This window comes from Podarcis erhardii (genome assembly GCF_964252035.2).
Source record: "Podarcis erhardii genome assembly, chromosome: 6".
Taxonomy (NCBI): Eukaryota; Metazoa; Chordata; class Lepidosauria; order Squamata; family Lacertidae; genus Podarcis; species Podarcis erhardii.
Genome location: NC_138510.1, coordinates 74,091,802 through 74,371,423, shown reverse-complemented (window position 1 = coordinate 74,371,423; position 279,622 = coordinate 74,091,802). Strand labels below are relative to the sequence as shown.

The 279,622-nt window shown below is 43.3% G+C and overlaps 6 protein-coding genes and 3 long non-coding RNA genes across 34 annotated transcripts; 4 read left to right on the top strand and 5 right to left on the bottom strand.

The window, feature by feature from the left end:
- Positions 1 to 41,114: 41,114 nt before the first annotated feature.
- RPAP2 (RNA polymerase II associated protein 2) lies at positions 41,115 to 92,748 on the bottom strand. Of its 3 annotated transcripts, XR_014157406.1 has the most exons (14): positions 92,446 to 92,747; positions 90,764 to 90,809; positions 90,531 to 90,645; positions 88,573 to 88,671; positions 87,230 to 87,295; positions 86,662 to 86,750; positions 84,013 to 84,048; positions 80,831 to 81,764; positions 79,776 to 79,870; positions 79,485 to 79,565; positions 71,040 to 71,108; positions 43,233 to 43,382; positions 41,726 to 41,844; positions 41,115 to 41,680 (listed from the first exon to the last, which is right to left on the bottom strand). XR_014157406.1 is itself a non-coding variant. In XM_081865920.1 (13 exons), coding segments are annotated over exons 1-13 (1,836 nt in total). In that variant the 5' UTR covers positions 92,501 to 92,748; the 3' UTR covers positions 41,115 to 42,306. The 3 variants fall into 3 exon arrangements, 2 of the variants coding, with proteins under 2 accessions (XP_081722046.1, XP_081722045.1); XM_081865920.1 differs by having other exon boundaries at positions 41,115 to 42,307; positions 92,446 to 92,748; XM_081865919.1 differs by having other exon boundaries at positions 41,115 to 41,844.
- A 1,415-nt stretch (positions 92,749 to 94,163) lies between these two features.
- GLMN (glomulin, FKBP associated protein) lies at positions 94,164 to 118,039 on the top strand. The gene is made up of 18 exons (XM_081865932.1): positions 94,164 to 94,241; positions 95,113 to 95,238; positions 96,661 to 96,780; positions 98,050 to 98,158; positions 101,340 to 101,586; positions 102,219 to 102,321; positions 103,809 to 103,996; positions 105,186 to 105,239; positions 105,812 to 105,842; positions 108,267 to 108,356; positions 109,938 to 109,979; positions 110,071 to 110,144; positions 110,320 to 110,404; positions 111,207 to 111,316; positions 113,219 to 113,282; positions 116,876 to 116,999; positions 117,439 to 117,521; positions 117,650 to 118,039. Exons 1-18 carry the CDS (start codon positions 94,203 to 94,205, stop codon positions 117,764 to 117,766), a joined length of 1,806 nt encoding a protein of 601 aa, XP_081722058.1. The 5' UTR covers positions 94,164 to 94,202; the 3' UTR covers positions 117,767 to 118,039.
- A 940-nt stretch (positions 118,040 to 118,979) lies between these two features.
- On the bottom strand, positions 118,980 to 130,553 carry LOC309343945 (protein SPO16 homolog). Of its 9 annotated transcripts, none has more exons than XM_081866208.1 (6): positions 130,266 to 130,553; positions 126,060 to 126,183; positions 123,065 to 123,158; positions 121,891 to 122,059; positions 120,324 to 120,402; positions 118,980 to 119,417 (listed from the first exon to the last, which is right to left on the bottom strand). In XM_081866208.1, the coding sequence occupies exons 2-6, from the start codon at positions 126,126 to 126,128 to the stop codon at positions 119,286 to 119,288; spliced, it is 543 nt and encodes a 180-aa protein (XP_081722334.1). In that variant the 5' UTR covers positions 126,129 to 126,183; positions 130,266 to 130,553; the 3' UTR covers positions 118,980 to 119,285. The 9 variants fall into 9 exon arrangements, with proteins under 9 accessions (XP_081722334.1, XP_081722328.1, XP_081722329.1 ...); XM_081866202.1 differs by lacking the exon at positions 130,266 to 130,553 and adding an exon at positions 129,163 to 129,543; XM_081866203.1 differs by lacking the exon at positions 130,266 to 130,553 and adding an exon at positions 129,200 to 129,543.
- Positions 130,554 to 135,737: 5,184 nt separating this feature from the next.
- BTBD8 (BTB domain containing 8) lies at positions 135,738 to 180,159 on the bottom strand. Of its 4 annotated transcripts, XM_081865629.1 has the most exons (18): positions 179,842 to 180,159; positions 176,428 to 176,625; positions 163,440 to 163,756; positions 161,839 to 161,956; positions 160,881 to 160,970; positions 156,241 to 156,321; positions 154,513 to 154,609; positions 153,512 to 153,600; positions 153,217 to 153,319; positions 152,616 to 152,798; positions 150,471 to 150,608; positions 147,102 to 147,231; positions 144,916 to 144,977; positions 142,779 to 143,412; positions 142,177 to 142,267; positions 141,264 to 141,397; positions 138,296 to 140,593; positions 135,738 to 136,875 (listed from the first exon to the last, which is right to left on the bottom strand). In XM_081865629.1, exons 1-18 carry the CDS (start codon positions 179,985 to 179,987, stop codon positions 136,406 to 136,408), a joined length of 5,379 nt encoding a protein of 1,792 aa, XP_081721755.1. In that variant the 5' UTR covers positions 179,988 to 180,159; the 3' UTR covers positions 135,738 to 136,405. The 4 variants fall into 4 exon arrangements, with proteins under 4 accessions (XP_081721755.1, XP_081721756.1, XP_081721757.1 ...); XM_081865630.1 differs by lacking the exon at positions 160,881 to 160,970 and having other exon boundaries at positions 179,842 to 180,158; XM_081865631.1 differs by lacking the exons at positions 163,440 to 163,756; positions 176,428 to 176,625; positions 179,842 to 180,159 and adding an exon at positions 162,199 to 162,333.
- A 1,351-nt stretch (positions 180,160 to 181,510) lies between these two features.
- EPHX4 (epoxide hydrolase 4) lies at positions 181,511 to 205,863 on the bottom strand. Its single transcript, XM_081866081.1, has 7 exons — positions 205,341 to 205,863; positions 199,429 to 199,514; positions 189,063 to 189,220; positions 186,534 to 186,662; positions 184,961 to 185,064; positions 184,061 to 184,209; positions 181,511 to 182,450 (listed from the first exon to the last, which is right to left on the bottom strand). Exons 1-7 carry the CDS (start codon positions 205,626 to 205,628, stop codon positions 182,219 to 182,221), a joined length of 1,146 nt encoding a protein of 381 aa, XP_081722207.1. The 5' UTR covers positions 205,629 to 205,863; the 3' UTR covers positions 181,511 to 182,218.
- LOC309344079 lies at positions 194,245 to 196,143 on the top strand. Its single transcript, XR_014157610.1, has 2 exons — positions 194,245 to 194,524; positions 194,895 to 196,143. It is a non-coding gene; the product is annotated as an uncharacterized lncRNA (long non-coding RNA).
- Positions 205,864 to 213,028: 7,165 nt separating the features above from the next.
- BRDT (bromodomain testis associated) lies at positions 213,029 to 276,686 on the bottom strand. Of its 12 annotated transcripts, none has more exons than XM_081865779.1 (21): positions 276,598 to 276,639; positions 264,948 to 265,026; positions 250,495 to 250,741; positions 241,695 to 241,832; positions 239,785 to 239,914; positions 237,293 to 237,477; positions 234,408 to 234,752; positions 232,643 to 232,771; positions 232,301 to 232,474; positions 229,975 to 230,150; positions 229,601 to 229,893; positions 229,373 to 229,477; positions 228,274 to 228,408; positions 227,199 to 227,260; positions 225,248 to 225,413; positions 223,083 to 223,201; positions 222,028 to 222,172; positions 217,779 to 217,918; positions 215,871 to 216,076; positions 214,058 to 214,217; positions 213,029 to 213,306 (listed from the first exon to the last, which is right to left on the bottom strand). In XM_081865779.1, the coding sequence occupies exons 3-21, from the start codon at positions 250,684 to 250,686 to the stop codon at positions 213,238 to 213,240; spliced, it is 3,069 nt and encodes a 1,022-aa protein (XP_081721905.1). In that variant the 5' UTR covers positions 250,687 to 250,741; positions 264,948 to 265,026; positions 276,598 to 276,639; the 3' UTR covers positions 213,029 to 213,237. The 12 variants fall into 12 exon arrangements, with proteins under 12 accessions (XP_081721905.1, XP_081721904.1, XP_081721898.1 ...); XM_081865778.1 differs by lacking the exon at positions 264,948 to 265,026 and adding an exon at positions 268,878 to 268,954 and having other exon boundaries at positions 276,598 to 276,635; XM_081865772.1 differs by lacking the exon at positions 264,948 to 265,026 and adding an exon at positions 269,820 to 269,901 and having other exon boundaries at positions 276,598 to 276,615.
- LOC309344066 lies at positions 255,794 to 257,695 on the top strand. 2 transcript variants are annotated; one of them, XR_014157596.1, is made up of 2 exons: positions 255,794 to 256,058; positions 257,182 to 257,695. It is a non-coding gene; the product is annotated as an uncharacterized lncRNA (long non-coding RNA). The 2 variants fall into 2 exon arrangements; XR_014157597.1 differs by lacking the exon at positions 255,794 to 256,058 and adding an exon at positions 256,699 to 256,872.
- A 22-nt stretch (positions 276,687 to 276,708) lies between the features above and the next one.
- On the top strand, positions 276,709 to 278,419 carry LOC309343990. Its single transcript, XR_014157498.1, has 2 exons — positions 276,709 to 276,859; positions 278,269 to 278,419. It is a non-coding gene; the product is annotated as an uncharacterized lncRNA (long non-coding RNA).
- Positions 278,420 to 279,622: the final 1,203 nt, after the last annotated feature.

Sequence of the window (279,622 nt, the reverse complement as noted above, 5' to 3'; positions counted from 1 at the left end):
CTTAGCATGTGGAAAGCTCAGAGAAATGAATGCTGAGTTGTTTAGGACTGGGGATGATCACTGGTCACACCTAAGAGGAGACGGCCAAGTTCAGGGATGCAGAACTGTGGTCCCCAGATTTCGCTGGAATATAATGCCCATCATCCCTGGCCATTGGCGCTGATGAGCGGGACAGATGGGAACTGCAGTCCAATAATATCTGGTTGCCCACCTGCGGCCTAGCTCATCTCATTCCTAGCAGAACCTCCAGGCGTTTCTTTGTTTTGTTTTAAATCATGATGAATAATTAGCAGTTCTGAATTTAGTGTAATAAATCCATTTAACTAGGAGAGTCTGAACAGTCCAACCTTGCTCGTTCAAGACACGGTTCATTTTTATAATAGATCTGGGCTTCCCAAACTTGGGTCTTTAGCTGTTTTTGGACTACAATTCCTATCATCCTTGACCACTGGTTCTGCTAGCTAGGGATGATGGGAGTTGTAGTCCAAAAACAGCTAGAGACCCAAGTTTGCGAAACCCTGTGATAGGTTGCCAAAGTATCAGGCTCGGAGTGCTGAAATGGGGTTCTGTTAACCTGGGCTAGCCAGGAGATCTTGTGTGAAGTAATAACCAGGGACTGCGCAACATCAGGTGCTAAGTAGACCAGCAGACAGAGAGCAGTATCAAGACAGTTCCTGCCTTCAGACTTACAATCCAAAAGACAAGGCACATGAGAGAAAAAGAAAGCTTCTGGTTCTGTAATAATAAAGTTATACAGTTTTGTAAAAAAAAATAATGCCTGGGAGTTCTGTGGCAGATGGAATATTTCAATGTGCCCCGCTTGTGGAAAGCTAGCCTGTCAGGGATCTAAGTCTTGCCTGCCCTCTAGTCCCCCATGACAGGTTAGTTCGAATAAGTTTTTCTGATGTGAAATATTCAATCCCATCACCTCCCTAGGCATTCTGAAACAGGACACTTTCATAAGATTCCTCTAAATATGGGGCTTTGAACACACATAACTCCTGCCCCCAGGTCTTGGAGCTCTACACTCAGGATATCCACAAAACCAGCACAGGTTTTCTGCATTTGGAGGGCAGTACGGATAGTCAACTCAACATAAAGGAAAATGCAACAAAATCCTATTCCAGGCATAGGCAAATTCGGCCCTCCAGCTGTTTCGGGACTACAACTCCTATCATCCCTAGCTAACAGGACCAGTGGTCAGGGATGATGGGAATTGTAGTCCCAAAACAGCTGGAGGGCTGAGTTTGCCTATGTCTGTCCTATTCAAACCACCTGCTCATTTCTTGATCTAATTCTGCACTTCCAGTTGTGTTGTCCCAAGGCGCTAAATGACATGGTTCTCCTTTTGAGAACTACAGCTGCCTTGTTCTGTAAGGGCTTGGGATGAAAACTGGTGTTCACACTGTTACTGATAAAAAAAATTGTTTAAATAAAGGTCCTTCTCTACATGACAACCTCCAGCTGTCTGCAAGCTCTGGCTACATGGTTTGTCAGAATGTGCCACACTCCTAAAGGAAAAGTTTATGGATTTAGGATGGACAAATCTGTCAATTTTCCATTTCTCATTTTTGCAGTCTCAAGTTCAGTTCTCCAGCAATCTGCACAAGTCTGCCTTTTGATATAAATTTCACCAGCATTTAAATACACATTTATCTGAATAAACACATTTTTATACAACTCTGCCTGATAAGACACAGTCTTTTTGCAAGCAATTTCCCCAAATATAATGCATTTTATATATCATTTTCATGAATATATGCATATCAATACATACTTTCCCCTATCACATACACACACACTTTATTTGGTTGGAAAACTGCATCAAAAATTTCAGAGAAGTGCAGCTGTCAAAGAGTAGCAGTGTTTGGGCACATACTATATAGTGTTTAGGAAAGTTTGAATTAGGTAGGTTTGCATTAAAACCTGAACCACACCAAATGCCTAGTGTGGATTCAGTTCAATACTCTCTCTGTGCCCCCCAACATTAAAGCCCATGATGTGAGACATTTTAAAAATCGAATTCATGTGGTAACCTTTCAAAGCAATTATGGCACATGGTCACTTTTCCCGCCACTTTTGGACATAGTTTACTGGGTCATCTCTTTGCAATGCAGGTGAGTATCTCTATTTTCATTGTTTATTAAAAGAATTTATGTATTGCCCTTTCATGTGGAAATACCAAACAAACCAAACGTAAAGGAGACCCCAGCAAAACAACACAATAAGACCAAGTCAACAAAACAATGTTAAAACCTCAATCACAACGGAACTACTTTGAAATATCAGCCGCAGTTAAGCAGGAAGAATGTCAGAAGTCTGTATTGTTGCGCCCTGACAGGCAAAAATAAGTCACACGCAAAACTGCTGTTTAAAAATAACCTTTTGGCAGTGAAAAACGGTGCTGGGGTGGGAAATATCGTAATAATCTAAGCAGGTAGGAATCAGAACAAATTATTGAGGCTGTTACAGTGTGAAATTTGAAGATTGCAAATATCTTCCTTAATGTTATTACTTGGTTGCATTAAAAATGCATCGCCTATATTATGTGACTCATTATTCATGAAGCGGGTTCCATACCTTTTGTCTGCCAGAGTAACTGAAGGAAAAGGTAAGAGGAGACAACAGCTGTGTACACCTTTATGTCTCTCACTGAATTTTTTATGGCCCCTCCAGCTAGCCAGTTGGTGAAGCTCTGTGGCCACACAAGAGTGGAAAAGCAGAGCTATCTCAGAAAGACTAACCCTTTCAGGAGCTAATTTGAGCTTGTGTTCATTCACGCCAGCGGTGATTAAATTACCTATCGAGTGTGCTGAGCTATCATGATTCAGGGCACGGGAGAACAAGGTGGATTTCACCTGATTGATTTGAAACGCGCGAGACGGGATGGGGAAGGGGAGGAACAGAAGAGCGGAGCGAAAGACTGGGCAACAAAGAAACCACCCCCTGCTTGCTGATGTTATCATATGATCATGACAGAAATGGAATGATTATTTATTTTGCTAGCGTTAAATTTTTTCATTCCCCACTCCACCCCCACACTTCCTCTAAGGAGCTCTGGATGGCTTCTGCCCTTTCCCCTTGCTTCCCCATCAGAATAACCCTGTGAGGTAGGTTAGGTCAGACCATGAGTAGGTAAACAAAGGCCTGGGGGCCAGATACGGCCCAATCGCCTTCTAAATCTGGCCCACGGACGGTCCGGGAATCAGCGTGTTTTTACATGAGTAGAATGTGTCCTTTTATTTAAAATGCATCTCTGGGTTATTTGTGGGGCATAGGAATTCGTTCATTCCCCCCACCCCCGCCAAAAAATATAGTCCGGTCCCCCACAAGGTCTGAGGGACAGTGGACTGGCCCCCTGCTGAAAAAGTTTGCTGACCCCTGGGTCAGACTGACAGACACCCAACAAGCTTTTTATAGCTGAGTCAGGATCTGAACCCAGGTCTCCTGGCTCACTGGTACAATTGGGGAATTTCAGACTCCAGACTTAATGGTCTTACAGGAGATGGGGCCTATTTAGATGGCAATGGGTGTATTGCTTTACTTTAAAATGTGTTATGGCAGCCTTAAGAACCTAAGAAGAGCCTGTTGGATTTGGGGAATGGCCCATCTAGTGAAGCATCCTGTACAACTATAATCTCTGACCCTTGGTCATGTTGGATGTCCGGGGCTGATGGGGCTTAGAGGCCAATACCATCTAGATCAGTGTTTTTCAAACTCGGGTCTAACCAGCTGTTTTTGGACTGCAGTTCCCGTCATCCCTGATCACTGGTCCTGCTAACTAGGGATGATGGGAGTTGTAGTCCAAAAACAGCGGGAAACCCAAGTTTGGGAAATGCTGATCTACCTAGAGGATGGTGAGTATTCAGAAAAGCATGTGGCCACAATAATCCATGATGAATTGGGGGGGGGATGTTTAAAAGTACTTTAAAAAAACAACAACCAGAGTCCTTTTGGTTTGGGATAATTCAGACAGAAATTCCCAGGTGTCAAAAAAGGTTATTTATGTGTGCCACTACTGCAGCCCGTGTTTTGTTAGCCCAAAAATGGAAAACGAGTGAGGTCCCAGCTAAAGAAGAATGGCAACTTAAGCTGATGGACTAAGCGCAGCTTGCGGACTTAACATATAGAATAAGAGAACAAGAACAACATATGTTTAGAGAAGATTGGAAAATGTTTATTGAATATATGGGTGGGAATTGTGTACACTTGAAAACATTGGCAGCATTAAGATAAATTCAACAGTGTAAATAAGTTTTGATGGATGCAATAATGGAATACAGAACGGTTTAGTTTATGTAAAATATGCAGGGATTTATGATAAGCAAAATGAACCATGGAAACAGAAGAAGAGAAGTCACTGATATTTTAAGGTTGTTTAAATGAATATTCTAAATTGTAAAACAGAAAATTTAATAGTGTCCCATCATAGGATGTTTCTAGCCCTGATCCTGAACCTGGAGCTGATCCAGAATGAGCCACATGCTTCTCTGTTTGTCCATACGAAGCATGTGGCTCGTTCTGGATCAGCTCCAGGTTCTGGAGTAGGGCTAGAAATGTCCTGCAATGGGTCCTTGTCCTGGCCTTGCCCACACTGGTGCTCTCCTGTCCACTTTCATGGCAAGTGTTCACCCAACCTTTAACCAGTAGGAAGTGGCGGCCTCAGGGAGTGGGTGGGGAGAAGCTCCAAGGAGGATACAGCTATGTTTGGAAGACATACAACAGTTGTCCTGCTGCCCTCCCATACAATAGAGGACACAGCCACAGTTCGAGTAAGATTCAACCGCCGCTCCAGTAAGCTTCTGAGAGCCAGTGTGGTGTAGTGGTTAAGAGTGGTAGACTTGTAATCTGGTGAACCGGGTTCACGTCTCCGCTCCTCCACATGCAGCTGCTGGGTGACCTTGGGACAATCACACTTCTCTGAAGTCTCTCAGCCCCACTCACCTCACCTGTTTGTTGTTGGGGAGGAAGGGAAAGGAGATTGTTAGCCGCTTTGAGACTCCTTCAGGTAGTGATAAAGCAGGATATCAAATCCAAACTTTTCATCCCGAATGTGTACACGTCACCTTCTCCTTTCTGCAGGCAGCAATATGCCATGATTTGCCACTGGCACATTTGGCAGCAGCAGCAGCAGCATCTAGATGTGGGAAGCCACCTGCCATTTTAATTTCCCTAAACACCACAGCAGCAACACTGTTGTCAGGTATTCCAGGGCACTGAGGGAATATTTAAACGGTGAGCAGCTTCTCGGCCAGCGCTACCAAGCCCTCAGGTGTGCAGGGTTCCAGCCTGCTTAATGGACCCTACTGGATCCCTTAACCTTTGTCGTCCGAGGTTGTGGGTGCTGCCAACTGGTAGTTGGGCAGAAAGTCAACAGAAGTTAAGTCACTGCCCCACTCATGTCCCTGAAGGCATGCTTCTACTCTCTTCCATATAAGGGATAACTAAAGTGATGGCTGAATGGACACCGCTGCGGTTGGCCAGAATTTGCCTTTCACTCTTGGCGTTGGGTTGCCCGGGTTATCTGAGACACCTGGATACCAGTGATCAGCCTTCCAACAGTTGCATTGTTTTTTATTATTATTACTGAAGCGCACCTGCAGGGGGCTGTGAAACTGATAAGACCAGCAGCAGCATGGGAGAGGGGGTGCAGAACCCGCCAGTCAAAATCAGGCCCTCTCAGCTGGCTTCCCAACCACATGGGAAAGGCAAATTTATTTCATTTTTATTTTTCAAAATAAGCCGGCATCCCCTGGCATCTCATCTAGTTTGGACTCCAGTTCATCTGATCAATTTTATTACACCTGTTCATTATATGCATATAAATGCCACAGAGAGCAAATAGGAAGCTGGGGGTGGTTGTGGAAGCCTGAATCTATAAAAACGTCAGGCACACATCTAGCAGGGATATTTACTGCCCATTGCCTGACAAAGATTAACTTGGTGTTGGCCATAAAATCTTTCAGTAAAAAAATTAAGAAAGGGAGCACTTTCAGGGGGGAACTGCCCCAGCATTCTGATAATTAGTTTCTTCTGCACAATGAAAAGAAAGGCAAGGAGGGCACCTGGAAATTAAAAGGATCTGTTAACATTTGGGTTTTAATCTCCATTTTTGCTCCCTGGGTATCATGCACAAGATACAGAACTGGAAATAAGACAGCAGGCAACATTCCCTTCATATATGGTTTGAAATTCACACAAAGCAGCTGAACAAATGACAGAAAAACACACACACCACCCAACACCTGTGTGGTTTTGATGTTGGTCAGTGTCTATTTTTCACCTTAACTGCAACTCCTATGCCCTCATCCTGCTCTGTCTTTTTTCCACACTCTTGTTACAGGGTTGCCAACTTGAACAAAATATTGGAGGGGTGGGCAGGTAAGCTCTGACTCACATAATCAATCACAAGATGCACCAATTGAATGGCAATGTCCATCAGCTTTTTTGCGGGGGCTGGCCCTCTCTCAAAACAACAACAATTGGGGTGTGTGTGTGTGAAGGGACCTCAGTCCCTAGGATTTGACTCCTATGTGTTGCTAAATCCAATTATTTAAGGTGACTGACAAGGTTTCCTTTACAGTTGCCCACTATGTCTTCATGTCAGATATAGGCCTGATTTCACACATCACGTTAAACCAAACCATGGTTTAGCGTGAAGACATGAGCATGCGTTATCATGTTAGCTTGCCACAGCAGCTATGTTGGATAGCTCATCTGGTAGAGCATGAGACTCTTAATCTAGAGGGAGAAGGAGGGGAAGTTCCATTGTGCAAATGGCAATCGTTTAACTAGCTGATCTACTGCATGGGATACCATTGCCCAGAGTTTCCAAATCATTACAGACCTGTTTGCATTCTTTTGATAACTGTGGAAGAATATTGTATATATACAGAAGCAATGTACACAGGTTAATACATTAGCAGGGTTTTAAGATTACTTGTGGGACATGGGTGGCGCTGTGGGTTAAACCACAGAGCCTAGGACTTGCCGATCAGAAGGTTGCGATTCGAATCCCTGCGACGGGGTGAGCTCCGTTGCTCGGTCTCAGCTCCTGCCCACCTAGCAGTTTGAAAGCATGTGAAAGTGCAAGTAGATAAATAGGTACCGCTCCAGCAGGAAGGTAAACAGTATTTCCGTGTACTGCTCTGGTTTGCCAGAAGCGGCTTAGTCATGCTGGCCACATGACCCGGAGCTGCCGGCTCCCTCGGCCAATAAAGCGAGATGAGCGCTGCAACCCCAGAGTCGGTCATGACTGGACCTAATGGTCAGGGGTCCCTTTACCTTTACCTTTAAGATTACTTGTGATTTTATTATGAATGGATAATAGGTGATTTAAATATGTTACAAATTTAACAATGGACATGCAGTATCTTGATAAGTAATAGAACCAAGGAAGGGATTAGAGGGAAGTCCATTTCTTTTTTTGTTTTTGTTTGTATTGTTGTTGTTTTTTATTTTTGTTATTTTTGGAAAATCAATAAAATGTTATATAAAGATTTAATAGATTCAAACTTAGTCATGTTCCCAGTTGAGAGACGTCTGAAGGGTTATCATCAGGTATAGCACACCAGCTCACTGAATGAAATATTTAAAATGACTGTGCAGTGTTCATCCTTTGAATATTTATTCAGAAGAAACACCTTGAATTCAGTGGGACTTTACTGTATCATGCAGGCACATGCTTTCCAGCACCCAGTGCCTGTGCATGGTACAGACACCAAAACCAGTTGTGAAGTCCTGGTGTGTCCCCCCCCCCCTTTTACCTAGAACAGAGGATGTGCTGGTTTAGCACTTCCAGTCCTGGCGGTGCCAATTCACAGGTCAGACCTGTGCTACACAACTTATGACTCACCTCGCTAACTGCAAATCATCAAGCTTCCTTTCAAAAGCTCCCTGTTTTTGCAGCTCTAGGCAGGTGTCAAGAGGTAGACATTTACGGGGCCCCAATACATGGCTAGTGCCATGGAAGCTGGTCCATTACAGTGAATGAGGCCCTGCTCCACCAACATCAGTCTGTAACCCAGTTCAGTAGTTTCGGCTTGAGCAGAAATAAACAGCCTTTAGAAAAGTCTCCTAGCTTAAATTATTCTTGTAGATGACACTGAAAAAACACTTAAGAAAACCTGTCACGAGGAATTGTCAGCCATGTGCGGTAAATCACATTCTATGAAAGAGTTTCTCCAACATGACACATCAAATGGACACTCAAAAGGCAAAAGGATAGAAGCCCAAATGAAAGCACAACACACCATTCACAAAACAGAGAAATGCACTAATACCTATTTGGGTGGAATAATACAGCCGGTGATCAGATGCTAAAGAAAAAGAGCAGTGAGGAGTAAGAATGGAGGAAAAATCTGATTCGGTTCACATTTGCAGGTGATGCTGCTAAGTTCACTTTCTGAAACAATAAACAAACCAATACACAGCCATTTCTCGAATTTGGCACTTTGCAACGTTGTTCTACACTACAGTCAAGTAATATGTACAAAAATGCATATACTGAAGAGTGAATTAAGTAGGGCAAACTGTACAAATGCATCTCTTAGTGAAAATAATATGCACAAATGCATCATGCAAGACAAAGTCATTTTGCAAGAATGTGCATATTAGGCAAAACTGCAGAAGAAGGTTTATCGTTAGGAGAAATTTACGGTAAAATGGAAATGAGAGCCACTTAAAAAAAAAACAAAAACTGTAACGTGATGTGGAGAACTGAGTTTAGGAGTGGAAAATTTAGAACCTGTGAGAAACCCAAACGGATAGATTCAGCCACCCCTGGAGAGAGGCAATGCACAGAATCCAGGGGGGTTAGAAGAAAAGGTGACACAAGGGCAGCAAAACAAAAAGGCAACCGGCAACGGCTGCATCCCGTCCACTTTGAAGCACAGTGATGCAACTCAGATTGGGGAAGAAACCATGGAGGAAATACATGTTCTTAGAACATCTCACCGTTGAGCTGGAATCAAAGGAGAGGTGGCAAACGGACGACAGAGCAATCACGCTATCTTTACCGGCCACAAAATCAATCTAGAGATTGCTAAACCTGTAAGGAAACGGAGTGCTGAGGACACCTAAACTGTCTTGCCACCGCAAATTGGCTCACAAGAGAGAAAAATTGCATGGGATGGAAAATCACACAGGAAATAAAGAAAGGTGTTGGTGAGGAAAGAGAGTAGCCCAGTCTCTGCGGGCTGAGCTAACAGGGAAAATTCAGGCCAAGAGAAAAAGTACTCCCCCCCCCTCTTAAGGAATTACAGGCAAAAATGATTAAATGATATTATTACTTCCAATGCTAATTAATGCAACTTTTAGGCTTGGAAAGCTCTTCTTTTGAATATTTCCCCCAGAATTAACAGAAACTTCAAAGTTTAGCGAATGTGCAACATAGGATGGTCCCTGGGTATAAAATACTTGATCGCTAAAAAGAAGAAGAAGTGATATTTCCGTAATTAAAGCCTAAAGCTTTTGCAGACTGAGCACAGAAACCGACTATGCATTTAACATCCCCTCCAAAAGAAAGAAAAAAGTACAGTGGTACCTCGGGTTACATACGCTTCAGGTTACATAAACTTCAGGTTACAGACTCTGCTAACCCAGAAATAGTGCTTCAGGTTAAGAACTTTGCTTCAGGATGAGAACAGAAATCGTACTCTGGCGGCGCGGCAGCAGCAGGAGGCCCCATTAGCTAAAGTGGTGCTTCAGGTTAAGAACAGTTTCAGGTTAAGAACAGACCTCCAGAACAAATTAAGTACTTAACCCGAGGTACCACTGTACAGAGGGATGTGGGTGGTGCTGTGGGTTAAACCACAGAGCCTAGGGCTTGCTGATCAGAAGGTCGGCGGTTCGAATCCCCGCGACGGGGTGAGCTCCCATTGCTCAGTCCCTACTCCTGCCAACCTAGCAGTTCGAAAGCACGTCAAAGTGCAAGTAGATAGATAGGTACCGCTCTAGCGGAAAGGTAAACGTTGCTTCCGTGCGTTGCTCTGGTTCACCAGAAGCGGCTTAGTCTTGCTGGCCACATGACCCGGAAGCTGTACGCCGGCTCCCTCGGCCAATAAAGCGAGATGAGCGTCGCAACCCTTGAGTCGGCCACGACTGGACCTAATGGTCAGGGGTCCCTTTACCTTTACCTTTACCACTGTACAGAGAAGTTGTTTGCTCCTTGTTTACTGCTGCTGGGTTTGTAGCACTTGTGCCTCACACAAGGGACATCATTTAAAGTTTCTGTAGAGCATGGATGAGGAACCCGTGGTATTTTGGATGCTCCTGGACTCCCAACTCCCATTGGACTCAGCCACCATGTCCAACAGTCCAACAAAATCTGGAGGGCCAGAAAATCTGCTGTAGAGGGAGGGAAGAAAAGATTACAGCAGACGTGATAAGATTCAAAGAAAGCTTCAGAGATAACATTGGGGTTAAATTGAAGATAAATTGGGTGGGTGGGGGAAATAAGCAATGTATTTTAAGTCAGGGCATTTACTGTGGTTCCTTTCTTATGCCTCTTACCCACCAGATATGGGTGTTTCTGAAGAATAATCGCAGGTGATCTCACCTCTGGGTTACTGCTTCCTGCCCTCCCTCAATGGCAACCCTGACTGGAGCATATCCTGCCATTGTAGCAACGTGGCGGGGGAAATGTTGGCTTTGTGGCTTTTTTTGTATCTGATCTTACAACTCTTGTTTCTATTTGCTGAAGAAGGAACAATTCTACAAAGTTGTTGCGTTTTGTTAGCGTGCCACGATTTTAAAAATCTGTTAACACAGAGACAACACCAATCAATCAGTTGGTCAGTCGGTCAATCAACACATGCTATACTGTAGGTTGTAAACTAATGTACATTTCGAAGCCAGCTTTGCCCAAACATTTCTCATTGGGGTGCACCGATCACTGGAAGCCACAGCAGTTGATTCCTCACTTCACTACCTCAATAGTCTGCTATGTTCAGGATTGGCCCTACCATTAGACACAAGGGAACAACTGTCCCAGGCTGCAGGTGGTGGGCAACAGCAGCAGCAGCAGCTGCCCCTGATTTCATCTCTGAGCCCTCTAGCCATTTTCCTCATTGTTACATGGTCTTTCCTGGGCACCTTAATTGGGCCTCAGGGGTGGTGGAGAACATTATCCATTTAGCAGTGTTGAAGTATGGCTCCATCTACAAAATACCACTTTAAACAGCCATGCCGTCCCCCAGAGAATCCTGGGAAGTGTAGTTTGTTAAGGATGTTGAGAGTTGTTAAAGGTAAAGGGTAAAGGGACCCCTGACCATTAGGTCCAGTCGTGGCCGACTCTGGGGTTGCAGCGCTCATCTCGCTTTATTGGCCGAGGGAGCCGGAGTACAACTTCCGGGTCATGTGGCCAGCATGACTAAGCCACTTCTGGTGAACCAGAGCAGCGCACGGAAACGCCGTTTACCTTCCCTTCTGGAGCAGTACCTATTTATCTACTTGCACTTTGACGTGCTTTCGAACTTCTAGGTTGGCAGGAGCAGGGACCGAGCAATGGGAGCTCACCCCGTCGCGGGGATTAGGAGATCCTTATTTCCTTCAGAAAACTACATTTTCCAGTGTGGGTTGAACAGTCAATCCCTTTTCCTAAGAATTCTAGCAATTTTATCTTTGTGAGAGGAATAGGGATCTCCTAACAACTCTTAGCACCTGTAACAAACTACACGGATACTGATTTTTTCCCTTGGAGGTTTTAATTTTTTAAAACGATTTATCTTTCCACTGTGAGGATGTGTTGATTTTTAAAGTGCTGCAGATTAGATACCTGACTTAGATTTTTAATCGTTAAAATTCTCATGTCATCATCTCGTGATAGGAACATAATGCAAAGAGCTCAGCAAAGTCAACATACCCACCCAACGTTTTATGTTCCCAAATCACTCCTTTAGCTAATGTTTCCAAGACGTACCACGCGACACATCTGGCGCAAACCAAACATTTTCAGTCAGTTGGATCCATTGTCAATATTTGCCCGTGAAATGTACAGACATTTTATGAAGATCTCAAGCTACGAGGAAAGTCAAAGGGCTATTACTGGGTTGTTCCCAGCTTTCAATCAAAGTTAGATCTCAGCCAAGCCATGTGCTAAATAAATGTAATCTTGGAGTTCCTGGGACCAGGAAGTGAAAACCTGTTCTTCAGCATTTTTTATTGGGGGGGGGGGGCAAAGTTGAGCTTTTCTTGGCAAAATCGCACAAAAAAAATGCCTTTTTTGAGCTATTTTAATGGAAAATTGGCAACAATGACACAGCTGCCATGGGCTGCCATACTTCCAGATTTTCCCAGACAGGCTGCCGGCTGAAGTATTCCAGATATGTCCGGGAAATTCAGGAGATATGGGAACTCTCTCTGGGTAATGCTTGGCTCTTGGCTTGGGTCACTTAGGCCTGTATCTCTCAGACCTTTCTGAACACAGAACCCCTTTCCATACTTACTCAGCCTTTTGCCCCACACGTCTTCATCAATAGCGTGTTTCGCATGTGCAGAGAGTATCGTGTGCAAATTGGTTTCAGCGTGCTGCTGCAAGCAAGGGTTTAAGGATCTGTATAAAACAACATCTAAGATCTCCTAAACCAGGAGTGGAAACCATTAGCCCTCCATATGTTGACGGACTCCAATGTAGGTCCACCACTGTTCCCACAGAATCCACATTTACCTTCCACAGAGTATTCTCTGATGTGCTGGGAAGTCAGGGGAGCAATGGCACCCTATGTGCGCCACCTCACTCCTGACCACATGAAACATTGGTGGCTGCAAGTATCATCCCCACACAATATTATCGAATCTGAGCTAAAAAGAAGAAGCCGAACCTTCTGTCCAGATTTATCACTTGACCTCAGGAGGTGCAAATTTTCTTCTTTGCACCAAATGGAAGTGCGCTTCCCTTACCAGTCAAAAGTCAGCCATGCCCTTGACTCCCTTCTCCTACAAGCCATGCAGCCAAGAGGTCAGCACAAGTCAGGCAATGTTGGTAGACACGCCAAAAGCTCTCCAGGAGAGGTATAAAACTTTGTCATGGATCCTTCCAAAGTTTTTTGTAACTTCAGAGTACAGTCCTCTGCTCAGAAATAAGTTTTGTTGAGCACAGATTAAGTGGATATAGGATTTAGCCTACATTAACTATTAGGAATGTCTCAGTGCTCTGCTGTCTCAGTTTGTTACAGGCATGTGTTCCATTGTTCTCTCACAAAACAGTGCTTTTAAGCTCTTTTGAAATGTTGTCCTTTGAGAACTTGGAATGTTCGTGAACATTCATTTCTATCAAGTCAGCAGCTCAGTGGTGTCAGAAGTGCTTGGCTATCAATAAGCACACCAAAATATAGATAAACAAACAGGCACTGAAACAAATGGCACCCTTTATTTATGATTGGGGCAATTGTCACAGCCTCAGCTGTAGTTTAGGCTAATCTGAATAGAAGTTTGTTTATATAATAAAGCTTCAAATGCATGTTCTCTGTCATATTTAAAAAAGAAAATCCAGATTTCCACTTTATTCTTTATGTAACAATCTATTTGATTGCCCCCAGTTTTAAAAAGCGAAACGCACACAAACATTATTGACAATGTCCTTGTGTAAGCATTTTATTTACATAACTTAAGTGGATTTAGTAACACTGGTAGTGTAAATGGAATTATAAAAAAATTGGGTATATTATTGTAACCCATAGGCTCAGTTAACCTGAAAGAATGTGAAGTTTTTGCCTGTTGCAGGCAGGATGATTGCTACATTTCTCCTCTACTAACCACTTCAATTGGTTTATCAGTAACGGACAATCTTCTCAGTCATTTCTCCTTCATGGTTTCTGTGCCATTGGGAACTCCTGCTCTTGATTTTCTTCTTTTCCTCTGAGATAAGAGTGGACCCAGCTGTAAGCATGACACACACAAAGTCATTGTGGAGAAAGGATTTACGCTATCTTATTAGTTGGGTCATTTCTTCACGCTTGAAACTCATTACATTAATGTAGTGCTCCAAAAGACAGCAGTCACACAACAATGCCAGGAGGCTTAACCCCATAATCCATGGCAAAGGTCTGGCAAAGAATTATAGTCCTTTCACAGAGCCCAATCCCACAATGCAGCAATACCAAAGTGCTTGGCCTTAAGCCAACTGAGTCTCACTGAAATTAATGGGGACCAAGCGGCTTGAATCCACGTTCTTTGGTTTAGCTAGGTTGCTGTAGGTGAGGTTGATGAATGGCAAGCAGTTCAAATAGAGCTCTGAGAAAGTTACGCCATAGTCTGAGGATTCAAATCAATCTTCCAAAGAGATTTTTGCACTGCAACTTTCAGATTTGCAAGTGAAGTGATTTGCATTGTTATTAAAACAAAAACAATCAAAGTGTGATTATCTCACAAAGGCTTGCATTTTGTCACCAAGCTGACACACCCTGATCTTAAGATGATGTTGATGTCACAGTTGATGTGATCAGAATCAAAATGATATGTACAAAAATTGCTAAAACAAAATAAAAAAATTCCTTCCAGTAGCACCTTAAAGACCAACTAAGTTAGTTCTAGGTATGAGCTTTCGTGTGCATGCACACTTCTTCAGATACACTGAAACAGAAGTCACCAGACCCTTCTATATAATGAGAAGGTGGGTGACTTCTGTTTCAGTGTATCTGAAGAAGTGTGCATGCACACGAAAGCTCATACCTAGAACTAACTTAGTTGGTCTTTAAGGTGCTACTGGAAGGAAATTTTTTATTTTGTTTTGACTATGGCAGACCAACACGGCTACCTATCTGTAACAAAAATTGCTGCGCAGGTTCGTCCTCTGATGGCTTTGAACTTACTCAAGTCCATTCCAATGCACTGATAGTGAGTTGGTTAATACCAAGTAGGTTTTTGCACATGGACTGCAAGAAGAACAAACCTCTCCATTCTGAAGGAAATCAGCCCTGAGTGCTCACTGGAAGGACAGATCCTGAAGCTGAGACTCTAATACTCTGGCCACCTCATGAGAAGAGAAGACTCCCTGGAAAAGACCCTGATGTTGGGAAAGATGGAGGGCGCAAGGAGAAGGGGACGACAGAGGACGAGATGGTTGGATAGTGTTCTCGAAGCTACCAGCATGAGTTTGACCAAACTGCGGGAGGCAGTGGAAGACAGGAGTGCCTGGCGTGCTCTGGTCCATGGGGTCACGAAAAGTCAGACACAACTAAACGACTAAACAACAACAAGAAGAAGGTGGCTGGAATGTATAGCAGGACAGATAAGTTCTCCAGTTCTCTGTCCAACTTGCCTAGCCTCCATCTGTATCTGTGCCGCGTTCAATTTGTATGATAATGATTGACATTTGTCAGCATCGGCTTCCCCCAGCATTTGTGACATTGCCACAATGGCCTGATTTCAGTGCGTCGCCAAATTTGCTTTGCCATGTGGCATGCTCTACAAATAGCTTCACAATTAAATTGGGATTTCGGCTCCTATGCATCCATTAGCATCCCAGGGCTCTGTGGCCCAGGTGGATACCGTTCTAGGGTACTAAGCGACCCAGTGTAAATGTGACACTGAGAACATGGCACCCAACATGGGTAAGGGTGGGTTATAGTTGTTTAAATATGCCCTGTTTCAATCTCAGCCGGTGTGTCGGATCAACTTGTGAAACTAGCACAACACAGCAGGGTATGCACTACTGAACAGTTAATGGAGAAAGTAGATGGAAAGGAGTTTTCCTCCCTCTCTCTTAATATTACAACTCAGGCCCATCCAGGGAAGCTGAATATGGGACAATTCAGGACAGACAAGAGAGGCAACCATTTTGCACTCTCATTAAAATAAAACAAACTACAGTGGTACCTCGGGTTACATACGCTTCAGGTTACATATGCTTCAGGTTACAGACTCCGCTAACCCAGAAATAGTGCTTCAGGTTAAGAACAGTTTCAGGTTAAGTATGGACCCCCAGAACGAATTAAGTACTTAACCTGAGGTACCACTGTATTGATCAGCCTATCGTTGCTGATGACTACCTCCATTATGTTCTACCTCCAATGTCAGAGCCACAATGCCTCTGTTTACCAATTGCTGGGGACCCTAAGGGGTGAAGAGCCCTGTGGCCCTCTGGTCATGCTTGTGGGGCTTCCCATAGGTATCTCACCACTGTGAAAACAGGATATTGGACCAGAATGTATTTGGTCTGATCCGGTAGGCCCCTTCTTACATTCTCATATGGATGGTTGGCATCTGCCTGTTTTGGGAGACAATGGAGAAGTGCGCCTTTGGGGACTGAAGTCAGAGGGATGGATAGAATCATAGAATAGAATCATAGAATCATAGAGTTGGAAGAGACCACAAGGGCCATCGAGTCCAACCCCCTGCCAAGCAGGAAACACCATCAGAGCACTCCTGACATATGGTTGTCAAGCCTCTGCTTAAAGACCTCCAAAGAAGGAGACTCCACCACACTCCTTGGCAGCAAATTCCACTGTCGAACAGCTCTTACTGTCAGGAAGTTCTTCCTAATGTTTAGGTGGAATCTTTTTTCTTGTAGTTTGGAACCATTGCTCCGTGTCCGCTTCTCTGGAGCAGCAGAAAACAACCTTTCTCCCTTCTCTATGTGACATCCTTTTATATATTTGAACATGGCTATCATATCACCCCTTAACCTCCTCTTCTCCAGGCTAAACATGCCCAGCTCCCTTAGCCATTCCTCATAAGGCATCGTTTCCAGGCCTTTGACCATTTTGGTTGCCCTCCTCTGGACACGTTCCAGTTTGTCAGTGTCCTTCTTGAACTGTGGTGCCCAGAACTGGACACAGTACTCCAGGTGAGGTCTGACCAGAGCAGAATACAGTGGCACTATTACTTCCCTTGATCTAGATGCAATACTCCTATTGATGCAGCCCAGAATTGCATTGGCTTTTTGAGCTGCCGCGTCACACTGTTGGCTCATGTCAAGTTTGTGGTCAACCAAGACTCCTAGATCCTTTTCACATGTACTGCTCTCAAGCCAGGTGTCACCCATCTTGTATTTGTGCCTCTCATTTTTTTTGCCCAAGTGCAATACTTTACATTTCTCTCTATTAAAATTCATCTTGTTTGTTTTGGCCCAGTTCTCTAATCTGTCAAGGTCGTTTTGAAGTGTGATCCTGTCCTCTGGGGTGTTAGCCACCCCTCCCAGTTTGGCGTCATCTGCAAATTTGATCAGGATGCCCTTGAGTCCATCATCCAAGTCGTTGATAAAGATGTTGAATAAGACCGGGCCCAAGACAGAACCCTGTGGCACCCCACTATTCACTCTTCTCCAGGATGAAGAGGAACCATTGATGAGCACCCTTTGGGTTCAGTCAGTCAGCCAGTTACAAATCCACTGAGTGGTAGCATAGTCAAGACCGCATTTTACCAGTTTCTACCGCATTTTACCAGCTTCAGCGCCTGCTGTGGCTGTGGATACAGATACAGGAGAGACATGAATGTTATGTTATGTTGTGAATAAAGGAAGAGCATAAGTACAGCACGGATGGGAAATCTGCAGCTGCTGTTATAACTCTGACCATTTGGCCACACTGCCTGGGGCAGATGGGAGCTGAGTCCAGCAATCCCTGGAGAGACACAATTTCTCCCTGCCATACAGCACTCTTGCTTTTGCTGAACTGCACGATGCAGCCCTTATTTATTTTGCCCTTTATGCTACTATAAACTTCACCCAGGCATTAGGATCAATGTCTTTCCTATTCAAGTCCCCCCCTTGCCCTTGTGTATGCATAATTGTGAGCACAGTCTCCCATGTAAAGGCTCCTTGCAGTTGGATGTGCCAAGTGCACAGTTGCTACTGCAATTCTGCTGAAATCAGGAGTGTTGCACCATAGATGAAGATGTCTCAATATCTTATGTGTGGAAGGTCACAACTTCCCCTGAAGCCTGTGGCTTTAAAAGAGAAAGAGAGAGTGAGAGAAAGATTCTCCTTTAAGAAGCACCAGTACAATGGCACACCTTGGGCCTGCCAGATTCGTAGAGTTGGAAGATCCCTCAAATGTCATTTAGCCCAATTGCCAGTCGTTGCAAGTAATGCACTTCTCACTTCTCATAAGCCTCTGCTTACGAATGTCTTAACAAAGGAGAATCCGCCACGCTCCAAAGTGGTCTGTTCCATTGAGGAACAGCTTGTACCATCAGGAAAGTCTTCTGAATGTTTAGTCAGAAATACCAATCTAAAGAAAAGAAAAGAGAGATTATAGAACTGTAGAGTTGAAAGGGACCCCAAGGGTCTGTCTCTGAGGGCCTTCTGGCGGTTCCCTCACTGTGAGAAGCAAAGCTACAGGGAACCAGGCAGAGGGTCTTCTCGGTAGGGGCACCCGCCCTGTGGAATGCCCTCCCACCAGATGTCAAAGAGATAAACAACTGTCTGACTTTTAGAAGCCATCTGAAGGCAGCCCTGTTTACGGAAATTTTTAATGTGTGACATTTTGATGTATTTTTAATCTTTTTTGGAAGCCGCCCAGAGTGGCTGGGGAAACCCAGCCAGATGGGCGGGGTACAAATAAATTATTATTATTATTATTATTATTATTATTATTATTATCATCATCATCATCATCATCATCATCATCATCATCTAGTTCAACCCCCTGCAATGCAGGAATCTCAGCTAAAGCATCCATGACAGATGGCCACCCAACCTCTGCTTAAAAACCTCCAAGGAAGGAGAGTGTACCACCTCTGGTGGGAGTCTGCTGAATAGTTCTTATCGTCAGAAATTTTTTCTGAATGTTTAGTTGGAATCTCCTTTCTTTCAACTTGAAGCCATTGGTTCAAGTCCTACCCTCCAGAAGAGGAGAGAACAAGCTTGTTCTCTCTTCCATGTGACAGCCCTTGAGATATTTGAAGATGGCTATTATATCTCTTCTCAGTTGCCTCTTTTCCAGGCTAAACATACCCAGCTTCTTCAAATGCTTTTCATCTTGGTCACCCTCCTCTGCACATGTTCCAGCTTGTCAATATCCTTCTTAAATTGTGATGCCTAGAATTAGCCACAGTATTCCGGGTGTGGTCTGACCAAGGCAGAATAGAGTGGTACTATTACTTCCCTTGATCTGGACATTGATGCAGTCTCGAATAGCATTAGCTTTTTTTGCTGCTGCATCACACGGTTGTCTCGTGTTAAGCTTGTGGTCCACTAAGACCCCTAGATCCTTTTGACATGTACTGCATGTAAGGAAGGTGTTCCCCATTTTATATTTGTGCATCTGGGCCTTCCTGCCTAAGTGCAGAACCTTAACATTCGTCCCTGTTGAAATTCATTTTGTTAGCTTGGGCCCAGGTCTCCAATCTGTTAAGCTCATTTTGAATCCTGATTGTCTTTTGCGGCATTAGTTACCCCTCCCTGTTTGGTGCCATCTGCAAATTTGATGAGCATTCCCTTCCATTCCTTCATCCAAGTCATTTATAAAGACGAAAACTGGCATTGGAGCAGCTGCCGTGAAGTTCTTCCAGGGAGGTAGGGGGAGTAGTCTTCAAGTCGTCCTTAATAAAAAGGTAAAGGACCCCTGGACGGTTAAGTCTAGTCAAAGGCGACTATGGGGTTGCGGCACACATCTTGCTTTCAGGCCGAGGGAGCCAACAGCTTTTCGGGTCATATGGCCAGCATGACTAAACCACTTCTGGCCCAACAGGACACTGTAACAGAAGCCAGAGCGCACGGAAATGCTGTTTGCCTTCCCACCACAGTGGTACCTATTTATCTACCCACGCTGCTGTGCTTTCGAACTGCTAGGTTGGCAGGAGTTGGGACAGAGCAACGGGAGCTCATCCCATTGCAGGGATTCGAACCGCCGACCTTCTGATCAGCAAGCCCAAGAGGCTCAGTGGTTTAGACCACCTGCATCTCTGGTCCTTAGTGCCCTAAGCCAGTGGACAGAGTATGCATCCCTTTGGATTTGCCATCCTAGGGGCAATTGGCAGTTTGAACAGGGTGTTTTCTCTTGCAGGGAAGCGGGGAATCAAGAATGTCATGTGCAGCAGCGGATAAGCACCCATGGCTGTGTGCATACAAGTGATTTAGGGGCAGTAGCAGGTGATGAGAAATCTTTTGGGAGAGCCACTGGAAGAGTTGACCATTAAAAGATAAAGGGGTAAAGGGACCCCTGACCATTAGTGACCGACTCTGGGGTTGCAGCGCTCATCTCGCTTTATTGGCCGAGGGAGCCAGCGTACAGCTTCCGGGTCATGTGGCCAGCATGACTAAGCCACTTCTGGCGAACCAGTGCAGCGCACGGAACCACCATTTACCTTTCCGCCGGAGTGGTACCTATTTATCTACTTGCACTTTGACGTGCTTTCGAACTGCTAGGTTGGCAGGAGCAGGGACCGAACAACGGGAGCTCACCCCATTGCGGGGATTCGAACCACCGACCTTCTGATTGGCAAGTCCTAGGCTCTGTGGTTTAACCCACAGCGCCACCCACGTCCCTAGAGTTGACCATACTGGGCTACATAAGAAGAGCCAATTGGATTGGACCCCAGCCTCATTTATTTCAGCATCCAGTTCTCAAAATGACTGACCCGATCCTATGGTAACCCCGAATGCAGGACCTGAGCGCAACAACACTCTCCCTGTTTCTGTTTCCAAGCAGCTGGTATTCAGAGGCATGCACTGTGGATAGCCTTATCCCCCATCAGTTTGTCTAATCCTCTTTTAATGCCACCCGAGTTCGTCACCACATCTTGTGGCAGTGAGTTCCATATCACATATCACAGAATTATGAGTTGGAATGGACCTTGAGGATCATCTATTCGAACCCCGTGAAATGCAGGAATAGTTAAGCAATCCTCTGTATGAAGAAGTACTTCCAATTAAAAGAATTTTAGGAATTATCTGGGAAATTAACAACATGGTTACAATATCACCATTTGAATGTAGTATTTAAGAAAGATAAGATACGAGGGTTTGGGGAACAAATATCACAACTGGAGAGAGACCTGTTGGAATGTAACGTAAATGTGTTCTCTAAAATGTATAAAATATTGTTGGAATGGGAGACAAAGGATGAGTGAGTAAAATCCTCAGTGATACACTGGGCAATAGATATCGGTCATAATATAGATATGGAAGCACGGGAACGATTGTGGAATATAGATATAAAGTTTACAGCATGTTATGGTTTAAGAGAAAATTATATGAAAATGATATATCGCTGGTATCTAACACCAAGTAAACTGGCAAAAATGTATAAATCTAAATCAAACAAAGGTTGGAAATGTAAAGAGAAAGAAGGTTCATTTTATCCTATGTGGTGGCCTTGTAGTAAGGTGGAAAATGGTCTGAAGAAATACTTCCTTGCTTATCCTGAACCTCCTAACAATTCAGCTTCACTGAATATTCCCGAATTCAAATGTTATGAGAGAGGGAGATTTACTTTGTTCAAAACCGTGAAAGTTTTTGTATACCTCTCTATCCTGTCTCCTCTTACTCACCTTTTCTCTAAACTAAAAAACAAAACAAAACCCAACTGTTGTAACCTTTCCTCATAGCAAAGTTGCTCCATTCCCTTGATCATTTTGGTTGCTCTTTTCTGAACCTTTTTTTTCCAGCTCCACAATATCGTTTTTGAGGTGAGGCAACCAGAACGGTACACTATAGCCCCAATGCAGTCTCATCATAAGATTTGTGTAATGGTTAGACTGACAAAATAAGGCAGCTTTTCTTACTACATAACAGTAGGTGCAAAGGAAGCCCCCCAAACCTGAATAGTACTCACTGTTCATTGTCAGGAGAATGATTTCTCTATACAGTGGTACCTCGGGTTACATACGCTTCAGGTTACATACGCTTCAGGTTACAGACTCCACTAACCCAGAAATAGTGATTCACGTTAAGAACTTTGCTTCAGGGTGAGAACAGAAATCGTGCTCCGGCGGCACGGCAGCAGCAGGAGGCCCCATTAGCTAAAGTGGTGCTTCAGGTTAAGAACAGTTTCAGGTTAAGTACAGACCTCTGGAACGAATTAAGTACTTAACCCGAGGTACCACTGTATTCTATAAGATGTTTAACACATGGTCTTGTGCATGTTTACTCAGACACAAGTCTCTATGAGTGTAGTGGGGCTTACTCTCAAGTAGGTGTGCGTCTCGAATAGTGTCCTTAGTGAAATTTATGGGAACAAGTTTCTCCCTCAGATGCACTCTGTTTTTTAGGGAATTCCAGACTAGCGTAAAGAGCAGATGAAGTGCTTCTTGCCCTTGGCTATTTTACTGGAGAGCTGGGCAATGAAGATCTCAAAATATGCATCTGTGTCAAAAAGGAATGTTTTCAAAGCTTCTGCGTGGAAAGGACTGGTGGTGGGGCTGCTTTTTGCCCTCGTCCTGTTGACTTATTATTTATTGAAGCTTTCATAGGAAGCTAGAGGCTAAATCTTGCTGTGAATTTGATAGTTAAATCTGAACCTTTGCTCAAACTTCCTGGAGCTCAGTCAGGCCTGACAAAGTGTCATTGACTCTAGAGTAAAGAGAATTGCATGCTTGTCCCTAAACAAATAGGCAGTTTGGTCTCCATTTTGGGCTTGTTCTGCACAGATACCGTCTCATTTTATTAAATTAGCACCACAATGTCTGTACACTCTCTATTTACTGTGGACAGATCTTTGATCAGTCTAGTTCAGTGTTGTCTAGACCAGGTGTGAGAAACTCCCAGCCCGCCAGGCTGGCCAATTTGGCTTGTGCAACCAATTTTGGTCTGGCCACATCTGCTGTCACTGACCTGACATTATATTGTTTTAGGCCACCCTTAATTCCTCAACCAGGGTCTCTGCTCCTTTGGAGAATGAATGGTCATCTCAGGAGGCTCTTATCCCCCACAGAAGTGTAGCACTCTTTACTATAAAACGACTATAAAAAAAAAATGTTAAAGGTAAGTAAAAATGTACTGGTTTTAGACCCCTAAGTACAGTGGTACCTCTGGTTACATACTTAATTTGTTCCGGAGGTCCTTTCTTAACCTGAAGCACCACTTTAGCTAATGGGGCCTCCCGCTGCTGCCGCGTCACTGCTGCGCGATTTCTGTTCTCATCCTGAGGTAAAGTTCTTAACCCAAGGTACTACTTCTGAGTTAGTGGAGTCTGTAAGCTGAAGCGTATGTAACCTGAAGCGTATGTAACCCAAGGTACCACTGTAGTAGCAGTTTCCTGGACTTTATGCTGTTAGCCTCTACATAGTTCCACCCTTATTTCAGACATTGCAATATATGGGTGCATTGTGATGTTTAGTTGGTGATATATCACGATGTTGAAAACAATAATAATGTTATTATTATTTGGACCCTGCCCATCTGACTGGATTGCCCCCGTCACTCTGGGCGGCTTCCATCATATATAAAAACATCAAAAAACATTATGCAATAAAAAGCTTCCCTGTACAGGGCTGCCTTCAGATGTATTCCAAAGGTTATATAGTTACTCATCTCCTTGACACCTGGTAGGAGGAGATTCTACAGGGCAGATGCCACTACTGAGAAGGCCCCGTGCCTGGTTCCCTGTAGCTTCACTTCTCACAGTGAGGGAAGCACCAGAAGACCTTGGGTGCTGGATCTCAGTGTCTGGGCTGAACGATGGGTGTAGAGACGCTCCTCACCAGACATTGCTCAGTTTATTGAAGGATGGTAGCTTCCTTATAATGCTACCTGCATGACATGGCACAGGTATACAGATATGATCCAAGGATCACTTTTCATGTAACTTTAAGAGGCAGTGGCTGCACGCACTCATGTCTTAAAATATAACAAGGGGTAGCTGCTGTCACACATGTCTGTTTCTAATGAAAGAGCTACACAGACATCAAGTCCCACGGGGTTCAAAGGAGCCTCCTTCCTGCTTAGAATGGTTAGGATTGCAACCTTGCAGTCCATGCATATGCACTTGAAAGAAACTTCTTTTTCCCCCAAATTTTTTTTAGTGGTTTTCCAAATTTATAGCAAACATAAAAGAAAAACATTACAATATTAAAAAGACAAACAAACATGTACCCCAACTGTTAAAACCCCAGTTTAGTTGTCATTGTTGAATGACTTCCTCGAATCCCTGCTAACTGAGTTTCCATAGAACTCATTGCAGCAGTTTTCCAATATCCACTTTCAAATAAAATTGACTTATTCAATTAACATCTGTCTTTCCTTTCATAATATTTTAAATCCATAATGTTATACAATTCAACATATTTAACTCCTAGGCCAATTTGGTACCTAGACGTAGTTCTACTAGTGTTATATTAGAATATCTAGCTAGCTAGTCCTTAAATTTCTTCCAGTCTTCTTCTTCCTCCTCTTTCTGTTTGCGGATTCTTTCAGTCAGGTCGGCCAGCTCCAAAAAGTCCATCATCTCACTTGAAAGAAACTTCTATTGTGTTCAGTGGGAAGTGTGCATAGGATTGCAGCATGCTCAGCAACTATGGGATGTTGATTGACTGAGTAAGTGGAATCCTGAATAGCAGAAGTCCACACTGGTTTGTTGCAGGTCCTGTTTGTAACTATGCTCTCTATGTGATCTTCCCTTGACAGTGAGGCACTCAGCTCTGGACTTAATGGTCTTACGGGTCCCCACCCTCTTTAGATGAAACTGTGTGTATTACTTTAATTCAAAATGTAGTAAGCCAGTGCTGTGCTGGGGAGACCTTCTTGTTCCGCTGAGCGAGACCCTGGAATTCTTCCTCAAAACCCTGCCCTGATGTGGTGCCGCCACTGTCTACTGGTGAGCTGGAGGAATGCATCAAACAGGGAACTGCGGAGACGTTAATCTAGTGACTACTCCCATGAGATTCAAATGGGCTGTAAGTTAGAAATGATTGTCAAGTCGAATTAGCATGTCACGTTGCACTGTTATGAGTACGTCCCTGGGAGCAAGTGAGCCTCGTGGAATTCGGTGTGGCTTACTTCTGAGCAAGCCTGTAAAGGAACGGGCTGCACATTTTGCATCGTGATTAGGAAGGATGCTTCCCAGCAGACTTTCCGTAGGACAGCAGCTCGCAAGAAATGCATGCGTAAACCTGAAGACGCTTTCTGCAATCCCACCAGCACACTGAGTGGGCAAAGCACGGCAAGTGGTTTTATTGGTTTCGCCTCGGGGGTTGTCTTTCTCATATTCAGAACAATCAATCTGGAACGAAGCATTAAAAACGCACGCACACGTATCCAGCTTTCAAGTTTTTGACCACAGGCATCTTAAAATATGAATGGGATGACCCAGAATTCAGGAGGAAGAATCTATATTGAGGAGTGAAAAGATTTGAGTCCAAGGGTCAAGTGAATCTTGAAGACATCGCAATGAGAGATTCTGGAGCTTAATGGCAGGGAGAGGTTACTGCGAAGCAGAAAGCCCCTGCCTCAAATTGTGCCTCCCTACCGTGGGCTCTGTAGGTGATCTCTCTGTCTTTCCACCTGCAGCAGTAAAATGGGGAGAGAAATCGTGACCTACCATACAGGAAAAATAGTGCTTAGAAATTCTAAAGCATGGGATAAAAACGATCATAGTTTACACCCAAAGTTCTCTAGCTTCAGTTGGCTTATGAGAACTTTCGGGTTATTTTGCTCCTTTGCCAGATTGCAGCCACAATCTTTTTGCCTAGTGACTTGGAGCTCAGCGATGGGTCCATGCTTTCTGGGCAATAGTAATACTTCTTGTCTGTTGAAGCATGGGCTGCGTTAGGGAATCCTAGCGTGCCTTTTTTGTCCTTGATGTGCTGTCACGCCTCATATATCGATAGAGGGAGAAAAGGAGAGACACACACAGAGAGAGAATCACGTCACACTGGGGTCTCCCTGGTCTGGTGGGCATGAAGCAGTGGAAGCACTCAAGAGTCGTTCCTTCCTTCCTTCCTTCCTTCCTTCCTTCCTTCCTTCCTTCCTTCCTTCCTTCATAGCACTTACAAAGCACTTTTCTGCCCCTAAGGAGGTATACAATAATTAAAAATAACAGTACATACCCAAAATACCAATTAGAAACGAAACCAGAATCATTGTCAAAACCAAACCATTTTTATAGCCTGTCTCTAGTTAGGCAAGGATGGGACCAACCTAATCTCCCTAGGGAGGGAATTCCACAATTGGGGCTCTGCTACACAAAACGATCTGGTTTCTTGCCTCTCTCGGTGGTGGAATAGACAGCTAGGCCTCTGGTGATGGTAGTACATTTCAGGAAAGCTGGAACAGAAGAGGGCTTGTTTACAGGAGAGGAGCAGGTGGGGTTTGTACAACCTGGGAAGGTAGCCCATCTTGGAGAAGGAAAACTCTAATCATAAACCTCTGGTGCCTTTTGGCTATACTCATTTGTGAGAAAGGCTTTTGGGGTAAGCCCTGAGGAATAATCCATACCTGCTGTCTTGTGGGACATCTCTGGGGGAAGGCTAAGGAATAAGCTCTATACAAATACGGTATGGAGTCCCTAAGAAGGTCGGATGGCGTGTTGTATACCTCTTTCTGGCAACTCCTGCAGTGAAGGTGGTGCCAAATGTATTGCCCTGCTTTCCTTTGAACCACGTCAGCAAGGCTGAGAGGGGGGTATTGTCGTCTGGGACAGCCCTGGACCTCCACACACACTGCTCAGGCTTTAACCCCAGAGAGGTCACTTTGGTGCTGTTAATGCATCACAAACAACAACGTGGGAAGCAGCAGGGGCTGTGGTTCTGCAGCTTTTTCACTCCACCCTCAGAGGTGCACTCCATTGTCTCTTGAGACAGACATGTGCCAACAGTACAGGAGGATATGGTATTTTGGGTATCCCCAAGCTGCTTAGGGAAGAATCAACACCTTGAATTGAGCTCAGGAAACTAATTGGAAACCAGCATGGAGGATAAAAAGATCCATGTAATTGGTGGTTTATCATTTCAAGGCATCATTCAGCCCCTCTGGCAGCACAGTAGCCAACTGTCATTGGGTTGCAGCCAAAGGGAAGCAGGGCCACTCGCAATGGCTCTGCCTAGAGACCAGCAGCTTTGTCTCCCCCTTGAACCTATTCCTGTCCCAGAAAGAGCTGGAACTATGTAACTAAAGACTGCTGATCACAGAATTGTAGAGTTGGAAAGGATCCCGAGGGTCATCTAGTCAAACCCCAAGCGATGTAGGAATCGAGTTTGTTCGTTTTTCCTCCAGGCCTCCCAATCCCTTTTTTCCTTTTGAGATTGCATGGACTGTCATTTTAGCCACTCTGTTAGTCCTTTTTTAAGCTGGGGAATTGAGTTTAAATGCTTCAGTTAAATAAATGTAAGTGTTCTCTCGCAGGCCGTGTTGCAGTCACCGGAGCTAACACTGCAATCTTCGTTTTCTGTTCAAGCTTTCCCCCTGCCAACTTTTTATGTCAGGAAAGTGTTCACCCACACCATTGTCTTCCTAGCTGTTATTTCAATGATTAAAATGCAGGTATGGGACATGCATCCCCACATTTCACATATTATCTCATTTGGCCTTGAAGCCCATCTGGCTGGGTTTCCCCAGCCACTCTGGGCGGCTTCCAACCAAATATTAAAAACAATACAGCATCAAACAGAGGAGGGCAACCAAGATGATCAAGGGTCTGGAAACCAAGCCTTATGAGGAGCGGTTGAAGGAGCTGGGTATGTTTAGCCTGGGAAAGAGGAGACTGAGAGGAGATATGATAGCCATCTTCAAAGATCTTAAGGGCTGTTGCATGGAGGAGGGAGCATGCTTGTTTTCGCCTGCTCTGGAGGGTAGGACTCGAACCAGTGGCTTCAAGTTGCAAGAAAGGAGATTCTGATTAAACATACGGAAAAAAATTCTGACAGTAAGAGCTGTTTGACAGTGGGACGATCTCCTTCAGGAGGTGGTGGAGTCTCCTTCCTTGCAGGTTTTTAAGCAGAGGCTGGATGCCCATCTGTCATGGGTGCTTTAGCTAAGATTCCTGCATGGCAGGGGGTTGGACTAGATGACCCTTAGGTCCCTTCCAGCTCTACGGTTCTAAGATTCTGTGAAGGTATTCATCATTTCCTTTAATTTTCATATCAAGGTGCTCCCCCCCTCCAGTGCTGCTTTGCTTGTAGGTTTGATGTGCTGCACAAGCGAGTACTGTTTTCAGATTGAATTTGTTTTCTGTTCAAGAGGATGCAAGTGTGGTTAAGAAACACACACACATACACCAAGAGTCTACAAAGGTGAGCTGTGTAAAAAATCAAAGCTTAAGAGGGTTTGTTTTTTCCCCAAGAATGTATCAAGACATTATTAGTTTGATTTGTTTCTGCCCGTGCATGTGGGCAGTCTTTGCTTTGCTTGTTTCATGCAAATGTTTTGTTGAGCTTGATCTGTTCCTGGTTCTCTGAGAATATCTGGTGTGGCACTTTCTGTTCCCTTGCTCTTGTGAAACTGGCGATCTAGCCAGGGATCGAGCCTGAGACCTTCTGCATGAACTGTTCATGGGAGACTAGGAATTAGTGCTTAATTTCTAAAATGCAAGGAAATAATGTCCGTAAACACTCATCTCTGTATTACTGGGGCTACCAACTGATTAGTCTCCTGCCTTCTAAGCAATTAATTGATTCAATTTATATATATTTGCATTTTACAAATATCTCTGTCTAGATGCCATGTTTATTTTTTGTTCCATAATTTAAACCATGCCCAAATGGCCTCAAAAATTAAAGCGTTCTCTTAACATGCCAATCTACCAATTGAAATTGGGCCCCAACCAGTTAATCAACTGAAAGTTCAGTTACCGTATTTTTTGCTCTATAAGACGCACCAGACCACAAGACGCACCTAGCTTTTGGAGGAGGAAAACAAGAAAAAAAATATTCTGAATCTCAGAAGCCAGAACAGCAAGCAGGATCGCTGCGCAGTGAAAGCAGCAATCCCTCTTGCTATTCTGGCTTCTGTGATAGCTGCGCAGCCTGCATTCGCTCCATAAGACGCACACACATTTCCCCTTACTTTTTAGGAGGGAAAAAGTGAGTCTTATGGAGCAAAAAATATGGTAATTCACTTACAGTTTCATTGTTACTTTGCATGTTCCAGGGATGGAATGCAGTCCTGGAGAAAAAGGCTCTGGAGTGAATCACGGGCATGAATCTTGAGTGGACTCTGACTGGTGTGACTCATCCAAGCAGTCATGCAAATACTCTTTTTCATGTGTGGCTGGAGTGCCAAATAATTCAATTAGAGCAGCTATCTGCTTGGCAGTGACACTTGACCCCACGCTTAACTCTGTACATCTTGTCTATCCAGGTTTATTGGCCTGAAATCTTTATAGGAAATCCTGCTCAGTAGCAAATCCTGATTAGGAAACTGTTATCATTTTCTTTGCATGAAGGGTGAGCTTGCGACAGGCTCAGCATCTGGCTGCCATAAAAAAAAAAAAGGCGCCTGATGAGTCAGGCTGTAGCTGCCAACTGTGAGCAACCAGCTTCTTGAGAACCACTGATAACTCAGTTCTTATCATTCTTTATTGAAGTTTGCCCCCAACACAAATTAAACCAACCAATGCTCTGTTGCTGTATACACAGAAAATAAGAATCCCCTGGCACTTTAAGGATTAACAGATTGACTGGGGCAAAAAATCTCCTGAACTAGAGTCTACTTTATTGGGTGGATAAAGTTTTATCCTAGTTGGCAGCCAGATAGGCAGGCGCAGGAAGAGAGAGAGAGAATGGTAAACACAAGAGGCAAAAGGTAAATACATTGGTACCTTGGTTCTCCAACGTAATCTGTTCCAGAAACGTTTGAAAACCAAGGCACAGTTTCCGATTGGCACAGGCGCCCCAGAAACAATAACTGACAGCCACATTGGACGTTCGGCTTCCGAAAAGCATTTTAAAACCGGAACACTTACTTCCGTGTTTTTGGCGTTGGGGAACCGAAATGTTCGAGTGCCAAGGTGTTCAATAACCAAGGTTCTACTGTACATGTACGATGCACAGAAGAGAATCCTCAACAATACCCATTGCCCCAGCCTTGCCCATTAACCACAGCAGCCCTTATTTTTAGCAGCAGCAGCAGCAGCAGCAGCAGCAGCTAGGGTCTAAGTAGATAAATCCAGGATTCAAACAGTTCTGTGACAATCTGCTTATTGTACTGAGGTTTTGGCTTCAAGACCGAAAGGTAGCTGCGACGCTTTTGCAAGCTCCACTCCGAAGGTATAGTTCATTCCATGATGGAATTGGCCAACAAAGGATGTCTAGACAAGGCAGTTAAAATGGCATGAGGTAATACCCGTCAACCTCCCCACAATTTGGTGGAAGTTACACCACATGTAAGACAAGAGGCCAGAAAAAAAATTCTGTGTGGGAAATATTGGCAAATATCTGACTGCCGTTTACTCAGGTATCGTGGAAACGTCCATTAGGAGGACTGTAAAAAACAAAACAAAAAAAAGTTGTTTTACATCTCCTTATTACAACAGAGATAGAGAGAGAAGGAGAAAGAACTCGGTTGTAACACACACGATTTAAGCAATGGGTGCCGTTGTGTCTAATTTGCACAATTTAGTTCTAGCTGCAGAATCTGGGTTTCTGAGCATTGAATCCGAGCTTTTGAAACATGGAGGGCCCAGCCATCTCCCCACAGCCGTAATTGCGTCAGCTGGAGTGAGGAGCCAGGCTAGATGAGGAGGAAGCAGTAGCTGGATTGGAGGGGAAGAGGGCACTCAAGGGGTTAAAGCAGTAGAGCCTGGTCTACTAGGGTTTATGGGCCACTGCTCCACCAACCTTGGTCTGCCCTCAATGTGTCACCACCTGCCTTTCTGCAACCAGTTGAGGGGATGGAACTGTAGACCAGCTTTTTCCTTCTCAGTTTCAGTGTTGGCCCTTTTGGAACTTGGGGAAGAGAATGGGGACAAAACTAGGATGAGTTGGCTCTGGCCGTCATTGGCTCTGGCTCCACCTACTGTTGACCTCCTTGCATTGCGCCCTATTAGTCCCAATGTGACCCAGACACTACTGGGCCAAAGAGAAGGGACAGAGAGAGAGCTTTGCAATTCGTGCACATCATGTGGAAGGAGCTGTGATAGAGGTTGAGAACAGGAATACAAAGAAAAGTCTGGAGGAGGATTTTATATGGAAGGCAGAGAGGAACGTGTTGAGTTGCAGCAAGGGACCGCACAGAAGTCCCACCTTTGGTGAAAGGATCTTGGACACCTTGCCTGGGGAAGACATTTGCCTTTGGCCTTCCTCAGTAATGCAACTGGGTAATTTTTTTACTCCAGACATATGAAGGGGACAGGGTTTCTAGATAGCAATGCATATTGGCTTCACTTCAAAATGTGGCAAACCAGACCTGCTGTATTGCAGGAATGGGGGCGCCTGCTTATCCTGCTGAGAGGGACCTGGACTTCTGCCCCAAAGTCTCGCCCTCTCTGTTGAAGGCAACAACCTCACCCTATTTGAACTAGGAGTGTGAACTTGAGCACTTCTGTATGTGGGAAGATTGGGGAGCGGTATTTCAGGAAAGCTGGTCTGTATTGCTGGGGTCAAGGGTTGGTAGAATCTGGAAGCTGCCCAAAGCCCATTCATCAGCAAAGCCTCTGAGAAGAATCCCCTGGGACGGCTGGTGTTGCGACTCCTCACCACTGCAGTCTTCGACAGCTGCCAACAGTGGTGGCGAGGAAGACACAGAGCCACTGAAGGAGGGGCCCTTGCCTGAGAGCACCTGAAAAAACTGGAGCTGGGGTTAAAACCCACAGGTCTAGGCTCAGTGGAAGAGATCCTTCAACCTAATCTCAAAGGAATTTCATTCCAAACTCTTGGTCATGCTTCTCCCTCCATTTACCGTATTTTTCGCTCCATAGGGCGCACCTACTTTTTTGGGGGGGATGAAGGCTGTCTGCTGCCCTGCGGAGGCTTTGTGGGCTACCCCAGAGCTGCTCAGGAGCTTGTCGGGGCTGGTGGGGGAAGCCTGCCTTTCCCCCACCGCCAGCCCCAAAGAGCAGGTTGGGTAGCAGCGGAAAGGCCGCACGCAGCCTTCCCACTGCTCCCAGAGCTTGTCGGGGCTGGCCGGGGAGACCACACATCCGCTCCATAAGACGCACAGACATTTCCCCTTAGATTTTAAGAAGAAAAAAGTGCGTCTTACGGAGCGAAAAATACGGTATCTATTGGTTGTGGTTGGATCCGCATGGGATCTGGGGGGGCCCGTGTGCAGCCGCTCAAAAGGCACCCCTCATTTGATGTGGGGAGCGGTCATTCCACTAATCTTCCCACCAAAGGACAGACGACAAGGGCCAGCGCACCATTTCATCAACGGCTGCAGCCAGGCGTGTGCTCCTTCCCTCTTTTGAGTTTTCTCCAAGATTTGTCTGTGGCCTGTGGTTTTGCAACACCGAAAGCAGCCCACACCAGCTCTTGCCCTCTGTCTGCCCTACAGTAGCCTCCAGACCAACTCTAACCCGGTTGGCGGCTCTTCTGAAGTATTTGGGTGTTATGTGGCAAGACTTGTCCTCGTTTCCATTGCACCAAACTGCATGGTTTTAAGCTGGTGGCAAAGGTTGCGCGGAAAGGTCATACGCTGAGCAAGAAAAAAGAGCTTTCTTGAATGTGTGCCGATACAAGGCAGGACCTGAAGATTCCACCTCTTGCTACTGGCACCAGGAAGCGAGATATTGAAACATATAAAGGTCCCAGGCATCTCTATGTGGCCCCTCAAACCTTCCTCAGGCCATGCCCTCACTAACCCTACTTTGAACCCCAAGTGTTTTTGCCTGGCTTGCAGGCACCCTTGGACTCTGATAACATCTCTTGCTTGTAGGGGTCTGTGCATGTGTGTTTGTAGAAACTAGCCTACAGTGCAAAGGTAAAAAATTGAAATAGTTGCCCAAGACCACTTTTGCATAGGGCTCCACCCACCACCATTATGTAGTGCTTGTGGCTCCTTCTATTGCTATTGTTGCCTTCCAGATTGGAAAGGAGACCTGACATACAGCAGAAAGGCTTGTGATTTTCAGGATATATCCTCAGAATCTAATCAGTGAAGGTAGAAAAGAAGGTAGCTGTCAGGTGGCAGAGGGACAAGGGCAGGAATAAAAGAGTTTTATAGGCAGCCTGGTCCCGCCTTGCATGCCAGCTGCTGAATACAGAAACCTAAGACTTGCTCCTACAAGCTGGTTGCGTGTTTTCAATATTTAATGTCAACCTGAAATGGCATTATAGGGCTCGGGGCTACACCAGGGTGGTTCGTTATATACAGAGTCTTACAGGTACGGCTAGAATAGTTTTCTCATAAACAACATGGTAATTCAGGAGTCTAATATGAAGAAAAAACAAAGCTGGGTGCGATTAGCTCATGGTGACAGAGCTGCCACTATGGGCCATTTCACAGCAACAAACCTGGCGTAGCCACTCATAAACTCTTGCAATCTATAGGATTTAAAAGGACAAATTTAAAGCAGCCACAAGAGCTGAGATTTTGATAAAAGCAGCAACGCTGTGGCAGAGTATTTAACCCTTTCCTATGCCACTTCCTAATCTACCTTCCCCCAAACCCAGTGCAAAGCTGCTACTCAGTCCACACCAGGGTGGGGGACAGGGAGACAGTCATTTGTTCCCCACCCCAAATGTGGGACTAATAGCAGTTGTGGGGGATTTAAGTGTGAGGGAAAAGGTTTAAAATCCTCACCTCTTAGCATCGCTGCTTCAATCAAAATCAGAAACCCCAGTGACTGCTTTAATGTAAGCACCACCACCACCAGAGCTCTGATTATAGATTTCCCATGCCATGTTTGATTTGGCCCTGAGTGTATACTCAACAGGTAGTGTACACGCCTGTTAAATCCTGGCTCGCCGATGGGTGTACCTCTCCAACCCACATTTTCAAACGCCTGGTTTGTCACAGTCACACTTTGTATTTTTAGGGGGATACCTTAGAAATGTGCGAAGAGGCCCTCATGCAGGGTTCTTTGGGAGCATACTAATAGTGCAGAGACCTTGAATTGTTCCCCAGTTCCTTCCTGTGTACTTTAATTAATTTTAACAGGAACAGAAAATACTCCAAATTAGGGGCAGTCTCTGGTGGTGTAAACTCCCATCCATCCAGCAATCCCTTAGGTGCGCAGGTGCACTAATGCCCATACGGAGCTCGTGCACATAATTCCCCTATTTACTTCAGTGGAAGCATCCAACTTCTGTGGGATTCCCTCTACACCTGAAAATCTGCTGCATTCATTTGAGAGCTTTGGAGCACACACGTGTTCGGGGGGGGGGGCTTTGTTTGCGACGTTTCATACCTCCGAATGCCTACCCTCAGATCTTTGTGAGTGTTGTGCTGTGGAAAAAGTGGAGAGATGTTTTTCTCCTATTCATAATATGAGAACCAGCACCCATTTGGTGAATGTTGAAAGACGTTCAGGACAGATGAGAGAGTACTTCTTCACATGGTGCACAAACTACGAGATTTGCTCCCACATCACTGGAACCCAGGAAATCTGCCTTATACAGAGTCAGGCCATTGCTCCATCTAGCTTGGTATCACCTGTTCTTCACTGGCAGCTGTCCTCCAGGGTTTCAGGTAGAAGTCCTTCCCAGCCTACCTGGAGACTGAGCTACAGCCCTTCTGCCACACCCTGATTAATTTGGGGACATGACAGTTTGATGTCCACATCAGTGATGCTCAAAAAAGCTGTATCCCTCCTGCCGTACAGGAATCTTAAAGCTGGCAATAGGGGCAGCTGAGGATATGAGAACGTTATGATGGGAGTGGTCAATGTAATGGACATATCAGAAAGCTTAAAAAAAGGAAACCAGAATATTTACTTGCAGAAAAGGCTGATGCCATGTTACATTATCTGGGAGTGCATCAGGAGCAGAGCTTAAGCAATGCATGGAAAGTCATCTTTTATTGCTGAGGCGGATGGTGAATTCAGAGCGCTTTAAACCCCAGCAACTTTAAAACTGCTTTAAACCCCTGGCGGCAAATATGGTTCAAAATGACTTTTGTTATTCAGAGGGCAGCAAACAAAACAAAGCGCTTTTTCCTCCAACCCCAAGCCACATCCGTTGCCTCTCTGCTGGCTTTGATGCCGAAAAAGGTATTGCAGCAGGTGTGTGGTTTCTAAAGCAATCACCTCTATCTGCTTTTTTTCACATGGAGAGAGGCTTTCAGAAAGGGGAGGAAGGTGATTTAATTCTCAGCACATATGAAAAGTTCGAATAGTTCATGGGAATCAGATCTGCAGACCATAGGTTGAACTTATGGTTTTTAAACAAATCTGGTCTGCTTCTGCTTTGAAATGGATTTTACAGTCTGCAGCCCAAATGTAGATAACAATTAGCTTCATAATGTTTAATTTCCAGGGCTTACTGGTTTTCAGCAGTAGAGCTTAAGACACAGGGCAGGTGAATTTATAACAGTGCATCTGAACATGTGCAAAGTGCCTTTCCATCGCCACAAATAACACCTGCATATTGGAGATGAAGGTTTCCAGAGACAGATTACCTTTCAGATAGTAACCGGAATTAAGATGCAACCTCTTGCCTTAGATGTTTTTAAGTGGATAATATAAGTATGCACACATAAACATGAAATGTGAGAATAACACTTCATGAATCTGGGACAAAGCCAAAACCTAAACCCTAGATCCTTGTTGTATCAGCCACATACCCTAGATTCAGAAACCTTAACATGGACAATCAAATCTCACAACGCTTCCACTTGAAACTGTGCACGTGATCCCTTCGCAGGCCAGCCTTTAGGAGCAAACAGCGGTCACGAGGGTGCTATGTTCATGGAAAGGGGCTGAGGGGATTAGCAGCACCAATTCCCGCACGCATGGAGGGAAGAATAGGGAAGATGCAAAGGGGCTGTGCACCACTCTCAATTCTTAATACAGTGGTACCTCTGGTTAAGAACTTAATTTGTTCCAGAGGTCCGTTCTTAACCTGAAACTGTTCTTAACCTGAAGCACCACTTTAGCTAATGGGGCCTCCTGCTGCTGCCGCGCTGCCATGGTACAATTTCTGTTCTATTCCTGAAGCAAAGTTCTTAACCCGAGGTGCTATTTCTGGGTTAGCAGAGTCTGTAACCTGAAGCGTCTGTAACCCGAGGTACCACTGTATCAGTGTTTTCTTATAACTGAAACAGACATGAATGAGAGCAATTCACAGGCGATGAATTGCAGAAATCAGCTAAATATGTGAGTTGCAAGTTTCATTTGTCAGACGCCTGAGAGAGCAAATGTCGGGCACAACCCAGCACTTTCAGATTTCTCAGATTTTAACAGGAGACCTTTCGGCACATGCTTGGAAAATTTATGTTGAATGAAATGTGAATTAAAAGTGCTTCACTTTGGCGGGATGGCATACAAAGTAGGGCTTGATTTTGATCCCAAGTTAGTTATTGCTGCCCCACTGGTGTGAAATTTGAAAAGGTGTGTCACACAGCTGTATTACTCATAGGGCACCATATAAGGTTTGTAATGACCAAGCACTGCTGAGAGCAATCGAATAGAACTTGCTGCTCAAGCCTAAGTCTCGGAAGAGGTGTTCACACATTACATTGAACAAGTGCACAATTTGTGTACACAAAGGGTTGAGTTGTACACTCACAGTAACCCACATGTAATGCTCAGTGTACAGACCGTGTACACAAGTTGGAACTGTATAAATCAACAAGTGTATGCTCTCATACAAACATTGTGCATGTATACAGGCAGCTTGTGGCATGTTCAGTAGAATGTGTGAACAATCTGATAGATTTCAATAAGACTTGTGTGCTAGTACAAGCAATAGGATTACATTTCCTAAAAGCTGATCGAATGGGACCCTGTATTCCTCTAGAATGTATCCCCGTGTGAGACTTCTGGTAGCACTAAAGGTAAAGGGACCCCTGACCATTAGGTCCAGTCGTGGCCGACTCTGGGGCTGCTGCGCTCATCTCGCTTTATTGGCTGAGGGAGCTGGCCTACAGCTTCCGGGTCATGTGGCCAGCATGACTAAGCCACTTCTGGCAAACCAGAGCAGTGCAGGGAAACGCCGTTTACCTTCCTACTGAAGCGGTACCTATTTATCTACTTGCACTTTGACGTGCTTTTGAACTGCTAGGTAGGCAGGAGCAGGGACTGAGCAACAGGAGCTCACTCCGTTGTGGGGATTCAAACCTCCGACCTTCCGATTGGCAAGCCCTAGGCTCTGTGGTTTAACCCACAGCGCCACCCGCATTACACTGGTGTAAAATGTTGTATCCCAGAGTCCTGATTTCAAAGAACGCTAGTTGGTGCAACTGACTTCTGCTTGGAGTTTGCCCATTTTGACTTCCATTTATATTCACACCCAAGTAATTAAATATACAAGAAACCCATGAGACTGTATCACATATCAGAGGAGGCATCTGCATAGATAGACCATAAGATCTTCATTGGAGGACATTATCCAGATTCTGCTGCCTAATGAGGTGGGGCGGGTGGTTTCTCAGGAAAAGCCCTTCTTGGAAGAGGTGTACCAGTTGCTCCCCCCAGAGAAGTTCCCCTGGCACCCATATTATAAGTTTTTCAGCATCAGATGAATACGTTTCTCTTCTCCCAAGTTATTAAACATCCAACGCTTTCCAGTTTTCAAACTATTTTTTGCCTTCCCTTGCTAGTTTTGAACTTCTTCTTGCCCATTTCATGCTGCCATGTGGTTCAAAGCTAGCTTTTATTTTGCGCTGCTGGTGCCTTCATGTGCGGACAGTTTTTAGGGCCGTTGATTGTATTTGCACTTTGTCCATTTTAAATGGTGAACCACCTAATAATAATAATTTTTATTTATACCCCGCCTTCCCCAGCCAAGGCCGGGCTCAGGGCGGCTAACAAGCAATAATAAAAACAAGTTGAATGAATACAACTTAAAAACAAGATTAAAATACATTAAAATATTGAAACATTAAAATATTAAAATGCAGCCTCCTCACAGGAGGAGAAAGAAAAAAAGAAAGAGGGGGAGGGAATCAAATTGGCTCCAAGCCAAAGGCCAGGTGGAACAACTCTGTCTTACAGGCCCTGTGGAAAGAAATCAGATCCTGCAGGGCCCTGGTCTCATGAGGCAGAGCATTCCACCAGGCCGGAGCCAGTGTTGAGAAGGCCCTGGCACTGGTTGAAACTAATCTAACTTCCTTAGGGCCCGGGACCACTAGGGTGTTGCTATTTATGGACCTTGAGGGTCTCCGGGGGGCATACCGGGAGAGGCGGTCCCGTAGGTACGAGGGTCCTAGGCTGTGAAGAGCTTTAAAGGTCAAACCAGCACCTTAAATCTGACCCTGTACTCCACCGGGAGCCAGTGCAGCTGGAAAAGCACTGGGTGAATATGCTCCCATAGCAGAGACCATAGACACCTAGAAGATTAGGGCTGTACAGAAGTGTATGAAGACATGGCTGAATCAATCCAGCCCTCATTTGCGAAAATGATTTCTGCTCACACAAGGGAAATTTCCCCTCCTTCCTTCCAGCACCCCCAGAAGGAGGATTCCCCCCTCCTGGAGGAATGGTGTGGGTGTGTGCATGCAAGGGACATGTGGCCTGGTGGGAGGAAAGGGAGGGGACATTCTGTTGCAAGAGTGAAAGTTGTTCCGCTCACGCAGCGGCTCAGTTGGAGTCCAGCCCCGCTCATCTGCAGGCATGCTAGCGTGTGTCTGTCAGTGAGCGATGCATCACCACATCGGGAATGTGCAAAATTCTCCCCAGCTGCTTCATTCAAGAGGCTACTGCCACGGCTATCTAGAGAGATGCATTTTGGGAGAGAGGTTTAGTTAAGTTCTCCCCGCGACTATTCTGAGCGAATCAGTGCAGCTTTTAGTGTTGTCAGCAGGAGGGTTGGGTTGGAAAGCTCTGCTTCATCTTGGTTCATGGAAAGGTCAGAGCACAGCTGCAGCTGAAGGAACACGGAGGAAAAAATTTTAAGATGGAGGGGAACCACAAATCTCTATTATTATTATCATCATCATCATCATCATTAAAACGATGATTTCTGAAACTAACATAATATAACAGTTACAACTAAGTGCACCAATTATACATATATGCACAAGTCTGCAATACAGGCGTACCTTGGTTCTTGAATGCCTTGGTACTTGTACGTTTTGGCTCCCGAAAGCCGAAAACCCAGAAGTGAGGTTTACAAATGTTCTTTGGAAGCCGAACATCCTGCAGCCAATCAGAAGCTGTGCCTTGGTTTCTGAACAGTTCCGGGAGTCGAACTGACTCCGGGAGCGGAATTAGTTTGACAACCAAGGTACTGCTGTACTTGCTTAGGTTTATTCTAGCTTTTCTGAGTGGCTTCCAAGTGCTTCACTCAGGAGGACCCAGCCTCCGCCATTTTTGTTGACTTCATCTGAACAGCCTCGTTGGGAGGAAATCCCCATCCCAATTGACTCCCCCTTTTCTTTACACAACTCTTGTACATCTCTTTGCACCTATAAACTGTCTTCCCCCCGCCATTTGTTTCTTCTCACCCTTTTTCTGTTACCACCCAATTTCTTCTTCTTTTGCGTGTTCTTCATTCGAGCCTACCTTCCTTACAAAAGATGTGGCAAACTGAGATTGGAACTAGGGAAAGAAAAGTGAGCGGAGTCAGAGAACATTTTTTTGGTCTTGTGGCCAGTGCTATTTTTTCTAGAAAAATAGGTTATGGCGGCAATGGCACCCACCTGAGAGGTGTCAGAAATGGGTTCCGGTGAATTCTGGCTGGAAAAAAAAGCCCATAGCACCTTAATCGAAGGAAAAAGTCAAGATAGCATTACTTTCCCCTCTGTTAACAGAGCTGAAAATTATAAAAATTAGCATTGGAATGGGGTTATATGTCTGCAAACCTTTTTGAAGTTAAAAAGCAGTCCTTGTACAGTCATACCTTGGTTTCCGAACAGCTTTGTTCTTGAATGTTTTGGCTCCCAAACGCTGCAAACCTGGAAGTGATTGTTCTGGTTTGCGAACTATTTTTGGAAACCAAACATCCAATGGGGCTTCCGATTGGCTGCAGGAGCTTCCTGCAGCCAATTAGAAGCCACGCTTTGCTTTCCGAATGTTTTGGAAGTCAAAGAGACTTCTGGAATGGATTCTGTTCGACTTCCAAGGTACAACTGTACTCATAATCCCTGACCCTATGTGGAGGTCCCAGGATCTCTAATAAAGTTTCAACACCTTCATCAAACTGTGATTACCTGAATTCCTGGGAGGGGGCAAGGGAGCCAGGAAAAGTTGGTTAAAAAAAAATGTTATAAAATTAGAGAGCTGATTCTCCCAAAGATCTATACTTTAAGCAGGAGGATTCTCCATGTTCTGCCTATACCCAATGGCAGCACTTCCTACTTAGAAATAAGATCACCTATGCTAGACAATCTCATCTTTATAGTACATGGGACTTTGTCCCCCAAAGTAAAAATTGTGCATCTCTCACCTGGCTCAATTTGCCTACAGAATAATAGGGCTGTAAAGGAAAATAGCACCTCGACTGACTCCACCTTATGAGCAAAGTGAGGGAAAACAAAGCCCGTATCTCCTCCCCCACCAAAAAATCCCCAAACCTGCTGGAGATGGAAAAGGGCAGTCAAGTTAAGAGTTCCAGCAGTTAATAAGTTGAAATTGGATGTGTGTGTGTGTTAAATGGATCTATTATTCAGAAACAAATACATCCTCTTAAAAGTTTACAAGACTAACACTTACTTTTTTAACGTAAGCTCAAATGGTTGTAGAAGACTAAGCACTGAGCCTAAAATAAACCTGTAAAAATCATGCTGCTAAGCTGACAGGAAATGTAAAAATAAAGACCTGGTGAAAAGATAGGGCTTGGGAGTTGACAAAAACAACAATATTATTTTCCTCTTCTATAGATCCTGCCCAGCGCACTCAGGCTCAGACACCCTTCTGTGGATGCCCCTCAAAACACATTTGGAAGAAGCAGGATTGTGCTAGCAAAGTAGGCTGCCAAGCAGCTGACCTAACTGCAGATACTGTAAAGGCAATACGCTACGTGGAACATAACTGTGGAAAGGAACGGGTGCTCTCTGGTTTCTGAAGATGCAATCAGGGATTTTGTAATGCAATCTTAAAAGCTGAGGATGGAAACCTCCACAGTACAATACCATCGTAGAGCAAAACTAAGTCTGATAGGCTGTTTGGTGATAAAGTACTCCAATAAATAAAAAGAGGAGAAGAACCATGGATCTTCTCTGGAACTCCTTGAAAGAAAGGTGGGATAGAAATCAAACAATTAAGTAAATAAGCAAAATAAGCACTTTATTAAGAAGTTCCATATCATAATAACCGTAGGATGTTATATTATTTTGTGACTACTGCAATGACAATTCAGATTATGTTTATTTGATATACTTTACTACGGCACTTTTTTCTGGGGGGAAAAAATCAAAGAACTGCACCTTAGATTTGCTTTAACTTTTCAGAAATGCTGACACAATTTCCTTAGGAAAGTTAATGGCACACGGCCACACACATAAAATGTCGGTGTTCCATTATAGTGATGAAGAACCTTTTGCCCTCCAAATGTTGATGGACTACAACTCCCATAATCCCTGAACAAAGGACATGATGGCTGTGGCTAATAGAAGTTGAAGTCCAATAGGATGTGGACAGCCACCCCTCCATTAGGGCAACTTGATGAAAATAGTGAAAGACCCGGAAAGATGATCTGTCTCAGTGTCCAAATCTTGGCGTAGCCCCCTTATCTGAAGAAATGAGAAAGATGAAAAATATTCATCATACAAGAGCTTCAGTTTGGCTTGATGTATTCAACGGTTGTGTTAAACTCAATGGTGAATTACAGATCAGCCTTTGTTCATATCACTGTTTCATACAAACTCAACCAATGAGGTTTTATTTTTGTTGTTTTCCCCATTTGGTGAACTTAATTTAATTTGTTTGGCAATGTCACTTCACATCTTGATCCAATTTCAGCATAGCAAAAGAAGCACATGATGGTCAACTTATTCTGCAGATAAAAAAACAAGGAAAAGTTCCATCGATATCATGAAAGCATCATTATCAAACCTACTGTATTACAGTTTCATTTGCAGTGACATGCTTAATCCGGTGAATGCCGTCTGATTCGGTGGCATTTGATATGAACTCTAAAATTTAAAATTCGCTCTTAATCTGTAATGTCCCAAAAGTATCAAGCCCTAATTGTGTGAAAAAGTTCACCTATACATGGAAACAGAAAACAGTAAATAAATACTGAATTATGTTAAATGATAACAATCTGCAAGGGCAGAGAAATACATCTTCTGAGAGGGAGATCTGAAATTGCAAGCCTCTTCCAGGATGCTGAACAAAAGTTAACAGCTGGTGCTCCCGTGAAGATGGAGCTGCGGTGTTGGAGGGGCCAAAAACACGCCATACTGGGGCAGGCCAGGAGAGGAACATCAAAGGCCTCCCTTTCCTCCGTCATGCCTCTGGAATGAGGGAGAAATCACACAAATCATTTGTTTCCCTTCAACTGGAATCTACCAGAGGGAAACTTGTAAACACATATAGGCTTGTGGTGCTAACCTACTTCCCTCAGTGTCGGTGGAAAGAGCCGTTTGCAAAAATAAATAAGTGTGTGTGTATGTGTGCACAGTTTGGGTTTTTTGCAATCTTGCCTTCCTGCCAAATCAGCTTTTTGTGGCCTGAATATGTACATACTTGGGCCCTATCAATCTTGCTTCATGCATCTTCTGTTTTAAAACCTTTTATCACCTCGCTCCTGTCCTCTCAATCTCCTCTGGCTTGTCCACATCCTTCCTACAATGTGGTAACATGTAACTGAACGGAATGCTTTGGCTGGGGCCAAACAAGCACTGACCAGAGTGATGCTCTGCCTTAAATTGAAGGCTTTTGCTAACTCATTCCAAAGCGGTGTTTATTAAATGTTTTTAGTGATCACACAAGGTTAAAGAGACAAATGGAACCATCTTGATAAGCAATAATCTTATCTTTCGGTCCCAGTCATTTCCATGTCAACTCCTCCTCTCTCACCCCTCCCATGCAACCGGTGTGCTTATATTTTTAATGACACTGGGTGGAATCCAGCTGAGATCTTTGTGCTTATGGAAGGGTTTTGGATCCTGCAAACACTTAGAGAAGAGCAGGGGGGAAGGTTTTGGGGTGTGTGTGTGTGTGGTTTTTTGTTTTTGTTTTGCCAATTTGCTCTTCTTACTGCAAGCCTGCATACAACCTTCTACCCTGCTCTGGATGTTCCCTCCGTGGAGCAAAAATCACCTCTATCCCTCCATTAGCAAAAGTATCCCCTTCTGTCATCACATGAAACCAGCTGGATACCACTCATAGACAAGATGAAGTTGTGGCAGATGGGGCACAAATGAAAGAAGAACTTACCAGTATGGAAGACTATCACTTCTGAATATTCTTGTTAAACTTTCAAAATCTTCATTTTTGAAGTGTAATTCTTCAAGCAAAGTAGCCAGGAACTGCGAATATCCTTGGCTGTGCTGGGAACTTGCAAAGATGGGAATGTTTTGCGACAACCTGAAACACGATGTTGAATATTTAAAAATATACACATTTACAGTTCCGAATAGGGTGTGAGAGAGGGGAGAAAACAGTCCCTTTAATATAACCTAGAGGAAACTGTAATAAAGTCCAGTAATTATTAAACATCAAATATATCCCTTGCCAAATACAATTACTAAACCAGCAGAAGCATATCCAGGGGGAATTCCTGACCCAAGTCAGTGCAACACACATAATGCTTCAGGACTATTCATTAGGATATGATATTTGACACCAAGGTCCCAATACAAAAGAGTCATGCAACCTTTTGCGCTTAGGAAGTCATGGGCAACAACTGTGCACAGTGGACCCAGATAACACACAAGGATAGGCATCTTTGCATCTGTCTTCACCGCAGAAGACACAGGGCTGATACTTGTGCCTGAACTGATTCTTCCAGGAAGGGAGCCTGATGAACGACAAATATTTGTGACAAGTTCGAGCTCTTATTGACCAGCAAGGGTCTGGAGAGTATCTGTTGAAGAGTTCTTAGAACTCAAATGTGAAATTGCTGAAGTTCCATCAAAAATATACAACTTGTCACTAAAATCGGCCTCTGTATCATAGGATTTGAAAGTGGTCGCTGTAACAAAGAAGGGATTGGGTGGTAGTCAGAAATTATAGGCCAGTTAGCTTGGATGGCCATCTGTCATGGATGCTTTAGTTGAGATTCCTGCATAACAGGGTTGAACTAGATGAAGCTCATGGTCCCTTCTAACTCTTCAATTCTACGATTCTATAAGCTGTGTATGTGTGTGTTTGTTTTGATAAATATACTGAACTTGCCTTGTTACGTTTCATGATTTCTACAAAACACCAGGAAACTTCCCCACAGAACAGAGGCCTTTCAGATGGTTATTTAATTTAACTTTACCCACTGCCCGTGGGCACATAAAATATGGATAAAATAACTCTCGGAAAAGGCGGATCAATGGGGAGAGAGAGCGAAAGGCAATCAGAGCAGTACATTTTCTTAGCTGTGCCTTGGCTCCTTGAAGCATCCGAAATCAGGCTTTGGAAGAGCCTTAGCAAGAAGCATAGGCGCCGACTCCATGGGGCCTGAGGGGGCCCGAGCCCCCTCAAAAATTCGTTTGGGGGGGCTCCGCCCCCCCAATAATTTAAGAAAATTATTAGTTATATTATGCTTTGTAAAATCACAAAACTATGTTGGTATTTTTTATTTTCCTTGTTTGACGATAGTTACCTTTTAAAATACATTCAGTAATGAGTTAAAACAAAGCCACTCCCGATCTAGAGAGGGGGTGGGGTTGTGGGCTCTCGACCCATCAACAATCTCGCGGGGCTGGCGTCAGCCCCGCGAGAAGCGGGGATTCCCCCTAGCTCATTAATATTCACCGCCCACAGGTTCACTTAAGGTCGGGGCAGCCCGGGGCTCACCCCTTTCGTTCCCCCAGCAGCAGCGGTTTGGAGGTCTTGGGCCCCCCCAATATTTTTTATAAGTCAGTATGGGCCCCCGCCCCCCCAATATTTTTTATATGTCGGCGCCCCTGGCAAGAAGCAACGGTCAGACCAACAGATAAGCAGCTCAAGATATCATTTTATGAAGCTCAGAATGACGAGAAGAAAATCTTGTTACTATTTTAAAAGACCACCGCTGTTTTCCTCCCTTAACAGCACTGTACGTGTGTGTGGCTTTTTTTTTTAAAAAAAGGTGTTGAACTCAGGAGGTAAAATGTCAGTCCGTAAGAAGAAAAACCAGTCTGTCACATGTGAACACAGAACGGTAAAGCTGCCAGCAGGTTAAGAGTTTTCACCATCTCAGATGCACCTCAATTCTAAAGTTTAAAAAATCCCAACACAAGAGCAATTGGACTAACAGCACCCCGAGTGATCAGAGGCATCTGCAATGCTTTGTCCATGTAGCCACTTTCGCAGACCCTGAAGGTTCAGAACAGCCCTCCCAAACTTTCCCCCCTCCCTAACTAGTAGCTTTTTGATTCAGGCACCTCCCTTTCAGCAGCAAGCTTTGCCCATGTTGGCAGAGACCACGACACCAAAGGGAAGTGGTTTTCAAACTGTGTTTCAGGGAACTCGGGGGGTTCTTCAGAAGCTTGGCAGGAATTTCTCAACTGGGAGATAGAAATGGATAAGCTTACTTGGAAGAACCAGGCTGGTGTAGAGCTTAAGCAGTGGCGTAGCGTGGGTTGTCAGCACCCGGGGCAAGACAAGTAATTTGCGCCCCCTAACCCGTGGATTTGCACTCCCTAACCCTAACCCCCAGATGTTGCGCCCGGTGCAGCCGGCCCCCCCTGCACCCCCCACGCTACGCCACTGAGCTTAAGAATGTTGAACTGAGTGGGTGGGACCCAAGCTGAAATCCACAAAGCTTACTGGGTGACCTTGGGCCACTCAAAGGCAGCCACACCTACCTCACAAGCTGGTTGTGAGGATAACATGGGGGTGGGAAGAAAACCATGTACAATGGCTTAAGCTCCTTGAATGAAAGGTAGGAAATCAGGGACAGGGAACCTTTTTCAGATTGAGGGCCACATTCCTTACTGGTTAACCTTTTGGGGGCCACATGAAAGTGACAGGCAGGGCCAGAGGCAAAAGCAGATGGTGCAGTGGGTGTAAATGTTACCTTTGCCTGCTAGGCTACTTTCTAGACACACCAGGGCACCTCTCTCTATCCATCATGGGCTGGCTGGATGCAGAGGAGTGGTGGGAGGCACCAGCTGGGGAACCCCCAGGGGACCCCCAAGGGGAGAAGACTCAGAGCCAGGGGGTTGCTAGCAGGACAACGATAAGTGGTCAGAAGTAGAAGAGGGAGCAGACTGGGAGGAGGAGGGGGTGTCGGAAGCTGAAGAGGCAACAGGGTTTAGTGAGCAGGAAGAGGCTGTGGCAGAGAGCAGTCCATAATCAGCGGCAGAGGCGGAGGAAAAAGGGGGCCAAGAGGTAGCAATGAGTCAGGCTGGTGAGGAAGCCAGGGAGTCTCCCCCTCCTGCTGTGATAAGCTCCCCTTCCCCTGGTGCCCCAGAACCTGAAGGGGTATGAAGAGGGCAGAGCAAAGACAGACAAGATAAAAGAGGCTCAGATTGCTTGGGAAGGAACCAGGGGAAGAGGAGCTGTGGGAAGGCAGGGACCTTCAGTCCTCATAGGGGCAAGTTCCGCCAGGAAGAGTTGCTGTGCTCCCTAGGCCTGGCCTCCTGAGCTGCCTGGTTTCTTTGAATACAGAGCTCCCTGAAGCTGTGTGAGTTATTGCTGATCTGCTCCGGACACTGTCCTCCATCCAGGCAAGTAAGAAGCCAAGTAAAAATTCAAGGACACATTCCGGCAAAAAAATAATAATTGGGGTGTGAAGTTCAGTCAGCGAGGAATGTGGCCTGGGCAGAACGGTTGTGGTCGAGGAGGCAGTGTAGACCAGGCAAAGTCCCGAAACCTATACAGAGAGGCCAGCTTTGGCCCCTGGACCTGAGGCACCCCAATCTACTGAATCTCCACTGTAATGTGCAGTCACAGAGGATTCATGAGAACCTCCTAGGGCACACCTTCAGTTCACGTGAGGCCAAGGGGCAGCTCATCATCAAGAACTGAGTGGGCATCCTAAGTGGCTCTCCAGAATTCTCTGCAACATGCCAATGCTAAAGCCCCCCCCCCTTCCTCGGCGCTGCTATAGGGCAGTGGGGGCAGAAAGCTAACTGAGCTAGCATGTTGCGACCTTGGCTTTAAGAAATGTCTCTCCCTTTCCCTTTGCAATCCTTTAACTCCCCCACCCCACTCCGCAATTACTTCTAAGTAGTAAGGCAATAATTCAAGGTTTGCCTATAGGCGGCCACCTACGCAGAGAAACCAAGTGCTGGGTTTGCACTAAAGAACAAAAAATGTACCATGCATCAGATCACAGATGAGAAAGCAGTGCAGCCTTGATACCCTTCCATCCAGCATATGGCAAATAGGCCTTGGCAAAGCTAAGAAAAAGCTAGAGTGTCAAGAGTACATCCAAACGACAGACTCCTATTAAGCTGCCTACTCCACAGATGCTACACATGAAAAAGCTGAGTGAAAACTCATGTCAAGACAAGCAGCAGCACCGGGCTACTATTAAGCAAGCTATTAAGCGACAGCTGGTTAACATGAACAGCATTTGCAATTCTCCCTCTTCCCTAACAAAATGAAGAAATGATAAATCCCTAGCTTTTTATAAAATACTTTCCCTGTAAGCAGAATCTGCCAGTGCGGTAATAATATGCACTCAAGTACTCTAGTATTAGAATATTTTAATTCCCCCCCCCCCTTTTTTTAAACCTGAAAGTAAATCTTGTAGACCTTTTTGCAGCAAAGGTTATTTTCTCTAACACCGATGTACCAGACTACATACGTGCAGAATTGAATGCACATTTCTCAGTCCAACCCACAGATTATATTCAATTACTGGATTTGTCCTGATATAATAAAAGCAACTGATATACATACAGTGAAGTATGTCCCAGGTAAATGTGTATAGGACTGTAGCCTTCCCCAAGACAGGACTAGAGTGACAGTAGCATAGGATGAAAATCACGGACACATTGCCCCTTGTCCACTCCTGCAGGGCTGCCAGAAGCCAAGCCACAGTTCAACTTAGTGTTACAGTGAGGGCTCAGTGGGACTTACTCCTAGGTAAGATAGCTCAGTGGGTTAGAGCATGGCGCTGGTAATGCCCAGGTTGCAGGTTTGATCCCTGTATGGGACAGCTGCATATTCCTGCATTGCAGGCAGTTAGACTACTACAACTCTACAATTCTATTATTCAAAGTACGAGAAAGATCCAGAATGTGGCAGCTAGACTTGTGACTGGCAGTGGCCACCGGGTCCATATAACGCCGGTCATAATGGATTTTCACTGGCTCCCAGGATGTTCCTGAACACAATTCAAAGTGCTGGTGCTGACCTTTAAAGCCCTAAACAGTCTCGGCCCTGTACACCTGAAGGAGCGTCTCCACCCCCATCGTTCAGCTCAAACACTGAGGTCCATCACCGAGGGCCTTCTGGTGGTTCCCTCACTGTGAGAAGTGAAGTTGCAGGGAATCAGGCAGAGGGCCTTCTGGGTAGTAGCGCCCTCCCTGTGGAACACCTTCCCATCAGATGTCAAGGAGATAAAGAACAACACAATTTTTAGAAGACACCTGAAGGCAGCTCTGTATCAGGAAGTTTTTGACGTTTGACATTTTATTATGTTTTCTATATTCTGCTGGAAGCCACCCAGAGTGGCTGGGGAAGCCTAGCCAGATAGACGAGGTACTCCTACTACTAATATCATCATCATCATCATTACTGCTACCATGTAGCACAATCTTATATCAGTTTCTTCAGGTGCAAGTCCAAATAAATTCAAGAAGACACAGGTGCAGGTAGGACTGCAAGCAGGTGTGTTCCATCCAGTGGGGTGGAAATGCTAGGTGAACTTCCTGGCAAGTGGGTCACTGTTCCTCGGAGGTGGCAGGGAGGTCCTTGCAGGGCAAACGTGCCAGTTAAGTCTATCCTGCGCAACGTACTGACCTTCCCGCCTGCCTCGCCAGCTCCCTCCCAGTAAACCAAAGAGACCCACCTGCTGGGAAGCTAGTGTACGGCTTTGCCCCATCCAATGAGCCGCTACAGACGGCTCTAGGAGTCCTACAATGCCGGGCTAGTTAGCAAATATCATGACTTTGTTTTTTCAAAGCTAAATATTTAATGGAATGTGATCATACAGAAAACGTCTCCCCGAGCGCAAGGCATGTATCAGTGCGCACTTACAATAAAATAATTCAGTGTAGCCCTTAACGCACATACAGACAAAAACAACAGTCCTACAGTCCATGTTCTGTTGCCTCGGGAGCTTCAATAAAACATTTGCCCAACAACAGTTAAGCAAAATGACGGGGGAAGATTTCTTAAGAACTGCTTACTTAAAATGCACATTCCGCATCTGAAATCTGACATCGTGACATTCATTAGAAGCGTCCCAAGGAGCAGAGTGAAACATAAACCCCAAATGACCCATCGCGCCTTGACTTAATCATGTTAAAAGGTTGTCATGAAAAAGATCCTGCGTCTTGTTTAATGTTTAAAAGTTCTGCTTTTTCCATGGCACCCCTGAGCCACAGGTGGAGGAGAGACTGGATGTTCAGATAAAAGTCATCTGGGCTGCTCCCAGCGCCATTCCTAAGATCTTCCATGAGTGACAGTCTCAAAATGCCACTATTATATCAATGATATAGACCTGCTTGGAATACCGTGTACCGCTTTGGGGGCAACAACCCCTGGAAAAAGGATATTACAGAACCAGGAAAATGGCAACTAAAATGATTGAGGGGTTGAAATGCTTTCACAATAGGGAAAGGCAGGAGTGCTTTGGCTTTTGGAGCCAAACTTGAGTGTGATTCTAACCAAGTCCACTCTAAAGTAAGCCTTACTGATTTCAAGGCGGTTTACTCCCAAGTAAGTGGGATTAGAAGTGAAGCCTAAGGCTGAAATCCGGTAGCTTTTATTCAAAGTAGCACCAAGGGGAGGGTGGGAAGTCTGGAGATTCAGAGAAATCTCTATAAATATGGATATGTATTTTGTATTGTTATAATTCGACACTTGTAAAATCAAATAAAAATTATTTCAAAACAAAAAACAAAACAAAAACTTGAAAACCAGCAAGTCTTTAAAACCACAGAAACAAAACTGATTGATCTGAGAAAGTGTGGGAGAAAAGAAATGTCTTCAACAAATGTCAAGGATAGCAGAATGCCGGACGTTGCTTCACTTTTGAGGCAAGAGAATTCCAGAGAACTGGTGCTAAAACACTTAAAAGACTTTCGCCGCAGGGACATGTGGCAGCATTAGCAGGTCTTCATCCACACACACCTCTGAGTGACCAGGGTGGGATGGAAGGGGAGAGGCAGCTTCTCAGATCCTGCCTGGATACATATAGGGCTTTATAAGCCAGTAGGAAAACCTTGAATCTAGCTCAGTAGCAAATTGGCAGCCAGCGTAGCACTTTCAACTAAGGTGTTGCACGTTGTTGATAGACTGTCCCGTAGGTTGCCCCAGTGAGAATTGGTCCCAGAGGCTGGCACTGGCAATCGGAATACACAGTGCACAAGCAGCTAACACCAACTGTGTCAGCCGTAGAATTTTTATTGGAAACGTTCTGCCTAATTTTGCTCTGCTTTCTCATTTCTCCGCACAAAGTTCAGCTACTTTTTCTTTGCCCTTTCAGTTGCCAACTACGTGCAGGTCAAGACACATCGCAAAAGGTTGTGGATTTTTTGCAGCTTGAGCCTCATTCTGAGAAACAGTTCGGTTTTCAGAAAGCTCCCTCGGAATAGGAACCTGCTAGGTTAATAGATTTCTCTTCCGTCTCTATAGCTATGTATGGAAGCTTTGAACTCCTTACTTGTTGCATAGATCTTCTGGCAGATCTTCTGACGATTTCGGCTTCTGAATTTCCCTTTTGTTTTTGCCTGATTCTGTGCAGAGCTATGTGTGCCCACTGAAATAAACGGGTTTGTGTAACTAACTTTGCACAGCAATGCAGGCTCCCGTCTCCCTTTGGCCGATTAACATTATATGTAATTTTATTTTATTTTATTTTTATTAAAGATTTTGTTGATTTACAAAAGTGTGTGCAATGTATTATATGTCATTTTAAATGTGTGCGGTGTGCGCGTTTATTGGTTTGCTTTTGCATTTGTTTCATTATATATTTTGTGTTCTCATTTTGTACTTTTATGTTGTGAACGGCCCTGTGATCTTTGGATGAAGGGTGGTATGCAAATCTAATAAAAGAAATGAATAAAGAAATATGTGTAAAGCGTGTCGAATGGACTTCCATTAATGCTGGATATCTGTTTGACTTAAATTGTTAATTAGTTCTGAATATTCTGATTCTGAGAATATTGTGGTGAGAGGATCTTTAGCTAATCTTCACAGCCCTGTGGCTGATATTCTAAAGAAATCTGCAATCAGAAGAGTAAGCCGGGTCCTAAAACATTTATATCTTAGGTCTCAAAAAGGTAAAGGATGAAGGTACCAGATGTGCCTCTGTGAAGAGGGAATCCCGTAGCTTGGGGGCAAGGTAAAGCCATTTCGAAAACTCCAGAATGTGGTTATAGATTTATTTTATGCCCTTTATGCCTCTCTCCCTTTCCCAGCCTCTTACATACTTAGTGTGCATGTGTCACACATTCTCACACACATTCCAGCACATTAAAGTCCATGACTTTTGCAAAACCAGCCCTGGTGTTCTGAGCATTTCAGCATCAGAGTAAAGAAGGGGTTTCTATTGCTGGCGAGGCTACTATGAGATTGGGCTCTAATCTGTATTTTGGGGGTATTCATGATCTCTAGAACTTGCACAGTCCTTGGAAACTGCTAGTAAAGCAAATCATGAGATGTTAAAAATATTTCATCATGTAATTGGTTTATTTGGTTGATCAGTCACAGATAACTGCATGAATGACATTATTTATATCAGCGCAGACTCTTGTGATTTACATTAATCTACACAATCTGGCGCCTTGAAAGCAATGAAAAGGCCTATTGTAATGTTATTCTGACCTCCTTGTCTACCATCATAGCCTTCATTTCTGAATGAAGTTTTCTGATTCAAATGCCCATAGCTCGTTAATTTCCTTTATCTAATTGTATTTGAAGCAATGTGCTATGTAGAATCCTACTGTGGCAGCTACTGACCACGGTAATCTGTGCATTCACTCAGAATGGATCCACATGATCGTATTATGACCTGACTTAACCATTCACTGTTCGGGTGGGCCTGAGCGAAGGGCAGCTTTCCTTGGCCCAGTGCAGGGTCAATGAAACCCATGGTACTGAAATCTTGCAAGCAGTTTGTTCCCCTTTATGAAATTTTAAAGCTCTGTTCCAGGTGGCCACAGGAGAGCAGACATTTTTGTGTGCTGGGCTCCCCGTTTGTGGAATGCTCTCCCCAAGGAGGCTCTCCTTGTGCCTTCATTGTGTATCTTTAGGTGCCAGTCCAAAACACCATTTAATTAGCCAAAGTCCTGGGAGAAGAGCTATCTGTGGCCTTTTAAACTGCTTGTGGTGGTTAATATATGAAATAGAATAATGTATAATAGATGAAATGTGTGATGTGATAGGAGGAATATGTATTTGGTGAAAAGTGTGCTATTATGGAGTACAACAACAACAACAACAACAACAACAGTGTGGATCACTCCATGGAGAAATTGATCTTCAACAACAACAACAACAACAACAGTGTGGATTGCTCCGTGGGGAAACTGATTTTCTTCCAAGTGGACATGGCTTAAAATTGCGCTGTAAGAAAGAACAAAAGAATCTCTCTCTCTCTCTCTCTCTCTCTCTCTCTCTCTCTCTCACACACACACACACACACACACACTGCTCCATGTAATCAGTTTCCCCATGGAGTGATCCACACTGCTGGAGAACATGTGTGAATATTGCAACCACATTAATAGGACTACCATCCTGCCAGTTCAGAGCTCTTTACTACTTTATTAGTAAGTACATCAAAGTGGTGAAAGGTTAACTCATTCACATGATTCTGTGTACGGATCAAGAGAAATGGGAATCCAACCTGTGGCGAATCTGCCAAATGCCATATCTCAGATTTGCAGCTGAGCTTTCACACATCAGAAGGGTGCCATCATTACTTGTATTAGAAAATTGCAAAAAGACGACCATATAAAATACCAAATAAAATTATGATTAAAACTTGTGAGTTTTTCTAATATGAAACCTCCTTAATACAGAAGCTTATATGTATACAAAGAAAAGGAGATATAACAAAACTGTTAATTCCCAGGATTCTTTGGGGGAAGCCATGACTGTGTAAAGTGTTTTAATACTGCTTTAAATGTATAGTGTAGAAGTAGCATCAGTAAAGATATTCCACTGGTATAGTTTATTTAAATATGAACCAGGTCCAGATAACCAATTACTTAAGATTAATTAATTCTGTCTGAGGAAGGAAAGAACCTTTCCTAGATTCCAATTAGTGCCTCCTACAGTCCTTGAAGTCAGATTAGCAAAAAATATCATACAACATAAACTTCTGGCACTGTGGTTTTATTGAAGGGAAGGATCTCCCTCATTATCTGTTTAATTATTTTCTGACATAAGGCACTGGAAGGAAATACTGATCTGCTTTAAAAAAAAAGTGGTACCCTGATTTTAAAAGAACACATTAAGTTACTGGATAAGTCTGATTTTATCAGTTATCTCAATTTTATTTTTGTACGTTACATGAAGGCAAACAGTTACCAACAAAACTACATTTTGAAACTGGCTTGATGGAAATCAAAATGTAGTTAAATAGCGGGCTCAGCTGGATTTGAGAATCATGTCATTTGACGATTTTCATTGATTTACACTTAATTCTGTTCTACTTCTCATCGTGTTTATTGTATTATATCTTACACACAAACTCCCAGCCATATTCCAATGTGTCTGTTGCGTTGCTTAAAATCTTCACATTTGGATCGACAGATTGCCAATTATTATACTGCCTCCTTTGGACATTTTTGTTATCGGGAGTTAAGTTTTAAAAGTCTTCCCTTGTAACTTGCATTTAAGTTTTAAATGCAAGCTCGACAAAACACACATTGTGGCAGAGAGAATCGTGTTAAAAGCAAAAAAAAAGAAGAACCCAGGTGCCTCTGGAGTGAAGATTTTCCATTAGAATGCATGAATATTTGATGGCTGGTCTTGAATGGGAGCATCTAGCTTACCAACATCCACATGCAGCATGTTTAAGGGCAGACCCAGTGCAAGGTTTTCACGCCATTTGAAATTCCCGATCAAGCCAATTTTATCGGAACAAAAGTAATCCAAGGCTGCAGTCCTAATCCCTCTATGTTGATAGCTGGTGTGCTTGAGGGTGCTCAGTAGGCCCCTCTCTGCTCGCTTGTTGACCTACAAGCAGGTTGCTCTTTGCTGGTAGCCAGCAAAAATAGGGTGTTCGGGGGGCAGGGCGTCTAAGGTCTTAGATCCAAGAGATCTAAATCCATAGGCCTCCTAGCTGTGCTGCACACATTGCAAATATATATATATAAATCCCCCCCCCACTTCCACCCTTTCAGATGCAATGTTCACTCTGCTGCTCTGGTTCTCTCTGGCCCCATTTAAGATTGCTCTGCAAAACTTTTATTTTTAATAGTAAATATTTACACTAGATGTTTTAATACTGGCCTATGAATAGCAAAGGAGGGGGGGGGACCTGTGCCGTTATTCACCCCAAAACCCACATTTTACCAACAGGACAGGCTTGCATTTACTTCGCTGAATCATAAGAACAGATTGGCCTACATTTCGATTTTCATATTTGACATCTGCTTTAACAGATACTGAATCCTCTTAAGGAACAAAGGCTACTTGGGAGTCCAGTTTTAAGTGCCACCCAAAGCTCCTTTACTTACAGCGAAGATGAATTTTGCAGATCGAGTGCTGCCTATGTTTTATTTAAAATTTCATTCGGGTATGCTGATGGGTTCACAGCCCGGCGTTGACGCAAGTTCTTTTATTCTTTGATGGCAAATGAAACTAAATGATTCATTCATGTGTGTGTGTTTTGCACACTTACAGGCAATACACTTGAATCAATGCTGCAAAACAACCACCACCACCCCAACGCACAAACGTTTTCAATCCATCATCGTGCAAGTACTGAAGTTCAACCAAATGTTAACTTAGCTGACTGCTCCCACTGCTGGCAGGCTCACCTCATGCAGCCCAGCCGAGCCCTGATTTAATCACAATAATGGTTGGCTATTTTCAGAAAAGCATGAAAGCAAAAGCACGGGGGGGGGGGGAGATGGTTTCACTTTTCACTTCTGATATGCAAGCCCGGTATTGATATTGCTCACAGCTGAAGGGACGAAAAACTGTTCCCTTGCATTAAACAGGCTAACTTGATAAAGCTGTTTATATGGTCTGGTTCTTTCTACTTTGATGCTCGTAGGCTTTCCACAGGCAGAATCTATTCCTGTGTTGCAAGGGGTAGGACTAGATGGCCCACAGGGTCCCTTCCAACTCTACAGTTCTATGATTTAGCTTCCCACAGTGAGAACATGATGTTGGAGTACGTGGGCTTTTAGCCTAATCCAACAGGTCTCTTCTTACGTTAAGACCAGCTTTCTCTTAAAGCAACTCACTTGCCAACGGCTTCTCGCACGTAGAGATCCCCCTTCATTAATCCAGACAGGAAGGAAGTGGCGCTTGATCAGTAGGACACTGATACAGCAACAGGGTTATTTATGTATGCCACTATGCCGGCCTGTGTTTGTTAGCCCCAAAATGGAAATCGAGTGAGGTCTCAACCAAAGAAGAATGGCAACTTAAACTGATGGAATATGCACAGCTTGCAGATCAAACTTATAGAATAAGAGAAGAAGAACGTTTGTTTAAAGAAGATTGGAAAATGTTTATTGACTAAATGGGGGGAAATTGTGTGCACTTGAAAACGTTGGCAGCATTAAGATAAATTCAACAGTGTAAATAAGTTTTGATGGAAGTAATAATGGAATACTGGATGGTTTAGTTTATATAAAATATGCAGGGATTTATGCTATGCAAAATGAACCATAGAAAGAGAAGAAGGGAATTTGATATTTCAAGGTTGTTTAAATGAATTTTCTAAATTGTAAAACAGAAAATTTAGTAAAAATTATATACCGTATTTTTTGCTCTATAAGACGTATTTTCCCCCTCCTATAAAGTAAGGGGAAATGTGTGTGCGTCCTATGGAGCGGATGCAGGCTGCGCGGCTATCCCAGAAGCCAGAACAGCAAGAGGCTATCCCAGAAGCCAGATCTCTGTTGCTGTTTTGGCTTCTGGGATTCAGAGTATTTTTTTCTTTTTCTCCTCCAAAAACTAGGTGCGTCCTATGGTCTGGTGCGTCTTATAGAGCGAAAAATACGGTGTGTGTGTGTATACCGTATTTTTCGCCCTATAGGACGCACTTTTTCCCCTCCAAAAATGAAGGGGAAATGTGTGTGCGTCCTATGGGGCGAATGCAGGCTTTCGCTGAAGCCTGGAGAGCGAGAGGCGTCGGTGCGCACCGACCCCTCTCGCTCTCCAGGCTTCAGGAAGCTATCCGCAAGCCTTGGGAGCCCGCGGGAGTGCCCACCGGGCTCACAAGGCTTGTGGGCGGCAGCCTGCAGTGCGAAGCATGGGGTGCGCTCTGGAGCGCACCCCGGGCTTCGGGCAGATATCGGGCAGCCCCACAAGCTCGGGGGACAGCGGGGAGGCGGAGCGCCGCCATCCCGCTATTCCCCGACCTGGTTTGGAGGCTGGCGGTGGGGAGAAGCAAGCAAGCTTCTCCCCACCGCCAGCCCCACAAGCTCGGGGGACAGTGGGGAGGCGGAGCACCGCCATCCCGCTATTCCCTGACCTGGTTTGGAGGCTGGCGTGGGGAGAAGCAAGCAAGCTTCTCCCCACCGCCAGCTCCACAAGCTCGGGGGACAGCGGGGCAAGCTGCTGCCCCACGGAGGCTAGGGAGGCTGTCCCTGAAGGCAGAAGAGGGAGACAGAGCGCTCCATCTCCCTCTTCTAGCTTGGGGATGGCTGTGCAAAGCCTCTGCAGGCTGGGGGGGGGGGATCAAATTTTTTTCCTTGATTTCCCCCCCCCCCAAAAAAAACTAGGTGCATCCTATGGGCCGGTGCATCCTATGGGGCCAAAAATACGGTGGAGAGAGAGAGAGAGAGAGAGAGAGAGAGAGACTGGGCTTTAGCTGCTATAAAACGGAGCCGCAAAAGTTTTGCCCAGAGGCAGTGTTTGAAATCTGCAAATCAGCTCCACTGGCTGTCACTCCATTTCCAGGCTCAATTTAAAGTGCTGGTCATTACCAACACACCTCTACAGTTCAGGACTCAGGAGCATAGGAAGATACCTTCTACTGAGTCAGATCATTGGCCACTGATCCCTGACTGTCTATGCTGGCTGAAAGCAGCTCTGCGGGGTTTTAGACAGCAAGTCTTTTCCAGACTCACCTGGAGATTCCAGGGATTGAACCTGCAGCCTTCTGCATACAAAGAAACAGAATTAAAGGTCTGTCTCCCCCCCCACACTGTCCAAGCTACACCTGGCCATTTCTCCTGCAAGGGAAAGGCAACCCTTTTGTGTCTGTCAGCTGCTGGCTATCACAGATAACAAATGCAAAGAGCTTACTTCAAAGATGTCGTATCAATGGAGCATTATAATAAAATCCTTTCATCAATAGACAAACCGGGGGGGGGTATATTTATACAGAAGAACTTCCTTATACTGTTAAGGGTATGGAGAATCAGTACAGCGAGGCAACAATCTGCACAAGGCACATAAAGAAATAGGGCTGGAGGAGAAATTTGGATTGGTCTGTATTTTAACGCAATTTGCCCTTCCCAAAACAATACATGAACCAAACTGCAGCTATCTTTTGCAATGCACACTTCTCCAGCTTTTGTGATCCAACCAACCAATGTCCATATTAGCAAAAACAAGTATACAAAATTCATTATATTAGGAGAAATTGTCTGCAAAAATGTGTATGTGAGGAAAACGGCACACTGAAAGACTGCTGATTTTTCGGGAGGGCATATGCTGAAATGTGGGGAAACGAGCAGCAAATAAAAACTGACCAATTTGTGCATCCTTAATTATTTTTTTAAGAACCCCACAAAACAACTAACCTGCTTGCAAGCTAGGAATTGCCAACTTGAAAAATTATTAGTGTTTATTAGAAATACGATTCTATTACTCATGTTTTAAAGAGAAGGCAATCTTTCTATTAAGTGAATGTGGTAAAGGTAAAGGGACCCCTGACCATTAGGTCCAGTTGTAGCCGACTCTGGGGTTGCGGCGCTCATCTCGCTTTATTGGCCGAGGGAGCCGGCGTACAGCTTCCGGGTCATGTGGCCAGCATGACTAAGCTGCTTCTGGCCAACCAGAGCAGCACACGGAAACGCCATTTACCTTCCCGCCAGAGCAGTACCTATTTATCTACTTGCACTTTGATGTGCTTTCGAACTGCTAGGTTGACAGGAGCAGGGACCAAGCAACGGGAGCTCACCCCGTCGCGGGGATTTGAACCGCCGACCTTCTGATCGGCAAGTCCTAGGCTCTGTGGTAAAACCCACAGCGCCACCAGCGTCCCTTAGTGAATGTGGTAGCAGGTATAAATCATTACCCGTGCAGCTAACAACTGAAACTGAACAGTGTCATATGTGGGGCAGAGGACAGTGTCTCAGAACAGACAGACCCAAATTCAATAGCCTTGTTCAGCCACTGAAGCTGAGTGACCTTAAGCAGCCTTCCCCAACCTGGTGACCCCCCAAATGTTTTGGGAGATCACTCCCATCAGTCCCAGCCAGTTTTGCCACTGGTCAATGATGGTGAGAGTTGCACACTGCCACCTGCAAGATGCCAAGCCAGGGAAATCTTAAGTTATTCATTGCGGCAGAAGCAATAGGTTATGGGATGTGAGGGAGCCACTATCTCGGGTACTCTTGTGCAGAAAGGCGGGAGATATATTTAAATAGGCGGGTGGAGTTCAACCTAGCCTACCTTACAGGGCTTTTGTGAAAACATAAAGGGGAGGGAAGGGAACAGACTCTGTCACAGAAAAAAACCTGTTTCTTGGGTCTTGGGAACCATGGTGCAAAATTTGTTTATGACATCTTTGAGACATGACCAGATGCACAGAGAACAGGCAAAGAGATGAACAGGTTTCCAAAATATATAGCAGATATGAAAGTCAGCAGAATTTTTTTTAGAAAAACAACAACACAGACTCATAAATCTCTAGAATGCATAAAAAATAAAAATGCATCACAAAGAAGCCATGCACCGCTTTATAGTACTTTACAAAGCTTATGGAAAAACTTAGGGAAATATGGATTCATATGGAAAGGGAGCAGCAGATGGAAGAATGCCAGAATAATCCACTTAGGTAAACATATCATCAATACAAGACTCTATGAATTTACTCACCTGCACCCAGTTACTATGGAAACTACAACCATAAAACTGATCATACCTTCGTTTTAAACTTTCTAAAACAATAATCTGCTTATCTTCATTTCAAGCCAACAAGCAAAGCCAAACACCTGGAATAAGGCAGCTGAATAAAGAGATGACTTTGGGGGCTGCGGGAAGGGGGGAACCTTGCAGCCTCCTTGCGCAAGCATTTAAGAACATCCAAAATGAAAATACATTGCAAAAGTTAAGTACTTCAAAAGTTAAGTACTGCAAAAGTTAAGTACTTAATACTTCTCTCCGATTACTTGCCCTGCACTCCTGTCATATTGAACAGCATACAAAACACAACTTCCAGTACTTTCAGTGGGGCTTGCACTGAACAATGTAAACTCTGAATATCTGTACCATCTTTTTTATGATTAGCTGATTTGCAGGCCTTCATTGGAGGCTCTCAAAATTGGGTGCAAATATCCTTATATCCATGGAGGTCATTCATTTCAGTATCAGAGACAGGACCAAGCACCTGACAGGGAAGGGCACGTCCCCAGAATTAAATGGGGGAAGAAATCCTGAAGGAAATGAAGAATCTTCTCCATGCACACTTAAGACAGAGACCAGTGGTAATTTAGAGGTTCACATTTGTTTATTTTATTTGTCTACCACTTAATAATCAACTTTCTCTGAGCGACTAACAATAACACTGAAAACCATAAAGATTTAGAGAAGTGAAACGAACAACTACAACGGCCCTCCCTTTTGTACACAGAATACGAAGCCATGGTTTGTTTTTAATCATTGTTTGTTCTACAAACCACAGATTCTCTGCCAGACAAGAAAACAAGCTGCAGCTTGTTTTGTTTTTCACCTGCTCTGTCTTGTGGCGTTGTAGCCTGGGAAATGTCTGGGATGGGGTAGCCAAACAAGCCCATGGCTTAAGCAAGGCTGCTGGGTTAAGACATAGTGCCAACCCACAGTTAGAGCAAGCCAGACAAGCCACGGTTTCAGACAGTGGCTGCTTGGTAGAAAGAAACCATGCTCAGTCTGCTGGGTTTGCATATTCAAATGAGCCACGGTTTAGTGTTGTGTGAACTGTGCCAGAGCAAATTAGAATAAATAAACCCACTAGCAGAAAACATTAATACAGCCAAGCTAAATGCACTTTAAAAAGGTATTAATGTTAAAGTACCCATGAAAATAAAAGTGTATTCACATTTTTCTGTTTGCAGAATGGAACAAGATTTAGATCCGTGGTTCCCAACATGGGGGCACATGCCCCACGGGGGGGGGGTTGATTTTTAAGGGGGGCAATTAAAGAATGAGTTATTAACAGTGAATGGCCTTTTAGGCCTCCTCCAAGTGAATAGGAATTAACTTTCTGAATAATAAGAATTATATGTCACCGGCGGGGGGGGCGGGTGTCAGGATTTTAGAGATGCTTAGGTGGGGCGTGGCCAAAAAAAGGTTGGGAACCACTAGATAAAGAAGAGGATTTTTGCAATTCCCCCTTTTCTTTGCATCACTAAGGGCCACATCCTACCCTTTTTTGGAGGGTCCCTTGATCCTCTGCAGCAGCTTTTCAAGGGGCACAAGTGGTTGCAGGAGAAATCAGCAAACATTCCTCCTCCCCCCCTTCCTCCAAGGGAGTGTCCCATGGCCAGAATCAACATGCAGTTAGCCTAGATTTCAGCCAATTGATTTGGGAGGATTTTTGAATGATTACCATTGGTATGGGTACCCTCGGTCTAAACACACACCCCTTCCAACTTTGCATATCAATGCAAAATTACTGGGACTAACATTGTCGTCGTATTCTTTCGAAGGTAGGCAATAAAAATGATGCTTTGAACCAAAAGGCTCCAGCCAGCCAGCATGTTTTCATTTTAACAGATGGAGAGTGCTTCAAGGTTGCAAATGTTTGTATTGAATATATTAAAGTTAGGCATTAATAGGAAGCGGATGCGTTTTCAAGAGCTGCTTCCAATCACAGATACAGCAAATGCTCTGTGCCATTTATCCTGTGATAATGCCTCAAACAGGTTTGTCCGATGGGTGAACCCAAAGTCATTTCGGTGCCAAGCTTTTATGCCTAAATCCTGTTGGTGACAGTCCAGTGGAAGTGCAATAACATCAGGTTGTCTTTTCTTCAGAGCTACTCTGATTACAGCACAGAGTGTCTTTGCATAAGGTGGAGAATGGACTTTTGGAATTACACGGAGCAGGGTTTCTTGCTTTGCTTTGGGCCATGAAGTATGCCGGTCTTGGAACAGGACAACAACATGAGAGGCAGGAGGAAATTGCCTTTCAACGAAACTAAGGTGCTTGTGCACACTCACCTTCCTTCTGCGCTTTCCAGGCAAGGCCTGTGCTTTAAAGCTCTGTTTGTTGCACTTCAGTTTTAAAGAGCAGGTTTTCGTTGGGAAGCTTGAGGGGGGTGACAGACGGACGGACGGACACCGAGCTTTAAAGCACAGGCCTGTGCCTGGAAAGAGCAGGGCAAAAAAAGTGTGGATAAGCTCTCAACCATGAAACTACAGAAGAGAAAGGGTTGGATCCAGTGGATCAGACCCACCAGCACAAGGGATCTTGCACTAGCAGAGATCTGTTTCTCAATGTTGTATAACACAGGGACGCAGTGCAACAGGTCCACTGGCAGAATCATTATAGAAGAGCTTGCGCTAAAGAAAATATAATAGAAAACCCCCCGTCAATTTTCCTATCTTCTAAGCATTACACATACAAGTGCAGCTTGTCTGCTTATAGAACCTCTGCTTTTGCAAAACGACCCACTAGTGCAGCTGTGTGGGACATCGTCCAAGCAAAGGGCTGGATCCCAACCGCCCACAATCCCCTGTGGGTCATTTTGACAGGTGGGCAGGGTTGCTCAGCCCACTACTTCTCTTTCAAGGACACACGACCAGTGCCAGTGATCTGATTGGCTGTGACCGAGTACCTTCAAAGGGGGAGAGTGCAAACCCAACAGAATTGTCTAACTGCAGGACAGACTAGAGTCATATCATGTCTGCACGTTGACGTTTTTTCCTTTGAGGGAGCGGGGCCTCTTCAAAAGTGAGCCTGGAGAAGGAGGCTCCTTGAGGAACAAGAATCATAGAATTGTATATTTGGAAGGGACCATGAGGGTCATGCACAGTCCAACCCCCTGCAATGCAGGAATAGTTTGCCCATTGTGGGGCTTGAACCCATGACTCCGAGGTTAAGAGTTTCATGCTGTACCGACCGAGCTATTGGAGCTCACTTGAAGCTCCCAACTGCTACTTGGCAGCTGCATCTCTCCATGCCCCACACCTGATGTCACATATGGGCCAAGCTGGGTCCCAAGTTCAACACTAGCTTTATTTAACTCGGCACTACCATGGATTCCACCAAGCGTCACGCTTAGAGTAGAATCCTGGAAGCAAAAGTCATAACTAATTTAAGTCCCACTGATTTCAGCGGTCCTACTAGAAGTACTTGCTGATGTTTTATGAATACAGTGGTACCTCGGGTTACATACGCTTCAGGTTACAGACTCCACTAACCCAGAAATCGTGCTTCAGGTTAAGAACTTTGCTACAGGATAAGAACAGAAATCGTGCTCCGGTGGCGCGGCGGCAGCGGGAGGCCCCATTAGCTAAAGTGGTGCTTCAGGTTAAGAACAGTTTCAGGTTAAGCACGGACCTCCGGAACAAATTAAGTACTTAACCCGAGGTACCACTGTACTGTGAACCACCCTGAGACCTCCGGGTATATATAAATTCTTCTTCTTCTTCATCATCATCATCATCGAAGTCCTCCTCTGAACTATATGTTTAAAGCAGCATTATGCCACTTTTAGCAGTTGTGGCTTCCCTCAAAGAATCTTGGAAGCTGTAGTTTGTTAAGGGTGTGAGGAGACCCCCTATTCTCATCCCAGAGTGGTTTGACAATCAATCCCTCTTCTTAAGGATCTGGGAATTCAAGATTCTCCTTTCCCACCAGTGTGAGGAGATCACAAAGGTCCTCTTGTTAGCTCTTCACCTGTTTTGCACAGGAGACAGATATATCTAGCTCTGCAGTGCTAACAATCAGGCTGGGTGTAGCCAGCAAAGGGAAGCAAGGTGATTTGCATCCGAATTTGATCAGATAGTGGCAGTGAGACGTCCTGTCGGTGACATCTGGCTGATGGTTCAGTGGTGGAATTCTCGCCTGCCACATGGGAGACGTGGGGTTGAGTCCTGGTCAATGCAACAGCGTGATGTGTTCAAAGGGCTCGTCTGCTTTGCATGCAAAAAATGCCAGGTTCAATCCGCAGCAGATAGGACTAGGAAGGAATCCTGCCTAAAACCCTGGAAAGTCCCTGCCAGTCGGTGTTGATAACCTTGAGCAAGACGGACCAATGGTCTGGCTATGCTCTGCCTCCATGGCAATATGGTTCTGAGTACCAGTTGCTAGAAACTGCAAGAGGGGAGAGTGCTCTCATGCTCAGGTCCATGCATGTGGTTGGCCACTGTGAAAAGAGAATGCTGGACTAAGTGCGGCATTGGCCTGATCCTGCAGGCGCTCCTTATGTTCCAAATCTGATGACCCGCACTTTGGTCATTTATAAAAGGAAAAGCATCAGCTCAAGGCTAAGCCATGCAACCAACATCAGGTGTAGCTCAGTTTTATGGAGTCTTCCCCAGTCCTTTGCCTATTGAAAAGGTTAATTCTGTGTCCAGGGCAGCTGTCTAGGCTGAGACCCTACCTGCCCGCGGATGGTCTCACAAGAGTGGTGCATGCTCTAGTTATCTCCCAGTTGGCCTACTGCAATGTGCTCTACGTGGGGCTACTTTTGAAAGTGCCCTGGAAACTGCAACTAATCCAGAATGCGGCAGTTAGACTGGTAACCGGGAGTGGCCACCCAGACCATATAACACCGGTCCTGAAAGACCTACATTGGCTCCCAGTACGTTTCCGAGCACAATTCAAAGTGTTGGTGCTGACCTTTAAAGCCCTAAATGGCCTCAGCCCTGTATACCTGAAGGAGTGTCTCCTCCCCCCCACTGTTCAGCCCAGACACTGAAGTCAGCTCCGAGGGCCTTCTAGCGGTTCCCTCACTACAAGAAGTGAAACTACAGGGAACCAGGCAGAGGGCCTTCTCAGCAGTGGTGCCCACCTTGTGGAATGCCCTCCCATCAGATGTCAATAAAATAAACAACTATCTGACTTTTAGAAGACATCTGAAAGCAGCCCTGTTGAGGAAAGTTTTTAATGTTTGATGTTTTATTGCTGCATTATTATTATTATTCTGTTGGAAGCTGCCCAGAGTGGCTGGGGAAACCCAGCCAGATGGGCAGGGCATAAATAATAAATTATTATTATTATTATTATTATTATTATTATTATTATTATTATTAAAAATAAGTAAGCCCTCTGGAGATTTACGTTCTGTATAAACTTGCTTGCAACAGCTTGTTCACGTTGACTACTATAAGGGTTCAGAGGAGTTTCAGGCAACGGTTGTGTTTTACTTTGCACTATGTACAAAGCCCTTGTATGCAGATCTTTCTGTCTCTGTGTTGCTACATCTCGTAAAGCAAACCTCTGGAGTCTCTCTCTCCGCATGACACATTCTCCTAAAGTGCGCATTTTTAAGCAATGGCTTTTCCATAGCCATCGTGGCTGTTTTGAGTCCATTTGACTTACGGAGTCCCAACGCTTTGCCACGCTACTCCCAGAACATTTGGAAAGTCTCTAAAGCTTTTAAGGCATGGGGAAGGAAGGGGGGTGGGAAACTGTTGCATGGGCTTTGTAGATGCAACTGACCACAGTTCACTGGAATCAGCCCGATCAGATAAATAAAATGAAAGCGGACGTTTCTGGAGATTATCTTGAAAGCTTTCCATTAGACTGTACCAGGGGTATTCGCTAACAACAGCCAAGTGTCCTGGCTGAGGTATAGAGCAACCCGTTGCCAATCTTAGCATGCATCTTCTAGATATCTTATTTGTATCTGTTTACCTAATTCAGTTGATATCCAGTAAAGATATTGGGGGTGGGGGTGGGGAGTAGTGGGAGATGTATTTGCCAGAAGTTTTATTTTATTACAATATGAATACATCAATATTTTGATAGAAAGGTAAAAGTGTAACGAATTGTTTCTCCAGCTTTCTGTTGCAGCAGTGAAATACAGTGGTACCTCGCAAGACGAATGCCTCAAAAGACGAAAAACTCGCAAAACGAAAGAGTTTTTCGTTTTTTTAGCTGCTTCGCAAGACGGATTTCCCTATGGGCTTGCTTCGCAAGACGAAAACGTCTTGCAAGTTTGTTTCCTTTGTCTTGCAAGTTTGTTTCCTTTTTCTTAAAACCGTGCATTCACTTCGAGGAGCAACTCATAGCACGCGGTGTGGTAGCCTTTTTTGAGGTTTTTGAAGACTTTGGTGATTTTTGAAGCTTTTCCAAAGTCAGTGCTTCGCAAGATGAAAAAATCGCAAGACGAAAAATCTCACGGAACGAATTAATTTCGTCTTGTGAGGCACCACTGTATTCAGACTGGAACAAAGAACATGCAGTAGGGGGAATAGTTGATCCTTAGGAATGAAAGCCAAACAAGGCATTCAGACATTGATAAGAAACACATTGGAAAACAAAAATAAACTACTTTATAATATGATCATGGGACACGCAGAAAGTACAAAACAATGCTGCTACATGGGAACATGAATCCCTCCCAAAATATAATTACAGATGAGCCCCTTGCATATGTATCTCAAGCATGCATCCAAAATCAATGACTGTTTTTTGCTCTCGCAGAAACACACCAAGTCAAAAGTGGAGGGTGGGTGTATTACACACAAGGACTTGGAACAATGTATGGCCACCTCTGTTAGGAATGCAACCTTTTGTGAATATGCATTACAAATCAAAGCAAATGTTTCAGTTAATTTTTGAGTCTACATTGTTTCTGGTAACTTCTGTTAAGAAGCCTGACCAACTCTGAACCATAAAGTTCACAGATATTCCATCAAAAGGATGAAGATTGCATTCAAAATTCCAAACTGTGTATTATGGGCGTGGTATCAGCTAATAATAATAACAATTTTATTGTTTATACCCCGCCCATCTGGCTGGGTTTCCCAAGCCACTCTGGCGGCTTCCAGTAAAATATAAAAAATAAGAAAATGTCAAGATATTAAAAACTTCCCGATACAGAGCTGCCTTCTGATGTTTTCTAAAGTTGTGTAATTATTTATCTCCCTGACATCTGATGGGAGGGCACCACTGATGAGAAGGCCCCCTGCCTAGTTCCCTGTAACCTCACTTCTTGCAGTGAGGGAACCGCCAGAAGGCCTTCGGCACTGGACCTCAGTGTCCGAGCTGAACAATGGGGGTGGAGACGCTCCTTCAGGTATACAAAACGGAGGCCATTTAGGGCTTTAAAAGTCAGCAGCAACACTTTGAATTGTGCTCGGAAACATACTGGGAGCCAATGCATGTCTCTCAGGACTGGTGTTATATGGTCTCAGCAACCACTCCCAGTCACCAGTCTAGCTGCCGCATTCTGGATTAATTGTAGTTTCCAAGTCACCTTCAAAGGTAGCCCCATGTAGAGTGCATTGCAGTAATCTAAGTGGGAGATAACCAGAGGAAGTACCCCTCTGGTGAGACAGTCCATGGGCAGTTAGGGTCTCAGGCTGCATACCAGATGGAGCTGGTAGACAGCTGCCCTGAACACAGAATTGACCTGTGCCTCCATGGACAGCTGTGAGTTCAAAATGACTCCCAGGCTGCGCATTGGACCTTCAGGGGCACAGTTACCCCATTCAGGAGCAGGGAGTCTCCCACACCTGCCCGCCCCCTGCCCCCAAGTACTTCTGTCTTGTCGGGATTCAACCTCCATCTGTTAGCCGCCATCCATCCTCCAACTGCATCCAGACACTCACACAGGATATTCACTGCCTTCACTGGCTCCGATTTAAAGTAGAGGTAGAGCTGGGTATCATGCGCATACTGATGAACACCCAGCCCAAACCCCCTGATGATCTCTCCCAGTGGCTTCACATAGATGTTAAAAAGAATGGGGGAGAGGACGGAGCCCTGAGGCACCCCACAAGTGAGAGCCCAGGGGTGTGAACACTCATCACCCAATACCACTTTCTGAACACGGCCCAGGAGGAAGGAGTGGAACCACTATATAACAGTGCCCCAGCTCCTCTAGTCAGTCCAGAAGGATGTCATGGTTGATGGTTTCAAAGGCTGCTGAAAGATCCAGGAGGACCAGGAAACAGTTTCCACCTCTGTCCCTAGCCCACAGAGATCACTGACCAGCGTGACAAGGCAGTTTCAGTCCCATGATGAGGCCTGAAACCTGACTGGAAGGGATCCAAATGGTCTGCATCCTCCAGGCGTGCCTGGAGTTGTTCAGCAACCACCCGCATAATCACCTTGCCCCACAGAAGTTTGAGATTGGCTCAGAAAACCCAAGTTTAAACAGGCCACCTATCTTCATCTGCTGTGTAGACTATAGCTTATACACGGCCACATAGACAACCTGTTGACTGTTTCATAATCTGTAAAGAGGCCAGTCTGGCTTTAACTTTTTATATCATATTATACACAACTCATCAGCACTCAATGCCAGTTCATGACCAGATTTTTGGAGAGCTGTTTGAAAAGGAATCAAAAAAATTGCAGTTTTGGTACCCAATATAGCAGCCTAGGTTTTAAAATTGCATTTGCTATCTGCATCCTCTCTCTTAAGGAGTACAAGATAACATACATGGGGATTATTTTGTTTTATACCCTCTAACAACTGTGTAAGGTAGGGTAGACTAAGAGCCAGTGACCTGGCTCCAGGTAACGTAATGAACATTGTGACTAAGCAGGTATTTAAATCCAGGTCCCCCAAGCTGGAGGTCCAACAGACCACACTATTATTAGAGCATCTTCCTCTTATAGAAGTAGAATACACCTGTTTGGTGACACAGATAGATGGTCCTATTCCTAGGAAGTTTGGTATTAGAGGGTTTGGGGGGGGGAGGGCGGTTGACAAACTTAAATCATTTAGGTCTGAAAACATTTACGGCTCATCGCAGAGACACACATATTTACTTGTGAACAAAACAGGCACCCTTTTATTAAATGTAAAGACACCACTTGAAAAATTCATAAGATCTGTTTCACACATTAGGAATTCAACCAGAAAAGTGTAGAGGGGGAAAAAATGACAAAAGATTTGTTCTTATGGTTGATAAAAAATTTATACCAAGGCATTCAAGTAAAGTTACTTTCTGTGTTCTGATTTAATGAATCATTTGAGCAGTATCTGGCCGGGGTGACACTGATGTAAGGCTCATTGAAGCCTGCTCTAATGCCTACTGGTATAGCCTTCCCTGGGACAACAAAAGCAGAACAATGTGTCAGACTGAAGCAAGATCAAAGTAAGTGCAGTTCTGGGGATGCTATGGGGCTGGCCTACAACACATCTGGATCTGTGAATGGCTGGCAAGCACATTGGCTGCCCTATAGACTCCAGTGACCCAGCAAGCCCAAAAGGAGGGGAAGCAGCAGGGCGGTAATAAACAGCCTTCGAAGTAAGATTTTCGCAGTCTTGTAGTTCAAGCTGAAAGCCGTACAAAGATTGCTCGATGGTTTCAACTCTTAACTAAAAGGTAGACCACGACATTTTTTTAAAAAAGCCACCAGTGATTTCTTTTATATGTTTTTTTTAAGACAGAACAACCAGTGCCAGTTTTTAAAACACAGTTTACAAAGTGCCTTCAGATGCTGTGAAACATTTCCCCTCTGCCATTTAATTTTAACGGCAGGATCCGTGTGCTGATATTATGTTTCCCGTCCTACTGCTCTCTGGGACGAGGCTTTGCAAGTGACTGCAGTACAGTGGTACCTCGGGATGCGAATGGGATCCGTTCTGGAGCCCCGTTCGCATCCTGAACAGAACGTAAGATGCAATGGCGTGTCTGCTGGTCGCGTTTTGCCGCTTCCGCGCATGACGTCATTTTGAGCATCTGCGCATGCGTGAGCGGCGAAACCCAGAAGTAACGCGTTCTGTTACTTCTGGGTTGCCGTGGAGCGCAACCCGAAAGCGCTCAACCTGAAGCACATTCAACCCAAGGTATGGCTGACTGTAAATGCAAGAACCTCAAAACAGAATAGTGCGGACAGTCATCTCATAGCCGCTAGGACACCGTGCCCAGTTTTCTGGGACACAGGTGCATGTGCGGGGAGCTGAAGAAGGGCAGAAATGTTCTGTGTGCTAATGCTACACTTTGTTAGATTGCATCCCAGGTCTATGCAATTACTTGGATAACAAAGTGAGGGAACTAAACTTGAAACTTAGCTCATTAGGACCCTTAATTCATGCGGTCCCCAGGGCAAGTGTGTCAAAGAAGCTTTGGGGTATCAATGAAATGTCTAAATCAGCAAGGCTGAACTAAAACAAAGAACAGCAGTTTTTCATTTAAAAAAGGGCCTAGCTGCAGAATCTGTTTCAAAAGCCAAGCTTTACTCTGGGAATATATAAAAGAAAAGGAGAGGGGGAAATAAGAGCATGTGCAGAATGCACTGTCCTCCTCAGACTATCCCCACCTCACATCTATGGAGGGGAGGTAAAGCATTCTGGTGAGGTGGATATCGGAGGTCGTTTCAGAAATAACGTGTTGATTAAATGGAAGCAGAGAACGCTTACATAATCCAAATTAAAAGGCCTGCTTAAATCATGTAAGAGAATGCATAATTAAAGAGACACAGACACACAAACAAAATGCTTGGGCAGAATTTGTTGACAATGTATATATCTGACACCAATTATAGCCAGGCAGCCTTGCAAATGGCATGTCAACAGTTTTCGTGTTTCACTGCTTTTGCTTGAGAAAAAGAGAGCCCTTAACATGCATCAGAAATATTTAAACCCAGGTTGGAGAATCTGTGATGCTCCAAATGAATGAATGAATGAATGAATGAATGAATGAATGAATTTGTTGTTACGACCATCATGGTCATTTCAACCACCACTAAAAAGAAATATACATACTGCGGGGCCACAGGGTCCCCACTTCTGATTTCAGCACAACGTGATAAAGTGCAGTGTAAGTTACAGAATCATCTTAGCCCTTCTTCCCCACTCACAATTTTTTTTTGGAGGGGGTGTATATTAAATGTTTGGGACACAGAATGTGTGCTCCTTCATGGCTACCTTTAGACACTTATGGTTGCAGGGCACACGATGCAACCACCTTTCCAGATTTAAAGCAGGCCTGATTTAGAGTCAGCACCTGGATGGGAGACCCAGCTAACTGGGAACCCATCACAAACCGCCCTGAGAGTGCCATCATGGAAGAAAGACAGAAGAAAAATGCACCAAATATATAAAAATAGACAGATATGAGTAGACGGCAAGGTAGCTTGCTAATGGCTGAAAGAACCAAAAACCATTCTCTCCATTTCCAAGCCTAAGAAATTAACTTTCTGCAGACTTTATGGGAAGGAAAGGCAATGCCCTATTTGACTCTCCAAGGTCACCCTCATGCCCTGTTCTTCTACATTCTTGTCCCCACTGCAAGATGCTGGCAAGAGATAGCCAACAAAACTGGCCAGATTAAAGACTATGCCTCTCTTACTTAACCAGCTGACCACTCAGCAACACTGAAGAACCATTAGCACAATTCTGTTGCTGCTAATAAACTTAACAAAAGATTGAGAAAAAATGAATTCAGTTGTAGTACTTACACGGACAAAAGCACAATGGCAATCAGGGTCCATACGGGAGTTTTGTGAATAATATTTGTATTTGTTAACCTGGAAAAAAAACACCACGAGCATTAACAGTTGTATTATTTCAGAAATTGTTGAGTGATGTAAAACCAATAATAAGTCAACTTTTTATGTCTACTTTTTTAAAAAATTGGCTTGTTCACACTAGCCCACAAAATTATCTATAGGTAAAAGGTTCTATAAATAATTCCTCCAAACCAGGGTTATTTGACGAAAGAGGTTTAATTTCAATGGCAATATAAGAAAGGTAAAACTGCTTCCACTTTTCACATTTGATGGCAGCCTTTAAAAATGACAGATGCCTTCTTATTAATTGGGGATATACTATGCAAAAAGGGATGCGGGTGGCGCTGTGGGTTAAACCACAGAGCCTAGGACTTGCCGATCAGAAGGTTGGCAGTTTGAATCCCCATGACGGGGTGAGCTCCCATTGCTCAGTCCCTGCTCCTGCCAACCTAGCAGTTCAAAAGCAAGTCAAAGTGCAAGTAGATAAATAGGTACCACTCTGGCAGGAAGGTAAACAGCGTTTCCGTGCACTGCTCTGGTTTGCCAGAAGCGGCTTAGTCATGCTGGCCACATGACCCGGAAGCTGTACGCCGGCTCTCTCGGCCAATAAAGTGAGATGAGCACCGCAACCCCAGAGTCGGCCACGACTGGACCTAATGGTCAGGGGTCCCTTTACCTTTACTATGCAAAAATGCAAATTATGTCTTATGCTTAACTTATTACTAGTCATTTACTTACTATACTTTATGTATTTGACAGTGGTTTTGTGAACCTGTGGGATTCTCTATACATTAGCCTGCCTTTCCTCCAAGGAACTTAAAGTAGCTTTTTCTTCCCACAGACTATACATTTTTATCCTCACGACAACCCTATGAAGTAGAATAAATCAGAGAGACAGTTAGAGGACCAAGATCATCCAGCAAGCTACACGGCCCACAGAGATATGAACTGAGGTCTCCCCATGCATGTTCGGGCAAGAAAAGCAAATCATACATAAAATTAACATCTTGCACAATTCATACTTCCACAGCTGGGGTCTAGCTAGGGGGCAGGAGCAGAAAAGCTTTTTCAGCCCCAGAGCAACCTTCCAGGGGCCATATGCAGTAGTGCAGGGGGCCAGAGCCAAAACTGGGTGGAGCCACAAATGTCAATATTGCATTAGTACAGTAGACTAGTTTTGACGCACCCATCTCTACCCTCCCTTTGAGTAAGCAAATGGCATTACCAGAGAAATTCAAGGACACGTTCCATCCAGGCAATAAACAGAGGGTGCAAAGGACGACTGGGTAAGGATGTAGCTTGGGAAGAGTTTGCAGAATGGGGAAAATCTCAAGGGTTGGACAGAGAAGCTTTGGAGGACCACATCTGGCCCCTAGTCCTGAGGTTACCTACCCCTGGCCTACTGACTCCTGCAGGACCAATATTACAGCACAATAAAAATTTAAAAAGCACCAGAATTCCTCTCTTTAGAGTCATACCTATGTCTGGTTTTATTTATTTATTGAATTCAACCATCGCTACCTTATGGGATATCTTTGGGAGAAAAGGCTAAGCAGTAAATCATTTTCTGGATTCACTCAGTATCTGTCAGAAATTCTACTTTTTCCACATAAATTTTGATGTATTCCTTAAAGATAGCCCACTCCTTTCACATTTTGAAAGGAGAGTAAAGTTAAGATAAAAGAAGAGATTAAAGAAATATTGAAATGCGTTTAAGCTAGTTGGAAAAATATAGTAGCGTAACAAGAACGGCTGGAAGTCAAGTCACTTGGTGGGTGTCCGTATGGGGTAGGTGTGTGGGCATGTTGATATGTATAGTATAGGTAGGTATTATATAGAGTAATGTAGGTATGTTTTAAGTTATGAAAATTAGGTAGTGTGTTGTGTACGTGTATTGTGTAAATGTATACGTATGTGTTTTATATGTTAATAAAATAAATAAATTAAAAAAGAAAGAAAGAAAAGGCTAAGCAGTAAATCCTACACAAATCCAGAGTGGAGTCTCTAAGATAGTTGGAAGACACCTTGTATATCGCCTTCTGATGACTCCTGCAGCCAAGCTGGTGCCAAACGTCTTGCTCTGCTTTCCTTTGGACCACATCAAAGACTGTCATCTGGGCAGTCCAGGATCTCCATTGACACGGCCCAGGGAAGTAACGAACGCCACAGTTTGACATCACCCCCAGAGGCACACTCCATTGTCTCTAGAGACAGCTGGATGCCAACAATACTGTCCCTTCTCTCAAAGAAGCTCATGCTAGCACTCAATGACAATGTTTTGAAAACATAGAATTATAAAATCGTAGAATCATACGAGTTGGACGGGACCACAAGGGTCATCTAGTTCAACCCCCTGCAATGCAGGAATTTACTACTTCTTCCTTTCTTTCTATCCCTTACCCTGCCACCCACATGGTTCTTTTCTACTCAATTTGGAAAAGTACTCTGAAAATAAACTTCCAATATCATCTTGGAAAAGGCATACAAAATGATGGCACATATTATCTTTAGGAAAACATACAGAATTATCATTAGTCCCTGAAGTTCAACCCAACCCCACCCCCCACTAAGGAGATTCTTGCATCCTGGTCCTAATCAGATACAAAACAGATCATCTAATGTTAATTAAAGCTGATGCGCAACTGACTAGGAAGTAAGCGTCACTGAACTCCATAGCAGTGTTTGAAATTAGCCAGGCGTCAGGCACATTTTGCACCTGGCTTTTGACTACTTGTGACCAAGTGAAGATGCCTGGGTACCAGGATGGCGCCTGACATCTCCACCATCTGGAAGTGCATGCCTAGGGATCATTGGATCTGGACTGTTTTCACATACTAATACTCCATCTTGTCGAATTCTATCAATTCTATTTTACCTGCGCAATCAGAATGAATTTCTGGAACCAAATTGCTCTTCCTGTGCAGCCTGAGCAGGAGCAGTCACCATTAAGAAAGAGAGGTCGGAATTGGCCAATATATATGTGGAATGTCCCTGGATCAAGCGACTTTTCTTTTTTAAAATTCTCAAAGCTCTTAACCTAGTCCTAGATCAATTGCCAGATGTTTAACTGAGAATCAATCACAGTCAGTCCATCCTTTGCCCCAAAATGGCAACTAGACATTCCATTTTGGCAACTGTAACCTTGGTTTAAGGAGCCATTTGGCAGCTAGCTTATATATCTGAGTTTCTGACACTGCTCTGTAGGATTTGCTTCCAGGAAAACATCTTCAGAAGAGTTTTTTTTTTAATTTTTTAAGGGCTTGTGGCAGTATGGGAAAAGCCCCACTCTACGCATAGCGAGGTGTACTTACAAATAAGAGACGGAACAAAAGGCTGAAGGTCTGGACTCTATGCTGATGACAGTGCTAAACACTTACAAAGAAAGGCCTGACAGAATCATTCTGACAGGCAATTCATATGTAACCTTCCAGCTAATCGGCCCCGATGAGATACAATGGAAGAGACAGGTCCAAAAATCACTGGGGAGAGCTCTGTCAAACAGCAGAGAACGCGGCTTTGTTTCAGTGCCCTACAAGGAGGCACTATTGATCACAGCTCAAGAAGGCATCATTCTCGTACACAAACGGAGAGATGCAGTTATTTGTGTCAATTAACTCTCATTCAATGTCAGTATTGATTGGCAAGGTCTCAACACTAGTTGTTGCCATCAATATGCTCCTTACAGCGGAGACACCAACAATCCGCTCTGCGGAACAAGGCAAGGCAGAGACGGCTGCATGGCTAGACGGGAAGAGAGGCCGGGGTTCCTCAAGCCAGAAGCCGTCAGCTCCAACTCCTGTCCCAGAGCAAGTTTCTCACCTACACAGCGGTAGCGAAGGAGCCGCTTCAAGAAGGAAGCATGCAACCTACAGGTGTGAAGCCTTAAATAATGAGGAGCAGGGAAAGGGCAGTCGCTTTCAGAGACAAGCTGTGCGTTGACGCCAAGGCCTCAGAAGAGAGAGAAAGCTTTCAGGAAACAGTCAAGAGCATGTCCCATGTAGAAATGGTTCACTAGTTCTACCAGCTAACACTATTTGCCTCGGCGCGGCACAAGTCAATAGGGTGGAAAATAGAATTTCTCTTCTTTTAAAAGTTATTAGCCCATATCGCTTTGCTAAATGTCAGGCAAAATGCATGTGCCTTTCAAATGCAAACCCTCCGGAAATGAAACACACCACAAACATTTGGTTGGAGGCGGCAAGTTTAACCAAGGCTGGAAGCAATGGTGGTTTCACTTATAATAATAATAATTTTATTATTTGTACTCCGCCCATCTGATTGGGTTGCCCCAGCCACTTTGCTTCCAGCATATATACATAAGAAAACATTAAACAGTAAAAACTTTCCTATATAGGGCTGCCTTCAGATGTCTTCTAAAGGTTGTATAGTTAACATCCAAACCATGTAAGGTAAAAGTGCATGTAATAAGCCGAAGACCATTCATTCACAGGCGAACATGGTTTGACTTCTGCCTTAGACCAAGTAAAGCACTAGCAAAACCAGCTGCCAGTTGAAAAGGTCTAAAGCAGAGCCAGGGAACCTACTGGCCTGCAGCTTTTCTGGACTACAATTCTCCTCTGCCTCGGCCAGCAATGGTCAGGGATGATGGAACTTTAAAGTCCTGCAGCATCATTCCGCAACACAGTAATTCAGTTTTGCATCATTTTGTGACACAGTAATTCAGTTTTGCATCATTTTGTGACACAGTAATTCAGTTTTACTAGCAAACTGGAGGTTAAACTAACCCTTTCCAGCCCTGGGAAGAGCGTGGGGAGCATTTGTGCAACACACCTACTCACTGCAGCCAACACACTTAATGTATCGCGACAGTTTGGAAGGCTTTGATCTAAAGGGCTACAGGTTCCCCAGCCATGACCTAAAGCTCTACTCCTCTTCTTCCACTCAGAAAATTCTGAGTCCAAAAAACAAGTCTAGAAATATTGAGGACCATTTTTATTAGTATCTCACTTGCAAACGTGCAACCCCCCCCCCCCCACTGCTCCCTTCTTCGCTCGTCAACAAAATGACCCAGACGGCTCTGGAGATTATTTGACATCTCAGCTTTCGTAACAAAAGCATACAGGCACTGAGGGACTTTGCTTAGGAAGAACTATAACTGTTCCTAAAACGTCTCCAGAGAACTCTTTAGTGTACTTCCCAGCAGTGGAGATTGAATAAAATGGTGCACAGCCAAGGATGAACAGCACGCGCTCCTTTAAAAACCAATGGAGCTGAAAATGGCTGTTGCTCAGTTCACCACACGCTCTTTTAACCGTCGTTGGGGGCGGCGGTTGTTTGTTTTTGTAGCTAAATTCCCCTTCATAATGAACCATGCGTTTTTAGAGCAGGGCTTCTCTCAGACTCAAACACACAAAAGAAATACCTGTCTTACCACCATTATTCTTTTAATTCTTGCTTTGCTATTACCACACTGTCTTTTGGTCACTTACCAAGCTGTAATTAATGTAATTTCATCGTCAGATGGTTTTAATTTTAGTCACAATTAGTCTTTACAAAGGATTATTGCTGGGCATCATGAATGGTGAACCGGAGGCCCTCTAGTTGTTATCAAACCCTCTTCAGCTCCAGCCAACATGACCAATGGTCAGGGGTGATGGGGATTGTAGTTCAACAATATCTGACAGGCCACAGACTTGGGCTTCCTCCTGACACACAATTTTACCTATCGTCTTTAATTTCTGGAGTTAAATGAATGCAGCATTGCATTATGACCGTGGTTTGCAAATCCATTTCCAATCATGGTTGCAAAGGAGGTAGCCATGGTTAGCAAAAACAAAAAAACAAAAACCCACCAGTGCCGATATAATGCACAATGGTTTGCTTCCAGAATGAAAGAAGGCAGTTAGGAAAGCAAGATAGCATTAAGATTGCATGAGGTCACTGAAGGTGGAATAATATGTCTCTTAAAGTTGATCCTTACTCTCTCTGCCTCCCTTTGAAGGAAAGGCGACCTTAATTTCCTCGTCAGTGCAAACCACCATAATCCATCGCAACACATAGCTAATAAATAACCAAGTGTACAGGTCACCAAAAATACACTGAGCAGAAATACACTTACCTAATGATCTTCTAAACTTTAAAAAATATTTTAAGACTTAGAATGTTCCATATTATGTCCATTTTGGTTTGTCTCTCCCAAAAATTCATGGCATGCAGAGCTAACAATTGTGTGGCCCCTGGGATTCCACTTCTAAGGCCTCCCAAGCGCTCCCTCCCTGCCACACAGCTGTGTAGGGCCTAAGCAGATCCATGACATCAGGGCAGCTAAGCCAATGGCATCAAGAGAGGTGAGGCAGGCAGAGGGGTCATAGGTTGAAGAGGGGACTGTAAAAGTGAAAACGTCAGAAGAAGATGCAAAGAGAGATGCAGAACAGTTGGGGAAGATTCCAGATGTACCCAAACACATGCTCTCTGCATTCTGACAAAATGATGCCTGGCTACAGATTACATTCACAACCAGTGAGCTCTAAACAAGCGATTGAACAATTTCATTGCTATCATTTATTTCTCACTCACCTACCATAACATGTTGTAGGTGGTTTAAGGTAAAGGGACCCCTGACCATTAGGTCCAGTTGTGGACAACTCTGGGATTGTGGCGTGCATCTCGCTTTACTGGCCGAGGGAGTCAGCGTACAGCTTCTGGGTCATGTGGCCAGCATGACTAAGCCGCTTCTGGCGAACCAGAGCAGCGCACGGAAACGCCGTTTACCTTCCCGCCGGAGTGGTACCTATTTATCTACTTGCACTTTGACATGCTTTTGAACTGCTAGGTTGGTAGGAGCAGGGACCAAACAACCGGAGCTCACCCTGTAGCGGGGATCCGAACCGCCGACCTTCTGATTCGCAAGTCCTAGGCTCTGTGGTTTAACCCACAGTGCCACCCACGTCCCTATAGGTGGCTTACTACTTAATTAAAAAGGAGCAGTTGCAATGAAACATTTTTCAAGAATGAAAAATGATGAGGTTGTGTTCTTCCTTTCCCCCGACTCTCTCTCTCTCTCTCTCTCTCTCTCTCTCTCTCTTTTTTTTCTCTCTCTCTCTCTCACACACACAGTCCCTTCCAAACCAGCAAACTCAGCATAATTCACAGTGAAGTCTTCATTTTTGTGATTAAAAAAAATCTCCGAAACGTAAACACCAGAAACTCTGCAATCAGAATATACAAACTGCAACTGCCTTCGTGTGCAGCTTTAATCTAATGAATTCAGACAAGATTACTTTTAGGATCACAATGATATTCTGATGGATGTACGTATTTGCTTACTTTAGTTTGCAGAAGGTGGGGTTTTTCATTGCTTTGGTAAGGACAGATTGTGAATATGAAGACCAATATAGAACTCCCACTTCCTGAACCCTTGAAGCAACAACAACAAAGCCAACACAATTTGCTAAACCTTTGAAACCCAGGACTAGAAGCTTGGTTTTAACATGCGAAACAAAAATAAGAAAATTCTGAGTAAAGATATCAGATTACGGGCAAGATGCCAGATTTTACACTGCAAATTCACTATTATTTCAGATGTGCATGCTAGGTAAAATAAGCATGCTTTTGAATACATAGGAGCTGGATTTAGCCTCCAGCCACCCTGCTTTAGGAAACTTGGCCAGATACAATGACCCACAGGTATCATTTAGGACTCTAATTCTTTACCCATGTTCTCACAATAAGGGATCGTAGCTTGCCACTCACTGGTGCCACTTAAGAATCATAAAGGTGGGAACCACAAAGGTCATCTAGCCCAACCCCATGCAATGAAGGAATCTTTTGCTCAATGTGGGCCTCGATCCCACAACCCTGAGATTAAGAGTCTCATGTTCTACCGACCGAGCTATCTCAGCAGTCAGCTCTGAGAGTCTTTTCTGCTGCTAGGATTTTGTTAGCCAAAAACCTGGAAAACACAAGAAGTGCCAACAGTGGAGGAATGGCAGATGAAGATGATGGATTTTTGGGAGCTAGCCAACCTGACCGGAAGAGTCCACGACCAGAAGGAGGAGGAGTACCAGGAGGAATGGATGAAATTTAAAGACTATTTAGCTAAATATGTTAAGATAACTTAAATAGAAATACCTGCAAATACCAGATTGGCTTAGGATTTAAATATTTGATGTTATAGAATAATATGTTTAAAGTTAATAAGATAAGAAAGAAAGATGTTAATTGACTAAGTATATTTTATGAGAAATTAGTTTTGGAAAACTGTTACAATGATATACATTGAAAATCAGCCAGGGGGATTCGAGGAAGTCACCTAACAATGTTAATAATAGTGGAATAATTATAGTTAGGATTTATGTTTGTTTGTTTGTTTGTCTATAAATTTGGAAAATAAATTAAAAAATTTGGGGGGAAAGGAGAGTCTTTTCTGCTTACCTGAACGTCTTAACGAGATCTTTAAGTTCACTGTAAACATCCCCAAGAGGAATCCGAAGAGGGCCCAAAACAGCAGGCAAACTGGAAAGAAAGCAAAATCAGGCCATTTATTAGCGAATGTACTCCCTTGAGAACACTGGTCATGAATGGTTAATTAAAAAAACCTCTCTTTAGCTTTGCTGGACTTTAGCCGATGCTCGCAATTTAGTCTCACCCCTTAAGTGATTCTCCCAATTCAACAAATGGCTCCCTTCTGGGTGTCTGAACAGCAGGTGTGAAAGAGGTACTTACACTTTTCGCAGCTTTTCGAGGACAATCCGTGTCCGAATCTGCTGTTGAGCTTTAGAATCTACAAGCGGGAGGGCAGGGGGCCGCTGATGATCACCCTACAGGGCACAACAAGAGTATTTTTTTGGAGGGGGGTGACATAAAATATATTTTAAAAACTGCACAGGAGGGCCATAGCTCAGTGGTAGATCATCTGCTTTGCATGCCAAAGGTCCCAGATTCAACCCCCAACTTCCCCAGGTAGGGCTGGGGAAAATCTGTGCCTGAAACCCCAGAGAGCCTCTACCAGCCAATGCAGACAATGCAAAGCTAGAAAGACTAACGTTTAACATAGGAAGCTGCCTTATACTGATTCAGAGCAGGGTTTCCCAAACTTGAGTCTCCGGCTGTTTTCGGACTACAATTCCCATTATCCCTGACCACTGGTTTCGCTAGCACCAGACTTCATTGGATACTAGCTACAGTTGGCAAAAACTTGTAATAATAATAATAATTTATTCTTTATACCCCGCCCATCTGGCTGGGTTTCCCCAGCCACTCTGGGCGGCTTTCAACAAAGTATTAAAATACAGTGGTCTGTTAAACATTAAAAGCTTCCCTAAACATGTAATGTAGACCATTTTCAGATCCAAAAAGTGAAGCAGGGGGTGGGGTGGAATTTGCACGTGAGAATGAAGGACAGTGTGTGAACAGACGGGAGGCAGGCGTGCACCCAAGGCGCTGCTCCTAATCTTTTAACTTCATTGTTACATCTGCATTATTATTGTCGTATTTGACAATGAAGCTAACGCGCACCTCAATTTTCAAAACCTCAAAACCCAAAAAAGTATCTGCTGGCGAATGTAAACACGCCATCAAATCTAAAGTGTGTCCTAATTTTCACGGCATATTTTGGCCAAATAAAGGTGTGCATTACACTTGAGTAAATACGGTATTCTTATTATTTGCCTTTGATGCACAGAGTTCTTTCATAAACCAAGGTTTACAAAAAGACTGCTTTTTTTGGAGGGTGTGTGTGCATGTCTGTAACCAGCCTATTTCTCCAGATAGATACTTACATTGTCATTGCTGTGATGCTGCTCCCCTCTCGACAGGGTTGCCAGATCTTCTTCGCCTAAGGCGAAGTTTCCTCTGTAAAATTCCTGCACCTTTAACTCTAGCTGCGAGGTCTCTTCTTTCAGTTTCTCGTAGCTGGGTATAGGTTTCGCTGCTGGGCTCGAAGCCTTGAAAGGCAACGGCTGGCTCAAAGGGTTCTGGGCACCTCTCTCAGAAGCGGCTTTGTTAGGTTCGTTGTCACTCTCCAAGTCATCCTCGTCAAGCTCCTCCTCTTCCTCATGGCCAGCTGCCGGAGAGGGCTGTGGAGCATAGGTGGCTGCGGCGTCACTGCCGTGGAGGAGCTTCGCCGTTTCCTCAGTCTTCCATTCGGTAAAGGTCTGCCTCAGCCCTTCTAGCAAGCTATATTTGGCAGTGAGCGGGTTGGCTGGGCCTTCCGAGGTGGGCTTCGCAATCTGTTTCGATTTGGCAAGCAACCTTTTAAACAGTTCTGCCCCTTTGGGGCTCACACCCAGGAAAACTACTTGCGAGCCGCTGGAGCTGTCTCCAAAGCCTTCAGAGAGCTGGACAGTTTCAGGAGTAGGACTGGATAGAGGAACAGGAGCTCCTTTAATCCGAGAGCTATCCAGAACATGTTCTTTTCCTTGAGTGTCTAATTTGCACCGACTTAACTGCTCTGCGGCATCATCAATGGAGGCGTCTGCATTGGTAGGTTTGGGTTGTGCTCTCCGCTTGCACTTCTCTTTGGGAATACCCTTCCTGGGCAATGGACGTACACTCTTGTCTTGCAGAACGGAGGAAACAAATTCTTGTTCGGCCTCACTGCTGCTCTCACTGTCTATGCTGGAGTTGCCCTGGGTGGCTGCTGGGAGAGGGTTCTCAATGTCTAGAGTGTTGATTGTTTTGTTGACTAATTTCACTTCCTTCCCAGAGTGGCCACTGTTGGGGGTGGGGGTGGGGAAGCAAACAAATATAAAAACACATTGACAAAACCAAAAAGGATAAAATAAGTGAGAGGAGAATCTGGCAGCTATCAAAGTATCACAGCAACTTTCAGCGTGGCTGCCCCCGTTCTATGGAACAGCATCCTGTTGAGATACGGAAGGCACCCATTTTCTGCAAATAACTGATTCATTTTTTGTTTGTTTGTTTCAACAGGCTTTCCCAGCTGAGTGAAAAGGTTTCTGCGTTAGGTGTTCGTTTTGCATTGATTCTAAACCCATCTTCATGTTTTAAAATTTGTTCTTGTCACTATTTTAGCTGTTTTTGTGGTATGTCTTGAGACATGTATGTAAAGGGCAAGCCATAAATCAGGCATAGGCAAACTCGGCCCTCCAGATGTGTTGGGACTACAGTCCCCATCATCCCTGCCCACTGGTGCTGTTAGCTAGGGATCATGGGAGTTAGCTAGGGATAATCTGGAGGGCCGAGTTTGCCTATGCCTGCCATAAATTAACAACAAACAAACCAACAAGCATGCTTATTAACTAGAGATCTGAAGAGAGGGAAGGTCTTCACATTCGTGACAAGTGTGCTTTCCTAGGGAGGGAGTTACATTGAGTACCACCACTGAGAAGGCTCTCTCTCTCTCTCTCTGTGCCATTATACTACACTTTTCACAGAATCATAAAATTGTAGAGCTGATAGGGACCCCCTGCAATGCAGGAATCTTCTACCCAATGTGGGGCTCAAACCCACGACCCTGAGAAGCACGATTACACCATTTTTAATAGTCGTGGCTTCCCCCAGAGAATCCTGGGAACTGTAGTTTATTAAGGGAACTGAGAGTTGTTAGAAGACCCTCTCATAGAGCTGCAAGTCCCAGAGTTCCCTGGAAAGAAAGACAGATAATTCCCCCACTGTGGGAATCGTAGCTTTGCAAAGTGTTTCCTAACAACTCTCCAGACTTAACGAACTACAGTTCCCAGGATCCTTTGGAGGAAGCCATTGCTGTTTAAAGTGGTATGTTACTGCTTTAAATGCATTGTGCAAATGGGACCTCTCTCTCCCTAGCTGCCACCTGCCTCGCTTTTGATGGCAGCGTAACCCAGAGGAGAACCCCAGATGACTGATGCTTTCTGCCAATGGGCAGGCTAATGTGGAGGCAGGCGCTCCCTCTCAAGTACTGTATTGGCCTGAATATAAGCCACACTCCCCCCCCCCCCCTTCTGACTGTGAAAAGTTAAAGTGCGGCTTATATTCAGAATCGAATGCTGCGTGCCCGCCTCCTGGCACTACTGCCCTGAACAGGGGGCTGCCGGTGCCAGCTTGGGGAGGTAGTGCCAGGAGTACTGGGAGGCGCGCACCCAGTGCGCTCGAAACTGAGTGCCAGTGTCGGCTTGGGGAGCAGGGCACCAAGCGTCGGCCAGCTGTCCCCGTCCCCTGTTCAAGGAGGTACAGCCAGGAGGCAAGTCGCACCCGTAAATAAGCCTTGAATTTTAAAGGTGCAGCTTATTTGTGGGTGCATCTTATATTCGGGCCAATAAAGTAATTTTCGGCATGGGGATAAAGTGTACCTAAGCAACTGGACCTTTGAGAAACACCAGTTTCATAAATTTCATAAAGAAAGGGTTTTTTTTAAAAGAACAAATAAATAGATACTAACTATTTCTACGACAACAAGCATGACACAGATCTTCCCTGCCCCCAGTGATATACTAGAAGAGCAACTGCTGTGAAATTACATTCTGCTTTAGATGCAGACGAAGTACGGACCACTAGAAACCAAGCAAAATAAAGCCATTGAAACACGCGCACACAAAACCCACCACAGATTGCAGATCCGGCCAAAGCTTTCTCTCTCCTTTTAAATGAATACAAAACCAGTGGATCTGCCCATTTGACATTTTACCTGAAGATGTAAACAAGCTTTCGGCACATATAATTGGTCTCATTTCAGTTACAAAGAAAGTCACATACAAAACACCGATGCTTCGGGCCCGAGAGCAAACACTGTGCTTGTGTCATGTTTCAACAGGTCCGATTGTGCCGCAGCACTAGGGGCAGCTGTAAATCATACAGATCAAACAGACCCTTCGCCATCACAAAAGGGGGAAACAATCAAGGCAAACAGCTCTTTCTGGAGGCCGGCAAGAGCCGTGGCCGTGTGACAGAAGAGAACAGGAAATCAAAGACTTCTTTCAACCAGATTGTGGATACATAAATGAAACCACCACTTCTACTGTACCTTTCCCCATCCTTCAGCAATTCAATGTCTGGTGGCCTTGAAAAACAAAAAACAAAGTGCATTTTAGAAATTAAATTGATTTTGAGCAATGATTCGAGAACTGGGGTTTACAGCTAGAGTAGTCTGGCAATGATTTAAAAGGTTTATCATAGACCTGTAGAGTTGGAAGAGACCCTGAGGATCATCTAAGTCCAACCCACTGCAATGAAGGAATAGGCAGCTGGATCAAACCTGCAACCTTGGCATTATCAGCACAGTGCTCTAACCAACTGAGCTATCCAGGCTGGTAAACAACATTAACCCACCTAAGCAGATCCAATAATTTGGGGAGAGGAGAACAACTGCTAATGGTCAATCCTGACCTGCAAGTTTACGTGCCTAAAGCCACATGAATAGGAAGCATCGGGATAAGTTTGAAAACCATGCAGCACAGTCCTAGGCAGGTTTACTCAGAAGTAAGTCCCGCTGCTTTCACTGGTGCTCACTCCCTAGTTATGCATGTTTAAGATTAAAACTTGAATCTTCAAATAGTTGGGCTAAGAACAGTAACAGATGACGGGGCAGAGCAGCAGCACTTATCTGACCTCCAGGAAGATGGGTCACTGCTGTCGTTTGCTGGAAGAAAAGTGGGAGGGGCAAGGGGCCGGTCAGCAAGCTGCAAACTCACTGGCAATGGAACTAATATGGTATTCACCATCACCCCATCCTGCTGTTTGCTACTGGCTCAGAATGTATCGGGAGGAAACAATCCTAGCCAGAAATGTTCTTTGCATCCATTCCAACTGCTCCATTTGGACCTGATGGTGATGGGGCAGCATTATGCTGGAGGCAACTCCAAAGGCCATGGAAGAACAATGCTGCTCCAGGTGAAATACAAAGTTTTTTGGGGGGAAATCCTTAAAGCATCATAAGAATACCTAAAACTGGTGCTTAGCAGCCCTTTGTGATATGTCAGGAGTTGTCTTCATCTCCATGTTATTTTGTCTTTAGAGAAAGCTTTTTCGGTGCAACTGTTCCTGGATCAAGGACTATTATGTGTTGGCAATGATTTTTTTGCAATGTGTTTAGCATCACTATTGGGTGGGAGGTGGGCAGGTTTCTAAAGCTGGCAACATTTAAATAGGAAAAAAAGCCTCACAGCAACATAATTTTGGATACTGCACTTATCTCGAAATAACTTCATGCAATTCAAGTGAAGTTTTACTTTTTTGGTTTGAAAGCACAAAAAGAAAATGTTCTTCCAACTTCTGGAATTTAGAAATAATCTATTCAGGACCGATATAGTCATTCAGGACAAGGTATAGTCATACCTTGGGATGAATACGCTTCAGCTTAAATATTTTCAGGTTGTGCTCCGCGGCGACCCGGAAGTAACGCAGCATGTTACTTCTGGGCTTCGCCACTCGCGCACGTGCAGACGCTCAAAATGACGTCATGCGCATGCGCAGAAGTGGCAAAACACGACCCGCGCACGTGCAGACGCGTCTTACATTCGCTTCAGGATACGAACGGGGCTCCGGAATGGATCCCGTGCGCATCCAGAGGTACCACTGTAATAGATTATTAGTTCTGATTTTTTAATCAATATCCACATGTGTTATCTGGAACTGGCCTTTAATAAGGTGGTGGGGTTTTTTGCTGTATTTCTGTGGCATTTTGCCTCTGAATAGGGACATGCCTTGTGAGATGGTGACACCCAGTGGCAACTTGGTAATTTGCAAGTCACAATTTTTCTCTTTAGCCTAGTCAGATTCCTTTCCTACCTCCTAGGTTGACTAGGTCTACTCTAAGAGTCTATTAGGCAAGTGTCCTGTTTCCAAAGCCTGAATCACAGTCCCCTTTGGTATTGTTGCTAAAATTAGGACAGCTGCTCTAATAAGATTAGGCAAGGTAATCCTGCCTTTAAAAAGACAGATAGATTTGAGATGGGGCCTGATCAAGCAGAGCTGGAAGGAGCAGACCTAATGCTCACAACCGGAGGCAGATCCTGGGGAGACACATAGCCTCCCACTTTCCAAAGGGTTTCACAAGACCCAACAAACAGCTGATCATTAGGCCTTGGAAGCCTATGTGCATATAGATTTGCACAAGGCTTGGCAGGCACCGCTGATCAGATCAGCCCACAAACCACATTTCAACTGAGCCATTACCTGTCCCAGACCCAACAAAACTCTGGCTTCAAAATCACTAGCAAAACCATTTGCCCAGGCTGTTAATCTGCTACATATATGAAGTCAGGAGTAGGGTGGGTGGCCATAGGCATGGCTTGGCCAAAATGGCCTTGTGGGGCCACATGGAGAAGCTTATGCAAGTGGGTCAGAGGTTTGCTACTCTCTGCCTTAGCTGGATATTCTAAACCAAGTTCCTCCCTCACTTCTTTAAATACAGTACAGTCATGTAGTTCAGCTAGCTTGACCATGCTTAAGAGGCTAATGAGGGTTTGAGCCTGCTATTGCACCTGAATAGCCAGCTGGAAAAAAAATCTTCTCCATCCCTGGGCTACATCTTTTGACAAAGGGTATTATCTTGAAACGCACTGAAAAGAAAATAATAGTGTATTTTTCTACGCATGTTTTTGGTGTTGTCTTCCTTTCAAATGATGCCCAAGAACAAAACCCTGGGCCTAGCCAAACAACACTATCCAATTACCTTTCTTCTTCTCGCAGCCACACAGGACTTTTTGAAATCTGAGCTTCGAAGTATTTTGATGCTCTGTAGCAGAAGTTACTGCAAAAACACTGCCCCCCCCAAAGAGAACAGCAAATGTCATTTTCATACTTAACAAAATAGAAATAAACTTGATAAAAACTCTGACAGATTGGTGAGTGTGAAGAAACAGCTAACACAATGAATACAGATGATTAACATTTTATGATCAGTTGCTAAGACAGGAAGTAGGATGCAATGCAAGAGCAGTTATTCTCTGCCTCTGAGTTCCAATCTAGTCATGTGTCACAAAGCTCAGCAAATCAGCTTGTACTGACTTCATTACGCTGCAAGTTGCTCTTTCTGTGGCTCCGAACTGGTAGGGCATGAAGAGGTACTTGGCAAAGGAACTTAAAGAGCTGAAGAAGCCAACAGCAGCAAGAAATAGCAACCCAGAACCTTGCATGTAGCCAGGATTACACCTCTAGAGCCCTCGGCAACACTGAACCAATTTCTTGCTAAACAACAATAAACGAAGAATGATAATGTTACAAACAGCTTTTAAACTTACCTTTCTTTCAGTAATATCATACACTTTGTTTGTTTTGGTTGATATTTTGTACTTTTGTTTTGGCACCTAAAAAGAAATAATCACAAACACTATTTTGCAAATGTGTCAGTGCTCCCTCTAGCATTCCTCTCCTCTAAAATAATATTCCATAATTAACACTACTGACCAAACCACATTATGTTGAACTGAGCTTCTCAAACAACACTTCTGAAAATTGCTGACATTTTTTGTTTAAATGCTGAGGACTTCAGCTTGCATTTGAAGTCTTGAGATGTGGAGAGCAACATGCTGCCCCACCCCCGACCTAAGCTATATCAATTTTTAAAAATAGAAATCCTTAGCCTCTGTAAGAAAAGCCGAATACCTGAATTGGACACAACAATGAATGCATAACACAACATAACAATGCATTGTTATGTACATGAGCCTTGTGCTCCTCTGGCACAACTGCAAGATCAAAAGCTTTTGCTTCCATTTTTGATCAACCATAGTTTAGCATTACATACAAAACCTAAACTGTGGCTAATATTAACTATGGTTTATTGAAACAAGCCAGCTTCATAAACCAAGGTTTGAAGTTGGCTTGTTTGGGTAAATCATAGTTAAGACTAATGACATTTTGTCTGAATTCAAACCTAATGCTAAGCTGCAGTTAATCAAAAATAGAAGCAAAAGCTTTTGATCTCCTCATCTTGGCCTCATTGGGGAGGGAAAGGGGGCACCCAAAATCACTGACAGGGAAAGGTGGCCAATGTGCAAACAAATAATCTTGACTCAAGTCTCCTGTTTTAATTACTGTGCTGTTTTAATGGGATTGCTTTATTGCATATTTTAATTATGGATCTTTATATGTTGCTGTTTTGATGAGACTGTTTCATTGTTTATTTTAATTGGGCATTTTAATTATGGATGCTTATATTTAATGCTCATTTAATTGGGTTATGTTCTTGTAAACTGTTTTGGCATTAAGTGGCATATAAATTAAATAATCATCTAAAGCTGTGGAGCCCTGGGTTCAAATCCTCACTTAGCCAATTAGCTTAATAGGTGACTTTGGCCAAGCCACTGTCTCTCAACCAACCTTCTCCAACATGGTGCCCTATAGAATTTTGAACTACAACTTCTATCAGCCCTAACTACTGGCCATGCTGGCTGCAGCTGATGGGAGTTACAGTCCATATTATCTGGAAGGCATCAGATTATGGAAGGTTGATCTACACAAAGATGACCAAGGATTCCTGTCCATGCATCTGTGAAGTTCAGTTGACCAGACACCACATTCCAACACAGAAAGACAGATGCAAAACTGCAGAAATATAAAGAAGCCACTCATAGATTCTTACATTCTGTAGCCTCTTTCGGCATATGGGGTAGCCACACAACTTGATGATAAATCGTTCTTCCACAACATCCTTATAGTGAGGAGGTGTTATAATCTTCCCCTGAAAATATGAAAACACACAGATGTAAGTTACAGGGTACTGCCTTGAAACTCAAAACAAATAAAAAGCTTAGAATAGAAAAAAGTGTTTTCGAGAAAACAAAGCAGTAGAAAATTGGGAAAGGAACAGAAACTGCGAACCATGACAAAGGGAGTCTATCTTTTAGATTCTCTCTAATTTTTTTCTGAATGAAAACAAAGAAGCAACAACTGCTTTTCCTCTGGCAGGATGGAGCAGAACAGAGGCCGCTTAAAATATTTTGCATAAATGAGGCACATCTTCCAGCTGCCATCACTTGTGGTACTTATATGCATGACTATGTAATTTGATTACTCAGAGGTCACATTTTCTTCAATGAGGCTTATTTCCAAGTAGGTGGCTGCAGCATTCAATTTGCTTAGGGTCGCCCTGCAAGAGTGCAATGTACCTTACCCCTTAGAAGGGTTTTAAAGAATGAAACATTAAGTTCTGAAAATGCAACAAAATATTAGTTGTTTTGTTTGTTTTTACATAAAGTCATTTTCATGGAAATCCATGGAATCTCCTACCAACACCCTAAGGAAAGGTGCCTCAGATTGGGCTGCCAGAAACTAAGAGCCTGAGTAACAAATAAGGAAGTCTCCCATTTCAGACTCATCTCCGTGATGAGCTCATTGTGCAGCCTTAGAGAAGTCACTCTCTTCCCACTTTAGTGCATCTATCTCCAAAATCGGGGAACAAAAAATGCCTTACAGCAGTGATGGGGAACATCAGGCCTGCAGGGGTGGGGGGCAAACTCTAGGTCTGTCTCTTTCTGGTCGTTTGAGCTCTCCTCATACCACGTCCCTTTTCTACAAGCCACACCCCTTGCTGGCACTGTTTCACACTTTGAGTGTTTTTGCCTGGCTGGAATACGTCCTTGATCTCTGATAATGCCTCTTGCTTGTCTGAATGGGATTACAAATATCTGATGGGACTCCATAGTATCTGCTATTCCCTCAAATCTTCCAGGACATCTGCTGCTTGCAAGAGAGGAGCAAATAAAGCAGGAGTGGAGTGTCCAATGCAGCCCATGGGCTGAAAATGCCCTGCCCTAAGAGAAGGCATTCATATGGGTTGTTTGGTAGAGACAAAAACTATTTTCAGGGTTCAGGAGATCTAAACAATCGTCTGACACCACAATCCTATGCATGTCTAGTCAGATGTAAGACCCACTTTGTTCAAGGGGACTTACTCCCACATAAGGGTGTATTGGGTCGCAGCTTGAACTGTAGCATTAAAAAGATCAAGGAACTCCCTAACTCCTAAGCTCTGTTCTATTTCTACTACAAGCAATTTACTAGGACTGGAAATCTTGCAAGTAGCACTCTGGGAAAAGCTGGTCGTACTTCAGGACCATCCACAGTGTGCCATATTTTTTAAATTCCACCCTCAAGCTTGTCACATTATTTCCTGTTTTAAGCAAAAGAAGATCCCTCCTTTGTCCCAACTTTGCTACCGTATCCTGCCTTAATGATCTACATGATTTATCAGAGAAACTTAGGTTAGCCACAACCAGTCTGTAAGTTTCTAATAGGTGTATGCATCTCTGCATGAAAATTGAAGGGACAAAGAATGCAAACGTAAGATGCGCCTTTGATTTTAATGGGACTTGTGCACTGGAACACAGCATGCTTTCATTCAGTAAGCCTCATTTAAAACAGTGGGACTCATTCCTGAGCAAACACGGAAGTGCATTGCTAAGCGTCTGCAAACTACGTCTGGACTGGGATGAGTGTGCGGATGATATACAGAAGGCTGGCAAAAGCTTATCCAACAGTAACAACAAACTTTTTGAAACACAAAGCAGTATAAAACTTGCCAAGAAAAAGAGGACCTACACAATCCACAAGGAATTCTTCTGTAATATCTTCTTCCAACAGACGTTCGACAACCTGCAAGGCTTTTCGCTCAGCCTCAATCTTCTTTCTAATGGCAGCTTCAAGCGCCGCCTTCCTACAAGAGAACAAATTAGCCGTATGAATAACACAAGGTATAGGAAACCTGTGGCCTTGCAGATGTTGTTGGTTTAACAGTATTTGGTTTAACTATGCTATGTTTAGAGATATGATACCTTTGTGCAGCATCTTCATTTTTCAAAGCACTCGACTGTTTCTTTCCTAAAAATAATAACATGCAAACAAATGATTATATTGACTTAAAACATTTGGGGAATACTTTTCATGAGTCTCTTTTCAAAAATAGTGCTTTCATACATTTTAATATATTTAGTACATTGGTGTCTGCTTATAGAAGTTTGTGAATTGTATTATACAGGTGTCTGGAAACGGAAGTTCTTTATAATTATGTATGCAAATACTGAGAGAAAAAAGCTGAATGTACACTGCAGAAGCACACCATAAAGCATAAGGAGACTTTTGCAATTTGTCTTTGGTTGCATGTGTAATTTTAGAGTGAACTTTTACCATCTGCAAAGATGACTACTTGCCCTACAGAACAAGAGTCCACACCACTAAGTGCCAATTAATATATTTGAACCATTATCACATACACAGTTTCAGGAGAGTTAAACTGTGGAAAAAAGTTGTTTTTACATGTTTAGTGCCCAGGCTTGTTTACAGAAGGCCATCGTAGCCCAAATTAGCAATGCTGAATGCATAGATGGAAGATGGGTAAGCTAGAAGGCTATTATATTGTGCACTCATAAACAGAATTGAAATACTTTACAGGACCAATCACTTCATTGGCAGAATTGCCAAGTCTCTGTCCCGGTGTTGCTCCTTTAAGTGGCAGCCTCAGAGGCCAAATTTAAGCAAGTGATGCTTTCTCCTTCTATCTCTGTGTTAGGAAAAGTGTCATGGGTTAAAATTTGTTCCAGTCCTATTAAAGGGCCAGGACTAGGCTAAGCAGTATTTCAACATTTTGAAGAACAGTTTGCGTGAGCCTATTTATTATACCTAACTAAATGGGCACCACCTTACACATATGACCCATAAGAGAATCCTGTGCACATGACGAAACCCTGCCGATTCCCTGAACGCCACCCTTGTAAAATGAGGTCCTACGTTTTATTTTGGCAAGGCCATTTTCTGACAGAAGAGTTCAGCAGGTGCTGTACATATCTCCTCATGTAGCCATGGGCAAAGGCAGAAAAGCACCGCCAAGAGGGGGGAAGTCGATTAACTCACCATATACCGTATTTTTTGCCCTATAGGACGCACTTTTCCCCCTCCAAAAATGAAGGGGAAATGCGTGAGCATTCTATGGGGTGAATGCAGGCTTTCGCTGAAGCCTGGAGAGCGAGAGGGGTTGGTGCGCACCGACCCCTCTCGCTCTCCAGGCTTCAGGAAGCTGTCCGCAAGCCGTGGGAGAGCTGCCTGCACCCCGAAGCTCTCCCACCTCTTGCGAAGACCTGGTTTGGAGGCTGGCGGTGGGGAGAAGTACAGCCCGATTAGGTAAGCCCTAATCGACCACAAGACACACCATTAGAATGGCAATGCCCAACAGCTTGTGGGGAGGCCTGTCCCCCTCAAATATTTTAGGGAGGCGTTGAAGGGACCTCGGGTGGAGGAGTCTGGCGCTGTGTGTGTGGCATGGGGGGCATTTTGTCCTCTCACTCCCGACGCCTTCAACCCCTCCCCCCCCCCGCAATTCTTTCGCCTCGCGGTCACCCCTCCAGGAACGCCGGTTGGTTCGTCCCTCCCCGTTCGCTACGCACGCACAGGAAGCGGGGAGGAACGGCCCACGGAAGGAAAACGGGGGTGCGCGCGTGCAGCGCCGTCGTCTCCCGTTTACCTGCGCGATGGCGGCTCCTAGCCTGGGCGGCGCTCCGCGGCTTCTCTTCCGCCATCGCCGCCTCTGAGCTCTCAACCGCTGAGGCGCTGTCGGGTGGGGCGGCGCTTCTGCTGCTGCTGCTGCTGCTGCCGGCGGCCGCCTTCGCCACAAGGCCTAGTGGAGGTTGCCTTCTTCGGGTAAGCGGAGTCGTCTTAGTTCATGGTGGGCTGACAATTAAAAAAGAAAAAAAGGGATAGAGAGAAGGAGCAGTGGTGACTCAGAAGCAGCAAACCCGTTTCTCTCCGTTTATAGCAGAGCTTCCCAAAGTTGGGTCTTCCAGCGGGGTGGTGGTGGTGTTTTTGGACTACATTTCCCATCATTCCTGGCTACTGGCCCTGCTAGCTAGGGACGATGGGAGTTGTAGTCCAGAAACCCAAGTTTGGGAAACCCTGGTTTGTAAGCAACTGAACTCCCAGCTTTTTCACTTTAACCGTTGGGGTATCTTTAAAAACAAAAACAAAAAAACTGCTTCAAATGAAACATAAAAGGACCCCTCTCGCATTTCTCTCTTCTTCTTTTTAATTGCATAAAAATAAAAAGGGGTGTGGATATGCCACAGCAGCACTCAGCAGAACTGTAGTAATTTGCTCCATAGGCTGCAGTAAGCCTGAGGCGTGCCCCATTTAATTTAGATTAAAAGGGCTTGAAAAGCTTCCCTTGTAAGTAGGAGAGCAGTGGATGTTGAGGCTGCCTTCCCACCTCCATTTGCCAGGACAAATGGGAATCTATTTGAGTCTATCTGGAGAGCACCAGATTTGTGAGAGGCTGCTTTGGGATGAATTCATTATGATGTAAGCTTTCATGGACTTCAGTCCACTTCATCAGCTGCATCTTCGAGACGTCATAGTGAAGGGGATTGAAGGGCATAAAAAGTACAGATTACGGCATTTGGGTTAGCGCTAGGACCTATGCAGGATCAGTATAGTGACCCTTTACAGCAGCAGTGATGATATAACAGCCTAGGTGACAGTTCTTGGTTAATGAACATCTGCAGTGGGGGAGGAAGCTATTGTCTCTATTCAGGCCCAAATAAATAAAGCTGAACTTGCTGAATTGATTAATTTACTTTGGGACCTGCCGCCGCTTGAGCTCCCAGGCAGTGGTGCTGTTGCAGCTTCCAAGGTCGCTCAGTCGCTCACCGGTGGGGCCACAAATGGTAATGAAGGCATAGCCTGCCACCACATAAATCCGCAAGCTAATTGGTTCTGTGGCCATTAACAGTGTTGCTGTCTGGTAAATAAATGTGTGGCATGCATTGCCAAGCAGTCCTAGTGATGGGTGGGAGAGCCACCCTAGTCTGCCCTGCTGGGGCACATCAGCCCTAAGAAGTATCCCAAAATGCCTGGAGAACTGGACATGGAAAGCCAATGTAGTTCTCCTGCAGATGCTGCTGACTAAAACTCCCATCATCCCATGGCATTGTCCAGTGTTGACTGCAACTGTCAGGAATCCCAATAACTGGAGGGCATTACATTGACTCCTCCTGGTGTAGGCAATACAGAGGTACAAGGGTCTGATTCGATACAAGGCAGCACCCTACCTTTGCTGACTTACTCAGTAGTTTTCTAGCTAGTCTGTCCATAACTTTCTGTTGGAGAATGTCAGCAGGAGGGAAAAGGAAAAGAAAGACATTCAACCAGTTCTGATTTAGTTTAAAGTGAGTCTCATTCAAGTCTGTCTTTTTAATTTGTTATAGAGCCCTTGAAGATCAGGAAATAATGGCTGAAGATGAACTTCGAGATATCATACAAAGATGTGTAAGCGATTGTTCTGCTTCTGAAACTATACCAAACGGCAAAACCTACTAATCTAATTGTTTTTACATTCCCTTGTGAGGAAACTTCTGGGGGCTGCAAGCCAGTGGGAGATGGGTTTATGCATTAGGTAATATCCAACCACACAAAACTCAGAGGTTTCTGTGGACATACCCTCACCTTCCCATCTGTCTAGGCAAACAAGAGGCATTGTTATAGTTCAGGGGCGCATCCCAGCCAGGCAGAAGCATTCAAGGAGGATGTGATCTGTTGCAAGTGAGAGTGTGGCTTGGGGAGAATCCTGAGGGGTGGGTCGAGAGGCCAGGATGACCCGATGTTGTCTCTGGGCTTGAGTTTCCTCATCCTTACTCTACAGGTAACACAGTACAACATTATTTGATCGTCCGCTCTGTTCTTCTGTTTGGGGACTGTTGCTACTACCCTTGTTTCGAAGCCTTATCAATAGGCAGTAGTTGAGACAATAATTCTAAAAGACCGTGCTTTGGGGAAAAATACAAAGTACCATATTCAATTCATTCATTCCACTAGGGAGAGCTTGCACAAGGATTCCTGCTACTGCGGGACATTTCCCTCCTCTCCTGCTACTGTGTCCTCCCCAAATATTCTGGGTTGGGAGAACCCCAAAGGGGAGATTGTTCTGTCAGCACGAGCATTTTGGGCTGCTTGAGGGAACAATCTCCTTAGCACTGCATTGAATACAACCCTAAGTCTCTGAACTTGCTGTCAGATTTCTTCTGTATGTGACTAAAGAATCTTTTTGGGCTTAATAAGGAATCAGTATTGCATCGTGAAGGTAAAGTGTTGTGCATTTTAATTGCATATTGTGAATTACAATGGGAAACATGTGTTCTAGCAAATTCTGGAAGAAGAGGATTTCAAAGGGGAAGACTTCAACCTTTTTCAAGTTGCGGGACAGAAGTGCTTTGAAGAAGGATATGTCGCTGATGTACTGGAAGTTGTTCAAAATGAGAAAAACAAGGTGAGTTTAAAATACATGTTTGTGTCATAACTACTAAAACCAGCTGGAGGTAACTGTACAGATTTTGGCCACGCGCACATTGCTGGGGCAATAACATTCAGTTGCATTTCTTGGGAACATCCAGGCTCACTCCCTTTTGCCACCAAGGCAAGGGAGCCTTATTAAAATGGTTGGAATGAAAGGAATTGACCCCTATGACTGACTGGGCTTCCACCCTGTGGCCTGACATTTTATAAACTTAGGATGTCATGGGAATTTTCCACACATGCCTGTGTTCTGAAATGTCACTGAGCCAGACCCGGTGTCCAAAGACCATATGACCTTCAGGGCAAGATAGTAGGATAAACTTCATCATGGCATCCCTGGCTTGTCTGTTTTTTGTGATGCTTCTGGGAGGCTAATCCACACCACTCTTCTAAAATGTGCTGCCCCTCCCTCACTGGACTATGGGGCCTGCCTTTTTCCTTTCCTCCAGTGAGGCGATAGATTGATCACTCTGTGGCATCCACCCCTCCTGCATTGCCTTGTTTTGGGACTGGTCTCTCTCTTGGGAGGAAGGTTTCTGTTTTTGAATTGCACCAAAACAAAAACTAAAAGGAGATTACAGCAAGGAAGCATTCTTCTGGCCTTTCCTGGATCTTGGCTTGGGTCCCATAGGTATAAGGAAACAGCAGACACTGAACTTCATTTGTTAGGGGGAACACCAGATTCCTCTGAACCCTCATAAAGAAGTTGCAGTTGGTTTGGCTGCAGCACAGTTAGCAGGTTCTCTCTACACTTTCCTCTTAATTGCAGGGCAAGTAATATTTGCAGTATAACAAACTTAATCTTGTATTTTCCCAGTCTTGCTCTAATATAGATCTCCCAAGGCAGGAGAGCTACTCCTTTGCATATAACCTTTTCATAGAATCATAGAATTGTAGAGTTGGAAGGGACCCTGAGCATCATCTTGCCCAGTTCCCTGCAATGCAGGAATATGCAGCTGTCCCATACAGGGGTCAAATCTGCAATCTGGGCATTGCCAGAACCACAGTGTAACTCCTTTCTGGTACTTTCATCTCTTCCATAGCAAGTCAGTGTATTCAAAGACTCCATCTCAACAGTTCCTCATTAGACAATTCCCCATCTTTAGTCTCTTCCTACTATCTCTGTAACTAAGTAAATGGTGCGGGCAACCTGTGGGTGGACTTGTGTCTCTATGCAGAAATATCTTCTTTGTATTTTTCAGTAGTGATGTTTCAAGCTGCAAAGCTGCTATTGTGCCCAATGCTGGCATGTTCTCGGCAAACCATTATTAAGCTATACATAAATATTACAATTGCAGCTGCAGGGTGTTTATTACTGGTTTTCTTAAGTAAAGCACACAATGCACATTTTGTTGTTGTCATATAAATTGCCTTTTGGAACATTTCCCCCCTATAGGTTATTGTCAAAAGCATGGGCTGGAATCTTGTTGGTCCTTTAATCAGGTGCCTGGTGAAGTATAAGCAAGATGAAGTTGAGAGAGAACACTGCCTGAAAATATTAGATAAGTTGATGGAGGTAAATCACAGCATCTATCCTTCTAGCTGCCTTAGGACTCTTCTAAAGAGTATATTTTAGCTTTCCTCTTCACTGATTGATGGGTTTGGGAGACATTCTTAGGATCTGTGCTCCTTGAGGGAGTAATGTTTGTGTGTGGAAGTGTGTGAGGATAGGGAGAATGTTGGTCCTTCAGTGGAGAAAGAGTTTACAGTCGTACCTCGGCTCACGAAGACCTTGGGAGTTGAACATTTCAGCTCCCGAACAATTGAAAACCAGAAGTGAGTGTTCTGGTTTTCAAACGTTCTTTTGGAAGCCGAACATCCGACAGGGCTTCCACGGCTTCCAATTGGCTGCAGGAGCTTCCTACAGCCAATCAGAAGCCACGCTTTGCAAGTTGAACGTTTTGGAAGTTGAACGGACTCTGTTCGACTTCCAAGGTACGACTGTACTTAAATGGGTGACAAGTGACCAGGTGGATTGGGTTAGTTAAATCTGCATAAGTGGGGCTGGAATTCTAGATTGTATCACTTGAGACTGTGACCCAGTTTGCATGTAATGCTAAGCCAAACCATGGTTTAGTGCAACTGCACAAGTTCACAAGGGAGGAGATTGCAGCCACTCTGTTCCTCCATGGTTTGGCTTAGTTTTGGGGTTGTCAGTATGTGGTGTACACAGACACTAGTGCAACCAGCTGTGCTTTCTATGGTGCCAACAAAAGGGTCTCTGTAAATATCCCCTAAAAATGCACGAGAGACTGTTTGCTGCCCTTCTCATTTCCCGTTTGCACTGACTCGGCCTCACACTGAACATGCCGCCTTAAACATTTCATTGAGTGCATGGATTGGATGTCCACCGTTTTGTGATCCTGTCTCTTTCTCTGCTGCTTTGGATGTGGCAGCTGTTTTGTGTTATGCCGTACCCCCATGGCAACCATTTTGTGACTGGTGCCCACAGCATTTTCTCAAAATCCCAGACGTAGCCACTGACTCAAAAAAACCTTGGCAGCCCCTTGCTTAGTGTGCCTTTCAAACTGGACTTGTAGAGGAGGTTGCCTTGGCTAAGATTTTCTCTTATGCAAGCATATGCAGATTTAATGACTGAACAACCGAAAACTCTTTAATTTTGAATTTTATGGGTTTTTAAGAATAGGGTAGATGTCATTTATTATTGTATAAGATGCACTGGTTTGCCATATGCTTGCTGTTGTAAAAATGGTGGCTTGTTATCAAACGATGTCAAAAATAAACATTACGAGCAACATATCCCTGGCTTTTTCCTTTCTTGCAGCTGTGCAGTCCCAAAGAGCTTGTCCTGGGTTTCTTGGAGCAGATTGAACAAGCCTCTGGGGAATATAGGTCTCAAACTATTTTGCTTTTACTGAAGCCTTTGCAGGAAGGTAATGAGCATTTATTTTCTGGATACTGGACACAAGAGAGGGTGGTGGAGCACCTTGCCAGTTAAGAGATGTTGTTCAGTTGTGACTTTTTAAGGGACAGCATCCTATGTGATGGTGGTATAATTATTGTTTACTAGTACTTCTATATTATCTCTACATTATATTTATGCCTTTTAATTCTATCTATCTAATATTTTTATTAAATTTTCAACAAAAACAACAAAAATAAAAAACAAACACAACAGCAACAGCAACCAGTATCAAAATCATAAAATGAATGCCGTGACTCCCCCCTCCCTGTTCCTTTAATTTTCTTTTCAACTGCATATCATTTCTGTCATTTCTATTCCAAATTATTTTTGTCTACCTCAAATTTCCTGTTCTTAAAATCCTGCCAATGTATTAACCTGTTAACAATACTTTTGCAAATACATGATAAACATTTCCCATTCTTTTTAAAATTTCTTGTCATCTTGATTTCTGAGCTTTCCAGTTAATTTCGCCAATTCAGCGTAGTCCATTAACTTGGTTTGCCAGTCTTCGTTGGTCGGGACTGCTTCCTCTTTCCATCTTTGGTATCCCTTTTAATTCTGCCCTCTAAGCAGCATACATGTTTGCAGTGAGTCTGTGGCAAGCTGTGCAGGCAGCGAATGAAGACCAGAAGAACGTGTGTTGGGTTAAAGTTAGGCCACAATAGGTTTGATGTAGGCCTTGGGTGTGTATTCAGTGGTCAACCAGCCTGCCTACTGGTTGATTGGCACCCAGGGTTGACCAACATAATGGTTCCCGCATAGTGCAGCTCACTTTGGGCAGACCCTGTTTGGAGATTGACACTGTGGCTTATTAGCCCCTGAGTTGGGCTTCTAGACAGGAAGAGCTATTCTCCCATCCCCACTAAGGATCCAGCCCCATGCCCCTTCCACCAAACACTTGTGGCACTTGCTATGAAGCAGGCAACACCTAGCCAATCCGTGGCCCTGAGTGCAGTAACTGACAGGTGTCCATAGCAATTTGTTGTTGTTGTTGTTTTGTCATTTAGTTGTGTCCAACTCTTCGTGACCCCATGGACCAGAGCACGCCAGGCACTCCTGCCTTCCACTGCCTCCCGCAGTTTGGTCAAACTCATGCTGGTAGCTTTTAGAACACTGTCCAACCATCTCGTCCTCTGTTGTCCCCTTCTCCTTCTGCCCTCAATCTTTCCCTACATCAGGGTCTTTTCCAGAGAGTCTTCTCTTCTCAGGTGGCCAAAGTATTGGAGCCTCAGCTTCACGATCTGTCCTTCCAGTGAGCACTCAGGGCTGATTTCCTTAAGAATGGAGAGGTTTGATCTTCTTGCAGTCCATGGGACTCTCAAGAGTCTCCTCCAGCACCATAATTCAAAAGCATCAATTCTTCAGCGATCAGCCTTCTTTATGGTTCAGCTCTCACTTCCATACATCACTACTGGGAAAACCATAGCTTTTACTATACGGACCTTTGTTGGCTAGGTGATGTCTCTGCTTTTTAGGATGCTGTCTAGGTTTGCCATTGCTTTTCTCCCAAGAAGCAGGCATCTTTTAATTTCGTGACTGCTGTCTGTAGCAATTAGCAAGGTCTAAAGCAGGCTTCCTCAACCTCGGCCGTCCAGATGTTTTGAGACTACAATTCCCATCATCCCTGACCGCTGGTCCTGCTAGCTAGGGATCATGGGAGTTGTAGGCCAAAAACATCTGGAGGGCCGAGGTTGAGGAAGCCTGGTCTAAAGAGTGAGATGAAGTACTCCATGAGGACAGCCAAAAACCACAGCCAAGATGAGAGGGAATGTTAAAGCAAAACTCTGCCATTGAGTCTCTCTCTCCTTTAGATCCCTGGAGCGGACCTGTGAAGGTGAAGTCTTCACCCAGGTTTGCTCCTGAGCTCTGCCCACCCTACAGGAGCCTAGCTTTTGCTGATTGGCTACTTGGTCTCTCAGGCATACCCAGCTTTCCCATCATGCACCAGAAATGCCAGCTGCTTTCACTGCCACCACCAAAAGCCACTCCCAGCAATGTACTGGAATGGAGATGCTCTCTCTCTCCTTTTTTTTATCCTTGCAACAACCCTGAGCAACAATTTTTCTCCTCCTCCATCCCAATCACCACCCTGTGGGTGGAAATACTGTCTTGGATCAGACGATGCAGCTGCACAAGTAGGAACATCTCTGCTTCCACTGAGGAGAGTCCATGATCTTTACTATTTCACTAATCCAGAAGCATTGGGTGTCGTTCCAGAGGGTCCCCGCAGCTGCTTTTGGGTGATGGTGGACCCAACAAGGGGTTACAGCAGGAAGCACAGAATGAGGAAGCTCTTCTATTCTGCCCATTCCTGGTTGCTGGGTTCCTCCACTATTAACCCTTTCCTTCTTATTGAAGGAAAGCTGAAGCTGACTGAGATAAGAACCTGCCCAAGATTACCCTGAGAATCCAGAGCAAAATTAGTTTAGCATGGGGTTTGTGTTTGTGTCTGCTGTTCCAAAAGAGAAGTTAAAAAATACAGTGTGCACATTAAAGCCCATAATAACTTGGTTACCAACCTATGGGCTTCCTATCTAACATTGTTAATTTTCAGTGGGAAAGGATATGATTGAAAAACCAGCTACATACAGTCGTACCTCGGAAGCCAAACGCCTTGGCACTCGAACGTTTTGGCTCCTGAATGCCGCAAACCCGGAAGCGAGCCGGTTTGTGAATGTTCTTTTGGAACCCAAACGTCTGGCGTGGCTTCCGCGGCTTCCGATTGGTTGCAGGAGATTCCTGCAGCCAATCGGAATCTGCGCCTTGGTTTCTGAATGTTTTGGAAGTTGAACGGATTTCTGGGACGGATTCTGTTTGGCTTCCAAGGTACGACTGTATATTCCAGTTCTAAAGTAAATTTAACTTTATTGCATTGCATTATATAACTTGAAAGGGAGAGGTGTTGGCTTTTCTTGTACCATGTTCCAATGTGAATGGTATTAAAGCTTCTGAGCTCCATAGAACACCTCAGGGAGAAGGTGAATGTCCATTTCTGAATGAGACCTTGGTGAAGCTTAGAATCAACAGCTGGTGTCGATTCAACAACCCCATTTTACTCAGTTCCTTCTTGGATGGAAAAAAATGTATATCTAATTATTACAACGTAAACCTTGTAACGAGCATTTTGGAATTGTTTTTCTTTGTTTTAGTGCTTCTGAAACTCCAGAATAAGAAAGCCTATTCGGTGGGGTTGTCATTGTCTACCATTTTGAACCAGATTTCGCTTCTGCCAGTACCTTACACAAAGCAACAACTACAAGAAGACAAGCATGGGCTTTGCCAGTGTTGTAATGCTTTAACACCTTTTGTGAATCCTTTTGTGGAGGAGGTTGTTAAACACATGGAGACCTCATCAGGTGAAGATTACAAAGAACTGAAGGAGGAATTGCTAAAATAGTAAGTACCCCCCCACACACATAACTTTTGCTTAAAGTGGTTTTTATAATAAAGCATGATGCTATGTGTTTGCCAGCAGACAAACATGTTTGAGCATTGGGCTGATAAGCAAAGTAAGAAATATACCGCCAAGACACAGGCTGCTTGCTTGTCTTTACGTGAAGGATTTCCTGGGCTTGTATACCCTGCCTTCTTTCCTTCATATTCTAAGTGACAAAGCTTATTTTTTTAAAAAAATAAATTCAGTATTTCAACTATTTCAAAGTAATAGAGCAGAATCCATTGATAAGTTGCAGGGCATAAAAAAAAACACCAAGAAAAAAGCCCACATGTTGTGGACTTCAGTTTTTTCTTAGGTCCCACACGTTTCTCTTTCCCGGCACCCCAAACCAGCAAAGTCTTTGGTAGCTAAAGGGCTTGTATATCCTGCCTTTCTTCCTTCAGGTTCTAAGCAACAAGGCTTGTTTTTACAAAATAAATTCAGTATTTCAACTATTTCTTGGCATTGTGCCAGTTCCTAAATTCCAAGGTGTGTTCTTTCTTCCCTTCAATTTCAATTTCCGTTACCGATGCCTTTTCTAGTGGTTATCATGGATGCTTCCTGTAATGTGCTTGGACACTTTGGTTTTCAGTTGCCTGAAAAGCTTGAAATATCCCCTTCTAATGGCAGAGCTGGATCAATTGCCTGAAGATCCTCCTCAGTATTCCCTAAGGCAGTTTGCTGCGGACATACTAGTAAGTGCACCTTGAGTGTTTATTTGGTAGTGGTGTTTTTTGCCATTTTTAATACTTGTGAAATAACAGACTTCCTCCTCCCATTTTCAGGATTCACAGATGGATTCTCTAAGGTGTGGGGGGTAGGGGGACCTCAGGCTGCACATGCTTGTATATTTGGCTTTTTCTAACGTAACAGTGAACCAAAATAGAGCTTGTAATTTGGTAGTTTGAACAGGTGATCACATAGCTAATTTAAACCTGTATTCTATTATAGCTATTTACATATTTTGAGTCAAGGATATTTTAGGTTGCCACTATTGTTGGTGTTTATTATATGCAAACGCAACTTTCCATATATATATATATATATATATATATATATATATATATATATATATATACACACACACACACACACACACACACATACATCCTCAAAGTGTTTTAAAAGGATATAAAAATATTACTGCAAAGAGAAGGTTGCATGTAACGCCCTCTCGTCAGATGTCAACAACTTGTAAGATGTCTACAACTTAGAAGACATCTGAAGGCATCCCTGTATCAGGTGGTTTTTAATGTTTGATTTTTTAAATATTTTTATATGTGTTGGGAGCTGCCCAGAGTAGCTGGAGCAACCCAGCCAGATGGCTGGGGTATAAATAATAAAATTATTATTATTATAACAAAAAGTAAAAGCTAAAAACTTTTCTAAGGAGAAGTTTAGATTACTCCTGTTTTGTGGAACACCATCCCTGTTGAATTATGACAGGCACCCACTATTTCAGCCTTTTTAAAAACAACTAAAGACATGCTTTGCTTTGACAAGCTTTTTCATCAGGGTGGAGTATTTTTTAAAAAATAGGTTGCTGCCATGTTTGTTTGTTGTGTTGTCTTTGTTGGAGAGTTAAATATTATACGTACGTGTGTGTGTTTGTGTGTGTTTATTGTGTGATTGCAAATCACCTTGTGACTTATGTTAAAGGTGATTGATAAATTAATAAAATATAATATTAATGAAATTTAAATACAAAAACACGTTTATGCAAAAAAAAAAAATCTATTTCTTTCCTATCGCTTTGATGTACAGTGGTACCCCGCAAGACGAAATTAATCCGTTCCGTGAGGCTCTTCGTATAGCGGTTTTTTCGTCTTGCGAAGCAAGCCCATTGACAGCTTAGCGGATTAGAGCTATTAGCGGTTTAGCGGCTTTTAGCGGATCAGCTTGTAAGTGGCTTATCAGCGGATCAGCTGATAAGCGGCTTAGGGCTTAGGAAAAGGGGGAGGGGAGGGAAAAAACCCCGCAGGAACTCGCAAGACATTTTCGTCTTGCGAAGCAAGCCCATAGGGAAATTCGTTTTGCGAAGCGCCTCCAAAACGGAAAACCCTTTCGTCTAGCGGGTTTTCCGTCTTGCGAGGCGTTCGTCTTGCGGGGCACCACTGTATCTTGCTCACTGTATATATCTTCAGGCATGGAAAACAGCAAGTCCTCTTCTTTTTTTCAATAGGGCATTTTGCTGGATATTAGAGAATTGCTCCCAAAGGTATTCTCTTGGGATAGATGCAAATATGAATGCTGGGATGAGGACATACTGGAAATGGACAAAGAACAATCAGCAGAGTCTCTGGCATGTCTGTCTTATATGGTGTTTGTTCAGGACTGCTTTGGTATTGATTGCCTTCCAGTCGTCTTCAAGTAAGTACTTTAATAAGAGAGGCATTGGAGGCTTGTGTCAGGGACTGTGCTGAGGAGGGCTGCACTGAGGAGGAATGGTGGGAGCCACCCCCTCCCCCTGATCCTGAATCTTCCCAGGAACAGGAGGACAGCGTAGATTTGGAACAGCGGTTTGCAGAGGGGCCTAGTTCAGAAGGCAGAAGCTGGGAAATACTGGATGGGGAACAGCTAGAAGAATAAGAAACTGTGGGGGAGAGAGGGGTAATAGATTCACAGTTGTTGGACAGCATTCCTCCACTGCCCTCCCCAAAGTCGAGAAGAGCTCAGAAAGTCTCAGAACAGAAAGCGCAGAGGGCACAAGCTCAGATTATAAGACGTAAGAGTGGTGTAGGTTAATAGGGACGGAAGGGGGAGTAAGCCTTAATTGGGAGCACCGCCATTTCTAGGGAGACATGTTCTTATGTCTCTCACTGTGATTATTAAAGAATCTAATTGGTAAGATGTTTCTTTCATTTGATCATCTTATTTACTGCCACGGGGGAGGAAGCTGATTCCCCAAAGCCTGACAGCTTGTAATCCGGGTGACCCCACAAAGCTTAACAAAAGGTAGTTTTCTGTTGTAGTTGAAATTTAGGGCTTATCCACAGCTCCCTTCTCGGCGCTCTTTCCAGGCACAGTCCTTGCTTTAAAGCTCCATGTCTTGAGCACCCTTTTATTTTTGCTCTGGAACTTTCCCCATGAAAACCTGCTCTTTAGCGATCAGTCGGAGCAAACGCCAATCTGTGGGAAACCAGAATTAACATTTGCTGTGATTGAGAACTAGAGAGCAGATTTTCACAGGGAAAACTCTGGGCAAAAATAAAATAAAATGCTCAGACACAGGGGTTTTTAAGCACAGGCCTGTGCCTGGAAAAAGCATGACAAAAGGTAAGTGTAGACAAGCCCTTAGTTACATATTTATATAACAGTGGGCAGGCAAGTTAATAAAAATAAATTGTGGGATAGCATCTGTTGTGAACTTATTCATATGGCTTGCTTGCTGTATGTTGTCACTTGCACTGATAGGCTACAACAACACCTGTTTTAAGCATAACAACATCTGCAGGGCGATAGGTTCTCCACCCATGGTTTAACATAGAATGGATGTTACTTTCTTGCCTAGATTTTGTGTATCTTGTAGGTTATACTTATGAATTACTCTTTCTTGTAGCCCATCATACATTCTGCAGTGCAACATGGTGCATGTTGGAGTTCTGTTGAAAAGGTAAGCTATCCATCCGTTTTCTCTTTTTATCAGCCTGTTCATGAAAGGGAACGATGCTTTAATAAAAAATACAGTTAAAGAAGTTTAAACCAAAAAAATCACGCTGAAGCAGCTTTGTGCCTTTTGAAAATGTAGTAGCTGTGACAGTGAAGGCTTGAGCCTACCAAAATTGGTACCTAAACTCCAGCTTCAAAGGATAATGCTGCTGCTTTAACCTAAGCAGATCTGTCCTTCCAAGAGTGGTCATCTACATTCATACGCTTGGGTTGGGGAGGGTGGCAACCGTCACAGCAGTAGATTGCAACTGGAGTGAGAAATTGTAGCAAAAGTTGGCGCAGGATCTGACCTACAGGAGTACCATGTGACCTAGGCAGGATTGTTTGCATAACCCAGGCACCTACAAAAGGGAATTGCTCAAATTGAGGACCCTTTGCAAAATAGTTGCTTAGGAAAGAGGTCTGAGGCTAATATGTTGGAAACAGAGCACATCTTGGCAGTTAAGAGAAAGGGCAAAGAAAGATGGATTTTTAACTGGCATTTTTTAACTGATAAGTGTTTTAATTTTTTTGCAGGACAGAAGAATCTATTTTATCAAAAGGACTTGTAAGTGCAGTGTTTATATACATGCTACCATTCCCTGTGCTTTCAAAAAGCATAAACTCAGTCTCGCTGGCTATTGTTGTCATGTTGGTTTTTGTAAATTAATGGAGGTGTCCTTTTTTTTTTTGGCCCAAGGACCACATTCACCCTTGGCCAACCTGTGGCGGCTTGGGTACCAACGGAAGGTGTAGCCACCCTGCATACACTCTTGCCTATGGGAGCACACAGCCCTACCACCTGATCCATGCAGGTCAGCTGAGAGGAAGGAGTGCCCCCTGCCTGCTTATCAAATGAGCAATCTGATTACAGCTGAGGGAACAATCTGCATCTGTGCACCCCATCACTGTCTAATAATAAAATATGTTTTTGCTGTTTCTGGCAAAAAAGAGACATTGGGAGGGAGGAGAGATAATTGCTGTGGAGGCTGATTAGGCCCCCAAACTTGGGGGTTAGCCACCCCTGTTTTAAATGATGAGATGGATGAGAGTTTGCGGCCTTCATTATATGTCGACCTCAGAGTAAGTCTCCCTGAACTCGGTGTGACTTGTTTCTTTATACAGAAATAGGATTGGCTGGCATCACTCTTGATTCCACATATAGCTTTATTGGCATTCATTTCAGCTGCATGCGTTTCCATGGAGTTTACTTCTAAGCAGGTATCTTTACGGCTGCAGCATGACTTGCCCCTAAGCATGCTTTTATCCGTAGCATGTGCACTTGCACAAAGTTTAAATGCCTGCCATGGCAATTGGAGAGGCATAAACTGGACGTGCTTTAAGCCAGATTGCCATTGGTTGGTCCCTAGCCCAGTATTGTCTATACTCTGGATGACTAGCTGTGGCTCTTCGCAGCCTGAAGTAAAGGGCTCTCTCCTCATCTTCTACCTGATACTTTTAACTGCAAGCGCCAGGGATTGAACTTGGGCCCTTCCGCATTCAAAGCACATCTCCTCCTCCTCCTGAGCTGCAGTCCCTCCTGGCCTAATCCATTAAACACTGTTGCTAAGCAACCAGGCCCTATTAATTTGAATGTAGTTTGCTGAGGAGTTGCACCCACTGCAGCTGAAAATAAATGGAGGCACGCTTGACGGATTGTGCTGTGTTTTTGCTGGTGTTTTTAAAGCACTGTCAAAAGCCCTGGTGACACTTTTAATTCAGGCCTTCATGTAGAGTCTGAAAACATGGCTACCTTGAAACACTCAGTCTAAGCATATTTGCTCGGAATGGATAAAGCCTGTTCTATTGAATCTGCAAATTCCCAACATCCTGTCAGGCACGACTAAGGCTGTGTACACCCCGTATACAGTGGTGCCTCGCAAGACGAAATTAATCCGTTCCGCGAGTCTCTTCGTCTAGCGGTTTTTTCGTCTTGCGAAGCAAGCCCATTGACGGCTTAGCGGATTAGCGCTATTAGCGGCTTAGCAGCTTAGCGGATCAGCTGATAAGCGGCTTAGCGGCTTAGAAAAAGGGGGGAAAGGGGGGGGAAACCGCAGGAACTCGCAAGACATTTTCGTCTTGCGAAGCAAGCCCATAGGGAAATTTGTTTTGCGAAGCGCCTCCAAAACGGAAAACCCTTTCGTCTAGCGGGTTTTCCGTCTTGCGAGGCGTTCATCTTGCGGGGCACCACTGTATTTAAAGCACATGACTCCCCTGTGGCCCAAATTCTGGAGTCTGTAGTTTGTTAAGAGTACTTAGGGATTGTATTTCTGTGTGGGGTGAACTACAGTTCCCCAGATTCTTGGAAGGAAGCCATGTGCTTTAAATGTATGTTGTGTATGTAGCCTTAAAAACAGAACCCAGGATGGGGCTACAGTTAAGAAAAGGTAGGTCTATTATACTAGTAGAGGCTTGATTCCCAGGGTCATCAGGAAGCAGGTTTAGCTACTACCCCTGTGATGCCTCCTGAACACACCTTTCCCCCATTCACTTCAGAGGGTTCAATAAGAATGTGGCATGCGGAAGGCAAACCCTGATAGGATCCCTGCTGACCGGGATCCTACTAATCTTGTGTACGGAGAATCGTGGCATTTCACAAAGGTCCTTGTGCGTTCTAAGTATTGCCTCCTAACTTCCACCCCATCTGCCATAGTGGCAACCATTTAGCTAACTGAAAACGAAAGTGGCTCACAATTCAATGTGGGACTTGCATTCCAGTTAAATGTAGGACTTCTAAAGTACTCGTTTGTTCAGTACTTTAAAGTCCTGCCTTCATGTGTCGCCCCAAAAAAGGTACATTCGCCTCCATCCGTTGGTTCAGTTGCACAGAAAAGGCTACGATGCTTACATGTGCAGTTCTTTAACGCTCATAGTGGTTGCTCTGTTCTGCCTGGTTTTCTGTTCTATCAGTTGGGAAATGTTCTTTTTGCGCAAATGAGATTAATACCCATGGTCCTTCAAAATCAATATACTGTATTAACTTAATTTGTAGGCGCTATTGGAGAACTGTCTACTGAGGCTGGAAGATAATAGCCTTTTGCTTGAGTATTTGGAGTTCAAAGGCTTCATTACAACACCTCAGGTAATATGATGGAAACCATAAACTTTTAATTACACATGCTACACTTTCTAATGTGTTATTTCCCAAGTGCTTTGAAAAGAATATAAGCTTTAATTATTTACCCAGCGTTTTAATATGACTAATACAAAAAGGCTTCAGATGCGGCTAACTAAACAGGCTGATACAAACAAACATTTAAAACCTTCAATCTGAGGCTTAAAGCTTTCAGCATACATTCTTTTTAAGATTTTTTTTTTCATTTACTGGGATGTGCTCCTTGTAGATATTTTTAGAGCAAAAAATGAATCTTTGCCTTCACCTACGTTAAATAGTCCTGTAGAGAATTGGTAAATGGCAAAGTGAAGTCTATCCTAAAATTTCATAGAACTTTGGAGACATAGCTATCAAATTCAGTACATGAATGTTTCAAGTTAGAATAGCAGTGTAAGCCCTTTCTCCATTTTCAAAGGGGGCAGCAAAATGCAGTGAAATGAGTACATTGAAATATACCCCACCCCACCCTCCCACTATATATAAGGGTCTGGTGACTTCTGTTTCAGTGTATCTGAAGAAGTGTGCATGCACATGAAAGCTTATACCAGAACAAACTTAGTTGGTCTATAAGATGGTACTGGGCAATTTTTTTATTTTTTTATTTCGACTGCGTCAGACCAACACTGCTACTTACCTGAATCGGAATGAAAGTTTGTGAACACTTTCAGAACCTCATCCTATATTTTAAATGCAAAGCCAAGCTTTTGCTCCTGCATTCCCCCCCCCCCGCCCCCAAATCCAAAATACATCCTAATGTGATATCTGAAGCGCAGCCTCTTGAACACTTCCCTTACTAGTTGGTGTTCTGGTTATGAGTATTTTTGAAACTTCCAGCCAAATCCTTTGAATCTTTACCAAGTCCCACTGACCACAGTAGAACTTGACTCTCTAGTAAGTGTGAAGTTAGGATGGCAGCTTGAAGCATATCGGAGCAGAAGAACAAAATGTTATAAAAGGAGGAGCCACCCAGATAGTTGCAGTTGGTTTTCCCACCTTTAAGTGTGCAAAGTGAAGAGCACAAGATGGTTCTTTTGTTGGTCAAAATGAGGATGTGAATAGGATTTCCCCAGAACTATGATGTGAGAAGGCTCCTAGCAGGAATATAGAAACGTTGTGAGCATAACTTGGTTGTCTTTCTCATGTATGCAGACTGCACAAAGTGCTCACTTAAGTAGATTATATTACATGGAGAATCAACCAGTTAATGGACTTCTTTTCTTCTCGCTATAATCTTGTGGCTGTCTTGGACATAATACGGTATCTTGAGTTGATGCATCTCTGTCACTCTCTCCTTAATCCACTTCTCTCTGCCTTTATTGCAGCTAGTACACTTACAAGATCGCTTACTGCCCTGACCCCTCCAAAATGTGTATGTGCAGTATTGTGGCTTAAGGACGGAGTTACAGCTTTACTGCTCTGTTGCCTTTATTTTTGTGAGTTGCAAGTTAGTTCTTTTTAAACAGCATGTTAAATTTGTTTTCACTCTCAGTGGGGTTGTGTTTCTGAATTTCCATTTTATAATTTGTGTTTTTCCTTTTTTAACGGCAGGATTTGGTAAAGGTCATGACGCTGTGCCCTTTTGAACATCTGGTACGTAACTGGGTGTCATGTGGTTTTAGAAGTGTTGCATCTGAAGTGCAGTTTTCCTGATCCCCTCCTTGCTACGTCTGCTTCCATTTAGAGAAAGAAGAGTTTAAAGATTTTACAATTGTATATAGAGAAGTTTGAAGAAGAGGGGAAATTCACATTGTTCAGGTATGTCTGTTCTCAGATTACCCCCCCCCCCAAAAAATCAGGCAATTTAGAGTTCCAATAACTATTAATTTATTTCACCATAAATTGGCCTTTTTTATTGCAGTCTTTTATTCTCTAGTTGTGTTGCAATTTGGTTTAGGGCATAATATTTCCTTTTCTATCTTTTGTGTCGCAGATGTTTGTTGAAGACAAGTAACCATTCTGGGGTAGAAGGATTCATCATTCAGAATATTAAAAATCAAATTGATTTATCCTTACAGGTAAGGAAGGTTACTGAAGATAAGAAAGTGGAAAAAATATACACCTGTGTATTAGGGTGGGGATTCAAAGTGGTCCATGGATACACACTGTTGATGGTAGTTTTTGTAAAAACAGAGAAAACAGTACTTGAAAATGCAAGTGATCATAGAAAGGGCCTTTTTCATGTAGCACAACTAACTTTCAGTGCATTTATAAAGTGCATTTATCTCTTTTCTTGCTGAGGCATTCCCACTTATTACCACATCTTTGTGGTAGAGTTAAGAGGACATTTTAAAATGTGACACCTCTTTAAAAATCCAAAACCTTGCAAAGCTGTATGATTCATGTAGCTTAAACACATTCATAGAAATGTAAGCAACACTTTATTCTAATTATTATTATACTATTTGGGTTTAGTGGTCATTGGTGGTGTATTGGAACAATTCTCATCTTGAACCTGTTTTAAATACTAAGGATCAATCTTAAAGGGGAAGGAATTAAATAATGCTGACTCAAACCATAGCCTTGCATGAGTGAACAAGCAAACAGGCTTCCAGAGAACAGATCACTGCCACTTTGCACCTTCCCAGTCATTCTGTTGCAAATGAGCTAAGCCTTACCTGTTTGACTTAGCCTTACCTGCAATCTGGGTCTATTTTAGGCAAGAGTAAGAAGCAATAATATACGGTTGCTCATATCATGCAACTGGAATACAAAGTTAGTAGTTTGTTTTCTGGAACTTGCTCATCTGTAATATTGATACAGCTCCTGGCTGCACAAAGAACATATCAACTGTTTCCTATTCTGTATGTTGCTTTTCAGAGTACAACGGGAAGTAAGTTTTTTACTGGACTCCAGTTGGCCTCACTGTTAGACATAATACTGTCACTTCCTGAAGGTGCTGAAACTGATCTCCTTCAGAACTCAGACAGGTGAGATATAAAAAGGATAATTGCAAAAGTATTTTTGCTGAGACCCCCCACCCCACCCCAGCTGCCTTCGGTGCAGCTTTTAAAACAAAGTTGGCAATTAACATTGTTAACAAGTTTACTAACACTTAGCTTATTTTACCAGAGCTTTCTGCACTAAGATCTACAGGTGATCAGAAGCACATCAGACTAGAATTGCAATTTTGGGGGAGAATAATCTTTGAGTCTTTTGCTTTTGACTTTCAGTAATTAAGACCATGTTCCTAACTATAAGTATTAAAATGTGAATCAGATTTCATCTTGTCTTTTAGTGGGCTTTAAAGAGCATTGAACTTGTACCTCTGCTGCAGGAACTCCAAACCGTACCAATGTCCAGCATCTTTATTCATCGAGAATCCCCAGGCAGTCTAAATGGCCATTAGAGGGACCGGACATTTTCTGGAAACTTTCCTCTAAAGGAAACTATAGAACCTTTGTTAATGCAATTGTTTTCTTGGGCTTGGCAGTTCATGGAGCTGAGGATAGATGTACATAAATCTGATTGCCAAGAAAGTAAGCACTCTGTACCCTCTGGCAAGGAGGACTCTTAGCTGCCTATGTCACTTGCCCTTCAATTTGGAGAAAAGAAACACTAATTGGCAGTTCTCCCCCTGTGTTCCCCCTCCCCCACTTTGAATGGAGACTTGGGGAAGAAAAAGCCTCCATCCTTCATCTCATTTGTGCTTTCTAGAGGACTCAAGGAATTGGTACCAAAGGATAAATGAAAGCCTGGCTATAAGCCAATCTGCTATTGTTGGCTCCTGATCAGAGAGGTATGCTTTAGCTTACAAAGCCTCAGTGGAATCTGGTTTTGAGACGTCACATTTGGACCTTTCTGATATCAATGGAATGACTAGAAGTGAAGAGAAGCTGAGCTTGCCTGTAGCATCTTTTGGGCAATGAATGTGTGAGAGTTGAGAAAGGATTGTTGTAGACGGCAAAGACTTTTCACTTCTACCTAGTGGTCACCACTAGGGTTGATGAGTGGTGGATCACCTGCCTTGCATGCATCACAAGTTCAGTCCCTGGCATATCCAGATAAAGCTGGGAGAGTCTCTTGCCTCTGAAACCCTGTAGAATTGCTGCTGGTCAGTTCAGACAATACTGAGATAGATGGATCAGTGGTCTGATCCTGTATAAGGTGGCTTTCCATGTATCACTGTTTGATTCTTTTGTTTGGATTTTTGATTGCTGAATAAATTATTTGGAAGGCAAGTTATGTTCTGTATGTGATATTACCACTTCAAATAGTGCGCTTGGAGCATTGGCTCGATTTTCTGTTACTGTACATGGCTAAAGAAAGCTGCCTTCTGTTCATCCCATGACATACAGATACAAAAAGAAGACATGACTATAGTGGGAAAGTGGGCTAGCTATGTAGTTTCAGTGAGACAGGCAATCTAGTAGGATGGTTATTCTGTTGGAAACAAGCAAGATTCAAACTGAATGATTTACCCCCCCCCCCAAACAGACACTCAGTATAGTTTATTGGTCAACCAAGAAAGGTTTCAGTTGTTATCTTGTCTGTTTTACTGCTTTTTATACCAGTTGCCTTGGAGGCCCTGGAGTATTATATTATACCTGCTAAATTACTTGCCCAGTCTTACTGTAAATTAACACTCCAAAGGAGTTCATTTGGGTATAACTGGCTAATTCCACTTGATAAACTATAAAAGTCTGCAAAGGTTTTCCAGGGATTCTCTACAGGAGGGAGGGGAATCTAGCCTGCTCCATTTTTTCTTCATTTTTGCAAGATCTGTTTTGTATTCCAGCATAACCTGTTTCACATTAATTCCTCCAGTGGCATCCTTCTGTGGAAGAAAAATGTAGATGGCAAGGGATTGATTCTATATTTCTAATTTGCAGGATTATGGCATCACTAAACCTGCTGCGATATTTAGTAATTAAGGATAATGAAAATGACAATCAAGTAAGTGATGAATTTAAAAAAATACCCTGCTATGTTGGGGTGTGTGAGACCGTGCATGTGTGTGAGAGAAAGAGATGTGTTAACAATCACTGAAGATTTGTGAAAAAGAATGCAGTTGAAATACTCTTAAACGTGATAAAGCTCTTTTTTCATCTATGTGTACCAGAGCAGAAATTGAATTGCCACATATAAATAATGCTTCCTTGGTTACATAAAAACAAAGTTTTAAATCTCTGAATGTTGCACATTTCCCCAAATATATCTCTACAAGACATTTGGACTTTGAAAGTATTTTTTAAATTTTTAAATATGCTACTTCATTGCAGAGAACTTTTCTATGAATGTTCTATTCCTTCTCAGTATGTAGGGGATAAAATAGCAATGTCAGGGTTTATTCATGAGTCTTTAGACAACTTAGCCTTGAAGCATTTATTCTTTTATTTTCCACTGGGATGAAGCTCCTTCATTTTCTATCCTTTTCTGCAGCTCCATCCTCTAAACAGGTCAACCGTACAACAGGGCACTTGAACTGAATTTCAGCTTGACAGTTGATTTCAGCCAGCTCTGACAATAGCAGGAGTGATGGGTTTATTTGAATAAAATATGTATTTAGGTCCATCTTAAACAGTCCATGATGAATACCAATTTTCTTAACAGGAGAGACTGCTAATCATCTTAAGATTTCTTCTCTTCCATCCCCACAGTAAAGTAATATGAAAGTGCACCCTAGTATCTTCTATTCTGAGACTACCTAAAGCAGTGCTTAGCATGCCTCTTATTATATAAGATGTGAAGTCTCAGCTTGTTGTGTCAAGGCGATGAGTAGGCTGAATTTAGCATTGCAAGCAAAGCTCTTGAAATCAGTAAGAAAAAGAGAGAGCAGGAGAGCCAGATAACAGCAATATAATTGCTGCTGTAAACATGTTTTACTGAACTGTTGTCTTTAGCTAAATTCAGTTCTGCCAGAGGGCAAATAGCTCAGCATCTTGAAGGCAGCCCAGTTTGGAGGGTTTTATTCTGATCTGGCAAATAATTTTATGCCTCTCTAGCAGAAGCAAAGCTTCACCTCCATTTTCTGAGTGTATTTAATACCTTTGCCCTGTTCACTGAAATCTGTTTTTGAAGACCGTGCACCCCAGCTTTATATAAATAGTTAACTTGCTAATCATGTAAACTACCTTACATATCATTTTTTATTAACAAATATTAGTTTGAAGTTAGGGTGCATCAATCAAGCACACAACCTGATCTGGATCAGTATTAAAACCTACTGATTTTAGTGGATTTCGATTATTTGAGGGGTTGTGCATGATGAGGTTCCATTGAAATCTGAGATATAAGTGCATTGTTGGGTGAATATGTTCCCTTTTATTTCAGTGGGATTTAGGTACACCTAATTTTGGATTATTCCCATTTTACTGTTTCTGAAATTGCAGTTTAGTGTGTATAACTAGTAAGTGACTTTCCTGTATCCAGTTTGGAATTAATGCATTTCAAAGTTGTTTAATTAAGACAATGTGTGTTAGACATCTCAAATTTTTAATCGCTTTTGTAAATCATTTGGAAATTGGGAGTCTACCATGGTCAGGAGATCTTGCCAATGCCTTATACTGAACAAGAGTGGCAGGGTTAAATGCTTTTATTTCCCATGGTGTCAGCCTTGGGTCACTTCTAGGGTACAGTGGGGCATAGAATCTAACTCCCTCCTGATCGAGGTAAGATTTTCCCTGCCCCAGTAATACAGACACTCCCATTCAGCCTTTGAAGAGTGGAGGCTGCAGGAAGTATATGTGGCACATTCAGAACATCTGGGTACCACTAGAGCTGTAGTTTATGGGAACAGTCAAGCTTTTTTGACTCCGGTGTCTGAGAGAGGAACTCCAATTCCTGTCTTCCTATCTGTACACACTAAAGTTAAGAGTAAGGTTGAAATATTCAGGTTTCCTTGGGAAGGGCTTGAGCAAAGAGTCAAAGGATATCTTAAAACTATAATTGTATTAGCAATAGATGGTTTCCTACTGAGCACTTTACTGGAAATGTCTGTTCTTCAGCCACCAAAGCAGAAACAACCTGGTGAGGAACAGTGAATAAAATACCTTTTGAGCTACAGCTTAGTATGGAGTAGACTGGGGCAATCTTACCCATGAAGCTTATTAGTTAAAACTTGTCAGTTAAAACTTTATTTTGAATTTCAGTGATTTTTACCACTGTGTACCTTTCTCTACATGATTATTTTTTACTGTGTATTTGGCATTTCCATTGTCACAAAAGGCACAGCCGCACTAATCAGCCCATTTCTCCCTGCTCCACCTATGCACAAACTCCGCTGCCCATCTCTGGCCTTAACACATCCTACAACATTGAGTATTCATAGTGCTGCTCTAGCTTAACATTCAACGGTTGTAGCACTTTCAAGTGAAACGGCTTATGATTGATATGGTGGTTTTTGCATGCTCATATCCCTATCCAGCTGCTGCATCTTGATGGATAAATGGACTGAGATAATCAAAGGAGCAATTTAGATTTAAATATTGCCACAGGCTCAGCATCAGATTTGTTTCCTAATGCTCTTGAGTGCGCACCATTTAGCTGAGGTTCATTGCCACTTAAAAAAAGCCAATGTAGCTTTAGTTTTCTGGCTGCTTCAACCCTAGGTAGACCACTTACCCCAAAAAACACCAATAAGTTCTGTGTCAGTAGGGGAGCAAATACATTGTTAACCAGGAATTGGCATGTTAAACACTGTGAGCAAAAAAGAAACTTGCATCTTTGGGCTGCTATATATTGTACAGCAGCATAGATCCTCTAAATGGAACAGGCATGATTAGTAAACCACCATGCACACTTCTACTCGTCCATAATAACTATTCTTTGATACAGCTTTGAATACCACACAAGTTTTTTGCTTACAAAATAATATATTGCACTTTGATTACAATAAATAAACTGGAGAAGAGAATTTCTGTACATCTCTTAATACAAGAAAAACCTGTTTTCTGAATTGCCTAGAGAGGAGGGGAACTCTTCGACGGTCTTAGATCAGTATTTTCATTTGATTGCCAGTCGCAAGAGCATTTTAAAAAACAACTCTCAAGGGTTTAAATTGTAGCAAGTCAGAAGTAAAACCTATTTTTCTTAATCTCGGCCAAGAAGAAAGCTAGCCCAAAGTTTAGAATCTGTGAAGCTTATTTCATGGTCCTTACACAATTGGCAGCCAAACAGCCAGATTCAGTGATTGCCCAGCAAGGTGTGTGACTTTGAAATATCTGGCACACCGCAACATGTTGCTGGTGGGGCAGTACTGGGCTGGATGAGAGACAAGTTATGGAGACCTTTTCCATAGGACACCCTAGCAAAGATAACATTGAAGCCTCATTTACAAGTATGCCAAGTGCTGCAGTTAGAAGGCTGGAGAGGCTACATGGATTTAGCAGACTGCAATATAGGTCAGCATTACAGGATACTTCTTAAACTCCTTTCCTTCCTTAGACCAGCAGATTATGTGCCTGAAGAAAACACTCTGTTAGCCTTGTGGCTCTCACTGCAACATTACAAATTGATTCCCCCCCCCCCACCCTTCTTTCTTTCCTAAGACCTGTGTGTGGACAGAACTTTGCAAAATTGAAAGAAATTTCCTGAAGCCCTTGCACACTGGACTTAATATGTCAAGAGCACATTATGAAGCAGAAATAAAGAATAAAAAAGAGAACAAAAGAGGTTAGTTGACTTCATTATTTGTGTGTGTATGTAAGGTTTAGAAATTGTGTGCAAGTAGATCGAAGCAGGAAAGGCAGACTGCATTTTAGACAAAAGACTATAGAGATTAAAAGAGATAAAAGCTGACATATTTGTCATGATTTTTGTGTGAGACTGCAGTCCTGTACCATCTGTCCTGGCAGCATTTCATCAAGGCTTTAGGCAGAGATCTTTCCCTGAGATCTTTAAATGAAAATGAAAGGACTGAGACCAAGACGCTCTGATGGCCAAACCTGTACTCTGCCATTGGAAAGTAGTTATTTTTGGTCACAAAGATCAGAAATCTGTGGCTCTTTAAAAAATAAAAGTTCAGAATTGATTTTGCCATATGATGCGAGTTTGTCTAGTTTTGCCTATCAGGTAGACACACACTTATTCTTGTGTGAATCTCATGTTATAGAATCTCATGTTTCCAAGAAGATTTGCTCTTTAACAGTAGCTGGAGAAAAGATGCCCCACATGACAACTGAAATGGAGCTTCAGGTGAGTGGTCTAGTTTTGGAGAAGCTGTTAAAATGTTGGAAGGTGGGCTTTAGGTTTCTTTTGTATTCAAAGTGAATACAAACTGGTAAATATGCAATAAATAACATTAATTTTCTCTAATATTTCAGGTTCTCCACTCGGCTCTTTACACGTTTGATTTGATAGAGAGTGTTCTTGCCAGGGTAGAAGAACTCATTGAAACCAAAACAACTGCTGCAGCTGAAGAAACTACTAGGATCAAGTGATGCTTTCTGCCTCCCTTATCCCAATAGTGTTTCACATTGTGCACTCTGTTTCTACTTCTGTCATTATGACTTTACTTGAAAAGATAAAAATACCAACCTTTGAAGTATACACCAAGTCATCATTATATAGCTGCTGGAAAAGAAGGTCCAAGAATACTTTTTCTGCACCTTCAGATTTGAATGGAATTGTTAAACCTGACTGGTATTTTTACAAAATACGTGTAGAAGTGTGTCTTAGCATTCATTAAAAATGCCCGGCCAAGATCAGTGAAAGGAAGCCTCCGGCAATGTTTTTTTTTTTTTTTTTTTTTGGCAGAACTCCCAGGAGCATCTATAACTATGAAGTTTCATGGGTGGGTGGGTAACACACTGAACTTTTTCATGGCACAGCCTGTTTTATAACCCTACTGTGACATAAAGCACATGATTCAATGTAATGGCAAAGCCAAAATGGGAATATGTGTTCTATCTCAAGGATTCTTTTTCAGTGACCAGAACTGCAGAAGATTTTCATTTTTTTCCTTAGGCACAGGTTTATACACACCCTGTGATGGGCCTCTAATTTTCAGCACCCAAAATACACCACTTAGAAAACAGCCAGCCTATTTGGTATAGACCTCAAGTATTCAGAAAATAGCAAGGAAAAAGCAAAAAATAAAAGTGATAAATTCCCTTACTGGCATTACATCATACCCACAAGGAAAGTAAGAGAACACAAATGCCTCAAGATGTAGGATATGGGAATAAATATAAATTGGCATGTGCTGTATTGACATTAGAGAGAGTACATTCTAAACTTGCAGTGTAGATACTGAGAACCCATTTCAGTTATCATAGAACTGATTCGGAGATATATAGCAGCATGTTGCAGCACTGTTAGATGTAGGCTGATTAAACAGTTACTTGGAGAAAATTGAATCACCTCATAGCAGCAAGGCCCACCAGCATATCATTATGATATTACATTAAGATGACATAAAGGTGAGTTATCCTATCTACCATTTCAGCTATGAGTAAATTCCTCACTGCAAATTTCCTTGGTCATTTCTGGAAATATATCTGAGCAAGTACAAGCGGATGAGAATGAAAACTCTGGGAGGTGGGAGTTCATTGACTTAAATACACAAATTGTTTAGTAAAAGATTTTCCTTTATGGAAATAAAAGAATAAAAGGTTCTAAATAATTCTTAGAAAATAAAATATTAAATTGGGAAGGCTACAACTATGCCATTTATTTGCAAAGTTATGTACATTTTTAAAAGGTGTTACTCTTGAATAATGACCATTCTTCCTCAGTATTTTACATCTGGCTGTCAATTTCAAGTGAACAGTAATATGTCTTGGATGGTTATACAGGAAATTAAACTAAGAAATCCCACACTGATTTTAATCCTAATGTAACATCCAGAAATGCGCTTTCCAAAGTGACATGCTTATTGCTTTGTGGATACATTTTTTAAAAGCACAAAATTGAGACTATTTTGCAAATAAACATGGCCAAACTTTTTTGAATAAAATATTAAGTGGTTACAAAACTACAAGCCAGTTGACTTTGATGAAGCATTTTCCAAACACAGCTTTGTTCTACAATCTGTGTCTTTGCCATTAGCATTCTGTAGCGAATGTTGTCCAGATGCGGTTTTGAAGTAGTCTTTACAAGGAGAGAAATAAAGCAGGTTATAGTAATGGTTTGTGCAATTAATACACCATAAGAGTTGAAAATAACTTTGGATTCTTTCTGCAAGAAAGATCGATCCTGAGGGAAAGTACTAAAGAGGGTTTGTAAAATAACAGATTTTACTTGCAGGGTCCTGTTTCAGAGAATTTTGGCTTCTATTTTGAAATGAAAGTCTACAAATGACTCGTCTTCAAGTGACTAGATTTTAAAAGACTTAAAATGTAATACTTTAATTCTGATTTTATATTGGTGTGATTGAAAGAAAAACCTTAGGTTAAACTGAAGTAACTTTAAAGGAACAAGTAGTTATTTTGAAGAGCATAGCTTAAAATAGTCTTAGTCTTTAATTCTATTTCTGGTTTTGCTGCAAAGTAAACTACAGGGAACACTTTTTAAAAATTAGGTACAGTATGTATGCAATAATAATTGCCAGAAGTATTTATGTAAAAGTACTGTATCTTATTCATATATCACATTAAGCATTAGGTCCTATATGTATCTACCAGTCAAGTATCTATAATTCATATTACAAGCACCAAATAACAAATAACTATTTTATTCACTTACATGTCACTTTTCCTCCAAGGATATCCTTGGTTATTCTTCCCACCCTCCTTTAAAAATAAATAAATCACAATAGCCCTGTACGGGTTAGCCAATGAGTTTCATGACTGAATAGGAATTTATATCAGAACCTTCTCTGTTCTTGTTTGGCACTGAAAACACTAAACCACATTGGCTCATTTTAGATGCAGTTACATGCTTAGCATGTATGAGAGACTTTTCAAAAAAGTATGTGGAAATCCTATTGATGTATTCTATATTGTCATAGCTGTTTTGCTGTACATTATTATTTGACAATAAAATTCTGCTACTTACTTTTGCTATAGTTAGCATGAGTTTAATAGCTTCAGCGGTATTGTGGACTGGGATTATTCGTAAATTGCTGCCTAGGAACCTGAAACAACCCTCAAAATGTCAATCATGCTAAATACAGTATTCATTTTTTTTTACAGCATGGACCAGAATTGGAGCATGCTGTTACATAAGGGTATGTTAATATGATTGCAGCAAATTGAGATTTTGCAAAAGCTGGTACTTCGTTTTCACTAGGATTGGGATAGCAGAAGGTATTCGAAGCCCTTCCCTACCACTGTTCCCAGGCTTGGAGCCTGACATCTAGGAATTCTCCTTTCTCTATATTTTCTTTGCACCAAGAATTCAGGTGATGGAAAAGAAGCCTTCCTTAAACCCCAGGCGGTCACTACAATCAGGAGTACACGTTACTGAGCTACATGGAAAACAAGTGGGCTACACCGAAGATGAAATAAAAAGAAAAAGGCCAAGCTAAAGGGTCACAAAAAAACATTTCCAATTTTGTTTATTTCTCAAAGTGTTTCAGCACTGTCTTCAGCAAGATGTTATTTGCGGACCGTAAGGTTTGCATGAAGTGTTTGCCCAAGTTGCAGACAAACAGAGATTGGGCAGGGGAGGAGGAATTTAAACAATGAAGTCAGAGGGAAATTAAATGCAGGAGAGAACACACAGAGATAATTATGTTAGTAATAGTGGCCATTACGATCAGATGGGACAATTTCCTAGCTCACTTTTAAGACTTTGAACGTAAACTTAATATTGAACCATCCACTTTATATTGAAGCATCCTGTTACTCCAGGATATGCTCTGTTCTTGCAGTACTACAGTGGTACCTCTGGTTACATATTTAATTCGTTCCGGAGGTCCATTCTTAACCTGAAACTGTTCTTAACCTGAAGCACCACTTTAGCTAATGGGGCCTCCCGCTGCTGCTGTGCTGCTGCTGCACGATTTCTGTTCTCATCCTGAAGCAAAGTTCTTAACTCGAGGTACTATTTCTGGGTTAGCGGAGTCTGTAACCTGAAGTGTATGTAACCTGAAGCATATGTAACCCGAGGTGCCACTGTAATGCCATGCCCTCAAGTTGTACTACCCCTGCCAATTGCTTCTTTGTTGGCATAATGATCTGTATTGCTGGACTTTCAAAAGCATAATTCTCATTTTTAGACTATTAGAACTTGTGCTGCAGTCTTAACACATACTTGCTTGGAAGTAAGTCTCATTGAAATCAACAGGATTTACTTCCAGGTTGCCTTCCAAGGATAGGACCCTCAGTCTCTGAAAAGGTAACACAAAATGGTGTTATCTTGTACTTAGGGAATGATGACTTGTTAAATTTCCAAAATTGCCTCATTTTATCAAACTTGAGTATGCCAAGTCATACTGACCGAGATGCATCATTTTCTTATATACTGCAATATGACAACGGGGTTTTTATTCTTTGGCTAAATGCTTTGAGCAAAATCAAATTCACCTACATCTTTGATAATTAAGCAAACATTTCATATTATTGTACCTAGTTTCCTTTACTAATAAAACAAACTATTGACGATTTTTAAAATTTCATACCTCTGCTGAACTCTGAACATCCCATCCCATTCTTTTGGTCCATGACGAGCAGCTGACAAAAGCAAAAATCCATTCCTGTGAATGGTCATGAACTTCTTTATTCTTTCAAATAAAACCTCTCTCTCTGTGAAAAATAAGCCTTGAGCATCGACCAGCAAAAATGCAATTCCTGGGCAAGAAGAAATATGGTGATCAAGTCAGACTTAAATGCATATAAAAAATAGTCAACTACATATGTAGTTGGTATATTTACTATTGAAAGAGTTTTGTTCATATAAAGCTGTAGTCCTAGGCATATGTACATGGAAGATAGACTCATTGCTACTCTTTCATCCATTTCCTGGCCTGTTTACGTGGAAGCCCCATACAAACAGATGAAAGGGGGCTAATTGTTTCTACAGTGTCCTGATCCTATCTGCTTAGTTTATTACAGTGATTCTCAAATTAGGATAGGAAGATGAGGAACACATAAAAAATGTATACATGAATTTGCTTGTCGTCTTCTTTCCTCATCACCCTTTTTCCTTTTGTGTAATGTCTATTTACATTTTAAACCCATGGGTAGGTACTGTTTAAAAAACAAGGAATTTAGTAAATTGTTGGTGATTTATTTAAGTGAACAAAATAATAACAGACAAGTGTTTTTTGTTGAACTGTACTGTGAAACCTAACATTCATAGCTTAAAATGGTTTAAAATTATTCTGCCTTGCTTATAAGCCTACAGGATCATTTTCTGCTATTTATATCTGGCTACAAGCATTCTAAAATTTCCTTCAGATGTGAATATGTCCAGTTTGGGAGAAAGATAACAGTCATTACAAATTTCTTGGCTTTGGGGGATTTCTAAAGGGTCAGTTATGGAGACTGAGATTATGCCCTCCATAAAATTCACTGGGTGTAAAGCATATTGATACTCTGACCCAAATTATGTTGTAGGGATGCGGCAAGACCACCATGTGTACAACTTGTCACTCTTAATTTCCATATTGAATTCTAAGTAGCCCTGTAAACCGCTTTGAGATTATAAACACACAGACAATCAAGTAGCGTATATATTTAATGCAATAAATATAAATAATAAATAAATACATTAAATGAAATATAAATAAATTCATATATATGTATGTATGTATGTATTAATGGTCACATTTCCCATAATTTAAGATACTCTACCAGAAAGAGAGAAAATTATTGATCCATTTTCCACTGTATCTGAATATCGAACCCGGTATTGCTGATTTTGTAGGGACATTGAAATTTCATGACCCTAAATAAGTTATAAAATACAGGATTAAAACATGCTCACCAATTCTAAATAAAGTTAATTGGGTCACTTCGAGCTCGCATTATAATGACAAAAAAGAGAGACAGAAATATCTACAGCGTTGATCATTTTTTAACCTTTACTCCTCTTCCCACTAAGCTAACATACAGTGGTACCTCGGGTTAAGAACTTAATTCGTTCCGGAGGTCCGTTCTTAACCTGAAGCACCACTTTAGCTAATGGGGCCTCCTGCTGCCACACGATTTCTGTTCTCATCCTGAAGCAAAGTTCTTAACCCGAGGTACTATTTCTGGGTTTGCGGAGTCTGTAACCTGAAGCATATGTAACCCGAGGTACCACTATATATTATAAAACATGCATCCTTTTCATTAAAATATTGCTCATTATAACCAGGGTGCTTTATGTTTAGCTTGCCATACAACAGAACTTAACAGTTGTCCCAGTTGCAGCCTGGAGAGCCATCCACTAAACTTCCCAATGCAATGAGAAAATGTTTGAGTCTTCTCCTGTCGGTTCCTCCTGCCTCTGTCATCCCATTCCCCTTCTGTTCATTAAAACAGTCAGGAAAGTAAGGTGGACCCAGAAAAAGGATAGGAATGGACAGAAGACTTATTCCAAATGCAGCAGGAGCTTTTAAAGAGGGCCTGTTTCCCATCAGCCCCAGCCAGAGATGTTGCAAGCTGTAGACCAGCTGCATCCGGAGGGTCACAGATTACCCAGGTATCCCATCAATCAAGTTTTCATCTTAAGATAAGCTAGCCAAGTTTCTTTCTATTCTATCAATCAAGAACAATGTCAGCTTGTGCAATGACAGTGTACTGCCTCCAAGAACTGTTCCTGTCAACAAGAAAAGGGAAACTAATAAAAAAAACTGCATTAAAAGAGTAACAAAGATCAACATTATAGATTAATCAATCAAAATGCTTCCTGAAAGCAAGGAGAACCCAGATAAAAACATCTATAGCACTTTCTGCATCGCCTGTTTGTCATTATGACTGTTCATTGCATCCTGTAATTGCTATTAACGAACTAAAGGAAGGCTCCAGAGGGGAAAAGGAGGGAAGGGGAACACATTGGAGAGCACTGGCTGTACTAACAAAAAGTCAATGCAAAAGCCACTTTGTTTGTTGGGAAGCAGGGATGGCCTCAGGTGGGCAACAATTCTAAATGTCACGGAGGTGCTGCTGCTGCTGCAAGTGTTGGAGGAAGAAAGGGTTTCTTACAACCTGATAGGAAGTGGCACTTAACAGCCATAACAGAGTGCGTCCCCCACATCCTCCCTGATGTAAAAGTCTTCCAAGTGCAAAACACAACTCTTATAGACTCCAGCTCACTCACCCTATTTTCTTTCAGTCACTTTTACAAATTGGGAACATCCCAAGAAGGGTGGAAGTTAGCCCCCAACTATTTATTTATTTATTTACATTTGCTTTTATACTCCCAGGAGCTCAGGTAACATACATGGCTCTTCTCCTCTCCATGTTATCCTCCAAACCACCCTGCAAGGTAGGTTCTGATGACAGGTAGTGACTGACCCAGTCACCCAGTGAGCTTGATGACTGAATGAGGATTTGAACTCCGGTCTCCCGGGTCCTAGTTCAACACTATTCGTCAGAACGAGTCTTTAAAGGAAAATTAGAGAAGTTCAAGGAGGGTAAAGTTTATCAGTGGCTACTAGAGTCAGAATGGTTGTGTGCTACTGGGCATGCCTCTGAATACCAAGTTGCTGGGAAATAAAAGTGGAGAGTGTGTTATTGCACTCATGTCCTTTATTGGGCATCCAATAGGCATCTGATTGGCCACTGTGAGAAGAGAATGCTGGATTAGATGGGCCTTTGATCTGATAAAGCAAGGTCTTCTGTTTTGTGCTTTTGTTCTAGCCAGGCCATTAGTGTTTTAGATTTCATTGAAATGGACATATTAATATGGTCGATGCTCTTTGATCATGACATTTAACCCCTCTAGAATGTTTGGGGTGGGGGGAAAGCACAGGAATATAAAAAGTTGACTGCTGTAAGCATGCTTTATCAGAAAATCTCACTTCTGAACAGCCACTACACTGATTTAATGGAATTAAAATATTGTTATGCGTTTTGGGGGATTAAACTAAAACACCTCCTGGGGCCTCTTCCAACTCAGTACTGTAATTCTGCAGCTATAAGACAGGTCTGGAGAAGAAGAGGATTGGTAAAATCGTCAAACCAGTTTCTTTCGTTAAGTAAATAGCCCTAGCCAGATCTGTTTAGTATCCCCTTGGTAATGTACGCTAGGGTCAATATGATGCCACAGTAACTAAATAACTGGAGATACTTGTGGAAGGGAGTGCTAGAACAAAAAAAGCAAGTGTATTTCTGTGCCTTCCCCTGGCCACTTGGGTTTATTTGACAATAGGAAAGAGCACAATTAATTGGCAATTTTGGACTCAAACTGAGGTCAGAACTGTGGGGTTTCTAGGGCGCTCTGAAGGAGCTGAGTGCTCCCCTGAAACCTAATGGGATAGCAGTGTCAGTTGGACTGGTTTAACCTGAGTACCCTCTGCACTTTTGGAGTTTTCACTGCTTAGAGAATTGTGCTTCCCATTTCACTATGCTTCAATGTCGGTCAATTCCTTAATGCAACACAGCGGTTAGTTTTAATTTTAATTTAAAAGGTGGTGGGTCTTAAATCTGTTTGCAGACTACCCTCTCTAATCTGGAGGCCTTAATCCCAGTTATATGAGGACATGGTAGAGCTGTGTTCTGACATTGTTGTTAAGCTTTGATGCCATGGCTCTCTCTTCTATATTAGGTGTTCCTAGAAAGGGTGGAATACACAGCCCCATTTATTTTGTGACCCTTTGCGAGGCTAGAGCAACTTGTACGAACAAATGGTAGGATACAATACCTGAAGAGATGAACTCACAATTATGGTTGCAGTCCACCGTGTCTTTTCTTGCCCACTGCTTTCTGCCATGTTGACACAGTCACCAAAGTTTCTGCAGTACCAGACACTTACGGAACACTACAAACTGAGAAGGGAAAGTAGTGGGACCTTTGTTTGCACCTTACAAATAGCATTAATATAACAGGTCACGTTATACTGAGTTTTGATAGAGGAGAAGTAAAGTGCAAAGAGAAGGTGTCATTTACAAAATATAAGAGATGAACTCCACTTTTAGGAATTCTAAGCACACTTAGTTAAGAGTAAGTCCCATTGATCTCAATGAAGCTTCAGATTAGACATGTATAGCTCTTGACTATTTTTAGCCCTGGGAAACGGTGCACTCACTCTCTTTCAACTGTGCAAAACATTTGTACATGCACCAGAAACAAGCTTCCATTGAATCAAAAAGGCCTTGAAGAGAAAAAGGCACTTTCCCCAAGTGCAGTCCTTGTTCTGGTTATTACTATGAGTCAATCAAGCACTGTTAGTGATACTCTGAGGTGCATTATAACTTCAAGGTGGCTCAGCAATACAGATCCCAACCATCTGAATGCAGAGTTTGCAAACCATCTATGAGCGAGACTGTCATAAACATTTAGGAGACACACAGGCCTAACACATACCCTCCAACATTTCTCCAATGAAAATAGGGACGTCCCATTCCAGAATGATAATTTTACTACTTATACCCCACACATCTTATTGGGTTGCCCCTAGCCACTCTGGGCAGCTTCCAACATATATAATTAAAACATTAAACATTAAAAAAAACCTTCCCTATACAGGATTGCCTTTAGACGGCTCGGGGGTTGGATAATGCCATACCCTCCAACATTTCTCCAATCAAAATAGGAACATCCTAAGGAAAAGGGGGGTATTCCGGGTTCAAATCAGAAACCAGGATGGCGTCTCTAAATCAGGGACGTCCCTGGAAAATAGGGGCACTTGGAGGATCTGCTAACAGAGCTAATAATTCTGTGGGCATTCAAGTTTTTTCACCTTTTCCCATACAGTAAGCACCTTTTCTGTTACAACATTAGAAAAAGGTTAGGGTACTAAGTGAGACACTCCACAGAGAGCAGATCATTATAATTTGTTGCAGTTAACTCATAAAGTCCCCATTTACCACTCTGTGGCCTCACAATAAGGGTACTTTAATACTAGGTTTGCCCCTTTTCTGTTCTACAGAGGCAAAAGTGTGGCAAAGTGGATATTTTGAATATACTGTGCATACACCAAAAAGCTTCAAGTTCTGATTTGGGGCAAGGAGTGCCAGCTTGAACCTGCAACCCTGGGTGCCCTTGAGGTTTTTTGGGGAACAAACCCAAATAGTCAACTTTTTCTGGGGAAACCTCCCCACCCCAAATAGTAATTTTAAGCTTTTGGAACTGTTTCCGCTACTTTTTCCATTGCGTTACCATACATCCGGGTTTTCACTGACATTTTGCCGATTCGGCAAAATCCCTCCCCCCCCCCCACGCTATTTTTACACCTGGAAACGTGTCAGGAAAATTCCTGACGCAGGACAGGAAATTCTTATTATGAAAACAAAAACAGAAAACATTCTGTTGTTGCGCCTGTAACCTCGGTTTAAGGTGCCGTTTAGCTCTTAGCTTTCATATCTCCACTTCTAACGCCGCTTATGAAGTTAGAATTCTAGTCAGCATTATGGCATTGTGAGTCATGCCAGTCAAGAATGGCTTAGTAATTCCTCACAACGTTCAATAAAAAGCGGCGTACAAGAGAGAGCTTGGATGTGGCAGTTTTGTCACTAAGGCTTGCTAAGGACTGTGTGGGAAGCGAAGGCTTCTAGAGCTTCCTAATCAATTGACACTCATTCCTACTTAGCCCAGGCCCTGCAAAAGCTGAGCTCTGGCCCCTCAGTCAAGGTCCCCCTCACAACTTTTCTAAGACACCATTATGGAACGCCAGTAATGGAGGCTGGCTTTGAGGCCTAGCTCTTCTGGTATCACAGCCAAGGGAGCCTGGTTAACTTGCCAGTGGCACTTGCAGAATATACCCTACAGGGCTTTTCTTTTCCTCATCCCCACCCCGTTTATTTGTTTTTAAAACTGGCAACTTTCAATTTACAGACAAATTCAAAAAAACATGCCACTGAGGAAACAACGTTCTCCTTTTGTATGGGCGCAATGAAATGATGTTTCTGTTTTTAACTCGCTCTCAAATTCTGGATTGGGGGGGGGGCGGCAAGGTATTGGGATAAACAAGGGATCTCCTTCTCCACTCTTCCCCTGTGATATATGGATGAAGGGTGGTATACAAATTTAATAAAAAAAAAAAATAAATAAATGAATAAGAACTCAATTGTTCAACTCCGCTCCCGCATTCCATTCCTTCTCCTCCTTACTTTACTTGCACAAGATTCCCCAGTACCAGTCCTTAAATAAAATTTAAAAAACCCCACTCTACACTTACAACTGAATGAATTTGATAAATTATGTAGATGTATCCACCATAACTGACTAAATTAACTTAAGGCAAAAGCAGAATTACTACTAAAATCAAATGCTCAGTTAAATAATACTGGGTTTTTGGTTTTTTTTAAAGCAGGACAGGGTTAAGGGTTAATGTTAGAGGATTGTTGTAATAAAACTTTGCGTTATTGCTTGTGATTATGTTTGTGTGGAAGTCTACTCTATCTAAAGCATAAAAAAAAAAAATTCAACAAGGACATTAATAAATTACACAGTATCAGGTTTCCCCATTCAGAACAGAAAGGCAAACTATCCAGGGAAATGTGGATATATACACAGGGAAATGTGTATCTGAAGAAGTGTGCATGCACACGAAAGCTCATACCTATAACTAACTCAGTTGGTCTTTAAGGTGCTACTGGAAGGAATTTTTTTATTTTGTTTTGACCATGGCAGACCAACACGGCTACCTATCTGTATCCAGGGAAAAGACTGAAGGCACTACGACAAAAGGGTCAAAAGCTTTTCTCAATATAGGAATTGTAATTTTAGTTCGCTGATCTGAAAGCCTGCCATTTCAAATATTTCCCTGCAAGGGGGATATTTGGAAAGAAGCCTAGAAATCTTACAGGAAGGTAGTCGTGCTTAATAATACTGGAGCATTACTAGCTTGCTTTGTATTCATCTACGTTTGGTGTCTCCTCAGTTCTTGTGCCTTCGCAAGAAAAATGGTGAGGCAAACTCCCGTCTTCACTCGGTAATGGGGTCAGCCCAAACATTTAACAGAGTGAGGCAACCCCTCAGGGAGCAGATGCTGGGGGGCAACCGTAGCAGCCCCTCCGCTGTTCCACCTTAACCCAGCAAAGATTGCCCCATTGCTGAGGGACCTAAATGTGTAGACCAGGCAGCCTTCTTTCCCCACTCCTTAAACTAGCCAACTTCCCTCAAGTGTGGTGGAAGAGAGTATCCTTTTATGTGGAGATACCAGAGACTGCCCTAAGTACAATCTGCTTAGGGGTGTTGTGTCGGGGTCAGAAACCGCTAGAAATAAACTTCGGGTGATTTCTGGGAACAAATGTCTCACCCCATTGAGCTGTGCTCACAGCGTTGCAAGCAGTATGGCAGCCTCTCACACTTTGCTATGAGTTTTGCCTCTTCAAGGAAGAGGTAGAAAGCTTATTTTTCAGGATGGGCTTCTAGTACACCAGCCCCCTTTCCATTTCTTAATCTGCTGAAATCATTACCAATGCAATTAACTGAGCACTTCTTCCTATTATTATTATTATTATGCCTGTCCTTAGGCACTACGTCATATATCAAGCGGATAACTTATCGTAGTGTCATGAAATATTCACACACCAACGCGCAATTATATCCTTTTAAACTGAAATCGTCCAGGACATAAATCTTTGTTTTGTCACATGTACAGGCTGAAGAGCCAACAGGCTACAGCCAGATAATATTATGCGTATCTGCTTAGAGAGAAACAAATAGACACTACAGCCAATCCTTCCAATTTACTATAACTGCACCTACCATGATTTTGGATTGTTTTACTTGAGAGCAGGGATGGGGACCCTGTGGCCCTCCAGATATTGTTGGACTTTAGCTCCCAGCAGGCATAGCAAACATGACCAATATTTGACAACATCTAGGAGGGCCACAATTCCCCATCTCTGCTTAAGAGGAAGAAGACCTCATGATCAAGACCACACCTAAAACAATATTGTACCTGGCCAACTCAGCACATCAAGCATATCTTTAGAGACACAATCTACACAGAGTTTTTATTCTCCATTTGTGTACATGTGTATACGATGCCACGGAGGGAAGGCATGCAAACCAGCTTCTTACAAGTAGACACTGTCAATCGCAGCAACTCACCCAGGACTAAAGAGCTGGACCACACTAAAAAAAATCCATGCCTCCTGTCGTGTAACTGAATGCAAAGAAAAACAAATGCCACTTGAGTGAATCAGGCCTCAGTGCTTATGAAATTTTCTCACCTTAGAGAGCATTTCAGAAGTGTCACTTTTTAAATGTCGATCTTAGGTCAAATACATGCTTAATTGTATCATGCCAAGCTCAGCACAAGTTTCTTCAATAACTATAATACCCAGCATTTCTAATGCACTTCAAAGTACTTGATGTGCTTCCCACATTCTCTCAATAATCTCTCTAAAGTGGGCATAATACTTGGAATAAGCTTCATATTTACAGTAGAGAGATAATAGTAATAGTCTTCAACCTTTTCAGAGTTGGGATACAGCTATAATCCAAACATACACTTGGGAAGGCTAACCTTTGTCAGATATTTGAATGGGAGTAGTGTTGCTCTTGAGACCCAGTAGCTGGTCTTGAACCACCAAGGGCTAAGAGGTGTTGGCTTGCCAGAGACCACCAAGTTCATGGCAGAGAATTTTTGAACTAATGAATTCTTTGTTTACTGTTCTGTAGGGGTATAAGGATTTATCTATTTGGGTTATCTGTTTCTAATCTCCCCAATGTTCAATTCAGTTCTCCACATTTCTGCAATTGCAATTAAAAAAAAAAATCCTCCTGAAATTTTCCCAACATCCTAGTGTGAATGTCTGATATTTCTGCATGCAATTTTGACATTTTTGGCAGCAATGTAATGCAGTTTGTATGTTATTTTCACTGCTGTGTTGTTTTTTTTGCAGACTGCCCCCCAATGTATGTATTTTTGTAAACCACCTTTGCAAAATTCAGTTAAGTGTGAATTTAAAAGAACAGCTGTGCTTTGATTCTCGTATTGCTTCAGAAAGTGTAGATTTGGTCGATTCACCTTTAAATGCAAACTGAATTGAATTTCTGCCCCATCCCTGCAGCTCAGCCTCTTCAATTGTACTTTAGGGTAGTGATGGCCAAACTTGGCCCTCCAGCTTTTTGGGGACTACAATTCCCATCATTCCTGACCACTGGTCCTGTTAGCTAGGGATGAGGGGAGTTGTAGTCCCAAAACTGCTGGAGGGCCAAGTTTGGCCATCACTGCTCTAGGGACTAGTGGGGCCAGTTTCAGACATTTTCCAGCCTAAGGCAAAGGATAAGACAAGTCTGCTTAACAGGCAGCATTGTGGCCTGGCCATAGGCTTTTGTCAGCCTGGGTAGGACTGCAGGCCCAACTATGGATGGCCCAGTGACAGACAGGCCTAGCTCCAGGGACTCCCCAGGGGGTGGGCCCAACTGGCCAAGGGTCGTTGCTTGGGTCCACCCCCTGGGGAATAAATTGAGGCTGGCCCAGCACACCTCCACAGCTTTTCTGTCAGATATCCTACCCTTCCACCATATGCTCTTCTTTCATGCTAGACGTTGCTATGGACGTTGTCCTGATCCCTGGGCCTACCTGGTGGCAAGGCAGTATTTCAAGTCCCAAGTTCAACAGTTGGGAAACACGGTCTGGGGTCAATCCATATGTCCAAAGTCCAACCAGAAGCACCATCCCATAGTGGACCTGGAGCATCCAAGTCAAGATCCATCAACATGGACGGCTGAGCAGACACAGCCCCTTAGCTCAGCTGCCCTTTGCTGCTTTGCCTGCTGAGCGCAGCACCTGGGCTTAATGAGGCAGGTGACCCTCACCTGTCCTGAGCCTACTTCAGCTGAGAAATCACTCTCCTCCCAGAGATAGCAAGCCCCACCTGGCCAACTACAGAGCTGGGCTGTAGGCTCGTCTGCCTCAGCCGCCTAGAGCAGGCATACGCAAACTCGGCCCTCCAGATGTTTTGGGACTACAACTCCCATCATCCCTGACCACTGGTCCTGTTAGCTAGGGAGTTGTAGTCCCAAAACATCTGGAGGACCGAATTTGCCTATGCCTGACCTAGAGCATATCTCCCACTGCTCCCTACGTCTCAGAGCCCACTGTGTTCATGGAGGAAGGGCCCCTTCTGACTCTGGCTCCTTCAGTTCTGGGTCCTCTCACCATCCTGTGTCACCCTGCAAGTACATCATCCCCAGCTGGTGTGTCTCAAGCCCGGCTACACCCCTTGCCTGAATCCTCTTCCTCCTCCCCATCGTCACGCCAGATCAAAGGAACTTTTCCACTTGAAAACCAAATAACCAGAGCCAATTTGCCATCTCCCCCCTAGCAAAAGAAATTTAAACAACATTGAAAAGTATTATTAACCCACAATTGGCTTTCCTTACAATTTTTGAGGACACCAATAAACAACTTTATAAAAGGTTCGCCGCCTGTTTTCTTGTCACTGCACGATTGGCACAAACACGGCAAAAGCTACAAGGATTTACTCTGGAATTTTGGTATAAAAATATATGATGCAAGCAATAGCAGAAAAGGTCACCCATAATATTGTTTCCCATGGAAAACAAAAACCAGAGACATTTCTCACAATATGGTGGTCCTTTATTTTCTACACCAAAGATCACAGACAGGCAGATAATCTTCCTCAAACTACATCAGACATTTAGACATAGGAATAGACTATTAAAACATGTATGAGACTAAAGTTATTATCAGATATGACTCTTTTTGATGGGCGTTTGGAGCACTGAATGTGTGAATGTGACTTTGCAAGCTGATTGAAGATTGTAAAGACATTTATTGCAAATTCATCACGCTGTAGAAAAAGGAGGATGCGGCGGGGGTGTGTGTCACAATTTTTACTGGGGAATTTTATGATATTATACTCATTATATTTATCTTTAATAAAATCTTTTTAAAATAAGGGTAAGTGAAATAGGAAGAGCTGACACAGCATAAGCTTTATTCTTTTCTTGCCACATTTATTCAACTTTCTTTCCACATTACATACACCAAATGTTTGCTACAAAACGAATCCCAACGTTTGTCAGAAATAAAAATCCAACTATTGAAGTACACAGAAAGCCGTTATGCATTGCCAATACCTGCAATGGTTTTCACAATGCCATTGAAGACTTACTGCAAACCGCTAGTACAAAATGGTGACTGGGCTACTAACAGAGACCAGCCAAATGGATTACATGTTGCCAGTCTTTGAAAAACTGCACTGGGTGTTGGTCTGTTTCAAAGTTCAACTTGCTAGTGCTTACCTTTGAAGCCTTGAATGGCTCTTGGAGCCAAAGATCAGGAGGACCACCTCTGCCCACAGGAATCTGAACCGCACCTTTGGAATAACCTTTCCACGAAAGCCCATGTTAATCTCTATGCTGCTTTTCTATCTTCGCTTTACAGTTTCTACCATTTTTAATTTCTGACATACGTGTGGGTGTGATATTTAAGTCTTTAATGTTTTCCTGTATTTTCATTGAAAGCTGGGAATTTTTCTTAGTGGAACGGCACTATGCAAGTATCTTAATTACTTTAAAAATTTATTACCGTATTTTTCGCTCTATAAGATGCACCAGACCATAAGACGCACCTAGTTTTTGGAGGAGGAAAACAAGAAAAAATAATATTCTGAATCTCAGAAGCCAGAACAGCAAGAGGGACCTCTGCGCAGCGATCCCTCTTGCTGTTCTGGCTTCTGGGATAGCTGCACAGCCTGCATTCGCTCCATAAGACGCACACACATTTCCCCTTACTTTTTGGGAGGGAAAAAGTGAGTCTTATAGAGCAAAAAATACGGTAAGTATAGGCAGTGGGACACGGTGGCGCTGTGGGTTAAACCACAGAGCCTAGGACTTGCTGATCAGAAGATCGGCGGTTTGAATCCCCGCGACGGGGTGAGCTTCTGTTGCTCTGTTCCTGCTCCTGCCAACCTAGCAGTTCAAAAGCACGTCAAAGTGCAAGTAAATAGGTACCGCTCTGGCTGGAAGTTAAACGGCGTTTCCATGCACTGCTCTGGTTCACCAGAAGCGGCTTAGTCATGCTGGCCACATGACCCGGAAACTGTACGCCGGCTCCCTCGGCCAATAAAGCGAGATGAGCACCGCAACCCCAGAGTTGGCCACGACTGGACCTAATGGTCAGGGGTCCCTTTATCTTTAAGTATAGACAGAGAGGGAAGAATGAAATCATGAATCCTTCAAAAGCTGCATTTCCACATGCGTTACTAAAATAAAATGGGTGGAACTCAACTTTGAGTTGAGCCTCGGTCCAGTATACCTGAAGGAGCGTCTCCACCCCCATTGTTCTGCCCAGACGCTGAGGTCCAACTCCGAGGGCCTCCTGGCAGTTCCCTCATTGCGAGAAGCAAAGCTACAGGGATCCAGGCAGAGGGCCTTCTTGGTAGTGGCGCCCGCCCTGTGGAACGCCCTCCCATCAGATGTCAGAGATAAACAAGTACCTGACATTCAGAAGACACCTGAAGGCAGCCCTGTTCAGGGAAGTTTTTAATGTATGACATATTAGTGTATTTTTGGTCTTTGTGGAAGCTGCCCAGAGTGACTGGGGAAACCCAGCCAGACGGGTGGGGTACAAATAATACAATTATTATTATTATTATTATTTGCGCTATGACAAATGCTCCAACTGCACAAGCACTATAACCTGACAGATCTCCCCTCTCCTTCCCTCATGTGCTGTACTATGGGTTCTCCATCCCACCAGAGCAAAGGTCAGGAGAGCATGCGGGGCAGGGCAAACAGAAGTCTTTGTGCAGGGCTTCCACTGACAGGTAAATCTCGCCCAATTACTTCACAGCAAAAAGGTCCATCCATCTTAAGTTTATTTAAGTGAGCATCATAGAACACAAAAATCAGTATCTGAGTGTTCCATCTACATTGGAACTTGGATGGTAAGAACTCCCTATGAAGTGGATTCCAATTTTCTCGTCACAGAGTAAATAGGATGCATATTGAAAAGGAAATAAAAAAAAACCACATATAGATGATATTGTGTTTCACTGTTCCTGCACTATTAGCCAGACCCACCCCCACCCCCCGAGATGATAAGCTGTAACTGGAAAAAAAGCTCGGGATCAAAAAATATGAATACCAATCCTTTAAAAGTGTCCTTTGATAAGGGAAGTGTGCTACCCAATACACTCTAAGGAATCCAAATATAGATCTATATGGCACACAAAAGACAGAAATTTGAAATGAGCAGACTACTTCATTATATTTCACCTGTCTCATGCTATTAAATACCATCTTAAAAGAAAAAAACTGTTAACTGTATTAGATTTTGTATAAATAATTCTTGAGGTTTCCCCCCTTCAATTTAACAACACTGTAAACATATATTTCTTCCTAGAAAAAGAACACTACGTATCCCTTCCAGTAACTCCTGTGCAATCTTAGATTTAAACAATTTAGAAATTTATTGAATTTTCAAAAACAAAAAAGGTACAAAAAATCAACCTGGAGAAAACAACCAAAACATGCTGCTGTTTATAAATAAAGTTCAGAAACAGTTGCATTATTATTATTATTATTATTTCCTGCAAATCCAAACACACATTTCTAGAATTGAAAGTACTGTTGGCACACATCTTTTGACGTAATCACTGTGAATCGCTTATCTTTGAAGAAGTCACCAAGTCACTATGTATGGGGAGCAATGGAAGAAAAAAGGATAGCAATACTTATTCTGCATTCATATTTTAATTCACTGAGCATTTAGGAAATGTATGAGTAAGTGATGAATGAAAAAAGGAGAGAGTAAGTCAAAGCATTTTCTTACAGGGCATCTAATTTCCTAATTCTAGGCAGAGAAAGAAAAGAAGACATGCTTGAAAATAGTTTTTAGAAAAACATCCACCTTAAATCTCAAAAGTTTATTTTACCTGTGTTTAAATCTTAAATTAGAAATGGACCACTTAAAGAAAGGATCATTTCAATATCAAGGACTGACTCTTCTTGACGGATGCAGTATTTATTATTGTATAGAAATATTGCATCACCTATTTACTTGCAGAGGTACAGGGAAAAGAAGAGGGGAGGAGTCCTGTCTCAAAACACTTGATCACTTCAATGATGGGTTTCTAGTTCAAGAATTGTCCATTCCCCTTGAGGGGAAGAACAATCTTCAGAGGAAAAACTTGCCACTGTGATGCTTGCTGAAGAATCATCCAGTGGAGATATCAGTTCAGTCCACCTACTGAAAGTGTCAATCTGTGCTTTACCCTGAGGTTGTGAACTGTCTCGTGCCAGAAAAAGTGTCTGGTTGATGAGATATTGTGCTAAGTTAAGGTCTTCAGGAACAGAGTTTTTGATGTCTAAGTTTGACTCCTGGTCAGATAACAGTTGCCTGAGAAGAGTCCAGTCCTGTTCTGCAAACGGCTGATCTTCAAAATCCACATCTAGAATGTTCAGTTCCGACTCCATCCTCTGCTCAAAAGCTTCTCCAACATCCATCTCGTAAATTGGAGAAAGGGTTTTTGGAGGCCGATGCTCATACATGCAGGTTTGTGTCAATCTGTCACAATCATCTATGTCTCCTGAAACAATTCACAATACTACACATTGTAAAAATTGCACAGGCTTTCCCCTTTTGCAGGGCTTTTGTACAGCATACTTCACTCAATGCAGCAGGACCAATCCAACCAGATTTAAGAGGTAAGGAAAAATGTAACTTGTATACAAAGTCCACAAATATTTGAGCCATTTTTTAAAATGCATTTAAAAAAGTAAATGAAACGAAGTATACGGCTTATAAATAAAGCAGCAATCACCACTGGCAATTGACAATAAACCTCCATAATTGGAAAAAATTTCTGATACAGAAAATGACAAGTCATGTAAACCAACATTTAATGCACATGGATTTCTAAAACCACTAAAATAATAACTTAAAATAGGAAGGAGCAGAGCGAGGGAGGGGAAAACGAAAGGGAGGACATGATCACCAAACAGTGACTTAAGCCAAGTCAACCTCAAAGGGGCAAAAACAAATGGTTTATTCACAGGCTTAATATTTAAGTATTGCACATGCAAAGGGCAGCTGCAAGCAAGGACAAGCAAACAAAAAGAAGTACAGCTTGATAAGTCATCCATTCGTATGGTTCTTCAGAACACAAATCATCAGTTTATAACTCTTAAATACACAGAAGTTTGAAAGATTCAGGTTCTCTGTGTTGTACTTTGGGGGTACGGAGCTCAATCCCTGTTTTAAGGAAGACACAAAACTAGACAAGAAGTTACCTAACCGTGTGAAGCAAGCATAAGTTTAAATGTATTAACTGTTTTGTTTTTTTTAAAGCTGACCTTTCTCTTTTTAAAAAGAAATTGTTTTTTCACTGGCAAAACTTAGAACTACAAGAATTCTGAAAAAGTATCTTAAGAGTATAGGCCAGCTTCTGCTGAAGCCAATGGTAAGGGCCCCACTGAATCCAACAGCAGCTTAAGAGGAGACCCTAGCTCTGTGCAAAACAGAAACAATAATGAATATAGCTCTTAAAAGGCAAATACGCAGAGCACTTTTAATTGAGAAGATTAATGCACTTATTGCACATCCCACTTTGATATATATATATATAGATATAGATATATATTTATGTGAATCATATAGGCTGCTGAACCAATGGATAGCCAGGTTTCCATTAAAAGATGATATTGCCTATGTTCTATTGGGTCAAAAATGAACTCAAGAGCAGGGAACAACATCCCACTCTCTGCTTTGCCCATGATAAATATTCCCAGCTGCCCACTGGACAGCGTCATACATATTCTATGATGGTCGAGAATATGGTATGCAACTTAAGATTTTGTGTGAAACATAAGCATTTAATTCTATAACAGTTTGGATAAAATTTCTAAAGGTATTTGCTAGAGTTAGCGTCTCAAACCCAACTATAAATCTAATATTCCACTAATATGTAATATCTTGAGGAACTTAATGCTTTTATTTCTGTACGTTACCTGCGGATAAAGCAGAGTTAGCGTATTCAGTAGATGCTGAATCAATCTCTTTCACGTGGCCTTCCTGAATCAGTATATGACTCCTACTTGGGTCTACAGGTTTTGCAGAATTGTTCTTTTGTAACTCAGTATTATCTCTTTGATGAAGATCCAGGTGACATGGTCTTCCTTGAGATTTTGTGTCATTGTCTGAGACTTTATTACATTGAAATTCATTGTTCTCGTCACTCTTGGCGTTTTCCTTAACTTCTGCTGGAGACAGACTATGTCTCACAATCAGATCTTTCTCGGCAGGCTTCTGTTCCATAACTGGAGTACTCTTCTCCTTGGGTTTTTGCTCATTGCCACAAGGGTCTACAGAAGCATTATCACTTTTCTCTAACCTTTCCTTATCATTCTCCTTACACTCCAGGAATCCGTCTTCTATCTCCAAGGAGTATCTTGAATAAAATGTCTTGCCATGATCCTCATGGGAAGTGCCATCAAACACATCAGAAGGCGTTGCAGCATCCAGAGAGCGCTGGAGGGAAGTGTGGACGTCTCCGCCATCGTCAGATCCCAATTCTTCACATTCATCCACTGAAAGCAATACGGAACGCTTAAAGTTCTTGGTGGCAGGGAATTCTTGACTTTCAGTATCGTTTTCTGCCGCATCTTCAAATGCGAGATTCACAATTCCATGGAACTGCTGAACAGGGATTTCTGGTGGAGGCAGGTTTTCTACGACGTTTTCCGTTTCAGACTTTTCATCTTCCGTTTCATCAGCCGAAGAGGAGACCTGATCAGCTTCTTGAGGAAACTGTGCAGCGGCAAAATTAGCATTATTCCCCCTGGAACCACCCCTTTTCTCATCACTTTGGTGCAGCCACGTTTCAGGCCTTTTTCTAGGGATCTCATCATCACTTGTTGAAATAACACGGAAGAGATCAGAGTTTTCCTTTTTCATTTTCACTTCTATCCTCAGACTTGTGTCATAGATTTTGAGTTCTTCGGGTGTACTTGTATCACTGCTGCTTCTGCCAAGGAAATCATGGCATATCATAGTGCTGCACTTTGAAATCCCTCTTTCATTTGACCCTTCGTCATCCTGAGACCCTCCTGCATCATAGTCTTCCGATCTTGGCTTTATATCGTCGGATGATGTCGTTGCACTGCCAGTGTCCGATTCAGGGCTTTCTTTTGGATCAAGTGCACTGGAACTCAGATTCCAATGATCTGCAAAGGGGGCCTCTGAGTTCTCATGGCTCTCTGGGGTCTCTGTCGTATCGGTATCTTTAGATGAGCATTTTTCTGCAACATGCTCTACAAAAGATTTTGAAGCAGCATCTGATTCCACGGTAGCCGATTGGGATTCAGTCAAGGCAGATTTATCAGAGAATTCATCAGCGCTTTCAGAGCCCATTATACAGACCTTAGAAGATTTCCTCCCCTCATGTTCAGAGTTAGAGCTGTCATTGGCTGTTTCAGACAAGCTGTGCAATGGATCTTCAAGATAGTTAACATCCCTTGAGGTATCATTAGATTTGCAACCGACCGATGTTACTTGTGTTAAAAGGTTCTCTCCTGAATGTTCCAAGAGATTCTGGTAGGCAACAGAATCAGGAAGTATTTTGCACTTCAATTCTTTAGAAGCTAAAATTGCAGGATTCTGGCTAACATTTGCATAAGTCACACCCTTCTCTTCTCTGACATGCTGCAATTCTTGTACAGGTGTTTTGTTTACAAGTGATTTATCATCCTCATTCTTATGAACCTGTTTTGCTATCTTTTCAGTTTTCAGCTCCGCAACACAATGATGTTCCAAATTTCCTTTCATGTCTCTCTCTTCAAGAGGGGTCACTTTTTCTGAATCAGGTATGTGCCTCTTATCTATCTCAAGCAAGGATGTTCTGCTGTTGTTCTTCTTCCCTGGGCTAGATTTGTTACTGCTATGTAACTGAGTTCCCAATGAAGTTGAATTTTTTTGTCCTTCCGCATGTAAATGCTTCTGAACTGGTGATTCACTTCTGGAAAGCTTCTGGCTTGAAGAAGGAAGCTTTGGAGCAGGTTGCCCTGTAACTATTTTCTGTTTTTGGTCTTTATTGTTCAGCATTTCACTCTTCTTTGAATGGTTTTGGGTTTTGGATGTTATTATTATTTTTGCTGTGGCTTTAACTGAAGCTGTCTGCGGAGATTTAGACTTTTTCTTTGATGAAGGTTGCTTCTCTGATTGAGTTAGATATTGGGTCATGTTTTTTTCTTCATTTTGCTTAGGAGAAAGTCCAGGCTTCAGTAGATTTGGGGTCTCTCCTGGTGGACCTACCGAGACAAAAATCTAAAGGTTATGCTACATTCCAATTTGCAGAGTGTATTATATGGAGCAGTGAATGTCAACTGTGTCAGGACTTTCCATACAAAAAGAACTTCAAAAGGACGCTCAAACACAAATAGACCAAAAATGAATAGAAGATTAAAGTTGTCCTCTGTGGAAGCATCATCACTACTAACCAAACCACACTTTGGAACAGGGAAGAGCTAGCAATCACTAGGCTAAAACTTAGAACACTGCCATCATTAATTACGTTAAAAGGGGGGGAAAGTCTTTGCAGTATTATGACTGCATTTATTACACTGTATTTGAGATCTGTAATTACACCAGCCGCATGGTTAGTTTTGAAAACTATAAATTGATTTTTCACATACCACTAAAAGAAGGAATGGCACTGTAACCTAATTAGATGGTCCCTGCAAATTAGTGATGAGCAGCACTTCTATGAATGCCCCCAAATGGATTTGAGTTTTACTTATACTTCAATACAATGCATGGTTCCTTGAAAGTTACACCTGTATAATTCAATGGAACTTACACCAAGAAAGGGTGCCTAGCTTTGCAGTTTAGTCATCTAACCACTTGCATCTCTGATAAAGATTCCCAGTTTGGAAATGGTTTATACGAAGTCAGCATTACACGTACAGGACAAATCTTTACCTTGATTTTTCACAGCGTTAGCTACGTTTTTTGTCTTCTGTTGCATGGTAGAGTTGCCAGATTCATTTCCCCTTTTCTTCAAAACTGCCTGCGGTAAGGGTTCGTTGTTGCCCTTTCCAGTGCATTTCTTTACACTGAAAACAGAAACACGCTGCTTGAATTATTTGTAAGATTAAAGATCTAGAAGGTTAACATGATACTGAAGCATCTGCATGCCCTACATGCATTTCTATGTGAAAAATCACAAAATGCCTCTAAGAAAAAAAAAGTCATAGCAGATTAAAAAGGGAGAAAATAGGATGTTAACAAGCAACACCATCTCTTGTTGACTATATAGCTTGTCTCTCCATTACTGAGAGAGCTCAGAATCCTGTTATTATTTTACAGTTGGAAAATGGAGAGTCTCAAATGATATTTAGGGAGGGTTGAGGTATAAAGAAGCAATGAAACAAAACTCTTTAGCATTCTGGGGTTCACAAATTCTGGCTGTTGCTCCCAATCCCACTCCTCTGGCACATGTTGAGGACTCATAGGAGAGGGTGAGAGCTTATCTGTGCTAAGGTAGGGAGAGTGTAACAAGCAATAAGAAAAACACTTTTTTAAAAATAAAAAACAACTTCCTCAAATGTGAAGCACTCTCTCCCCATAGTCCTCTTCAATTCTCTAAGAAATCTGGGAAGCAGAATTTTGTGGCAAGCATGGGAATGGTGCCAGAAAGAAATGGTTGGATGATGCAAAGTCCTGAGAATATAACAAAAATAATTATAATTTCTTGCTCCAAATATAAACCAGAATACAGAACCTGGAACAAACACACAAGTTTTAGAATTTTTTGACTTGATGAACCTCATTTTCAACAGGGAAATAAAATCCTATTAATATGGAAAAACTAGTAGCCCAACTTCCAACAGACCTGTTCATGGAACCATTAGCCTCAAGATCATTAACATGTTTTTTAGCAGGAGCTCCATTAGACATCTTCGAAGCAGGCTTTGTTTTCAAAGCTGTATGATAAAATAAAAATAGAATTAGACAGTAAAGTGACCCATGTAATGAGCATCTGCTGGAAAGTTCAAATCTCACGGTTTAAATACAATATTTTAGCTTCAACCACTTCCTCCCCAAAAAGATGAACCTTGATTATCCACAGTTGCTCCAAATGCTTCCTATTCAAATAACCTAAGCTTATGATTGCAAATTTAGCTGACATCCCCAGGTAATGGCAGCTAAATGAAATGTATTAGATGTAAAGTAAAAAAAATACTTAAAGGAATAAATATATTTTACCCTCATCTTCAAACAGCTGTTCAAAATTCTGTGGAGATTTTTCAAAGGATTAGCTATGTATCTGTCCATATTTTACCAATCTAAATTTCCTTTCTACAATCAAAACATTAAATTATAAAAATCAAATAAAAAAAATCACAACCCACTTAGAAGTGATTTTTTAACAATTTCCCCCCCTGTTTTGCAGTGAACGATCTGTGAGGCAGGTCGAAAGAGAATCTCTATTACCTGAGTGCTTTTTGCCTTCATCTGTTAATTTTTCCTCTTTCAGTTCATCGAGCTGTTCAATGGACATCCGTAGATCTGTGCTGGAGTTAGTAGACTTGCTTAGAGTTTCTGTGCCCATAAGAGAGGGAGATTCCTTTCCACTGGTCTTCTTCAAAGGTTTTGCTTTAATCTGTACACTTGAACTTCCAGGGAGTACTTTGGGTCTAGCACCTGCAGTTTTACCTTCTTGATTTTTTGAGGCTTTGCCACTTCCCACATTTTTGTGTCCGCTAGCGGATAAAGACCGTTCGGAATCCTGTTTGGTAAGCAAGCTTTCGGCCTTAGCATTTCCATTATTTTCAGTTTTGGGCTTTATAACAGCTCTAGCCTTGGGCGAAGGCGTTTTCTCCCCCATTTTGGACTCTTTCATCATCTTGCAAACGGCTTTTTTGTTGTCTTTCCCCTTTAAATCGTCATGTTTCAAAGCCTTATTAGTGCCGTTCCTGTTGGTAGCCGATGTGTGCCCAGATGCTCCTAATCCATCAGATTTCATTTTATCCTGATTAGTGCAGGAACCACCCCAACTGTTTTGCTTTCTGTATGCTTTCAAAGCAGGATGCTTTAGACCAGAATTGTCAGTAGTGCATCTGTTTAACTGAGAGGAGAAAAATATGATAATTCAGAAAAGAAAGGAAAACAGTAGGAGAGTCATAGTTACTTACTCTGAAAACTTAGCTATTTAGTTCAGCATGAGTCTTAACTACCACACTTGAAGAAAACGTTCTTATCTCCATTTCTGAGGTTTGGAAACAACAGCTAGTTTAAACATCTAAGGTTGCTTAAGGGCCCCCCAAATTTTCAAGGAGGGGTCTGGGGCCTCTCAAAATTCCAGTGGCTGCACACAAACGCTGCAGAACACGCTCACCTTAATCACACAACTCGTGCGGCACACCACACGGCATGCCTGTAACATGTCAACACATTGCGCGATGTCACATGGCATGCTGACGTCCCTGCGCCGGCCCCCTCAATTGCAGGGGCAAGCTGGCGTGCTTGCTTCCTAAGGAGAAAGCTCCACCGGTTATGGTGGGACGGGCTTCTAAGATATGCATAAAATTGTGACGTAATTTATATAAAAGTCACTTCTCAGCATTTGGGCCAGAGGTGAACATATTTGAACAGGCTTCATTCTCAATGGATGAGGTCACCAGGGACTAGAAAGCACTTCACATCGTAATTCTTCTGGAGCGTACAGTTTATCTTTTGCTTTTCCATATATAAAAATTACTGGATACATCCTTCAGGCAAGCAAAAGTAAAACTCTAGGAACACCACTGAAGACTAAAATAAGTCTTCCCCTGAGGACACTGGAAGGCCTGATGTTCCATGTGCAGAACACAGAGATGCAATGCATCTTCAAAGAGTCCTTGAAATGGAAGTCCATCCTTCCCCCGCTCCTGGTACGGGCATTTTTCTAGGATTCTAGTTTTGCAAATTATAAATGTACCTGTAAATGAAGTCCAGTACTTCCAAAACATTCAGAAACCAAGGCGCAGCTTCCAATTGGTTGCAGGAGCATCCTGCAGCCAATCGGAAGCCGCAGAAGCCTCACCGGATGTTCAACTTCCTAGGCAAAGTTCGCAAACCAGAACACTTACTTCCGGGTTTGCGACGTTCGAGTTCCAAGTTGTTCATGAACTAAGCTGTTCAAAAACCAAGGTACGACTGTATGCATCACCACCCCCTTATTTAGGTTTGGATTCTCTCACAAAAATATCTCCAAATATGGAGGTCCACTGGGTATTTATTTGATGGGATGAATAAACTGAATAACTCGATTCACTAGGTAGGACACTATTTGTGTTGCAACCTGGAAAAAATATGCTTTTATTTTTTAAAAAGCATTTCAGAGATGCATACAAGGAGAAATAGAATGCAAACTGCTTCTTTTGGGGTTGAGAGGATTGACTATTCCTAAACCAACCTCTTCCTTCAATAGGAAAGTTCACGTACCCTGCCCTCTCCCCACCCAAAGAAACCAAATATATAAATATAGTGTCGAGATGATCATAGGTGTATATTAGCTCAGTCAAAATTACAAGGAAATGAAGTTGGCTAACACACTACTAGCTTGTGGTATTTTTTGTTGTAGTTTTACCTGAGAACTAGTGAATACGGGCTTTTTGGTAGGTCTTCTATCATCGCCTTTATCAAAAGCAGCTGTATAAGAAAAGAACATCTTTCTTTAGAAAGGAATAGTGGAGAAAAGGAATGAAGCTTCAGGGAAAATAACCTTTATGTAAAACAGGACAGCATTTGAGAAAGGAGTCACATTTTAGACCACAATTAAGAAATGATAGCAGTTTTTGACCTGAAGTGCAGAATGAAGGAAAACATGCAGGTTCTAGAAAGGATCCCTTGTTATCTCACTTCTGTAGTATTGGTCAATTACTGTGACTCTGCATTTCCTCTGTAGGCAAAGCTATGTTTTGGTTATTCCGAGGTGATCATACAAGCCTTTTTGGTCTGGCGACACAGCTCATCATATATGAAGTTTCCAAACAGAGCATGCTTCGCTGAAGCTCCCAGATGTGAGATTTCTGCAGTGCTTACGTAACCTACACTAGACAGATGCAAACATGAGAGGAAGTGCACTTGGTTCAGAATAGCCTTTGCCAGGGAGCAATATTTATGTGCCTGGATTCTGTAAAGCATTTCACTCCATCCACTCTAAAAATGACTGCACTAGATACATATTATTGCTTTCATAAAATATGCAAGTAAGAGTAAATTTTACCCCCCAAAAAAACACCCTTGTTCATTTAGTTCCTTGGTGAACCTCTGTTCTGGAAGGAAAGCCATGAGGCTGAAAATGGCATCATGAGGTTTATTTTTAGGGATGCCTCTATCTCAGATATATATATATATATATGTGTGTGTGTGTGTGTGTGTGTACATATGTACATATCGTAACACATCAATACAAATACGAGTTGTTCCATTGGGAACCCATAAACTGAAGAGCTTATCTCTATTTTTTAGCCTATTATTACTGCCATTAAAAACACAAAACAAAACCCTGCAGTCTCCTGCAATCCCTAAATGAAATTATATGCTTCTTTGAAAGTTCATGTGAACATTCCAATAGCTGCCAAAGGAAAATATGTCCAGTTTCTGCTTATACAAATGCATACAATTGCAAATAATGACATATTTCTGTTTTTTGATATTATAATTAAAATGCAAGGATGAATGCTGCAGATTATTTGAAAGCACAAAACCACGTTAGGGGTTGAAGGCACAACACTAACTTCGCAAACACAGGGTTGGTTACGGTCTCACATCTATAGAACCTAGTACTTTTACACTATAAAGCACTGTTTAGAATGATAGAGTCTGACTCTCCAAAACCAATTCTATTCCCAACACGACTTTGAGCCACTGATAATCAGGAAACGAAGGGGGTGGGGGTGGGGAGCTGAAGTTACAGCCTTTAAATAACACCCCACAATCTAGCTTATCCAGATTGTTCTTAATACAAGCAAGGAGGTACTGTTGTTTTTCTAGCATTCGTTTATTGCTACCCAACTGCTTTGCAGAATGCTGCAATCCTGAATATGTAGCTTGCTTTCCTGATTAAAGAAACTACATGACCACAGCACAAATACAGAAGCATTGCCCTGAAGCCATTTTCAGGTACCTCATCTGCAAGATTTTGTTCCATACATTTGAAAACAAAGGGGAGGCAAAGGAGCCACAGCAAGACTCCTTTTGTTTAAAAGCTCAAATTTTGCTGCTTACATTTCAGCGGCCGCTATGAAGCTTCCGTGAAGATTCTTCTGCAGCAACAACAGCACCATATCAATTGTGAGGTTGACAGTAACCGGGATCTGTTATTAGGCAAAATTAAAGCTTTCCATGGTATGGAATGCAAAGTTAAACCCTCCATCTGCTACATGTACTAAACCAGCCATCAGCTTGGTATAGAATTCTTTCTACCATGCCCACGTGCTTAAAATAAATCCCATCTTTCAATATTCTAAGTACAAACAAAAGACAGCCTACCTATTTATTTGATTCCACATATCTGCAGTTCCATGAATCTGCAGTAATAACATGCAAGCGGCGTCGTTCACAATAGGGACATACAATCACTTGGCTTCCATGCTTGAAGCTGGCAGAGCAGGATATTTGGAGCGTTTTTGTTAAATTATTATGTACTATTTGAGAGCAGAAGGCTCATCAACATATTCTCCCAGCTATCATTAATTGCCAGTTCCTCTCATTTCTTTAATAAGGGCACAGCTGTTACGCAACGTGCTAAGCTCTCGACAGCTCGCCTACCTGCTTGTATGTTCTGTTGATCGTCTGCCTTCAGCAGCTTCCAGCTCTGTGTGTGACGAACAGCATAAAACGACTGAACCAGGAAGATCCACAGCTTATCACGCAGAGCCTGGATCCTGCACGTAAACCCCTGCGTTCCAAGTAAGAAAATCAAGCAGCTGGAAAGAACCACATTGTCATAGCAACCAGTCATTATTCCTTTGCAGAATCTACTTACTCTTTAAGCAAGATCAATGATGTCATCACTTAGATTTTATGATTGCCGAAGAGATGCATACGCGGTTTTGCAAAGGCCAATTGTCCTGCACCATAATTTTGCACAGCATGAAACCAAGCCACTCCTACAAAAGCTGTAGCTCATTAAAAAATATAGCCCCCTCCCTTTTTTCTTTTTCTTTTTCTTTTTTTTACCACAAATGAATCCCTTCATAGCTTTTTTACTCTCGGCTATGTCACTACAAGGTCAAATCCTCTGGGGGCCAATAATGCATCTGATTAAATTTTCATCACCCTTGCTGAGTAAGTCAACAATAGACGAGGATTGCAATCATACAGAATAATCTATGTGGTTTCTGTTTACAAGAGCTCATCATGTCAGATTTTAAACCCTGGCAGCTCAACGGGCAACATCCAGGACATTGCTAAAATTCATTTTTAGAATTACAACTGTGTTTTACACAAAAACACGGTAGTCTCATCAAATACTTGTAAAATCTTTAAAATATATATATTCCAAAGAAATATATGAATAACCTTTGCCTTCACTAGCATAAGATGGTCTCTTTAAATGTCGAATGCATTCATCCAGTCCTAAGTATGCAGTGGACTGGTTTATATATCCCACCAAGCCACACCTTGTTTTCAACTCTATTATTTAATTTATTTAATTTTCCAGTTGCTTTATCTTGCCCAGGACAACCAGAAGCTACTTGCAAGCAACCACACAGATAGACAATCCCAGCTCCACATAGATACATTAAAACTAAGAGGAAAAAATACATTAAAAACACCCTGCTCATGTCTAAAAGGCCACAGATAGTTAAAAGACCAAAGGCCTGGTTATAGAGGAATGTTTTTGCCTGGCGCCTAAAGATATGATGATGATGATGATGATGATGATGATGATGATGATGTTGTTGTTGTGAGGCAAACCTCAGTGGGGAGAGCAGCCAACAAACTGAGGGAGCCACTGCAGAGAAGGCCCATTCTCGTGTGGCTACCCTCCGGACCTCTCATGGAGGAGGCACACAAAGAAGGGCCTCCTATGACGATTGCAGGGTCCAGTTCAGATCGTATTGGGAGAAGCAGTTTAGCATGAACACACAGGCTCCTGGAGAAAAGCTTGCATTTGCTTTACTCCTCATTGGGGGTTTTTTTGCTACTACAAAGCCAAGGTTTGGTTTAGTGTATTGTCAACCTGGGCTTGTGGTTAAAACTCTCTCCAAACTGACACGTTTTTTGTGGTTAGGTCTGGAGAGAGCTTAACCACAAATCCAGGTTTGGACTGCACACTAAGCCAATGGCAACAAATATGACTGGGGAGGAGCAAAGAAACTGCTTTCTCTTCTCTGGGAGCCCACAGATTCATGCTAAGTCAAGGTTTGTGTGAACCAATGACAAATAAATTAATAACCAAGTAACTGGATACTTTATTTTCTGTTGCTGATCCCCGTAGGCTCTCAGGGATAAGGAACATATTTTAATAAAAGGAAGCTACTTCCTGCCAAGTCAGGTCAATTGTCCGTCTAAATGGCTACTTTCAATTTGGCTTGGCTGGAAGTTTCAAGTCCAGCTCTCTAGTATCTTACATAGATATTTTCCCCAGCCCTGTTCAACTGGAGATCGCTCAACAAAAAAATGTTGAACTCCGAACCCTGAGCTGAACAGGCACCGAACCTAAAGGATGATTTTGTTGCAACTAATATATTTGTAGTGCTAAACATTAAAATGTGAGGGGATATAAAGTTTAAGTTGTGGTTCTCAACCTGTGGGTCCCCAGATGTTGTTGGACTACAACTCCCATCATCCCTGAGCTCTGGCCTTTCTAGCTAGGGGTGATGGGAGTTGTAGTTCAACAACAACTGGGGACCCAAATGTTAAGAAAGGCTGGTTTAAGTGAACATGCACTGATGTACCCCAGGATCAGTAAGACATAAGCAATTCTGAATTTTGGGATTTTCCAAGCTTCTACGAGTCATTCATTTTCCTGAAAACAAGGGGGAAAGAAACTATACTAATCCATTTGCCAAGGAACACAACATGAAGCTAATAAGTTTAAGGATGCTACTCAAGCAGTTACTGTACATATCTCTTCAAGAGAAACGCTAAAGAGTGATTCCCCACCCCAACGTAAGAGTGATACTTCAGACTCCAAGTTGGAAAACAACCCCAAACCAAACCACCACCACCATGAGACCTCATGTTCTAAATTTGGGTATTATGATAAATTAATTGTCCATTCAAATTACACAGCTGTTACCATTACCTTGCTGCTTGCTCCAACTCAAAGACATGGGCTGCGATTCAGAAAGATACATAGAATGTCCCACATGTATACGTGAACTTTTCAGCCTCCCCTGCCTCCAAATATCTAATACAACCACGCATGTTTCTCTAAATAAAAGAGGAAGCCTATATTAAAAGTTAAGGTACCCCCGGAACAGCGTTTGAGCAGACTGGCAGCTACAGAGGTGGAAAGCACCAACCCCTTCTGTACCTGCAGCCTCATAATGCAGCACATTTTTCACTGCAGCACCTCTGAATGAACTAGACCCATTTTGCAGAGGAAGAGAGACTCGCACGCGTGCTTCCTTAAGATCGCAGCACCACTGATTTCATCCAGGATTTACAAGGACATGCTTACATACTCTCTTGTGCCAGAACAGAAAAGGGACTGAGGGAAACACAGAGCTTCCATCCTATGTACTAGCAGCAAACCGGTTCCTGGAGTGCCAATTCTTAAGCAGACTAAAACAGCATTAACACATAAGAGGGAGTTGTTAGCAGGCTTGGGGGATTTGGGCCACGATTTGCAGAAGGGCAAAAACAAAACTTTAGAAAACAGCCTGGTGAGTACTGGGTGAATTTGGAGCTCACAGAATGCTAGGTTTCTACTGGAGGAAAAATGGAAAGGAAGGGAGAAACTGAATAAACATATTAACAGAAGAGAGGATGTGCGGCACGAACCCCAAAAGCAGCACACAGCACAAGCAATATTTTGTTGCAGGTTCTACTTATAGCAAGACTACACCAAGTCACTTGAGCCAAGGATGAGCACCTCCACAAAGTGTAAATATTTTAGGAAGTTAATTCATTAGCCAGATTTCAACAGTGGAATATTCTTTCCTTTGAAATTTTTGTAAGACCTACCGTGTCCTTCACTTTTGCAGAATTTAGCAAAGTGTCCATGGCTGTAAGAAGAGAGCAGCTGTTTTCAGTGCCAACACCCTTCTCAACTGCTTCAAACACTTGATCAAGGAGGTCAGGTTCACTGCTCATGGCCTGAGACTAGAAGACATTATAGAAGCAGTCAGTTGAAATTGAGAGTGAGTGAGTGAGTGAGTGAGAGAGAGAGAGAATGCATTTTGGTGGCAGATCTTAGATTGGTCATTTAGGCTATATTTTGTCACACTTCCCCAAATCCTTGATGGAAGGGGGGGGGGAATCTAATACTATCTCAAACAGTGGCCAGCAAAATGCCCTCGAGAATCTCCAGCAGGTAACAATGACATTTATATCCAGGTGTGTAAAAATGATGTCTGCATGTAGAATTAGCATGGACAAAAGTCCTGAAAATACAGGGGCTAGTGTTGGTATGTCCACATCTGTTTATTGATAACATTTTAATCAAAATCTAAGCAGTTTACATGAAGACAAGAACAGAACACACAGTAAGATTTTTTTTTACAAAATAAGAGAAACAAAATGCTCACAAATATAACTGAGCAGTATAGAAAATAAAAAACAATTAAGAGTCATAGTCCAGGAAAAGTTGGGAAAACAAAGAGAATGTCAGGGAAACTGGTTGTTTCAATCTCGTTTTGTGTAAACGCAAGCTCAGGTGTTTGTGCTTCTTTCATTTTTCTGCCGCTGCCAATTAACTCAAAACGCTTCGTAGCTTGTATAGGAGGTTTAGGTGCAAGGTGAACACCACGCCCAGAGACAGTTTGACTTTTTAACCATGATTGTTGGTTCTTTATGGGAAAAACATAAGGGAATATGGGTAACACATTGAATACTAGAACAAGTTCTAAGTCAACACCAACCAGGCAGCCCCCAAACACCATTATCTGATTTAAAGTAGAGCCATATTCGCTTAGCACAAGTGGCTTACAAGTGATAAAATTATTGTTTTAACAGCGATGGGGTTTTAACTTCGGTGGGTGCCGCTTTAAATTGTTGTTAAATTTTATAGATTACTTTGGATTTTTGTGTTTGTGGGCTGGAGTACTGTTTAGGGGATTTTGTTGGAGAGCGTATTGTTTATTAGTGTGTATACATCAGTATTGTTTTGACTGCTTTTTTATGTTTTATTTATTTTCATGGTGTCTTTTGTGCTTTGATTATTTTTATTATGTCTTTTGCACCTCCTACATTGTAACTTTGTGTTGTCAGCCGCCCTACAAGTTATAGGGCAGCATATAAATTTAATAAATAACAAAATACAAATTAAATATTAAATACAGTCGTATCTCAGAAGTCGAACAGAATCTGTTCTGGAAGTCCATTCAACTTCCAAAATGTTCAGAAACCAAAGCGCAGCTTCTGACTGGCTGCAGGAAGCTCCTGCAGCTGATTGGAAGCCACTGAAGCCCCGTCGGACATTCAGGTTCCCAAGAACATTCACAAACCGGAACACTCACTTCCGGGTTTGCGGCGTTCGGGAGCCAAAACGTCCAAGCACCAAGGCGTTCAACAACCAAGGTACAACTGTGCAGAAAACAAAACGAAACAAAACAACTCAAGACAAGAATAGTCACCAACTTAAATTTTGACAACTTATTCCATAACCCAGGGATTACCAATTTCTCTGGGGCCAGAGGAGGCACATCCACAAATCAGATAAGCTGTTGTGGGCACCAAGCCCACCCCACACAACCAATAACATACCACAACCTGTTCTGCTGGCTATATCAGAATGCCCCTTTCAAGATTAACTGAAATAGGGGAAGAGGATCCTGGGGCACATGTGCGTCCTCAGGCACTAGATTGGTGATCCCTGCACTAACTGAAAGTTCACAAGCCCGCTGAAATAAAAGGGTGCCTAACATCACAACCCTATCTCTACTCAGAAGCAAACCCCACTAAGTTCAATGGGATGAACTACCAGGTAAAGTGCATATAAGACTGCAGCATTGCAACCCATCCTAAAAAATAACCAAGCAGCTGCAGCCACTTTATCTTGGCGGGTGGAGAGATCGTTCACTGCTTCGAAAGCCCAGTTTCTAGTGACAACTAATCCCAGCCTATGGTATCGGTTGCTATAACATTGGCATCAATCAGATAGATTTTTACCTGTAGCAGGGCAAAAAAGCTCTCGCTTTGTATTACATCGGGGAAATGTGCCACCATAAATGCTACACACTCTTCTTGCAGTCTAGATGCCAAGAGAAGAGCTGTTTCAGTCCACTTCACTCGGGGAAGACTACCGATCAGCCGGTTGGCTTCCATCAAAAGATGGGCAGCATTCTGTGGACTCTTAAAACAATACATATGTGCTCTGAGCAACACGGAATATGTAGTTTCTACACTCTATTTCAGCATATAAAAATGTTACAGCCTAATGATCAATCAAACTTCTTATATAAATGATGTGTTATGTTTTTAACATCATAAAATCGCTTAGAACATTTAAATACACAAACCAATGGCAAACTTGCCTCCTAAATTATGCTGACGCTAGCACCACTTAAATTATACTAATTCGAAATGGTGCATCAAAAGTCTTATAATAGCCACACTTTCCACTAGAGATTATATATTATCCAAGGCCGGAAATCTTAAGACACAATGAAACAAAACTGTCACCTTGGTACATGAAGTGAAATCAAGGCAGATAGTGAGCTGTATTAGTGTCAATGCTTTTTTTAATTTGAAAACAAGCAAACAGACTTACCAAAGAGTTTATCAACATGCCAAGACAATTATTCTGAAGCTCAGGGGATAAACTAGCAAAGCTCTTCTCTGACCAACATCTTACAAAATTCTGTACCATCCACCTGTTCAAAGGAAATATCGTGCTTAGACAAATCAACCCATCAGATGTCCTGTCACATGTGAGCAGCTGCAAAGTATTTTCCTGTCACAAGTCAGAGTTTAAGAAAGGATACGCGCCTGCTGTTTTTCAACAGTTTTCTCAAAACTTAAAGCGATGAAGGAAAGAAAGAATCAAAATAGTTTAACTCACTCACTTCATGCAAGCATCATAAAGGCTGTCCGCTCCTGTCGAATGGGCAATAGCTAGACATTCGATAACAGGCTGGTGCTTCCCAGGCACAGGCTAAAATTGTAAAGATATAAGCTTATTTACTGTACTTTTAGAACCTTGGAGAGATATGAAAGTTGCTAATTGCAATAGGAAATGCTTTCAGTAAACAGATCACTTGTATTTGTGTGTACAAACCGGATCACTCTGATCCAGTCTTCAAAAAAATAATAATCAACAGTTCATTATTCATTCTGCAGCTGGGTATGTTTACTGCTTCTCTTATAAGGATACATTTTCAAACTTCCTACTTTTGGGGAACCCTTTCCATATCAAGTTATTTAATGATAAATCCCCCCCCCCAATATAACCTAGGTCTGTCTCAGAAACCCCATGCATTGCGGAGGATTTTGAATTCAACTCATGTGGGGAGCCAGAGCCAGGCCTGCTGCATCACACCGAGAGTATGAACCAAGAGTGCACTCAAGAACACAGCCGCAAACTGTGACAAAGCTCAGTAGCAGTGGGCAAAGGGTCTTGCCTTTCAAAGCAAGCTTGCCCACTGCACCTGTTCTTCTCATTAAGGAATCCCTAAGAGACTTCCAAGAAACAAGATGGAAACCACCAATCGAAAAAAATATCCCGCACATTCGCCGTAGTACATTTTGCACAACCTGATTTATAGATGAAAAATAGTTTCCGTGAACAAAGAAAATTTTAGATCTTACACCTACTTCATGTATTTAAGGGACATTTTATTCCACTTTCCCAGAATTGCTTAAAGCAACTTTTAAATCCATTTTAAAATTTGTATTTTATTCCTATTTATAATTCTAGCATATCAATTACAAAAGGTTACCAGTAAGGGCTTTCCAACTCAACACTCTGGCCTGAAATACCTAGACTGAAGATTTGATCAAGAATTTGGAGCCGTTTGGCTTTTATTGCTATCGTCAAAATAGAAAAAAAATAAACATTGGAACACACCTTGTGAAAAAAGTTGCAGTAGTCTCTTTTCAGAACATATATAGCTACTTCTCTTAGGCCCTCTAGCCCATACATGTCTGCAATGTTCAGTATGGAACTGGAGTAAAAGTAATAATAAAAATTATACAGAAGATAATCCTGCTTATAATGGATTCATTCCATAGTAATCTGCATCGCATTCAGACAAGTGAATCTAAACGACTGCATTACCACTCATATTTTTTTGAGAGCCAAGTACAGCAACATTTCCGAGGGGATCTAGCATACCAGTAAAAAATTAAGGTGTAAGCCTTGCAACCCTGTTATATAAACCTCAGATTGATAATTCATGCTATACATTGCGGTGGTAAACATTTTTTCAGTCCCTTTTTAGCAGCCTTCTGGGGACACACGCCAGTGACAGAAGAGGCCAGAGGCAAAAGTAGATAGAACAATGAATGCACATTTACTTTTGTACGGGTGGCTAGTTTCCAGCATATACATGGGGCCTCTCTATCCTTTCACAGCCAAGCAAAAGGCATTACCAAAGTTCAAGGACTGAGAAGAGATAGGATAGCCATCTTCAAATATCTAAAGGGTTGTTGCATGGAAGATTATTATTATTGTTATTTACTACATTTATATACCATGCTTCATTCGAAGATCTCAGAGCAGTTCACAAGATGAAAATAGAAGATAAAATCTCAAATAAATAGAACAAAAAGAAAACAATAACCCCCCCCCTCCCATAAGCACATGTTAAAGGCCGCAGAATATCAACCAAAGGCATGGTTGAATAGGAATGTTTTTGCCTGGTGCCTAAAGATGTATAATGGAGGTGCCAGGCAAACGTCTCTGGGGAGAACATTCCACAAGTGGGGAGCCACTGCAGAAAAGACCTGCTTTTGTGTTGCCACCCTCTCATGGACGTCTCATGGAGAAGGCACATGAAGAAGGGCCGCAGATGATGATCACAGACTCCCAGTTGGTTTATAAGGGGAGAGGCAATCCTTGAGGTAATTGTAGTCCTGAGATTCAGCAAGCTTGTTTTCTCCTGCTCTAGGGGGTTGGACTCAAACAAATGGATTCAAGTTACAAAGAAGGGGATTCTGACTAAACATCAGGAAGAACTTTGTGATGGACAATTCCTCCTTGGAGGTTTCTAAGCAGAGGTTGGATACCTAAATGTTATCCACTTCCCTGGATGGTCTCCCACTCAGGAACGAACCTGACCCACATCTGTTTAGCTTTACCAAGTTTGCTGCATTCCTTCACGTCTTCATATAATGGAGCAATGGCACTTTGAATGTGGTGACTAGTCATTAGGCTTGGTAAAAGGGTTACACAGCATCCAGGAAGAGGAGGACTTAAAGAGGGCAAAGGTCATGGATGGGATTTTGTGTTTCGTGAGTGAGATGCAGTTCACATGAAATTGAATAAAAATGGCAGGTTTTCCAGACCCTTCATCGTGCAGCAATAAACAGGTTAACCCAAGTACCAAACATTTCCCCTCCTTCCCACAGAGTATCCTTCATCACTACTACCCCATCAGCTCAGCTGCCGAGTAAAATAAGACACACACCCCTTTTCGCAGTACTTCAAACATAATTATAGTGCAATAATAATTATTTCTGGCACTCTTGCCATTTTAGTTTATAGTCTCTGTGACATACTTTCTATTTTAATGTGGAATGGTGGAAGCAGAACAGGCATGGTATGCAATTAAAAATAACAAAACTTGACACATACCCAGCATCTGCTTTGTTTGGGAAATCCAAAACTCCTCCATAGATAAAATGCAGAACGACAGTCATCTCTACATGGTTTAAGCTGCAAAACAGAAAGAAAAATCATTACAGACACCAGCATCTGTGAAATAAAATAGGTGGTTCACGTTTTATAAACCCTAAGTGGTTCACCGAGCCCTGTCATATTATAAAACGAAACCGCATCAAGGTAAAGTAATACCACTAATGCAATCTAAAATTATACATGGGTCACATTCCCCAACAGCTAAAAATGTGAAAAGCTGGATTCCCACAAGAACAGCTTTACAAGAGCTCCAGCAATCTAGTCCTTGGCTATAACCACCCAGGCAAGTGTGCCAACACTGCTTAGGAACAAGTGCTTTTAAGATTGTGCGATCTAAAGATTAAATTATCTTTATGAGATTCCCCATCACTAAAATGGCAGGGGTTGTACTTATTTCTAAGGCTTTCCGAAGAAATCTTCAGCAGATTAAAATGCCTTTTACAAGAGATTAAAAGTAAGCTCCTCCAGAGAAGATCAGAGGCAGATACAGTCATAACAGGAAGATTCAGAACACATACCAAACCACGGTCTACTACTGCAAAAGTGGTCCAGGAGTCATAGGTTCACATTTTCCATCTCCCCTATCTCCTTGCACACCCACATTGGTGGGGGCTTCTACTGGTTGCCATACGTGGAATATTTTGGAATTATGGTGGAGGGGGGGATGATGTGTGTGGGAGAACCCTACACCCAAGTAGCTTCTACAGCTGTTAACTCATTTGATGTACCCAGTGTCCTCTCCAACTACCTTTGCCTTGTCAATCTAATCTGGACCTTGCTTGTCAGGGTCACAGAGCAAGTCAGGGGTCAATATACAGAATACACAAAAGTACTGAGGAATGTATATTTTATTGCAGCGGGACAAAGACAATTTTATCGTAGTGAACAAAAACACCTGCATTGGTTGCATGGATCTAGAATGCCAACCAGAGGGTGGCACCACTGAAGAGGCAATTTTCACCAAATTCCTTCTGCAGCCCTTTTAAGTCTTCCCTGCAAGGTCAGAGGACCATCCAGAACTGCATGATGAATCAGCAAAAGTTATCTCTCTCGCCACCCGCTTCCTGCAGCCAGCACCTCTGCTGAATTAGAATGCTTTCCGTGAGTGGAAGGAGCCCTCTCGAGAATGAAGGGCAACTCAGAACGCAACCCACTGTGTTCCCGAGAATTAAGCTTGCATTTCGGGGTACAGCTTCCAATGTGATAAACAGGAAAAACTGTACATACTGCAACATGTGGCAACATTAAATATGTTTGAGGAGCATTCAATAAAAGTGAAATTAGTTATTTTGGGTTAAATGACAAAAAATCAACACAGTTGTCTAGCTGCATGCAAACACATGAGGTAGCCATAAAAACAGCACGAACGAGTAGCCCTGCTGTCTTGACAGCTGGTCTCTTAAACAGCATTTTCATTATTTCAGGATAAGCCATATGCACTGTACTCTCGAACGTTTATAACGGCAACAGGAAAATCTACAAAAGGGCAGGATAGTGTATAAGAAGATTTGCCATGGTGGCCCCAGATTCAATCTGGGCTTGCAATCCTCATTTGTGGGGCTAGCACAGAAGCCTACTGGGCCAGTTTGCAAACAATGACACACTACAGTAATTACTCTGTGCGGATAAGAGAAGGGTGCATGTGAGCCCAAGCTTTCTTCCAGATTTGTTCTCATAGAACAGCCATGTACAACACATCGATCGCGAGCCCTCAGTGGACCGCAGGATTGTTTCTGGTCCATCGCAGGGCCTTTCTCTGCAAACTCAGATGCAGCAGCAGCCGCCACCGCCAGTCTCCACAGCAATGCAACCCTGAGCAGCGCACACAGGGAGACAGAGGGAGGTGCGAGGGAGCTGGGGAGAGGTCTGTGCAGTGCTGCTGGAAAAGGGGAGGTGGGCTTAGTGCGGGCAGGCACTATTGGGATCCACATCAGCTGTGCGGCTCCCTTTGACAGGGGAGAGACAGAGAGAAGCTGGCTCCTCAGATCTGTGCAAACTAATAAAAAAATACAGTTTGACTTTTCTCAGTTGTTTAGTTACTTGTCCATCTAGTAACTATTTGGATCTGTCATAATGATATCCAAACATAACTACTGTATCTGTGAAATAATGATCCATCCATCCATTTATTTACTTAACAAATGACTTCAGACGGTGGTAGATCACTGCCATTTTTTGATACTTGTTGGTAGATCACAGCCAACTTGTGGTTGGACATGCCTGTCATAGAACAAAACCATGATGTGGCATTCTAGCTGAACCAGGTCAATGGGTCTTAAGCTCCATCATCAGAAATACTGAGACTGTGGTTACAACTGAGAGACGCTGGTGCTGCCTGACTTCCAGCCAGGACAATAGGAAAAGCGGTCACGGGCTTTATCGCAGATAAGATGCATCTGACTTGGCTGTATCAAGAAGTGTCCCCAAGCTTCCAAGAGATCAAAAGTTATGGGATGTCAGTTGAGAAAAAAAAAGCATCCAGCATCACACCACCAGGTATACACAACCATGTTCAACATATGTAAGAGCAGAAGAAAGCTAGTTTTTATGGTCACTTCGTCATCACAGTGCAATGACAGCTTTATATCCCCACAGATGTGCACAGCAAACCTCATGTTTACTCTGAGGAAAATCTCACTATGCTGAGATGGATTTTATTCAAAGGGATGGCTGTATAATATTGCACAAATTAAAAGTCAGAGCACCTGTACAAGGAATGCTCAGTTAATGCGTTTTCTAAGGTGACAAGGAAAGCAGATTTGGAGTTTTATGAATCTGTAATTCTTAATCCACAGTCAAGTGTTAAGTAATCCATGAACCAAGGCAGTCAGCTTGCTTTGCTATTCGCCATGTGCGCTGCTCTTATTGTAGAAATGGCTACAAAAACCTGCTTAAACTGTTAGACCTACAGTGACCAGTACAAGCCCAGTGACAGCTCCCAGGTAAAATGGGGAAAAGCCTCAAGAATCTGCACTCCTCTCTGGAGTACCAGGCCCCAACTCCCAAGTATGGTTGAGTAGTTGCCAGCCCTGATTCAAGGCTAACTAAAGCTTCCCTTAAACCAGGATATGCAATTGTGTAACATGTCATTTAAATGGGGTAACCACTTCCTAGGGGGGAAAAAAATCTGAATTTACATATAGACCACAACAAGCCAACAAGCACTAATTGATAGATATCATGTACCAAGTCCTCACCAAAAAAGGTACTGGCCAAGTGGTCTCACACATAATGAAAGAACTAGTAGGAATACAGCGCCCCCATACATTGTTGTTGTTTAGTCGTTTCCGACTCTTCGTGACCCCATGGACCAGAGCACGCCAGGTACTCCTGTCTTTCACTGCCTCCCGCAGTTTGGTCAAACTCATGCTGGTAGCTTCGAAAACACTGTCCAACCATTTCGTCCTTTGTCGTCCCCTTCTCCTTGTGCCCTCAATCTTTCCCAACATCAGGGTCTTTTCCAGGGAGTCTTCCCTTCTCATGAGGTGGCCAAAGTATTGGAGCTTCAGCTTCATGATCTGTCCTTCCAGTGAGCACTCAGGGCTGATTTCCTTAAGAATGGATAGGTTTGATCTTCTTGCAGTCCATGGGACTCTCAAGAGTCTCCTCCAGCACCATAATTCAAAAGCATCAATTCGTTGGCGATCAGCCTTCTTTATGGTCCAGCTCTCACTTCCATACATCACTACTGGAAAAACTATAGCTTTAACTATATGGATCTTTGTCGGCAAGGTGATGTCTCTGCTTTTTAAGATGCTGTCTAGGTTTGTCATTGCTTTTCTCCCAAGAAGCAGGTATCTTTTAATTTTGTGACTGCTGTCACCATCTTTAGCGATCATGGAGCCCAAGAAAGTAAAATCTCTCACTGCCTCCATGTCTTCCCCTTCTATTTGCCAGGAGGTGATGGGCCCAGTGGCCATGATCTTCATTCTTTTGATGTTGAGCTTCAGACCATATTTTGCGCTCTCCTCTTTCACCCTCAATAAAAGGTTCTTTAACTCCTCCTCACTTTCTGCCATCAAGGTTGTGTCATCTGTTCCCATTAGCCTTACGCATGGTTCATATCAGTGCCAACACATATCAGTGCTGACGGAGGCATGATGCTCACCTGTGTGACGCCGCCCAACCCTGTGACCCTCGCAAGCTGGCACCTCTGCCCCTAACTGTTCCCCTACAAAGAATTTGTTTCAGGGTTTGTTCCAGGGAGGCAAGACACAGCAATGTCTTTCCAACATTGCCTTTATAATTTGTTTACTACCCATCTAACAGGCCAGCAAGTCATGCTAAAAGCAGAGAAGGGACGTTACTTGCTCATTGAATTTAATTGCAATGCAGAACTTTCCCATTTTTAACTCTTCCAGTTGACGGTTTGATGCAAATAGATAGATGCGGCTTCTCAATTCACAGAGGTTTCCCACTAGCCAAAATTTAGGACTGTTGCTCAAAATATACTGCACAAAATAGGAGAGTCAGGACAGATTAATTTGAATTGCTTGGTATGCAGCATGGCTGCTCTGCATTTGCAGTGATTTTAAATTGCCTACCTTTGCTCCCATACGACTTGCAAAACAACTTACCCTTGAAGAGTGATGTGCTCTTGAGAGCTTTCGGCCCAGCTCCCATTCAGCATAGCAGCAAAGTAACAAGATCTGGCACATAAAATGGCCCTGAGAGAGGGAAGGGTGGGGTGTGTAAACATTATTCTACTAGATACAAATATTTATTTTAGGAAAGCTGCTAAAAAAGGTTGAAATTATTTGCCCTTTACCTACTAATGCGTGTCTGCTCACTGCATACTTATTTCTCCCAGGATCCCTGGCAATTTAATCCGATTTGTCACAGAATGTGGAAAAATGCTACCATTCTGAAATGCCTCCAGTTAACAGCTAATCCACAATTCATTTTCATTATCCACAAAACAAGGCTGGAAGAATATCTCAAATTCTTAGGCACCTGGGGTTTTCTCCCACTTTGAACACAGAACACCACAATTTTTCCCCATCACAGATCTTTCATCTTCCTTCCAAATGAGGAAATACCTCTTTTGAGGGCAGATCTGCAGCTTAACAGTAATTCAGCTATTAACACTCTACAATTTTTTCAATATGATTTATTCTGGTAAAAGGTTTGCTTATTTATTTTGAGGACCAAGAGCTTTAAGGAGCAAGACAGCTGTATTCTTTTTCTCTCGCTCACTAAACTAAGCTTTCCTTGCAGGAGGGGAATATTTAAAAACTCAACACACTGTTGCTGAATCAATGCCAGTTTTCATCTAGTATTAGATTAGCTCTTCTCCATCGAAGATCACACATATTGGACTATATGCAATGCAACCTACTCAGAGTAGTCCCACTGATATTAATGGACATGACTAACCTAATTCATTAATGTCAATGGGTCTAACTCCACTGACTCCAAGTATAGCTTAGTTAGACACAACGCACAGACATTTCTAAACGTTGTTCAACCCACCCCAAAAACTCACTAGGCTTCTTCTTTTTAAAAAAAAAATAAAATGCTAGTCTCTTGAAGTACCTGTGCACTTGAAACTGTTTTCTGTCAATCCATATAGTAAGATCCGAAAACCAAGATTTCTTGCAGAGCATCAATAGGTCTTTTCCTAAGCAAGATGCTGTTTCTATTTTAGAATCATCTGGAACAAAGAAAAATGACTTGTTATGAGACCATTCTCCACCATAAGGTCCTGAAATAGAAACATATCCTAAAAGAGAAGCTCTGTGGAATTTCACATTAATAAAATATACAGCCTCAGTAACATAGGAAACAGGTAATAAAAAAGGATCTCTGAACATCTCTAAAACCTCAATCCCCCCAAAATGCATGGGGAAAGAGGTGTGTGTTCAGTTGCTGACAAATGTTAACACTGGCACTTACAGCACTTTGTAGGGGAGTTTATTCCATAGAAAGGGATACACCCTGAGACTTTCCCCCAAGCATCCAGAACACCCTCAAGGCCTCCCCTGGAGATGTTAATTCACAGTCCAGTCAGTAAGAGTAGCATTGGGATCATGAGTGCCAGGGCCATAGTGTTTGCACTATGCTGTACCACTTGTTCCCAATATAAAGCCACCAGGTGTGGTCATTAGCTGTTTGGGGGGCGAAGTGTCATCAATGGGCTGATGCCATCCAGCCCTATTTCTATGTAACAGCTGAGTCAGGGGAGGCTGTCCATGATCTGGACTAGGGCTGGGCAATATATCCATATATTGTCCAAAATCAGTTTGAAGTCCGTATCATGATATCAATTTCATAATTTTTTGACTTGGCAATATATCGCGAATCACAGTGTGGGAGTGCACTACGTGAAAATCACAATGTGGGGGAAACCGTGAAGCCAGCCAATGCTTCTCTCGATTCCTGCAGCCCCTGGTAACTCAGCTCAGCTCTCCCCTGCCTTCTGCAAGGGGCAGCGAATCACAAAAGTAGACACCGGCAGAAATCATGATGCAGGAAAAACCGTGATGCCAGTCAATGCCTCGACACAGCTCCACCCTTATTTCAGACATGGTGATATATGGGTATATCACGGTGTCTAGCTGGTGATATCATGTTGTTGAAAACCAGATATCGCCTGGCCCTAATCTGAACAGTTGTGGGCTGGATGAGGGTCAATAAATGGAGCTTGAGCCGAAAGGCATTATGGACTGGCGGTTCTCATGTCCGGGAAATGGTCTGTAATCCTAAACCCACTTTGGAGAAAGATGAACTCACCAGGACTTCTGAAGAGACTTGTGTAGGACTGCACTGTTACATCTTGCCTGCAGGCTTACAATATGCCTTGGTTGTTGTTTTTATTGATTTTGTGTGAGCCTCAGGGTACCTTTCCAACGGAAGAGTGGGCTAACAATGCTTTAAGCAAACTCCGTAACTCCACAAAATGCTCGGCACTACAGCATCTCCACTCTTACACAATAGGTGGGTGTAAGAGTTGCTGTGGCTACACATCCCTGTCTAAACAACGCAAGGCTCATTACTCAGGAGCCAAGTTACAGCGAAGAATATTAAACTCGACATTGCAAGCGCAGCAACGGCAAACCTTGTTTCAGATGGTTAACAAACCCACACTGGCATTTAAGTAACAAACGGAAATCCAAACGCCACCGGTTTAACCTCACCTGACACAACTGCATTGCCTTCAGCATCAGCATCAGCATCAGCAGCAGCAGCAGCAGCAGCAGCAGCTTCTTCTCCAGGAATTTCATTTGTAATAAAAGGGGAAGCAGCAGCTTCTGTTTCTAGGGCTCCGCTTAAGGAATACTGATAAGCAGATGTCCTTTCATGATTTTCTAGGCACTGTCCAGCGAATATTTCACCATTCTGCAGATTGCTGACGTCCACACTTTCATGTTCCTTTGTGGAGCTAGGCTTTGATATTTCTTTCTTGAGAATCGCTTGCTCAGACTCTTTGACGTTTCCGGATGAATACACGACCCTAGGAAGAGAGAGTCAGGCTGTAATCCCATGCACATATATTTGCAAGGGAGTCCCACTGACTTCAATGGGACTTGCCTCTGAGGACGCCTGCAAAGGATCAGACTTCATAGAAAGTTTTATGCATTGCATAATTCAAAATGTGGTTTTGACTACCAGATCTCGTGAAGTTAACGGTTCCTATCCTTAAGTAGTTGTCCAAAACAAGTAGCAAAACAGAAATCTAATAATACCACAATACATTGCTTTACTTGCCCCTCCATCTCAACCATTTCGGTAAGTGAGGCTGCGCCAAACACTAAAACCTAATTATATTTTAATTTACAGAGTACTCAAAAATCCAAGACATTTTAAAAACAGCAGTTATCGCAAGTTAATTCAATCAGGAGAAAAAATATCTCCCAGGTACATCTTAAAAGTGTATTTTCCTAATAGCACATCTGCTAGAGAAATAGTACTTTACAATGCAACATCCCTGAACCAAACCTGGTCCATGAGGCTTCTGCCATCTGGCTTCTTAGTTGTCATGCTAGAAATAAAAAAGGGAGCTTTAAAGGATGGGCAATTCAAGACCAGACCAGGTTCCCAATCTCTCTGAAAGTGGCTGACGAAGGAAACAAATTGCTGATCAAGAAACTTGTTGTTGCAGATTTGATAATGGGGGAAGAGCCACACCTCCATGGTACTGTAGATCAAAAGTTCCAGGTTTAATTCCCAGAATCTCCAGGTGAGGCTGGGAGAGAAATCCTCACTTGAAAAAGGGGAAAGCCACTGCCAGACCATGCGAAAAATACTGGGTTCAATAGACCAATTGCCTAACTCAGCATAAGGCAGTTTTCTATGTTCCTATGCACAATCATAATTCAATAGTTTCAGAAACTAGTTATTCTACAGGGAGGGTCCATGCATGCAACAGAGATTATGCTACAACTATAACCATTTTTTGGTCTGCTTTTCCCCCCTGTGTTACTTTCTGGCCTATTTAAAAAGCAAACTCGTACCGTGCATTGGAAAGAAAACAGCATTATCCAAGCGTAATCAGATTCAAGCAGACCTAGTGAGAGAAGATGTACATAAAATACAGGTGCATGTGAATATGCACAGGAAAAAAAGCACGACCCAAACATGCCAGATTATAACTTGAAGATCCTGTGATGTAGACTTAGAATGAGCAGCCCTTTGGATCACTTCCTGGTTTTCCCCCTCTAAAGTGTTCATTTACTGCCAGCGATAACAAAAACAGCCTCATCAGTTCTCAAAGTCTTTTACAACAAGACAGACAAAAGTGTCATGCAACCTTCAAGAAAGCCATAAAGGGCAAGGGTGTTTAAAAAACAAGAAAAACAGGATTGCCTCTGAGTAGCTAAATAACTCAGGCTACTTTTTGGGGGGAAGACTTCCAGATAACTATTTCCTTGAAAGACTTGCTTGGCAATATGCATGAATTTATGGAGTGTTAAAGAGTATGCTGTGTCCTTTAAGGCATAAACACTCTTGTCCAAATCTGTTCTGAAAACAACCTCCAGACAGACATTCTAAACTGTGCGCTGCAATCAGATGAAACTTGTCTGTATTTATTAGTCAATTTATAATAATTCCAGGAAAATACAAGATAATCTTCCTGCCTGGAAGCTGTAACACTCCGTTATCAGACAGTCATCTAAATTAAGGTTGCAAAATTCTTCTCCCCTTTGGGAGAGTACACTGACTGGACTGCTAAAATCTTGATCATCACTTGTAGGGTTGACAGGCTTTCCAACAAAGCAATAAACAAATAATGACTTTGGCCTATGCAGGAAAGGAGAAATAGTCATTTCTACATATTCTGTCACCCTGTAGCATGACCAATAAACTGATTGCAAGCTGTGAAGACAAGTCCACGTTGGATTCTCATTGCCCAAGGGGCACAGGTTTATTCAACAGACCAAGTCCCCCAAGGGCACCCCATAACTTCCTCCCATAGATTGAACAGCTGCTATTCATTCTTATGGGGGAAAGTACAGCATTTGGGGGACGTGGGTGGCGCTATGGTCTAAACCACAGAGCCTAGGACTTGCCGATCAGAAGGTCGGCGGTTCGAATCCCTGCAACGGGGTGAGCTCCCATTGCTCGGTCCCTGCTCCTGCCCACCTAGCAGTTCGAAAGCACGTCAAAGTGCAAGGAGATAAATGGGCACCACTCCGGCAGGAAGGTAAACGGCGTTTTCGTGCGCTGCTCTGGTTTCGCCAGAAGCGGCTTAGTCATGCTGGCCACATGACCCGGAAGCTGTACGCCGGCTCCCTCAGCCAATAAAGCGAGATGAGCGCCGCAACCCCAGAGTCGGCCACGACTGGACCTAATGGTCAGAGGTCCCTTTACCGTTACCTTACAGCATTTGGGGAAGGGAAGAACAAAGTCTATTTCCTTCCCCTCTCTTAAGCTGGCTCTAGGATTATGGGGAAGAGGACTTGTCATTTTAAAAGTTTAACCCCACAAAATCTGCTCCCCCATTTTTGTTTAAGATTCCTTCTTCTCCTGCTTTTCCAGCTGGAATGCTTCTTGCTGGAAGCGGGAGGAGAAACAGCATCACATACCTCCTCTTTGGAATCTGGAGTTGTGCTTGGCCCATGAGAATTGAAACAGCTTTGGGAAAGCAGGTCTGACTCTGTCCCATGCTCTACCTAAAGACACTGGGGTCAACCTTCTTTTTTATTTAAATCACTACTTACCCACATGCATTGAATTACAAATCATTCTGCAGAAAAAGACAAGATGCAGGTTTTCTGTAAGATCACCCCGAAACTCCTGGGAGCATACATAGGCACCTTTAAATAAGGGATCAGTGCCATGTTTTTGTGAACTCAGCCTCCCTCAGTCACTACCCCCCAAATGACATGTGCATTTGCCTCTGAATTAAACACCCATTTCTCTTCTTTGCACTTCTCCATGCACATTTGACAAGCTGTCTCCATCTCTAAAAAAAACAAAGCACCTTGCAGTTTATCCAAATACCTGGAGCAGATTAGTAAATCTGGGGAGAAAACAGCTACACATTCACCCTAAAAGACACATATGATGCAAAAGCTTTCAACTGTTGCAACGTAGTGCCCTCCAGATGCTGTTGAACTACAATTTCCATCATCCCTGACCACCGGCCATGCTGACTGGGGCTGATGGGAGTTGGAATCCAACAACACCTGAAAGATTCCATGTTGGCTACCTCAGGCCTCTTGGGTTAAAACAGCAGTGCATCTCACTGTTCCCTTCCCCTGCTGTTCCGTCCAAAGACTTAATGCAACCTATAGAAACAATATTTAAAACTCTCCAAAGATCCTGTTAAAAACACACACACACACCCCCCAGCAGTTCAGCAAGAAGCTGAAAATAAATAAAGCATAAAAACTAACAGACCCTAAGAATCTAAAGTCAATTTAATGTGGCACTAAAAATACATCATTCTTGGCAGCAGGTAAGCTTCTCTGGGGAAGAGCATTTCATGATCAGGAAGAGATGGTCAACAAAATGCTGCCAACTTTCCATCTCTGACTATCCCATCCACCTCAAGTTAAACACATACTTTTGCAGCAACTAGGCCAAAAAGACAAAAGGCGTTAACGTGGGATGAGACAAGATTACAGAGAATCTCCTCCAGTTAAGAGCACAGGATTATTAACTAAGGTTTCATTAGAAATAATGAAAGCATAACATTTCAGCCAAAGAAATAAAGAGTCCGGAATCAACACCGGATTTGGGGTGATTGGGGGGGGGAGGAAGGTTCCCCTGAGAGGAGGGGCCCAGCCAAGGGGGTGCAAATTGGAGAAGATCCATAGCTGAAGAGGTGTCAAATTTTGGCTTTGTACAGAGCACCATATTACGAAAGATTACCAAAGTCTGCTCCTGCCAGAATGACCCTTCTTTCATATACTTGCCCTGGCTAATATACCAGGCTGCTTAGAGATCTCTTACATCAGGGGTCAGCAACCTAAGGCCCACAGGCCACAAGCGGCCCATGGGGGTCGTTTAACCGGCCCATGGACCCCCACCGCCCGCTTGGGGACCTCGCCGCTCGCTCGGTCGGCTCCCGTGCGCTGCACTAAACTGGTGCAGAGCAGAGCGGGGATGCCTTTTGCGAAGCTGTGCACGCCTCCTCTGCACCGGAAAGAGCATTTGCGCATGCATGTGTGCGTGCATTCTGGCCCGCTGCAGCATCTGCGCGACCGTGAACCGGCCCAAGCCACAAAAACTTTGCTGACCCCTGTCTTACATGGTTACAGAACATTTGGAGCAAGATGTGGTAGCTTTTGTGTTAGAAATCTAAGTCCCTCTCTGCAGAAGGTGCAGCATGGAATCCATGGAGCGTAACTTCTGCTGTCTGCAGACTGAAGACTCCTAGCAGCAGACCTGGAAATTTAGCCGTGAAAGTGACACTAGGAGATGACAACATTAAGGAATGGTTCACCAGCATAGTGCATATTAGCAGGGCAAGTCTGGGCTGCGCAAGCCCAATGGACAGTGTTGGGCGGATGAAGCAAAAGGTGGCAGTAAATACCAATTACTGCTAGATGGGAGAGTTGATGGTTTTCTGTGCTCCATTTTTGGCCTTCACAGAGGCATCTGACTGGCCTCTGCAGGAAAGAGAATGCTGTGTTAGATGGCCCTATGATCCAATCCTGTGCTTATGGACCTTCCTCATACACAAAATAGCTGATTCTAGAATTTCTTCTGGATCTGCCAGACTGAGATCACATTTCTATTATGGAGCAGGAGGAAAACGAAACGGCTTCCATGCCCCCTTCATTCGGAGACAAGGTATACATCACTTTGAATTTTTTCCATTACAAACAAACAATAGCTTTAAAAATAGCATGTAGAACAGAAGCTAAAAGGAATGACAGCCTTAGCAGTAAACAAGCTAAACGATACCAGCCATTCTGAAGCTGCTCGAGACAGGAAGCTGAAATGTCTATATAAAAAGGAGGACAGAAATACAGCAGAATTGAGAAAGAAGGCAGACTATGTACTCATGCTCTGTATTTTAATGCAACTCGGAAGCTTCTGTGCTTTTTGAAGTAGGGAGAGTTCTCTGTACGTTTCAATCTATTATAATTGGCCAGGTTAATAAATGTTTAATATTTGTGGAGTTCTCCGTATCTGCCCAAGAACGCTGCAGTATTCCCTGCTGCATTGACCTAGCCATGGGAGGCAGCACTCACCGATCTCACAACAACTGAAGCACATTGGGAGCAAGATGCTGTGTTGTGGAAAACAACCCATGTCGCCTTCACTCTCTTAGAGCAGACCAATTCCCGATAGCAGCTACTAATGCAAAAAAAAAAAAAAAAAAAAAAAAAAAAAAAATCCTGCAGAAATCCTGCCTTTCAGAAAATTCATACATGGAAAAAGGCTTGCTTTTATAAGAAAAAAGACTGTCTAAAAACACAAAAGCTCAACAACGTTGGGTTGTCCGTTCCAAAAGGTGGGAGTTCCTGCATCTCTTTTTCTAGAAAAAAAAAGCAGCAGCACTGTAGATGGTATTATTTGCTTTCTGCTCAGTGGAGGTCAGGTGACACATTGGAGCCAATATCTATATGCAACCAATATATATTGGTTGTTTCTTAGCACAGACCCAGGCCACCAAGCCTGAGCTTCTATAGCCACCAGCCACCATGAACCACCATTGGCAGGACTGGCAGCAACAGCAGCAGATGTGTTCTATGCTTGTGATAGTATTTTATTCTCTTGGTAATAATGCTGTTTTAAATTATGTGCATTTTATATTTGACTTTATTTAGCAATGTTTCCTCTTGAAATGTTTAAGATGATTAGTTTTTACCCCTTACCTGCTTTAAGTCTGATGTGTTCAGTTTATCCGTATGCTTTTATCTTACGCTGGTCTGTGACCAAAATAAAGATTGATACCGATATTTAATATTAAAGCTGATCTGTGGTGGTCGTGTAAACACGCTAGAGAGTATTGGGAAATGATCATAAAACTCACATTTCCCAAAAGACCAGAGGCCTTTCTCTTAGGGATGATAGGCGATGACATTCCAAAAAAGGCACTCAATGTCTTTCTGTGTGCGACTGCGGCAGCTAGAATAGTATATATGGAAAAATGGAAAGAAGAGATACCCACGAAGGAAACATGGCCAAACAAATTGATCGAATACATAGAATTAGTAACCATGACCATGAAAACTAAAGAATAAGGACAAGTTAAAGAGGAGTGGAGGTGTTTTGGAAATTATCTTAGAATGTACAATATATGATTTAACCTATAAGTACAAATTAACCTATGAGCAGCAGATAACATCAAAAAAGGAAGACTTGAGGCGATAATGGGTGAAATATTAGAATAGGCAGCAGATCAAGATTTCCATAGAATGTCACAGAGAGATGGATTGGGAAGTCTTCCGAAAAGAGGAGTGATGGATATTGTACAATGTGTGCATAAAAGCTGCTAAAACTGCATAAACAAAAGTTGTTTTTTTTAAATGAAATGTTTAAGATTTTTTTGTTTGTTAACTTTGTATGTACAGCATAAGATACATATTCTATAGGTGACATCCTTTGTAATGTTTTATTTTAAAATGTTTAAGATAATGTTTTTGTTTTTACTGTTAATTATGTTGCCTTGACTGTATACTTTATATTTGACTTCATTTTATTGCGGCTTGGTTCCTTTGATGTTTTAATGTGTTGTAACCCGTTTTGAGATTTCCCCCCCCTTAAAAATATAAAGCAATATAGAAATGAAATAAAATAATAATAATAATAATACAGTGGTACCTCGGGTTACAGTGGTGCCCCGCAAGACGAACGCCTCGCAAGATGGAAAACCCGCTAGACGAAAGAGTTTTCCGTTTTGGAGGCGCTTCGCAAAACGAATTCCCCTATGGGCTTGCTTTGCAAGACAAAATGTCTTGCAAGTTCCTGCAGGTTTTCCCCCCTTTTCCCCCCTTTTCCTAAGCCGCTAAGCCACTTATCAGCTGATCCGCTGATAAGCCGCTTAACAGCTGATCACTAAAAGACGCTAAACCGCTAATAGCGCTAATCCGCTAAGCTGTCAATGGGCTTGCTTCGCAAGACGAAAAACCGCTATACGAAGAGCCTCACGGAACAGATTAATTTCGTCTTGCGAGGCACCACTGTACAGATGCTTCAGGTTACAGACTCCGCTAACCCAGAAATAGTACCTCAGGTTAAGAACTTTGCCTCAGGATGAGAACAGAAATCGTGCTCCGACAGCACAGTGGCAGCGGGAGGCCCCATTAGCTAAAGTGGTGTCTCAGGTTAAGAACAGTTTCAGGTTAAGAACGGACCTCCGGGATGAATTAAGTTCTTAACCTGAGGTACAGTGGTACCTCGCAAGACGAAAATAATCCGTTCCATGAGGCTCTTCGTATAGCAGTTTTTTTGTCTTGCGAAGCAAGCCCATTGACAGCTTAGCGGATTAGTGCTATTAGCGGTTTAGCGGCTTTTAGCAGATCAGCTGATAAGCAGCTTAGCGGCTTAGGAAAAGGAGGAAAACAGGAACTCGCAAGACCCGCAGGAACTCGCAAGACATTTTCGTCTTGCGAAGCAAGCCCATAGGGAAATTTGTTTTGCGAAGCGCCTCCAAACCCTTTCGTCTAGCGGGTTTTCCGTCTTGCGAGGCGTTCGTCTTGCGGGGCACCACTGTACCACTGTAGGTCCTAGGAGCAGCCCATATGGTGAGGCTGAGCTGCACTCCTGATCACTGCAGATCACCCAGATGGAGCAGCAACATTGGGAGTGTGCAGCTGCACTAGCAGAGCCAACCCAGTGCTCCCGCCACCTGAACATGCACACCCAGGCAAGCAGCAGGGACAGCCCTGTTCGGAAGGCAGTTGTGCCCCATCACATGGGCTGCTACTGTAGGGATCTCTAAAGCAGATGATTCTGTCTCGGTTCCTCAGTCAGACCAACCTGTCCCAAACAGAATCATAGAACTGTAGAGATGGAAGAGACCCTGAGGAACATCTCATCCAACCCCCTGAAAGAATACACAGCTGTCCCATATGGGGATTGAACCTGCAACCTTGGCATTATCAGCACCACACTCTAACCGATGGAGCTATTAAGTGGCTGGTGAAGGGGTACAATGGGTAGGAAAGAGTAACAAGAGGCTGTCGCCAGTGTCCAGCAGCTCTGGATAAAGGGAGTTCTTGCACTGTTATTGAAGTCAGCACTGTGCAAATAAAGGATTTATTTACTGGATAAATACCTTGTGAATCTACCAAGAAACTTGATGATAACCAGAAGTTAAGATGGACAGGAACAATCTGTTGTCAGGAACTGGTACAGTGGCACCTCGGGTTAAGAACTTAATTCGTTCGGGAGGTCCGTTCTTAACCTGAAACTGTTCTTAACCTGAAGCACCACTTTAGCTAATGGGGCCTCTCGCTGCCGCCGCGCAATTTCTGTTCTCATCCTGAAGCAAAGTTCTTAACCCGAGGTACTATTTCTGGGTTAGTGGAGTCTGCAACCTGAAGCATCTGTAACCTGATGCGTCTGTAACCCAAGGTACCACTGTATTTATAACAAGAGGACACCAGCAATAGACAAAGCCCATTAGAGACTCAAAGAAGTAAGTTGGATTTGTGGTTTGGGTGATGTTGATTATATGGGGTAATGAGGCTCCAACTGCAAACACTTTTCACTAAAAATGTCAAATTTGAAATTAAGGCTGCAATCCTACATACCATGCTGAGTAGGCATATGTAGGACTGAATCGTAAGATTTATCTTCCTGAACATTTGAAGAATGGGAAAACAATTAAGACAGAATAAAAGAACTGTTTTCAAAGACGAATTAAAATAAGTCGGGCGTTTGAAAAACAAAGCTTTAAATACAATTTTTTTTTACTGAAGGACACAAGGATGAAATAGAAGATACCCCCTCGCCCCCAAAATAAATTAAAAATCCAGAAATAGGATTACCGCCTTTAATAGCTGCTGAAACTGATAAAAATCCTTATTTCCTCATATAGATTTTGTTTCATTTCGCAAGCTACAGATAGCGATAAGGAAATTCAATTACGCTTAAAGACTCCGAGTCACAAAAGTAAACTGTACAAATAGACTGAAATCAATTTCAACAAAACTGGGCTAACTTAACCATATAATCAGACCTTACAGCATTACCAACATTTACAATTTCTGTTAACGTTATAGTGTAGATAAGGATCATAGCCTAGACTTGCATATATTTGCATAACCACATGTTACTAGTCTTCTTGTGCAAATCCTAGTATAGTAGTAGTATAGTTTCTGACCACAGCTTTTTTTTGCTGCACTGCAGTACTCCTGTGATAAAAGCCAATGGAACTCAGGATTCAGTTCCAGTTGTGTAAAAAATATCCTGCATGACTTGGCAATGTTAGCAAGACCTCTCTATTTCTCAAAGAGGGAAAACTTAATTGTTGGGAAGAATACATCATTTTACACCTGCAAATTTCTCCAATGTGGATAAAATGCAAATCCACAGTCTCACACATTTCAAAATCCTGCCTCTTCATTCTAATACCAGAGGCTTGGTATAAAGAACCAAAACAGAACTCTTTGCTAATAACCACAGCAAAAACACTGGTTTCCAAATATTGAAAACCTACTGAGTACCTGCTCCTGATAAACTGCCTGTCAAACTGAGACAGATGGCAAATATACTGAAAATTACTTTCATTCAGCTGAAAGGAGACATATTCACAGGAGATTCTTTTTAGTGATAAATAAGCTTATTTGCTATATATATTGGAATGCTAAATTTGAACGATAGTCCTATCAATCTATTGGTTTTTCCTTATTAAAGTTCTCTGGGAAGCTTTTGCAAATTTGCATTTCAGAAAACAGGGGGAAATTATTTTCACACACACAGCTGTAATGCAAAGCTTTGCCTTTGCTGTCTGTTGGGAAGAGTAAAAATTCCATTGCTCTATTTTTCCAAAGCTTCCTGCATTGCGCCAATTCATTCAATTATGCAGTTGCTAATTGGAATTGACAAAAATCTTTTACTTGTCAAGCTGTACGTACAGTGAGAACAGCATTTCTCCTTTTTAATTGGTGGCACGGCCAATGGCATTCACACTTAGATTTGCACAGGTCCTACTAAAAACCAAAACACTGTCAAGTTTACAAGACAGCAGGGTAAGAAATGGAATGGATTTTATTTTATTTTTAAGTAGGAAAACGGGGAATAATTACAGCAGGGTGGTTAAAATTAAAATAGGAATTCACGGTCTTCTACCTCTAACCTGTAAAGCTGATGTAACTACTGTTTTGCCCCATCTAAATATGGGCAAATAATAATAATAATCTGGTAATCAAAAACTGTGGTATTCCCTGGGAATCTCTGTAAAAGTAGGATGTCTGTTCTAAAAAGTAGCTTGAATTAGCATAGCCTCTTCCCTGCAGGCCTGAAGATCACATTTAATTAAGCAATATGCGGCTCACTCTTTACATTACAAAGGGAATGTCTAATATGCAGTTCTCCAATATACCACAGGCTCTCAGCGGCCATGTCACTTAACCTCAGTTGAAGAAGCCTGTCAACAGAACAGACTCCCACTCAGCAAGAGCAATAAAATCATCAATCCCGCTTTTCACACATTTCATGTAGCAATTGGCTTCTAGGCCACATAAAAAATGACCTGCCCTGCACCCTTTGAGGAACACCAATCCTCTAAAGGAGAGGATTAAAGAACCAGAAAATTATCTAAGAAGGTGTCTTGATTTTGACAAATTACCCAGTCTTGATGACGAGTGAAACATTCAGCACAGCCACAAAGGGAGCCTCTATATTGTAATGAGCTCTCCTAGGTGCTGGATTTGTGCAAAGACACTTAGGAACCCCAGGAGGATTCTAGCATCCCCAACACTGGCGGGCTTTACATATCTATAAATTGGAACCATTCACTTGTTTGGAGCAAAATAAAGGTGCACACTTGCAGACAACCTCAGGACGAGCTAAACCACCCTCTGGCAACCTCAGAAATTAGCCAGGCACCAGGTGCTGGTCCATTTGGGACCATGTGGATGTTGGCAAATAACCGCTCCATCTGGCTGGCCCCTCCACCTTCCTTAAGCAGGTCAGAAGAATTACTTATTTGTTGCATTTACATCTCACCTTTTCCTCCAAGGAATAAATGGCTCATCCTCCTCAATTAATCTCTACAGTGACCTTGTGAGGCAGGTTAAGAGGTTGCGACTGGCTCCAAGGTCACCCAGTGAGCTTCAAATTTGAACCCTGATCTCCCATGTCCTAGTCAGACACTCTAAGCACTACACCATGCTGACTTCCTATATTTCTTCTGCTATGGGGCACTAGGTAAATAAATCTGGGGAAAGCCAAATGTCACTTAAAGAAGGTTCTGAAGAGTTTCCTGGAAGCTAGCATTTGTTTTATTCTGGGTTGCTTTATTTGATCTTTGAATGTGTTGTAAACCTTTTTGAGATTTTTTTTCTTTAAAATATAAAGTGGTAGAGAAATTAATAATAATAGTAGTAGTAATAATAATAGGAAGTTCAACTGCAAAAAAGGTGCCTAGACATTCCATTGTGGAAACCGTAACTTAGGTTTAAGGTGCCATTTGGCGATTAGATTATATATCTGAGTTTCTAACACTGCCTCAGAGTCTCAGATCAAGGGCATTCTGCCACCTCTTTGAGGTACCAAATTGAAGTAATTTTATAAATTCATAAATGGTGCATAAATTATTGGATATGCAACCAGTAACTTCCAGTGGAGTGAGAGAGCTGGAACAAGGAACAGAGACCAAACACTGAGGCCTTGCTCCAGGTCGCCCACATCACCCAATAAAATTGATTGGTGGTAAATTTGGTACAGACAAAAGAAAAATACTTTCTCACAGAGTATGTAATTTACTTATGGAACTAATTGCCGCAATGTGTGATAGCCAGGGTCTTAGGGTTGCTCCGCAAGTCACACACTTACTCTCAAGTAGTGAGCATAAGTTTGCAGAAAATGTAGAATAGACATTATAGTTCTTTCATATATCCTTGGTGAAAACATTTAAAATTCTAAGAAAGAGAAGAGTTTCTCTCCCACATACAAGAAGCATCTTTAATGAAAAAATAAGCTTTTTAACAAAGTCATCTAACTAGCCAGTAGGCATGAGGAAATGCAGTTTCATGGAGAAAGCAGACCATTGTTACTCAATGCAAATCACACCTCTTTCCATTTAATTCATGAGTACTAAGACTATCCCAAAGTCATCTTGCAGTTAAGTACACTCTTACAACTTGCTGGCCATCACTCTGTCAGCTACCCCTTTTACCTCCACTTTAGCTACCTCCCTTCCAATTTCATATTGTCAAATGTTAAGAAACAGACGTATCAAAAATATATATTCTGGTCTGTTGATGATTGGTTATGGGTTCATATCTACAATGTTAAAAAAAAAAGGTGGGGCACCATTCTTTTAACATAACGTAGAGTGGGGTGGGTGGGAGAATTCACTCTTCCCAAATTCCTTATTCCCCAATCTAAGTATCAGGATCATTCCTTGATGCCTAGAGAACCATTATAATTGGACAAACTAATGGTCTGCTATCAAAACTACCAGGCTGAAAACAAGTTTCTTAACTGTCACCAGATCTATCACAATACTGGCTCGAACTACATTTTTTAAGGGGGCAGGTGAGAGTGGAAGCTTACTGCAGGAATGTTTTAAATTCAGAGGGTTCCAAATTCTCCAGATACAAAACTTCACCATGGTTTGGACTGTTTAACACTCTTCCAGCAACATGGGAGAAAAAACTGGGAACTCTTGCTAGAAGCACTCCCTTGTGAGCTCGGAAGAAAGCGCCGCCAACATGGAAAGTGACATCAGTTTGGATTTCTTCCTTAAGAAGCCTGTGAAACACAACAGAGAGAGCATCACACATTGAGCTCAAAATGGAGTTCAGAATATGTTTCTTTCTTGGATGTCTAAAACAAAGTGCTATGCTTGCTCACATGCCATCCTCCAATAACCAACTACCCAGATGGTAGGTGGCACTGAAATTAACTGGAACAGGGGTGGCAGCAACAGCCAGGATGACTGGTCACCTGCTCAGTACATACCAACCTGTGGAGGTGCCCTCCTATTCCTCCTTGCTGTTCTGTTCACCTGTGTGAGCTGACAAGAGCAAGCCACAGTGCTTTATGCTTATTTTCCCCCCAGGACAGCTGCACAGACAAGACCCTGAGAAAAGGCGCAAGCAAGTGGGCACTGGAAGGAAAATGAAGTGAGCAACTTATGGAAGGGTCCCCCACAGAAATTTTGCTCAGCAGCAACCCCAAACCTGGCGCCAGCACTGGATCGGACTCACATCCAGCTGTTCGATAATACGAACAACCAGGCCCATTGCGAAACTCACTTCCTCTCCTGTGTTTTCTCTCTCCCTGCTTCTTGCTATTCCAAGACTTGCAATTTCTTTCTTTCTTTACCTTTCATTTCTGTTTAGCTACTGGGAAAGCTGTAGCTTCAGAGAGCAGGCGAGGCAGGGAGCTTTTTTCTTGCTGAGATTCTGCAAGAGGCACAATTCCTAGTGTGCCTTGGGAAGAACCAATTATTTAACTACTCTAAGAATTGGAGCTCTGGGAGGTCAATACGGGTCTCCTAGTGACTCTAAGCAATTCTGAACCACCTACAGCTCCCAGAATTATTTGGGGGAAGCCATGACTGTTTCACGTGGTATGATGCTGCTTTAAATGTATCGTGCAGACAGGAGCTCAGACATGGCAAGAACAGACCCCCTGAAACCAATGGGATTTAAGTTAGCCGTGACAACTACTTATGCCCCATTATTTCAGTGGACCTACTTGGAGCATGCTGAAGCCTGCATCCATCCCTTGCTTTTTCTCAAATCTTGAAAACTACAACTTTCTCCAAGGAGTGGAGAATGGAAGTGTCATGAAGTAGTGATTCTGTAAACAAGTATTGCTGGGTGGGGCCCCTCAGGCAGGTGGTAGCAATTAGTCCCCAAAGTGGGAGCAGGTGATGGGGCTGGCTGCCAGCATTCCCCAGCCCCTATAAATCTTTGAGTTAACCTGCCGTGGGGAGGAGAGAACACGCTGTAGATTAGGCTGCCGTTTGACGTCTGTAGCTGGTGCCAGAGAATATGCCAATAAAGTCTGATAACCCGTTTGGTGCCTACGTGTGAATTATTAGAAGCTTGGAGGGAGGACTCGGGAAAGCGACCTCCTCCTTGATAGAAAGTTCTTTCCAAAGCACTGATGGAAAAACAGGTCCCAGAAGGGCATCCCCTAGCAATTAGTCTCCAGGGAGGAACAATTATTCCATCAGCTGAAATAGCTCAGGCGATAGCATATGAGGCTCTTAATCTCGGAAACATGAGTTTGAAACGCCACGTTAAGCAAGAGATTCCTGCGTCGAAGGGAGTTGGACTAAATGACTCTCATGATACCTTCCAACTCTAAAATTGCATGATTAATAAGCAACCCCGTGTGACGTTAACATATGAGAGTGCTGGAGGTGAAATAGTTAAACAGGTTACTCAATCAGAACCCAGGGGGTGAAGTCAGAGGGACTATAAAACCAGCTCTGGGAGGGGCGAAGGGAGGAGTTCCTTGGGAGTTGGGTGGTTGGTTGGAGTGGGAGTGAATTGGGATAGAGTCTGTGGGTAGGTTGAGGTAGTGTAGTGAAATAACCTGAGTCAGGAACAGTTAGGAGCTAGGAAGACAAGTAAATATCTGAGAGGTGGTTTAGTGAGTGAGAGCAGGTAGCGGAAGTTATAGGTCTGGATAGGCACCCCATGATTGTAATTGACCGATACTGTTTATGAAACCACACACTTGTTAAACTGCAATAAATAAACAGAAGTTTATGTTCCAATTTAACCCTGACTGGGCTCAGTATTGTACCAGGTAGGGCTTGGGTGGTGGCACAGTGATCACTAGATGTTGAAATGTCCAGGGACCCTGAGTGATCGCCACACCTTGGTAAAAGGGTTGTGTGCACAGGGCTGCGTGCATGGCCCTGGCACCAAAATTTTTGGTTGCCTGGCCCTTTCATGGGGAATTTTGTGGGTGCTCAGGCACCTATGCCTGGTAGTCTCCATAAAAAAGCTCAGTTAATTGCACTAATAACAGTTTATTTGCTTACTTTATATTATAATGGAGAAATCGCAGTGCTTTTATACTTCAATGGTTCTATTCGTGCATCACAAACACCTTGGGTGATTTATGAAGAAAATGGGGTGGGGGTGGCAAAACTAGCAGGCGCCACACGGGTGGGGGGGTGGGGGGGTCATGTGCATGTTGGGCCTGCCTGTGCTGTTGCTTCCCACACGCCCCTCTAAGCAACCCGCACATGGGAAGAGCCACACCGGGATTTAGTGATGCTAAGAAAATTGTGCAGATTGGCCTGAAGGTGAGTGCATGTGACCCCTCCCCCCCTTCCTTGTACCAAGTCTAGGGCTGCCACATGTCTGGATTTTCCTAACAGTACTGGGGTTTCAAAGGCGGAATTGACATGGGGGGGGGGCATTTCCAAAAGGTGGCCCTTTGTTCTTGATCATAGGTAAGTCAATCAAGTGTTTTTGTAAAGAAGAGCTCAACAACTGTGGGATCTTCCTAAAAGAAAAGTCTCAACAATTTGGGGCCTTCCTAAAATGAAGCTCCACAATTTGGGAGCCTTCCTAAAAGAAAAGTCTCCACAATTTGGGGGTCTTCCTAAAAGAAAAGTCTCCACAATTTGGGGGTCTTCCCAAAAGAAAAGTCTCCACAATTTGGGGGTCTTCCTAAAAGAAAAGTCTCCACAATTTGGGGGTCTTCCTAAAAGAAAAGTCTCCACAATTTGGGGGTCTTCCCAAAAGAAAAGTCTCCACAATTTGGGGGTCTTCCTAAAAGAAAAGTCTCCACAATTTGGGGGTCTTCCTAAAAGAAAAGTCTCCACAATTTGGGGGTCTTCCCAAAAGAAAAGTCTCCACAATTTGAAGGCCTTCCTACAAAGAATCTCCACAATTTGGGGGTTTTCCTTAAAAAATACAAAAGCTCAATAATTCCGATGGTTTCCTCAAAATAAGCTCAACCATTTGGGCGGTATCCTAAAAGGTCTCCCCCTACCTCTCCACATCCTGCCTCAGCCGCTCAGCCACCGCCTCCTTCAGCCTCCGCCTCTCGGACGAGGCCTTCTCGCCGCCGCCTTTCCCTTCTCTTTCCGCGGCCCTCGCGGGGCCCTTGGACGAGGCGCCGCCGCCCCAGCGCGCCATGAAGCCGGCCAGGCAGCCCGACTTCCGGCTCAGAATTAGCCGACGGTCCCTGAGAGCTGCGGCGCCGCCTCGGCCGCTCCCGCTCCGCTTTGTCTCCCCCAGGGCGCAACCGGCGCTCGGCGAAGGGAGCGTCTCGAAACTCTCGCCTTCTGTTCAGAAGCGGCGGCCCGAGAAGAGGCCCACCCCTACCCTTCGCCTCATTGGGCAGCAGGGAAGGAGAAGACCAATCGCGAAGCGGCTCTCCGTCGAGCCCCGCCTCCGTGTTGTTTACCATCCTGGGGCGCACGTGGTTTGGTGCGGGTGGAGGCGGGGAGAAAAGAAGGGGGCGGCGGGGCTTGGCTACAGAAGGATCCCGGTGATCCGGAGCCGCGGACTCGTGTAGAAAGCTGGCAGGAGTGTCATTGGGACAGGGCAGAGGAGAAGTAGAGATGGGTGCTGTTTGAATTCTGATCTGATGCCATGTTAGCTAGATTTCAATGAAGTACTTTGGTTAGGGTTGCCATTTTTCCTAAAGGAAAGAAAAAAAAAGTGTTGCATGAATCGGACATGGTTGGATCTGGTTCTCAGTGTGATTTCTCCATATGGATTGAAAGGGAATAAAAAACTTTTTTTAGGAAGACTCCAAAATTGTTGAGCTTTATTTTAGGAAGATCCGGAAATGATTACGTCCCCCCCCCCCAAAAAAAACCCTGTGATTTTTCATTGATCCAGGACAAAGCGCCCTTTCGGAAATCCCCCTCCCCGCATGTCCATTCAGACTTTGACAAATGGCAGCCCTAACTTTGTTAAGAGTGCAGAGTTCTTAAAGGTAAAGGGACCCCTGACCGTTAGATCCAGTCGTGGCCGACTCTGGGGTTGCGGCGCTCATCTCGCTTTATTGGCCGAGGGAGCCGTCGTATAGCTTCCGGGTCATGTGGCCAGCATGACTAAACCACTTCTGGCGAACCAGAGCAGCGCACGGATTCGCCGTTTACCTTCCCGCCGGAGCGGTACCTATTTATCTACTTGCACTTTGACGTGCTTTCGAACTGCTAGGTTGGCAGGAGCAGGGACTGAGCAACAGGAGCTCACCCTGTCGCGGGGATTCGAACCGCGACCTTCTGAGCGGCAAGTCCTAGGTTCTGTGGTTTAGACCACAGCACCACCCGCATCCCTCTGCAGTGTTCTTAGGAGACCCCAATTTCCTTCACAGAGCTTCAATGCCCAGAATTCCCTGGGAAGAGGTATGGATCATTAAACCATTAAAATATGTAGTTTTGTGAAGGTGGTAATAGCCTCCTAGTAACCCGCAGCAACCTTAACAAACTACACTTCCCATAATTCTTTGGGGAAGGCGTCTCTGGTATGATACCGCTTTAAATGTATGGTACAGATAGGTCACAGTCCCACAGCAAGAGGGGATTAGGATGAGGAATGCCTCCCTGGTAATTGGGATAATGATATCACAAAGGAGTCAACCAATCATGAATGGATACATAGTGTTTTCTGTCATACATTTAGAAAACTCACTATAAAGAGCTGGGTACAGGGCACCATGTCAGTTGCAGTTTATTAGAACAAGGCAAATACTAGGATACATAAGTCGTCATAGTTCTTCATTCTCTATTTTAGTTGTTGAAACACTATGTGTATACATCCTAGGTTTTTTCTCCAGTTTACATCACCGGACAAGCAGCTATCAGCTTAGCACAATTACATCTTATTTGTCACTTTAGGATCTCAAAATGTGCCCAGACACAAGTTTTGTTTTCTTTAGGCTTTTGCAGTAATATGTAGACCAAAAGACCTGTTAACATTTTTAATGGTAAAAATACAGTAAAAAAAATTCCAACCAGTAGAATGAAAATTGATCATCATACCAATAATAACTTCTTTTACATCTGGTACCCCTGCAGTGATTCATCATTATAAATTTGTTAAAGGCACCACACATTAGAATTTTAAAGCAAGTGAGTAACCAAAACTAAGCAACTTTCTATGAGTTCCTTATTGTACAAGCACAAACATTTTTAAGGCAAGTGTTTCATGTGCAAAATACAGAATACAGGTAAAACCAACATTAACATTACAGAGTCTTACACCACCTTCTTGTAATAACATTGGCATCAATACGTACAGTACATTGAAAAACATTTTCTCTAGCAGAGCTCAGGTCTAAGGTTTGCTGCAAATATGGCCCTGATCACAATTAATTTTAACATTTAGATTGTGCCAGCAAAAAACAACAACAGTCACTCTCTTTTTCTTGACTCTTCCTTCACGAAAGTCCATATCAACTTGTTCACAATGTCAGGCTGATCTTGTTGGAGCCAGTGACTGGCTTCGGACAGAATCGTAAGTCTAAACTGATTTTTTACATAAATCCTTGTGATTTCTGCCATCTCAACCTCCATGAAGGGATCTTTTTCTCCCCACAGCAACAGAGTGGGCATGGTGACCTCATGGTGCTGCAGAGGCAGGCAACTTTAAAAAAATAAAAGAAAATAAAGATCTTATTATTTTAAAAATCGGGACAAACAGATCAGGTTTAATTCCATTTCATAGTCTGTCACTTCAATCCACCAAGAGAGATCCAACCTGAAATCAGGCTAACTTGTGTAGCCAGTGTGGACACAGGTCTGTATATATTTCTGCACTGCCATGTTTATCTGGGCCTACCTTCCTTCGATTCATGTAGGGATACAAAATACAATCTGGGGCTACTACAAGCTTTGTGTGATCAGAGTTGGACTGCTCCTTTCTCTTTCTTGCGGCAATGCATCCCCCATCTGATCCAGAGGGTTGGAGAATCCTATGGAGTGGATTTCAGGAGCACATGGGAAGGCAGGAATGGGGAGTGCTAGTTGCACAAGCAGAAGTCCACTAGGCAAGTGTGCCACAATTGGTTATCAGCCTATATCCCAGTTATGTCACATGAGGACATATTTATAAGGAAGAAAGGAAAACAGGGCTTTTCACTTCATATAAACTCATCCCGTATTAAAGGCAAATTAGACCGCAACTTTCAAGTGACATTACTGAAGGTTAGGTGGGTTTGTGCAGGACACAAGGCCTAGGTTCAGCTCAAGAGAATTTAATGACGCATCAGGAACAAGAATGACAAAAGGGGGCACTTGGCCCAGTATATATACCTTAAGCCGGCCCAGCCTGCCTGTGATAGGTTGCCTTATGCTGCAACTAGCAAATCACAACACTGGCCCTATCGCAGCAGGGATTGGCTGCTTGCCAGCTACCAGCAAATACCATTGGAGCTTTTTAGAATCCTTCCTATCTTTTGTTCTGCAGCTGAAGCTCCTGCGCTCCAGGAGACATCAAGGCGTAGGTCTGCAATGGCATGCATGCAGCCTGGGCTTGGCTTACACGGCATACATAACATTTACCATCCTCCTCCTTTAGATAAATTTCAAATTAAGAAAAGTCATATACCCCACGGCTGAACATCCATTTCCAAACTAGTTTTGCCCTTCCTCCCCCACGCCTGAGAGGCATTTCAGAGAGTCTGAACTGAGTTTCAAGGTAGAAAATTCACAATAAGTCCACCAAACACTCCCATTTTATCTCTTACAGAGCTGTGAGAAGTGACTGCTATGTTTCTGTACACATGTATAAAGGTCAAGGTAAAGGGACCCCTGACCATTAGGTCCAGTCGTGACCGACTCTGGGGTTGCAGCGCTCATCTCGCTTTATTGGCTGAGGGAGCTGGCGTACAGTTTCTGGGTCATGTGGCCAGTAAGACTAAGCCGCTTCTGGCGAACCAGAGCAGTGCATGGAAACACCGTTTACCTTCCCGCCGGAGCGGTACCTATTTATCTACTTGCACTTTGACGTGCTTTCGAACTGCTAGGTTGGCAGGAGCAGGGACAGAGCAATGGGAGCTCACCCCGTCACGAGGATTCGAACCGCCGACCTTCTGATCGGCAAGTCCTAGGCTCTGTGGTTTAACCCACAGTGTATAGTGCACGGTAATGACTTCTGCACCTAAATTAAGCCATACTCTGTACCCGAACACCTCTAGGTTGTGCTTGTGAACAGTGGCTCGTATTATGTGATTGATCAAAGAAGAATATACTGACCTGAAAAGGTTTCTATAGTGATTAATGGGACCGGTTAGTGCACCTGGTTGGGAGAATACATATAGGTAAGCTTCAATATCTTCCGCTGTTAGCCTGCAGCCCTTCCTTCCAATTCCACTTGACTGGCCAGTAAAGAGGCTTTTCAGAATCTATGGCAACAAATAAGTAACAAGAATTAAATCTGTCCAAAATTACTCGACAGTTCTCATTCATAAGCACTGTAATTGTCTCTCATTTGCTTTATAGTAATTTTTCTGTTATCATACCTCTATTTCCCACCTTCAGAAGTTATGGACAATAAGATGGCATCAGCCGCCTCCTTGAAACCCCCAACTTTGCAGAAGTATGTGATATCAAAAAATTAACCCCCAGTTGATTATTTTAAAAAGCAAGGTAAGAACAGGCTATGCTGAATAAGTATGGAAGGATATTTCAATTTCGGTTTTCCCAGTTTCTCATTTTTTCCCAATCTGCAATTTTCCACATTTTGCAGCAATTAGCATTTTTTTTATTTTAAAAAAATCCACACGATAAACACATTTTTATATGCAGTTTTGTCTCACGTACATTTTTGTGTGTGTTTCCCCTAATATAATGCATTTCTGTATATTATTTTCATGAGTACTTTCATTTTTAGGTGCACTTTCCCCATAAATATGTGTCTTTGTAAATACTAGTTGGAGAACTGCATTGCAAAATTGGGGTAAGTGTAAATTTTGAAGGACAGGTCTGTTTCAGTCTGCATATTGTTTTGGAAACTGCAAAGCTGATAAATGTGGAACAGTTCAAATTTCCCTAGCTCTGAAACATCCCTGGTTGGAAGCATTAAAAACATACCTTTCCTTTCTGCGCAGCAATGTTTCCATAAGCGATACAAATTCTCTCTCTCAGCACACTTACCTTAAAATCATTTATCGTAAACATAAGTTCAGGAAACCATGGCATTTGGAAGAAGTAGTAGTAGGCAGATTTAATCATTTGTGATGGATGTCGTAGAATGTATTCTTGAAAAGAAAAGACATGTTTGGGGTTGGTTTTTTTTTAGCTTGGTGTATTTATTATGGCTTATTTCACATGCTGTGAGGCACTTTGGGCACAATTTTGTGGAAAGGCAAATAAATGCTGATGATGATAAGGGAAACACACCTGTGAATTGAAATGAAAAGCTGATGATTTTGAATTATGATAAAATGTTAATATCCTTTTGCACCTAGGAATTAGTAATGTTGCAGACAATCTTATGCACGTTTACCCAGAAAGAAAGTCCAATCACGTTCATGGAGACTTATTCTCTAGGAACTGCACTTAGGATTGCAGCTTGTACACCTTATTTTCTCCTTAATCTTACAGAAGCAAGAGAGAGAGAACACAGAAGTGCTAAGCTTTGGGGAATTTCCGAAAGGGGGTGCTTTTTCCTGGATCATAGGGAAGTCTTTAAAAAAGCTGGTTTTCACTTTTTGAAATATGGCAACCCTAGGTCATGTTGACTTGAACCTCCCTTTTCTTCTGACCACATGGGCCTTTTAGTCATGACACGTTGTACTGTATGTTCAGTCTCAGACAGGGTGGATAAAAATCAATGATTTTTTAAAAAATAAAATCAGATTTTTTTATTTAAATCAGATTTTTAGAATAAATGCTTTTGGAGGGAAAATCTTTCTAAAGATAGTTTTCTATTTATGTTACACTATAGTCCAAAGGCCATTCATCAAGAAATAAGGATTTGTTTCAAGTTTTTCATGTGTGCTAAAACTCAGTCTAAGTTTTTTTTTAATTGTTTAACTACATCAGTTATTAAGGAAATGATTATTTTTCTCCTTCCAATAAAGTACAGCAGAAAAGTTATCCAAATATAAACAATTAATTTATTAAACCTCACAATAATTTCATAATTATCTATGTATTTCTAATAATATAACCAAATCAGTAACTTTTGATATAACTGTAAAAACTACTCTGCAAATTTATTATTCCAAAAATGAAACCCTTCATCTGGTTGTAAATATTAAGATTCTACCAGCAAGAATGAGTCTTTCTGTAAAAAGTGATTTAAATCGTGATTTAAATCGATTTGATTTAAATCAAATCCACCCTGGTCTCAGAAGCATTATACCTCTATAAAGCAGTTGCTGGGAGTCGCAAGTGCTCAGCACGTATGGGTTTGAATATTTCCTATTGGCTACTGGTGAGCCACTGAGTGAGCAGAATACTGATTTAGATGGGCCTTTGGTCTGAACCAACGTGGCTCTTTTTATGTACTTATGTTTCTGAAGCAGTTTGCTCTACCATTTTCTCTAATGGCTTGTGGCACCTGGATATGTTTATTCTTCCAATTCAAATCGACTCTGTTCTTAACTTGGCACCGCGGCTTGGCACCTCTTTTTCTAGAAAAAACAGCACCATACATCTCTGCTTAAAGATGATAATGCTACAGGCAACTAGAACATTGGATCCCGTCTCCCCAAAAACTTACCTGTAAAAACTGAAGGATGGGGGAAATTCACAACAATCAGCTTCGTCACCATTTCTGGGTAACAAATAGCAGCTAGCCAAGCAATCATTCCACCCCAGTCGTGACCAATCAGCACACACTTGCTGTACCCTGTTATTTAAAAATAGATTTCTGATAGTTGTTTACCAGCAGTTACATCCAAATACATTAACACATCAAAGGGAATGACAGTAGAAGTTGCAGTATGTCTGGTAGCAACATCTGAATTCCATCCTCCCCTCCCAACTCACCCCTTGGCAAATTATTCATACCACGATAGGTGGGCGCTTCTATTAATAAACCACTTTCAGAATCACGGGATACAACATAGCAACAAGGTGGGAAATTTCTTAAGAGCCCTTTCCCCCCCTCTTTCGTAGCTGGAGTTTATTTATATTCCAGCATGTGTTTTAGAGCAACTTATAAGGTAAAGGACCACTGGATGGTTAAGTCCAGTCAAAGGCAACTATGGGGTGCGGCACTCATCTCACTTTTCAGGCCAAGGGAGCCAGTGTTTGTTCGCAGACAGCTTTTCCGGGTCATGTGGCCAGCATGAGTAAACCACTTCTGGCGCAACAGGACACCGTGACAAGTGCCAAAGCATACAGAAATGCCGTTTATCTTCCTGCCGCAGCGATACCTATTTATCTACTTGGAATGGTGTGCTTTAGAACTGCTAGGTTGGCAGAAGCTGGAGCAGAGCAACGGGAGCTCAGTCCATTGTGTGGATTCGAACCACAGACCTTCTGATCGGCAAGCCCAAGAGGCTCAGGGGGTTAGACAACAGCGCCACCCATGTCCCTTTATCAACTTATAACAAGAAGGGTGGGGGAATAAGGCTGTAATATTATACAACCAGGAAAAAGAGATTTTTTTAAATTACAAGAAAATGCATCAGCCAGTCGGAAAAGTCCCTCGAGGAAGAGGTGTGAGGAACCTGTGGCCCTCCAGATGTTGCTACAATTCCCACCACCCCTGATCACTGGCTATGCTACCTGGGGCGAGGGGAGCTGAGGTCCCACAACGTGTGGAGGGCTGCAGGTTCCTCACCCCTGCTCTAGGAAGAAGTCACAAAAGGCTACAGGAAAGGTTTCAGAGTTCTTCAGGAACACAGCCGAAGTCACCGTTCCTCAGTTCTAGAGGGACCCCATTCTACAGCACTGGAGCCACAGGCGTAAAATGTCAATACTTTCACAAATAGATGGTCACTGGACATATCTGATGAAAGAAGCTAGCAGGAGGATTGATTAGATACAGACTGTCCCTGTTCTGATGCGGCATGAGCAAGAGATTCAGATGTCAAGAACGAAACTTTGGAGATCCCACCAACTTGCTTATCAGAAAGCAAGGCAGGGCCCAAGATGGCATCAAGGCCGCAGACCCCAGTGTGCCAGGAATCAATCTGAGCTGGGGGTGAATAAATAAAAGTTGTGTTAAGACCAGGAGCCAAAGCATCATTGAGAAGCGTGGTGGGACTCAATGAAGCAAGCAAAGAGCTATTATTAAGAGGGACAGGTATGGAAATGAAGGTGCCAGGGTTGATCAAGCAGCAGGGCTGGGCAGGATGGGTTATGGGGATTGCCGGTAGGACAAAAAATGAAGCCCCTTTTATAACCTTCTGTCTTATGGATTGAGATGCTTGCTGTGGTTTCATATCTGTCGCTCCGACAGATAGAAACGTTTGGCCTTTTCCAGACGTTTAACATCTACCTCAATTTACCTTAGGCTCCGTATCCTCACAGATATGTGCTTTCTTTCATCGCAAATACAATACTTGCAAGCAACTCATTTGTATGTTGTTTGGTTGAGGGCAGGGATAGTCTTGCTATGCGGAGATGGCCTTCCTGCTTTTCATTCCCACACATACACAGCTCCTCTTTTTTTGGGGGGAGGGGGCATATCAAAAGACTGTGTTCCAGCGCAGAAGAATGAGACAGCACGACCCTCGAGGAAGCTGAGGGAGAGGAGTTTTTCTCTGCTTAAGCAGCCATCCAAGAATTTACGTAGGTTGGGGGAAGCTGTGGCGCTGGCCATCAAACCAGTAAGTGCCTGTAAACAAATTACAGTCATCTTCCCCATTAAAAATGCATTTGCTCAGGGTGTGGGCAAGAATTGCATCTTCCCATTGGCAACATAATGCGGATTTGCTGCTGGATAAATTGTAGTTTCCGTGCAACGGGTGGTCTACCTGGAGCAAATGCATTCTGGCTGTCTTTCTACTGGGCTTTATTGTCGAGAAAGACCTTTCCATTTAACTCCCAGCATGTGAGCACTGCATGTGTTGACGCTTTCATTCCGATTCAAGTAAGGAATTTTTGATAAACAGCTCAAGAATCGCGGCTTTTAAAAATCCACCCCAATTTTCCCGAATTAAGATTTAAATTAAGAAAAATAGCATGCACTGCACACATGAACAGCCATATTTAAACGAGAATTTGTTAAAGGGAAAATGTTAGCGTTCCCCATTTTAGGATTATTATAAGCTGGGCAGCTTGGATGCTATTAACACACCAAGAGACTCCAATATATCCTTTATATCTGTAATCAGACAGTCTAGCTTGTAATTCTCTCTCTGGGCAGGGGCATCGGTTTCTCCGTAACCTCTCAAATCCAAGGCCACAACTCGGTACTCGCTCTTAAATTCCCGCATTTGATGACGCCAGGAGTACCTATTAAAGAAGAAAAATGTTTTACTTCTTAGTATTTTTTTTTTAACTTAAGGTTGATAAGCTGTTTTACCTTATTTTTAGAAAAGCAGTTCACACCAGAAACATAAAAGATCACAAACCTGAATTCAAGAAAGATGTTATACCAGCATTGTTTTATATAAAAAAAGAAGAAACAAAAACTGAACAGAAGCAAAAACCCGCAATATTGATCTTGCTGCATCAGATTCAAAACAACTGAAAACAAGGTGATACATTCCCAGCATCAACAAGGCATCACTTCACCTCACAGAAATACAGAGTTCGATATCATCTAGCCTAACTCCTGTGCCCAATGCAGAATGTAACTACGATGTCCCTACACCTTTAGGAAAGCTGTCTTGTTATGGATACTGAAAGATCATCATTTTCATTTTTATTTTGTAATTTGATTTCCAATGTTAAAAAAGAAAAGAAAGAGAAACAATAAAGAATAATGATAAAGTTACATCCAAATATCTTACACATTCACATATCGAGATTACTCTGAATCTCCTGACTTCCTCCCCGTCCCATCCATGGGTCCTCTTAATTCTGTTTTCATCTGCATATCAATACTTCTCTAAAATCTTCATCTTCCTAAATTATCTGTAGTTTCTATTACATTACGTAAAGTGCATTTAAAACCCTGCTAATGTTTTAACCTGTTTATGATGATTTTGTATATACATTATAAACGTTTCCCATACTTTTTTAAAATTTCTTTTCTTCTTGGTTCCTGAGCCTGAGATATCATCATTGGTTAGTTTGAAGCACTGTTAATAGTTCAGGACGATCGATGGAAGCTAGTTATAGGAGACAGTCTTCTGAAACTTGGGAATCTCTCTTCAGGTAATACTCGCTAGTTTAATACTCCTAATTTGAGTTGTGAGGGATTGAGGGAAGTCAAATAGAGAAAGCCTGTACAGTGGTACCTCAGGTTAAGTACTTAATTCATTCTGAAGGTCCGTACTTAATCTGAAGCTGTTCTTAACCTGAAGCACCACTTTAGCTAATGGGGCCTCCTGCTGCTGCGGCGCCGCCGGAGCCCAATTTCTGTTCTCACCCTGAAGCAAAGTTCTTAACCTGAAGCACTATTTCTGGGTTAGCGGAGTCTGTAACCTGAAGCGTATGTAACCTGAGGTACCACTGTACTGTAGTTTGTGTGAGGTCGTACAGAAAAGCAGCTTGGAGTCAATTTGATAATTTTGAGTTTGAAGGCGGGAGAAGAGAGAGGCGAGTCGGCTGAAAGCAAAACAACTTGAGGGCCGAGGGGCTTCTCTGGAAACCTGTGCCATTATTTGCTGATCTAGCGCTAGGCGTATGAGTCTTTGTCTGATTCTGGTATGCGCTGGTTTCCTATTGCGAGGTGGGGAGACCCCAAATGTTCCCAAACATACAGTAAGATTCCAGTACTTGGTCATCAAAAGGAAAATGCTTCATTGCTATACTGTTAACACAGCCACTTCAGTGACTTGCTGTTCCTCTTTGCTCTGCCTCATGAGCTTCTCGAAGACTTTCTGCCATAATCTGGGAAACTGATGCAGCTAGAAGTATCCCGTTTGAAGGAGGACATTTCTGGGCCATTGCCTTCCCCTACCATTTTGCTCTCATGAAATATCTGTGTGAGTAAATACAGGAATAAATGTGGCTAAAGTATGTCTTTATAGTAGCCCTGGGCATCTTTAAAAAAGGTACTGAATTGACTTGATTCTATGATTCTATGACTTCGATAATTTAAGAATAAAGCTTTCTTTCTCATCTCTTTTGCCTTTTAAAACAAACAAACAAACAAACGACTATCTGGACCAGAAGAATTAGGCCTCAGGAGTAATCTGATGGATAAAGTTTGGCTCTTTTTCAGAAGATAAAAAGCAAGAAAACTTGTTCACTCTCCAGCTCAAAAGAAGATGTAACACGTGCAGCAAATTAACCGAAATTCTGTGGGGGTTTTTCCTTCCTGCTGTATTTCTCAATCAGTTCTTCTTCAGTTAATCTCAGCTGCCTTTTATGATGAAGATTAACAGCTGTCAGTGATTTGGCACTCCCATATAATTTCACCAATAGTACCTGGGTAGAACCACTCAAAATGTATTATATTTTAGGAAGTTAATAAGAAAAATGAATTAAATAAGCCCAAATAGCCTGAGTTTGAATATTATTCATTTAAACATATAATTGACTATGACTGGATAACAAAGGGGTCAAGATTAAAAGGATCCTGGAAGGTGCTATATACAGTGTGTGGCAATGAATTCTATTGCAACTAAAGCTAATAATAATGTACTATACATCACCTGGTCATTTAAGCCTATATAACTGCCTTGTTGTTAGCAAGGAGAAGAGCCTCACTTACATATAATTATGCCTGTAGAACTATTGAACTTTGACTCTGAAATTTCCAGGTTGCACAGGAAAATATGCAAAGATCTCAATCTTTTCAGCCCAAAGGCATGTTTGGAATTTTAAGAAAGTGTTGTGGACATTATTGCAAAGATGGCTACCATGGGGGCATTGTCAGTCGTAAAATGGCAACTGTGAATGTGATTAGTCACAAATGTTACTAGCACAATGAAGCACACCCATTTAATGGAAGGCAAAACCAGGCACAGGAAGCTTAAAACCAGACACAGGTAGACTCCTTTGAGCCTACACTTTTCAGTTCCAGCAGAACACCAGTTTCACAGAAAGCAAGCTCATTATTTTCCCCCAATCACCTCCAAACGCATTCCTCTAAAATTACTTTGTTCACCCAAGATTAATAGGAAGAACGCCATCTGATAAATTCCTCCCAAATGCATTACTCACCCAGCATCTGCCTCAAATCAGTTGCTCTTCAGTAAACAGTATGTACACATTAGTAGCTTAAAATGCTGCAATGTCGTTTCCCCTCACTGTGATTCAAGACGCACTAACGCTTGCTGTGCTCACTAGAGAGGGTGTGGTGGTCGCCCCGAAAGCATTACCTGTTTCGTTCCCCCATGTCTGCGACCCCCTAAACTGCTACTGAAGGAAGCTGTCTTCTGCACGCATGTTACGGCTGAACTTAACTGCGGCTTGAGTTTTCAAGTCGGATGGAACTGATTTGAGGGGAAATGCATCAGTTAGGAGCATTTCTCAAGAAACTACAGGATGCATATATATTGTGGCTGATGTCATGTTCACTCGGTTTTAAGCAGCAGTGGTGGGAGCACACTGGAACCAGAGTAAATGATGATATAAAGTAAAGGTAAAGGGACCCCTGACCATTAGGTCCAGTTGTGGCCGACTCTGGGGTTGCAGCGCTCATCTCGCTTTATTGGCCGAGGGAGCCAGCGTACAGCTTCCGGGTCATGTGGCCAGCATGACTAAGCCGCTTCTGGCGAACCAGAGCAGCGCACGGAAACGCCGTTTACCTTCCCGCCAGAGCGGTACCTATTTATCTACTTGCACTTTGATGTGCTTTCAAACTGCTAGGTTGGCAGGAGCAGGGACCGAGCAACGGGAGCTCACCCCGTCGCGGGGATTTGAACCGCCAACCTTCTGATCGGCAAGTCCTAGCCTCTGTGGTTTAACCCACAGCGCCACCTGCGTCCCTTCAAATGCTGATATGTACATCCCTTAACTCTTGATTCACTCATTTCCCCTCTGCCAACCCAACCCACCTCTTTCTCTGCAATCCTCTTTCCTTAATAGCCAACTCTGTCACAACAAATCCCAATCTCTTTCCCTGGCTGGGTTTTTCTCACTCACCCCCCCCCTTCATGGCTGTTTCCCCCTCTCCTTATGGTCCCTCACATCCCAACTCCCAGGGCCCCCACCTCTCTTCTTCTAGGTGCTCCCATTTTTCACCTCCCTTCTTTGCTAGGGATTGAGCAATGGCTTTTCTGCATACACAGTGTGTGTTATAAAGCTGTGCTTTTCATCTACACAGAAATTTTCTGATATCTAAGACTGGCACATAAAAAACAACACCAACACTCCAAAACACCCAACAACGGACCTTTATAGAGCTCCATTTGCATGGAGATGATCCACATAAAAAACCCGAGATACCTTGATGCAGTATTGCCATCCGTAAATAATGTGCAAAGGAGTCTTCTCCATTGCACATTATCTTAAACAAAACTGGTCTGAAAACACATCCTGTCAGGTGGGTGGCTCAAAGTGCATTCTAAGATGGCTTGGACAAAGAGCTGCCTAATTGCCCATCAGTTTCCATTGTCACTGAACGGCCATGACAAGTTGGGGGGGGGCACTTTGAATAATTTAAAATATTTTTAAAAGCTTCGTTAAAAATAGTTTGAAAAGGATCTTGCATCTCTATTCACATCCTAGATATATCTGTAGAAGTGTGCATGCACACGAAAGCTCATACCAATAACAAACTTAGTTGGTCTCTAAGGTGCTACTGGAAGGAATTTTTTTATATTTTTTCCCTTCACATCCTGCTTGCCTTTCTCTTTCTATTATTTTAAACTCTGAATAAATTGTTGGATAGTCCAAAGTATAGATTTTCTTTTCATTGGAGATGTTATTTATTTTGGAGGGTCCAGTTTTCAAAGGCTCCACAGTCCCCCTCTTCTTCCCAAATATGCAGTGTTCAGGAAACACAATGGCGTCTTTTTCAGTCCCACTCCAATTTCCCCAGAGCCCTATTGTTGTTGTTTAAACTGTGTGGCAGGGGCCAATAGTCCTATAAATGCTGTTCATGAGAAGTGCATCCTATTTTCTGCAAACGCATTTATAGCATATCAGTTATATAAAATAAATAAATCATACCTATCTCTGGGAGAAGCTTAGAATCTTTCTGTTTCCCTCTCTAAGCACTGGCCAGGCTGCTTTTACCCATAGAAAGCACTGAGTTACCTCAGACAATTCTCTAGACCAGGGTTTCCCAAGCTTGGGTCTCCAGCTGCTTTTGGACTACTGTTCCCATCATCCCTGACCACTGGCCCTGCTAGCTAGGGATGATGGGAGTTGTAGTCCAAAAACAGCTGGAGACCCAAGATTGGGAAACTCTGCTCTAGACTACCATGAAGGTTCTTCAGACAAGCAAGAGCAAAGGTACCCCAAGCCCAACAGTGTAAACATGTGAATATTTAGAAAATATGCCAATTATTAGCATCTCGCACGTGGCTGTAACGTATTTCACAGCATGAAATCTTTATATCTGTTTCCCATCAAACTTATGCCCCATTCAAATGTTATTACAGTAGCCAAACTGCCACTAGGAAAACCAAACTATATGAGCATCGTGCTACTTGTCCGAAGTGTCACTCGAGGTTTGGATCAAGTTTAGCAATACAGGTAAGGTAAAGGTAAAGGGATCCCTGACCATTAGATCCAGTCATGACCAACTCTGGGGTTGTGGCACTCATCTCGCTTTACTCGCTGAGGGAGCCGGCATACAGCTTCCGGGTCATGTGGCCAGCAAGACTAAGCCGCTTCTGGCGAACCAGAGCAGTGCACAGAAACACTGTTTACCTTCCCGCCGGAGCAGTACCTATTTATCTACTTGCACTTTAACGTGCTTTTGAACTGCTAGGTTGGCAGGAGCAGGGACCGAGCAACAGGAGCTCACCCCATCACAGGGATTCAAACCGGCGACCTTCTGATCAGCAAGTACTAGGCTCTGTGGTTTAACCCACAGCGCCACCCGCATCCCTCAGCAATACAGGTAAAGGTTTTTAAAAGCATCAGAGTTTGCCCACTGACTTACACACCCTAATCTCCAAATGATGTTGGACTAGACTCTCAATATCCCCAACCTGAAAGGCCAAGGTCAGGGATGATGGGAGTTTTGGTCCAACCATACCCAAAGAAGGTATTGGCTTGGCTACCTCTGGATTAATTCTTAGACTATCCAATTAATGGGTCAGATCAGAAGCTTCCTTGTGGATGAGATTCCTGCATCGCAGGGGTTTGGATCAAATGACCTTTGGCATCCCTTTGAACTCTACAATTCTATGATTCTATGATCAAGTCACCACCACAGTAATGTAAGGATTGAAAACAAACACAATTACATGTACTGTTGGATAAGTGTTTAATGGTTATTGTATTTGTTTAAAAAACAATAAAAATTTGTTTTTAAAAATAATAATGTATGAATTGAACCCAGCCTTTCCACCTATGACTTGAGATTATTATTGATTCCCCCCCCCCTTTTATTCGTATTACTGGGTTGTTGTTGTTGTTTCGCAACATTTGTATGACATCCAACTGCATGAAGTTCTCTGGGCTACTTAAAACAAATAAGTATGAAAACAATTTAAATGCAAAATAAGAGCTGAAACCATAAAAATCCAAAGATGAAAACAAGAGCTGTCGCACACCCCAAGTTAAAACACAGATTTTTAAATTATTTAAAAGCCCGGAGTGAACAGAGAGGATGAAAAGGATGATTCCAGGCAAACCTCTTTGGGAAGGCTGTTCTTTAACTAGGGTACCACTATCAAAAAGGCCCTTATCTTGATGGTTATCTGCCTCACTTCATTCAGCAGAGTCGCTCAGACTTAAGGTTTGGGTAGATACATATTGTAGATACATTAAGAGATACCTACAGTCAATGGTGCATGTAATCAGCTAATTTTGCCCTCTCATTTTCTCCATATCAGTTTATTTTGACTATTTATTTTGTTTGCCCAAACTTTAACCTTGAAACAAGATGCTAAACTATTTTGTAAATATGAGTTACTCTTGCATAACTTGTTTTCACTCTTTAAAAGTGGAAGTTTTTCAGGCACTTTGAAATGCTCTTCAGTGATCATTTCATCTTTTTGTTTCAATAAAAGGCACCGGCATCATAAATACAATCTGCGTAGATAACTATGGTATTTTTAGCTGGAGTACTTTATGCCGCGATTCTCCCACAGTCAATCATACATATTTTTAACCTCATAAATTATTTCAATACTGTATTTTAATGTTGGCCTATTTAGAAATTGTTTACCTTATATTCCATTAAACTAGTTAGATACATAAGCTACAAGCCATATTGTCAACCAGGGATGGTCATCTTCCCGGCAGATGAGGCAATTTTATCGGGGCCCTATCAAATTTTAATCAAGTTATGGCCAAATTTCACAAGGAAGGAGGAAATGCCTTCAAGTCATATGAAACAGAACTATTCCAAACTTTCATTTTATAGCTCACTTTTTAATTTCATACAGGACATCAGATGCAGATATTCAATTGTGAAACCCTTACCAGAAGTTGGCACCAAGAGGATCAATATCACCCCACAGTGATGGATCAGTTTGTCTGGCAAAACACACTTTCAGACCCACAATTATTGTCTAGACCAGGGTTTCCCAAACTGCTGTTTTTGGACTACACTTCCCATCATCCCTAACCACTGGTCCTGCTAGCTAGGGATGATGGGAGTTGTAGTTCAAAAACAGTGGGAGACCAAAGTTTGGGAAACCCTGGTCTAGGGAATAAAGTGGCCCCAGAGAACCAGAGAGTTCCCCGTGTTTTGCTCCTTTAAGATGCCCCCCCCCCACTGACGTCACTTCCAACATCTTAGCTGGCTTGTTGGGGGTACGAATTAATACAGCACAGCATGGGGAGGTAAATGTTTAGGTGACGTGGGTGAGTTTTGCTCCCATCCCCATGCACTCCAATTTGACCTGGTGGGGTGCTGAAGCATGGAACAAGGGTGTGAGGTTATGAACTGTCCAGGGCAAATATGTATCTGTTTCTCCGTTTTAAAGTTGCTGGAATCATTAAAGGTTGTACCTTTATAATTTGGTCAGGGACAGCCAACTTATGTACAGTGGTACCTCGGGTTACATATGCTTCAGGTTACATACGCTTCAGGTTACAGACTCTTTTAACCCAGAAATAGTGCTTCAGGTTAAGAACTTTGCTTCAGGATAAGAACAGAAATCGTGCTCTGGTGACACGGCGGCAGCAGGAGGCCCCATTAGCTAAAGTGGTGCTTCAGGTTAAGAACAGTTTCAGGTTAAGAACGGACCTCCAGAATGAATTACGTACTTAACCCGAGGTACGACTGTATTTCACTTCACCATATAGCGGCAAACATAGGGTGCCTCCGGAGTATCACTATTTTGCAACAATTCCGTTTTTGAGAAAATCAATGGTCTGGAAAGTGAAACACATTAAAAAGTGGAGAAGAATGACTTAACAGGAAGATGTATAAACACCCTGTAAATCAGAATGGATGTAGGACAAATGCTTGCTGTTGTGTAACTGCCCTGGAAACAAATAAACACAAATGCTCAGTAAAGATCGGCTATAATGTAACCTCCGCATAATCTTTGCAAGCAAATCAGGATGAACACTCAATAAATAGGTTGTCCAGAGTGGCCCATAGATCCTCACCTTCAAGCCTACACACATATTTGGTTTGGCCCCTAGGCTGGTAGAAGATCAGTTCCTGATTAACTGGTAGATAATTTAGTATCTTTCTTTAAGGTATTTGCTGGTATTTGGAATGTCCGACTTTTTTCTTTCATTTTTTTTTAACTTAGAATGAAGTTTTCCATTGTTAATATAAAAAAGAATAGCAACATGGCTTTGGTTAATATGGTAGAAAATGCTATCCTCAACCCCTTCAATGTTTGCTCTCTTATTTAAGTTCGTATTACTTTGTATCTTATTATTATGTTTCTTAGGAATGCAGACTGATAGATTTATGGAAAAGTAGGTAACTTTTAATATGTTAGAACACAAATGGTTAGTGCCCTTTTTTCTCTAACTTTCCTTTCCTTTGTTACAACTTAGGATTTTTTAAAAAATGTTTTCTCTTTAATAAAAATGAAAAACAAAACAAATTTTGGACAGTAAATACTTTACATTTGAAGCTATAGCCTTTTGTGGCATTTATAAAGCCATAGGAGCCAACTCCTAGGGGCTTCGCCCCCCAATAAAATATTTTGGGGGGCTGCTCCCCCAGACTGATGGGCATTGCCATTCAAATGGTGTGTATGCACCACATCATGTGGTTGATTATGGGGGGGGATTACTGCCCCCCAATATTTTACTCAAGTTGGCACCCCTGTATAAAATAACTAATAGGGCAAAATCCACATAAAAGGTGAATTGGAGTCATATAACCAAGCAACAGCGCAGGAACGGTGCTCTTCCAGAGATGTTGCTGGGATACAACTCCCTTCAACCCTGGCCACTGGCAGTGTTGGATGGGAATGATGGGAGATGAACTCCAACAACACGTGGAAAGCCATGGGTCCCCCATCCCTGCAAAACAACTTTGATAAGGTTTAATTTGCACTCCTATACACACTGACCTTGATTGCCTTTCAAGTACACATACACATGTCAAATTTTCAGGTAGCGGGTAGACAATTCCTTACGATTTAGGTCCCTGTCTGCGATGTGCAACATGTATGGGTAATAACAGTTACCATGCTTTGATTATCAATACAATAGCTACTAATTTAAGAGTTCTTGGACAAAAGCAGGATACAGATTCATAGGTGCTGACTCCTAGGGGCTGAGGCAGTTCCACACCCCCCAATGTTGGTTTTTTGTTTTCTTTTAGGGGACTGGACTGCCTCAGTGTTCAGACATCGCATAATAATAATAATAATAATAATAATAATAATAATAATAATAATAATTTATACCCTGCCCTCCCCAGCCAGAGGCGGCTAACACCAGTAAAATTACAATAAAAACATAATGGTGTGGGGGAGGAAACATCAATTTAAAATACAGGTTAAAATGCAATTTAAAATGCAGCTTCATTTTAAAAGTAGCCCATGGATCAAAACTGTAAGGGGAGGGAAAACATAAAGGTCAGACTAAGTCCAAACCAAAGGCCAGACGAACAGCTCTGTCTTGCAGGCCATGCAGAAGGATGTCAAGTCCCGCAGGGCCCTAGTCTCTTGTGACAGAGCGTTCCACCAAGTCGGGGCAAGTACTGAAAAGGCCCTGGCCCTAGTTGAGACCAATCTAACCACCTTGCGACTTGGGACCTCCAAAGTGTTGTCCTTAAGGTCCTCCGTGGGGCATATGAGGAGAGGCGGTCCTATAGGTACCTGGGTCCTAGACCGTGTAGGGCTTTGAAGGTCAAAACCGGGGCTCCCCAATTGTCAAGGGAAGCTGGTGCCTTTGTACAGATTAATAATAACTGTAGCGAAACACACATGGATATTGATCTTGCATATGTAGTTCATAAACAGAAGCATATGTGGCATAAAACTAACGTAAAGGAAGAGTTTTACCAGAACTCCGGAAAGCCATGAAGAAGCAGCATAAGCGGCTTGCCCCTCTCTCCAGCAGCCACATAGTGGAATCTTAACCCGGAATCCTGGAAGTGAAAGAGAAAACAAATTGTGTTTTTATATTCACCGATGAATGTTCAGGTATGGAGAAGAGCTTTGTTCAAAGGATAGCTTGAATTTCATGCTTCTCAAGAGTCACACGGAAAGTTGCAGCAGTCCAGTATTTCTCTGCATCCATAAGACCAAGAACATGCTGTCATGTTTTCTTTCAACTCACTCCCTTTCATTTCTTGATGGGTTCGGCTGCATTATCACTGAAGGTGCAGTGTTAAACAAGGATACAATGCCTCACCAGTTTAAAAGCTTCAGACCGATGAAAAGGGGGCCTCCAATTAGCTGAGCAGTGGTCTTTTTAAAATGTTAATTATTTTCTAATGTAAGTACTTTCAGAGTGGGTGGCCTCTCTCTCACACAGAAAGGAATAGGAATATAGAAATCTGCTTTATACTGAATCAAATCATTAGTCTGGTAGCTCAGTACTGTCATACCTTGGAAGTCAAACACCTTGCGACTCGAATGTTTTGGCTCCTGAACGCTGCAAACCCGGAAGTGAGTGTTCTGGTCTGCAAACGTTCTTTGGAACCCGAACATTGGACGTGGCTTCCGTGGCTTCCAATTGGCTGCAGAAGCTTCCTGCAGCCAATTGGAAGCCGCGCCTTTGTTTTCGAACCTTTTGGAAGTCGAATGGACTTCCGGAACGGATTCCATTCGGCTTCTGAGGTACAACTGTACCAGCAGTGGCTCTTTGGGAAGGGATGTCAAACATGAGACCTTCTGTGTGCATTCTGCCCTTCCCCATGGTGCCTAGTGTGGCACATGAGGTCACTATCCAAAATAAACCCTGAAAATATATGCACAGTATTAGTTAAGATTTCTCTAACCGACTGACCATTCTAATATTCACACCAGGCTCTCCATCACATGGCATTGGACTGGTCAAACTTACTTGAGAGCACACTGTCCCCACCTCCAGGAATATTTGCCGTCTGTCTGCACCTTAGCAGGACTATTTCACAACTCCTTGTTTTATGGATTCTTGTGCTATTTGTGGATGTGCATCCAGGTATTTCCAAGGAGGGTGGAGGAGCATGGGAGGAACAGAGGAGGAGGAACATGGGGGATGTTCCACTTTATGACGACTTTGCACAAATCAAGCAAGCACTTAAAAGGATTTATGCAGTTCCTTGTTTCTGGTTCAGGCAGGGATGACAGGCAACACCTGGAAAAGAGAGCTAATTGGAGCTTGTTATGAAATATGCTGCAGACACCTGTCCTCTGTCGCCTTATCAGGAGCATTGGCTTCTGCAAAATTAAGACAGTGTGTACATACCCTAGGTCGGACACTGCAACTGTATAGGCTTTCCGCCGAAGCCTTAATAGGGCCATGGTGGTGTCAGGCAAACTTCTACTTCAACCGGTTGTCACATTACTTCTCATACTATTTCAGATCAACAAACAAGCTCTCTGCTGAGAGTGCTAATAAGGACACCAGCCAGGCGCTGTGGATCTTTGTCTGTTAGCAGCTATCTCGAGAGCCTCTCTTCATTTCATGCTTGACATCAGCCAGCTGTGAGAGGCGTACACTCAGCTGCAGTGCAAGAAGATGGCTCCGGATAATTGAGAGAGGCTGATGTGGCTGCCGCTTCATTATTCTGAAGTCGTGGTAAAATGAATCTTGTGGCAAAATTGGTAAAGCGCTTGGGAACTAAGGTTTCTCTAAGCAGTAAAGCCAAGGACATCTTAAAGCCAGTGTATATATGACCTGGCTTCTCCTCACTCCCTCACAGCTGGATTGTGAAGATGTTGCAGATTCCTCACAGCAGGAAAGGGAAGCTTTGCTCATGTTTATGGACTCCAAGTCCCATCAGCCCCAACCTTCATGGCCAATGGTGAGGAACGGTGGGGATTGTTGTCCAGCAATATTGGGTTACAGGTTCTCCATTCCTGCCCTCCAGTTATTCCTTCGCAGGACAACAATTCCCAGAGTAGGAAAAGCCATGCTTGCTAAACTAATTTAATCACAATCTGATCCTTCCTCCTTATACGTACTTAATTAATTCTATAAATATTCTTGGAACTAATGGAATAAGCTGTTATCAAGAAAAAACACACGCAAAACAGAAGTGACATGAAAATTTTCTTCTCCAGCTGAAGAGCTCTAAACATTATCTTTTGACAAACATTTCCCTCTCCATGCAGAAAGCAACTCTGCCAAGAGTTGATTGGCTAGTATCTGTGATGTTGTGCATCTACCCCTCCCATCTCCAAAGCTGTTTTGCAACAAACAAAAATTCACATTGTATTTTTCCTTTTTTGCATTTATGGACCACTTTTCATCACCTCGTGTTCACAGAGTGGATTCCAACAGCTACATAAAACAACTCATTAAAATTTAAATTCACTAACCAGCGGAACAACGCAAAACAATTTCATAAAGCAATCCAACAAAACATGCAACGGCCTAGGAAAGTAAGTGTGTGTTTTACCAAGCAATGGAAGCAGTGTTGTATTCATCCATGCTTCCAGGAGGGCTGGGGAGGATTCTGTAGCTGAGGCACCACTGCAGAGAAGGCCCTATCCCACCCACATAATGAGCAGCCCAGACTGACTGATATGGGGAACGGTGTTTCATGCCTTGATTCAATGAATTAATATTCAAGAGGCACTTAATTTATTTTACAGGGGGGAAAAGTCAGTAGGCCTGAAGTGCCATTGTAAGACAGATGATGAGATTGATGGCCAAATCAACATGCAATTAGCTGATAAAGTATGCAGCAGCAGCAGCTTATGAAGTAATTAACTGGAGACAGCCAGTATGAGCTTCTGAATACTGCTGCATGTGAGACCCAGACCTTTCCCCGTGGACAAAATGAGGCAGTGGTGGAGGCATATGGTCATAGGTGTTGATTCCCTGGGGCCCCTAAGCACCCACAAAATTCCCCATGAAGGGGCCGAGCACCCACAAATTTCAGCTCCAGGGCCATGCACACTATATGGCACCCACGGCCCCCACGGTTATGGGGCCAAGCTGGCACTCCAGCAAGTGGTGGTTAACTTTACACTGTGCTGGTTTTATGGCTGCCAAGTGGCTAGCAGTGCTGCCACAAGAACAAACCATGGCAAGTTCTATTTAATGGCGCACTTGTACTCACTCAACAGGGTGCTCCCTGGAGATGGGAGTGTTCCAGCCTTGCAGCCCAGCCACCCTTCTAGAGAGAGGTTCTCCCTCATCTTACTCTTATGGCTGCAAAACTTGCTTCGTTCATTTCAGCGCAAGGGAAATAAATTGCTGTGCAAATTTGTTTGCATCGGGTTCTAGATATTGGCATATGTCCTAGGTTTTATAATAATAGCCACATGACTCGCTGTTAAATACTTTACCGCCATAAATAAAACTTGCTTGATTTTAGATGTACATGAAAAGAACTTCTCACTAAAATTTCAAGTTAGCTATGGTTTTATAGATTGAACATAGATTTCTAAATCTCTATTCTTTCATTTATAGGAATTTCCCCCACAGCCATTAAGTCTACATATTTTATTTCTATTGTAGTTAAGGGCACTTAACTACCATTAACAAACTGGGTGGGTAATTCAATTTAAAGTATCAACAGTGCTTTTACATACCTTACAATGCTTTGATATATACTGCTAATTCATTTTCTTAGCGAAAATTTCAACGGCATTATAGAAATTAAGTGCATATCGAAGTTCCAACTCTGCAATATATTCCCCCCCCAATGTTTCACAACAAGCGCGTGAAGTTCTTAACAGGAGTCTTTATCGTCAGTACCACTGCATTTCAAGCTCTTTCCAACAAACTGCAAGGAAACTTGCAAACCTAACTTTTCCAGATAAATCTGATCTCATGTCCTGTTTGTGGTCTACCCAAAAGCACTTTGGCCTGAATGGGCAGGGCTCTTCTAAGTTTTGTTCCTTCCTTTTGGTAGTGGATGAATGCATGGAAAGATACATTTTCAGAACCATTTAAAGGACAGAACCGCTTGCTAGACAAAACATGGGATGTCACTGAAAGTGGATTCCATGTGCCAAGTTCTCCCCCACCCCCACTGTGTAGAATTCTTTTATCCCATGCTGGGATCCTCACATCTGAATTGGCTCACATCATTTGGTTGGTGCTGTCGGGGCGGGGGAAGCCATACAGCATGCTAATATCATGGCAAAGAGTAACCGATTCTATACGTTAGCAGTCAGAGAGGAAGAAATCAACATGAGGAAGTTCTGATTTGTGCCACCCTAATAGTCGTATGTGGAAGACAGAAGTGCCTGGCGTGCTCTGGTCCATGGGGTCACGAAGAGTTGGACACGACTAAACAACAACAACAAATAGTCGTATGCAACGTGGAATTCTACTTAAGCACTATCCATGCATCAAGCCGTTGGAAGATGCTTGAAAGAGTTGGGTAGGTTTGGCAGGAAAATATTAAGGTGAGGCATGATGGGGGCCAATATCTGAAGGGGTTTCGAGCACACCATGATCTCTGATGCTCCATGGGGTGGGACTAGAACCAGTGGGGTGGGTTGGATCTGATGACCAACTAGCCTTGCCATTCTGACCTGGCTTGTATTTCCCTTCAGTAGGCAGGAGCAGATCATGTCTTCATTCTGCACAGCTCCTGGGAACACTAAAGGGCTACGTTTTCTTAATGAGAAAATGAAACCTGCAAACAATTGTAGACGAGTATAGTGCATCTTCTATTTATCATTTTCGAAGGGCAAAAGAATCAATAAACTAGTCCCACCAATGTCCTTCTTCCCTGAGTTGATGATGCTGAGTTGATGAATCCAGGGCAAGTCAAGAGATATGAATGCTGCTGAAGCAATTTGGGACCTAGAATCAAGGACATGGCCTCTGCACTTCAAAGATGACATTTGATTCATGCGCCACCAGTTTCTGCCTTGAGACTAGACAATTTTGACTCCCCCCAGTGTGGGCTCGCAGACCTTTTTGTGTGCATGCTGGAAGAGTGTACCTACTCTCCAAGCATTTTTAAAATTATAAATAAATCTGATTAAAGAAAGGGCCACCGCTGCCTTCTCACCAAAAAGTTCTGCCCCAGATACCACATATGGACCAGATACTGGACTTTTAGTCGGTGCCTGCAGAGATTAAGAGGATCGGGCAAACCAGGAGTTAGGTTAAGCACCCAGACTTTTTCCTGAAGCAAGGTTGAGTAGCATGTTTGCAAATCACCTCGAATGCATTGCCTCTCATGTCTGCACACTGGTTGCTTATACATTTCCTCTCAAGGCTTTCTCTCTCTTTTTTTGGGGGGGGGAGGGGGCATCTGTTCCAGACAGGAATGTCAAAACCATCACGACCCACAGAGATCATGACCCGCTGTAGGTTTTGGCACAGACAAAACGCGTGGTCCGTCAACACCAGGACAGACCAGAAAGCTCGCACGCTTATTCTCACTGTTCGCATCTCGGAAATGGACTGCTGCTTGCAAGCCGGCCTCCTCCATAACGCCCCCAGCCTCCCCAAATATATATGTTTTTGTGTGTGTGTGGTGTGCACAGGATGACATGTGTGTGCACCCATCTATCTGCAGCAATGTGTGGGTGTTTGTGGAGCAAACACAAGCCTTTCTATGGGCTGCATTCTGCCTTGTTTTCCAGCAGCGACAGAACTGGGAAGGAGGGAAGGAAGGAGAAAAAGAGAGGGAGAGAGGGAGAGAGGAGGAAAGCAAGGCAAGCCTCTTTCTGCCTGTGCTTGTCCTTTCCCACGAAGAGGGCGATCGCGTGCCCCCTTTGCCCTGGGCAGCAGAAGCGAGGCTCCCTCCCCGCAGACACGCAGACCCCGCAGCTCCCCGCCAGCTCCTGTTTACCTTGATCCGGACATAGCAGTGAGTCCCCCAGCAAGGGTCGCTGAGGCAGCCCGGCGGGTTCTCCCGGACGAGCCACTGGAAGGTCTGGGCCGGCCTCGTGGCGAGGCTCCACAAAAGTTTCAGCAGCTCCCTGCAGGCGCACAGGCCGCAGTAAGCGTACACGAGAGCCCAGAAGAGCGCGGACCGGAGTGTCACCATCAGCCGGCCGGGGAGGATGGCCAGCCCGGGGGAGAGCGAGGCGACCAGGCACGAAGCGGGAGAGGCCACTCGCGCTCTCGATCTCTCCATCCGCCGCCGCCGCCGCCCCCCCTTCAGCGGAGGAGAGATGGGCTGCGCCAGCGGGAGGCACGAACCGACGACGGCATCGCGAGGACCGAACCAGATGGAGAGACGGGGGGAGGCGGGAGGGAGGCGAAAGAGACCGAGGAGGAGTCCCGCGCTTCTGCCGGCGCGCACGTCGCCTCCAGCCCGCGGCCCTCGCGCGGCTCGCCGAAGGAAGGCTCTGAGGGGCGCCGCGCGCGCGGAGGATCGGCTCGCACGTGCACAGGCGCGTCACTTGGCCGCAGACCGGCTGCACGTGTGAAGGGGGGCCGTTACGTGTCGCGTGTGCGTTCATAACAACAACACTGCTTTTCATTCAGTGTAGCTTCGTGGGGGATATTCGTTGGTGATCCGCAGGAGCCAACTTCTTGGAGCCAACTCTGCCCCTCCAATAAAATATTTGTGGGGCTCCAGCCCCCCAACCCCAGTTCACGGGCACTGTCATTCAAATGGTGTGCGTGCACCATGTCATGTGATCGATTCTGTGGGGTGAGGCTTACTTGGTGTCCCCCCCACCCCCAGTATTTGATATTCAAGTTGACACCCCTGTTACTGTGTATCATCATCATATTAACAACAACATTTATTGAGGGTGGGGCAGCCCTTTAACTTCACTGTTGGCCTGGCCCAGCGAACCAATGCCTGAGTAAACAGGCACAGGGGGAGAGAGACTATTATTTTGGGGGTTTTTTGTGGGGGGGAGTTAAATGTTTATGGAAGTCTAAAAACATTTTATTGAAATATAATCCGCCATATATATATATATATCTGCAAGATATATAGAGAGAGCTTAAAACAGAATATACCAGTAAGAGCGCTTCCAGAGCTAGTGGGATGTAGTGGCTTTTAGGACTTCTTTCCTCTAAAAAGCAAAGTGTCATGCAATTCGCCTCTCCCATTTAATAATCAGAACAACTCTAGTGGGGCCATTGCATCAAACAATGGCTTCCAGCAGCTTATGACGCTATTATAGAGTTTGGGCAGGACCCTGAGGACCATCGAGTCCCAACTTCCTGCGATGCAGGAATACAGAACTGTCCCAAATGGGAAATCGAACCTGCAACCTTGAGGTCATGAGCGCCATGCCTATGGTACTGTATCAACTCAAAACAGCATGGGCAAAAGCAAGACTTTGCAGTTACCACTGTTCAGCTGATCAACCCTGCTATGGACAGAGAAATGGGCCATTTCTTGCTCTGCATCTGGCTGTACATATGATGTCCTGGGTATGGCAGGTGGGGATCAAATGGGGAAGACTGGCGGTGGAAATTAGACTTGGGGGCCAGAGGTTCTTCGCTGCTGCTATGTACATTTGGCCCTCCAGTTGCTTATGTAAATTAAACAATAAAATCATCGGTGACCATTGCCATGGTGCCTATGCTCTGCATAGCTGTCAACTTACAGATTTGAAAATAAGGGACCAGCAGCCTCGAAAATAAGGGATCAGCAGCCAAAATAAGGGATTTTCCAAGCACAGGTATGTTTAACTTCTGAGCCCCTCCGAGCCAAAGGCAGAAAGCCCAGCCAGCAGCCAAACAAAGCCTCAAGCGGTGGTTCCCACAGTGCAGCAACCCAGCAAAGGGGATGCAGCAAGGAAAACCACCGTCACCTCTCCGCTGGGAAGCACTGAGCAAAGGCGAGTCCCCAGGCAATGTGGCTGATTTGATCGGCACAAGGCATGCAAGCTCCACCCCCCAGTCATTCTTAGACTCCTTATTGGGTGAGCAATGCAGCCAAGCAACACAGTTGGAGCCTCCCTCCTCCCTGGCCGGCAGGGGAGAGGAGCTGCTTCCTTTGAAACCCGGGAAATTTAAGGGACATCATCAATAAGGGACAGCAGCGGGACACGGCGCTGGGATAAGGGAGTTTCCCGCCAAATAAGGGATGGTTGACAGCTATGATGCTCTGCCTTCACAGTAATGTTCCCAAATGCCCCTTTCTGGAAACCACACGAGGTGAGAGGGCTGTTGTGCTCAGATCCTGTTTGAAGGTTTCCCATAGACACCTGGTTGCCACCGTGAGAACAGGATAGTGGACTTGATGGACCATTGGCCTGTTACTGCTAGTATGTCCCTGTGTTACAATGTCTGTGTTACAATGAGGTCCCTGGCTTCACCCTTGGTGGGTTCTCCCGAGTTGCATCTTTTTCTGTTAAAGCACGAACTGGGCGAGTTGTGCCTGGGCAGCAACTTTTCCTGGGAGGTAAGATCGAAGCAAAACAAATAAGAGAGAAGGGCAAGAGCAATGGGATGTGGAGAGGGTGTGTGGCTGCCACTTGACAATTGCTAGCTTTCCCCGACTGCAAACTTGGTTGCCATAGAGGAATGTCAGGGGTTGCCTAGCAACCACCATACTCATCCCCTCCTTCAAATAGGCTTCCATTTGATATAAGGAGAGCGTCGTACAAAGAGGGGTGTGTGTGTGTGTGTGTGTGTGTGTGTGTGTGTGTCTTTTTAAGCATGTTTTTAAGCAAGGTAAACACCCTGTGAAAGGAAGAAACTAGAAGCACACTCCAGAAGTTACACTTGGCAAACCCCACCAGTAGCTCACGTGCTTCTAGCTTGAACTCTTTATACAGTGGTACCTCGGGTTACATACGCTTCAGGTTACAGACTCCGCTAACCCAGAAATAGTGCTTCAGGTTAAGAACTTTGCTTCAGGATAAGAACAGAAATTGTGCTCCGGTGGCGCAGCGGCAGCAGGAGGCCCCATTAGCTAAAGTGGTGCTTCAGGTTAAGAACAGTTTCAGGTTAAGAACGGACCTCCGGAACGAATTAAGTACTTAACCCGAGGTACCACTGTAAAGATTTGATGAGTGAGGTTATTACCCCTCTACTACTATCCAGACCAGGTCGATCAACCATTGCTACTGTGTCGTTCCTTCTAGCAGATTAAGATAACCAGGTGACAGCAAAAACTGCAAAAAAATTTAAAAAAAATAGCAGGGGCAATTAGAGTAAGATCTATTATTTGACTATTGATGTAAACCTTCAGAATGTATTTTGTATAGTTAAGTTTTTACCTCTATCTTCAGTACATTTTATTTTATTTTATTGCTATGGCTAGCGGCTGATGCAAATAAAGATTCTTCTGGTTCTGATTACTCTTTGCAAACTGCACAGATAAACTGCACTTGCCTTCTTTTCTCATGATCTGGAGACAATGTGACAGAAGGGAGATCAGTTGTAGCCAGTGAGGACCTGTAAGCCTGGAATGCGCTGGAGATGATACGGAGTTGAGAACATCAGAAGCATTCCTACTGGGGTCTGGCCAAAGGCCTGTTTGGTCCAGCATTGTGTTCAGTCCAGTATCCTGTTCCTGCAGTGGTCAAACACTTTTTCCATGCGTTCCCCAACAACTGGTATTTAACAGCATAACCCCCCTGATACCAGCGGTAATATATAGACATCATGACTGATATCCTTATTCTCCATAAATCTTCTTTCATAGCCAGCCAGCTTGGTGACCATCTTGCGATAGCAAAGTCCTTAGCTTAACTATGAGCTGCCACTGTGTAAAGTAGTAGTTTATTGTTACAAAAGTCAGGTGGCTCTCTATGCTGAGTGGTGGCAAGAGCCCATGGGGTTCCAGGCACTCGCCCAGGGGCTGTGTTCCTTTATACTCGCAGCAGTTCTCAACCTGTGGATCCCCAGATGTTGTTGGACTACAACTCCCATCATCCCTGAGCTCTGGCCTTGCTAGCTAGGGGTGATGGGAGTTGTAGTTCAACAACATCTGGGGACCCACAGGTTGAGGAAGGCTGCTTTATAGCATTGAGACATGGTGTGAAGACTGTTGTAGCTTTAAGAAATTGGGTTTATTCACCTGTTTACACCTTCAGTCTGAGAGGAGGGAGTCCAGATCTTACGGCATGGTTGTTTAAAGAGGCGCTTGTGCCCCACAGCCCTGGAGCAGCGCATCCCTGGAGTCCAAGGCATCTTCCCCAGTCAGCTCTGCAGCCAGCCTGCTCAAAGATGGATCCCATCCCTTTCTTCCTCCTTCTCCTTCCCAGAATCCCTTGCTCCTTTTTTCTGTCACCTCAAACACCCTTCCAAACCCCTGTCTCTCTTCTCTGGCAGGTGGGGAAGGACAGTTCTCTTGCATTCCCAATGGCCCTCAGTGGCCCTGTATTGTTGCTTAATGGCCCTAGCTTGGCCAGGTCGTGTGTGTGTGTGTGCGCGCGCTTTTGCATAGGCCAGTCCAGGAATTCATTTGCAGCTTGTATTCTCCCTTTGTATCCCAAATAATCATAATCTTCACATTTATAGGGTTTGGGGGGGGGGTCCTCCCCAAATCTATAACACCCTCTCGTCTCCCCGAATCTTGCAACATTCAGCTTCCTTGCATAACCATGGGTTCTCGTAGTGTTGTTATGAGAGAAAAGCTTCCCTCCGTCCACTTTCTGTATGCCATGCATCATTTTATACAAAGCTGTCATTCTTTTAACTTGGCTTTTTCCAGTCTCGAAAGCCACAAATGTTTTAACATTTCTTCAAAGGGGAATTGATTGCTTTGGTTGCACCTTTCAGGTTTCCATCTCTAACCTTCATTCACAAGCCTCAGCCTCAAGGAACCATATTGTGTGTCTTCACCAACTGGACTATAAAAGCAGGTGTGAGGGGAATAATAATAATAATAATAATAATAATAATAATAATAATAATAATAATAATTTATTATTTGTACCCCGCCCATCTGGCTGGGTTTCCCCAGCCACTCTGGGCGGCTTCCAACAGAGATAAAAAATACACTAAAATGTCACATATTAAAAACTTCCCTGAACAGGGCTGCCTTCAGATGTCTTCTGAATGTCAGGTAGTTGTCCATCGCCTTGACATCCGATGGGAGGGCATTCCACAGGGCGGGCGCCACCACCGAGAAGGCCCTCTGCCTGGTTCCCTGCAACTTGGCCTCTCGCAGTGAGGGAACTGCCAGAAGGCCCTCGGAGCTGGACCTCAGTGTCCGGGCAGAACGATGGGGGAGGAGACGCTCCTTCAGATATACTGGACCGAGGCCATTTAGGGCTTTAAAGGTCAGCACCAACACTTTGAATTGTGCTTGGAAACGTACTGGGAGCCAATGTAGGTCTTTCAAGACCGGTGTTATATGGTCTCGGCGGCCGCTCCCAGTCACCAGTCTAGCTGCCGCATTCTGTATTAGTTGTAGTTTCCGGGTCACCTTCAAAGGTAGCCCCACGTAGAGCGCATTGCAGTAGTCCAAGCGGGAGATAACCAGAGCATGTACCACTCTGGCGAGACAGTCCGCAGGCAGATAGGGTCTCAGCCTACGTACCAGATGGAGCTGGTAAACAGCTGCCCTGGATACAGATTTGACCTGTGCCTCCATGGACAGCTGTGAGTCCAAAATGACTCCCAGGCTGCGCACCTGGTCCTTCAGGGGCACAGTTACCCCATTCAGGACCAGGGAATCCTCCACACCTGCCCGCCTCCTGTCCCCCAAAAACAGTACTTCTGTCTTGTCAGGATTCAACCTCAATCTGTTAGCCGCCATCCATCCTCCAACCGCTTCCAGACACTCACACAGGACCTTTACCGCCTTCACTGGTTCTGATTTAAAAGAGAGGTAGAGCTGGGTATCATCTGCAACACGAAAAGGAAGCATGTGATTGAGAGCAGTGCCCCCCAACCCTTCTGGTTTCTGGGGTACACTTAGAAAACTAAGGAAACTGGCTTGAGTGGCACAAAATACCAGATTCAGAACTGGAAAAACGGGCGGTGCTCAGAGCCCTTTCCAACACAGGGTAGAGCTTTGCAAAACAAATAAAAACAAACACCTGCGCCACAACAGCAAGCAAAAACATAAATACATTCCCTCTAATAAAAAAGTCAAAATAAAAAGAAGCGGTAGGGTTACTTGCTGGGCACCCAAGGCAGTGTCTGGTATTGTTGAAGACTCCCATGATAGAGATAAACAAAACCCATGCCTTACCCAGCTCTGATACTGCCCAGAAATGAGCTGGGCTGGAGAAATATGATATGAGAAGAAGGTGGAGCACCTGGTCAGGTTTCACTCTCCTCCAACATGTGTACCATCTGGTATTAAGAGGTAGAGCGTACCCCATTCCCCACTTTATAGCCAAATAGACAAGAACATTTTTAATAAGACATGCACATCTGGTTTGACTCTAAGGTAGAGAGGTTCCTTAATGTAGAATCATAGATTTAGAAGGGACTTCAGGGGTCATCCAACCCCCTGCAATTCAGGAATCCTGCCAACAGCCATTCCTAGGTAAAGGTAAAGGGACCTCTGAATGTTAGGTCCAGTCGCAGACTACTCTGGGGTTGCGGCGCTCATCTTGCTTTATTGGCCAAGGAAGCCGGCATACAACTTCCGGGTCATGTGGCCAGCATGACTAACCTGCTTTCTGGCGAACCAGAGCAGCACATGGAAACGCCGTTTACCTTCCCGCCGGAGCGGTACCTATTTATCTACTTGCACTGGTGTGCTTTCGAACTGCTAGGTTGGCAGGAGCAGGGACCGAGCAATGGGAGCTCTCTTTGTCGCGGGGATTCGAACCGCTGACCTTCTGATCGGCAAACCCTAGGCTCTGTGGTTTAACTCACAGTGCCACCCGTGTCCTAGGTGGGCTCAAACCACCAACCTGAGCATGGTTGATCAGTACATATGGCCTCAGCCAACATGTTTAGGGCTGAGGTGTAGGTAACTGAAAAATCTAAACTTACAGGATGTAGTTCTATAGGAACTTTGACAAATAATGTTTGGTTGGTAGTTGAGTGTTGTTGTTTTTTAATGGAACAATAAAATAGGTTAGAAACTACAAAATCCACTAAACCTCCAATTATGACAACTTTTTTTTATTAACGTATGAAAGGTGTAAAATATAAAGACATTTGAGCATCTAATACAAACAGTTGTAAGGTGTGCATTCAAAAGAAAATGGAAATGATTCAATCTATTACGTAGGAATAACAAAAAATACTTGCATATTTACAGATTTTTACAAGGAAAATAGACACTGAAGATTTATTTAGGTTTTACTTTTCAAATGATGGGTAGGGAGAAGTCCAAAATGCAAATCCTCAATACTACATGAGCTAAAAGGCATTTTAGCTTGCCACATCAAATAACAACTTAAAGACATTTGCCAAATAAATCAAAGCTAAACAAAGTAGTTTAAATACCCATAAAAAATAAATCAGTACACATCCAAGGTGCTTTTAAATACCAAACTTGAACCCTGAAAGCAATGCCTGGCTTGTTTTGCACCATGCACATCAAATAAAGATTTTGAAACAGGTTTAAAAGTCCAGAAATAATAGTATTTCAAAACTAAGGCTAGGCACTGAAAACTGCCTCTAAGGATTACAGCAAGCCTTTACACTGAGAAGTTTTCAAGCTTTACAATTTTAATGGTAGCAAGTTTTATAAAAACTGAACTTATTACAGTAATATACTGGCTCTTCAAAAATGATTAACAAGTGTTCAGATAGAATTATCACCAAAAAATGTATTCCGGCAGTGAATGGAGTATTTTTCTGCAATCCAACATTACTTCTAAAGAACGGTAACCAAAGTTACGCCACCTTCCTTCCTCTCATTTCAGGGTTTCTTCAAACGTTGCCATAACGTCACTCTGAAAATTCATATCAATGGTGCCCACCATCTATTTAAAAACAAAAAGCAATTAAATGGGAGCGGGGCGGATTATTTATGTTGCAATGGTGTAGGTACTTAACCAGGAGTAAGGTAAAGGTAAAGGGACCCCTGACCATTAAGTCCAGTCGGGAACAACTCTGGGGTTGCGCGCTCACCTCACTCTATAGGCCAAGGGAGCCGACATTTGTCCGCAGACAGCTTCTGGGTCATGTGGCCAGCATGACTAAGCTGCTTCTGGCGAACCAGAGAAGTGCACAGAAATGCCGTTTACCTTCCCGCCGGAGCGGTACCTGTTTATCTACTTGCACTTGACGTGCTTTCGAACTGCTAGGTTGGCTGGAGCTGGGACCGAGCAATGGGAGCTCACCCCGTCGCGGGGATTCAAACCACTGACCTTCTGATCAGCAAGCCCTAGGCTCAGTGGTTTAGACCACAGCGCCACCTGCGTCCCAACCAGGAGCAAGGCGCACATAATTCAGCGTAATTTAATTTTGAGTAAACGTGCACAGAGATAATGTATGAACTTTTCTGGATTCAGGTTTCAACAGGTAGCAACCCATGGCAATCTTTAATGTGCCATGTAGTCAAAGCAGTCAGTGATACCCAACCTCTATTGCTAAGCTGGCTCTTCAGATGGGTCTAAGCCAATAAAGTCCCATTGATTTAGTTAGGAATAAGCTATTAGAGCAGATCCTTAGCTGCTGCAGTTTGTTATGTGACCAACACTGTTAAAGCTGATTTATACACCAATTACTTACCGCTTCTCTCCACCTACGCTCTTGTTCCATTTTTCTTGCCAAGTTACGGTCTCCAAGAAGACCTTGTGTCAAGCATAGCTGCTCTTTTGTGGATGCTGCTTTCGAAGGGGAACAGCTCGCTTTTGCTGCAGTAGGTTTCAAATCTGTTTTTCCATTGTTTCTATATAGGAAAAAACACACCCGTTGCTTATGGATTCAAAGATGCAGACCTCACATTTGAAGGAATAAAAATGGTGAAGGGACCCCTGACCATTAGGTGTAGTTGTGGCCGACTCTGGGGTTGCGGCGCTCATCTCGCTTTTATTGGCCGAGGGAGCCAGCGTACAGCTTCTGGGTCATGTGGCCAGCATGACAAAGCCGCTTCTGGCGAACCAGAGCAGCACACGGAAAAGCCGTTTACCTTCCCGCCGGAGCGGTACCTATTTATCTACTTGCACTTTGACGTGCTTTTGAACTGCTAGGTTGGCAGGAGCTGGGACTGAGCAACGGGAGCTCACCCCGTCGCGGGGATTTGAACCGCCGACCTTCTGATCGGCAAGTCCTAGGCTCTGTGGTTTAACCCACAGCGCCACCCACGTCCCTGAAGGAATAAACGTAACCAACAATCTGCAAGGATTTTGCATGTCAATTCCTAAACAGTGTACTCAGGGGCGGAGGAAGGGGCGGTGGGGGCAGTGCACCCCGGGTGTCACCAGTGAGGGGGTGACAAAATGCCGGGCAGCACTCACCATGGGGCCTGCAGTGCGCCCGAGCCACGCATCTCTCCTGGGAGTGACGCGGTGGCTTGGGTGCCTGCAGGCTCCACGCTGCCCAGACTGTCTGCCCGCCGCTTCCCCCTCAGCTGTGGGGGGATGAATGGGAGGAGGCAGGCAGATTCCTCGGCGGCCCCACGGAGCGTCCTGCCCCGACTCGCCCCACCCCACGGGCGGCTGACCCCACCCCTGGGCGCAGGGCACGCGCGCCACCCCAGGCACCCAATCGGCTTGCTCTGCCACTGAGTGTACTGCAAGAAGGGATGAAGTATACTGCAAAAAATCCACCATATTAGATGTATCCCACCACTCTGCTGATGGAAGCAGAGAGGTGCCATCCAGCACTGATTCCCCACTCCCGCTATCCAGCACCTGTGAAAATATAGGCAGTGGCATCCCAAGAGATGGATTTATAATGATGCACTGGGATTCCTTCAACTGACAACAATGCAAATAAATAAATAAATAAATAAATCTCAGAACTGCTGCCCTTGTCCAAAAAAAGCCCCTCCGTTACAGCTCTGATCACACATCGACTTTGTTGATGTGAAAACAAAAAGCTTGTTTGTGCTGGCCAATAAAGCGCACAAGCGTGGATTAAGATGCACACTTAATTTTAAACCAGAAAAAGTCAGTACCAAAAGTTTGGGCGACACTGATCTTGTAGTTAGTTTTCCCAGTTATGTCTCCAGATGGATATACCCGTGGACACTTTGGAAAAGTCATAATTTTAAATTTTACTTTATGCTTGCTAGCAGAGCGGCAGCTACAGAGTTACTAACAAGCTCAAATACTCATCTCTGCCAACAGTCAGTTCACATCGATGAAGTATAAACATGGGCATATGCAAACATCAGAGTAACCTTGAAAATAATACTCAATAGACCGTGCTGCTATTTTACCAACATGGTGACTAGCTATCGCCTCTAATTATTTCCCCTCAAATAGGAATCAGTTCCACATTGCCACAAAACAGCCCAGTTGGAAACCACTCAGTATGAGCATAGTTAAATGGACATGTGAAATACAGCCTTTCAATTTAATTATATAGAATTACAAACCTCTCTTTTTCCTGAGGGAGGCTTCTCAGTTTCCTCTCAGCTTGCTCCAATTGCCTTTTGCGGTCCTTTGCCCACTCACTTTCTTCTTTTTCTAGCGCTGCTTTTTGGAACTGCCTGAAGCTTTCATTGGAGGATTTGATTGGGGCCGGCGCAGGGATCATTTTACCTAAGCTTGTCCAGGAATCCGCATGCTTGACTTTGATGTCCTGAAATTAAACAGAAGAGCATTTCTCAGCTCTAAACAAAAGCAAGTTCAGAGTTTTCCACCTCGGACAGGACCGCAAAAGCAAAATAGCAGGCAGAGAGGATTTTGTGGTGGTGGTGGTTGCAATCATGATACCTTAAGAAACTCATCAGCACTTGATTTAGGACAGAACTGTAGCCCAATTCAGGTGTTATAACCTACCGGGCAATTAAAAACACATGCGAGAGAGAGAGAGAGCAGGAACTGACATGCTAACTTGTCACTTGGAGAGAAACTTATATAGTGGGAAACCTGCTGGACTCGTGCAAGCTCCCTGAACAATTTAGACCCCCACAACACGGCTGGGGAACATGAGGCCATGCAGATGTTTCTGGATTGCAACTCCTACAAGCCCCAGACAACGTGCTGAATGGACAGAGCCGATAGAAAAATCTGGAGCCCAGACAGAGGGCCTTTTTGGTAGTGGCGCCCACCCTGTGGAACACCCTCCCTTCAGATGTGAAGGAAATAAACAGCTATCCTATCTTTAAAAGACATCTGAAGGCAGCCCTGTTCAGGGAAGTTTTTAATATTTAACGCTGTACTGTTTTTAACACTTGATTGGGAGCCACCCAGAGTGGCTGGGGAAACTCAGCCAGATGGGCGGGGTATAAATAATAAATTATTATTATTATTATTATTATTATTATTATTACTACTACTACATGTTCCCCAGCCCTACTCCAGATGATCAAGATTGTGAACTGCATGCAAAGCCTAAACAAGCAGGAAAAAACCAATTGACTGCAGAAATTATCACTCAAATTCACAGAGGCCAAATGGGGAATGGTGTACTAGAATGATAAATGGAGCTAACTTACTGGTCACCACTCTCCCCCGTGAGGAAAAATTAACAAAGTGGGGATTCATCCCTTATGGAATATTGAATGGGAAGCAATTAGATGCCTATATTGCTATTATTACAGGAAGCTTCTAATTACAGTTGCAGGGGACCTTTGATGAATGGGATTTGTTTCTAAGCAAAGGAGCTTAATAGTACTGGATAATGGGACTATATGAAATGTCACTTAGAACCACTGTTTTAATTCCGTTCCGTTCCCAGCTGATTGTGTCAAAGGAACGTCTCAGCGGGGTCAAAATCCCTAGTGTCAAAGCAACCTTCGACTCACGCAAAAGCTGTTTTTGACCGGGGAGGCAAGAATTCTCTGCAGATCACATGAAAATTATGTAACACTTTGGACAAGATATATTTTGACAGCTGTCCAATGAATGGTGGCTGTGGAATCCACTAATCGCAGGATCCCTTTGCCATATCCTGCAGTTCAGCTAAATGCCCATCTCGGGTTGAATATTTAGCCAGTGGGTTTTCTTTTTTGGGGAGGGAGGCGAAATTGCTAACACAAATCCATTCTAAGGGACGTGTTTATTAGATGTCCTCTTGGACATATCAAAAAGCAGATCAAATTGCTTTGTCAACTATGAGCATGGGGCACCGGGTGGTGTGACTGGGTCAGCCACGCACTCAAGATTGCTGGCACCCTTTGGGGTAAGCGCTTTTATGGGATAGTCACTAGAAGCCCATTCAAAGCCTGATGACAAAGGTGCCATTCTCACCCCCTGCTATCTACATAGGCTGACTTTCGTTGGCAACACAAATCAGCCTCTGCTTTTCGCTGTTATCTTACAAGGCAGCAAATTATTACCTTTGCTAGAGGAATCTGAGGTTTAGCATCTCTCCTTTTTTTGCCCTCGCTGTTATCGGAGCAGCTGGCTGCAACAGCGGCATGTGCAGAATCAGTCATACGTTGCCCACATGGACCATCTGGCAAACCCGTCTTCAATTCTGGAATGTAAACAGAAGCTGTGAGTGACAAGGCAGCGAGTTTCAAGGGGGCGGAGAACACCTCCACCAAATTTCTTGCTGTCAGAGGAGAAAATAAAGCAGAGGGCTTCTAACTTAGCTTCTGTCCATTTGAATCGCAGGCTATGTTTCCACTCCTCAGCCTTGAAACGGTTTTATTTGTCCCTTGTTTACTTTGCGCGATTTCCAAGTAAGCAGAAGGGCAAGAACTCCCCGTGTGGCTGCAGCTGTCTATTTTCGGATGCCTTCTCGAGTGTGTGTAGAAGATGCACATTCCCCATTACTCGTTTTCTCCCTCCCTCCCATCCTAACAGGGACCATTCTGCCTCCCTGCGATGCGCTTTCTCAGGTTCCCCAAGGGAGAAGAGCCTGTTACTAAGTAACCTTGCATTTGGAATAAAACTCCCCAGGCAGCCGGCTTCCACTTTCTCCAAACAAATAGGTCAGCCCAAAAAACCTACGGATGGCATAAAGCTCACAATTCACTTTCGACCGATTATACGCACGCAAGAGTCTCTATGCTGCCAATGGAAAGTCCTCAGTAAAAGAAGCTGCATGCGCACGTGTCACAAACATCCTCAGAAAGTTATATTCCTCCCTATTCCTCAAAGTTTTCAGAGCAACCATTTGATAAATTAAGGCAGAGGGTTTTCAACCAGTGTGCCTTGAATGATGGTCAGGGGTGCTGCAGGCAACATTGGCCTCTGTCCCTCTTTCCTTCCCTCCCTCCTCTGATGCCCTCTTGCGTCTCTGCCTCCCAAAGGCTGTTTGTTGCAACAACCTTAGCTACAAGCTCCGCAAGCGAGTGGTGTCTCTGGCGCTGCCCAGAGGACTCCCAGTGAGAGGGGAGAGGAGAGCAACACTTCACAAGGGATGGTGTTCGAAAAGGGGTGAGGGGCTGCCGGCTCTGCAGGCAAGGGGTGACATAACTGGGCTGCTGAGCCCCACAGGGGTGCCGCAGAAAGAATGGAGCTGGTCAAGGGAGCCATGGACTCAAAAAGGTTGAAAACCTCTGAATTAAGGTGTAGTTCAGGACTGGAGTTACTACAGTGGTACCTCGGGTTAAGTACTTAATTCATTCCGGAGGTCCGTTCTTAACCTGAAACTGTCCTTAACCTGAAGCACCACTTTAGCTAATGGGGCCTCCCGCTGCTGCCACGCTGCCAGAGCACGATTTCTGTTCTCATCCTGAAGCAAAGTTCTTAACCCGAGATAATATTTCTGGGTTAGCGGAGTCTGTAACCTGAAGCGTATGTAACCTGAAGCATATGTAACCCGAGGTACCACTGTTCAGGATTGTAAGCAAAACATTATGTGGCCCTGTTCTCTCCCCATAACCAACCACTGCAATACATGATGGTTGTTAGAACCATTTGCGCATGGTTTCTGCCTGTCTCCCGGTGACCCGTTGGTGAAGTGCTGTAGCCATAGGCGGGTTTCACACTGGCAGAAATCAAGAGGCATCAGGAAAATAAGACTTCTCTCACCGTATGCCAAAAACTAAATTCTGTGTTATGTTGATGAATGTGAGTTACTGACTCCCATAGGTAAAAGGGAGCTTCAAATGGCCAAGAACTGAACTGGGCGATGAGAACAAATATTGCCAGTAGTATAATTCACTAAGGCCTTATCCACACATACATTTCCTCCAGCTTTTCCAGGCACGGTCCACACTTAAAGGGTCCGTGTCTGAGCATGTTGCTGTTGTGTTTCTTTGCTTTGGAGCTTTTCCCTCAAAAAGTTGGCTCTTTATTTATTTTAAATTACGTTTTTATTAAAGATTTTTTTGTGTGTGTGTGTGTGTTATAAAACAAACAAAGAAACAAGGAAAAGTATACAAATCAATACGGCTAATCTGACCCAACAACACCCCCCTCATGCATACAAACAAACCACTCCGCAAACAGCCAAATTGCAACCAGCCAAGCTCTGAATCCTCCAATCTCTCGCAATGCCAATACAAATAAATAACTATATAAATAAAGGGCCTGCCCTTGTGACACGGACACGAAAACCTTGCAAAAACCAGCTTTTTAAAGCTCAATCAAAGCCAATGGCAATCAGAGGAAAACCCTAATTTACATCTGCTCTAGGGCAAAAACAACAACAACGCTTGGACACAGAGTATTTAAGCGCAGGCCTGTGCCTGGAAACAGCAAGGGGAAAGGTAAATGCGGATAAGCCCTAACAGATTCAATTCCACTTCAATTCTAGTACACTTTAACTCAATGGTGTTGGATATGTTGAAGGAATTAGTATATGGAGGGCAAGAGGATTGGTAGATAGGCTTCTGAGCGCTGCTGGAAGCTTTTGTTTTAAGATTTAAAATGCGAAAAATGTTGGGGAAGAGAGGGCTCTATCAAAGGCGAGTAAGCCACTACATAAAATCCCAGAGCAGATTTAGGGAGGCGGCATTAGCTTGTTCAATGGCTTCACTGGAAACAAACCATCAAATACAGAGGGCATACATAACTTGAGAGCAAATAAAAATCTCACCATGATTAATCATTTAAAGCATTTATTTAAGACTATAAATAATTGCTATAATTTAAGTTACAGATAGGTAGCCGTGTTGGTCTGCCATGGTCAAAACAAAATAAAAAAATTCCTTCCAGTAGCACCTTAAAGACCAACTGAGTTAGTTCTAGGTATGAGCTTTCGTGTGCATGCACACTTCTGCATGCACACGAAAGCTCATACCTAGAACTAACTCAGTTGGTCTTTAAGGTGCTACTGGAAGGAATTTTTTTATTTTGCTATAATTTAAATTGCTATAAAACAGGGTGAGCTGAATCACATTATGTTTTCCTCTGTTCCTCTTGAGTCTCCTGCAAAATGCTGCCTGTGAGGAGGAAGCTGTGAATAAGGTACACGGCACAAAAAGATGCCCAACTTAGTCACACTTGCACCTCTCATTGTGCAAAGGTTTGCAACTTGTATGTGTCAGTGATGTCAGCTGCTGCAAATATATATCAGACTGTACTGTGATTTTGCTTTTTCCAGAGAACAGCTTCCCCTAGGATACGGCACTAAACCAGGGAAGTAAACTATCTAAAAAAAAAAAACACCCCACCAGCCATACAAGATTCTGCTTTCATTGATTCTGACCTGCATTGACGCTAAGAGAGCAGATCTGGTATCTGTACTGTTATGTACTGAGTTGAATAGGATCCAAAAGGCAGCAGTCTGATTGGTCCTAGAACAATAGGATTCAGAATGCAGCAGTCTGATTGGTTCTAGAACAATAGGGTCCAGAATGCAGCAGTCTGAATGGTCCACAGGAGCCACCCAATCTAGCTCCAGGTGGAAGTGCTTCGGAACCCTTCAGACAACATTAGAATGGTGTGTATATCGCAAAGCCTGAATATTTCACAATGAAATCCACAGAATTTCCCCTCCGCTGAATTTTACATTACAGAAGTTACCCGCAACGCACTTCATTGCATTGCATCACCCAGAATTTCCTACTACTTTGGAAATTGAAAGATTAGTTAATATTAGCAATCGGATTAAATAGCAATCAGATTAAATCCACACGGTGATCACTTGCTTTTAGGACATATTTTCATGCAGTTGGCCTCTTTGCATAATCCACATCTCACTGAAACAGCGGCAAAACTGTTTCAAGCAGATCTGGATGACAGCCTGTGTCGCCCTTTAAATAGTCCCCTGACATATGCGAGTCCCGCAAGGCCATCTGTTTATCCAATTGCCAGTGTGGCACAGCATTTAGATAAACCAACAAAACAGAGTACAGTGGTACCTCGGGTTAAGTACTTAATTCGTTCTGGAGGTCCGTTCTTAACCTGAAACCGTTCTTAACCTGAAGCACCACTTTAGTTAATGGGGCCTCCTGCTGCTGCCGCGCCGCCGGAGCATGATTTCTGTTCTCATCCTGAAGCAAAGTTCTTAACCCAAGGTAATATTTCTGGGTTAGCGGAGTCTGAAGCGTATGTAACCTGAAGCGTATGTAACCCAAGGTACCACTGTACCGCTTTGTACCACTTTATCTGGACTGGGAACACCCACAAACATTTATTCTGAAGTCTACATCCCAGTCACGTTTGTATTTGCTTGACCAGAATACATACTTTGTTCCTGATTAATTGGTTTCGAGCCAGCAGTTCCCAAAGAGGCTTGTGTATGGACAGCAGATGTCTGTGCCTGATGCAGTGATGTCTTCCCGTTTTCTTTGCTACTGCCTGGCAGGCTATTCGAAGAGGAAGAACAAGATACCTGCAGGAAGATTCAAGGTCTTTTAGATAAATATTCCATGAGAGGTGTCAGCCATCCATCTCCCTCACCCCACGGGGATTTTGTTCTCTTGCAGATGGAGGGCAGCATGCGCCATTTTGTAGTTCCCCCTGCTTCTCACACGATGTTTTCCCTTCAGTACTGGAGAAACAGCCACCATTGTGGAAGAAAAAGGTCAAAAAGGCTGAAGCGGCTACATGGCTCTCCATAAAGCTATTTCTGCAAAAACCAGGTCTTTAATTTTCAGTGGCTTCTTCACCCAAAATTCTTCACCCAAAAATCTGTTTGGGAGAGCTCATATTCTCTAAACAAAAACAAAAAACAAAAAATAATAATGTCCAAATTTATTAGATCCCAATACATTCCCTTAGCTATTTCAAATTTAACAACTGTATACAGTCGAACGGAATCAGTTCTGGAAGTCTGTTTGACTTCCAAAACATTCTGAAACCAAGGCGCAGCTTCCGATTGGATGCAGGAAACAGGAAGCTTCTGCAGCCAATCGGAAGCTACGGAAGCCCCGTCGGATGTTCGGGTTCCAAAGAATGTTCGCAAACAGGAACACTCACTTCTGGGTTGGGGGATTCGAGAGCCAAAACGTTTGAGTCGCAAGGTGTTTGGGATCCAAGGTACAACTGTATATTGAATACCAGGTGGAATTGGAACCCTTGGGTTGGGTCCAAAAGTCCCCTTCTCCTATCAGAAGAAGCTCCTTCTGCTGAAGGAAGGGAGCCTTCAGATCCAATATATTGCCAACTATGTCAACAAGGGACAAAAAAATATTCTTTTTTAATAACGTTCTGTGAAGGCAAACCACCAGAAGTATCAAATAATTAGGCGCTTTTTAAAAGTTAAATGCAATTTTAAAAACGATTTTGTCAGCGATATTCACCTTTGAGTGCATGTGGGGAGACTGGATAATGGATGGGTTGACTGCCATTGGCAACAAGCTACTTTGAGTGGCTTGCTGAACTGGAGTACAGTGCAGTGGAGAAACAACAGCTATTATACCTGCAAAAAGCAGAGGAGGGAAGATAAAAACAGAAGAATGCCATTGCCTCAGAGTACAGCACCCAATTAATGAAGCCATGCGCAAACAATCCAAGCTGAACAAACATAAGGGTTCAAGCATTCAGAGGAGGAAAACCACATACACACTTAAGTAATTTCAGTCGGGATCCCACTGGGGATGGCTCTTTACTCTAAAAATGCACTTTGTAGGGTGATGCCTGTGGACCAGTCTACAGATTGGCTCATGCCTTTTGTTACTGGTTAGTATTACAGGGACGCAGGTGGCGCTGTGGTCTAAACCACTGAGCCTCTTGGGCTTGCCAATCATAAGGTCTGCGATTCGAATCCCTGCGACTGGGTGAGCTCCCGTTGCTCTGTCCCATCTCCTGCCAACCTAGCAGTTTGAAAGCACGTCAAAGTGCAAGTAGATAAATAGGTACCGCTGCGGCGGGAAGGTAAACGGAGTTTCAATGCTATTTTTAAAGGATATTCATCATAATCTACACTTCAGACAGGGTTGCCATACATCCGGATTTCCCCAGATGAACTACAGCCATTTTTGCCCGGGCACTGTTTCCAATGGCCAAATCCTGGCTGTGTCTGGGAAATTCCGGAAGCATGGCAACCCTAGATAATGTATGATATAAAAATATAGGGGGGGGGAAATAGCCATTTTAAAAGCAAATAATATATAACACCACTATATATGAGGTAGGCTTGCCTAAACAAAACAGATTTAATAGGCAAAAAATAAAATAAAAACAATAAAGCTAATCTTAATAGGCAGAGAGTTTGAGAGGTGCTAAAATACGGATGTCTTGCAAGTGCTGAACAAACATGAAGTGCCACTTGGAAAAGTACCAGTTCCACAAATTGAAATGGTCAAATGGACACATTTGGGGTAAGATGATCCTTTAAGTAAACTGGCCCCAAGCTCTTAAGAGTATTGCCGTACATAACAATAAAGGTAAAGGTAAAGGGACCCCTGACAATTAGGTCTAGTCGTGGCCGACTCTGGGGTTGCGGTGCTCATCTCGCTTTACTGGCCGAGGGAGCTGGCGTACAGCTTCCGGGTCATGTGGCCAGCATGACTAAGCCGCTTCTGGCGAACCAGAGCAGCGCACGGAAACGCCGTTTACCTTCCCGCCGGAGTGGTACCTATTTATCTACTTGCACTTTGACGTGCTTTTGAACTGCTGGGTTGGCAGGAGCAGGAACTGAGCAACGGGAGCTCACCCCATCGTGGGGATTCTGCAAGTCTTAGGCTCTGTGGTTTAACAATAGGAACACCATAAATTTAATCCCATAACAAATTGTCACCCAGCGCAGATCTTTGCCAGGGCCGCAGCCTCCCACCACAAATAGCAAACAGTTTTTCTTTGAGCATGTACACAGCCACGGGTGACAATCAAAACTGATCTCCTCTAAACTTTTAGGATGGTGTCCATGCAGCCTGGGTTGAAACTTATGAGACTGTGAAGAGGGGACTGACTGCTTGTTGGGTGACGTACAACTGAAAGGTTCTGGCCTTCTGGGAAGCACTAAATCTACTTTGCAGATTTGCCATCTGATTACTGTGAATGGGCCTGTCACTCTGGCCAATTCTAGATAGAAATTCAGGCTTCGACACAAAACAAATCTTAAGTTTTCCTTAACGGCAGCTGATGCTTCTTCTGAAGTTACGTGTGCCCTGTTTAAACTTGTATTACCAGAACACACAACACATTTTTTAAAAGTAGGTTCTGAGCTGGCAACTGTTGCTTATACTGAAATCCATGCCTCTGCTTCTAACCAACTTGTAGATAAAGCAAATATTATAAAAAAAACACCTCGCCATGTCTCCCATGCTCTCTCACCCAAAAGGAAACGAAACACAGGGTACCGCTCACGGAATTCCACAAGGGAACAGGGACCACTTAAAAGCTATGTGCATATGTCAATCTTCCTCCAAGGAGTACATGTTTGTGCGGAAAGCCAAGTCACGGCCCTACAAAAGTCACCGGGGAGCATCTTTTGTGAACAGCCCTCTTTTCTGAGAAGACCTACCTGGAGGAGAGACAATGCTTTGTTCTCGTGGTTTCAGAGGGGTATGCTGTAACGTCTGGTGAGCGATCCTCGTTTCCGTGGATCTCTGAAACTGCATGCTGGTGGGCGAAGTGTTCCGTATCTGAGGGACAATAGCGCAGGACATCCTTGGATATAGCAGAGGCATCTAGGGAAGAATTCAACAGGGCTATTTACACCAACAAAGGTCCGTATAGTTAAAGCTATGGTTTTCCCAGTAGTGATGTATGGAAGTGGGAGCTGGACCATAAAGAAAGCTGATCGCCGAAGAATTGATGCTTTTGAATTATGGTGCTGGAGGAGACTCTTGAGAGTCCCATGGACTGCAAGAAGATCAAACCTATCCATTCTTAAGGAAATTAGCCCTTAGAGCTCACTGGAAGGACAGATCGTGAAGCTGAGGCTCCAATCCTTTGGCCACTACATGAGAAGAGAAGACTCCCTGGAAAAGACCCTGATGTTGGGAAAAATTGAGGGCACAAGGAGAAGGGGACAACAGAGGACGAGATGGTTGGACAGTGTTCTTGAAGCTACCAGCATGAGTTTGACCAAACTGTGGGAGGCAGTGGAAGACAGGAGTGCCTGGCATGCTCTGGTCCATGGGGGTCACGAAGAGTTGGACACAACTAAACGACTAAACAACAACAAAAATTTACACCATCTTACTCACTGACCGAGTCCTGTACAGGCTACTCCCCATTTTTGCACGTTTGGCACATGCCTGCCATTTTTGGTGCCTGAAAGGGGAGGGATGGATCGGGCTGGCCCTGGCGGTGGCTGGGAACATGGTCCCCATGTAAATGGGGAGTTGCCAGCACATCACAAATGAGGTTCCATCTGTAGGAGAAGTGCATTATGCATCTGTGATAGAGAGAGCCTTTCCAGGAGTGATGCCCCAGATTTGGAAAACCCTCCTGAAAGAACTAAGACCTTTTTTTGTGTTGGCTTAAAGACTTTTACTTGCCGAGGCTTTTTATATTTATGGTTTTAGCCCACAATTGTTTTTTTTATCGATTATTTCAAATTTTATTATGCCATTTTGATCTTGTCTTGTTTTAATATTATAGTCAATATGCAATTTTTATTTTTTACATATACTGCCCTGGAATTCCTCTTTCGTGCAAAAGTGAAGCTTAGAAAATGTCCTCATATGTTATAGTGATACCTTGATTCTCAAACGCTTTGGTACTCAAACAACTTGGAACCCAAACACTGCAAACCCGGAAGTAAGTGTTCCTGCTTGTGAACTTTTTTGGGAAGCCAAACATGCTCCGTTTTGAGTTTTACACTTCCGATTTGAGTGCCACACTTTTGTTTTGAGTGTTATGCTGAGGTCTGTCTCTTTTTGCTATTTATTTTGTGTTTTTGTGGCTCTTTTTTTTTGCTTGTTTTTGTGACTGGGTGGAACCCAGTTCAGCTACTGATTGTGTGACTGCAGTACTTTGCTTGTTGCTTTAATTATTTTATGGATCGATGGTCTCATTAGATAGTAAAATTCATGTTAAATTACTGTTTTAGGGGTTTGTTTTTAAAAGTCTGGAACGGATTAATCCATTTTGCATTACTTTCTATGGGAAAGCGTGTCTTGGTTTTGGAACGGACTTCCGGAATGGATTACGTTTGAGAACCAAGGCAACACTGTACATAAAAATCTGCATTTCAGAGAAGGTATCGCTATGAAAACCAGACTCTAAGAAGGATTGGGGGGGGGGTAGTCCTCAACTGTGGGAGAGGAAAAGATTCAGGCAGGATCAGACATCTCTTTAGAGCTAAACGGATGCATAGGATGCTGCTGCATGCAATTAGCGCGTTCAGAGGTGCTAGCATGTCAGGAAGAGGTGCAAAAGAACAGTCAGAGGGGAAGAAAAAGAATAAGTGAAGACTTGTGGACATTTTATAAGCACCGGGGTGGTGGTGGTGGTGGGGAATTTACCTTAAGCTGCTCTCTGCAAAATGAATCCTTTTGCCCATTTTCATTTTGCTGCAGGCACATTTCTGTAAAAGACGTAGAAATTTAGACTTTCAGGCTGTGGATACGCATGTTGGCATCACATACATTTCACTTTTGTCACTCTGTCATTCTGTACATTTCCGAGCACAATTCAAAGCATTGGTGTTGACCTTTAAAGCCCTAAATGGGCTTGGCTCAATATACCCGAAGGAGCGTCTCCACCCCCATTGTTCTGCCCGGACGCTGAGGTCCAGCGCTGAGGGCCTTCTGGCGGTTCCCTCACTGCGAGAAGCAAAGCTACAGGGAACCAGGCAGAGGGCCTTTTTGGTAGTGGCGCCCACCCTGTTGAACGCCCTCCCGTCAGATGTCAAAGAGATAAACAACTTCCTGACATTTAGAAGACATCTGAAGGCAGCCCTGTTCAGGGAAGTTTTTAATGTGTGACATTTTAATGTATTTTTTAATCTTTGTTGGAAGCTGCCCGGAGTGGCTGGGGAAACCCAGCCAGATGGGCAGGGTACAAATAATAAATTAACAACAACAACAACAACATTCCCTCCCATTTCTATCTCAGGTCCTTCTAACCCACGAGTGCCTTAGTTAACACCTCTTGCAACCTGTTCTTATTGGGACAGTAGGTGTGTGTTGCAAATACACATACACTACACAAACACAAACACACAGAAAAAAAGCTGCTGCTCGCCCTCTCTCTTGCAGTTCTTCAAGGAGAACTTCATCACAAACATAGCTTGCCCAGTTAACAATTTAAGAGTCTGGCGTGAAAGAAGTTCCAGGACTCAGCTATATTAAGAAAGAAACAGCGATTTAAATGCGCTATAAACATGCAACACCAGATGGCGACAGATAGCAGGAAATTTTAAAACACGGTTATCCATAGAAAATTTTTCCGATCTAATTTCTGACTTACTTATAGTGTTTCCCCTCCCCCTGTGTTTAGACCCACCCCCAGTTTAAGTAGCAGAGCAAGATTCACTGGACATATTGTTTCAAGAAGCTTATTCATAAAAAGGAGGAGGAAAAAAGAAAATGAGTGCACCTGATTCAGAATCACTTCCGTTGGAGGAGCTGGAATCATTGCTGGTGCTATCGGAGTCAGAAGAGGTGCTGCTGCTGCTGCTTTCACTTAGCCGACTTGGCCCTCCAATGGTCTTTGATACAGTGTTATTTTCTGCTGTAACACAAGGAGAAGATCTGAACAAAACATGGGACTTGGGGAAGTACGTGTGTGTGTGTGTGTGTGTGTGTGTGTGTGTGTGAAAGCAGAAACATTCAAGGCACTAATAAGAGATTTAGGCTTAATTGACACTCCTATGCCTGTAATTCAAAAGCATCAATTCTTCGGCGAGAATTGATGCTTTTGAATTATGGTGCTGGAGGAGACTCTTGAGAGTCCCATGGACTGCAAGAAGAGCAAACCTCTCCATTCTTAAGGAAATCAGCCCTGAGTGCTCACTGGAAGGACAGATCCTGAAGCTGAGGCTCCAATACTTTGGCCACCTCATGAGAAGAAGAAGAAGAAGAGTTTGGATTTGATATCCTGCTTTATCACTACCCGAAGGAGTCTCAAAGCGGCTAACATTCTCCTTTCCCTTCCTCCCCCACAACAAACACTCTGTGAGGTGAGTGGGGCTGAGAGACTTCAGAGAAGTGTGACTAGCCCAAGGTCACCCAGCAGCTGCATGTGGAGGAGCGGGGAAGCGAACCCAGTTCACCAGATTACGAATCTACCGCTCTTAACCACTACACCACACTGGCTCTCTGATTCTGAGAAAAGAAGACTCCCTGGAAAAGACCCTGATGTTGGGAAAGATGGAGGGCACAAGGAGAAGGGGATGACAGAGGACGAGATGGTTGGACAGTGTTCTCGAAGCTACCAGCATGAGTTTGACCAAACTGCGGGAGGCAGTGGAAGACAGGAGTGCCTGGCGTGCTCTGGTCCATGGGGTCACAAAGAGTCGGACACAACTAAACAACAACAACAACAAATGCTGGCCGGACAAGATAGTGCAATAGTTTATCTCGCTGCTATGGCCTTTCCCAGTTCCGACAACTGTGCGATTGGGCTGCAGAATCTCCACCCTTTAGAGAATTCCAAGCAATTATTTCTAAACTGCCTCCTCCGTGCTCCAACCTACGTTTTGTGTTTTGCTTCGTGGAGTTGAGCTGCCCGTTGACATCCAGCAACCTCCTTTCCAATTCTTGCTTCTTCTCAAAGTCAGACTCTTCCTTTGATTTTTTTGCTGCATAAAATAAACGGGGCGGGGTGCAAATAAATATCAGGAACAAGAATCCAAGCAATTCTCTAGAAAAAAAAAACACACACAAGTTTCTCCTAACGTTTTCCTGTACATTACATGACACACCGTAATGTTTCTTGGGTCTTTTTCTCAAACAAGCCATAACGTATTTCTCCAGTTCCCTTAAAGTCGATGCTTTTAGAGTTTCAAAGTCTATTTCCATTTCATCGGGATTTGAGTGTCTCAGTGAAGGTTCTCTCGACTGAATAATATAAACCACTCTGCCAAGCTTCTCTCCTGGGAGTTTATTTATGTCCAAACTTAACTGCCTTTTTTCATCATAACTCATAGGCTTGGCATTATCCTCGTTCTCAGACTTGTGTCCTGGCTCATCTTGGTGCTTGATTTTCTTTGAACGACTGCAAGAGAGAAAATAAAAAACGAGTTAACTACGGTGCCAACAGCTTCAAGTACAATTTCACACCCACAAGCAATCTTACATGTTCAAAGACATTTTCTTCTTCAGCTTCTTCATCTTTCTCTTCTTTTGACTGCCTGACTTCTTCCTGACTTTGTTTTTTCTTTTCTCCCTCTTAGATTTCCCTTTCTTCCTCTTCTTCAGTCTGGGTAAGGTTGTTTTAGCCAAAGCTTGCAACTGCTGGTGAACAGCCTTAAGCTATTTAAAAGAAAAGAGAAAGAGGGGGAGCACTAAAACACAAAATATTTGCATGCATCTTTTAAAGTCGGCAGGAAACCTACTACAAAGAGGGAGCGTATCAAAGAGATCACGAATTCCCCACTCTATACTAAAAGAGAGAGAGAGAGAGAGAGAGAGAGAGAGAGAGAGAGAGAGGCAGCTAGAAAAGATTGATCTTTTGCTTTGCTTTTCTACAGTTTACATTTATGGGGGAATAAGCAAGCTGTTTTGTAGCAGTCAGACACTAGCAGTCGCACATAAGGAAATAACATTTAGATTAAACCAATTTTTAGACTGAGAGGCGACTGATGAGTGTTAATGTAACTGTGTTACAGATATTGAAACATCCCCATCTTAATTTCTGTAATGGCAGATTCTTAATTTAAAATCGACACAATGGGGCTTGACTCTGTGTGGTTCATTATCCACATGGTTGCTGTATTGTACCAGATCTGGTGCCTATCACACTCTTTGAACGTCATATGGCCAGGACTCCCACACGTCCGGATTATCCCAGACACTACAGTGGTACCTCGGGTTAAGTACTTAATGCGTTCCGGAGGTCTGTACTTAACCTGAAACTGTTCTTAACCTGAAGCACCACTTTAGCTAATGGGGCCTCCTGCTGCTGCCACACCGCCGGAGCACGATTTCTGTTCTCATCCTGAAGCAATAGTAGCCCGAGGTACTATTTCTGGGTTAGCGAAGTCTGTAACCTGAAGCGTCTGTAACCCAAGGTACCACTGTACTGTGATTTTTAGAGTGGCATTGATGTCCAGAGGGAATTCCCAAAAGGCGGCACTTTGTCCTGGATCTTAAGTTAACTGGGAAATCGTGGGTTTTGCCTTTTTGTAAGAACAAAACAAAAAAAGCCTTCTATTTCAAAATTCATAATTCCAGTCCTTCATGTTAGCCCGTCTGAATGTTTCCCCCTCAGCTTTTGTCAAGTGCAGATATTTAAACATCCCCAGAAACGATAGACATTGCTGATGTTTTTTGGATGTGCCGGACACAGAAGAATATATTCTTTTCTACTGTCCATTGCACAACCAGCTACACAAAAGTGTGCTATCCTGTTTTCTGGGCAGTCTTACATCACGGCACAATGAAAATATCAGATTCTATCTGTCTGACATGAACCCGGAAGTAACTGCAAGGGGGGCTGAGTTTTTGTCAATAGTATCTCTCAGAGTGGCGAATAGCACTATTTAGCGGGAAGAAATTCCAATGAAAATCCTCATGGCAACATATTTTTGTGTGTGTGTGTGTGTGTGTGTGTGTGTGTGTGTGTGTAACATCCACACACACATACACACGGATGTTTTACAATAGTACTCCCATTTGCCAATCCTGAATGCAGGCTAGGATCCAGCTCCTGATGGGCAGTGCGGGCTTATGCCCACACCACCTATCCAGAGAGGAGGCTGAACCAGAGATTCCCACGTCGGGGCCTTAGAGGGGCCTCTGCCGTCCTGCAACGCCACCACACCGAAAGGGTGAAGCAGCTTACCAGAAATGAGGCAGCAAATAAGCAACATGCACTGTAAAGGTAAAGGTAAAGGGACCCCTGACCATTAGGTCCAGTCGTGGCTGACTCTGGGGTTGCGGTGCTCATCTCGCTTTACTGGCCGAGGGAGACCTGTGTACAGCTTCCAAGTCATGTGGACAGCATGACTAAGCCGCTTCTGGCGAACCAGAGCAGCGCACAGAAATGCCGTTTGCCTTCCTGCTGGAGTGGTACCTATTTATCTACTTGCACTTTGACATGCTTTCAAACTGCTAGGTTGGCAGGAGCAGGGACCAAGCAACGGGAGCTCACCCCATCGCGGGGATTCGAACTGCCAACCTTCTGATTGGCAAGTCCTAGGCTCTGTGGTTTAACCCACAGCGCCACCCGCGTCCCTGTACTTCCCCGCTATCAGGTTCCCTGAACATACATTAATTGTTTGGCGCAATCAGGAATATTGTTAGCCTCTTTTTTTACTGCTTTGTTCAGCTACAGCCAGTGAGGAACTAGGCAGGTTATTCTGTGACACTGAGAAATAAACAGAGGTGATAGAGCGGTTCATCCATTCTGCTAATCACAAGCACGCACCTCCGCTAGGTCGCATGTGTGCATTGCCACTCACTTGATCCTGGAGCACTGCAAGGCGTCTTGCTCTTTCATCCTCCGAATCCTCGGAGGCAGCATCGCTGCTGCTTCCACTAGAAAGAGCCGCTGGGCTTCTTGCAGTGGGGTAGAGCAGAGGACTGCAGGGAGCTGGTTCATCTGGAATTTTGGCAAACAGCATCTCGAAGACGTCCTTAACAGAAGAAAGTTAGCCGTCTCACAAACCTCCATGATGAAGTTTCGGGTTGTTTTAACAGTTCTGCCGTTGCAGAACAAGGTACAGCAGTTGCTTAAAGGCACTGAACTGCGTTCTCGGCGGAGTTTCAGAAACGCTGCTTTTTAGTATCAATAATTCACTCACCTGGAGTTTTCTTGCCATCGCTACTACTTCATGGTCCGGAGAGTTGTATCTGTAGCAGTTCATAAACATTAGCCTAACATCAGCAGCAAACTCTTGGGTATCTTTGTACTCACAATTCTCCATCTTTTTCTGTGGAAAACAGAAGGGTTTCTCAAGATTCAGATTCTGGGATGTATATCCAACATATGCCAATTACGGACACCATTTATTTTAATCCTATAAATTCAATATGTGGGGGATTATGACCTGAACCCCAGATATCTGCCCAAGTAAGGATATTTCAAGTTCTAACAGCCATCCACAGTAGTACTTGGCTTATTAAGTATATACTGTTTAGTCAACTTAAAGAGGGACCAATACACGTTTACATCTTATGATGCTTCTAGAGAAGAGCTCAAAACTTTAAAATGGTAATACAGATATCACAAACACATCGTTGGCAACAAATTTTATTATTTTGGTTATGCTGCATTTTTTTGCCACCTGTGGACAAATGTGTTCACAGCATAGGGGGAAGAGTGATTTCTCCTGCACTAGCTGCAGAAGGTTCCGGAAAGTGGGAAAAATATGCTTGGTAATGCATATTAAACTGAAATAGAGTTGCCAGAGTGATCGTTATAGCATACAGTATACCTGAAGGAGCGTCTCCACCCCCATTGTTCAGCTCCGAGGGCCTCCTGGCGGTTCCCTCACTGCAAGAAATGAGGTGACAGGGAACCAGGCAGAGGGCCTTCTCAGTAGTGGCACCCACCCTGTGGAACGCCCTCCCACCAGATGTCAAAGAAATAAACAACTGTCTGACTTTTAGAAGATATCTGAAGGCAGCCATGTTTTGGGAAGTTTTTAATGTCTGGTGTTTTATCACTTTATTATTATTATCATTAATTCTGTTGGGAGCCACCCAGAGTGGCTGGAGAAACCCAGCCAGATTATTATTATTATTATTATTACACTACATGCTGAAAACGCACATGCAGTTTCTGCCTTGGTGGTCATTCTGCTGCTCATCACGCTTAACAAAATCGTTCCCTCTTTCTGCCTTTCTCCGCTCTCTCTTAAAGCTGTCCATCTCTTACTAGCCCCTGCTGATGCTCTTCCTCCCACAAATGAGCATCAATCGTACACTCAGAGGTGGACCACTTCGCTTTGCATGCAGAACATCACAGGTTCAATCTCCAGGTAGGGCTAGGAGAGACCTCTGTCCGCAATCTCAGAACTGCTGCTGATCAAAACTGAGCTAGTCTGACTAATGCAGCTTCGCATCATCCTATGTTCCTTCCCCAATGCAAGTCTGGTACATCGACTCCTCTGGCAGGAGTCATGCCAGTCTTCTGCTCAGTGTCTAGTACACAGTGCATGCATGACGGATATTAAGAGCAATCGCAGTGCAAAGGTTCTTCCACCTTGGACAGTTTCATCTTGGCTGCTTCCCCCAAAGCCCAGTCAATAACTAGTTACCAAAGAACCACTTAGGGTATGGATACAACTCTCTAACTTCTCCAGGTTGGCAGCTGAGGGGTCAATTGGTACAGCAGGGGGAAAGCATGAGAAAAGGTTTGGCATAGGGGTTGCCAGTACTTCATCTCCTGCCCTGCAAATATAATACAGCCAGCCTGCAGTTGTTCCATACTCTAGCTTGTGTGGCTGTTAGAGATTGCCTTCTTTTTAACCCTTTAAAAATCCAAAAATACAAATTTCAAAATCTGAAGAATTTGCAGGACTAGTTGCCAAATGAACTCACTATGCCCTGCGCCCCCCCACTCACTTTAATAGTTTCAAGATCCATAGGGTGCTTAATAACATCATGATAGTCTTCAAGTCCCAAGGCTGTAACGTCTACTGGCTTATAAAAGGGCCAAGCATACTCTGCATGATGCTTTGAGAACATTTCTCTAATGATCTCGTTACAGTATTTCATAGGTTCTGTTAGCTTGGCATTTTTCATGGGTTCGAGTGGCTGCTGGGAGTCTGGCAAGTCTCTTTTTGAGAGGTACTCTTCGCATTCTTCCGGAGAGGAGATCTTGATGATTTTGGGTTCATTGGGAGATGGAGAGGATTCACTGCTCGCTGTGATGATGGCAGTAGTAGTATCCGCTTTCCTTTTCACACCCTTTTTGATACAGAAACACAGGCTTTAATAAGGAAAGGAACTACAACATTCACATTTGTTTGATGAACCTTTGAAATAAAGCAGTTATAAATCCAACTATGACCAGTATGATGCTGGACTTTTTTATTTATTTCAGCCAATTCCTTTTGGATTCTTTCCAAGAACTTGGGTGAAATAGGCAGGTCTCAACCTAAGATATATATTTAGTATCTTTTAGGAAGTTAGGAGGGAGGTAAAAAAAAAAAAAAAGACTTCACCATAGATTATTTCCCTTTCAGAAGACCATTTATACAGGAAATGCATACTGATTATTTAATTGTTGCATGGTACCCAGGTGAGGTGGTTCTCACCCCACCTTGGTTAGTGTACTCACCACACCAAACTGATCACTGAGATATTGGGGGGAGTCTGTGGTCCCCTATAGCTCCCCTATAGCTCATTCTGCGGGATAACTACCTTCATATAAACCAACATGCTTCAGACTAATTAGTACACAAATGGGTTAATACCATAGAGTAAGCTGTCCTGCCAGGCTTAGCTATGTCCACTTCTCTTACATTGAGAGGAAATGGGCAATCACGCCTGTTGATCAGTCTACCTGAGAAGCTCAACATGTGAGGTCTGAGCTAGTTGCTCCAAACTCAGACCACATGGCTCTCACAAGCCACTCTCGAGTTCCTATACCAATAATTTAGGAACTTTCACCACTTTGGAACTAAACTAAGTTTTACTGCCTGTGCAACCTTTTTGACCGATATGGAAAAGCACATAAACCTGGCCTTTGAAGTGTTTGTAACTAAACAGTTTTTAACTTACTAAACATGTCGTCTTTTCCTATGCCGGGGGAAGAGGAACTCACTTGGAAAGGCTTGTTTTAAAGGCCTAACAAACTGTATTTCCATGCTTTATTATTATTATTATTATTATTATTATTATTATTAATTGAGTTTATATACCGCCCTATACCTAGAGGTCTCAGGGTGGTTCACAGAAAACATATTTGGCTACATATTTTTGTTGTGATTTAAAATTTCTGCTGGGGTTCTCTCATCAAGGAGTACTTGCCCCAAACTAGGCAACCAGGAATTCTCCTTTTTATACCTATTTTTTGCCGTGAACCAACACTGTTCAAGTGCAGTGGGTCCAGGCCTGTGGAACTCCTTCTCACCTGAGATTGGACAGCACCCTCCTTGTTTAACAGGCCCTGTAGCTCCTTCTACATCAAGAAAAGGATTTTGGAAGCTTAAAGCACTTTATGTTTGGCCCCCTCAAATGAGTTAATCTGTGCCCTACAGTATGTCACCTCTCTCTCTCTCACACACACACACACCATTGTGCAGCAACAAGCATTGCACTGTTGTTAGGCTGTTGTTGTGGACTGCCTTCTGGGTTTGCTAAATTTTTCGTTATTTGTCAAGACCCACCATCTGTGATGCAACAGGAGCCCTCTTAGGCGCCACAGAGAAGAATCCATTCATTTGTTGGCAGTAGAATCATAGTCTAGGATCCTAGTTAGGTTATGCCATCTTGAAATAATGTGAGCAAAGCCAGAATCCAGCCACTGGGATGAATGAAAAGAGATCCTAAAACAATACTGAACTAGCACCGGGCAATAATAGGTTGTGTAGCAGCAAGAACCACACCACCTTCATAAAATTTAGTTTCATTGAAGTGGTAAAACAATGAACCACAGGGAAGGAGTAATGGAGAACTTCTGAAACAACAATGGGATATTAGCTCTGCCCAAGACATGATGGAGAGCAACAACGGCTAGGAAAAAATAAGATATAACCTTTCACAAGGACAAGGAAGAACACCACAGATAGAATAATTGTCACACACAGGAGGAATAAGGATATCGTTTGAATGCAACACTTATAAACTAAATAATTTAATGTGTCAAGCTGAATGGATATCGTTAATACTGCAGTTTTTGTATAAGGGGTTGTTATTTTGAATGAACTGTAATTGAGATGAGTAAGATTTTGGAACGCAGAAACAATTCAGGCCACCTAAATTATATAATTTGGCATCTGAATGATTGGGATTAATAATTGCATTATAATTTGGCATTGTTATAATTAAGCTACCACTGGATTATTGTAACTGAAAACAAAACTTATTGTAAAAAACAAAATAAAATTTAGTTTTAAATCTCTTGTTTCCAGTCATTTAAATCTAGAATTATTTCAGAGGCCTTAGTTCATATTTAGCGGTAATTACCACTGGGACGCGGGTGGCGCTGTGGGTTAAACCACAGAGACTAGGGCTTGCCGATCAGAAGGTCGGCGGTTTGAATCCCCGCGATGGGGTGAGCTCCCGTTGCTCAGTCCCTGCTCCTGCCAACCTAGCAGTTCAAAAGCACGTCAAAGTGCAATATTTTTACCACTGGCCAACATCTCTGTTGTTGTGTTAAGCATCTTCCTATGGGGTCAGACTCCATTCTTTTAAACATCTCCAGCTTCCCTCTTTTCATTTTGGTACCCATATTGTGCTCTGTACCAAAAGCCATAGCACTAGATGGCCAGGAAAACACCCACCTTTTTAGAACCTACCCCTTTCGCTGCCATTTCAGTAGCTGGCATTACGTTTGATAGCGGAGTCACCGGTGACAGTTCTGGGGCATTTTGCTGCGGCGTTGGGGTCATCATCTGAGACGGCTTCACTTTCTTAGCCTGTTTTGGCTGTTGGCTTTGGTTAAGTTGCAGGATTCCTGCATCGGGCGCTAAGGAAATTAAGCAAAGCTGTATGAGCGAGGGACGTGGGTGGTGCTGTGGGTTAAACCACAGAGCCTAGGACTTGCTGATTAGAAGGTCGGCAGTTCAAATCCCCACAACAGGGTGAGCTCCCGTTGCTCGGTCCCTGCTCCTGCCAATCTAGCAGTTCGAAAGCACGCCAAAGTGCAAGTAGATAAATAGGTAACACTCCGGCGGGAAGGTAAACGGCGTTTCTGTGCGCTGCTCTGGTTCGCCAGAAGCAGCTTAGTCATGCTGGCCACATGACCTGGAAGCTGTATGCCGGCTCCCTCGGCCAATAAAGCGAGATGAGCGCCGCAACCCCAGAGTCGGTCACAACTGGACCTAATGGTCAGGGATCCCTTTACCTTTACCTCATGAGTGAAGGAGTCCTAACAGCACTCCAAAAACTGATCTTTTTAAAGATTCTTTGCTGACTCGTCTAATGTCACAGCCTGGAAGCCTTTTTGGGATACTTCTGCAAATTTTGTGATTCCCCCCCCTCCGAATATGCCGATACTTTCCTTGTGTATAGGGCTGGGGCTGTTTTGCCTCTATAAGGATCAGCACTCACAGTTTGTATCATGATTTGGCTGCAGAGAGCTTAGATCATGTCAGCTAATTAAGTAAGTATTCATTCCGATTTGTTTGTGCGGAGATGAGATGATGTTGCATCTAAGCAAGGGTTATCCCACCTTTTCCAGTGTATCTCCCCTTCACTTTACTTACTGCATAAAGCTTGCTCTTTTAGGAAAGCAGATTTGTTGCAGAAGACCTCCCAAGCAACTAGAATTGTGCGTTCTGGATTTGCCAGTGTGTGATGGAATTCCACCCCCAAATAGCAACAGTCTAGTATTCCTATATAGGATTCTCCCCAAAACAAACCCAACGTGCACCCAAAACATTTGCAGTAACCCATCTTATAACTAAACACATAGTTTTGGCAGCTATTTTACTACATAATTTTATTGTATTAGGTATATTTTCTTAAATGCTGATTTCACTTGTATTTTGAAAACTAAAGTCAAATTCTTTTTAACTTTCAATTTTATTGGTATCGATATTGCTAATGGATATGGCATTGTTTTTGAATATATGATATTGTTTTATGTAAAATGCTTAGCGGTTTTGATGATTAAGTGGTATATAAACCCCATGAAATTTAAAAACAAAATAAAACAGGAAAATTTATTTAACATTGGCAATACTTGTCTTGGGCATTTTTTCCCCTTGAGCGTTCCAAATGGTAATACAATATATGTATATTGTACTTCCATATTTTCCAATTATCTATCTACTGTTAGAGCAACTAAAACTTCCATCATGGTCTTATTTGACTGAGAAGGCATTAAACATGTCAGATGAGTACTACTAAATCAGTGTTTCCCAAACTTGAGTCTCCAGCTGTTTTGGACTACAATTCCCATCATTCCTGACCACTGGTCTTGCTGGCTAGGGATGATGGGAGTTGTAGTCTAAAAACAGCAGGAGACCCAAGTTTGGAAAACACTGTACTAGAGGAAGCAGTTAGCACAATGCACCATTCAAAAGGTACATTTGCAATGTCAGCACTGAAATATATATTACAATATATCAATTTTGTAAGGTCCCTTTGTCATACAGTAAACGCTGATTGCTTTTAGCCTTATCATTTCCTTAGTGGTAGACTAGAATTAACCTAATTTAGGTACAGTGGTACCTCAGGTTACGCTTCGGGTTACATATGCTTCAGGTTACAGACTCCGCTAACCCAGAAATGGGACCTCAGGTTAAGAACTTTGCTTCAGGATGAGAACACAAATCGTGCAGCGGCAGAGCAGCACCAGCAGGAGGCCCCATTAGCTAAAGTGGTGCTTCAGGTTAAGAACAGTTTCAGGTTAAGAACGGACCTCCGGAACGAATTAAGTACGTAACCAGAGGTACCACTGTATTGGGAGAAAATCCTAAGAAAGTTTGTCAGCTAGAACCAGCTCAGAGACTTAAGCTATGGTACAATAGCTTAGATACAATATTTCCTGTTTTAATCTCTCATGTGTTAGATGTAAGATTTCCCACTTCAAACGCTTGATTTTCCTATATTTAAGCAGCCTTGAAAGTACCGTATTCTTTATCCTACAACAGTTCTGCCGAATCTGACTACTAAATCTTGTCATCAGCCATAAATAAGTCTCAGTTGTTTACTCTTTGTTTTAGTTGTTTGCCGTTGGAAAAGCTTCTCTCCAGAATGCAATATTTTACGGCCACTTTCATTGGTGCCACATTCCGGTCACAGACCTTCGCTCAATTACTTTTCTTACCGTCCGTTCTTTTCCCTTTCCTTCTCCCTTTATTGACCACCACTATTTTCTCATCGGGGGGCATCTGTGCAACTTTCTGCAGAAAGACTTTTTCTAATGCTTGGGCCATGAAAACAATGTCATCACCGGGCTGCAAGACAAGCATTACACATGAGATCAAGATGCTTTTAATGCTAGACTAACATTCACATTACATTCAGCTGCGAGTCACCGGGCAGGGACTGGTTTGTTTTTAATTTTTAAGTTACAGATAGGTAGCCGTGTTGGTCTGCCATAGTCAAAACAAAACAAATTCCTTCCAGTAGCACCTTAAAGACCAACTAAGTCAGTTCTTAATTTGACTTAATTTTTAAGTCACAGAGCTCAGGGCTCATTAGAGAGAATGGGGAACTGTCGCACCAATCCCGGGGTTTGCGTTTCCATTGCAGCTCATCCGAGAGGTCTCCCCCTTTGCAAAGAGCTGACTTAGGAACAGCTGAAGGACTCCAATAACCCCAGCGCCTACAAAACAGTAGTATCCTAGAATTCTAGATTCAGGTAGGTAGCCATGTTGGTCTGACGCAGTCGAAAGAAATAAAATTGTCCAGTAGCAACTTAGAGGCCAACTAAGTTCTTTCTGGGTACAGTAGTACCTCAGGTTACATACGCTTCAGGTTACAGACTCCGCTAACCCAGAAATAGTGCTTCAGGTTAAGAACTTTGCTTCAGGATAAGAACAGAAATTGTGCTCCGGCGGTGCGGTGGCAGCAGGAGGCCCCATTAGCTAAAGTGGTGCTTCAGGTTAAGAACAGTTTCAGGTTAAGTACAGACCTCCGGAACGAATTAAGTACTTAACCCGAGGTACCACTGTATAAGCTTTCGTGTGCAGGCACATGAAATCTGAAGAAGTGTGCATGCACACGAAAGCTTATACCCAGAACAAACCTAGTTGGTCTCTAAGGTGCTAATGGACATTTTTTTTTTTAGTATCCTAGAAGTACAAGTTACATAGACATGGGTTTTTCGTTCCCTGCAAAGTGCCTCGTTCCTGAAATTGTACCCATGTAAACATACATATGCAGCTGAATTTGATGCAGATTATAGGAAAGGTGGATATGAAAAGCAGATTAAGGCAGGACTCTGAAGGAGCCTGGTTTAGCCACTGCTAGAAGCAGGCAAAGCGAACAGGTCATTGTTTCCCAAACTTGGGCCTCCCGCTGTTTTTGGACTACCACTCCCGTCATCCCTAGCTAGCAGGACCAATGGCTAGGGAATGATGGGAATTGCAGTCCCAAAACAGCTGGAGTCCCAAGTTTGGAAAACCCTGGCTTAGGTGAATGGGTGTACAAACGCAACAACACCAACTTGGATAGCGCAGCTGGTTAGAACATGGTGCTGGTGACGCCCAGGTTGCAGGTTCGATCCCTGTATGGGACAGCTGCATATTCCTGCATTGCAGGCAGTCGGACTAGTAGATGATCCTCAGGATCACTTCCAACTCTACAATTCTATGATTTGATGAAACAAAACCTTTTATAACAAATAATTGAGAGAGAGGGGATGTGGAACAATTGCCAGGAAGTGGAGTAGCAGGAGACGTGTGCAAATGTTTATGCATGTTTTTGATGATGTTCAGGTATTTGAGTAGAGTAAAAAAAGAAGGAAAAGAAAACAGAAGTGGAGTATCCCACCAATACAATTAAATGCCTGTTTTAAGAATCTGCCCTACTTTTGCAATTGTAAGTTGTTTAAAAAGGCTGTATATTGTCGTAACCAACCCTGGTACCTTAGGAGGAAGGGTGAGCAATAAATTAAATTATTAGCAGCAACAGCAGATGATTCTGCTGCCACTAAATAATCCCAAGTAGCCCTTACAGACCATTGCAGAGAATTCTGAAGAACTGCCACCTTTGGCTATACATGATACATACCTTGTTATACAAATAGCAATTTGCAAACATAGTTTTAAAATCTTCAATGCATTCTGCAGCACAAGTGTAGCATGTGTGTTCCAGACGTTTCTGAATTGTAGTCAAGTCCATTGGATTTTTAATAATGCTATAATAATCCTGTTTGAAGTTTTTTTAAAAAGAGAGAGAGAAAGAAACGTTAGAGTACCATGACTTAGAAGAGCAGTTAGTTGCTGTAACCATAGACTCCTGGCCTTGTGTCTTGGAGGGGAAAACTTTTCCATATTGAAAAAAGGTGTTCAGAGCAAAATATAACTTTCAACATAAATGACCGTCCAAAGCCTTACTGAAATCTGCTTAATTTATGGCAGTGGATTGGGTGTAAGAGGAAAAACACCATTTATATGGCTAAAGTCAAGTATTTTACATACAATCTCAGCAATTCTTAAAGCAAGGAGGTGGTGAACGGTAGGGAAAACACATTTTCCCTCTGGAGAAAGGTTTCGGACAGCTAATGAATTGCGGGGGTGGTGTTATTGTGCCTTCTGTAATTAGGAGCAAAACACAGCTTTCCAAAACAATTTAACTCGTGAATTATTCCCACTATTCCTATAGAACTGTTCCTAGATCTTGACATCTTCTCCAGCACCTCGTTGATGCTTAAAAGGTAAAGGTAAAGGGACCCCTGACCATTAGGTCCAGTTGTGACTGACTCTGGGGTTGCGGTGCATATCTCGCTTTATTGGCCGAGGGAGCTGGTGTACATCTTCCAGGTCATGTGGCCAGCATGACTAAGCCGTTTTTGGCGAACCAGAGCAGTGCACGGAAATGCCATTTACCTTCTCGCCAGAACGGTACCTATTTATCTACTTGCCCTTTGATGCGCTTTCAAACTGCTAGGTTGGCAGGAGCAGGGACGGAGCAACGGGAGCTCACCCTGTCGCGGGGATTCAAACCACTGACCTTCTGATCGACAAGTCCTAGGCTCTGTGGTTTAACCCACAGCGCAATGCTTAAGGCCAAGTAAAACCCAGATGCACTGTAGCTGCATACCCAGTTTAGGGGTGTTTCCAGGGGCACCCTGAATTTTAGTTTATATACTCCCCCCCCCAGACCCAACAAATATAAGTATATTTTAATCCAGACAAGCAGTTAGTGGAAGAAACTGACACACGGCCACAGGTAGAGAGGTGCAGAGAAGGAACAATTTTGTCTGTGGCATTCGCCAAAAAGTTGTTCATAGATGACAAGCCAAGGTTGATGGTACAATGCTCTTACATGTATATGAAATATGTTTTAAGTGTCTCTCTTAGAAATCTGAAGAGGCAGAAGAGGCCCAGGGCTAGTTCCTCTCTCTCTCTCTCTCTCTCTCTCTCTCTCTCTCTCTATATATATATATATATATATAAAACTACACTGAGTGAATGACCTCTAATATTAACCTCAAGTGACAGCTTCTTTGGAAATCCAACACCAGAAATGGAAGGTGACAGTCACTTTGAAAGCACTTTTGGACAAACTGACCATTTGAGTTTGTCAAGAAAAACAGAAACGTGTCTGAGGGGTTTAGCCTTCACTGACAATATCCAAGCCCTGCAATGATTTTTGAAGAGAAAGGCCCACAGACTAAGTATGCATGTTATAGTTCAGCCAATAAACAGTCAGGAAAAAGAAAAGATTGAATACTCATAAGCACCAAAATCAGTTGTGATTACATGGTCTTTCAGTAAACTGGTAGATGACTCAAAAGGGACCTATTTTAATTGGTCAGCAAATTTGTAATTGGTATTGCTGAAAGTTAACAGCTATCTTTTCCTTTCTTTCAGTTCCGATGAGTTACTGTAATAGGAAATGAAATGCAGCTATTATGGGCTTTTCTTCCTACGTTGAGTGAATTTTTGCCAGTTCAATTTATGTTACACATCCTTCAGTATCTAAAATACAGAGGTTTTGTTCAAGACACTTAAAGACTACTTCGAGATTAACCTGAGATCAGACACTGAAAAAAGAGTTATTTGGGATGCAAGTAAAGCCGTGATGCGTGGCTTCCTAATACAACAGAATTCAATAAAGAGGAAAAAACAGAATGAGAAGAAAGAGAAAATTTGGAATCTAATAAAAGAAGGGGAGAAGAAATTGAGATCTAAGCCTAAATCTCAAGAGATATTAAGAGAAATAAAATTCTATCAAACACAATATATGGAATTGATGAATCAGGAAATAGAATGGAAAATTAAACAAATGAGACAAAAGACTTTTGAGTCCGCAGATAAATGTGGGAAGCTACTGTCTTGGCAATTGAAAAAGAGGCAAAAATTGAATACAGTGACATCACTCGAAGTAGATGGGAAGTCTATTAATAAATCAAATGAGATAAGTAATTGTTTTCAAAGTTTCTTCAAGAAATTATACAAACAAGGGCCAAAAAACGAACAGGAGATAGAAGAATTTATTGGAAAATACGGCTTACCAAAAATCTCTGAAAATAATAGAAGGAGTTTGAATGAGAAAATTACAGATCAAGAAATAGAGAGCGCCATTCAGGATATGCAGCTGGGAAAATCACCAGGACCAGATGGACTAACCGCGAGATACTATAAAGTACTGAAGGATTGGTTAATACAACCATTGAAAGAAGTTTGCAATCAAATTTTGGAAGGGAAAAAGGCTCCCGAATCGTGGAAGGAAGCATTCATCTCACTTATACCGAAGACAGAAACTGAGAAACATCAAGTTAAGAATTACCGCCCTATATCACTCTTGAATGTGGATTATAAAATTTTTGCAGACATTTTAGCAAAAAGATTCAAAAAAGTTTTGTTAGAGGAGATTCACAGGGACCAAACTGGCTTTCTACCAGGCAGGCAATTGTCAGACAATGTGAGGAATATTATAGACATTTTAGAACTTCTGGAAACTGACATAAATAGAAAAGCTGTTTTGATTTTTGTGGATGCAGAGAAAGCCTTTGACAACATTTGTTGGAGCTTTATGAAGAGGAATCTCCAAGGGATGGGGGTAGGCAAAAACTTTGAAAATGGTATAAGTGCAATTTACTCTGAGCAAAAGGCCAAACTAATTGTAAATGGTATGGTTATGGACGAAATTCCAATAGAGAAAGGGACACGACAGGGATGCCCAATTTCCCCTCTATTGTTTATATCGGTACTGGAGGTTTTCCTAAATATGATTAGAAGAGACCAGCTGGTTAAAGGTATACAGGTCGGAACTAAACATTATAAGTTAAGAGCATTTGCAGATGATCTAGTCTTGACATTACAACAGCCAGAAACCAGTACAAAAAGAGTTCTGGAACTTATTGAAATATTTGGTCAGGTAGCAGGTTTTAAATTAAATAAACATAAGACAAAGGTGTTGGAAAAAAATCTTACGGTGGGGGAAAAAGATAGTTTTCAAAGAGAAACTGGTTTGGAAATTACTAAAAAGGTAAAATATCTGGGGGTGAATTTAACATCTAAGAATGTGAACCTATTTAAAGACAATTATGAGAAATGCTGGGCCGAAGTGAAGAAAGATTTCGATATATGGTCAAGATTGAGACTTTCCTTGTTAGGCCGAATTGCTGTTATCAAGATGAATGTATTGCCGAGATTGTTGTTTCTGTTCCAGACATTGCAAATTCTAGATAAGATGGACTGTTTCAAGAAGTGGCAGAAAGACATATCTAAATTTGTCTGGCAGGGCAAAAAACCCAGAATAAAATTTAAGATTTTGACTGATGCAAAGGATAGAGGGGGCTTTGCCCTGCCGGACTTAAAACTTTATTATGAAGCAGCAGCTTTTTGCTGGCTGAAACCATGGCTACTTCTTGAGAATACAGACATTCTGGACCTGGAAGGTTATGATAATAGTTTTGGTTGGCATGCATATTTATGGTATGACAAGGTAAAGGTACATAGAAATTTTAAAAACCATATTGTTAGGAAAGCATTGTATAATGTATGGAATCGATATAAAGATTTGCTTGAAAGTAAAACCCCCAGGTGGTTGTCACCAATGGAAGCCAAGGCGGTAAAAAGACTGAACATGGATACAGATTGGCCAAAATATTGTGAAATTATAGAATATGATGGTGAAAAGTTGAAACTACAGAGTTTTGAGAAATTGAAACCTAAAGTCCGAGATTGGTTACATTATTTCCAGATCAATGAAACTTTTAAGCAGGACAGAAAACTAGGATTTCAGAAGGAGAGGTCAAAGTTAGAAACAGAATTGCTAGAACCCAATACTAAGAATTTGTCTAGAATGTATAATCTGCTGCTAAAATGGAATACACAGGATGAAACGGTTAAATCAGCTATGATTAAGTGGGCACAGGATATTGGTCATGATATTATGTTTGCTGACTGGGAGCAGTTATGGACCACAGGTATTAAATTTACGGCATGCAGTGCCCTGAAAGAGAACATAATGAAAATGATCTATAGGTGGTACATGACTCCAGTCAAGCTTGCAAAGATATATCATTTGCCCAATAACAATTGTTGGAAGTGCAATGAATGTGAAGGAACTTTTTATCACCTTTGGTGGACCTGCCCAAAGATTAAGGCCTACTGGGAAATGATCTATAATGAAATTAAGAAAATCCTTAAGTGGACATTTGTAAAGAAACCGGAGGCTTTTCTCCTGGGCATGGTCGGCCAATTGGTACCAAAGAAAGATAGGACCTTTTTTATGTATGCAACAACAGCAGCAAGAATCCTTTTGGCGAAGTATTGGAAGACTAAAGAATTACCTACTCTGGAAGAATGGCAGACCAAGGTGACTGAATTTATGGGACTGGCAGAGATGACCGGCAGAATTCGTGACCAGAGGAAAGAGACAGTGGAGGAGGACTGGAAAAAATTTAAAATCTATCTTAAAAATTGTTGTAAAATTTCGGAATGTTAAGATGTCAAGGGATTGGATACAAAGAATTACAGCTATAAATTGAAATTTATAAAATAGAATTTTTTTTAAAGAGAATTAAATATAAAAATGGGATGAAGAATTGCTAAAAATTTTAAAATATGGATGCAGGGAAGGGGAGGTTTGGGGAAGTCGTGTTATGTTTATTTGTTTTTTGTTTATGTTGTAAAATCAATAAAAATTATTTAAAAAAAAAAAAAACAGAGGTTTTGTTCAGAGACAATGTATTTTAATTTGATTGATTGGCTAGGGGGCCAAGAAGGTTGAAGAGTAAAATTTGTGAATGTTTTGATAAATTGATTGATAGCACTAATTATAGTATAGGGGAACTTAAGAGGGCAAGGCCATATATAATATAGTCACATTACCCTATTTTTCGCCCTATAGGACGCACTTTTTCCCCTCCAAAAATGAAGGGGAAATCTGTGTGCGTCCTATGGGGCGAATACAGGCTTTCCCTGAAGCTTGGAGAGCGAGAGGGGTCGGTACGCACCGACCCCTCTCGCTCTTCAGGCTTCAGGAAGCTATCAGCAAGCCTGGGGAGCCCGCGGGAGTTCCTGCAGGGCTCCCTAGGCTGCGGATAGCAGCCTGCTGCTGGGCGCCCTGAAGCAGAGCGCCCCGCACGCTGGGCAGACATCCGCAGCCTGGGGAGCCCTGCGGGAGTTCTCGCAGGGCTCCCCACGTTGCGGATAGCAGCCTGCCGCCCGACGTGTGGGGTGCCCTGAAGCAGAGCGCCCCTCGCGCCAGGCAGACATCGGCCAGCCCCACAAGCTCGGGGGAAAGCGGGGAGGTGCAGCGCCGCCATCCCACTGTTCCCTGACCTGGTTTTGGGGGGGAAATAAAGGGGAAATTTTTCCTTTATTTCCCCCCCCCAAAAAAATTAGGTGCGTCCTATGGGATGGAGCGTCCTATGGGACGAAAAATATGGTAATTATTTTACAAGTATGAATTATGGATTTGTGTTTAAGGGAGAAGACTTACTCTTCATTATGAAGAAGTTCTTAGAGATTTCATTTTTTTTCATTTTATATAGCAAATGCTGAAAAAATAATTGCCATCAAATAGAATAAATACTACATAGCTGTAATTATTTTGTTGCTTCTCCACATTGAACTAGGGTGTTTTCACACATTGCTGCAGACCATTTCCATAGCTGTCAAGCGTCCCTTATTTGGCGGGACAGTCCCTTATCCCAGCGCCATGTCCCGCTGCTGTCCCTTATTGATGATGTCCCTTAAATAAGCTACTGAAGGTAATGGGGCCCTTTCTATGTCCAGCTATGCTTTGTCAACAACAAATTGTTGCTGTTTATTTGTGTTGAATATATGCTATATGGTCATTTATGGACCTAATAGGTATCTAAAGCCATTTGCACGCAACAAAATATGTATTTTATCAAAGTAATTGTTTATCCCTTATTTTGGCTGCTGATCCCTTATTTTCAAGGCTGCTGGTCCCTTATTTTCAGATCTAAGTTGACAGCTATGACCATTTCCTACATATACAATGTATGTGACTTTCTTTTAGCATGACAATTTCCAGCCAATTTGCTTCAATCTTATTGACAGTAGTGTCTTATTCTTTATCAGATGTAATTATTTATAATTCATAGTGATATGTTCTAATAGTTGGTGCCTTGCGGCATTAAGATTCTATTATTGTACATTATATACCGCAGTGTGTTTGTATTTAGAAATACACAACAGCTGCATTCCTAAGAGCATCTCACCATCTATGGTTGCTCTCGTTTTTATTGACACTTTTAAAAACTATATTAACTATATTAACAAGGAGTGTGCTCATGCTCATGAAGAAACACCCTCCTCTTAAATCACTTGAGTAGCAATTCAAAAACCCAATCCACCATGCCAAGTGAGATGGATACAGAAAAAACTCCTTTCACCCAGCCCAAAACCTTTCCACTGTGCTCCATCCATGGAGTGATCTTTCATCTGGTGCTGAGCTCCCTGAGCTCTGGAGGGATTCCCACTGGACAACGGCTCACAGGAAGCCCCAAAAATGGGACTTCAGAGGAGCCAGCCCAGAATCCACTGGATTTCAGACCAACCCTGCTGATGGCATTGGGTCCAATCTGCTGGGTGTAACATCACAAAAGCAGTCAAATACAACATTTCCTGTTTGCTGAGAGTAGACACACAGGGGAATGTTGATCCAGCCAGGAGGACTTCCTGTCACACCTGGTCTGGAGCATCCTCCCCCTGCGTGTGGTCAGGTGAGACCCTGGCAAATCCTATGAAGGGGCTGGTCACGCAGCCATCTTCCCTTTCCTCCATTTTTCTCTTGATCTATCTTGATGTCTTTTGCTGTCTGCTGCATGTCCAGCAGCACATGGGCTCAGTCCCCATATGAGATTAACCCACATGCTCTTCTGTAACTACAAGCTGAAGCCTGCCCTTCAGGGAACCTACTGTGAACTGAATGAGAATAAACTCCTTATTACTTTTAAGAGAAGACTGTTGTGTCTTTATTCTTTTTAAGAGGGATAAAAGGGGAATTTACCAGGAACAAATCCAATCTAGACATGCCAGACTGGTTTGCTTAACTCAGGGAATGTGCTCTGCTACCAGCTCACTAGCGTGAGTGAGGAAGGATAATATTGAATCAATATATCCTCTCCTACTGTTCACAACATTCCCACACAATCGAGACTGGTGCAGTGCTGAGCAGGGCTATGCCTATCCCATAGCTGTCAACCGTCCCTTATTTGGCGGGAAACTCCCTTATCCCAGCGCCGTGTCCCGCTGCTGTCCCTTATTGATGATGTCCCTTAAATTTCCTGGGTTTCAAAGGAAGCAGCTCCTCTCCCTCCCTCCCTGCCGGCCAGGGAGGAGGGAGGCTCCAACTGTGTTGCTTGGCTGCATTGCTCACCCAATAAGGAGTCTAAGAATGACTGGGGGGTGGAGCTTGCATGCCTTGTGCCGATCAAATCAGCCACATTGCCTTGGGACTCGCCTTTGCTCAGCGCTTCCCAGTGGAGAGGTGATGGTGGTTTTCCTTGCTGCATCCCCTTTGCCGGGTTGCTGCGCTGTGGGAACCACCGCTTGAGGCTTCATTTGGCTGCTGGCTGGGCTTTCTGCCTTTGCTTGGAGGGGCTCAGAAGCTGAACATACCTGTGCTTGGAAAATCCCTTATTTTGGCTGCTGATCCCTTATTTTCGAGGCTGCTGGTCCCTTATTTTCAAATCCGTAAGTTGACAGCTATGGCCTTTCCCCACCTTTCCCCCGGCTGATGTGAGCAACAGTGGCTATACCACTTTGTCCCATGGCACCCCATTGCTGCCTGGTCAGGGATAAGATTGCTCTGTTATGCAGGAACACCTGCTTCAGTTTGCCATATGTGATAACAGCAAGAGAGAGGAAGTTCAAGAATTTGCCACAGATAATGGGATGCGGGTGGCGCTGTGGGTTAAACCACAGAGCCTAGGACTTGCCGATCAGAAGGTTGGCGGTTTGAATCCCCACAACGGAGTGAGCTCCCGTTGCTCGGTCCCTGCTCCTGCCAACCTAGCAGTTTGAAATCACGTCAAAGTGCAAGTAGATAAATAGGTACCGCTCTGGCAGGAAGGTAAACGACGTTTCCGTGTGCTGTTCTGGTTCACCAGAAGCGGCTTAGTCATGCTGGCCACATGACCCGGAAACTGTCTGCAGACAAATGCTGGCTCCCTCGGCTTATAGAGCGAGATGAGCGTGCAACCCCAGAGTCGGTCATGACTGGACCTAATGGTCAGAGGTCCCTTTACCTTTAAGGCTAATGTCCTTGCAGCACCAGAGTTTCTCACTGAAAGATGAGCTGCAAGTTCAGACATGTCTACCCCTGTGTCTTCCTTAACTATTCATATTTCTGTTTAAGATAAAGTACAGTAAACTCCTACCGGGAGGTTTAGGCCTGCAGCGTCTACCGGCTGGTGAAACGGCCAGGAGAAGTTATGTCTCCACATCGCTCTCATGAGCACCCTCTGCAAATACTGAAGCTGATTTGTCAAGCGGCCCGTTCCTTGGGCATTGATGTATTCTGGAGGGGGAGGGTTGACAATTGTCGTATGCTGCTGACCTGGGGCAGTCATGTTGATCTCTAAGGCGTATCTGTTGCCTTGTAGGTCAACCTCCCTGTCAGAGAATCTGCAAGAAAAGTGATCCACGGCATGTGAATTGATTCATTATTTTGTCTTTACTTCCTTCTGCAGGGCCTGTAAGACTGAGCTATTCCGCCTGGCTTTCAATTTGAACTTAGCCTGATCTTTTATTCCCCTTCCCTCCCCTTTTTATGAAGATTACCCACTCTGGGATCCCACAGCTAATTCTCCCCTGGTCTCCTCGCTGGCCCAAACAGGACTAATTTAGCCAGCTAGCCCTGGTGATCACCAAATGTTTATTGGATGGATTTCCCCCCTAAATTGATTTTTGAATTCTGAATTTATTGTTATTCACATTTTATACTGTATTTTATGCTGTTTTTCATTGCATCAATTACCGAATTTTTCACCCCATAGGGCGCACCGGCCCATACGGCGCACCTAGTTTTTTGGGGGGGAAATAAAGAAAAAAAATTTATTTCCCCCCCCCAGGTGCAGGGCTGGGGCGGGGGAAGCCCGAGCTTCCCCCGACCCCAGCCCCCAGAACAGGCTGCTATCCGCAAGCCATGGGAGAGCTGCGTGACTTCGCGCAGGTCTCCCACGGCTAGCGGAGAGCTGCGCAAAGCCTGAAGCCTGGGGTGTGCTGAGCTTAGCGTGCCCCAGGCTTCGGGGTGCAGGCAAGTTCTCTGCTAGCTGTGGGAGAGCTGCGCGAAGTCACGCAGCTCTCCCACGGCATGCGGATAGCTTGAAGCCTGGAGAGCGAGAGGGGTCAGTGCGCACCGACCCCCCTTGCTCTCCAGGCTTCAGCGAAAGCCTGCATTCACCCCATAGGACGCACACACATTTCCCCTTCATTTTTGGAGGGGAAAAAGTGCATCCTATAGGGCAAAAAATATGGTAAGTGTTTTAAATTTGTTGTTATCCCCCTTGAGCCCGGTTTTCTGAACCGGGAAGGGTGGGGTATAAATAAAAATTTATTATTATTATTATAGATAATGTGGAAAGCCTCAAAAAGGCACCAAAGGCACACGATTCGTGCATGAATCAATAGCAAAACCCATTTATGGATGGCAAAACTAGGGTGAGGGATACCTGGAGTAGCAATCCCTCTTATGGTCAACTTGGGGGATGTCGGGGGAGGGGAAAGAAACCTACTGCATGTGTAGCTCTTTGTACTGCATTTTTAAAAATCTCACTTTTCAGCCAAAAGGCTCACAGAGCAGTTTACAATGATCAATAATAAGATGCCCTCAGGCTTACCGTCTAAAATACACGATACAAAAAGAAGAGGAAAAGGAGGGGATGGTGGCGGGGAGGAAAAAAGTATAGTCAAGCACTAGTTCTTAGTTGCAAGCTTCTTACAAGCATGTTTTCTACCAGGGGGGACACAAACAAGATATTTGCAGCTTCTTCTTCATTAATGGAGGGGACCAGGTTGATCTACCCATTGCCATGATGCTTGCGGAGCAGAGAGCACCTTCCAGCAGTTCTTTGGTCCCCTGGCCAATGGGAGAGGGCAGAGTGCACTGCCCATTGGTAGATGCACAAGAAGCAGGAAGGGGTGTGGGATTTGGGGGTACCCATCTAAAGCAATTCAAACACTAGGAAGGAAATTAGCCTCATTATCAGCTAGTCAGGATGCCTCTCTGGTAGGACTCGCCAAAGTGTAATACAGTGGTACCTCGGGTTACAGACGCTTCAGGTTACATACGCTTCAGGTTACAGACTCTGCTAACCCAGAAATAGTACCTCGGGTTAAGAACTTCACTTCAGGATGAGAACAGAAATCACACGGCGGTGGCGCAGCAGCGGGAGGCCCCATTAGCTAAAGTGGTGCTTCAGGTTAAGAACAGTTTCAGGTTCAGAACGGACCTCCAGAACAAATTAAGTACTTAACCCGAGGTACCACTGTATTTGTATCTATCCGTCCCAGGATTCTGACAGACACATCCATGAGATTATCCCATTCATATCCCCATTTTTTAAATTTTTTGGTATATATATATAAAAGTGTCTCTAGGACAGTGAACCACTAACAGCCCAAGTTTGACTGCTGATGCCTACATCCTTCTCAAGAGCTTAGCAAAGCTGCATCACAGAAAAGCCATTCTGAATGAGGACAACACAGAATCAGAATTATTTTATTTGTTACAACCAAACTCAAGACATGGACACGTTCGCAAGTCACTCTCATGTTCAAGATAAAACGTCACCCAAATTCAGGAGGGGGAAAAAGTAAGGGCACATAAACTTATGGCTCGCCACTCAGAAGATGCCAAGGAAATAGGAACTCCTGCATAAAGTGAGGAGCTGTGATCCCACCACCTACCTCTCCCCCAGCATAAACCAACAATATCGGCATGGATCCACCAACATACAAAGGGATATCATCAGCCAGTTTCCAGAGGTAGCATGTGTTTGAATGCAAGATGATGGATGACAAAACTGTGGGGGACAGCTATTGCTTTCATGCCATACCTGGTGTCCCTTGGCTTGTCGTTCTAGGAAAGGGGTTATTTAAAAAGCCAGTTTATTTTCTAAGAGTCAGAAGAGGCCATTTCATATATCCACACCCTGAATCATGCAGATTCCTCGCTATTTGTCCAGGACTCTCAACTGTCTTCCTAACTGTCATAGAATCTTTAATCCTGGATGAACTTGTCAAGTCTGCTTCAGAACTGCCATGCATCTAGTTTTTCCGAGAAGCTAGGGCAAGATACTGCCACAGAAACTAAGTAGCTGGAGACACTTCTTGAAGATGAGCAAAAGAGGTCACATAAAAAGAGGGTATAGATATTCAAACCAATAGTGATGTATGGAAGTGAGAGCTGGACCATAAAGAAGGCTGATCGCTGAAGAATTGATGCTTTTGAATTATGGTGGTGGAGGAGACTCTTGAGAGTCCCATGGACTGCAAGAAGATCAAACCTATCCACTCTTAAGGAAATCAGCCCTGAGTGCTCACTGGAAGGACACCTCATGAGAAGAGAAGACTCCCTGGAAAAGACCCTGATGCTGGGAAAGATTGAGGGCACAAGGAGAAGGGGACGGCAGAGGATGAGATAGTCAGACAGTGTTCTCAAAGCTACCAGCATGAGTTTGACCAAACTGCGGGAGGCAGTGGAAGACAAGAGTGCCTGGCGTGCTCTGGTCCATGGGGTCACAAAGAGTTGGACATGACTAAACGACTAAACAACAACAACAACAACAACAACAACAACAACAGATACTCAAATCAGGATCTGTGCCTCTGCAGAGGATATTGGACTTCCACCTCTTCTCAACCCCAGCTATGGGTGCCCATTCCTGATATACTGTAAATAGATAGATAGATAGATAGATAGATAGATAGATAGATAGATAGATAGATAGATATGGATTGTAGAAAGCCCAAATTAATTGCAACTTCAACTCTGTACACAACTGAGTTTTTGTCAGCCAATTTGTCAAGCCATCTGGATATGGATTCAGAGCCTGCCATAAGCCAATCACTCAGGAGGTACAGCAGAGAAACAAAGTACTGGGAGGAAAAATTGAGCTTGTAATTAAGCGAGGATTAAGAGGTTCTAAGAAACGTAATAGAATTTTATTCAAAGCAACTGTTAATTAAGGTACTAGCACACTAGGGGAATCTAGGTTCAACACAGCTATTGCAACAAGGAGTCATACAACAGACTTAATTCATATATAGATGGGCAGGTGCCTGCATACCATTTGGTTGGGGGGGGACGTCTTTGTTGTACTACAACAACCTTCAAAATAGTTGCTGTTTTTGAGACAATATTGTGAATAATTTCCAGTCTGATGTAGAGCATTGGGTCAGTTGCGCTTTAACCAAACAGTTGCACGGTTCTCCTGGCTACAAAGCCACTACTCCTTTCTCTTAGTATTTTGGCGCAGTACGCTCCCAATTTCCTAGCTGGCTTAACCAGTGCTCCTGACTTTTAAGAAGTCTCGCCAGTCCTCGGAATAAAATTCAAGGTTTTGTGTCATTCAAGAGCAGAACTTAACACTGCATGCATCACACACAAAAACGTGGGCAACAAACCTTAAAGTTGCTCACCTAGAAAACCCAACCTCTTGTGCATTAAACTGCACTGGAATCTTTTTGATGAAGGGAAAGACAAAATTGTAAGACAAGCAATTTGGTCATTCTTTCCCTCCATCTCTATGATGTGGCCAGGTATTTCAAGATTTCCTATTGTTGAGCAGAAGCTGAGTAAGAAGACACCAAGCCAAGGTTCTCAACAGCAAGCTGCCAACTGTACCCCTTCTTGGGTGCACTTGTAGAGGAAAAGTCAACCGAGAAAAATGTGCCTCCTTATGCAATGTTATGTACTGAAGTTCTCACCCTGGGCCAGCAGGGGGAATACTGTAGATAGTTTTCACTCAGGTCCACATATGCAAATAGATAGATAGATAGATAGATAGATTCTTTATTGTCATTACACAAGTGCAACATTGCACAAGTGCAACGAAATTGGATGCCATCCCTTAAAAACAACAAAAGCAAAACAACAACAACAACCAAACAAACCACATTCCAGCCACACCCACACCCACACCCATCAAACTCCCAGGTCACACTATCGAGTTACTGCATTTAAGAAGGCCACAGCTCTTGGATAGAAACTATTTTTCAGTCTATTTGTCCTTGACTTGATGTTTCTGTATCTCCTGCCAGAAGGCAGTAGTACAAACAGACTGTGTCCCGGGTGAGATGCATCCTGCAGGATATTGTTTGCTTTCCTAAGACAACGGGAACCGTACAGTTCTTCCAAAGATGGGAGGGGATGACCAATAATCCTTTGGGCTGTGGTTATGACCTTCTGGAGCACCTTCCTCTTCCTAGCTGTACAGCTGGAGAACCAGGCACAAATACAGTATGTGAGAATGCTCTCTATGGAGCCTCGGTAGAAGGACACCAGCAGTCTCTCACTCAGATTGTTCTTCTTTAAAAGTCTTCTTTAAAATAAGGGATTGAAAGTGACGTTCAGTGATTGGATAGTTACAGAAAATGGTTACTTTTGCGTTCTAGTGGAGCTTTATATAAGCAGACTGGCTGAACCGTTTCAGTTCAGTTCTGGCCTGGCCTGTGAATAAACAAGAGCTGTTTGAAGAATCGCTGTGTCGTCTGATATGTTCACCCACAACTTAACACGCAACACAGTCTGTCAACAACTACAAGTCCCACAATTCCTGCTGATATTTCCTATGCACAAGCAGGAGGAGCCAACAGGGTGTGGCTTCTAACCCAGAAGCAGAGAGGGACCAACCACCATAACAAGCAGGGTCATAGATATCTCTGGGACATTGGGAGCTAGCCTGTGCTTCTGATGAGATGTACAGCCCCACCCCCCAAAGTAAGGTGAGTATATTGAGTTAAACCCTTTGCCTCTAGGGTGCATTGACGATCTGGCATTAGCTTCCAGGAGCCAGAGTCTAGACTCTGGGTTTCTCACTTGTCTGTAACAAATACAGACCATGCAGCTGCGCCTGTTTGTAAATATCAACCACCCAAAACCAGAAAGGGACAATATTTTGATTAGAACAAAATATTTGGGGGCGCTGCTGGAAGAGGGGAGGACATTTCACCCAACCCTTTGCCTAAGGGCACAGAGCCTAACATCTAAATCAGGGCAGAGAACCGGTGGCCATCATTTTACATACCCATAACGAAGAGGATGCACCCTGGGAAAAGAGGACATATTGTAACTGTAAATGTGTATATCCTACCTAGTTCAATACAGTTTGTTTTTGTTTGCAAAGACCTATACTTTTGTCAGCTCCTCCTTTTGTCTTTTGCCAGCAAAACTAACTGTGCATCTGATTATTTATGGAACCATCTCATAATTAGGAAATATTTTTCTTTTCGTTATGTCATTCCTAGCAGTGGCAGCCAAGCCAGAAGTCATCATGCACAATTTCTGATTCAGAAGGGAATAAAGAAAGAAAGAAAGAAAGAAAGAAAGAAAGAAAGAAAGAATAAATAAATAAATAAATAAATAAAGTAGTTGGAAATCAGAGCTATAACATGAACCAGCCCAGCAACTTACCTGTAAGGAAGAAGCAGACCTCTGAAGCACAGCAAATCAGAACTCTCCCCTTTGCCTTTTCACTACATGGGATTTAGCCACATCTGCAGTTTGTAATTTCACAATGGCAACACCTGCTCAGGTATTTTCCCATGTTAGTTTGTTTTAGAAAAGAAAAAACCCACCCAGAATAATTAAATAGCATGTTAGTTGTATTTCAGTTTAGCTACATATGGAGTGGTTGTGTGTCTTAATTTCTTTCATGAAGCAAGCAAGTCAGAGAGTAGTGCTTATGGGAAATAAAGGGAGATGTGGAGAGTCTAGCTTGTCCAAACATTACTTCCCCCGATTTACATTAAATCAACGTAAGCATTGATTCCTGTTCCTGTAATAGTGTTATGAGAACGATTATCTAAACTTGTGTGGATGATTATCGAAACTTTTATTGCAGCCTTCTTAGATGCAAGTTTATTCAGCCGTCCATTGAGTTAGATGGCGTTTACTTACAAAAGTAAGTTGTGCATGGAACTGCAGCAGAGAGTTTCTGTTGATGTTATGGGAGCCAAATGAGATCCAACTATTCAGGGTCAAATCCTGCACTGACTTTGCCGAAGAGAAGATGTGAACTGTGCATCTCTGACCAGTGTTAAATATGAAAATGTATTTTATTTGGTTGTTTTTATTGTTGTATGTTATGCATATTGTATGTTATGTTCACATTTAATAAGGGTGGATTTCTGTATTGGGGGGGTGGGGGGTTTATGTTATGTTGTAAATAAAATTTCCAATAAAAAATTATAATAATAAAGAAAATGGAGGATGGAATAATGTCTAGAATGTCATGGAGGAGAGGAAGAAAGGCCTCACAGACGTATGCTTGTGCACTATGATGGGACTCTGGCCATAGCAGTTGCTAAATAATGCTCTTTTATTTATATTTTCAATAAAAGCACCTGCCCACCATTTATTGGAATTTGTCATTGTGTTCCACAGCAATGTTAAAGACAACTGGTTTAATTCAACAGGTAGTTCTCTCTCCCGGCATTTCCCTAAAAAGTCCCTTTTAAAATATAAAGCAAAACTTGTAACCTTACCTTTGAAACAGAGTTATTTTGCTGCCTAGAAAATGCCAGGTGGCTCTAATTAGCACAGCCATAGCATTTTCCAAGGGTGCTACACCTGGTGGCATTAATTCATTCTTATGTGCATGCATGTATTCAGATTGGTAAGTTTGTTAAAAGCCCCTTCTTTGTAAGAAAGGGTTGGGCAAATTCGCTTGGAGACCCTGTAGTCGTGCATGTAAGGTTTCTTTTGGGAGGAGGCTGCCTAAATCTGTAATGATCTGTCCCAGAACTGATCCAACAATGCAATTGCAGTTAGATGGTTATGGGGCCCTCTGCTGTTTTTATGCATTAATGAAACAGCATCAGAAATAAAAGTTCCGTTTTAGTGTCAGTTTGGAGCAAAGGAATGAAACATAAGAGCTGGCTACTTAGACTGCAGTCCTAAATGCACTTACTGTTTCTCCTTTAGCTGTCTTCAATAGGGAGATGTCATGGATCTATTGTTTGGTGTGTTTATATATATATTTTTAAAGGGTTATTGTAATGTTTACAGAAAGGTGATATGCAGGCTGCATACACATTATACGTTTAAAGCACATTTAAAGTGTATTATTTTCCTGAAAGAACTCGGAGCACTGTAGTTTATCCTTCGCAGAGTTGCAACACCCAGCAGTCCTTAACAAACTACAGTGTCTGAATTTGAATTTGAATTTTGAATTTAAGGTGCTACTGGAAGGAATTTTTTTTTTTTTTTTTATTTTGTTTTGACCATGGCAGACCAACACGGCTACCTATCTGTAACTGGAATTCTTTTGAGAGGAAAAAATGTCCTTTGAATGTGCTGTAAAGGTACACAGCCTAGGTTTGTCTGACTTAACTAGGTGGTTGACTTCTGAGTAAATGCCTGTAGGATTGCACTGTTAAACTTGGGGAGTTTTAAATCGTTCCTGTAGGACAGGTGTGGCAGTGCTTTGGCCCATCAGATGTTGCTGGACTACAACTCCCATCCCGCGCCAACCGTTGGCCATGCTTGCTAGGGCTGTTGGGAACTGTAGTTCAGCAATCTTTTGTTGTTGTTGCTGTTTAGTCGTTTAGTCGTGTCCGACTCTTCATGACCCCATGGACCAGAGCACACCAGGCACTCCTGTCTTCCACTGCCTCCTGCAGTTTGGTCAAACTCATGCTGGCAGCTTTGAGAACACTATCCAACCATCTTGTCCTCTGTCATCCCCTTCTCCTTGTGCCCTCCGTCTTTCCCAACATCAGGGTCTTTTCCAGGGAGTCTTCTCTTCTCATGAGGTGGCCAAAGTATTGGAGCCTCAGCTTCATAATCTGTCCTTCCAGTGAGCACTCAGGGCTGATTTCCTTCAGAATGGATAGGTTTGATCTTCTTGCAGTCCATGGGACTCTCAAGAGTCTCCTCCAGCACCATAATTCAAAAGCATCAATTCTTCGGCGATCAGCCTTCTTTATGGTCCAGCTCTCACTTCCATACATCACTACTGGGAAAACCACAGCTTTAACTATACGGACCTTTGTTGGCAAGGTAATGTCTCTGCTTTTTAAGTTGATGTCTAGGTTTGTTCAGCAATCCAAGGAGAGCCAAATGTCCCCACTGCTGCTCTAGGGCATCCTATTACAAGATGGGGATTTGTCTTTTGCAGTTAGGACAGTTTCCATGTTCTGCTGGCAAGTACTTATATTTCAGGGTGGGGAGAGATTTCAGTCCCATTTGGTTTTTAAAAATGCTTATTTTTCCCATCTGGTTGGGAAAGCAGGGTCTGTCAGTGCAAACTTTTTGAAAAGAGATTCATGTGATCCAGAATGATATGCCTGTTTCCATGAATAGATTCCTTGTTGATGTGAATATAAGAGATTGCTGTTTTGTTGTGTCTGTGGTACATTTTCACTCAGAGGAGTGTGATGGTTGATTTATATTCACTGAGCCAGTAATAGATCATAGCCCAATGATTAGTTAAAGTGTTCTACAATGTCATTTTAACCTTTCTGGAATAGTGTTACAAATAGCAATCATGCCATGATAGTTTAGATTTGGTGGAAATAGGAGAGCTATGCTGCGGATGTTTGCTGCAGGACAAAAGTTGCAGGGTGGTGTTACGTCTAAAAATATATATCCTGGGGTCATATGTGTTCTGCTCCTACCAACATAGCTTCATTTAGAAAGCAATACACTCCAGGACTTTGCTCAAACAGGTACAGGGTTTATTTTGGATAACAGGTTATTAATATTTTGGATGAACAAAATGTACAATGCCATAAATCAGAGATGGGGAACCTGTGGTCTTCCAGATGTTGTTGACAGTCAACTCTCACCAGCCCCAAGCCACCATGGCCCAATGGTCAGCGATAGCGGCCATTGAAGTCCAGACTTATTGTTGTCAACTTGCCCTTCCCTCTAAGGTCTCAGGGCGGATTATAACCGTGAAAACACAATGCCATAATGAAGATGCCAGAGACATCTCCTTGGGGAGGGAGTTCCATGACTTAGGGGCTACCACGTCCCTGACCTTCTGAGGTGGAGGAAACAACCAGTAGGGCCCCCTCTGCAATTCTTAACTTCTGAGAGGATTTGTAGGGAAGGAGGAGGAGGCCTGCCAGGTCTTTGGGGTCTGAGTTGTTCAGGGCTTTAAACTAGTGTGAACACCTTAAATTGGGCTACAGGTTCCCCTTATCTCAGCATCAATAATCTGTATAATCAGAGCAGAATGAATACTCTTAGCACAATCCTATACATGTCTAGGGACGCGGGTGGCACTGTGGGTTAAACTACAGAGTCTAGGACTTGTCGATCAGAAGGTCGGCGGTTCGAATCCCCGTGACGGGGTGAGCTCCCGTTGCTCGGTCCCTGCTCCTGCCAACCTAGCAGTTCGAAAGCACATCAAAGTGCAAGTAAATAAATAGGTACCACTTCGGCGGGAAGGTAAACGGCGTTTCCGTTTGCTGCTCCGGTTCGCCAGAAGCGGCTTAGTCATGCTGGCCACATGACCCGGAAGCTGGACACCGGCTCCCTCAGCCAATAAAGCGAGATGAGCGCTGCAACCCCAGAGTCATCCATGACTGGACCTAACGGTCAGGGGTCCCTTTACCTTTATACATGTCTACTCAAATGTTAGTCCTGTTGCATTCAGGAGGGCTTACTCCTATGCAAGGAGACATAGGGTGACAGCTTATGGCTCCCTAAACCTCTCATCCCTTTCATTCCCAGTTATCCACTCTGACACTTCTCCCTCTGCTGCAATTCTCTCCCATCTCTGAGCTAACCGTGGTAACAAGCTACACTCGATCTCTTTCCTCCCATCTCCCAAACAGCTACACTCACATAATGTTTGCTATAGGATTGCAGCCCCAAACTCTGAACTATACGGTAAAGGGTGCATAGATCTAACATAACATAGCCTTTCCTTCTATGACCATGACACCAAGATTATACTATTTGCGAGTAGGCCTGCGAATAGGGCTTTTGAGACTCATTTCATGTCCATTAAGCTTAACTGGAGCTGTGCTATTCTCCTAAGGTTGCAATCCTGCATGTTGTTATTTCAGTGTCAGTTCCATTGAATCTGGAATGTTTCCGTTCTGGGGGAAATGGCAGGAGATTGGACTTCAAGCCAGGACATCCTTGATTGCACATGCTGCCCCAAACTGAATTATCCTACTTGATATGGGTGGGCCTAACTCAGAGGTGACTAACTTGTGGCCTTCTGCCAGATGTTGTTGAACTCCAGCTCCATCAGGGTTGATGGGAGCAGTAATAATAATAATAATAATAATAATAATAATAATAATAATAATAATTTATTATTTATACCCCACCCATCTGGCTGGGTTTCCCCAGCCACTCTGGGTGGCTTCCAACAAAACACTAAAATACAATAACCTATTAAACATTAAAAGCTTCCCTAAACAGGGCTGCCTTTAGATGTCTTCTAAAAGTTTGGTAGTTATTTTTGTCTTTGACATCTGGTGGGAGGGCATTCCACAGGGCGGGTGCCACTACCAAGAAGGCCCTCTGCCTGGTTCCCTGTAAATTGGCTTCTCACAGCGAAGTAACCACCAGAAGGCCCTTGGCGCTGGACCTCAGTGTCCAGGCAGAACGATGGAGGTGGAGACGCTCCTTCAGGTATACTGGACCGAGGCCGTTTAGGGCTTTAAAGGTCAGCACCAACACTTTGAATTGTGCTCAGAAACATACCTTAACAACATTTGGATAGCCATAGATTTGCTGCTGGTGGTCTAAAAGCTAAGTTTGCGGTCAGTTTATGCCTTGTGAGTTTTCTAATATCTAATTGCCTTGCCTGCCATGAGCAACAGCAAGCTAAGGATTCCCAGTGCATCCAGATAGAATAATTTATTCACAGTTTCCAATTTTGTTATGCTAGCAATGCGATCCCATGAAGAGTTAGGTACATATAATACCATAGATCTTGATGGGCTTTGGTATGCCTGAATCTTCATAGGATTGGGCTGGTTCTAGCTTCTTGAAGCAGCTAATCGTATTGCAGCACATAGCTCATTTCAGGACCAAATGAGCACAGCTATTGTATAGACACCCATGGTCTGTTGATGAAAACAGCAGGGATGTGGAAAGAAGATTCAGAATTAGAGTTGCATATCACTGTCGTGGGCTCCAGTCTGAGTTTTCCAGAGAGCATTCAGTAACTACAGAAATGATTCTCAGCTCAGCTGTGTGTCTGCCTTATTCCATACTTGGGTAGGCTTTCAGTGTCAGTTCCACATTTATGTATTCATAAGACATCTTTTTTTATTTGTCTGTGACTTCCGTATGTGTCTTTATTTATTGGGACCTTTTAGCTGGGAGTCCTATTAATAGCCGAAAAGCTGTGAAATGCTTAGCTCTGTTCTATGACATACTCCAGAGTTTTGCAGAAGGAAACTTTTATTAGGAGCACAGTTCCTCCATCAAAAAGTGCAATGTACAAGTTTGTTGTTTTTTACTGGATTATCTTGAAAGATTTATGGTGCATTTGATTTACAAGGTAATGCCGTATAAAATGTTTGTACAGTCCAGTTTGGTGTAAATCTTTACATTCTGGAATGTCAGTTACAGTAGTATCAATTGGCATATAGTCCATGAAAAGTTTGACAATTCTTGGTGTTGTGCTGTGTGTAGTAAGCTAGGATGTTTATGTAGGATTGCCAAAAATCAGAGGCTAAGATACCGATCCGTTTACAAACAATTTTTGTGTTAACAATAGCTTTGAAATTCGATGATCAGCTACATTTACAAGTTTGTACATTGTTGGTTGCTTCTTAATTATTTCCTAAATAAGGTCACTGAAAATGAAACTTTTAGTAACTGAGAGTGGTAAAAGGTAAAGGGACCCCTGACCATTAGGTCCAGTCGTGGCCGACTCTGGGGTTGCAGTGCTCATCTCACTTTACTGGCTGAGGGAGCCAGCGTACAGCTTCTGGGTCATGTGGCCAGCATGACTAAGCCGCTTCTGGCGAACCAGAACAGCGCATGGAAACGCCGTTTACCTTCCCGCCAGAGCGGTACCTATTTATCTACTTGCACTTTGACGTGCTTTCGAACTGCTAGGTTGGTAGGAGCAGGGACCGAGCAATGGGAGCTCACCCCGTTGCGGGGATTTGAACCACCGACCTTCTGATCAGCAAGCCCTAGGCTCTCTGGTTTAACCCACAGCGCCACCCGCGTCCCAACTGAGAGTGGTAGATCCAAGCAAAAATTCACCACCTGAAGCATTTCAAAACCTGAGATGTTAAATGAAAGCAAATGGTCTCTGCACAATCTTTGCTTCTCTGAAAACAGTAGAAGCCTTGCAAGAAGTTATTTGTTGACCACTTAAAGCACATTAACCCTAATTTAATATAGCACATGCTAATATGTTCCTTAACTGTGTTTTTCTCTCTGCCCTCTCTCTCACTAACATTATTCATTTTTTAGCTATTAACATTCTTTGTTTCTTGATTGTCAGTTGCTATTTATTTGTTTTATTTAGGCATTTCCTGGTTATTGTCATCCCTCCAGCTGATTTCTGCCTTTGCAAAGGTTTGCTTGAAATGAATGCGCTTTTTTGTGTTTGTAATGCAACTTGCAGCTTTTAGCCAGTAGATGTCAGCTCACTACTGGATTTCACTTATTTTGAAGCTATTAAAACAAGTGAATCGGGAAACCCATTTTTAGGGAAGGGAAATACAGTGGTACCTTGGTTCCCAAAGTTAATCAGTTCCAGATGTCTGTTCCAAAACCAAAGTGTTCTAGAACCAAGGCACGCTTTCCCATAGAAAGTAATGCACAATGGATTAATCCATTCCAGACTTTTAAAAACAACCCCTAAAACAGCAATTTAACATGAATTTTACTATCTAACGAGACCATTGATCCATAAAATGAAAGCAATAATCAATGTACTGTACTATAAAATAAATAAGACAGTATTGTAGATGATAAAAATTAAAATTAATTTTTTTCCTTATGTGCACTGATGATAGTCATTAGTTGGGGGGCTTTTATCCATTTCTGCAGCCACAAAGTCAATCAGTAGCTGAACAGGGTTCCACAGTCACAAAAACAAGTCACAAAAACGAAGTCGCAAGCCACAGTCACAAAAATGGAGTTGCAAGCCATAGTCATAAGCCAGTCCCATAAAACGAAGAACAAGTCACAGTCGAAACGAAAAAGCCACACAAACAAAAACTCAAAAAAATAGCAAAAACAAAAGCACCAAATATCACCACTGTGTTGCATGGGTGCTTGGGACTCAACAGCCGACAGACTCAACAGGAAGCCTCTGATTACCAGTGGGAGACTCAGTTTACAAACGGAACACACACAACAGGAAGCGGAACTTATTCACAAACCAGAACACCTAGCCCAGTCCAAATTGGATTTCCCCCCTGTCCCCAGTGGCTGTTTATGGACATGAAAAAAGACACTGGGAGTTCCAAGTCTTGCATTCACTCAGCTTTGTTCCATGTAAACTGTGTGCGGGTGACTGATATAGAGACAGTCAATACATGAAGATGGGGAATGAGATTGCATTGGCCCCTTCCCAAACGCCATGCGTAGATGAGCTTTTCTGCACAGAGCCAATCCAGGGGCAAGTTGCATGCATGGAAGACCCGGTGCCAGGAAAACAGTCGCACCTACCTGTAGAGCAGAGCTCAGTGTAGCTGAAAGGCATCCTGGCTTGGAACCTGCATGTGTCCCAGTGTCGGCCTTACAATTTCTTTTTTATATATATAAAAAAATACATTTTAATATTCAGTTTTATGTTTTACAATTTAGAATACTCATTTAAGCATCCTTAAAATATCAATGACATCCCTTCTTCTCTTTCCATGGTTCATTTTGCATATCATAAATCCCTGCACATTTTACAAAAACTAAAGCATTCCATATTTCATTATTACATCCATCAAGACTTATTTACGCTGTTGAATTTATCTTAATGCTGCCAACGTTTTCAAGTGGACACAATTTCCCCCCATATATTCAATAAACGTTTTCCAATCTTCTCTAAACGTATGTTCTTCTTGTTCTCTTATTCTATATTTTAAACAAAACAAATTCCTTCCAGTAGCACCTTAAAGACCAACTAAGTCAGTTCTTGGTATGAGCTTTCGTGTGCATGCACACTTCTTCAGATACACACACGAAAGCTCATACCAAGAACTGACTTAGTTGGTCTTTAAGGTGCTACTGGAAGGAATTTGTTTTGTTTTGACTATGGCAGACCAACACGGCTACCTATCTGTAACTGGATCTATATTTTAAGTCTGCAAGCTGCGCTTAGTCCATCAGCTTATGTTGCCATTCTTCTTTAGTTGGGACCTCACTTGTTTTCCATTTTTGAGCTAACAAAACACGGGCCGCAGTAGTGGCATACATAAATAACCTTTTTTGACACCTGGGAATTTCAGTCTGAATTATCCCCAACAAAAAGAACTCTGTTTTTTGGTTTCTGTGTGTGTTTTTTGGAACAGTACTTCTAAACATTTTTTCCAATTCATTATGGATTGTTTCCCAATACTCTTTGACAAGTCCACCACATGTGAAAGAACGTTCCTTCCACCTCTTTGCATCTCCAGCACTTATCTGATTCAACCTTATATATCTTAGCAAGCCTACTTGGCCTTACAATTTCTAACTGTTCTCACTATAGTGGTACCTCTGGTTGCGAACGGGATCCGTTCCGGAGCCCTGTTCGCAACCTAAAAGGAACACAACCCGCGTCTGCGCACACTCAGGTCGTGATTCGCTGCGTCTGCACATGCACATGACATCATTTTGCACGTCTGTGCATGCGCGAGCGGCGAAACCCAGAAGTAACCCTTTTCGGTACTTCAAGGTTGCCATGGGATGCAACCTGAAAAGACGTAACCTGAACCGAACGTAACAAGAGGTATGACTGTATTAGCCTTTGCACTTTGATGAAGGCCTTGTGAAGGGAAGCGAGCAGCTCTGGAAACATAGATTTCCCTGAAGTGTGCAGAGAAAGCAGCCCTTGTGTGTGCTGGAGATTCTACGCAGGCCACAGAACTGGCTGACTGCCTTGTAAACAGTCTCCAAATCCTCTCCAATCAGTTAGAGCGCTGCATAGTTTTGTAAATCCCTCGCAGCATCCCGCAGCTCTGCCCTTTTATTTATAAGATGGATGACCTCATTAGGTGAACGCAACATTTTAAAACATGATACACTATAAAAGGAGAACAAAATACGCTTTGGAACACAGCCACCATCCATCTATTAAGACCATTGGTCAGAATAGTCTCATAACTCAGGGCGCAAGCAATTATCTCTCGGGAACAAAACAGCATGCTGAAAAAAGCTTAGTGCCAATCAAAGATTTGAGGGGAGAGTCTTTCGTAGCTGGGGTGCTATTGCCGAGAAGACCTTCTGGCAAGCAACAGACCTAATCTCATGCAACAATGGCAGCACCAGAAGAGTCTTCAGCTGGCCAAAAGGGCCCAGGCAGGATTATGTGCCGGAGATATGCTCCTTTACATCCAGTGGCAGATTTATGGCTTGTGGGGCCCTGTGCGCAGCCATTTTGAGTGGCCCTATTTGTTCACCTAAATGTAACGATGTCAAAATTTGGGGTGTATAATGTTTCTGCCTTTGCACTATGCTGCCCCTTCGTCAGACAACTTGGAAATAATCCCTGCTGTGGACCTGGCAGGAAGAAAATGTGATGATAATAATAAGGATGCGTCTGAAATGGATGCCACCCCCTACAAACCACACACACACACACACACACACACACACACACACACACCTGTTGAGGAACAATCAGGGGAAATGTGATGCTGCTTCCCCAAAAAACTTTGGTACAATTAGGAAAAAATGAGATTATGAAGATGAGGTTGCCGCTGCAGTGCCCCCCCAAAAAACCAGATTTAGAACAATATCTGCTGTATGGCATACAGTAGAAACAGGAAAGAATTGCCTTATCCTTTCCCCCACATTCAACTGAGGCCTTTCTCAAGTAGGTGCCTGCCCCACATGCCAGCAGACAGCAAAACAAACACAGTAGGTCAATTCCTACGTTTCTTCTTCCATTCACCCCCCCCCCCTTTTTCAAAAAGTCCCCCTCATGGCTGACAGGCAGTAAAACAAGCAACAGGTAATTCCCACACTCCCGCCAGATCCCAATGCACACTTCTTCTTTTTTTTTGAAAAAAAAAGCTGCTTGCCTATTGCTCCGTGTCACTGGCAGGCAGCAAAACAAAGTACAGCAGCAAACAGGTGGATCCTGTGGTTCTTCCTTCACCGCTCCACACACACGTTTTCCAAAAACTTCATGGGCACAGCAGCTTCCCACTGCTTGCTGCACCAGGCTGGTGGATAGCAAAGCAAAGAGGAGGCAAACAGGCCTGACACTTCTTCTCCCCTCCCCTTTCCTAACGCCCTCCATGGGCAAGAGAGCTTCTCTCCCCCACTACTTTCAATAAGTCCTTCCATGCACAGAATAACAAAGAGAAGGCAAATGGGCACAATACTTCTTAACTCCTCTCCTTTTCAAAATGTCACTCCATGGACAGGGCTGCCAAAGCAGAGGAGGTGGAATAGCTTTGGCACTTCCCCCATCCACAAAACCAAAGGGCTGGCAATAATAATAATAATAATTAATAATTTATTACTTATACCCCACCCATTTGGCCGGGCCTCCCCAGCCACTCTGGGCAACTCCCAACAGAATATTAAAAACAAACACAATAAAACATCAAACATTAAAAACTTCCATAAACAGGGCTGCATTCAGATGTTTTCTAAAATTCTAAAATTTCTAAAATTGATTATTTATTTGACATCTGAAGGGAGGGCGTTCCACAGGGTGGGCGCCGCCATGAGAGGGCCCTCTGCCTGGTTCCCTGTAACCTCACTTCTCGCAGGGAGGGAACCCCCAGAAGGCCCTCCGGCCTGGACCTCAGTATCCGGGCTGAATGTCTTGTCACCATCTTTGTCCCACTACAATTGCCCAGGCAAATCCTTCCATCCATTAAGCCTATTGAACCTTAATAATTCTGTCATCAAGGTCAGCATGGATGTAACTTTGTCCTCCCAGGTGCCCAGTAAATTTGACACAGCTCTGGCCACACATGAACGAGGTTGAACTGACACACTTTCTCTCTCCTGGCAAGGAGGAGGTTGGAATCATCAGCTTCCTGGTTTTTAACTACCGCATGTTACCACTGTGTTTCAAAATGACAGACTTTTGGTAGTTTATTGAAAAAAGCTAGGATCAAACCATGGTTTACAATCCTGGATTATTTCAACAAAACATAGTGCAACCCAACCAGAGTTCCCAGCTCTGATGTAACTCTCTTGCAACAGTACAACACTAGAGGAGGGGTGTGGCTCTCCAAAAGTGGCTAAAAATCTGATTATACCTTAAATGCTTTGGCAAGTGTTTTCCTTTGCACAAGGCTGATCAGAATGTTTACAATGCAGCCATGCCAAAATGGTGACAAGTTAAAAAACTTGAGCAAATAAGATGAGATGAGGCGAAGGCTGTGTGTGTGTGTGTGTGTGTGTGTGTGTTTTGGCTCACATCTATTTTATATCAATACATACTTGGGATAAAGCGTTCCATCTGACGTCTCAGAGTGCCTTTTTCAAGCAGAGTATCTAGCAGTAGATAATGGATGCTTCTATTGAAAGGGAAATAATAATGTCCAGTTAGGCAGCTGTTGGGGGTGGGGAAAGATCTGTATTTGGGATGCACAACTAATAAAATGTTTTGAGTGTTAGGGATGTTGGGTTTGCTTGCTAGCTTTGGAGCACTAAACACGAAGAGCTTGGATTAAACCAGGCAAGAGGTTGTTTGTGTGTGGGAAACCATATTAGGTTAGTTCCACTGCTTTAGGTATACAATGGTACCTCGGTTCTCAAATGTAATCTGTTCCTGAAGACCATTCGAGTTCTGGAACATTCGAAAACCAAAAACTCAATACGTAAAATTCAATACGGAAGCCACGTGGCATGTTCGACTTCCAAGGTGTGTTTGAAAACCGAAGCATTTACTTCTGGGTTTACGGCGTTCGAAAACTGAAACGTTCGTCAACAGAGACGTTCGAAAACTGAGGTACCACTGTATCTTGTCCTATTTTCCAAACCTTGGCTGAATTCTTCTGTACGGAATAATCTTTCACTTCCATAAAATATTACCTTTTCCCTAGGAAAGGCGAAAAAAGCAAAAGCATTGTGATACGTTTAACGGATGCAGAGGTTTCGAGAAGAAAAACCGCTGCATCCGTACCTTTGCATTCATCTGCGTGGCAAGATGAATCCAAGATGTGGTCATGTTTTGCCTCAGAGCAGTTGTACCAATGAACCTTAACCTTGATCTTAAGAGACTTCCTCGCTGTTCCTCTGACAGTTTGTTTATTCTTCACTTCAGGGCCTCTCTTGAGCTAAAACAGCCATTAAGGACAAATTGTTCTAGACAGCTTTTCTTTCTCTATGAGTAACGAAAGCCACGCTGCTAGGTTTTTGTTGTTGTTGTCCTTCCTGTACCTTTTCTTTTCTTTTTTTCTTTTACAGGTGAATGCTTTCCAAGCATAAATACACTGTGCTGTTCTTCTGCAGCCACCGTAATCTAAATATCGATGAAAAGGCATGCTGAAGGATCAGTTGAATATCTTAATGAACAGGTAAAATAATATTGAGCTGAACAAGATGTAGTACAGTTAGACCCCTGGAGCTATGCAAGTTTCATAGAATTTCACATGCCCATTGCCATGCTGCAGTATTCACTGTAACTAGATAACAGGGTACAGTGGTACCTCGGGTTACAGACGCTTCAGGTTACAGACTCCGCTAATAGTACCTTGGGTTAAGAACTTTGCTTCAGGATGAGAACAGAAATTGTGTGGCGGTGGCAGCAGGAGGCCCCATTAGTGGTACCTCAGGTTAAGAACAGTTTCAGGTTAAGAACAGACCTCCAGAACGAATTGAGTTCTTAACCCGAGGTACCACTGTACATGTTTTGATCACGTACATGGGTTCAGAATTGTTTGGACATTTGATTGCAGATCTTCTTGTACATGTCTGTCATGCCTTCAGTGGTTTTCAACCAGTGTGCCATGGCACCCTGGAGTGCCTAAAATGATGGTCAGGGGTGCCGTGGGCAACACTGGCTTCTGTCCCTCTTTCCTTTCCTCCCTCCTCTGATGCCCTCTCAGGTCTCTGCCTCTCAAAGGCTTGAACAGTTGTTTCTTGAAGCGACCCTGGCTACAAGCTCTCCAGACGAATAGTGACTCTGGTGCTGGCCAGGGGCTGCTTCCTAGGCCCTTGCGGGGCAGTGGGAGGAGACACCTCTCTTTGGGGCAGGGAGAGCAGCTCAGAGACCAGGGGTGGCAGCAGTAGTTGCCCAGAGGACTCCCAGGGAGAGGGGAGAGGAGAGGAGGCTGAGGGAACACTCCACAAGAGGGAGGATGTTTGAAAAAGGGTGAGATGCTGCCAGCTCTGCAGGCAAGGGGTGACACATCTGGGCTCCTGAGCCCCACAGGGGTGCCGCAGAAAGATTGGAGTTGGTCAAGGGAGCCATGGACTCAAAATGGTTGAAAATGTCTACTTTAAGGGATCCCTATATGAAGTTGGCCTCTGTTTCATGTGCTAAGCAAATGCAAGTCACTGCATATGATTCGCTGTAAGCTTCAAAAAGGGCAATGATTGCAGCACACCTAAGTAAGAAATACGCTTTTCTAAGGGTATGGGTATTTGCAGTTTATTTCGAGTGATTGTGCTATGGATTGAAAATGTGGTGGTGATATTTGCTAGCCATTCTTTTGAATTTTATGTGAAACAACTCTTTCCCAAAGACAAACAACACAGTGTGGACCACAGTATTTTATCTGCCTTACCTGCTACCTTTGCATATTTTGAATGTTTAATCCCACAACAGTGAAAATGTCGTATCCTCAGGGCTGTGCTTCTACAGCCTAACCTGCTTCATTTATGCAAAGAATTCAGCCAAAAAAGGCTCCCGGGGCATTGTACATATGACTAAAAAATAATAAATGTCCCTGTCCACACGCTTGCAATCTAAAAAGACGTAACGCGACAGTAAAATGGATCAGGAGGGATGAGAAGATAAGCAGACTTGGGTGCAAACTCTTAGTCACAAGTTCTTTCGGTTTCGACCGAGGGGTGCCAAAAATCGCTGGTCTCTCAGCCGCACCAATTTACTGTTCAATTCAAAGTGCCAGCCAGCTTACACATATCTGCTCCACTTCCCAGTGGGGAGGAGTTGTGGCGGACCGCATGGCCACCCACTACCCACCGGGGATGGGGGACCTTGTCCCCGTTGCCTGGGGGAACCCGGCCACGTCATAGCTTGGCCAGCCAACCCGCTAGCCGGGGGGATGTGGCAGGGGCCGTTTAAAAGGAGGAGCGAGCCAGAGGACTTCCTCTTTGGCTCGCTTCCTCAATCACCCGCCCTCCCTCCCTATTTTGCAGGCTAGGCAATGGCCTTGCTATGGACTTCGGTTGGTCGCCTTGGTTGTCCGAGGGGCCCGGTAGGATTTTTTTCACTTGGCAAATTGGCACTGGCCACTTGGTTTTTGCCTACCTCGTAGCAATCGTCACAACTTTGTTAAGGTTGCGGTTAGGCATTGTTTGACCTTGTGTGTGGGAGGGGAGGTGTGGCCATCACCTGCCCCTCCATGCTTAAGGATATTCCCTTAAAGGAATCCGGGGGTGTTGATCTAGTCTGAAGCCCGGCTGGGGGGCTAAGGCCTTGACACGACCCCGACGGGAAAACTGGGGGAGCTTGAGTTGGTTCGCATCGACAGGGCTCCCCCTACCGGTGGCTTACCCTTACTGGGACATCCTGCACAATGGGCAGGAGTCAGATACTTAGTCAGGTCCAATCAATGCCTAAGCCAATACCGCTCACATTCTGTAATTTCAATAAAGTTGTGGCCAAAATTTGCCCAGTAACATAAACCTAATATCCGTGTCCTTGTGTGAGTTATTTCCAATGGGGGGGGGTTTGAGGGGTCTCGACACGCAAGTGAAGGGATGGGGCTTTTTCTCAGAAGACCAGCCTCCTTTGCATCTTTCTGCATTCTGTTCAGCTGCGCAACATTTTGTGTAAGTCCCTGTTTCCCCCTCTCCTTTCCCCATGATCCCACAATCATTGCTCATGCTTAGCTGTGACTGTCAAGTAGCTGTAACTAACATGCACCTCTAATAAGAACCCATAACCTTTTCTTGAGCGACTATCTTGACATAACGCTGCAGACAGCACATATTTATGAATAGTTCAGCTGACATTTACATTCCCTGACTGTGATTTCTTGGGTACTGTAGTATGAAAATAATGATATATTTGAAAGATGCACTTTTGCCTACTTAAACCCTTTCACTGGTATATCTGCAGCGCCATTATTTATAAGGTTGTATTTGCAGGGGGATAATCAAGTCAAGAGAGATTGAACAGACATGGGGTATACTAAGTACCTTACTCATTCGAAGGAAATTAATTTAGGCTGGATTCAATTTACCAAAAGTTGTTTAACTAAAGTCTTTTAAATTAATGAAAAACCATATGTTACCTAAGGAGCTCACATGCTTGTTTCATTCTGAGAACGGCTGAATAGCCGTGATCACTTAAGCAACAAAAAGAATTTTGTGTTCTCGAATTTAGCCTGTAATGAAAACAAGCGAGCTGACTATGTAGGTATCACATTGATCCATTCTACTGTTGAGGTATCATATTAACAAAACAAATATTCCTGGATAAATAGGTATGTTAATCTTTTGGCTTTGGCAAGGCGATCGATGTTAAGGAAAGTGGATATGGGTAACCGTTTTCAAAATTCAGTTTTGTTTCTTTTCTGTCGCAATTATGGTTTCAGGTAGCTGATTTATGTGCCTTTTATAGTGCTGACTATTCTCTACTGCTGTCTGCTGTGGAGCCTTTTGTTGGCCACAGCCCTAGACAATCATAGTGATTATATATAGATATGTTCTTTCCGCACCCCCACCCCCAGTAGCTCGGAAACATCTAGAGGGCCACAAGTTCTCCACCTCTGTTGTAACTGATGGGCTTTTTTAAAAATTGAAAGCCGTCTAGTTGGTTTAAGCGATCAGCAACGTTAAACTGTCAAAATATTCTTGCAAGCTTCTCCCTTGCCCATGCCGTGTCTGGGATTACAGTGGTAGCTCGGGTTACATACGCTTCAGGTTACATATGCTTCAGGTTACAGGCTCCGCTAACCTGGAAGTAGTACCTCGGCTTAAGAACTTTGCTTCAGGATGAGAACATGGCGGCGGCAGCGGGAGGCCCCATTAGTTAAAGTGGTGCTTCAGGTTAAGAACAGTGTCAGGTTAAGAATGGACCTCCGGAACAAATTAAGTATTTAACCCGAGGTACCACTGTAATTGTCAGCACTGATTTCTAGGTAATCAAGAGACAGAGTAAGGCACCAGATATAGTAAGCCTGGTCAGCCAAAATCTTAAGAACAGGCAACCTTTGGACCAGCTCACTTGGACAGTATATGGCCCAGGATTGGTGGGTTGTAACTCAAGAGTACATGCCAAGACTTGTTCGTCCATTGGTCTTTGCTCGTTTCACTTAAGTATGGCTGAGAGTACCATATTTACTTGAGTCTAATGCGCCATCAAATCTAAGGCACACTTCAATTTTCAGAAGCTTGGAACCGAAAAAAGGATTTGCTGGCGAATGTAAATGTGCCATCGAATCTAAGGCGCACCTTAATTTTCGTAACATAATTTGGTGAGCATTAGATAAATATGTTACTTTGATGCCACTAAAAGGTTACTGGAGAAGACTGAAGCAGAGAACTTGCCCTTCATTTCATCTGTTTGCATGCGTGATCTATCTATCGATTGATATCTGTCTATAAAATGTGATGCCTAATTCTTGCACACATAGAGATAAAACACACGGCAATTTCCTAGCTAAAGGGTTGCCTTGTGCTGAGTTAGGTTATTGGTCCATTTAGCTGAGTGTCTCACAATGGCTCTCCCATGGCTTTGGGAAGGAGTCTTTCCCCCCAGACCTTCCTAGAGTTGCTGGAGTTCAAACCAGTGACCTTTAGTCAGGGATCAGCAAGCTTTATCAGCAGGTAGCCGGTCCACCGTCCCTCAGATCTTGTGGGGACCGGACTATATTTTGAAAAAAAAAAAAAAATGAATGAATTCCTATGCCCCACAAATACAGTGGTACCTCGGGTTACATACGCTTCAGCTTACAGACTCCGCTAACCCAGAAATAGTACCTCGGGTTAAGAACTTTGCTTCAGGATGAGAACTGAAATTGTGTGGTGCAGTGGCAGCAGGAGGTCCCATTAGCTAAAGTGGTACCTCAGGTTAAGAACAGTTTCAGGTTACCTCCAGAATGAATTAAGTTCTTAACCCGAGGTACCACTGTAACCCAGAGATGCATTTTAAATAAAAGCACACATTCTACTCATGTAAAAACACTAGGCAGGCCCCACAAACAAACAAGCAAACAAACAAACAAACAAACAAACAAACGGACACATTCTACTCATGTAAAAACACGCAGATTCCCGGACCATCCGCAGTCCAGATTTAGAAGGCGATTGGGCCGGATCCGGCCCCCGGGCCTTAGTTTACCTACCCATGCCTTTAGTGTACAAAACATGGTCTCTACCAATCAGCTGCGGCCCTTCCATGGCAATATTATTGGGGTGCATCTCTAGAATAGCGTTCGAAACTCCCATTGTCCTGGGCGCATTTTGCGACAGGGAATTTCATCAGCGCGAGCAGCTTCTGAGCTCTGGACGCAGTACTGCGCCTAAGATTTCAGATTAAAACTGCAGAGTGAAAGGAAAGGAGGACCTTTTTCTGACTCCCCACTTCCAGCTACTCTCTGAAGAGCGGAGAAGAAACCCTCTTAAGAATATTTGGGGGGTGGGCAGGGGAAGGACTAGACCATATTTAAAATGAACATAATATTTTAGCTGCAGTTCATTCATTTTCAGCTTTGTATTCGTGTTATAAAAAAGCCCGCCTAGGCATTCCTTTGTGGCGCCGCTAACCAAGGTTTAAGGTGCCATTTAGCTCCTAGCTTTTGTATCTCAGTTTCTAACACTGCTGTAGAAGCTAGCCCAGGAACTAGGCTGAAAATGTTTGTGGGGAGGGGGGAAATCATGCCTAGCTTGCTCTTCTTCTGCTTTCAAGGGGAGCTGCTGGGTGGGGAGGTCCCAGGGAGTCTGCCCATGCCTCCTGAGCTCTCTCTTGACATGGCAGTACTCAGAAACTTCTTGGCCCTATTAGCATGAAGTGATAGGAATCTGATTCCCCTCCTCCAGATAAAGCAATAGGCTGGGGCTCCAAAATATTTAGCGGGAAGGGGGAGAATGAGATCATGCTCTGAACTCAGTCCTTCACCCTGAGTCTCCATTTCTTTCATTTATTTTGTATCACACCATAACTGTGGACACGGCTGACTGCTGTTATAATAATGCTGTAATGAAGGATAAGTATATATGTTTTGGACTTGCTTGTCCTTGTTCTGTTCTGCAGCTTATTTTGTCTGATCTGCAGTTTGTACAGATAAGAATGAATGAATGAATGAATGACCTGGTCCTTGTTTCTCCATGCTCTTTGGTTGGAATTCCCTTCTGGTCTGGTCTGTTCACCTGCCTCTACCAGCCCTTGCCTGGTTACTCTAGATTCTGCTATTCCTGCAAGGCTGGCACCGCTCATGTCCCCTCAAAACCTGTAACAGTGCTAAACTGTTCAAACTATTCTTGTGGGAAATTCATAACAGTCTTGATCCCTGCTTGTTGTGTGTCCCATGTTCTGTGATCTATGTACCCTGTTCTCAGTGTCTGCACCGGTGAAGATCTATGCTAGCCGCAAAGGAATGGTTCAACTATCTTAAGTACTAAAGTAAAGGACTCCTGGCCGTTAGGTCCAGTCGTGGCCAACTCTGGGGCTGCAGCGCTCATCTCGCTTTATTGGCCGAAGGAGCCAGCGTACAGCTTCCGGGTCATGTGGCCAGCATGATTAAGCCGCTTCTGGCAAACCAGAGCAGTGCACAGAAACGCCGTTTACCTTCCCGCCGGAGCAGTACCTATTTATCTGCTTGCACTTTGACGTGCTTTTGAACTGCTAAGTTGGCAGGAGAAGGCACCGAGCAACGGGAGCTCACCCCGTCGTGGGGATTCGAACCGCCGACCTTCTGATCGGCAAGTCCTAGGCTCTGTGGTTTAACCTACAGCGCCACCCACATCCTTTGTTGTAAGTACTACTCGTTGCTATTATTCTTGCTTTTGAGGGCTCTGTGCTTACCTTAGACTTCCTCCGTCATCCTTTGGAGTTTGTGTCTGTGGGAGCATTGAGATCACAAGAAGAAAGGGCAATGTTGTGTGATTGAATTGTGATGTCACTGGCCCTAGGGTTGTGACCCAGACCATAGGTGGCTCCAGGGGTGACCCTTGTGATGCCAACTTCAAGTCTGGGCCTTCTGTCCCATGCTCCTGAAGTTGCCAGGAAAAGGCAGGAGAGCAGAACTCTCTGTTGACCTTTCTTGGGGTGCTAGGAAGGACAACAAGTGACTAGACGAGTGACTAGATCTTAAGTTGTTCATTGGCAGCTACAACCTCTTGGGTGAGATCCCTGAATTGGTCCACCGAGATTGCTCACTCTCAGATGGGTTTTCACTAGAAAAGACAAATTGTAGGGTGCTCAGAAACACCACTCATCCATGCAAGAGTCCTGCTGCTTTATACTCCTTGCAGCTGAAGAACCTCTCATCAGGTTTTGAGTGTGGGATCTGTGGCTCTCCAGATTCTGTTGGATTCCATCTTCCATTACCCCCAACCAACATGCCCAATGGTCCACTGGGGATTGTAGTCCAACAGCAGCCACAGGTTCCCTGTCACTGAATTAATCTCTGCTGGAGTATATAAAAACCCAGGTTGCACACACAGCATATGTTTAAAGCACACCCTGCCCCGCTGGAACAATCCTGGAAAATGTAGTCTTCCCCTCACAGTGCTACAGTTCCCAGCATCCTCAGGATGAGAGGGAGGGAATGTGCTTTAAACGTCTGTTATGTACACCAAAATTTCAAGTCAGATCACTTGGTATTGTGTACACTGACCAGCCAAAGTTTCTGGGAGGAGTCTTTCCCAGTTCTGCTAGAGACCCTATGGATTTACCTGTCCTCACACTTAATGACATATTTGGCATCAGGTGTAGGGCAGGTGGGTGTGGCTTTGCTGAAACGGCATTGCAGGCCAAATGGGGAGACCTCTTGGGCTGAATTAAACCCCTGGGATGGTGGTACCCCACCAAGTGTACTGTAAAGTGGGCCTTCACAGGATCAGATTCTGCTATCCTAAGGCATTCATCCAGGTCCTGCAATTTTCCCATCTGACCAAGCGCCAGGCTGTTCTGCTGATTGATACAGTACTAGTTATATGAGCCACATTGGATAAGATAAAAAACCCACCTTGCTAAGTTGTGGGTGAACATATCAGACGACACAGCGATTCTTCAAACAGCTCTTGTTCATTCACAGGCCAGAACAGAACTGAACTGAAGGGTTCAGCCAGCCTGCTTATATAGCGCTCCACTAGAACGCAACAGTAACCATTTTCTGTAACAATCCAATCACTGAACGTCACTTTCAATCCCTTATTTGCATATGTGGACCTGAACTATCTACAGTATCCCCCTGCTGGCCCAGGGTGAGAACTTCAGTACATAACACCCCTTGTTCATTTTGTCCCCGCATAGTGGCCAACCAGATCTTTCTGGCAGCTTTAGACTGATTTCCCAATTTCCTCAGATCTTGCCCAACACCCTAAGGTTGTCCATCCAACTGGAACAGAAGGATGAAGTGTTGTCCTGTGCACCACAAATTTCAGGTTTCTGTGAGCAGAAAGGATAATTGATCTTGCTGCCCTCCCATCCACAACTTGGTATCTGTGTCTGCTTCCTCCCCTCGTGCCCCAGGTTGCCTTCCAATGGGTCCTGCTGTCCTATTATGTAAGAACATGAGAAGAACTAGGCTGGATCAGGCCCCTTAAGGCCCATCAAGTCCAGAATCTCACAGTGACCAACACGATACAGATGGAAAGCCCAGTAAACCTGTTTCCAAACTCCAGTTTCCTTTGCTCGTTACCTTTCTGATTTTTGAACTAATTATTGGCTAGATTTGTCTGAGAAGGGACCCGGTTAGAAGCGGTGCCAGTTTGGGGAAATGAAATACACTGAAGTCAAATGGCCTCGGTTCACTCACCAGATAAACATTTCTTTTTTCAAGCAAAGGGATTGCTGTGTTTTAAAATGATGGAAAGAGAGGTTCTGTCCTGGCAAACACACAATAGTGCCGTTTCAGCAACAACAAAAGCGCACAAACACTTCCTGCAAACGTCTCTCCCAGATGAGATCATCTGAAATACGCATCTTGATTTTGTTGATACCCAATGAGTCACGCAGTGATTTAATGTTATAAAATGATGTCACTGGGATTTAATTAACTGCAGTCATTTTCACATGTTCATGCGGGTACAAGGGAGCTCTCCAGAGAAGAACAATCAGGGATACTTTGGCTGACCAATCGCAGCCTTCCACCAATTCATTTGCATGGAATCCACAATATATGTGAGTGCACTCAAATTGTGTTTCAGGCTGGATTAATGGTCTGAAACATGGTCCTCAGTTTCTCCTTGCCCTTCCTGGCCTCAGTTCTTGTCCTGACTATCCTCCTGAACCATCTCTCAGTGGTGGGGTACATCTGCTGTAAGTAGAAAAGTTGAATCCCTGGCATTTCCAATTAAAAGGGTTCAATAGCAAGTGATGGTGGTTGCAATTCTGATTTCCCTTCTCCCATGTATTTGCTCCAAATGAGCCTGTGAAAAGTGGATATATTTTATGCCAGCCGTCCTCAACCCAGTGTCCTCCGGAGGTTGTTGGAACTCCCATTAGTCCCAGCCATCATGGTTAATAGCCAGGGATGATGGGAGTGGTAGTCCATCTGGAAGACACCAAGAGCACACACACACTTCCGACATTCATTATGATTTGTGCTCTTTGGTGCTTTAAATACAAACTTTAAATACTGTTTGTGCCTGCAAAGGTTTTGAGCTGGGCACACCCCTTCACTTCCAACAAGTGCATATCTCATCATTTCCTGCTGAAATCCCATAACGTTTCACAGCACAAATGTTCTGATTCATTTTTTTGTCCCGTTTTTGTTGTCCTCGAGACTCTTCCAGACAGCAATCATGTGTCGGAATTGCAGAAGCATTGCAGAACAAACTAAAGCTGAATAAATCCACTGTTACTGTGTAAAAAAAAACATGTT

Coding starts and splice junctions, on each gene's coding strand:
- EPHX4 (XM_081866081.1), bottom strand. CDS start 205,628: ATGGAGAGATCGAGAGCGCGAGTGGCCTCTCCCGCTTCGTGCCTGGTC. Junction 199,515..205,340: donor ACTGCTATGTCCGGATCAAG/GTAAACAGGAGC, acceptor TTTCACTTCCAG/GATTCCGGGTTAAGATTCCA. Junction 184,210..184,960: donor TTACGATAAATGATTTTAAG/GTAAGTGTGCTG, acceptor TTGTTGCCATAG/ATTCTGAAAAGCCTCTTTAC.
- BTBD8 (XM_081865629.1), bottom strand. CDS start 179,987: ATGGCGCGCTGGGGCGGCGGCGCCTCGTCCAAGGGCCCCGCGAGGGCC. Junction 153,601..154,512: donor ACTGCAACTTTTTTCACAAG/GTGTGTTCCAAT, acceptor TTACAATTTTAG/CCTGTGCCTGGGAAGCACCA. Junction 144,978..147,101: donor TCAACAGAACATACAAGCAG/GTAGGCGAGCTG, acceptor TTTCTTATACAG/CTGCTTTTGATAAAGGCGAT.
- BRDT (XM_081865770.1), bottom strand. CDS start 276,644: ATGCTCCCACAGACACAAACTCCAAAGGATGACGGAGGAAGTCTAAG. Junction 241,833..250,494: donor CTGCAGGCCTAAACCTCCCG/GTAGGAGTTTAC, acceptor AACTTCAAACAG/GATTATTATAGCATTATTAA. Junction 222,173..223,082: donor CTCCCCACATGCACTCAAAG/GTGAATATCGCT, acceptor ATCTTCCTGCAG/GTATCTTGTTCTTCCTCTTC.
- RPAP2 (XM_081865920.1), bottom strand. CDS start 92,500: ATGGCGGAAGAGAAGCCGCGGAGCGCCGCCCAGGCTAGGAGCCGCCAT. Junction 86,751..87,229: donor ATGATATTACTGAAAGAAAG/GTAAGTTTAAAA, acceptor TGGGGGGGGCAG/TGTTTTTGCAGTAACTTCTG. Junction 43,383..71,039: donor GCCATTGTGCTTTTGTCCGT/GTAAGTACTACA, acceptor ATCGTGTTTCAG/GTTGTCGCAAAACATTCCCA.
- GLMN (XM_081865932.1), top strand. CDS start 94,203: ATGGCTGAAGATGAACTTCGAGATATCATACAAAGATGT. Junction 103,997..105,185: donor TGCCTTCCAGTCGTCTTCAA/GTAAGTACTTTA, acceptor TCTTTCTTGTAG/CCCATCATACATTCTGCAGT. Junction 105,843..108,266: donor CTATTTTATCAAAAGGACTT/GTAAGTGCAGTG, acceptor CTTAATTTGTAG/GCGCTATTGGAGAACTGTCT.
- LOC309343945 (XM_081866208.1), bottom strand. CDS start 126,128: ATGGCAGAAAGCAGTGGGCAAGAAAAGACACGGTGGACTGCAACCATA. Junction 120,403..121,890: donor ATGTTCAGAGTTCAGCAGAG/GTATGAAATTTT, acceptor GGGTTGTTTCAG/GTTCCTAGGCAGCAATTTAC. Junction 119,418..120,323: donor TCATGCTAACTATAGCAAAA/GTAAGTAGCAGA, acceptor CTCCTTGTAAAG/ACTACTTCAAAACCGCATCT.